Here is a 254,769-nt window from a genome sequence, read left to right on the forward strand (position 1 = left end):
ATTCCTGTTTATTTGCTACATACACAGTCATATCATCCAGGTATAATGACCATTTGATTTCCTTTTTTCAATCTTTATACTTTTTTCTGTTTATTAGTAAACGCTGAATTTTATCAAATTCTTTTTTTCTTCCTATAACTATTGAGATAATAACATTTCCTTCTTTATTTTATTAATAAATATTGGTGACTACATGGATAAACTTTAGTGGTAAGGCAACCTCACATTTTTTAAATAAACCCACATTTCTATGGATGTATTATCCTTAAGAATGCTCAAACTACCGCACAATTGCACTCATTTCACACACTAGTAAAGAAATGCTCAAAATTCTCCAAGCCAGGCTTCAGCAGGATGTGAACTGTGAACTTCCAGATGTTCAAGCTAGTTTTAGAAAAGACAGAGGAACCAGAGATCAAATTGCCAACATCCACTGGATCATCGAAAAAGCAAGAGAGTTCCAGAAAAACATCTATTTCTGCTTTACTGACTATGCCAAAGCCTTTGTGTGGATCACAATAAACTCTGGAAAATTCTGAAAGAGATGGGAATATCAGACCACCTGATCTGCCTCTTGAGAAATCTGTATGCAGGTCAGGAAGCAACAGTTAGAACTGGACATGGAACAACAGACTGGTTCCAAATAGGAAAAGGAGTATGTCAAGGCTGTATATTGTCACCCTAGTATATCATGAGAAACGCTGGGCTGGAAGAAGCACAAGCTAGAATCAAGATTGCTGGGAGAAATATCAATAACCTCTGATGTGCAGATGACACCACCCTTTTGGCAGAAGGTGAAGAGGAACTAAAAAGTCTCTTGATGAAAGTGAGAGAGGAGAGTGAAAAAGTCGGCTTAAAGCTCAACATTCAGAAAATGAAGATCATGGGATCTGGTCCCATGACTTCATGGGAAAGAGATGGGGAAACAGTGGAAACAGTGTCAGACTTTATTTTTGGGGCTCCAAAATCACTGCAGATGGTGACTGCAGCCATGAAATTAAAAGACACTTACTCCTTGGAAGGAAAGTTATGCCCAACCTAGAGAGCATATTCAAAAGCAGAGACATTACTCTGCCGACTAAGGTCCATCTAGTTCAGGCTATGGTTTTTCCAGTGGTCATGTATGGATGTGAGAGTTGGACTGTGAAAAAAGCTGAGCACCGAAGAATTGATGCTTTTGAACTGTGGTGTTGGAGAAGACTCTTGAGAGTCCCTTGGACTACAAGGAGATCCAACCAGTCCATTCTAAAGGAGATCAGTCCTGGGTGTTCTTTGGAAGGAATGAAGCTAAAGCTGAAACTCCAGTACTTTGGCCACCTCATGTGAAGAGTTGACTCATTGGAAAAGACTCTGATGCTGGGAGGAATTGGGGGCAGGAGGAAAAGGGGACGACAGAGGATGAGATGGCTGGATGGCATCACCAACTCGATGGATGTGAGTCTGAGTGAACTCCGGGAGTTGGTGATGGACAGGGAGGCCTGGCGTGCTGCAGTTCATGGGGTCACAGAGTCGGATACAACTGAGCAACTGAACTGAACTGATTATCCTTTTTATATATTACTGGATTTTGTTTATAATATTTTGTTTAGAATTTCTGAATCTATACTCAGAAATAAAATTGCCCTTTAAATTTCCTTCCTCCTAATGCTGTTGGTGTTGTTAAATACATTAAATACATTAATTTAACAGTTACAAAATGATTCAGATTTTCTTTTTATTCGTCAGTTATGTTTTTCAAGGAATTTATCAAATTTTCTCCTAATTTGTCAAGCTTACTGACATAGTTACTTACATCCTCTTATTATTTTAATGTCTGCTGCTACTGCTGCTAAGTCGCTTCAGTCGGGTCTGACTCTGTGTGAACTCATAAACGGCAGCCCACCAGGCTCTGCCGTCCCTGGGATTCTCCAGGCAAGAGTACTGGAGTGGGTCGCCATTGCCTTCTCCAGTGCATGAAAGTGAAAAAAGAAAGTGAAGTCGCTCAGTCATGTCCGACTCTTAGTGACCCCAAGGATCGCAGCCTACCAGGCTTCTCCATCCATGGGATTTTCCAGGCAAGAGTACTGGAGTGGGTTGCCATTGCCTTCTCCATTTTAATGTCTACAGGACCTCTATTCTATTCCTTAGATGAATTATTCATGCCTGCTTTCTCTCTCGATTGTCTTGCCAGAGGTTTATCATCTTTATTAGCATTTTCAAAAAACCAACTTTTCAGTTGACAGAGTCTCAATTTTCTACTTCATTAATTTCTATTCTTATATTACTATTTCCTCTTTCTGCTTTCTCTGGATTTATTTTAATGTCCGCATTTGAGTTTCCTTGGACAGATGTTTCCTCATTCATTTTCAGCCGTTCTTCACTGCTGACATACCCACTTCAGGTCATAGATTTTCCTCTGGGCACTAGCGTAGCTGTATCATCCATGTCTCTCTCCACTCTGTTCTTTCCATACTTTGGTCTCTTCAAGTTTCAGTCTAAACATTTTCTTCTGACCTATTTTCTAGTTTATTTTTTCTTTCTTCAACTATGTTTAATTTACTGTTAAATCTATCCACTGATTTTAAATTTTTTTATTATTACAGTTTTAAGCTATATAAGTTCTGTTTGGCTCCTTTTCACATCTGCTATGTCATTATCATAGTTTAAAATTCTCTTCCAAAATTTTCAGCCTTGATTTTTATCACTTTGAACACTGTATCACAGTCTGACAAGCTGCAGAGCACTTTTGACAGCCTCAGAAGACAGAGAATTAAGTGTTAAGGTCTGGGGCAGTCATGGATTGGATAGGAAAGGCCAAATTAGAGCAAGGAAAGTCCTCACAGAGGTTCCATCACAGCTCTGATTCATCCGGATGGCTCAGGCAGCCTCAATCTCTGAATAAGGACCAAGATCATTTCTGGAATGCTAGTGCTCATGGGTACCTAGCACTAGGTAGCAAAGGAAAATTTGCTTCAGAAGAAGACAGCTTCATCCTAGGCCTCAGATGTCGTTCTGAAAATCTGAAACAATTTTTCAGATACAATGTCCAGTACAAAACAGGAAACAACCAGGCACTAACGGAAGCAAGGTGATAAGCACAAGAAGAGCAGAGACAGCAGACAACAGACACGAGCCCACAGAGGCCACGGATCCAGCCTCGTGCCCACCTCTAAAACTAACAGAGTTAAGATGAGATGACTATTACTGTTTGCGCCTATGTCTATCCCATTGTCTTCCTGCTTAATCAGTTGCTGGAAGAAAAATCCTCTTAGTATAATTTTAGGTATAATTTGAACAACCAAAATTTACTTGATTTTTGTCTGCTTTGTAAGACAGTGCACAAATCTTAAGGAATCTATACCAATTTTTTTTATTATTATACTAAGATTTAAAGTCAAATACGCCCATTTAAAAATTTTTCCTAGCTGCTCTTTCTCTTTAAAAGGTGAAATGTATATGAGTAGAGATCTTGGGCTATTTCATAATTGCATGACCAGTTTTCAACAAATAATAATTATTGATGGTGCTAAAACTATGGTTAACAACTCGATACTTAAGGTCAGAATTACTTGTCTCTCCTCACATTTCCTTAGGACATTATAGCAGTGGGCAGAGAACTCTTCAGTGTAAGACACCAGGAAAGGGAAGGGATGCTCAAGTTAGATGGAGTGGAGTCACATCTAATGAAGGCTGTGGATCGGCACAAAGTATAAAATCATGTGCTTAAAGAATTCAGAAAGTTGCCGGAGTGATGAGGAATCACTGGTCCCAGACTTAGGGTAGGATAGGAGTCTGAGGAGTAAGCCTGGCGTTAGAGGCGACCTAGCTGAGAGGAAGCTGAAGCCCTGTGGCTCAGAGTGAAAGCAGGACCAGACTTCTGCTCCAGGGCAAGGGCTGGGATGCCGAGGTGAAGCCAGACTGGAGAGGGACAGGCTCGTGGCCAGAGAAGTGCAAGTGGGCTCTCCATAAAGCCAGGCGCAGAGAAGGGGCTACACCTTCTGTGAACAGGGCCCTCACAAACCTCTGCCCTCTGACCCTCGGTCTCCACCTGGCTAGAAGCTAGCCTCCTAGAAATCTCCCATAAGGTCTGCCACAAATGCTGGTATGGATCCAAATATTAAAAGATATAGTTCAGTTCAGTCGCTCAGTCGTGTCTGACGCTTTGCGACCCCATGGGCTGCAGCACACTAGGCTTCCCTGTCCATCGCCAACTCCCAGAGTTTACTCAAACTTATGTCCATTGCGTTGGTGATGACATCCAACTGTCTCATCCTCTGTCGTCCCCTTTTCCTCCTGCCTTCAATCTTTCCCAGCGTCAGGGTCTTCTCAAATAACTAAGAATTTTTCAGAACTAAAGAAAAACGTAAGTTCACAAATTAAAAATGTATATTAAATCCCAAGCAAAAAAAAGAATAGAAATTTCTCATCTAACCTCAAAACAATGGAATAATAGCCCCAAAGGGGTGAGAAAACATACGTGTTAGTCTAGACATTTATATCCATTTAAATAATCATCCGAGTAAAGCTAAGACATTTCCAGACATTAAAGACCTAAAAGAGAATTTTATGCATAGACCGTTGTTGAAAGAAGTACCCAAATACATATGTTCTTTAGCAACATGGAAAATAAACCTGGTAATAGGCAACAAGAAGCAACAACTGGATTTTTTTTAACATAACGATAGATAAGGGAGAAGACGGCACTCAGAAACTCAGACATGTCTCTGCTGTATGAGGACACAGTGATGTAAATTTTAAATGATATTGTGGCGATAAAAAAAATTTTGTGACAAGCAATTTACTTAAAGATATTTATGAAGAGGTTACACCAAGATGCCACATATAATTAATTATGCTCAATCACCAAAATCAAAACAAGATATTTAACCAATCAAGTCAAATTCTTAAGTAACACAATGAAAAAAAAAATTAACTGACGGCTTAGAAACTTCCAAAACAAGTTGTCAGCTTTAGGCAATGTTTGTAAAATGTGTGCACTACAAAAAAGTTTAAAGATACAAATGTTTTCTGCTCAGAACAGGAAGAAACAAAATACTGGTGAATAAGGAAATTTGCCTTTTTTTTTTTTGGTGTGTACTTTCAAGTCAGGTCATCCTACTCGCTTTTTGCCAAAGATCTGAGTTAGCAACATTGCAGGCAGTGCAGATGAGACCTTCTACAAGACTACACGCATCTCACCCACCTGAACTGCTCACACCCAGAACAATTTCTCTCTCTTCTTCCAGATTTCCGCCCCCCCTCCCAAAACAGGAAAAATATTTTCCTGCCTGGCATCGAAGTTCTAAACACAAGTTCTCATTTCCAGAAGCTGAAAGGGCGTGAAGCCCGCTCCGGGGACAGAGGCCAGGCTCGGGGTGCGGGGAGCGAGAGTCCTGGGCAGATCCAAGTCCTGACCCTGTCCCACTTCTGAGCCCTGGTGGGAAATCCCAGCCCTGGAAGCTGGGTCCCTGCGGTAAGCCGTGAGCGCAGACGTACCTGTGCACCCTGGAAAGCTTCCACCTGAGCCCCGTCACAGCCGCTCCGAGTGAAGGAGGCGGGAGCGGCCGGGGCAGGCACAGCGCCCGGCGAGAGGGCGGCCCTTCGGGGAACCTTAGCCACCCGCCCCTCGCCTCCGGGAACGCGGCCGCCCGCAGCGCGGAGCCCCGCTAGGCGGCTGCAGGGCGCTGCGCTCCGCCGCGGCTCGCGGACACCCGGACGCCGAGGGCTGGGCGAACCCCGGCCGCGCCCCCGTCCCTTTCCGGGCGGCCCCCGCTCCTCCCCGGCACTGCGCGGGCGGGGTGGCGGGAGCGTCGCGGCCTCGGGGCCCAGTGCCCCACTCTCCCCGGGACCCGCGCGGCCCGACGGGGGTCCCGGGTGCCGCCGACCGGGAAGCGGGGATGCCCAGCGTCCGCGTCCGCGCTCGGCCACCCTGGGGCCCTGCCTGCCTGGCCACCCGCCCGGTCCGGAGACGGCTGCGGAGCGGAGATGCCCGCGGATCCTAATTCCCGCCCGACGTACCTGGGACTTGCGCTGCCTTGCAACGCCTTCCACAGCCTCCCGCCGGGAGCGGCCCGGGAAGAGCGCGCGGGGCGGTGCGCGCCGCCGGCGCCCCCTCCTCGCGGGTGCGGGACCCCTGCGGCCCAGCGCGCCGCCGCGCTTCCCCGCGGGCTCGGGCGGGGACCGTGACCCAGGTGCTGCCCGCACAGCTGCCGGGTGCTGCCCGGGTCGGAGCAGGGCGCTGGGGCCCGGGTTGCGGGGAGATGCTTCAAGCCTCCGCGTGGGATTCCCCCACCACACACAGATTTCGAAACCAACGAGAAGGCTTATTACCCAACCAGTATTTTCCTGAAGCCTCGAGCACACAAAGCCTCTTCTTACCCTGAAACACTCTGTCTTTAAGCTCGACCTCTCCATTCTTCTGCACCCTTGGATGTCCAAATTCAGGCTCACCCCTGCCCCTAGGCCCTTTTCAACACTATTTCCCCGTCAGCATATCTACATCTCCACTCGCAAGTTTACGCTCTCCTGCATTAGAATAACTCATCAATCACTATCCAAACCAACGCAACAGGATGTTGCCTGAAGAGCAGATAAGGACGACACGGGGTTTAAACATTTCCATCCTGCGGTGGTCCCTTTGGTGCGCTGACTGTCCGTCCGCAGCTGCCTGCCACCTGCCACCCCTGCTCTTATGGTGAAAAGATGTGGACTCCCACTTGCGTTTGCGATTTTGAACCTAAGCATTTCCATCCTTGTTTCTCAAAGTGGGTAATTCCCAAAACAAACAGCCTAGTTTGGCTTTCTTCTTTGCCACAGAAACTAGTGAAGCGTGTCTGTAAGGGAAACGAACTACCTTAATAGTCATAAACTACATTTTATTTTCATAATTACATTTGCCCTTCCTAAATTGAGATCAGAGGCTGAAGAAGCATTCTTGTTCCTCTTTGACACAGGAGGAAATGCCATGCAAATTCTAAGTGGCAGAAATGAGATTTGAAACCAGAATTTTACCCAAAACCAAGGTTTCTTTCTGTTACCCTATTCTAAATGCCTCATCCTCCGAGGCTCCAATCTCAGGCTAACTTAATCTACAGGCAGGGACGTGAACATGAGAGGGTGGAATCTGGTTTTCTGTACAGTTTACTGATTACCTGTGGACTTCTCTCTGCATTCCTGACCATCCTGGCTCTCCAGTTGTTGGAAAGGCTTCCTTATTACTTCAAAATCACCGCGCCCCTGGCCACCTCCCCTTCCTCATGATTTCTCAAGTGGATCCTTGGGAAAACTTCTTTCCAATTTTTTTGCCCTGAAATTAAACCTCTGTTCTTTCTCTGTGAATCTTTTCTAGTAGAGCTGCCTAGACTGACTAATGTTATTGCTTTGTAATCCCAAAGTTGATTAGAATATTCCGACAAAATTAGGTTAAAATCATGTATTTACCCACAACGGATTATCGGTGTCATCTCCTTGCAATGAAGATTTCTCCTACACTCTCCTCAAAACTCCGCACCTTCTACTCTGGCACACCTTTATACGTGTTCAGCTCTTCACGTTTTCAAAGCATTTTCATATGAATCTTTTCACTTGAGTCTCCCAATAGCAGGTGAAATAAATAGTTTTGATATTACAAAACTTTTCAGTTCAAGTGATTAAAGAATTTGACTCAAGTCATATGGCTCAAAGCCAAGTGGCAAAACCCAGGTTAGAGTCCAAAATACCTTAGCTTCTTTTTGGTAGGATATCAGACCTTCTCTAACTCAAAACTTATTTAACCACAAAACTTATTTTTTTTAAAAAGAAAATGAACACAATATGAAAATGTATTCACTTAAATATAACTTTCATGGTATCCATATTTTTTGAGAATCTGACTGAAATTCTAAAACGAAGTTATCAAAAAACACAGTCTGTGTCTTATTCACATAAACTATTTTGTACTAAAGAAAATAATAAAAAATAACATCCATCAAAAATTGCTTAATGAAAATCTGCTGTAATCCTTGCACTAATTAATATACAGATCTTTGTACACAATCATTCTTCAAAATTTTTCTACTTTGAACAATGTCAATAACATCTGTAATTTTTGAAGAATAGAATTTAATAGTCCCTATGTAAAATGAATCTATTCAGATTGGTTATATTCTTTGCAGCTAAAGATGGAGAAGCTCTATACAGTCAGCAAAAACAAGAGTGGGAGCTGACTGTGGATTCAGACTCAAATTGAAGAAGGCAGGGAAAACCACTAGGCAATTCGGGTGTGTCTCCTAGTGGTTCAGCCATACCAGCTCGTGCAACACAACAGACTGCGGCCCACAGGCTCCTCTGCCCATGGGATTCTCCAGGCAAGAATGCTGGAGAGGGGAGCCATTCCTCCTCCACGAGATCTTCCAGACTCAGGGATCAAACCTGGTTCTCCTGACTACAGGCAGCTTCTTTACCCACTGAGCTACCAGGGAACGACTTAAAAATCCCTTATGAGTATACAGCGGAAGTGACAAATAGATTGAAGGGATTAGATCTGATAAACAGAGTGCCTGAAGAGCTATGGATTGAGGTTCGTGACATTGTACAGGAGGCAGTGATTAAAACCATCCCCAAGAGAAAGAAATGCAAAAAAGCAAAATGATTCTCTGACGAGGCCTTACAGATAGCTGAGAAAAGAAGAGAAGGGAAAGGCAAGGAGAAAAAAGGAAAGTTATACCCAACTGAATGCAGAGTTCCAGAGTAGCAAGGAGAGATAAGAAAGCCTTCATAAGTGAACAATGCAAAGAAATAGAGGAAAACAATAGAATGAGAAAGACTAGAGATCTCTTTAAGAAAATTAGAGATACCAAGGGAACATTTCATGCAAAGATAGGCACAAAAAGGACAGAAACAGTATGGACCTAATAGAAGCAGAAGATATTAAGAAGTGGCAAGAATACACAAAAGATCTATACAAAAAGATATTAATGACCCAGATAACCATGTGGTGTGATCACTCACCTAGAGCCAGATGTCCTGGAATGTGAAGTCAAGTGGGCCTTAGGAAGCATCAGTATGAACAAAGCTAGGGGAGGTGATGGAATTCCAGTTGAGCTATTTCAAATCCTAAAAGGTAATGATGTCATATTGTGCTACACTCAATATGCCAGCAAATTTGGAAGCCTCAGCAGTGGCCACAGGACTGGAAAAGGTCAAAGAAAGGTAATGCCAGAGAAGTTCAAACTACTGCACAATTGCACTCATTTCACACACTAGCAAAGTAATGCTCAAAATTGTCCATGCCAGGCTTCAACAGTACACGAACCAAGAACTTCTAGATGTTCAGGCTGGATTTAGAAAAGGCAAAGGAACCAGTGATCCAATTGCCAACATCCGTTGTTTCATAGAAAAAGCAAGAGAATTCCAAAAAAAAACATCTACTTCTGCATCATTGACTAAGGTCTTGACTGTGTGGATCACAACAAACCGTGGAAATTCTGAAAGAGATGGGAATACCAGACCACCGCACTTGCCTCTTGAGAAACCTGTATGCAGGTCAAGAAGCAGCAGGTAGAACCAGACATGGAACAACAGACCGGTTCCATAATGGGGAAGGAGTACGTCAAGGCTGTATATTGTCACCCTGCTTATTTAACTTATATGCAGAGTACATCATGTGGAACACTGGGCTGGATGAGGCACAAGCTGGAATGATTCCTGGGAGAAATATCAATAACCTCAGATATGCAGATGACACCACCCTTATGGGAGAAGGCAAAGAGGAACTAAGGAGCCTCTTGATGAAGGTGAAAGAGGAGAGTGAAAAAGCTGACTTAAAACTCAACATTCAAAAAACTAAGATCTTGGCATCCAGTCCCATCACTTCATGGCAAATAGGAGGGGAAAATGTGGAAGCAGTGAGAGACTTCCCTTCTTGGGCTCTGAGATCACTGCGGATGGTGAGTGCAGCCATGAAGTCAGAAGATGATTGCTTCTTGGCAGGAAAGCAATGACAAACCTAGACAGTGTATTAAAAAGCAAAGACATCACTTTGCTGACAAAGGTCATAGTCAAAGCTATGGTCTTTCTAATAGTCATGTCCAGATGTGAGAGTTGGACCATAAAGAAGGCAGAGCGCCGAAGAATTGATGCTTTCAAACTGTGGTGTTGGAGAGGACTCTTGAGAGTCCCTTGGACTGCAAGGAAATCCAACCAATCCATTCTAAAGGAAATCAACTTTGAATACTCATTGGAAGGACCGATGCTGAAGTAGAAGCTTCAATACTTTGGCCACCTAATATGAAGCGCAAACTCATTGGAAAAGATCCTGAAGCTGGGAAAGATTGAAGGCAAAAGAAGAGGGCAGCAGAGTATATATGGTTGGATGACATCACTGATTCAATGGACATGAACTTGGGTAAACTCCAGGAGATGTGAGATAGGGAGGCCTGACGTGCTGCAGTCCATGAGGTCGCAAAGAGTCGGACATAACTTGGTGACTGAAAAACAACAACGTTGCTAACATCTAATATGCCTAGTGTCTGGGAAACACTGGGTGTTAGATGCTACTTAATATTCGCATTGGATAAATCTTCTGGCCACTGAAAAGATTTAAGTGAAGAACCAAGTGGACCCTGACCAAATTCAATGTTAGGTTTTTCTGAAGAAAGTAACATTCTCTAAAGTTTATATATTATTTTGTTTTAAATGCAAAGTATGTAGGCAGCACAAGGCATCCTTTGAACTGTTTCAGTTATTCTCCAATCATCAGATTTTCACTGTGATCCAAGTATCCTGTGGACTTTAAATATTGTGAAGGAAGATATAACATTGAGCAGACTTTGGCACTTTCAACCATGAATATCTTTAGTTAGTATAAAAAAGCATGTCTTTAAAGTTCTGTCGTGGTGGAAAATTCTCATGGCTAATTCAGCCTGGTCTGATCATGGAATTTCAGATATCTGATTATCCATTTTCCATTTTCCTGAAGTACAGTCTTCCAGTTCTACATCCCCTAAACAGACTTTCAAATCATCTTGTTTAATGACTACAACTTCTTTAACTATTAGTTTTTTCATGAGCCTGAATGTGAGATTCTCTTTTGTTGCCTATGATCTCATACGAAGAGCAATATTTTTCACTTTTAAACATTTTGGAAACTTGGAAGATTTACCAAAACCCTCAGAATAAAATTGACCTGTTCATATGTGGTCAAAAGGTACAAATTCTCAGTTATCAGATACATAAATTCTGGGAATGTAATATTCAACAAGGTGACTATAATTAATAATACTGTTATTATAACTTTGAAAGTTGCTGAGAGAATAAGTCTTAAAAGTTCTTAACACTAGAAAAAATGGTAACTGAAGTGATGGATGTTATTAACATGCCTGATATTATGTAAAAAGGTTGTAATAATTACTTCACAATACATGCATATATCAAATTAATAATAATATCTAAATTATTATTGTTGTATTATTAAACTAATACAATGTTACATGTCAATCATATCTCAATAAAACTGGGAGGTGGGACATATCGAGATGCTACTATTTGCTCACTGCGCTATTGTCGGTCGTGTCCAACACTTTGCAACCCCATGGACTGTAGCCCCCAGGCTCCTCTGTCCATGGGATTCTCCAGGCAAGAATACTGGAGAGCGTTGCCATCTCCTTCTCCAAGAGATCTTCCCGACCCAGATATCAAACCTGCATCTCCTGCATTGACAGGCAGATTCTTTACCACTGAGCCACAAGGGAAGGCCATGTGCTCACTAGAATGGCTAAAAAAAATAAATACTGACAATACCAAGTGTTGGTTAGGATATAGAACGAACATGTTCATACATTGCTGCCGGCAGTGCAAAATGATACTCCGAGAAAGTCTGACAGTTTCTTGTAAAATTATATTAACACCTTATCAATGATTCAGTAATCTCAATCCTGGGTATTTACCCACCAGAAATGAAAAATAAGTCCACAAAAAAGCATGTACTTTATTCAGAGCTAGAAACAACCCAAGTATCTATCAACTCGTGAATAGATAAATTGTTGTATATCTATACCATAGACCACTGCTGCTGCTGCTGCTAAGTTGCGTCAGTCGTGTCCGACTCTGTGCGACCCCATAGACAGCAGCCCACCAAGCTCCTCCATCCCTGGGATTCCCCAGGCAAGAACACTGGAGTGGGTTGCCATTTCCTTCTCCAGTGCATGAAAGTGAAAAGCGAAAGTGAAGTCGCTCAGTCGTGTCTGACTCTTAGCAACCCCATGGACTGCAGCCACCAGGCTCCTCCATCCATGGGATTTTCCAGGCAAGAGTACTGGAGTGGGGTGCCATTGCCTTCTCCAAAATAGAGGACCATTTGTCTGCTTTTTATAGAAGGAAGGAGAAAACACCTAATTTCTCCAACAGATCATTCTGCCTTGCTTATAAAACATCTACTTTTACCTTAATAAGTTGACATTAATTTCTCACTTGCAAGAGGTCTGACTAAGGTATTTCTTGATGGAAAGAAAATTATTTCTTAAGTAGCTCAGGAAGTCTAAACTACATAGAAGTATAAATCATAAAATCTTCTAATATCATATTCAGATGGCTTTATCCCTTTTGGAATGCTCATTTTCAGCTTTCTGTCTTGCCAATACTACTCCATGCATAGTCAGAGCAATTCATCACCCAAATTTTACAAAATCCATTCCAGGACTAGACTCATTGGGCTACAATGATTCCAGAAATTAGTAGATTCCTAGACCATTCCTGATGGCCTAAATGTTCATTCTTTGAAAAAAAAAGAAAGGAGTGAAGAAGGAAAGACAAAAGTTCTCAGAGTAAAATTGACTATTTCATCTGTTAGTCCAAGAGACTGGTCTACATTGATTTCACACTTGTTGGTACATATTTCTAAGGATCAGAAGCATCAGTCTTAAGTTAATTCAGAACATAAACCCCATAAAAGTTTGTTTCTTTTTTAGTTTAAAGAATTTGCAAGTATTTCAGGAATCTACAACTTGGAAAGATGAAAAAAGAGGGAAAGAGACTTTTCTCCAAGTTCTTTGAAGCACTATCCCAGATGCAAAGGGCCAAACCACAAAGATGACATATGAGGTCAGTTGTTATGAGTTAGATTCAAATATACAAGAATCCAGACAAGGCAATAATCTTCACCTGTTGCAAGGCATGTACTAGACTTTAGACAAGGAGATTTCAAACTCACATACAGCAGCTGGTTGTGGCTAGATGTATATTTCATGAGGGCATGGCCTTTGTGCTCCTCTTTACAGGGACGCCTCACCAGCCCTGAGAATGCAGAAGCACTAATCAACTATTACTTGTTGAGTAATGGGTTGATGAGCCTTTTCGGAGCGTTAGTTGGGCTGGAGGAATGACGTGAGGACATTACAGACACAGTGAGACTGCAAGGGACAGAGGTGTGACCTGGCTTCTTGCCCCAACTTCCTATCCTTGCCACACGATAGCTGACCTTGTTTAAAAACAAGAATGAAGAAATGTTGGTGTATTCTTTCCGACCACAGAGTCAGACGGAACCACCAGTGAGCAGCTGGTATCATTTTAATTCTGCATGGCCTCATTCATCAGGAAGAATATGGAAAGAAGGTAGAATTTTTATAAATTTCCCAGTTCTTTGGAGTGCCTGGGGAAATATGTTGAAATATTTTAAGAATCAGATAGCTGCTAAACCCAACCATGTGATGTGGCAACCTGCGTAGAAGTCGCTGCCTTCCGTGTGGATGGAAAAAATGAGCTCATGATAATGACTCAAACCCAGGGACATTGCTGTGTGACCACTGCCTTCTCTAGCTTCAGTCCTATTACAAAGGACAAACAGGGCTCAGTGTGTACCAACCATGGCCACAGACAAGAATATCGCCAGCTTCATAGTCCATATCTTTGGCCACCTCTCTATGAAGCAATTCACAAATTATGTATGATGATGTAATGATTTCTTATATGTGTATCTTTCAAAGCCTGGAGGTTGCTGTCTTCTTGGACACTGTATGGACAGTCACGCTTGACCCAGGAAGTTTCAGGATGCAAACTCTGGAAGACTTTAATTAGTATTTACATTATTATTTTGTGTTAAGGAATCTGTGAATATTTGTTTTTTAAAGACTTGTCACATTTTTTTTTACATTTGGCCTATTAGAGTCAAGGTCAGGCTTGTAATTCCAACTTAAAATGTTTACTTCATTTATTGTTATTTTAAGCTGAAATTTTTCATTGTTTGTATAATCATGTATTGAAGTACTTGTCATACATTGAAACATTTAACAGAATTTACAGTTTATCACTCTTCTAAGTGTATTAGTTATATAAGCATTGTTTAAGAACTCAGGAAAGTTTTACTAAGTCAAGCTAATACACTTGAAGAAAATATCAAATACATTACACTTATAAATGCTGCTAAAATTATTTAGGCTTCATTAGCAAAATTTGTAAACAGGATCAAACAAAAGCCAAAGTCCCTTTTAAAGTGATGTTTAAATTTGGTAGACTTATGAATAGCGGAACCTGAACACTTAAGGAAGGACAAAGTTTTTAACTTGGCAAAGTTAGTCATTTAGGTATTAAATCACACAGCCAAAGCAAATTTCCAAATTCTTGCTTCTGCAGACAAAGAAATTCTGAAGACATTTTTTTAAAAAGCCAGCGCTGACAGAATTAAATTCGAGTCACTAACTAAAGTCTGTCGTGTCTTCCTTCCTTTCCTGCTGCCTGTCCCCAGGCTGCCTCGGAGCTGAGTCAGCTCCTCTGGCCTCAGACCTCGTCTTCTGCTCCGCTCCTGCGTGTCCTGCCGGTGTCCTTCCAGGCGCCCCTCAGCTGCGGCTTCCCCGAACCGTCAGTCACTGGGACAGATTCAACTGCGTATCCATTATTTACCGCCTACTATTAACAGTGCCAGGCCTCTTAGATTACTAAGGGATGATTTGTGCTAAATCTTGGTTTATACGATGGGATTAAATCTATAGGGTTAAATCTGCAGTGTCCCCTAAAAGGCATCATCAGACCCAGGAACTCCACTTCCTGAGATGTGAGAGCCACTGACTTTTATCTCCCCAACTATTTGTAAGAAAACCAGTCCCTCTGAAGTTCCAGGCTCACAAATACCATTTGACCTCACGGCCTCTCTGTCTCACCATCTGCAGACCTCCGATTCCTTTCCGTTCACTTGTCAAAGCCTTTGGCACTTGCTCTTAGACTTCTTAAGATCTACCAGGAGCCCAGATTCACTGGTCATAGAGATGACCTCCCCATCACCTCTCAGTTCCTATGCCAGCTCCTCCTCCAGACCTCCTCTCCGGCACCACCTCCTTCACGCCCTGAACATGGACATCACCAACAGTTGTCCAAGTTCAAAATGAGACTCACTTGGCCTCCTGCATCTTTCTCAGGGTCCACTTGTCCTGCCTCTTCCTCCAACTCATTTGTCATCTCTTCCCTTCTCTGTCTTCCTTCTTTAGATTCAGGCCCACACTTGGCACAAGCTGGAGCTCACTCACAGTGGGAGGGCTAGCAGACCCTGGGGTTCCTGTTCTCTAAGCATTCTATGGAGAGTCATACTTGACTCCAAATTTCTGATTCACTAGGTTCTTCCCCCTTTTTGAAGGGAAAATAGCAGCCTGAGTGTGGCCTCCAGATGGTCTGAATATGCATGCCCGCTGCACAGGGGCACCAGGGTAGCCAGCAGGAAGCCTGGGGGAAGTTGGGATGATGCAGCTTTTCTGACTTCAGAATCTGTGAGTCACACTTACCTCCCACACAGGCAGGCTCTTTCGTCAATCGTGTCACCAAACACAGGGTTGAAGGAGAGGGTTTTCCTTCCACCCAATCTCCAGAATCTTCCCTGTCCTTCCATGTGAACAATTGGAAGCACCATCACCACCACCAGGTTTGATCCCTGGGTTGGGAAGATCCCCTGGAGAAGGGAATGGCACCCCACTCCAGTATTCTTGCCTGGAGAATCTCATGGACAGAGGAGCCTGGCAGTCTATGGTCCACGGGGTCGCAAAGAGTTGGACACAACTGAGTGACTAACATTTTCCCTGCCCTTCCATATGAACAGCTGGAAGCACTGTGACCACCACCTCTGCCAGCACTATCCCCACCATCTCCATCGTCACGGCGTCCCCGGCACCGTCGCCACCGTCTCCATCATCACGGCGTCCCCAGCACCATCTCCACCTGCCATAGAGACTCTCACTTCTCCTTCAGGTCTCCGCTCACCTTCACTTCCCTTACTCTTCAACCGAGATATGTGTTCCCTTCCTTCACAGAATTTAGCTTAGATTGCAACTAGATGCTCCCACGTGTGTGATTAATGCCCATCTCTCTCATGAAGCCATAAAAAGAATTGTTTGTTTAGCTCACTATCGTAATCTTAATGCTTACCCAGTAACTTGTATATGGTATGTGTTCAATCAAAACTTTTGAATAAATCAAGATACTCAGGAGATAAAGCTACAAAGTGGAGCTCAGAAAGAAGCTTGAGGAACTGAAGAACGGAGGCGAAGTCAGGAAACACTATCAGATGTGGCAGGTAGGTTCCAAACGAAAAATGGAGGAGTGGGAGGTAGTTCCTTCTGTCGAGACCTCATTTTGTGTTAATGTCTCTGCTTGCAGTTTAATGTGTATGTGTTTAATGCCTTAACAAGTCTGAGGCAAACATGACCTGCACTTTAAATATGAAGCAGCTCAGAAGGGTTCAGGACTTGCCAAGTGACATAGTTAGCATTGGAGCCTCAGTCTGCGTGATTTCCAAGTCCCTATGCCATGCCTGTCACGAGATCTGAATAAACAACTTCCTAGGCTTCAAAATCTCGCTTGTCTTAGTAAGAATAATATTATTCAACGAGAAGGTGAATGAACACTCAAGTCATAGAAAAGGCTAGAGTTTTTATAGTGTGTGTGTGTGTGTAAACGCCCCTATTTTGTTGCAGGATTTCTTCATACAAATATTGCCCATACGAACTGCACAATTCAAGTGTGACTGCCTCATATGAGGCTCTTAAGCAAAACAAACCGTGCCTGAAATGATATCATTTGCTATTTCGAGAAGGAAGTTAACTGATTTTTATGAATCAATATTCATTCCTGGCTTACAACAGCGTTTCACTTATTTTCCACAGACATACTAAAATACAGGTTTATAAAAAGCTGTTATTCTGGCTCTAAAGCACTTACATGAATCACTGCCATAAGTCAGCTTCTGGACGGACTTAGGGTGGACATCAACCATGACCCACACACAGCACAAACACAGATCCAAAGCCGAATCGACTGGTTTCCAGGACTCAGCACAACCGGTCACACGCCTCCTCTGCAGCCTCGCGGGGACAGCGCAGTACGGCTTGGGAGGGCAACAGCTTTGCCTGAGAGGCGTGGGCTCAAACCTTGCCTCTTCCGCGTGCTAGCTTTACGACTGAGAAGGTCACGAGACTCAGTTGTTATGTCTGTTACAACGCCCCAAACCTGGTAAGCGCTCAGTGTTAGCTGCTGCTTTTAACAAAGGCCCCAGTATTGAGGGGGCTTCCCTGTGGCTCCACTGGTGGTCTGCCTGCAGCGTAAGAGACCCAGATTTTATCTCTGGGTCCAGAAGATCTCCTGAAGAATGAAATGTCAGTGCGCTCCAGGATTCTTGCCTGGGAAATCCCATGAACAGAGGAGCCTGGAGGGATACAGTCCATGGGCTTGCGAGACTAAACCATCACCACCAGCAGCATTTAAACTGTGGGGATTTCGTTCCTGCTCTAGTTTGCTGTAGGTCAGTCAGTCTAATCAAGTTATTGATGGATCCAGAAATAAATAATGAGAACATCTATCCTGGGGGAAAGGAATCTCACATAGTCACTTGCTCTGCCCACAACCGTCTTTCTATTTCTGATTCGAGGGGCCACTACCTGTAATCCCCACCCCCGAATGTGGGAGAGCAGGGCACTCCCAGCAGGAACATCACTCACCAATCATGGACCTGCTCTGTGTCCAGTGGGGTCTGGCCCTCCCTTAACTGCGTATCTGTTGGACAATCCAGACTGACTTTTAGAAAGTTAGGATGCCGTGACTCTTGTTTGTTATGAGAAACAATATTTAAAAGTATGTCTGCTGTGAAAGTGCAGTAGAAAGGGTGTGCGATCCTCACCAGTTATCTCTGTAAAAGGAACTTCACAGGATTGTTATGAAGATTAGGCACAGGGCCTTCTGCAAAGCACAAGCAGTGCCTGACCTTTGAGCGTGCTATGAGCTGTTTGTCAGTAAAGCCAAATGAATAAATGTATTTATTTCGTGGAAAATCAACTGGAGAAATGAAGCTACCTGTCTGTATATGTACACACACAGTCAGCATGTGAATAATAATAATAGCTACAAAAGCATGCAATGATAGGGTGAATGAGAAGAGAAATTGGATTGTGGATCAGTTGACTAAAGAACTCTTAGTTAGACACGTGAAACCGCAGAGTGCAAAGCTGTGTTGGCAGAGAATAAAAATTCAGATGATGTGAATGGCTGTCGGTAGATCTTTCCCCCCACTCTTTCCAAAAAAGCCTCTGTTTCTGTTCTTAAGCTGATTGCCAGGAAAATAACCACTTAACAGCTGCCACTCAAATAATCAGATCCCAAACCTATCTTTCTGGTCCAGTGAGGGCAGAAGACCCAATAGGCAAAGAAAACCCTTATCCAAAGTCGACCAAATACCAAATCACTGACCCTCCCCTTGTTTCACTCTGAAAGGCAGAAAGTTATCGAGAATGAATTATTCCTTGAGGGACCTGGGAAGAACTAACTGGGCAGAAAGTCTCCATGAAAGTGGTGCCATAGAAAGTATTCACTTGGATGAATAAGGCCCTTGGTGAAAGTAAATGCACTAAGGAATAAAGATATTATGGATGGATCCTGTTTCCTTCTTACCAATGTCATGAGCTCGGTTTCTCTCAGAAAATGAGGGTGTTGGGGACACCGGTGGAGGTGCAGTTTGTGAGCAGAGGGTGTGGCCTCAGGCTGCTCAGAGGGGACGATGAAGGCCAAGTGCTGGGGAGCAGGGGGACCCCCGCAGCAGCAGAGAACAGAGTCCAGGAAAAGGGAAGGGGCCGAGAAAGGTGTGGGGGGGAACCCACGCCATGAAAACCTCATTTGAGGAAGCGCGTGTGTCTTTGTCAAGGGAGGGCTCTAGGCCAAACCCGCAGGCCCAACAATAACTTGTTGTTCCTGTCCGAGGAGAGAAGTCCCGGGCTCTGGGAGGGGAGGGACTCTCATTCTCAAGGCTGTGCCCAGCTCTGCCAGGGACACCTCGCCTGGCATCGCCACGCACAGGAAGAGCGACTGTGCCTGCCAGCTCGGCCAGGAAGCTCTGTCCTGCCGCGGGCCACCCAGGGAGTGACTGCGCCAAAATTCCGCTCTTGCCTCATGTTTCCAGAAATTTCAGTTTTAGGAAACGAAAGTGACTGCTCCGGAGAACCTGAGCTTCCTACGGTGTTGAAACTGCCCCAGGCTGGCACAAGTCATCGTGCAGGAAGCCAGCCCAGAAAGCGGGGACCTGAAAAGGGAGGCTGGCAAGACGGCGGGACGTCAGGCCCCTACAGGCATCCGGGCCTTTGCTTTCTGTCAGCCAGATTTATTCAGCGTGTCCTTTTATCAGGCAGGGAGTTTGTGGCCAGCGTGAACAGCACAAAGTCACGGCCCCTGCCCTTGAGAAGCTCACAGTTTTAAAAAAGAACAGACAGAAGAAAACAGACTCGCAGACACAGACACCGGTCTCATGGTTGCCAAAGGGGAGCGGGGAGGGGGGCAAAATGAGCGAGGGGGACTCAGGGGCACACACCCCTCGGAGTAACATGAAGAAGATACGAGGATGTAACGAACAGCACAGATATTACAGCAACGCTCTGTACTAACTTTACATGGAGTATAAGTGTCATCACTATGGTCGACACCGGGAACTAATTCAATACTGTAAGTCAAATATACTTCAATCGAGAACAAAAATTCAGTCTCATGGGTGCAAGTAATTCCAAGAGGAACACCATGAACATTACAAGGGAGGTGGCAGTCTCTCCGCATGCCTGTGAGAGAACTGTGAACCCCATTTTGCAGATGGGCAAATGGAGGCTCACAGAGGTCAGAGGATCTAAAAACACAGTCAGGGTCTGACTCCCAGACACCTAATTCTTTCTGTGAGCTGATTTGGTCTCTACAACATGCACGTCACCAGGGTGAGCACTTGAATACCTGTTTACATGGGTGAAGAGCTGCACAAACAATAGATGGATTTGCCAAGGGCAGTGGAATGGAAAGTGACAGGAAACGGTGGCCCCTCTCTTATAAAACCCCTCAGGGTCAGCGGTTTTATGCATGTCAGTCAGTGTTTCTGGGCCTCAGTTTCTTGAGAAAGTTAACTTTTTGCAGGGTTGTTAAAATAAACTTAGATGGTAGAGGTGAAAAGTAGTTTGTAAGTTAAAACCACTGTTTCCATGCTTAATATTCTTACTACTACTTTTCAGCCTTGCAAGAGATAGTACATGCCTTGGAAGCAAAGAGCAGGCATGCTGATTGCCCAACTGGAAAGCAGTGTGTTCCCCAAGTTCAGGCTCCTCCATTACACACCCCACTGTGTGCGCAGCCTCCTCACCCTGCCCTGTGGAAAGCTGGGCTCAGTGAACCATGCAAAATGCTGCTGCTCTAGCTGCTGCCATGGCTGAGAGAGAGCAGTTGGTCTCCTATGTTCTGTCAGTATCCGTGGGACTGTGACAAGCCAACTGGTTAGCTTGCCGTTGGGAGAAACTTCGGACACGATCACTTCTGGACCGTGCCGTATTAGTTTCCTATTGCTGCTTTAACAAATTACGGAACCCTTAGTGTCTTAAAACAACAATTTTTTTTCATCTTACAGTTTTGAAGGTCAGACACTCAAAATGGGTCGCTCTGAGCTAAAATCCTTTGCAGAGAAGTGTCCGTTTCCTTGTCTGACCTTCCAAAGGGCCAGCTGCATCCCTAAGCTCTGCCTCGTCCCACATCTTCAAGTCCTTCCTCTGAACTCGATTCTGATGCCCTGGCCTCCTGCTTTCACTTAAAGGGACACTTACACTTACACTGGGCCCACCCAGAAAATCCGGAATAATCTCCCCGTTTCAAAACCAGCTGATTAGCATCTTTAAAGGCTTCCCTGGTAGCTCAGCTGGTAAAGAATCTGCCTGCAATGGAGGAGACCCCGGTTCGATTCCTGGGTTGGGAAATTTCCCTGGGGTAGGGATAGGTTACCCACTCTAGTATTCTTGCCTAGAGAATCCCTATGGACAGAGGAGCCTGGTGGGCTACAGTCCATGGGGTTGCAAAGAGTCAGACCCAACTGAGTGACTAAACACAGCACACAGCATCCTTAATTTCATCTGCAGCCTTAATTCCTCCTTGCCATGTAACAATACATTCACAGAGCCTGGAGATTAAAACATGGACATCTTTGGGAGGCCAGTACCTTGCCTATCACGAGTTATGGTAGGAGAGGAATCCAGAAGTGTGACAGTTGGCAAAGGGAAGCCACTGTGCAATATAACAATGCCACAAAATACCCACACATCTGGCTCAGGCTGTCTCAATCTCCTGCATTGCTCAGGAGAATTATTACCGTCACTATGGAATAAACCCGTATAATGGAGTTATGGAGTTCCCTGTGTGAGAAATGGCTCTACTGAAAACTGAGGCCTGTCCTCGTGGCTTCCATTTCGAAGCTCTTACTTGACAACCAGTGGGACTATGTGGCTTCACGTTCATTATGTAGCCTATGTTGTAAACCAGACTATTCGAGACATATTCTCAAAGTTTGCAAAAATACAATCAGCCATTTTCTCATGACACAGTTAAGACCAATGGAAGTTTTGTTGTATTTATCTGTGTTAAGAAATACTCATTTATATTATCCAATTTTTTGTTTTAGCATAAATTTAGTTCTACCAATGGATCAAATCATATCATCTTAAGCCATAATGAAAACTGGAACTCAGCAATAATTTTATGGGGCCTCCCAGGTGACTCAGTTTTAAAGAATCTACCTGCCAATGCCGGAGACACAGGTTCAATCCCTGGGTTAGGAAGATCCCCTGAAGAAGGAATTGGCAACATGCTCCAGTATTCTTGCCTAGAGAGTCTCATGGACAGAGGGGCCTGGTAGGCTACAGTTCATGGCATCATAAAGAGTCAGACATGATTCAGCAACTAAACAATAACAACAGCAAATAATCTACGACAGAGCTTTAATTGCTTTAGACTTTTCAAAACGTATTTAACATTGTATTTAAACGAATTTATTATGCGTAAGTATCTCTCCTAAGTTAAAGAAAACATGTTTTTTCCATTTATTCATTCATCCATAAATATTTATTGAGTGCCCTATGTGCCAAGCAATGCTGGAGAAACCAATGTCTGCCCTCTGCTGCTGCTAAGTGGCTTCAGTCGTGTCCGACTCTGTGCGACCCCATAGCCTGGCAGCCCACCAGGCTCCTCTGTCCCTGGGATTCTCCAGGCAAGAACACTGGAGCGGGTTGCCATTTCCTTCTCCAATGCATGACAGTGAAAAGTGAAAGTGAAGTCGTTCAGTTGTGTCCGACTCTTCGCGACCCCATGGACTGCAGCCTACCAGGCTCCTCTGTCCATGGGATTTCCCAGGCAAGAGTACTGAAGTGGGGTGCCATCGCCTTCTCCATGTCTGCCCTCATGGAGCTTAATTCTTCTCAGGTGAGGGAGGAGGCCAACATGGCAGCTTCACTGCGTCCTGTGTTGAGTCCCATTAGACTGAAACCCAGAGGCTGACAGGGGCTCTCATCACTGCCTAAACCAGGACGGGTCACTTCTAGCACTTCTCGGGTTTTGGCTGAATGCCTTTCCTGAAGCTGTGGGCTGAGGACTTCAGTTTCTGCTCAGGTTCACTGTTGTCTCCTAGGGTGCACGTGAGTGTTGCCAGTACGACCACTTGTTTTACGGCAACTGCTTCTTCAAAGCTGGCGGTAGAGACAGAGTCACTAGAGAGACAGGGGTCTTACACAATGTGACATGATTAGAGACTGACCCCCCATCACCTTCAGCACACGCTGTTGTTGAGAAGTCAGTCACTGATCTCGCCCATCCTCAAGAGAAGGATCTTATAATGGGCATGAGCACCAGGATTCAGGGATCCTGGGCACCAGCCTTGGCTCTGTCTGCCATCCTGGGACCCAGGATGTCGGCACAATGGAGACTCTGGAACACCGCCCCATGTAACCAGCCTACATGTCCAGAAGACGGGAAGATGGAAATATTTGGCGAGCAGCACTAATGACCTACACTTCCCCGGTGGCTCAGCAGTAAAGAATCCGCCTGCAGTGCAGGAGACTCGAGTTTGAGCCCAGGATCAGGAAGACCCCTTGGAGAAGGAAATGGCAACCAACTCCAGTATTTTTGCCTGGGAAATCCCATGGACAGAGGAGCCTGGTGGGCTACAGTCCCTGGGGTCACAAGAGAGCTGGACACGACTAAGCGAGTAAGCAACAATAGCGAAAAACAATGACCTACATGAGCAAACATGTAAACATACAATGTGTCGCGTGATGATAAACACTATGGAAAAAACAGAGCAGTGTATGGGAGAGGGACTGACGGCATGTGAGACCGGGCATCAATCAGGAAAGCTTAGGCTATGCTGCTGTAACAAGTGTAGAGTCCCCAGTGGGTCCAGACAGGTCTCCAGGGAAACCTCGGTCCTGGTAGTGACTCAGCAATTTAGCCGATGTTGGTTGCACCACCCTGTGGTCAAATCATCTGGAACATGTGGTCTGCCCTGTGACTGCAGAAGAGGGCAGACATCAACGTTATTCACTGACTCTGAAGTGCTTCAACCCAGGAGTGACACGATCCGTGCTCAAAGTCATCGTCTGAAGCTTCCAAAGTTCAGAAAATATGGAAGTAAAACCAGTGCAACACTGAAATAGAAATTAGTAACCTCACTTGTTGTGTGAAATAAGTTAAACTAAGCTTTGTTTGTATGACCCCTCGGGAAATGTTCAAGTCTGGTCTCTATCTGTGTTTGATTTTAACAGAAGCAGTAATGATGGGCAAGGAAGTACAATCTCCACAAGAGCGATCAGGTGATATTTGGATAAAAACCTCGACAGAGAGAGGGAGTACCGTGGGGCCATCGAGGGAGTGAGTGCTCTGGGTGGTGAGAAGAGCTGGGGTAGGAGATGAGGAGGTGGCAGACAGGCCCAGCAGGATCTGCGGTGTCACAGCTCTTGGGCAGCATGGGAAACCCCAAGTGGGTACAGAGTGGAAGTGTGACTCGGGCCAGTATGCTGAAAGGACCCTTTCAGTTGTTCTCTTAAGAACAGAACATCTCAATACCCACTCTTTCAAACCAAAAGCCCCATACTCCGTAATCCAACTTGGCTAAGGGGTGGGGCAGGCAGAGCTCTCCTAAAGCCTGGCTCTCTCACAGGTAACTTTTAATTGGTCTCTGAGTATTGGCTGTTATTCAGTCACGCAGTTGTGTCCAGCTCTTTGTGACCCCATGGACTGCAGCTTGCCAGGCTTCCCTGTCCTTCACTAACTCCCAGAGTTTGCTCAAACTCATGCCCATTGAGCAGATGACACCATCCAACCACCTATCTTATCCTCTGTCAGCCCCTTCACCTCCTGCCCTCAAACTTTCCCAGCATCAGGGCCTGTTCCAATGACTCGGCTCTTCGCATCAGGTGGCCAAAGTACTGGAGCTTCAGCTTGAGGATCAGTCCTTGCAATGAATATCCAGGGTTGATTTCCTTTAGATCTCCTTGCTGTCCAAGGGACTCTCAAGAGTCTTTTCCAGCACCACAGTTCAAAAGTATCTATTCTTCGGTGCTCAGCCTTTTCTATGGTCCAACTCTCACATCCATATATGGCTACTGGAAAAACCACAGCTTTGACAAGATGGACTTTTGTCAGCAAAGTGATGTCTCTCTTTTTTTTTTTCCCCACAATTCTTGGCATTATTTTATATGCTCTTTCAGAATGTATCAGTTCTCCATTTCACCTTGAATAATTACTGGGAAGAAGCTGCCTGTTCAGTCACTCTGAGATTTGATCCCATTTGCAAATAGTCACTTTTCAGTGATGTGCTTGTCTGCTGCCATCAGCTTCGGGTATTCTAGAGAAAACAGAGAGAAAACCAGAGGCATTTGGTTTTCTCCTTCTGAATCCCAGGCTGAAAGAGAAGCCTCTTTCCGAGCGAGCCTTTCAGTGGCAGAAGGAAAGAGAACGAGATAAAGGGCCACGCAGCACCTGTTCAAGCTTCTCTTGGAAATTAGCACAGCGTCACTTCCGCCCACATTCCGGGCCAAAGGAAGACATCAGGCCAAGCCTGACAACGGTGCTTGGAGTTGTGTTCCGTCCACAGGGGGTGCTATTCAGAGTAAGCGCGCAGGGTCTACCATGGTCTCTGAATCCAGTCAGTCTGGTCTGAGATCCCTGCAGGTCTCCAGCTTAGAGGTGCAGGTTCCAACCCAGTGTGGGGCTCTCCGGGGAGGGGGACAAGGAGGCTGAGAGCCCAGTCTCGCTGTCACTCACTCTCCGAGGCAGAGCGAGGCCAGGAAAGGAATTAGGAGAGGAGGGGTTGTGAGGAGCAGAGGAGAACCTCCAGGCCACAAAGTTTGCAAGAGGAGAGATTCACCAAGGAGAGGAGGTCTGCAGGGGAATGAAGGATCGGTTGCCTCGATGAGGGGTGACCGATCCCACTGGGACAATCTTTGAGCCACTGACCTCCTGCCTCAAGTCACCAGGATACAGAAAAGTGAGCAAAGCCAAGCCATGCCTGCAGCTTAGCCTGCAGCTCTCCCTGGTGTGGCCTGTCCAGTTCCATCACACTTCGCTGTGCACAGGTCACTGTCATTGGACCGCCGGGTAGCACCTCCAGGGGCCCAGTGCTGCGCGGAGGAGGAAGGGGAAGGCGGGATTCAGGCAGGGGTGCGAGGCACCCATGCCAGCGTGTGCGCTGAGAGCAGGGTGCCCAGTGGGAAGCTCTCCGAGGCCCAGGGGGCCCTGGCCCGCTCCTGTGTCCTGCTCAGTGGCTGAGGACGGGGAGCCTGCCTCGGTCTCTCCCAGCCCTCAGGTCCCCTGGCCATGCCTGTGTGCTAGGTCACTTTTCTCCCAGGAATGACCTGAGAAAAAACAAAAGGCAACAGAACTGGAGGATTTAAACATGGTATTTTAACAGCAAGGCGGGGCTGTGCCGCAGTTGATTCTGTTGGCAACAAAACACACAGCTGAGTCCCTCGGGCTGGCCTGCGGCTGCTGGCTTGGCCTGGGCTTAACACCACATCAAAGAGCCCCAGCGCCGTGCTCTCACTCGAGGGGGCCAGCCAGGGTCGCTATCCTGCTGCCTCTGGACTGTCCTGGTCTCAGCCACGGAAGTCTCAATTCCCGGGAAACTGCTCCGTCCTGGGCAGTTCATCCTGCAGGGAACTGCAGGATGCTGGCACTGCAGACACATGGATCCCAACGTCAGGTAGACCCAAGTTCAAATCCTGCGTGTGCTGCGTCACCCCCGAGCTGTGATTTTAGGGAAGTCACTTGCTATTTCAAAGCAGGGGTAATGTTTGCCTCGTGCGATCTGTTAGGAGGTCTATGTTCTTCCCTAATCGGGCACAGTGTCCCCGTCACGTGTTCTTCTGTGTCACCGGCCTCTGTGCTCTTTTTCAAGCATGCAGAGCTCACGCTTCCTGCTCCTCCATCAGGGAGGGCCTGGGTGTTCGCACACAGGCCCCTTCTTGCCGTCGGGTCCCCGCACCTGTTCTTGCCTGTGATGTCTCTCCTGCCGGCTCACTGAGGCGTCTCCCAGGCTCTCTTCGTCTTCTCCCCATTTCGTTTTCTTCCTAGTGCTGAGCTGGAGCTGGAGCTGTCTTGTCCACTTGTGATAGGGGCAGGCAACCTTTGAAAACGGCTCCCCAGGACCCCCACTACTACTTGTCTCCACCCAGCAAGTGGGGGCAGGACCTAGGGACATACTTCTCACAAAAAGCATGTGGCAACATGACGACATGCCGCTTCTGAGATTACGTCCTAAAGATGCGGCTTCTTCCTCCCGTTTCTCTTCCCTTCCCTCTCTCTCTCCCGCCTCCATACCCGCCCCCCTTCCCCCCCCACCCCCCTCCCCCCCCACCCCCCCCCCACCCCCCCGGCCGCTCCCGGCCGCTTGTTCTGTTGAAGGCAGCTATCCTAATGGAGAGAGCAGTCTGCCATCAACCACCTCCAAGATGCTAAATCCTGCCGATGACCATGTGAACGAGCTTGGAAATGAACTTCACCTTCCCCCGCCGCCCCGTTGCTTGCTTAACTCGGAGGTGACTGCAGCCCTGACTGACACCCCGGCTGCAGTTGTGGGAGCAACTCCGAGGCAGAGGGCGCCGAGCGGAGCCACGATTCCTGACCCGCAGAAACTGCGGCGTAAGAGCTTGTTATCTTCAGTCACTAAGCTCGGGGGTCATTTGCTGCAGTAATCAAGAACCAGTGCAGCGTTGCACTGTTTACCTCCCCCCGTAGATCCCTGGTACCCTGGAAGAAGGGAGTGTGCCTGTCTGGTTCATCAGAGCACAGCACAAAGTCTGGTACACAACAGCTACTCAGTTTCATTGAATGAGCAGATCATAAGGACACAGACCGCTCACAAGGCATGTCAGGACAGATGGAATATATGTGCTGAATGAATGATTTAGTGACCAATTAAACATGAGAACGGTTGGGAAGAGAGAGCGTCTGGGCAGACTTATCCGGAACTATCCAGTGCTCAGGCCCCTATTGTGGGCTCAGAAGACGCAACAAGGAATATGTTAGTGACTGAACAAACTCAGGCATAGATTTAAGTTAGGGATAGATAAGAAGTGGTGTTTGGTGTTGACACACTGAATGAGAAATATCAGTAAAACTTCTGTTAGGCATTCAGAAAGAAATCTAGATTTTTACTAGAACATTAAATGTAATGAAAAGCATTTCACAGAAGAGTGTGCATATCCTACTTTTGTAAAAACACACATATACACAAGTCTGGAAGGAAATGTACCAAAATGTTAAGTGTTGCTTGGTGGGTGGTAGGATTACACTGTTTTTGTTTTTTGGTTTTTTTTTTCTTCTTATCCATATTTTCTACAACGGACAGAAGAAACAATAAATGTATTTCCACTTATTCTTAAAAAGTGATGCAAGAGCCCACAGCGGTTTTAAGTCAGTACCATGTTTTAAGTCAGTACCCAGGTGGAAGAGTAACCCAGTGAGAGGGAGGGGAGAGGACTTGGGTTGCTGTGGGCAGAACCCTAGGCGTTTGCAAAGCAAGATTTCTGGCTGGGCTAGTGAAAAGCATTTGGTGTTGACTATCGGCAGCACTGACCCCTCCTCTGTGGCCACGCTCCCTCTGCCTGGCCCTACAGTCCCCATCTCTGAAACGCGTCTCAGGCCCACTTCCATTTCTGGCCACCGTGCCAGCCTAACCGTTCTTTGATTCACACGTGCACGTCCACTGCTTCATCTAGCATCTGCCCAGCCCCGGAGGCGGTCTTGCGTTGGACAGCTAGACTAACATCCCAGAATTGTTTTGATCATCCTTCTTAATACAGGCTGGGCATGAAATCATGAGCTTAAAACTGCTTCAGCCTTCATCTCATCCCCAGATGAACTCGACCAGACTTTCACTTCCCATCGAGAAGACACAGGAAACCAACGTGTTACTTCCAGTAGAGCCACTACCTGTTTCTCCAAGCTCTGCCCCGGAATTCCTCCAGCAGTGACCTGCTGCTCGGCTCCCGGGAGTCCAGTCTTACCAGTTACTCTGGCAGCCTGTTTCTGAATAGCTACTAGGCAGCTGACATGCATCTGTGACTGTGATCTTAGGCCTTCTTTTTCGGAAGCAGCAGCCACACGGGAAGCACACACTGTTGGAGTCAGGTCCCCACGGGGCTGTGAGCGGCATCTCGCTCCCCCGGGATGTGGGAGCCCGTTGGCGCGGGCGCTGCGGCCTTGGGTGAGTGACTTCGGGCACTCCTGGGATGGCGGGGCCGAAAGGCAGTGTCTGCTGGCTCTGCGGAGCCTCCTCCCCACAGGCAGCCTGGGCTGTGCAGGCCGTCTGGGGCTTAGACACCATGAATCTCTCCAGCTAGCGGTCAAAGAAAGAGACTTCTCCAAGACTGTCCAGTGCTGTTCAATTTTAGGAATGCTCAGCAGCATCCACTTGCCTCAGCTCTGACGCATGGAAGCCTCTATTTCCTCTTGACTGGGACCATGTGACTGGCTCCAGTCAACCAACTGGCTGTGGGCAGAAGTGACGGTCAGAGCACAGGGAGTCTCCACCGCCCAAGCCGGGCAAACATGCTGCGCCCTGCTGCCGCTCCTGCGGGCGTCAACGGCAAGACCGCGGGCAGGGATGCCAAGCGCCCGAGCACAGCGGTCTGGAGGCCGAGTCCCGCCGGGGGACCCTTGCCCTCAAGTGTCACTGGGCCCTGTTTGTGTAACCTAGCCTATCCCAACTAATACACCACCAGTTCTCGATTCCGACACATTATTCTGATTTAATGTAATTAAAGAAGGCAGGCAAATGTGTGGTTGGTTTCTTATCCACAGCACCGCGGTTCGGGAACACACGATGGGTTGGGGGACACGGCCTCGCCCAGTGCCGCCTGCTGCTTCTGAGGCAGGACTTGCTTTGCAGAGTGAAGCAGGCCGAGGGCCGCGTTCCATGTCAGTGTCGCTGTCCACAGTCCTGCGGTCATGGTACGTGGTCTGTTCCATGTCTGCTGTTGCCCTTCCTTCTATTTTTTCAAGGTTGTAAATAAGTTCTTCATCTACAGTGAGTGAATAAACATTCATCCAGATGAGATGACCCTGGGTGAAGTTTTTGTTTTCAGTTTCTAAATTAAGAGTTTTCCTTTGAATTATGCATGCTGCTGCTAAGTCCCTTCAGTCGTGTCCGACTCTGTGCGACCCCATAGATGGCAGCCCACCAGGCTCCCCCGTCCCTGGGATTCTCCAGGCAAGAACACTGGAGTGGGTTGCCATTTCCTTCTCCAATGCAAGGAAGTGAAAAGTGAAAGGGAAGTCGCTCAGTCGTGTCCGACTCTTAGCGACCCCATGGACTGCAGCCCACCAGGCTCCTCCGTCCATGGGATTTTCCAGGCAAGAGTACTGGAGTGGGTTGCCATTGCCTTCTCCGATATTATGCATACACAAATAATAAATACATTCTGTTTTACTGACATCGTCTCTGTACTCCAGGGTGAGTATTAAATTATGCAAATGTCTGGGTCACACAGAAATAATTAATTTGAAATGTTAACTTGAGTTTGCATAAACATATGTATTTTAAGTTGTATTTTAACTAATTATAATTAGACGGCATTACATTTTGCATGTTGGCTATAGACTGTTTAAAGACATTCTTATGTGCCTTTAATCCTAGTCCAAGTAATTACCACATACCTCATTTTATAGGGTTTTTATTAGGGAGTGCTTAGTGAAAGTTTCACTTTGCCTTTGCCTTTAAATTACGTTCTTTTACAGCATAATGTATATTTTATTGACTTTAGCATTTGTTTTTAGCATACTTACTTTCACCGTTGTTAAATAAAACATACATTCCCTTAAGATTTAATTAAAAGGTTTTAGAGAAGGGGGAATAATAGTAATACATACTTATAATAGGAAATACCACAAAAAGGAAAGAAAGTGAAAGCCACTCACAATGCCGCCCACCAGATGGTGCGGCCCCTTCTCCCCCAGCCCAGACGGGTTCCTGCTGCTCGGAGACTGCACCCTGCTTCTCGCTGCCCGTGTCGTTCTCCTCCAGTGATTCTCAGAGGCTTCCTCGCACTCCGACATCTGTATGTACTGTAATTTAAACATACTCCTGTTGTAGAGAGCTTGTAGCTCAGCGCTGTTCTAAACACTGGAACGAATATACTAACAAATCAGAGGCAGAACAATGCCCCTGCCCCAGAGATGCCCACTTCCTAACTCTGGAGGCTCTGAATGTGTAACTGCACGGCGAAAACGTGCGACTCTGAAGGCATGATCGAGTAAGGAACCTTCAGATGGGGAGATTCTCTGGGTGGACCCAATCACATCACATGGGTCTTTGAAATAAGAGAACCTCTCCCAACTGTGGTCAGAGAAAAAGGTGTGGCAATGGTATCAGAGTCAGAGAGAGGCCATGTCGCTGCCTTTGAAGATGGCAGACGGGGGCTGTGAGCCAAGAAATGTAAGCCACTTCTGAAAGCTGGGGAAGTCGAGAAAGGAGCAGATTCCGTGCTCTAGGTGGTAATTCCTACAGGAATCCCGCCTTGCCAACACCTTGATTTTAGCCCAGCAGAACTTGTGTTGGCTTTCTGACCTACAAAGCTGTCAGATGATACATTCATATATTTTTAAGCCACTACGTTTGTGGGAACTTTTTACAGCAAGAACAGAAAACTGATACCTGATTTTTGTGCTTGAATCTTTTATTTACTATTTTCCTTAACAGTCAATTCCTAGAAGAGTTTTCAAGGTACCTAATCCACACTGCCAAACATGCTACCATCTCATCAGCAATGTATAAAGGCCTGCTTCACCTGGCCGCTCCTCAACCTGAGATTTAACTTCCTATGTATCCTATTGTCTTAATTTAAACTGATGTTAGTAATTATATGGGATACCAATGGTAGCCAAGGGTTTACTATGTGCCAAGCACTATCTAAACACTCAACTCATTCAATCCTCAGGCTTCCCTGATAGCTCAGTTGGTAAAGAATCCACCTGCAATGCAGGAGACCCCAGTGTGATTCCTGGGTCGGGAAGATCCTTCCCTGAGGGGATAGGCTACCCACTCCAGTATTCTTGGGCTTCCCTTGTGGCTCAGCTGAGTAAAGAATCCGCCTGCAATGCAGGAGACCTGGGTTCAATCCCTGGGTTGGGGAGATCCCCTGGAGGAGGGCAAGGCTACCCTCTCTAGTATTCTGGCCTGGAGAATTCCATGTACAGTCCATGAAGTTGCATAAGAGTGGAATACGACTGAGCGACTTTCACTTAATCCTCACAATTCTATGAAGTATGTAACCACTGTTATCCTCATGTTACAGAAAGAGGAAACCGAGGCACAGGAAAGTTAGCTCAGTTCAGTTCAGCTGCTCAGTTGTGTCCGACTCTTTGCGACCCCATGGACTGCAGCACGCCAGGCCTCCCTGTCCATCACCAACTCCCTGGAGTTTACTCAAACTTAACAATGGGAAAGTTAAATATATGATAAAGCTGGAGTTGAGACCCCACAGAGTCTGGTCCCAGAGCGGATGTTCATTGGCAAGCCTTTCACTAAAACCAAAGCTCCTGGAAGGCAGGGTTGGCCTCCCCTGCTGCTTCGCTTACTCTAGAGGTCCGCACGTTTTCCGGGTGGAAGTGTTATTCAACATAGTAACGACTGTCCTGGAGAGCTCTGTACATGGAGCTCAGCATGTGAAAGCCAGGGAGTACGTTTAGTACGGAAAGAACCGTGGTAGTTCTCCTGCCTTTGCTTGTGGTCAGCCCCAGAATAATGGACTTGTTCTCTAGTCATGAAGACTCACCTCTTTAGCTACGAGACAATGGTGCTCACACATGCCCCTCCACTCACTCCTTTCCACACACTCCGTGATTCACACACTACGCCAGAGACAGGACGGGGAGGGGAATGAACAGGACGCGAGGGGAGGATCGGGTCAGCTCTGAGGCTGCCACACGAGCCCCACACGGCAGGAGCCGAACAAGCAGACACGCGTGCTGCCGCTGCGGGGCCCAGGGCCCTGCTCTCCTGTCGCTCCTGCTACCGGAGCAAAGGCCGCAGATGTTCTCTGCGAGGGACTGGTGAGCATTTCAGGCTGTGCACTGCTGGGTGGAGGAGAGAGGAGGCGCTGTGTTCCAGGACGACTTGATCCACACACACAACAGTCCACGCGGGCATCCTGCCCCTCTCCTAACAGACTCACCCCGCTCAGGTCTCCGCTGCCCACCCGCCCCGGGAGATGCAGCGCCCTGTGTGCCAAGGCTCAGGTGCCTGCAGGTGACCCCCAGGCCTGCCTGCTCCCTTTCTGCCCAGCAACCCCTGCCCCTGGCACCCCGCACACCTACACTCAGCTCCCCCCGCGGGTCTTCTCCACGGCCACCTCCCAGGTCAGCTGGCTGTGGCTGGCCTGGCTGAGGGCACCGGGCAGGTCACAGCCTGACCAGCCCTCGGGGCTCCTAGTCTGACCACCTTCCTGTCTTCACACCATCGTGGCCACAGCCTCCGCTCCTGGCCTCTCCAGCAATTTCTCCCGTCTTCTCAGCCACCTCCTCCTCTTTGAAACAGGGGCCTTGGCTCAGAGCTCCAGCCCCATCTCCCAAAGAGGCCCCTCTAGAACCGTCCGGAGGCCAAGGATAGACACCCCCACTATCTCCAGCCCTAAACTCCCGCGACCTTCAGATTTCTTGAGGCCACAGTCCCCGTGCTGTCTGCACACGGGGTACCAGCCTCCCCAAGGCCGGCATGTACCTGTCCCCTGCCCCCAACCCGCCCCACTCCCCGGCCCCACAAGCCCCTGGTAACCTCTATTCCGCTTCCTGACTAACCCTGACCACACTAAACTCTTCACAGTGGAATCACACACTCCTGGCCCTTAGTAACTAGCTACTACACTCGGCTTCTTTCCCGAGCTCACCTGCGCTGTGGCAGGCATCAGAACTCTCTTCCCTCCCAAGGCTGACTCGCAGGCTTCTTTTCCGGGCTCACCCATGCTGCAGCAGGCGTCAGAACTCTCTTCCCTCCCAAGGCTGACCGGTGCCCACTGTGCACTCACCGCAGTCTGCTCAGCTGTCTCCCATCGGTGGACACTGAAGTTGTTCCCGCCGTTTGGCTGCCGTGAACAGTGCTTCAGTGAACACAGTGCACAAGGGTTTGTTTCTATTCCTTTGGGTGCACACCTAGAAGCTAAATGACTTTTCAGTATTATTCAGTTTTAAGGACGGGGTCAGTAGCCTGAGAGCGTTCCAGCAGCCAGGCAGGCCAGCAGGTGCTCCCTGCAGGAGGGCAGTGCCAGATGACAGCCCATTTACCCTCCTCACCCAGGCCCCACAAGACCATGAGAAAGAAGACGCGCGAACCTGACATCCCACTCAAATTCCAATATCGTGTCCGACTCTTTGCGACCCCGTGGACTGTAACCTACTAGGCTTCTCCGTCCATGGGATTCTCCAGGCAAGAGTACTGGAGTGGATTGCCATTTCCTTCTCCAGGGGATCTTCCTGACCCAGGGATCAAACCCGGGTCTCCCGCATTGGAGGCAGACGCTTTAACCTCTGAGCCACCAGGGAAGATAATAAAGACACAACAACATGTAAAAATAAGCCATTTTTATTAAAAGTTGAAAAGTTTTCAAAGTTTATACATGCAATCAGATAATTCCAACATCATGTGAATCTCTAAAATCACTGACAAGCAAATACACACTGGCCTGGGGACCACACACCAGCTCTGTGACCTGCTCAGAACTTGTCTATGGACTCAGCCTGCTCGCTCGGAGGGAACCTTGACACACTTACCAGCATGTCCCTGTTGCTGTCGCCCCCCGGGGAATGGCCTGACGGAGGTGAGGGAACATGCCTGCCACGTGTCAGCAGAACAGCGCCGGGCTCTGCTCCACCCAGCAGCCGTGCCCACCAGGACCGGTGTGTCTAGGCAAGTGACTGGCAGTGAGGTTCCCCAAACCGGAGGCTTGTTTCAATAAAAGAAGCGCTTGAAACAAAATCCTCCCCGCCTGAGCCATAGGCCAATTATGGCGGCATCCCTGGGAATGCTACCTGATCGAGGTGGCTTTTTGCAAGCTCCCGGGGAGCTGATGCTCCTAGAGGTGGATCCGCCGCAGCCCCTTCTTTCCCCACTCTTACCTTCTTAGACACTGTCCTGGTCCCGAAGTGAACATCTGGCACGTCGACGTGTTTCTGGAGTCATGATGCTTTGTTTCTATCACTGATTTGTGAAGGGTTAAAAAAACAGAGCACCCAGATTTCATACAAAAATTTATTTTCATATAAAAGTGCCAAAATATCCACCAACGTCAATCTATCTGAACCAGTTTACGCTAGTGATCCAAACGCAGGCCTCTTTATTCGCACTGTTTGGACTCAAATCTTCTCACATGTCCCCACAGTAGCCCGAGCCTCTCGACAGTGGGAAGTTCGCGCTCCTGCTCGCTGCGCTAGTCCAGATATCCAGGTCCATGTAGGCACGGAACGGGTTAAACCCGGGGTAATACTCCTTGCACATGGCCGCCTGGTTCTCCATGTGAGCCGAGTGTTCCGCGGTGGGGTTGATGGCGCAGCAACTCTCATACATGTCGCTTTGCGGGGCCCAGATGGAACCAAAAAGTCCAGACATTGGAGACAAGCTTCGGGTGCTTGTGAGGTAGGGCTGAGGCATGCACGAGGAGGGGGGGGAGAAGGAAATACGTAAAGAAATAAAGAAGCCTTAGAAAGCAATATCAAGGTTGCCTGCATCCTCGGGGCTGCCTGGATGCTGCCACACTACCCTCAACCACCGTGGTGTCTCTAACTCCATTTTTCTCAAACAGAAGGCCATGAAATTCCCATCCAACTAGATAAGCTCATTTCAGGTCGAACGCCCTCTATCTGTAAAAACACGGTGGAGCGGGTGTGACCAGGGGAAGCCCTCCAGACCACGGGTGACCCTGCCTGACCTTCCTGGAAGGTTCATCTCCTCTCCTCCCGCAGGCGGAAGGTCAGCGGGGCCACAGGAGCCCACCAGCCTCCCGGAGGGCTTCCTGGCCCAGGTGCAGCATCACCGATAACCCTCTCTCCTTGATGCAGTTTAGGGCATCGTGGCTGCCAATGTCTGCGAGCCCCCGTCCATCTGCCTACCTGGGAAGCCCCTGCAGAGAGTGGCTAGCAACCCAGGCGAGCAAACCAGGGTCTGGCGCATCTGAACCCAACCCTAACCCAGGCTGACAGGGGCACCGGAAGAACCCAGGGCACAGCAGGGCGGGCGGCACTGACCGGAGAGCTGATGAGACCGGCGTGTCCCCAGGCGGTCGGCACGCTGGGGGGGCTGCCCCAGGCCGACGGGGAGCTGTGGTCAATGAAGTCCGTCTGAACCTCGGCAGGACAGGGGAAGCCGCTGGGGTAGCTCATGCTTTCTGCAAAGAGCGGAGACATCAGCAGAGGTGAACCCGTTTCAGGAGAGAACGGAATTCTCACCCTCAGGCAATAAGCTTTCGAGGACTTACTGTGTTGACAAGTTAAAGACAGACAGAAAATAATTATTCCGTGAAGACACAGCACCTGGTAAGCCCTCAGTGAGCAAGTTTTCCCTCTGGGCTTGCTTTCCTGTATGTGAACATGTGGTGGGCTCTGTAATATACAGAGGACGCTATAATACTGCTATGCTTTATAGCAGCAAATGCTACTGTAAACTCGGAGTATCATGGTTCTTACTAGTCCTTGAACTTTTCTTTTATTGCCTGCCATGCCAGCGTCGGCCATTTGCACATACGCCACACGCATTGATAACGGCAGTAGGAAACCAAGCATTTCTCAGATGGCAGTAAGAAGGCATAAACACAGCCGCACACACACAGACGAGAGCGACCACAGCACCCCCTTGTGGTTACCACGGAGCACTGCATGCGTCAAAACCCAGGTAAGTACAAGCATCTGTCCATCAACATACTTGAGCGCAAGCATCTGCAATTCATCCGTTTCCCCTCCACGAGCTTTCCCTTCCTTCTGCAGCACTATCCAGGGGTATAAGAGTCAGAACATGCTGAGGAACAAGCATGTGAATCATTCTACCTCTCCTGGGACTTGTCTGCCTGAAAAGAATAACTACTAGGTGGGACCTTCCTTAGTTTGGGCTTCCTGGGTGGCTCAGAGGTTAAAGCGTCTGCCTACAGTGCAGGAGACCTGGGTTCGATCCCTGGGTCGGGAAGATCCCCTGGAGAAGGAAATGGCAACCCACTCCAGTATTCTTGCCTAGAGAATCCCATGGACGAAGGAGCCTGGTGGGCTACAGTCCCCAGCGTTGCAAAGAGTCAGACACCACTGAGCGACTTCACTCACTCACTCACTCAAAGACCCAGCCCGCCAACAGATAGAGCACATTCAGGTTCATGTAGGTCCAAAAGGCCCTGTTCCACCCAATCTGAAGGACTAAACAGAGCAGGGTTATTTGTACATGTCCCCAGACCCCTGGGTCTAGCAGGCTTTTTGAGGCCATATAAAATTACACAGGGCTAGCGTGCTGCGCCCACGTGAAGGCTCAGCGGACAACTGGAAAATGACTCTCAATGGCACTTTCTCTGCAGTTAGTGCCCTAAGTACACACACCCTTTCGACTTTGACTTTCTGAGAATAAAAGGATGTCGCTGGGACTGTCCAAACAGCTTTACCTTCTGGAAAGGCATTGAAGTCGTTCAATTCCAGGGGGCAGTACACACTGGGAAACTGGCCTTCACACGTGGCGTTCCAATCAATGAAACTGCTACAGAAAACAAGGGGTCTAGTTTCAGAAACAGGATGTCGACAGATCAAGGAAAGAAAGAGGAAAAAGATCTTACTGTCCAGCATCCTCATCACTGCGAGTTCTTCAGTTTTGGAAAATAAAAGAAGGACTTTATCATCACAGAATCAAAGACCAGCTCAATACCAACAATACAGTGCTGCAGGAGGGACGGCTGGGACCAGGCACCCCCTTCCTTCCTTCCTTCTCTCACTGGATTACAGCTGCTTTACGTCATGTGAGTTTCTGCTGTGCGATGATGTGAACCTCTGTGCATATACACGTACCCCCTCCCTCGGGGGCCTCCCTCCCACACCCAGTCCACCCTCTAGGTCATCACAGAGCACCGAGCTGAGCTACCAGGCTACACAACAGGTTCTCTCTACCTACTTTGCACACGGTAGTGTATGAACGTCAGGGCTACGCTCTCACCTCGTGCCCCCTCGCCTTCCCTTGGTGAGTCTACAGGTCTGCTCTCTACGTCTGTCTCCAGTCCTGCCCCGCAAATAGATTCATCGGTACTACTTTTCTAGATTCTATATATATGCGTTAATCTATATGTTTTTCTCTGACCTACTTCACTCTGTATGACAGACTCTAGGTCCATCCCCACTGCCTTCAAAGGGGTCGTAATTAATGCACAGCATAGGGAATGCAGTTGGTGATGCTGTAACACTCTGGTGAGAGAGACAGACGCAATCTTTATGTGACGATCATTTTGTAATGTATAAAAATATCAAATCACCATGCTGTACACCTGAAATTAACACAATGTTTTATGTGGATTATAATTCCAAAGAAAGTCAGGGGTGGAATTTGATCTCTTGAGTACAGTATTTGGGTGAAAGGGGGCAGGGGAGCTCTTTTAAAATGAAACAAAGCAAATAAATTATGCATGGATAGGGAAATGGATCAAAACCTGGCTTTCAGTTTGCCAGAGTACTTTCACTCAGACTGCAAAAAGTTCTCACCCCTAGTTAGGTGTACACCATGTAAGCAGGACTAATATTTGAAAGAAAACTGCTCTCCCTTCTAACTAATAGCTATCATTCTTAAAAAAAAAAAACCCAGCCAGGTTTGTGAAGTGAAACCAGAGGCAGGACCCACGGCTCTGGCTCTGTCAGCAGCAGGAGAACTGGATGCCGCTGGGGGTTCGGGCAGCGGCTCTGGGACTCTCACACATCCACACTAACGACCACCTCCACTCGGGGCCAGGCCGGTACTCAGCTCATGTGAACTGCAACCATACAGAACGTGATTCTCGATAGATGCTTTGATCCCGATTGCAATCTGGATCTTCATTACAGAAATAAGTAACGACTTTGTAATAAGCTGGAGCCCCTAAAAAACCTCAAATGGATTCTGATAAAACACAGATATTAACATTTTCTCAAGTGTTCGTCATCATCAAATGATAAATCCAATGGCAAGTCTAAGATGCGATCTTTAAAAGCTTTAAATGTGTTCAAGATTAATGCTATAGAAAACGGAAATTCCTATTCTGTTAGCGAGGAGCAATTATGAGGAACTGTTTTCGTTTTTTTCACTTGCGCCTCTGATACATGAATAGCTCATCTTTTCCCTTTAAAAAGGAAAGCGCTGATGTGGTCACTGGCTGGATTGCTCTCTTCCTTGAGGGCTTCCCTCAGTTTCTGGCTTATAATTTCTCAGACATCACAACTCAAGTCTGAAAGGCGGATGGCAACACACCGCCGAGGGGCTGCGGAGGAAGCCGGGTCAGACTGCCGTGCGGACCGGCTCCCAGCCCCGCCCTGGGTGGGAGCACATAACCTGCTGGGCACCGCGGCGGGCGGGGACGGCACGGCCGGCCCGCCGCTCTCCAGGGCGCAGCCGAGCTGCCGTGAGGACCGGCTCCCAGCCCTGTGCAGGGTCTCCCAGCTCTGTGAGGGATCTCCCGGCCGCGGGAGCATGTACCTGCTGGGCACCGCGGCGGGCGGGGGCAGCGTGGCCGGCCCGCCGCTCTCCAGGGCGCAGCAGAGCTGCCGTGGGGTCCGGCTCCCAGCCCCGCCCTGGGCGGGAGCACGTACCTGCTGGGCACGGGGGCGGGCGGGGGCAGCGCGGCCGGCCCGCCGCTCTCCAGGGCGCAGCCGAAGCCTCCGGTCACACACACGGGCTGCGCGGGCCACAGGTCCCCCGGAGCACAGAGACCTGTGGGAGAGAGCAGGCCTCTCAGCCCCCCTTCCTGCAGGGCAGCGCACCCTCTCGCCCCCAGATAGCGCCCCCACGTCACCCACGGGGCTGCCATGCCCGGCGCCGCGGATAACGAGGTCACATGGAGGGCCTGCTTCCTGCAAAGCCCCATCGGGGTCCCAGGACACGGGCATGAACAGGCTGACGTTCAGGTGAGCAGAAACACAACAGGCAGGAGGAAGAAGCTGGGGCAACGGCGGCGTGACAAGAGAGGCACAATCCTGTGGCAGAGGAGGGGACGCCCGCCTCGGCCGGGGAGGGAACGCCCGGGCCCCAGGAGGCTCAGGGCGCGGGGGGGACACGAGTGAGCCCGGCTTTCCAGAGCCGCCCCCCCCACGCCTTCCTGGGGAGGGACCTGTCCCGGCTCCCCGAACTGTGGAAGGCCTGTCTGCGGTGTCAGCGGACACCCGCCACGCAGTTCTGAACCGTCTCCTAAAGCTGCCCGGGAAACCCACACCTCTGCTCCTCCCAGCCAGCACCTGCCAGGACCTCCACGGGCCTCCACCGTCACCACCCCAGCTGCTGCTCAGCCATCTGTGGGATGCACGGAGATAGATGGACAGACATACGCCACTGGTTGGTGGCACAGATTAGAGACAAGCTGGGCCTCCACAAGGAAAGACTAGACTCAGCTGCTGGAAACGCTCTGGGGACCGAAGATTCACCAGCCAGCTGGCCACATGGGGACACCACCTGCCTCTACTCCTGGAGGAGGCAGGTCCACCGTGGGGGCCCAACATGTGGACACAACGCTCACTTTGCAGGCAGCCTATGAGCCCTCGGGGAGCTGGTGGTAATCACCAGCCTGCAGACCTAGAGATGTGCAGCTCAAGATGGCCCCAGTGACCCTCCAGCATTTAAAGAAACACCAGTGGAGACCCCGTAGCTATCACAGCAGTGGGGGTCCTTCAAAGATGAGGCCTGCCTCCTAGGGCCACCCTGGTGCTTTAGGGCTGGCTCAGTGGCTGGGCCCAGACCCTGTGCTCAGTCCTGAAGGGCAATGCATCCTGCCCTGAGTCCCAGTGAGAGCCGCCGGAACCAGAGGCTGGATGAGCTGATGAGATCTGGTTCCCGTTCTGTCAGTCAGATTCACCAAGAACTGCTTCTAGAGTCACGTGCTCACAAGCAAACGGACCAGCGGCCAGGACCACACAGAGACGAGGGGCATGCGTGCTGCTGTGAGACTGTCTCTGGGGGTCTCAGGCGTCTCCACGCCACCGAGAGGGTGCTCTGGCCACCCACATTCTGACCTGTCTTTCCAAGGACAGCCACTGAACAAGGTCTCGGGAGATGTGGGGAGGGTCTCAGTGTAGAGCAAGGGGCAAGTCTGCTTTGTCCATCGTGATAAAGACGTCATCTCCTCCCTATTATTAAAAACCGAAACACGTAGGTTTCCTAAGCGTGGGGCTCCCTTCCTGTAACGCAACCACAGACCGCTGCAGGTGCAGGTGGGACCTTCGCGCCCCCCACATCACCCCTCAAAGCCTGGGGACCTGCAGAAGTGTGCTTATGAGGCTCTCAGGCTGCTCATTGTGCTAAGCATCCGGTGCCTCTGATCCAAGCCTCCTGTCCTCTGGTAGCGTCCACAGAATCATGGCAGGCAGAGCTGAGCTCAGGTGAGCACTGCAGACCCCTGACCGGTCTCCACAGTGACGCGATCCGATTCAGACCCAACACCACTCTGGCTGCAGTACTAAGACAGTGAGGTGGCAACACACGTTAACTACACTCTCTGTGGCGACTGTTTTGCAAAATGTACGTATACTGAAACCTGGAGGCGGGCACGGCAACCCACTCCACTGTTCTTGCCTGGAGAATCCCATGGACACGACGGAAGTGACTTAGCATGCATGCACACACATACATTGAATCACTGTGTTGCTTATATGCCAGAAACTAATAAAATGCATGGATCAATTATACCTCAAAAGAACAAACAAAAGAGGAGACAGTGAGGGGAGGTGAGAGCGGAAGCAGAGACTTGTCAGGAGATTGTGGTGATATCCCACGTGAGAAATAACGGTGGCTGAGAGGAGACGTGCTCAGACTCTGGGTCTATGCGAAAGGCAGAGGCTGAGAGGTCAAGGATGAGCCCGACCTCTGCCTGAGCAAAAAGAAAGCGTGGAGTGGGAGGCTGTGTGAGTAGCAGGCTGAGGAGGGAAGTGTTCAGTCTGGGACGCCCACACAGCCCCAAGGACACACGGCAGACGGCAGCTGGTGGTGCGGGGTCCAGGCCGACAGTGCAGAGGTGGGGGCCATCAGGGGGCTGGAGAGGGACAGCCCCCCAGGGTAGCATGACCCAGACAAACAGGAAAGCTGGGGGAATGGAAGGGGACTGCACCAGGACCACCAGGTCACAGCCCAAGCAGAAGGAGCAGGGTGGGCGTGGAGACTGAGGACAGAGCAGGGCTCACAGACACAGAGATGGCGGGGCCGCAGACACACAGGCATCATCCCACAGCCAGCCCCTCAGCCTCAAGGCGGACGGGCGGCGTGTCAGCAGGCAGATGCCGCTCTGAGTGGCTCCGCAGAGACTGCCAGGCCAGGGAGGCCAAGGACGAGAGGCTGCTGCTGCACTCAGGCCAGGCCGGCAGGGGGGGCTCCCAGTGCTTCCGCTGTGCACGGGGGGCTGCCCACTTGGAGAGAGCCCGGCAGTGGCACTGTGACGGATGGGCTGCAGCAGAGGGTAGAGGACGGGGCGGGTGGAGCTTCTGAAGGTCTCCACCAGCTCCTCTCTGCCCCAGGCAAACAGGAGGCCTTGGCAGAGAAGGCGGGGCAGAGGCGCTGAGTGTGGGAGTGGGGAGGGCGGGGCCCGCAGCAGGCCGGCCAGCCGCGCTTGCGGTTCTCTACTCTCTCAGCCACAGGCGAAGGAGCCGGAAGACTTGGGCAAAAAGCACGCCTATGGCTTTGGAGGCGCGTGCAGCACAGGGGAGAAGGCTCAGCAGGGACGTGACAGCGGGGCAGAGGGCAGAGGCTGGCATGGGGGGGTGAGGGGTGGGGCGGAAGAAGGGGCTTGGGACAGGCCCTGCGGAAAAGGAGGGCAGTTTCTGAGGAACTTAAGGGCCTACATAGGGATTTTAACAGGTCACCAAAAAGTAAGCAAACGTAATTCAACATTCAAAAAACTAAGATCATGGCACCTGGTCCCATCACTTCATGGCAAACAGATGGGGGAAAAATGGAAACAGTGACAGGTTTTATTTTCTTGGGCTCCAAAATCACTGCAGATGATGACTGCAGCCATGAAATTAAAAGACACTTGCTCCTTGGAAGAAAAGCTATGACAAACCTAGACAGCATATTAAAAAGCACACACGTTACTTTGCCGACAAAGGTCTGTATAGTCAAAGCTGTGGTTTTTCCAGTAGTTGTGTACGAATGTGAGAGTTGGACCACAGAGAAGGCTGAGTTGAAGAACTGATGCTTTCAAACTGTGGTGCTGGAGAAGACTCTTGAGAGTAGCAAGAGACTCTTGAGAGCAAGAAGATCAAACCAGTCCATCCTAAAGGAAATCAACCCTAAATATTCACTGGAAGGACTGATGCTGAAGCTGAAGCTCCAATACTTTGGCCACCTGCTGCAAACAGCTGACTCACTGGAAAAGACCATGACGCTGGGAAAGAGTGAAGGCAGGAGAAGGGGACGACAGAGGATGAGATGGGTGGATGGCATCACCGATGCAAGGGACACACGTTTGAGCAAGCTCCACGAGTTGGTGATGGACAGGGAAGCCTGGCGTGCTGCAGTCCATGGGGTTGCAAAGAGTTGGACACGACTGAGCAACAGCAAAAGTAAACTGCAGACTGTTAACAAAGACGAGGTAACAACACACTTGAAACACATACACACGACAAGCACATGAGAAAAGATTCTCCAACTGACAGAGACACACAGGAGAAAGTGGGAGGCGTGCCTGCTTTGACGCAGGTTCTCTTTCCTCATCATGAGCTAAGTCCTCTCTCCCCTCTATCACCTCAAAGAAAAAAGGGGCACCTCCTAAACCTTTCCAAATCTTGTCTCAGCAAATTACTGAATTTAAGTTTGTTTTTTTCATAGAAAACACTTATTTTTATTGGACTCACAAATAACTTATTTCTGGTGATAATCGGACAGCACTCCAAAACCTAAGCATAAAGCCTCACGGAGCCCCCTCCTACGTTCAAAGTTAACACACTCCACTGAGCCGGGCAGCCTTTAACTTACACCAGGGACACGAAGAAAATCAAGAGCTAGACGGTGCCCCTGAGGGTGACCAGCAGGCGTAGCCTGCGCTTGGCGAGGCAGGACGGAGGCCCAAGGAGAAAACAGGAGACGTGAGACAAGGGCACGAGAAGGGATGGGACGGAGAGAGGGGAGGAGGGAGAGGGGGGAGGAGGGAGAGGGGGGAGGAGGGATGGGGAGGATGGAGAGGGGGGGAGGGAGGGGGAGAGGAGGGAGAGGAGGCAGGAGGGAGAGGGGGGAGGAGGGAGAGGGGGGAGGAGGGAGAGGGGGGAGGAGGGAGAGGGGGGAGGAGGGATGGGGAGGACGGAGAGGGGGGAGGAGGGAGAGGGGGGAGGAGGGAGAGGGGGGAGGAGGGAGAGGGGGGAGGAGGGAGGGGGGAGGAGGGAGGGGGGAGGAGGGAGAGGGGGAAGGAGGGAGGGGGGGAGGAGGGTGGGGGGGAGGAGGGAGAAGGGGGAGGAGGGAGAAGGGGGAGGAGGGAGAAGGGGGAGGAGGGAAAAGGGGGAGGAGGGAGGGGGGAGGAGGGAGAGAGGGGAGGCCTCTGGGACAGACCCTGGGCGGAGCGGCTTTCCTTCCCACCAGCCCCAGGTCCATGCCCCGGCCACTGTCCCCACCCTTCCCCGCTGTCCCTGCTCAGAGGGGCCACAGAGCTCAGCACGTGGCCTCGGCTCGTGCAGGGAAAGACGTGGGTGTGGTCGACATGGCTAACGGAGGCACTGGACCCTCGGTCTGCTCCCTGCTTTTCCGCCCTCTCAGGTGGGAAGGGGAACTACAGGCAGCGGCAGAGCCCATCGAGGGGCCCCCACACCCGCTCTGGGGCCACAGGCCGCCTGCGCCTTGCCCCCCCAGGAAGGAGGTCAGGGTCCTAGCAGAAGGGGCCCCGGCAACGCCAGGGTAGAGGGCAGGGATGCTCAGGAGCCCGAGGCAGCAGCCTCGTCCCGCCCTCACCCCTAGGCCGGCTCCATCTGCCCTCAAGCTCCCCGGCCAGCAGGGCGGCGTGGACACCTGAGCAGGAGGCACGGGCCTCACCTTGATCTTCAGCAGCAGCAGGCCCAGCGGGGAGGCTGGGGCAGGGAGCGTCCGCAGGCGCGGGGAGGCTGCTCACGTCGCTGGGGGAGAGCAGAGAGAAGAGGAGCCGCTGAGTGGCTGCAAACAAGTCTGACTGGGGCTCGACATAAATCCTTCCCCAACCAAAACAGATAGATACTATAGACATGAAGGCATACACCCGAAAAAGGGCTGAAGAATATTAGGTTCCTAAGAGCCAGCCAAGTCGTGTTTTAATAAACAGCAACTGCACAAGTTTAAAGTAGCTCAGATGGTCCGCAGTTTCCAGTTGGCCTCCCTGCTGCTGGCAGCAACCTTCAACCCTGTGTTTATCCTCTACCCCGAACAGAAAGAGCTCGCGTAGCGCCTTCCTCATCCAATTTCATTTCTGTGACATCCCCCTGTCCTGTGGCACCTAAAACCTAACTGCCCCCGCACTGTGAAACTCAATCCACCTTACATACCCTACCCCCCTCAGTAAATGGGCTTGTTTATGTTGTCTGACACTGTGGAAATCATCACACAGTGAAGCTGTAAACATGTGACTTCTACTAGGTCCTTGCACATTTCTAAGAACCATCAATGCTGTTTTATTTCAAGACCCAGCAGAGTACCTGGCTCCCATTCTTATTATAACTACTGTTCTTCCTCCTTTCAGGACAGAGAATTCTTCTAACAGCCGTATCACTGAAAGGACCAGGGATACCAGAGATGCTCCTGCACGAACGTGTTACCTTGGAAGGATTGTATGCTTTGAATTATTAATAAAATTAATTCTACTCTCTCATATCATTAAAAGGTTTTCCTATTTTTAGCCTGCAGAACTGAAAACAAAGAAGAAAAACACAAAATGAACAAAACAAAAAAGCGGTACTTGAAACATATTATAAAAGCTGGAATACCAAACACTTACGTGGGATTGCAGATGTTACGAGAGAGATTCAAGGAGATGGGAGCTTCAGAAGAAAAGTCATTTTGTAAAACACTGTCTCCTGCATAAAAATAAAAAGATGATCAGAACTTTTTACAAGCATAATTTAACTGTATCTATTCTGCATTTAAGATGCAGATTGCTAACATTATTAACCTCCTTGAGGGACTTGTTTTTCACTATTCACACATTCAGTAATTTTTTAATTAAAAAACCTTTAATGTATAAATATATATAAAATTGGGATCACACTTTAAAAACACTCTCTGCTTTTGGTCTTTACATGATTATTACATTGGGGACATTTTCCTGATATTTATTATGCAACCTCCAAACACAACTAGACTGCATCTGACGCCCTGTGTCACAGTGAGGCATCACTCACGCAGTCTTCTCTCTCTCTTACTGCTGGCTGCATCCCACAGGCAAGAGCTGCTTTTCTGTTCTTGTTCATGTTAAGCACCAGTTTAAAAACACCCCCACTGGCATCAACAGCCAAACTGCCTTCGATGGCCAAGAACACCAAGCCCACCACCAAACAAAGTGCTGACGCCCGCCCTGCACCTGAGCCTGCCTGCGCTCCCCATGCGGGCGGCGTCGTGCCGCTCAGGAGGGGGCTGGGGAACAGCTGGTGACTTGTGCGTCAGGCACGGGACAGCTGCAGAGAGATGCCTGCTGCGTGCGCCTGGCACTGAGACTTTATGGGGGTCACTAGGCAAGCAGTGTCTGAAAAGATGCCTGCAGGGGGAGCCAAAAACGAGAAGAAGGCTGAGAAGAAAGGCAGAAATCACAAGCGGGCGGCTGTCTCGGGTTTTATGGGATCAGGGCCCTGGTCCCCCAGACAAGAGCTTCTGTTTAGGTGTCACTGTTGGCAGGAGAGCGCGCAGAGGTCACTGTGACGAGCAGGAGGCTGGGAAAGGGGCTGGGCTCTGGGGAAGCCGTGGGTTTCTGGGAGTCCAACAAGCCACGTGACCTCTCCGGGCCAGACACTTCGGGGCCAGGGAGCCAGCCTCGACCCGTGACCACGCGCACACACAGTGAGTGCCCCCAGGATGAACCCCTGTCTCCCCGCCTGTTCTGGTAAGACCTCAACCTGTGCAACGCTGACTGTGACAGTGGAAAGAAGTGGATTAAATCTTCACACAGACACAGCTAGAGCAAGCCACGCCGCGCGAGAAGGCACAGCGCAGCATGCTCCCTGAAGCACGGCCCCCCTTATGCACGTTAAAGACGATTCTCTGCTTTGTTGATGGATATAAGAATGTAAAATAAAACACAGTGGACAGTGAGTCTCTCAAGGAGGGGGAAGCGGAACAGACTATGACATGTTACTTGAAAAAAAATGAGGATAAATACGACAAAATTAAGAGCTATTCATTCTAGGTGATAAAAATATAGGTGCTTCATTGACATTTCCTGTATCTGTAAATTTTTCAAAAATAAGGGGAGGACCACTGTTCATAGCAACATTAGTACTCAAACGACGGAAAAATCCAGGTGTCCATCAAGAGATGAACAGCCAGATAAACTGGTAAGAAAACACAATGAATAAGAACTCAGCCTTAAAATGAAGGAAACCCTGGTCCATCACAACGGGGATGAACCCTGAAGACATCACACTAAATGAAATAAGCCAGTTACAGAAGGCCAGGTATGTATGACTTGACTTACCAGATACTGGAGTATTCAGATTCACAGACAGAAAGCAGAGCAGAGGTTCACAGGGTTGCAGGGTGTGGGGAAGGGAGAGCTGTGGATTTATAGCTACCGAGTTTCTGCTTGGGAAGGGGAAAAGGTCTGAAAACGGATGGTGGTGATGGCTGTACAATAATGCAAATATATTTAATGCTCCTGAACTGCACACTTAGAAATGGTTAAAATGGTAAATTTGGGGTTACAGGTATTTTACCACAATAAAAACATGTACAAGTGAAAAAATAAACATGGAAGTTCTTTGAGCTGTTTTCAAGACACAGACATAAAATAATGATAATAGAGGGAGGGAGGAAGGAAGAAAAAGGAAGCGAATAAAATCCAAAGCACAGGGCTTCCCTGGTAGCTCAGGGGTAAAGAATCCACCTGCCAATGCAGGAGACACAGGTTCTATCCCGCCTCTGGGAAGATCCCACCTACCACAAAACAATTAAATTAAGCCCGCGGGCCACGACTTCGGAGCCTGTGGTCCGGAGCCCAGCAGCCGCAACTACTGAAGCCCCGGCAGCTGTGTTCTGCAGCGAGAGAAGACGCCGGGAAGAGGAGCCCGCGCACCGCAGTTAGGCAGCAGCCCCCACCGACCCGACTACAGGAGCGCTTGTGCAGCGAGGAAGACCCAGCACAGCCAAAGGAGGTGAAATGGATAACAAGCATTAAACGGAAGCAAAGCAAACACTGGACGCACAGCCTTCTGTGCCTGGGCGGGCCCTGCTCGGGGCGGCCGCGGACTTACCAGGCAGCAGGCAGCGCGGAGGGCCCACGGCCGCCTTCCTGTCCCCGTCGGAGCTGCTGGCGCTGCTCCAGCTGCCCCAACTGCCCCGGCTGGCACGCACGCTGCCCGAGGAGCTGCCACAGTCTGAGCCGGAGTCTGAGCAGGACTTCTCTGCGCCCTTCTTCCCCGGTTTCTGAAAGCAACCCTCTGCGGGAAACGAGAGAGGAGCTGGGCCACTTCCAGGAAGAGAAGAGTGGCCGGGTGGGGAGGAAGGCGGGGCTCGGCTTCAGGCCGCGCTCCCTCTGCCTCTGAGACTGAGGACGGCCCTGAGCCACCCGCGCGCTGACCACGCGCCCCCACACTCCACGGGGGCCAGGCGATCGGGATGAGGCCGCCAGCACCGGGGGTGACGTCAGCCTAACAATGGTTCTGGGAACAGCAAGGATTTCTCTCCAGAAAATCAAGACTACTCTCTTGGACTAGAGACATGGAGGTCATTTCTTCTATTCAAATGTCTAAATAAAACTGAAGCACGTTGCTGTACATCTGAAACTTGACACAACATTTCAAATTATGCTCTAATACGGAGAAGGCGATGGCACCCCACTCCAGTACTCTTGCCTGGAAACTCCCATGGATGGAGGAGCCTGGTAGGCTGCAGTCCATGAGGTTGCTAAGAGTCGGACACGGCTGAGACTTCACTTTCACGTTTCACTTTCATGCACTGGAGAAGGAAATGGCAACCCACTCCAGTGTTCTTGCCTGGAGAATCCCAGGGATGGGGGAGCCTGGTGGGCTGCCGTCTATGGGGTCGCACAGAGTCAGACACGACTGAAGCGACTTAGCAACAGCAGCATACTCTAATAAAAATATTTCTTTAAATGTTCATCTCGCATTTCAGAATATTATTTACGTGAGGGTGGGAAGAACCTCCAGGAAGACCAAAAAGACCCAGGTCTGGGCAGACCCAGGTGTGCAGGGCAGGAACAAGAAACCCATCAGGTCTGTGTCCTGGGTGCAGCCCGGTGGGCACATGGCTGGGAACGTGGGAGTTGGTAGGAGGATCGTGACTGCCCACTCTACAGCGCCCCCCTGGTGCTGCCACATCCATGGCCTTCCCTCTCCTGCTTTCTGCCCTCCCTAGACGTGCCCTGGCACCTCCACCGCCCATTCCTGGGGGCACTGCCCACTCCTCTGCAGGTGGCAGCCGGCTCTGCAGGAAGCGCCTGCCCTCTGGGGCAGGGGCGGGAGAACAGCCACTGTTCCCCCCGGCTCCCCTCTATCCAAGGGGGTCCTGTCTCAAGCAAGACCCACTGTTCCTCTGGCCGTCTGCATGACACCATCGAAAATGGCCAGATTTCAGGGGCGTGGAGGTCAGAGGGCAACGCAAGGGTTCAGGAGAGCCTCAGCCTCCTGTCCCATCCAACAGCTCTCCATTCAGGCGTGAGGACACAATGCCTGGGAAGCGATAACCTCTGACCCCGGTACTTCCCCGAGGAAAGAAGCGCAGCCGAAGTGCGGCTCAGAGCTCAGGGCGGTTCCGTACCTGCCTCTCCCCGCGTGGCGCGCAAGCCGCTCCCAGTCCTGGCACCTGCTCCGCATGCTTCCCCAGGGTTTTCCTGGACACGCCAGTCCCTTACGTTGATGTCACCGCTCATCTCAGACCTTTCAAACTCACTGCACATCAGCTTTAACTCACTCTGGTCGGAAGGCCTGGAAGAGCCACAGAAAATCCCGTCTGCACGGCATCCTGCGCACACACACCTGCTCTCCTTGAGACTGAACAGAGGTGAGAGTGTAAAACTGTGGCGACTCAAGCCCTCTTCTCTCTGGGGGTGATGATGAGTAGGGCACAGAGATCAGGAAAAACAAGATTTTGCCATTTCAGAACCAGAACTAAGGTGGAGTTCATTTACTCACTTTGCATTTTACAGTGAGCGGAGTGAAACTGCACAGGTTAAGTGAGTCACCCAAGGTCAACCGGTAAGTGGCAGGTGCGGGACTAAAACCCACAACTCTTGGCGTGTCTTCCTTGGATTTAGTGTAAAATGACTCTGAGTGGATAACCCTGCTTCTTGGTGTCTGGGGGAAGGTCTCGGTGTTAACTGTTATCTTTTCTCATTCATTCATTTAGCAAACATTTATGCAGTGACCACCACGAGTCACATATTGTTAGGAAAGGTATCTACAAAGAAGAATGTTTTTTCCCCAAGGAATTCACCGTCCAACACTTACTTCTCTCTAACTAGACCATGAACTTGAGGGAAGACCTGAAATATAGGTTTTATAAACGGAGACACAGAACTGCACTGAGAACATGCAGGAAGGCCTAGGTGATTATTTCACACAGTCCGACGTCTGCACCTCATGTCAGGTGTGACTGCAGGATCTGAGCGTGAGATGGAGTCCCCCTGGTTTCTGAGCACTCAGGGCAAAGAGTACAGAGACAGAAGCAGGAGCCGCAGGAGCAGGACGGCCAAGAACCATCAGCTACAGAAGCAGCATACGCTCATCTGATCACCTATAACATACTTGACAGTTATTCTGTAATAACTTAAATTTGCTTCTTTCGCATGTCAGAAATCTGCTTTCAAAAATGTATCTTAACATTCAGTTGATGAAACTCCACCCTAACCTTTTATCTTTCTGTGTGTCCATATCAAGCAAATATACCACTTTAAAGGAACCACGTAAGTCCATCAACTTTTTATGAGAATATAAGGGATGGCTTTCCTTTCTATAGGAGACCACATTGCAGCTTTCAAATAATGTAGCCTAAGAATAATTATCCATGAAAAGAGTATTTAATAATTTAATAGATCAATAATTACCCATCAATAATCTAACAGTGGGTATCTGTCTTTTTTTTCCTATTTGCATGCTGCTGATTGCAGGGCACAGAACTAGAGCTTCAAGGCCCCCTGAGGGTGGGGAGGGGACTACCCTAGTGGTCCAGGGGCTAAGACTCCAAGCTCCGAGGGAGGAGGTCCAGGTTCGGCCCCTAGTCAGGGAACTAGATCCCACATACCTCAACTAAAGATTCGTGTGCTGTAGCTAAGACCCAGCACAGCCAAATAAATAAGTAGCTTAAAAAAAAAAAAAATGGTCCCCTGGGGTCATTTGGCCCACCTCCCCGTAAAGCAGGACACACAGGGGCGGTGGGGGGCAGCAAGTCACAGGGCTGCATCCCAAGAGTCCAAACAAAGGAGAGATGCTGTGAGCAACACCTAGGTGCCCCCACCCAGGGGTCCTGGCTGCCAAAGGGACTCTTCTGCCAGATTTCCCTTCCAACCATGGCAGCAACCACCACAGCAACGTGGACTCTTCTCCACACAAACGTGGAGCAGCCGGAGAACAACGGGACAGACACACATGGAACCACCTAGCTGGGCTCACAAGAAAGAGGAACCTCAGAAGCCAGCGCCCGACCAAAGACAAGCCAGAGCGCAGAGGGCCAGGCGGGAGAGCAGGCGCTGAGGCCCACCCGGACAGGGGTCGGCGAGCCCGCCGGCGCGGGGCCGCTCAGCAGGCGCTCCGCACGTGGGGTCAGGATGCACACTCTGCTCATCTAGTGGGGAAAGCCCTCGAGCGGTGGAGCTGACGCGGAAGTAGGGTTAGAGAGCCACTTGTGGAAACTCAGACAAGTGGGAGTCCCACAAACTCTGGTGGAACCTTCGTTTGGCAGATAAGCAAGGTTTACCAACAAGAGTGTCTGACTGCCTGGGGTCACATCTGGCTCTGGGTGCAGGCCAACCTCGTAGTATCGGTACCTCACTTCCTGCAATGGAAGAACCTTTCTTCTGCAAGACGGAGCAGAAGATTCACTGCATGGGGCCCTTCTCTTTCATTATCAGGACCCCAGGCAGCCCCGACAGCTCAGGGTCAGGCTGGGAAGATGAGCCCAGAGCTTTCTCTACCACCTGCTCCCTGTCACTTCACAGGCAGAACAAAGGCCCTGGCAAGGTGGAATGGCGAGGCTTTTCCCCTAAAACCTTCCATGGTTTTTTGCATTTTACCAAGTAAAATTTTAAAAATTTGCTCATTTTAAGGGGCTTTCCACAACAACAAAAGTAACCAGAAGATATATTAATTTTAAGAATGTTAATTTTAACAATATATTTTCCTCTCAAAACACAAATACCTACACTCTCACAATATTGTATCCAATTCAACAAAAATAAGATTGAAAGGTAACAGCTAAATGTAAAATTACATAGTAAATAATAGATGAAAATTTAAAGGGATTGTAAAAATCACACACCTCAAGACCTGGGCAGCACCCCTTTTTTTGTTTTTCCTGCACATTCGATTTTTATTCCAATTTAAATTTTGTACATTTCCTTCTTTCTTCTCCTGAAGCGCCTTCTTCCTATAAGGATCTTCTTGCTAAAGAGGAAAAAAAGAAAATGTTAGTAAAGGCTTCACCTTTCTAATACACAGAAAAACCTCTGTGTGATTTTAACTTTTGAAGATTAACCCCATCTGAATTCAGAACATTCCAGAACTAGTGAACACTGAGGACATATATTTCTCAATCTCTAGTCTGTTTTCATTTCCTTTCTTTTTCTACCTCCTTCAACCTCTGCAAAAAGAAGAAAAAAAAAAACACAAACTGTTGCCTATGAAATTTCTCAGGGGCTAAAAAGGAAAGACATGTGTTAGCAATTTATGGTCAGCTTGCTGTTAACCTCAGCAGCAATAAATCCTCCGACCTTCACCTGTTTATTTGGTATGTGCAATTCACATGAATTACTACTGAAGAAAAGTCACATAAAAACTCAACTTAGAGGAGTAATTTGTGTGTGTATGTTTTTATTTGTTTATAAATGAACTTTAGGAGAACAGCCAAAACTCCAGAGAATACTCCAAACTAGTTTAAGCTTTTCAAGTAAATAAAACCAAGAATATGCTTGATGTTTTTAAATGTGGTTTTGAAAAACTTAATTTAGCATGAGACATACATATATGATAAAATACATATCAATTTTTTTAATGTGGGTTTTTTCCTCTTTCAAATGTTGAAGGGCATGTGTGCTCAGTCGTGTCTGGCTCTTTATGACCCCGTGGACTGCAGCCCACCAGGCTCCTCTGTCCATGGGATTCTCCAGGCATTTCCTCCTCCAGGGGATCTTCTCGACCCACGGATCAAACCCTTGTTTCCTGAGACTCCTGCACTGGCAGGCGGATTCTTTACCACTGAGCCACCTGAGAAGTCCCTTCAATGTGAGGCATGCTCACATTTTTCTAACAGGCCCGAAGGGAGGAGGGGTCCACTTGCCCTTTAAATAAGCAACCCATCTCTTTAATGTCCTCTAAAACTTTTTTTTCTTTCTTCTACCATGCTGCCCCTTTAAAGCAGAAGAAAAATAAAAGGTTTTAGATGCCTGCATGTTACATGTCTGGGACAGTGAAAGCCTCATGTATCTATCAAAGAAATATGATAGACATCACTACCATAAACAAACACTAGAAATAAAATGATATTTTTAAACTGCATATGTGGTGGAATTACGGTATTTTTGCTATCTTTAACCTTTATTTTTCCCCCCAAATAAGTATTAACCTTTTCCTGATTCTGAGAGTACTTTTAAAACACAGCAAGTCAAACACACAAAATCCTATCCTGTAGGACTTAGTGCTGAAAAGTTTGAAACTAAATAGACACACTAAAGATGTGTGGTCAGAGAAGCTGCGATTTTAAACATCAAATACAAACCACATTTATTTGAGTACTGCTCTCTTTCCAACCTGTGGTGGGGTAGGGGAAACGCTGGCTCCTCCCCACCTCACTCTGCCCCTCCCCCACCACGAGTTGCAAATACACAGCACAGTGGGGATCTGAGCCTTTCTGTCCCAGGGTCACCCACAAGTGAAGGGCGGTCACCCACAGGTGAAGGGCCAGCTTCTAATGGGGCCACAAGGGCGAGCTGGGCCGGAGCCGCTCTGCCCCGTGGCCGCCTCCTCCATGCAACCTGGGGAGCGGCGCGGTGGCTCACAAGAGGGGAGGGCCGGAGGGCTACCCCAGAGGGAGGGCTGCCTGCGGGCTTCAGGGGAGCGAGCCTCCGGAGAGCGGGGGCCACGCTGCATGCTGGCCAAGGTGCCCCAGCAGACACAGCAGTGGCAGGGGAGAAGGTGCGTGTGTGTCTGTCTGTGTCAAAGAGGAGCATCGGGCGGTGCAGGGGCAGCCGGCCAGGGTCAGCGAGGGGAGGACAGGCCAGCAGTTGAGGCCACAGGGGGCGCTGAGGGGAACCACAGCTACGGACTGTCGGGGAGCGGGAGGAAGACAGGGGCAGTGGGGCTCTGGTCTCTGGCGGTGAGGACGCAGGGCTAATGAGGGTCTGAAGGGTCCACGCAGATCTGAGGCTGAACCGCCTGACCCGAAGCCCACTCCGCGCGACAGGCTCAGTCATCTTGGGCAAGCAGCTTTATCTCCCTCTGCCTCAGATTCCCAAGTCTTCCAAAAGGCTGCTGTGAGGCTTCAAGCACCTGACACAAAGTAAGTAGCGTCCATAAGACTGAGCTGTTATCATCATCATTGTTAAATTACCTGATCTTCCTGAATGAGGGACAACTCAACTGACCACAGGGTGGGGAAATAAGATTTCCTAAGCTTTAATAATAAAAACAAGGGAAGAAATAAAAAAGAAATCAGACTGCACAAAGGCATTCTTAAAGCTACTGTACATAAGTCAAATAAAAGGAGGGAAGGGCAAACTAAGGGAAAAAATCGTTTTACTATTTGACGAAGAGTTAACACCTTCACCTATGTTCTCAAAGAAAACAAGGGGGGAAAAAACACATTCAACAGCGAAGTGCACAAAGGACATGAAACACAAGTTCACAAAAGAACCAGAGAAGGCCAAAAACATGAAAGGTTCCTCCAAAATATTTAATAATAAAGTATGTTTTAGAAAAGACAAATTATAGACCAACTTGCATCTCACCTTTCCATTTTGGCTTTAAAAACACAAGTGTGTTTACACTGCGTGTTTATACCTGCAAAGACAGGGACAGGCCAGGGGTGGGGCAGTGCGCTGTAACAGCGCGTGTCTCTCAGCAGGGCGAGCGAAACTGGCTTGGACATTCACATCTTAACTTAGAAAAAAATACATGTTTTAAAGACGTAAGTGGTAGGATCTTGGATAATGATATCTTGTGTTTTTCAGAATTTTACAAAAAGAACGAAGGAAAATCCTTACTTTTCTCTAGTAAGAGATGAAAACAAACGAAAAAATGCAATTGTTTACCTATCCCACTGACCAAGATTTTGCCAAAGAACAGTGCTGCTGAGACCGGACTAATAGGACCATTGTCATGCACCCTGCATTCTGAGAGTAAGCTGGAGGTACACACGAGGGACCCTGACAGCTGATACTCTTTAATTCTATTTCTAGAAATCCATAGCAAGGATATGCCAGGTATACAGGCCAGACTTAGTTCACCATCCTGTTGTTTATGAAAATAAAAAGCTGCAAACAACTCTAATGTTCAACTGCAGGGAAATGGTTTGGATTACAGCACAATTAAGTGATAGAATGTTATATAACCATTGAAAACAAAGTTCCTCATTAATTTCTAACACGAGAAAATTCAAAATTGTGACATCATAACAAAGCTCCATATACACAATAATATAATTATCCCGAGTTTTTCAATACTTGCACAGAGAGGCAAGAGAATACAAAAAAACCCGAAAAGTGATCCATTCTGGACACATCTTTTCCTCCCTTCTTTACGCTTCTATAATAGTCATGAATTTCTTTTCTAAGCGGGGGACAAGGGGTGGAGATCTGCTTACAAGAGAATAAGCAGCCAGGGCTGGGACTAAAATTTGGTTTGTGGCTCCCAAATCTGGGTTTCAACCTCCTTCGCCAATAAATCTGGAGGAATGCTCCCCATGTGCTACAGACAGATTTATACAGTCTTCTAAGCTGCAAAGTTAGGCCCCAAGAATGCACAGCAAAAACAAACGCTGAGCACTGCACTTGGGAATGTGTTTATTGAGAATGATTCTCTCCAAATGAACAATGACATGGAAAGTACACTCAAGGGGTTGTAAATAAGAGGCTACGAAACAGCGAGCAGGCCCCAGAGCCAGCAGAGAGGACCGCCCACAGCCCACCCCAACCTGGCTGCCCTGGAAAGCCACTCAGGGACTGTGAGGAGTCTCGGACCCCCAAGCACAGCCCGAGCCCCCAGACTCTTGGCCCCAGTGCGGCCCCCACGGAGCCTGCTGCCTGCACGGAGCAAAGAGGGGAGGAGGAGCTGACACAAGCCCTGGACCAGAGTCCAACGAGCATCCGGGCTCCGTGCACGCAGCTATTGACGCAGAGGGTGAGTCTGGACGGGAGGTGGGGAAGCTCTGCGGCTGGGGGCGTTGGGGGAGCGGGGCATGGTGCCCCCACGCACAGACAGGGCCACACCTCCAGCCTGGCAGCCCTGCACTGAGGGCCCTGCCAGGATCGGCTCCCCCCTCCCCTCCCAGGATGCATGGCCAGGGGGCAGCGGGGTCGGCAGCCCTTGGAGTCAGCCCCCGCTTCGCCGCAGGGCAGCACAGCGTCCTGTTCCCAGCCGCATCCAGTCCCTTCTCCCCCAGGCCCACGGACTCGACTTCTGCTCTTGACCGTGCGTCCTGTCTCTGCGGCCTGGCCAGCTCGCCTGCTGTCTGTCTGTCCCACTCGCCCAGTCAAGCAGACTCAGGCGGCTGGCCTCGGAGCCCGCGTCAGAGAGCTGACATCACCCTTCAGTGAGTCCCAGACCCTGGGCCTGCCTCGCAGCGGCGGCTCCAGTTCCGCATCTCCCACCCGCTGGGAGCTCCCATGCCCATCTGGCCTCCTCTCTGTTGGCAGTGATCACAGTCACACCATCACCTCCTTGATTCTAACTACTGGGCAGTGCTTCCCAAGGGCCGCCATGCTAAGCACTTATCACAGTCACTCCTCCAATCCTCGAGACCCCAGAGGTGGGAGTACCATCACTACTCTCGTGCTTGATAGAGGAACTGCGAAGTTGAGCAACTCACCCAACGTTAAGGAGTAAGAGCTGGGCTGGATTCACACCAGCTGCAAAAACACAAAAACAAAACACCATGCCGCTTGACCACTAGGCAACACTGCCCTGAAATGAACATGAACGCGTCCCTGGGAAAGTCCCAATTCCCCAAATTCTAGTTCCCCAGACTTAAAACCCCCGAGCTTTGTTTGCAAATGGCTCCTCTCCTTCAAGCACTGAGGTCCTCCGAAGTCCTGAGGTCTCTCTTCTACACTGTCCCATCCTGTACCCCGGCTCCAGCCAAGCCTGGCCTTGATTACATCACACTGCCCAGCAGAGGAACAGCATCCCGGTGAGAAGAGAGCCAGTACCCATCCCTGCCCTCCTCAACCCAGCCTCCAAAACACCCGGACTGGTCCTGCAGAAATGCCCTAGTCACACGTTCATTCGAGCACGTGCTAAACGGCCACACTGGCTCTTCATCACAGGCACTTTGCCCAACTGAATTTAAAGATCCTCAATCACGACCTTCACGAAGACAGCAGCATGCAGGTTGTTTTCCATTTGTCATCCTGCCTCACCACCCCCCGCCCAGGGCAGAAACCTTCAACAGCTCTCCATGAATCGCAGCAGGGTCCCCACATAGGCCACCCTCAGGCCAAATCCTCCAAAGAGACTTTCTGTTTGGGCCAGAGTGCTTTTAAAAATTTGATCCTGGAATTCCTGAGCAGGCAAGCATCCCTTCCCAGGACCTGTGCTCACTTACTTCATTGTCTCCAACTGAGATTCAGGGACTAGAATCTAAACTTTTGAGTTGGCCTGAGAGGCCTTGGCGAGCTGGCCGGACTCTGACTCTGCCTACCTGCACTCCCCCTCCTGATTGAGCTGCTTCCCGGTCAGACAATTCCCCTGCTGTGGCTCCCGACTGCGCCTCAGGGTCCCATGTGCTGGGTGCCCATCTGCCCTCCCCAGCCTCTCCGCAAACCCCCTGCACAAGCTCCTTTCTGCTCGGGGCTTCCACAGCCCTGCAGGCTAAGCCGACGTTCCCACCTCTGCAACCCGCGACAACACGCTGACCTGAGCACCTGACTACATGGAAATGTCTTGTCTTTCTCAACAGACCACAGATTGCTGGTTTGGAATGTCTGTAATTTTCTTATTTGGTATCACACTCATTTACTTCAGTGAAAAATTCATGCTTTTTATAGAGTTTAAGCAAAAACAGAATAGTGTAAAGAAGGGAAAAAAGAAATCATGCAAAATCCCATCACTGAGAAATAACCCAGTTCTCCCATTGATTATTCAGCAAACCCTGCTTTAAGATGTCTTTTTAAAACCTATACGTACATAAGGATGACAGGACAGATGATGGGAGTAATTTAGAAAACTAAGACCATGCATAGTTTTTAAATAAAACTTTAAGACTCAATTTTATTTGAGCCTAAAGAAAATCAAGTAGAACCAAAGGAAAGCCAACTTTCAATACATGTTTCTTTTCCACGCGATACAGCAATTCCCTAAGGGTGTCTCTAAGGTTAAGAGGAAGCCGGTGAAGCACATTTTGTAGGTTCTCACCTTTTTAAGCTACGGGCTTCAGTTTTGCACAGAACTGGCTTGCTACCAAGAAAGAGGAAATGAAAACTTACTTTACACTCACCTTTCAATCCCACCTCCTGTTTCTGCTGATTTTATTACTATTTCTGCTTCATTAAAGGTTTAATATTTGAATTCTGTTCTACAACCGCAACTGACAGCCATTCAGCCTTAGTTCTGCATATAAAATGGACAGAAACCTCAAAAGATCTCTACCGTGGCTTCCTCGATCCTGAGTCTATCTTTGCTTTTATCTTGGGTGCCTGAATTTCACTAACTTCATTTTTCAAGCAAGGCTGCCAAGTTCATTTGCGCTTACAGATGTGTGCCTACTGCCTCTGAGCCTGAGTGCCAGCTTCCCTGGTCATAGCGTTCCTTCCTGTTCACATTTTCACTGTCTCAAGGAGAGAGCTCTTCTACTCTCAGATGTTAGACGCTTCTACAAAGTCTGAGGCAAACCTAGGGGTGTGTTTGATTTTTCCTGCCTTTTCTTTAAAATTTTATTTTTAATTGGAGAATGATTGCTTTACAATATTGTACTGGTTTCTGCCATATATCAACATGAATCAGCCACAGACATACGTATATTTATTTCCCGTCTTTTCTGCACAATTCTTTAAGCTTTAAGTTCAACACCTTAACCAGGATGTGCCTATGTTTATTATCACAGATCAGCATTTCTGGTGTACACAGTGTGTCTCTGAATCTTTAAATTTAGTTTTACCGTCACATTAGGAAATTTTTCTTCTATTACATCACTGAATACTTTTCTGATCCATTCATTGCTGGGCCACTTACTGAGACAATCATTCTTTTACATTGGACTATTTTTGTCTTTGTTCCCCTATCTATTATCATCTTTCCCCCTAAAATCTTCAATCTCTTAAAATTTTTCCTCCACATTCACTCTGGTCATCTCTAAGCCTTTCCTTCACTTAGTAAGTAATTTTCAGCCACTGTCACACGCCTCTTCCAACTACATCCTCACCTATTAATTTGCCTTTAGGAGCTTGTGTTCTACTGACTTCACAGTCTACTGTGTGAGGTGTTCTCAAAGTTCCCTTCATGTCTCTGGACAGGTTTTCTGGATTGGAACTTTGGTCTGTTTCTGTACGCGCTGCTCCCCGTCTTCATTTTTCCCACAGTATACCTGCATAGTTGCAATGCTATTTTGTCCACTGTGCCAGTGCTAATACACAGACAGCTCTATTCTGAGGTAAAGCAGATAAATTCTCCTAAATCCCTTTCCCACCTTTATCTGGGAACTTTGGTTCCTATCAGATCCAAGGCTGGGTTCTGCTTTTTAGACACTCTGCAGTGGTCTACACGGTGGAACAGTAGGGAGCCAGCTGGGTCAGTACCCAAGCTTTGCTCTCTCTTCTAGGAGTCTGTCCTGCCAGAGCCCACACACTGAAGCTAGACAGGCATCCCTCTCCTATGGGACACAGGCTTATGCTTCTAATCAGCAAGACTCTGCCCTTAAAAAGGATGCTGGGTCACAGAGAGAAGGTATACGTGACCTGGTTCTACTCTACCAATTTTACCCAGGAGTTAACCCATTTTGCTTAAGAACGGCTTCTCTTGCAAAAATCCCATGGATGGAGGAGCCTGGTAGCCTGCGGTCCATGGGGTCGCTAAGAGTCGGATACGACTGAGCGACTTCACTTTCACTTTTCACTTTCATGCACTGGAGAAGGAAATGGCAACCCACTCCAGTGTTCTTGCCTGAAGAATCCCAGGGACGGGGGAGCCTGGTGGGCTGCCGTCTATGGGGTTGCACAGAGTCGGACACGACTGAAGTGACTTAGCTTAGCTTAATGTCATCAAAAATTATTTTAGTATCTCCTATAGAATTAGAAGATAACCTTTCTGAACACATCAACCTCACCAATTATCCATGTGAAGTCAAAATATATAACGATCCTCTTTGAAAAGTATGAAAAAGTATGAAATACAAATGTACAGTTATTATATAGATATTCGCAACTTCAAGCCCTAAACCTGGGCTTTGTTCTAAAAGGCAAGAAAAAAATGGATACAGACCTCGATTGAAGGTATGTCCTGTTTCTCAGAACACCCGTCTTCTTTAGCTGCTTTGTGAATCTTCTTCTCTGAAGAAGGCTTTGTGTCAACCTTTTTCAAAGTTTCACAATTGTCTACTTCGTTCTTGACAGGCACTTGCTGGTTATTCCCTTGAATAAATAAAAATGATTCAATTTCTAGCTAATTATTTCCATTCACATTCCCCAAAGTTAAATTTCATTCCTACACCACACAATCTCATTTGATTTAATGAGGCTTAGACTTAAGGGCTGTTTCTGACATCCACAATGAACGCTCTAAAAATTTATTTTGTTTACAGGTGAAAATGCACTTATATCGAGTTCTACCAACAGTCATTAAGAGAGGTCATGGGAGGAAAGAGAAGGGACACGCCACTATTCACTGCAGCATATTCATAAACGCGAAAAGGTAGAAACAACCCAAATTTGAGCACAGACAAATGGATGGATAAATATAATATGCTAAATACCATGGAACACCGTTCGCTTTCAACAGGAATGATTCATCTACTACAATATGAATATAATTAGCACTGCTGAACATACAAACAGAAACGGTTAAGGTAGGGAGAAAAAGGGATGACGTTCCACCATATGACACAACACGGGCGAACACTGGAGACGTCATCAAGTCAAAGCGTTGGTCGCTCAGTCGTGTCTGACTCTTTGCAATCCCACGGACTGTAGCCCACGAGGCTCCTCCCTCCATGGGATTCTCCAAGCAAGAGTACTGGAGTGGGCTGCCACTTCCTTCTCCAGGGGATCTTCCTGACCCAGGGATCAAACCTGGGTCTCCTGCATTGCAGGCAGACTCTTCACCATCTGAGCTACCGGGGAGGCCACCAGGGAAGACACTGCACTGAGTGAAATAAGCCCGGCACAAGGCAGATGCTGCGTGACCCTGCTTGTCTGGGGGACCCAGAGATGCCAACTTCACGAGGTAAGAAGAAGAGTGGCGGCTGCGGGACTGGAGGGGACAGAGCCCGGTGGTCACTGCTGGACGGCTTTATTCAGTTCAGTCGCTCAGTCATGTCCGACTCTCTGCGACCCCATGAATCGCAGCACGCCAGGCCCCCCTTGTCCATCAACTCCTGGAGTTCACTCAGACTCACGTCCATCGAGTCAGTGATGCCATCCAACCATCTCGTCCTCTGTCGTCCCCTTCTCCTCCTGCCCCCAATGCCTCCCAGCATCAGGCTTTATTGGGATGATAAAAAAGCTCTGGAAACCAATGGTTTCCAGTGATGGCTGTACAATGATGTGAACGGACTTAAGGTCACTGAGCTTCATAATTTAAAATGGTAACTTTCAGCTTGTCTATTTTACCGAAGCTTTTTTCTGGTTGCATCATATGGCTCGTGGGATCTTAGTTCCTCGACCAGGATCTAACATGCAATTTTTTTTTAAGTTGGAGGAGGAGGTAAAATCCTGGGTTATGGACATGATTCAGACACTGATCAGTTTTATGACGGAGAAGGCAATGGCATCCCACTCCAGTACTCTTGCCTGGAAAATCCCATGGATGGAGGAGCCTAGTAGGCTGCAGTCTATGGGGTCGCTAAGAGTCGGACATGACTGAGCGACTTCACTTTCACTTTTCACTTTCATGCATTGGAGAAGGAAATGGCAACCCACTCCAGTGTTCTTGCCTGGAGAATCCCAGGGATGGGGGAGCCTGGTGGGCTGCCATCTATGGGGTCGCACAGAGTCGGACACCACTGAAGCAACTTGGTGGCAGCAGCAGCAGCAGTTTACTTCTATGATCAGAAGAAAGTCTCTTAAGCTGCCTGAGCTGCAGTTTTCTTAAATATGAAATGAAACACCTCCTCCACCTGCCCTGACTGACTGTAATAAAGGTGCAACCAGAAAAGACAAAAATATTAAGAACACACAAACAGCGGGAGGGCAGGGTGTCTTCGGGCAGGAGGTGCCCATCTGCCCGGGGAACAGCACCCTCGGGTGAGAACTGAGCTCGAGCCACTCACGAGGCAAGGTCGGCATCAGCAGGAAAGTGAAGTCGCTCAGTCGTGTCCGACTCTTTACAACCCCATGGACTGTAGCCTACCAGACTCCTCCGCCCGTGGGATTTTCCAGGCAAGAGTACTGGAGTGGGTTGCCATTTCCTTCTCCAGAGGATCTTCCAGACTCAGGGATCAAACCCAGGTCTCCCGTGTTGTAGGAACCATCTGAAAATGTGACCTCTCCATTGTTCTTCCAAGTAACTTCATTCCTAAGTGTGTTTCTTCTTCTATCCTTGACTTCAGAATAAGTTAAATCAACCTCAACCCCATGATAACTGGCCTCAAGACACTAGTATGAGTCAGAAAGGATTTCATACCTTCCCCTTTCTTCTTTAAGGAAGAATCCCTCATAACACCTGGGCCACCTGGGGAAGTGTAGATGCCTGCCTGCAAACACACCACAGCAGAGCAGGCTACAGCCTGTCATCTGCTTGCTGAAGGGCCCGGGGCAGGGCGAGGCTCTCAACACAGACAAGGAGAGCAGTCAAATGCCCTCCAGATTCTGCAACCTTGAAGCTCACTCAAAGCTCACTTAAAGCAAGATGCATACATTTTATCAGTAACACTTACAAGGTAAGTATTCTTTTATTTTGTTAATGGAAAATTACGTAAATATTATGTAGCTATAAACATGCTGGGAACATGAAATCCTCTGCAACACAGATCAGGCGTGAGACAGCCACAGGTGAAATATCCACCACCTCTGGGACAACCCAAAGGGATGGGGTGGGGGGTTCAGGATCGGGGGAGACATGTATACCCGTGGCTGATTCATGTCAATGTGTGGAAAAAACCACCACAATACTGTAAAGTAATTAGCCTCCAATTAAAATTAATTAATTAGGGTGGGAGGTGGGAGGGGGGTTCAGGATTGGGAACTCATGTACACCCGTGGCTGATTCATGTCAATGTATGGCAAAACCAATACAGTATTGTAAAGCAAAATAAAGTAAAAATAAAAACTAAAAACAAAATTAATTAATTAAAAAAAAAATATCCAGCACCACGAAGGAGTTGTGAAAGAGCCAAGAGCAAGGGAAACAGGGTCAAAACAGAAAGTAACATCACAAACAAAGACATCACACTTTGGGTTCCTGAAGCCATCCATGTGACCAGAATACAGTTATCCTCTAAAAATGTGCCATGAGTTTCCTAGAACCTTAATGCATGAGAAAATCATTTTCCTCAAGTTTTCTTCAGGCCTAGAACAGTACTAAAAGCATCAGACATCACAGTTTCTTAGAAAGGATTCTCATTTAATATCTGACACTAAGCTACCCCTTAAAAGGGATAAAGCACAGACGCTCAGAAAATCCCCAATACCTTCTGTGGGGGTTAAGAATCAGGCAGGTAAAGTCGCTTCAGTTGTGTCTGACTCTTTGCAACCCTATGGAGTGTATCAGGACCAACAATAAAACAAACTCAAATTTAGTCTTCCAGAAACTCTAACACGGCAATACAAAGGATTCAGAAACAACCGGGAGCATATACTGGGCTCTAACCTTGGACCGCCCCAGGGCATCCTGCTGAGTGTGCGGACTCACAGGGCCACACACTCTGGGGCCACAGCAGGAGTGTCTGAGCCAGAGATAGAAACAAAAACAAAAGAAGGTGAAAAGGAAGACAAAAACCAAAGAGCAATCGAACAACAGAAACAGGTGAAAGGGCCAGAGTCCTGCTCAGAGTTTTACTGTGTCAAATCTACTTGTATGCTGTATTTTGGGTAAACCACAAGATTTTCATTTCTAGTTCTTGGTATCTGTAAGTATTAAATAAATGAGATTTTTTTTAAATTTCTGAAATACTGGTATTTCAGAAATTTTGTAAGTAAGTATCTGTCCAATTCATTAAAAACTTCCATGCACTGTTAATTTCAAGGCTTTAGGGTATTAAATTTAAAAGTTCATTATCCCTTACATTAGTACAAGCAGAGACAAAAAAATTGCCAGCTATTCCTCTTTCATCACGCTGAGGCCAGGAGCAACTGGTCTCCAGCTCTCAATCTACATTATTTTGATCATATAATGAAAAAGTAATAAACATTTGAAAAGAAATATATTTCAAAAGATCACTTATTTACATTACACATAAGTCCTGCTCCTGTCAGACTGTCAAGAGACTCTGGACCACATAACACACACTTCGAGGGTGTCCCTGTTTCACAGCTGTTTGACAGGCTGATGGCGAAAGACAAGTGTGTCGAACAGAGCCCTGAGGAATCTGCTGGCAGACTGCACGTCTATCACCAATTTTAATTTATTATTTACTAGGGGCCTCTCAGAAGGAAGCAGGAGAAAAAGCGTGAAAGGGATGACACATTTTCTGTTACTCAGGAAACACTGTTTCTCCACAACAATGGTGAGCACGTAACCATTAACACGCAACTCAGAAGACTGTTCTTACAGCAGGCTACGTGCAGAAAAAGCACTGTCTCAGAGTGACAGAAGGCACCATGCTCAGGCGCTCTGGAGCTCCACCGGGCTCAGGACCTCGCTTTCGGTGCTCTCGGCAAACAGGCCACCTCCCCAGACCCTCTTCCCAAAGGCTGTCTTGTCACTAGGCGTGTCTCTAAGAACGTCTGTGTGCTTTGGGGGGAACAGCGAGAACATGGCCCAGAGGCTGCCTGGTTTCAGAGGAGTGGTACCTCAGTTTCCAAGAGGCTCCTGGGGGGCTGAGTTCAGCTCACAAGACTGAAGCTGTGTTCTTCAGATTCCAGAAAGGAAATCCTTTCCTTTCCACAAAGTGAAATCCTTTTCAAGACAGAAAAAAAACTGATGCTCCCGAGTTGGAAGTGAAAACTCAGAAGGGTCTAACACTTTTGGTTTTCTCATTCTTGAGTGTTCTTTACACATGACGACTCCCCGCCTGTCACCATCTGCCAGCTTATCACAATGCCACCCTTTACTATCTGACAAAAGAACCCTGAACCCTCAGTATTACCATAAACCCCACATCCTGTCTTTAAACTACAATTTTCTTGCCCTAGATTTCTCGGTCCTTTCTTACTTTTAAAATTCTCAATTCTTTAAAATGCTTCAGTCACAAATTAATAGTAGGCCACTTGTCTCCTTATTAACCTCTCTGGTATTTTCCTACAATAGTGATGTAAAGAGAAGACAGAACCAAATACATGTCAGTGAATGCGTTTCCCTGTGAGGAGCCTCTTGCTGACAGATTAATTCTGGGGAGAAATACAGGCCTGCGAATTAGCACCTTTGAATTTGCTGGTACAAACATGGTGAGAACCCATGGCTCCTTCATCAGCTCTGATCTGATCTGACCCACAATCACCCTGACACTGCTTAACAGGCTGACAAGTCAGCCAAAGAGCAGTTTCTAAAAAATTCTTGAAGTGAGAAATTTGTTTCCATTTAAAGCATCCTAAACATACCAGTCATTTGCACAGGGCAGAAAGGTTTGGGGACAGGGGGGAGTAGCCATCTACTGCAAGGATACAAGCATATTCTATGTCTGTGGGCTCCTCTGTTTAATTTATTCACTCTTCCTGAGTGCTATTAGATATTACACGGTCATCTAGGCTCTGCTACAGGAACTGAACGGCAAGAAGCAGACGAGGATTCCGGAGCAGGGATCTGAATCCTCTGAGCCTCCTGGCACTACATCATTTGAAGGTCCACACCCTTCAAAGTGCTCTGACACAGCAGAAGGTCCATCCATCCACCTGCAAGACCACAGCCCTTGCACGCAGCAGGCAGAGTTACACAGACGTCGGACAGATGCAACAGGCCACAGAAGACGCACTTGTGGAGCGACAATTCCCTCGAACAAGTCTGATTTTAAGTTTGTGTAAAGTCAGTCTATGTCGAATACTGTTCTCAGGCCTATGTGACGCATGAAATGAGAGATGCTCTGCTAGACTCACTCCAAAATTTCACCCTTTTCACAAGAGTTTTGCAGTCTGAGCTGCAGAGAACATCTGGGACAGAAATGGAAGAACAGGCACCCACAGCCCCACCATCGGCACCCTCAGACAAGCAACGCGGTGCCTTGATGGAGACGTGGTTGAGCGCGTCATCCGAGGGCACCCTCACATGTGGGAAGAGGCCACGGGGATAGGAGTCCTTCAAGCAGACACTGCTGCACGGAGCCCACACCAGCAGGGCGGACAAGGGCACCAGGAATGACGCCAGTGGCCCAAACCATGTCCTACTCAGAGCACCCCGGCTTCCTTTCAAATTAGAAATGTCCTTTGAGGAACATTTAAAATTCAGCTTGGTGTTTCTGTCCCCCTGCTAAATGCATAAAGCTCATTAGAATCAGCCAATATATGACTTCCTCTACAATATCAAGGAGTGAAAAATATGAAGTTATTTATATTCTGATGTTTCAAGTAAAGTCACAGGTAACTAATTCTTCAAGATTAAAAAGTGTCAAACATTTGACCCCTGAAGGGAATAGAAATGTCCTTATTAAAATGGTCCAGATGGATACACAAAAACAAGCACCCAAGTAGAGGAGAACCAAGGATGAGCACCATGCTATGGGGGCAGCTGTTAAGCCCAGAAAGTTGGGAAGTTCCATTCTATCAGAAGCATAGGCTGACTGATCTTTGCAAACCGTCTGAAAGGCCAAGATAAAAGATACTTAGGAACAGGTGTCCAACAATAAAACATGGTATTTGCATCATTCCAACGAATGTACTAAAAAAGTAAACTTAACCACAAAGCTCTAAAAACTTGGTGTCCCACACTACGCTTTCCATCGTGCAAACAGTACTTCCGTATTTACACCTGTGCCAATAAAACTTAGGGCATGAACTAAAAATTCAACAGCCGCAATTCAAACTAAAGTCACAGGGGGAAACGAATTCCACTAAGAACGCACTGGAGACAGACAGGAGAGAAGAATCACCGAGGAGGAGGAAAAGATTACCATTGTTTTTCCTGGAAATGTCTGGCAAGTCTGACTGGCACTGAGGTGAACTTCTCGGCAAATGATTTTCAGGTAGTTTCTTAGGGGTCTTCATTTGACAGACCTCTCGCTCCTTGAGCTCAGCTACGCTTTCTGAAATCTGAAAGTCCGTTTCCTTAGGAAACATACATGTCTGCGCCCCCTCCTTCACGTGACCCTCGGAAGAAGGACTACTGGCAGCAACTGCGCTTTTCAGGGTGTTTTCGTCTTTACCCAGGAAGCTCCTGGGGAGCGCTAAGCTCTTCTGCAGGTTGGCGCTCAGGCCCCCGGCACACCTGAGGCCCACCCAGGCCTCGCCCGGCCCTGCAGGGCACCCGTGCCCCTTGGCCGGGGCTGGCTTGTCCTCCGAGGGGGCGCCGGCGCCGCTCGCCACGGCCGCGCTGCCCCTGTGCTTCCCGTAGTAGGCCGAGCACTTGTGCTTCTTCTGGGAGTGGCCGTAGGTGGCTGGGCTCCTCTTCGTCGCATTCTGGATCCTGCTCTGCGGGCTGCTGACCGGGAGGCAGCTTTTCCCTCGGCCTTTGTCGGAGGGGGCGTAGGTATCGAGAAAGTTCTTGCAATTGCTTCTGAATTTAAGAAGAAAAACATTTAACATAAAGGCAAGCTGAATAAACCTCTCCTCTCTAACTGCAGGAGCACGAGGGCGCAGTCAGTATGGTGGGGGCGGAGGTGTACTAAGGACTTCTCACCTTTCATTCAAGCTCCACGAGGTAGAAGCTGAGCCCTTACATGAAGTCTAGCATATACTAGAAGGGATGGCTTAGCTGCCACACAGTGACTTGAAGAAAACTGTACAGATTCTAAAGGTTTATCACCTTAACACAGAATCAGAAGGAAGTAATACCAAAGGTGAGACCTGCCACCATCTGCCCCGCGCACACAAGCATCCTTACTTGTGAGAATGAGGGCTGATCACGTCCACTGGACTAGCGTTTTGCTGCGAAGAGGAGCTGGCGTTTTGTCTCTGTCTTGTCTTCATGAACTCCATCAGAATGTACTGTGCTTGCTGGAAGGCTATTAAAATCACACCCAGCAGGGACAGACTGAGGACAAAAACAACACGTTCATTCCTGCCTGGTTCTGGGTAGCGTTAAAAAGACAAGTTCTACAAGAAGGGAATGAGTGGTGGGACACTATTCAGATTCTATACAACGTGTGACATTAAAATTTCCGATGTCTCTTAAAAAGAATTCATTTGAATCAGTTCTGATGAGATGGATGAAACTGGAGCCGATTATACAGAGAGAAGTAAGCCAGAAAGAAAAACACCAATACAATATACTAACACATATATATGGAATCTAGAAAGATGGCAATGACGACCCTGTATGCAAGACAGGAAAAAAGACACAGCTGTGTATAACGGACTTTTGGACTCAGAGGGAGAGGGAGAGGGTGGGATGATTTTGGAGAATGGCATTCTATCATGTATACTATCATGTAAGAATCGAATCGCCAGTCTATGTCTGACACAGGATACAGCATGCTTGGGGTTGGTGCATGGGGATGACCCACTGAGATGTTATGGGGAGGGAGGTGGGAGGGGGGTTCATGTTTGGGAACACATGTAAGAATTAAAGATTTTAAAATTAAAAAAAAAAAAAACTTCCGATGTCTCAAAATTTCAAAACGCAAAATTTCTAAATAGGTGAATACTTATCATTCTGACATTTCAGTTCAATTTTTATAGATTTTTCCAGGATAAAAATCACACCCAAAAGGGTCATTCTAGTCTTCTAATCTCAAACTGCCATTGCCCTAAGCTAATAATAACACCATATACCATAGGTGATGTTCATCTATCTTAAATGTCATAGACAACATTTACATCTTCCCCTGGGACTGCCAAAGAACATACACGGAGTGCAACTGTCCGCTACACTCTCAGGTCCTCGAGCTCTCCCACACTTAGTTCTCTGATCTCTTAAAGCTCACCAGGAACCTGCCTACTTCCTGACTGTCAGGGTTCTCAAAGCAACGTAATCCACTCAATCCCTCTGCTTCGGTTCTGCCAGGCAATGTGCATTCCCATGCAGCTCGGCTGGATGGCATCTCCCTTTGGAGGAGGAACAGTGGAGCAGGGGTGGCCTACCTAACGAAGAAGACGGTGAGCCTCCAGAACGACTCCTCCCAGCTGGGTCCCGGGACCACGTCGGCACACAGCGGCAGCAGGTGGTGAGGCAGGGTCACGTTGAGAGTGAAGCGGAACTCCAGGCCTGCCGCCGTGACCAGAGTCAGCTCGCGGATGACCCAGGAGGACGTGAAGTCCGGAGTAAACCTGCCGAGGAGAGGCATCTGCATGAGCTTCTGATGGTCTTCACGTTAGGCACAAAACAAAACAATCCTAACGACAGCAGATTTTTACCTCTACAGGACAATGATTTACATGAAAGCAACTGAAGACAATCTTACCAGTGACAGAAGGTTTTCCCCCACAATATAGTGAATGCAGACCCGAACTGGAGTTGAAACCCAGCGCTTACACGATGCTGATGTCCCGGGACGTGTTGGGGCCCAAGGAAAACTGATGGCAGTCCAGCACTTCGAATCCATAACCTTGGCAGTTATACCCATTAATTTTCAGAGATGTCACAGTTATAGGAAGTGGGCCAATATTCTCGACCTTAAAGTTCTTCGTAATTGATAAAATTTGCTTGCTGTCTTTCAGTTCTAGTGAGGAAAAAACTGAGATTTTAGTACAGATGAACTGCAAATTTAAAATAGTTTACTGAATCAACATTTACAGAATTCACACACCATAATCTACATGACTAAAACGCAGAAAAATTCAATATAACCTCAAAGCATGATTCCTAACTAATTTCTAGAACAGTTCTAGATGCTGCTGTATTACCAAGATATGATAAAAATACGTAACTCATTAAGATTGTTCTTAAGTTACATGACTTGTCTAGGTACCAAAAGTAACCAAAACCTCTTCTTTAAGGTGAAGGTGGAAGATTTCATTCTTCTCGGAAGCCTCCTAGTTTGGATTTACCAAGAGCTACCAGGCACCCAGGATCCTTTCAGACCCAACAGGGGCAGTCAGGAGGGTGTGTGCTTCTGCGTAAACACACCACAGACACAAGAAATATGGTTCAAACTCTCATTACGTGAAGGGGAGGAAGCAGCAAAATCTTTGCAAATAAATGAGAGCACATTTCATACTCGGCATTTAAAAAGGGAGGAAGTTATCAATTTATAAAATATTCCTATATATTCATAATCCACAATCTATTCCATATTAGGACTAACATTTTATCTGGTTCCACAGTTTTTATATTCCTCCTTAATTCTAGCTTTTAAGGTCAACTCTAAACTATTCAATGAGTAAGTGAAGGAATGACTTAAACAACACTCTGATGAAGACTTTGAATGCAAAATGGCTAATATTTTCAGACAGTGCTCATCAGGCATTAAAACAGTTCTACAAGTTATCCACAGGTTTCACCAATCAGTTTTCTCCATGGGAAATACTGTTACACTAAAATACTTTCACTGTGTCCTGAAATTAAAAATAGTAGTAGGAAAACAAAACAGAATTTACCAAAAACATTTTATATCTACAGTTTGACTTTCGTCTCAGTTCCTGAGAAAGTTCTTAAAACTAATGTAAGCACTTTAGAAGCACTTAATTTAAATACATGCAAAATTTAGAAATTTCTAATGGAACACTTAAATAAATGTCTAAGTCTGCAGAGCCTGATATGCTGCCAGTAGACGCATATGGCCGCTTTAAATAAACTTAAACGCTGACTTTCTCAGTCACACAGCTCTGTTTCAAGCACACATCATCCACGTGTGGCATGTGGCCGCCGCACTGCAGGACACAAACATAGAGCATCTCCATTGCTGCAAAACGTGCAAGGTGCTGTTGGGCAGCTCTCCCTTAAGCCTCCCTCCACTTACATTTGGTGTGATTTTCCATGCGTAGGTACCAGATAACCAAATTAACAGTTTCATACGATTGGTCTTATGTTTTAACACTATTGGGAACTTAACATTATACTCCCCCCCCAACCATCTATTATTTAAGTTGGGTTAAACATCTAAACGGTTGTTTCCTAACCAAGTGGTACCAGACTACATATGCTCAAATGCCTGCCTTATCTAATCACCTGCATCGTACAACAATTACTGTAAACTGTTGAAGACTCTGATAACCGCCTTTTGCCCCGGGCTTCAGCACGCAGCCCCCCTGCCCAAGTGTCATGCACATGCATCCTACAATGAATTACTGTAAACTGTCAGACTCCGACAACTGCCTCTTGCCCTTGGCTTCATCACCCAGCCCCCTGCCGGTGCGCCGTTGGCTTCAGCACCCAGCCCCCTGCCCAAGCACTTCGCACAGACCACACGCAGACTCACGTCGCCGGCAGTCCATCAGCGTGGACTCGGGCACCTTAAACCGCAGTGAGCCCCCGGTGCCAGGCAGTCTTCCACCCACTTTCAGTAGCTCTCTCGCCCCAAATCCTTCCACACCGATCATGTCGATAACAGTCAAGTTATTCCTACAGAGAGAGCAGACGCAAACAAAAAGGCAACGCAACAGAGTTACAGGATACAATGCCCTTGGATTTAAACATTCGTAATTAGCCAAAAAACATTTCTAAAGTTTTGGGGAAAAATCAACTTAAATAGTATGGCATCTCCCGCCGTCTCGGAGCAGAGAAGCTGCTAAACGCACAGAGGCAAGGCAAGCCAATTGGGCAAAAACGAGCAAATGACCGTGATCACTCTCCAATTTCTACCCAAGAATGGAAACCCGCTTTTTTCTAACAAGGCACCAGATGGTGATCAGACATTCAAGTGACAAAGGTGAGTAAACTGGGATCCACAGAAAAATACTAATAAATGTAGACAAATTGATAAAACTGTTTACAGGGTGAATTAAGGAGTTTCCACGGTAATTGTGACTATAAGCAATTCTTCCTTAGGGGTATTTCTAGAAATGAAATGCTACCCTATATTTTGAACCAAAGATTTAAAATAGCAGCCCTCAAATAGCAAGTATGTACCCAAGTTCTTATTAAACAAACTAATTCAGATTAGCTTTTGCCTTTTCATTAACTTTTCATTAATCATGATTTCAGGGATGGAGAAGTGGAAACGATGTTTAAATGATGCAGACTGCGCTGAAAGGCAGTTATCATTAATGTAAACGGAAGAAGCAGGCAGAGAATTCATTCCTAATTATACAGAACACGCTGAGATATCTTTACATCTTCATCTAAAGGACTAAAGCTTTTACTGAACCATTTAAAAGCCTTTAAGCAATGTCAGATGGATGATATTGTTTACAGAAAAATACTGTGTCTCTCAATACAGACACTACCAAAAATAAATTAGCTACTATAAAAAGCCGAGACTTTCAAGTCTGGGATAGTCGAAACTGGGATAAGGTAAAGTTTATCTCTACACTTCCCATGACCTTAGTTCTTCAACAGAGAATGAGTTTAAAGTGAAGCACCTGTCAGCAGAGCACTCAAATGCTCACTAGAACATTAGTTACCCGTTCTACTAAGCATTAGTTGAGGGAAAGTGAAAGCCGCTCAGTCGTGTCCGACTCCTTGCAACCCCATGGACTGTACGATCCATGGAATTCTCCAGGCCAGAATACTGGAGTGGGTAGCCATTCCCTTCTCCAGGGGATCTTCCCAACCCAGAGATCAACCTACGTCTTCCGCATCGCAGGCAGATTCTTTACCAGCTGAGCCACCAGGGAAGCCCAAGAACACCAGAGTGGGTAGCCTGTCCCTTCTCCAGCAGATCTTTCCAACCCAAGAATCGAACTGGGGACTCCTGCATAGCAGGCAGCTTCTTTACCAACTGAGTTATCAGGGGAGCCCTAAGCATTAGTTAAAATGCTTAACAAAACAGACTCTTCAGAACTTTATTTTAGTGCAGTTTCTTTTTAGTAGCATTCACCTGCAGAAGAATAAACTCATATAATATATTAAAGAAGGTCAAGAATAAGAAAGTCTTTGCCAGCTGTTCTGAAACTAGAAAAGATTAAAAAAAAAAAAAAACAACTAAGGTTGGGACTCCATGCTTCCACTGCAGGGGGGCACATAGGCTCAGCCCCTGATCAGGGAACTAAGATCCCCCATGCTGCATGGTGTGGCCAAAATAAAACATAAAATCAAAAAATATCTAAAACATCATTAATGAAAAATTAGTGGTAGACATCTCACCAATGCAGCGAGAGGTTCAATACAGATCTATATTTACTGTAAATTTTTGAAACAAGACTCTCAATAAATTTAAGAGTGAAAAACATTTAGCTGCGTATATCAGTTGGCAAGTAAAAAGAGCTAGTGGGCCCAACTCAGCACTTTTTTCATTATCCTCTGGTGCTACCAAGAAGTACAGAAGCAAGACAGGTATGAGACTGGTATAAACCCAAACACTCAGGAATGAAAATGTATACAGCAGTGCTTCAGTTATTCTTCAAGGCGGAGGACAGAAAAGTGCAGACATGTGTGTGTGCATGCGTGTGTGTTCGTGCATGTGTTCATATGTGTGTTCGTGTTCATGTGTGTCCGTGTGCTCGTGTGCGTGTGTTCCTGTGTGTGTGTTCATGTGCGTTCGTGCATGTCCGTGTGTTCATGTGTGTGTTCATGTGTGTTTGCGTGTGTTCATGTGCGTGCATGTGTTCGTGTGTCCATGTGTGTTCATGTGTTCATGTGCTTGCGTGTGTTCATGTGTTCGTGTGTGTGTGTGTGTTCGTGTCCGTGTTCTGCCCTCTGTGATGGTGGATGAGGCACTGTGTTAAGTGAGCACACATGTTCTGCCTGGTACCAGGGAGGAGCCTGACACCCAGGGAGATCAAATGTGGAGCTTCAGGAAGCTGCTCTTCTCAGTCACTGCCTTTCCAGTCCTGCAACACAGCTCATCACTGGGGGCCTGAGGACATGTCAGCTTTTAGCTAAAGAGATTATGTCTTCTTGAGAGAAAGAGTCAGTCAACCAGAAAGCAACAGAAACAGACCTACCGGATTAGGATGAGGGAGCTGACTTTTCCGTAGTCGGCTGGAGTGAACACTACACCAACCCTTTTCCTTTCCAAAGGCTGCAGATGTAAGTGGAGGATGCCAAATCTGGATTCCTCAGACTGCACACCCTGAAAGTTATCAGTAAATGCAATTAACTTCTGGAGAGCAAGCCTCCATCTTCATTAAATGCATAAACATGACTGCTGTTTCTTTAACGTCGGGATCTGACCATCCAAATCAACCTGTGGAACTTGTTTATCACGACAGTTCAAGCCCATCAACAGTTGCTGAGCCCAACTGAGAAGCAGAGGCAGGGGCTGCAGGACAGCCCAGTGTGGACGCTGGACAGGGGCTGGGCCTCCTGGATCGGCTGGGAGCTGGGGCTACAGACCTTTATCAGCAAGCTCACCTGAATGTAAAACGTCACCGAGAAAACAGACCAACAGCCTCTGCCTGAATGCTACAGGGATCTGACCAAAGCACTTTCCACTGCTGGACAACCCTAAATTCTCTGTATTATTGTTTAAAAAGAACCCATCTTTATTAGATTTAGTCTCTCCATTCAGGAGAATGACCTATTTATTCACATCCTCCTTTTATTCTCCCCAAGATTTCTAACTTTCTCTGAATAAACTGCATTCTAAATTTAACATTCAAGATTTAGCTCTTCATTATTGTGATAGATTTTCCCTCCTTCCATTGTTTTTTCCTAGCTCTTTCTCACTAAAAGTAATGTATTAATTTTCAGAGCTATAACGATATAATCTGCCTAATATCTCTCCTCTGTATTTTTAGCTTTTGAATTTGTTTTATCCCTCAGTTATTACTAGCGTTTCCCGTACTATCTGAAAGAAGAAACAGTAGTGGAATTTGATTCATTTTCATTAAAATTATAAACTTCATGAAGGAAAGAATTCTGCTTTATACACATATGAATACTGAAAAAAGCTGTCAATTTAAGTATTTAAAGTATAAGAACAATGCACTAATTATTAAGCAATTCTTATATGCCAGGCACTGGACTATAATTAGGTATATAAAATGTTAAGCATTCTATAAAATTATGAAAATTTCAAACATCATTATAAGTGAGAAAGAGGAGACTTGGAGAGGCTAAATTATTCACCCAAGACCACATGGAGGAACCTGGATTTGGAACTTCGAATGTCCAATGCCACATGCTCTTAACCAAAGGAGCTACATTTCTAAAAGCAAACCAACAAAAGAAAAATGCAGGCCTTTCTTAAGCGACAAATGATTCTATTAAAAATTTTAAGTTAAACTTGTGTGTCAAAAGCACTGATACTGGTCAGGAGGGAGGGGATATATGTATACTTATCACTGACTCACACTGTCATATGGCAGAAACCAACACAACATTGTAAAACAATTATCCTCCAATTACAATTTTTTAAAGAAAGGAACATTGATACTCTCCTTTTTTGTAACTGTAATAAATTAACAATGGTGATAATTTCCTTTGTCACAAAGTGTAATAATCTACGGAAAATCTTCAATCACCGATTAAAGACCTTTTCCAAGTGAGTTGCACCATTTGCTTAAGCCTGAAGAGAATACTAACGTGTAAAAGAAACAGGCATCATTTTTGGAATTTCAGATTACATGTGGTTAAACGGTCGTGGGGCGAAACATCTGTTAGCATAGAGGACTCACTGTACCCCCCCAGCACTCCTGGGAAGCTGCCTGGTTGGAGGGGCAAAAAGCAGGATCAGCCCAGTAGCACAGGACGCTGCTGCCTGGACCGCTGACAAAGGGAAGGAGCACTGCTGCTGGCGTCTCTTCCTGCAAATACGTCTCTGCTAAAACTCCACTAAAAACTTTGTTTCGATTCATTCTGTTTGAACTCACACTGGAGGTTATCTATGGCCTCCCTCTTTCAAGTTATTCTAGAGCCAACGGCGTATCTTTGGAGGGTATGAGTAGAGAAAGAGGAAAACACCTATGACATTTAAATATGCTGTGTACATTAAAAATACAGCGATATGCATAGGTGTGTCTACACGTGTTTATGCTTCTTTAAGAGATGCTTCATCTTTTAATTGCTCTCAAGCACAGAATGCTGGGCTGCGCTGCTTAGCTGCTCAGTCGTGCCTGACTCTTTGTGACCCCATGGACTGTAGCCCACCAGGCTCCTCTGTCCATGGGGATTCTCCAGGCAGGAATACTCTAGTGGGTTGTTTTGCCCTTCTCCAGGGGATCTTCCCAACCTGGGATCAAACTGGGGTCTCCTGCATTGCAGGTGGATTCTTTACCAGCTGAGCTACCAGGGAAGCCCCAAGCACAGAATACCCGTAAATAAAATACTCAGCTACACCAGGGACCCACAGAAGGATTGAGCAAAAACTCAGTTTCCAGTCAAGCGACGTCCTCCCCATGTGACATGCTTATTACTCCCTCTCCAGAGTACTTGTGCAAGACCTCATGAGGGCCCAGAGGTGCAAGAATTTCAGAGAAATCCTTTTATATAGGTAAGGTCAGTATCACAGAAATTGGGTTATCTGCTAAAAACATGAAACCAGCTTAATAAGACTTTAAAAAAAAAAAAGTGTTTGCTCTTCCTTTATCTTGCCCCCAAAAGAATTTGATGGGGCTGAGGAATTTCAAGAGAATTATAAATTCTGGGGTCTCAAGTTTTACAGTTTTCTACAGAGGTCTGATTCAATTGTTGTTTCTTCACGCACATGAATCTAAATAATCAAATTACAATGATTTATAGGCTCACATGAACCCCGGGCTCCTGCTGCATTAGTTAATTGGAAAAAGCTGCTATGTATACTTAACTCCTAGAATATAAAAATAAAGAGCCACATATATTATGAAAAGACACTTGAAACATAAATCAGTGAGGCCCGTATGCTATGAGTCCAGATTGTCAGCATTCTTTTTTCTGTTTAAAGATGACATCCTACCAGGTAAGGGCAAGCTTTGGTAAGCTGGAATTCACTGGTTGTGAAATTAATCATCTGCATATCGGTGCCAAACCTATAAAGAAAAAAAAAAACATTTAAAACAGTATTCAGATCACCAGGAAAGAACATGTGTGTGCATATATACACACAAATAGACATACGTGTGTATGTGCACACACATCCAGTTCGCCCTGACCTGTCATCCCTGTGCCCGCTCCCCACAGTACCTGGCACGTTGTAAGGGCACAGTAAATACCGTGGAATGAACAATGTTGGCAGCACAGAATGTAAAGACTCCTATGGTGACAAAAGCCCCCCCTGTGAAGCAGTTCTTTTCCTCCAGATGGTTCAAAGCTGTGGAAGCTGACAGGAGGTGCCTCTCAACCAAGGACAATGCCATCTCCCAGCGGCCATCTGGCCACACCTGGAGACACTTTTGATTGCCCTGGCTGGTGAAGTCCTACCAGAATCTATCGGGTGGAAGCTAGGGATGCTGCTCAACAACCTCCAAAGCACCAAGCACAGCTCCTCTCTCATCAGTCAGTGTCCGAAACAGCAGCAGCAGCGCTGAAGCTGAGACACAGGGGAGGAGGTGTCACTAAGCCAGAAGAGGAAGTGTTCTAAGTGAGACCGTGCCTGTTGCACAAAGACAAGATTAACAGACACAAATTCTGATCTTACCTTGTATCACAACACTAGGCTAAAATATACTAAACCACCACTACACTCACTGCTTGCATTGCCCAGCAGTCACTGCTTTCAATCGTAAATTTTAGGAGTATACGTGAAAAATCATGATGGGAAAGTTTCCCTGATAGGAAAAGAATAGTCTGTTGGGCCCTGAACTTGACACAGTAACACTGAAGAGCCACACGATGCATGGGACTGGCACGCGCCACTGGGTCTGCATGGAGGGCCGGGGGTCGACGTCACAGGCTGAGCCCATGCACGTCCGTGCACAGAACCGGGGAAAACGCAAAGGATGCTGAACAGCTGCTAACAGTTGCGGTCTTAACAGGACAGGCCCTCAACTCCTCCCAGCAACCACCCCCGCCCTGTGAGAGGTCTTCACCAGCTGGGCGTTACCATCTGTGCAGCAGGCGCGCAGCGGCCTCGGGCTTCGGGTACAAAGAGACGGGCAGGAGCTGCAGGGAGACTGGCCAGGAGGAGGGGTTCTTCACCACGAAGTACTTCACCTAGACGTGTGGGAAGGAGAGTCAGTTCCGGAGAAAGCACCACCCCTGAGACGCAGCTGCAAAGACTCATCACCTGCATCTCACCAGGAACCATCACCTAGGCAATTCCAGGAACGGTCTAGAGAATCAACGGCCTGCATGCGTCATAACAGCCGCACAACGTGAGGTGGAGGAGCTGCAGAGGACGGAAGGAGACGCAGGCCACCGGGCCAGGCAAGGAGAGGCCCTGGGCTGGATGCTGTGAAGTATGCATGTGAGTGGGATAAGTGGAAACCTTTGTACGGAGACTGCAGATCAGTCAAAACTGTTGTGCTTAATGCTTAACATTTTCTGGTTTTGATAGTTAGACTCTGATATGCAAGAAGATGTCTTGTTCTTAAGAAATTCACATGGAAGTGGAGTCGGGGCATCATGTCCGAGCCTCTCACACGGCTCATAAAAAGACGTGTGTAGAAAGGACGGGGAAACATCAAGCCAAGTATGGCAAATGTTAAAAATACATGAATCTGCATGAAGGGCAACTGGGAGTTCTTGGTACTGCTCTTGAAACTCTTCTTTAAGTTGAACTTTTCAAAATAAAATGCTTTTAAAAAGCAGTCTTGGGATGTCTTCCCTAAGAAGCTCAATGAGTACCTGAGGAAGTATAAATTATTACTCAGACCACAGTGACCTGGCTCTCAGGTAAGGAGACTTTCCAGATAAAACCTCACGGCTGGTGGCACTGCCTTCGCTCTGCCCTCCTCCGCCATCAGCTCAGGAGAAGCTTCCACACAGGAAGGGAGCCGAGGATGCAGAAAGTGACAGAGGACGCTCCCTTCTGACCTGCAAACGCGCTCGCTTCTACTGAAGCCTGTGTCAGCCCCAGCCCCCTCTGCGGCTACAGCTGAGCACTGGCTTAGCTGGTGGATTCTGAGCCGAATACAGACTTCGTAACATGCATCTGCTTAAAGCATTTCAGTCTGTTCTTGAGTTTATTCCTCATTTTGTTCTCCCGACACCTCCCTCCCAGAAGCGCTGAACGGCATACATGTGTCACTTAAATTTCAACTAACTTTTGATTCTGGAACCGTATCTCAAGGTGGAAACACTCGGTTAACGTAAAAACTCAAGTGCCGAGGTGTCATGGACGAAGAAATGAGAAGACGTGGGAGCCTCACCATGCTGTTCCTCAGGGCGGTGGCACTGAAGTTCAACACGAGGCCAGGCTCAGGGACCAAACGAGGCAGGAAGACAGCAAAAGGCTCCGACTCCTTGGATTTCTTTGAATGGGCAAACCGAGTCACTCCTAAAACAGTCCTTCTGTGAAATTCGTAAAGAAAGAAATTATGGGAAATAATTTTGACATATAAACAAGAAATCACTAAATATCACTCCAACTAAAACGAACAAGAGGCTCTTGGAAAAACACGGCTTATTCAGGGTATGTGTGTGTACTCAGTCACTCAGGCGTGTCCAGCTCTTTGTGTGGCCCCATGGACTGTGGCCCGCCAGGCTCCTCTGTCCATGGGATTTCCCAGGCAACAATACTGGAGTGGGTTGCCATGCCCTCCTCCAGAGGATCTTCCAGACCCAGGGATCAAACCTGCCTCCCCTGTATTGCAGGTAGATTCTTTACCACTGAGCCCCCTGGGAAGCCTGTTCGGGTATGGGGGAGGCAAAGTACAAGATGATCTTGGAACACCCCATCTTACTAGAAAGCAAGGAAGTGCTCAAAGAATGATGGGTACACACCAAAGACCCAAAAGCTAGCCTCAACGGGCTCCCATCAGCCTAATCTGGGACAAACTGACATCAAAAATAATAATGACGCTAATGATGGTAACGACCAAAGAATTCATAGTGATGCTCATAATTAGCAACATCACCATTTTTGCAGCCATCAATTCAATAACTGATCCCAGGCAATGATTATCAGTGGGTGCCAAAATCCTACAGTGAAACATTCTCAGCAAACAGGAAATGTGTACAGACTCAAACTACCAGAGCACATATTATTTATTCATTGTAAAAGGAAAAACGTAGGCTACAATGGAGAGGGGTCAAATGATTCAACCAAACGACGTCAATAATGGGACAGATTGATATTTATGTCCCTCCTCAGGTGACGCAATGATAAGGACACAAGAGCAACCAAGTCATGAGTACTCTTCCCCAAAATGTTTAACAGGAATGTAAACCTGAAGAAGCGATCCCCCAAAATTCAGAGTGTTGAATGTTCCCTAAGACAGCTGGCTATGACGCTCTGAAACATCACGCTACGAAAGATGAGGAAAGGGGGGCACTAAAGAAAATTAAGGGAACATGATGACTAAATACGAGGCATGCTCCTTGGATGCATCCTGGATTTTAAAAAAGGAAGACAGCTATAATGGATATTTTGGGGTCAACTAGGGACTTTCCCGGGTTCAGATGGTAAAGAATCCGCGTGCAACATGGGAGATCTGGGTTCAATCCCTGGGTGGGGAAGATCGCTTGGAGAAAGGAAGAGCTATCCCCTCCAGTATTCTTGCGGAGAATTCCATGGACTGAGGAACTTGGCAAGCTCCAGTCCATGGGGTTGCTAAGAGCTGGACCCGACTAAGCGACTAACACTTTCACTTTCACACGAGGGAAATGTGAGTCTGGGCCATTTATTAATTCAAATAACGCCGTCAGCATTAAGTTCCTTGGGTATGTAATGACGGTGAAGTTACATGCAGGAGAATGTTCCTTAGGAAAGAAAGTCTTCCCTAATAAAGTGCTAAGGGCTGAAGCGTCATGGTATCTACAGCTTACTTTCAAATGACTCAGCAAAAAGAAAGTGTGTGTGTACGCATGCATACAGACGCTGGTGGAGAGAGAGAAAAAACAGCAAAAGCGGTAAGATGTAAACACCTGGTGAGTCCAAATTAGGGATATTTGAGTACTCATCATACTACACTTTTCGACTCTTCTGAGGTTTGAAATTTGTCAAAATAAAGGCTGGATATTAAACATTCACTATTGAAATTTCAGCAAAGATTATGTTCAAGTGTCCCCCCCAGTGCGGAATACAAGAAACAAAGAGAGGTGGAAAACATACTTGCAGACGTCTCCATGTTTTAATTTCTTCCATCTTTCATACAATGTATTTGCAAGTTCGGAATCCACATCCCAGGTAGACCGATCCAGAGAAAGGCTCCCTTCCCAGTTAGGATTTTCTACAAGTTAGATCAGACTTACTGTTTAGATGCACAGGAAACACAGTTCACTTAGTAAATAAAGCCAAGGGTTGAGGGCTAAACCTTCTCAAACCCAGAGGACAGTAAAGTGCTCAGTGACTCCTGTCCGCTGACTGCTTTACTCCAAGTCCCTCTAACTCAATGGTAAATGAGATATCAAATCAAAGGAACATGTATGAAACGAAACTGAATCGAATTATGTGAAGGTAATAACATAAAAGACACATGGCTCATGAATACAGCCTGAAACAAGGGAACAATCTTACTCAGACCATGTTCAACAGCTTCAAACCTAAGAGGCTAAACTGCGCCAGGAAGTGCTAGCCGTCTCTGAGCTGGGTTTCCAGGCAGGGCCAGTGCGCAATCAGGCGGCAATCCTCAGAAACGAGGGTGCGGGCAGGGCTCAGCCTAGCGGCGCCTGTTTACACTCAAACGGGTCCCTGTCTGCTGGCCTGCCCTGCCTTGTCTGTGCTAGAAGACAAGGGTGGAAAAGTGGGAGTCATCCAAAGGAAACCTCTGTGCTGGAACGCTCTCCTTGGGCTATATATTTTAATAAGTCAACAGGCAGCAAGGAAACTTGGAACCGCTTTCTCTATCGACACCTTGGCCTCCAGTCTCACACAGCAACAAGTGCTCCCTATAAGATGCTTGTACTCTCTTCAAAGACAATTCCAAATTATTATTATTATTATTTTTACTAACTTCTAGTCAGCCCTTTTATAAAAGAATCAGAGTCCAATTGTTCCTGGCGACAAGGTTGCTATTATGATCAAACATCGTGTTTGAAAAAGTCCCTTACAGAAGTGCAAGTTAAGACGTAAGGGGGTGTTAATTACACAGGTACCTCAGACGGTTCTGGAGGATTCTTAACAATTTCAAGTCATTCGGTTAATGATCATGCTCTTAAAGAACAGAATATGATGCAATGATGTTAAAGGACTAATTATTCCATCTACAAATGTGAATCTTCCTCACTACTTCCCACCCCACCCAACACTAGAGGTCTACAGAAAGCCTAAGGGCAGAATACTTACCTGCTTTTGATTTTCCCATGAAATAATGCATGCCACAATGTGCTATCACTTCAAAACCCAGACTCCCTTCCTAGATTGAAAAGTAATATATGAATAACTTAAAACACAACACTAAACACAAAAATCCTAACGCACTCAAACGCATAGCACACATGGGCCTCCACTTCCGCAAACTTCCCTTTAACCAGAAGCCAAACAACTAGGAAGTGATTTCTTGGCCTTCTTTCTCCTTGATTGAGAGCTCTGACTGTCTCTCACAGCAGGGTCACTACAATGGATTCTGTGCAATAATCAACACCCACAGTGACACCCCCGGGGCCCTACAGACACCAAGCTGCCTTCTAAATTAAAGATTAAATTAGTCTCAGGATATTCTCAGTAGGGTTTCTAAAACACTGTATTCTAATCCATCATAACTCCTAAGCTATTCAGGACATTTAAATGAATGTCCCACTTCCTAAGTTGGGAAAGCACAGATCGCGTCTTCCACACATTCCTGCAGCCTGCCTGCTCCCTCCCAGTCACTCTTCTCATATGCAGCCCTTGATGGAAAGGAAATATCTAAGAAACCTCGCCTGCTCAGAATATGGATTAATAAAATTAACCTTACATTTTGTTTACCATACTTTTAGAAGCCCTATCTTTAAGTTTTTAGCAAAACCTGAGGCAATTCTATCTATGAAACACCAACGCTAGTGAGAAAAATCATAAAGATGGTTGTATGAATGTCTCATAGTGAAAAATTAGAACCCAGCATTATACAGAAGAGCTTGGATCAAAAAGAAGCAATAACAGTAACTAAATGAAAAGAAATAAACATTAAGAAAAAATGAGACATGTTTAAGGTAAGATCTAAATTAAATACAATATACAAAGACTTTAGAAAGTATTTGCTTAATCGCGAATCCTTTCAGGCTTTAGATTATGGCCCACTAGGAAATTCAAGGATTATGAGCAGCTGAGAGTCACTTACCAGAGGTCTAAATAAAGCATTTAACAATTTAGTTTATTTGAAGTCACTGCAAATACGTACTAATGGCACAAATGTGTTTACTATAGCAAGCACATATTCCTTGCTCATTTTGGAAATAGGTGAAAATGAGATCTATCGACTTGTAATACCTTATTTCACTTGAAAATTACTTCATGTATTACTTTACAAAAAACAGAAGCTGTTTTCAAACAGATTTCCATACTAAACAATTTATCATCTAAGACTGGCCTGGTAATATCCATTAATTTCTTAGACAGCCTTAGAAAATATGAGGTCAACTCCATCAACAAAATCCAAGCACCATAAGGTAAGCTAATAAGAAGAAATAGTAATTATTACAAAAGTTATAAAACATTAGCATATGTAAACAATACCTTGGTGGGCGCTGAGTAAATCTGAAGAGGTATTGCAAAAACAGCACCTATGTTTGTAGTCAAAAATACATGGGTGAATACATTTAGGGCAATGTCTTTAACAGCAAGTTTCAAAGAAAATATTTTCCAACAGCCTGGAGGTAGAAATAAAGGGCCAGTGAAATTCAGAATCTAAAAAGAAAAGAAGTAGGAGAAATTACTTTCCTAACTAATGCTAATTATGATTAAAATCATCATACTGTGTGATACTAAAGTTCTTCTACACTTTGAGAAACAAAATGTTACTCAATTATTTCCAGGTCAAATACCGACATATTTTTCTATAAATAATAGGTGTCATTTAATATTTAACATGCACTTGTTTTTAAATTTCACAAAAGTAATCTTGACATGTTCATAGCCGGTATTTTACCAAAACCTACTATTTTATCATGAAGAGGCTTATTTTTACTAAATGTAATCTTCTTAGGATAGATTATAATTTACAATATTTTTAAATAATGGTAGTAACAAATATCTCTAATGGGATATATCCTGGTCCCTTTGAGCTCCTTGAATAATAGTTTGAAAAAATAAAGAGAGCCTAAAAGTAATTCTGAAAATGTTAAAAGAAACATACTTGCTTTAAAATTTGTAAGTGAAAGATTTTATAAATAATTAATTTCATAGTATTTGACCTTAAACAAAGCTTAAAATAGGCTAAAACTTAAATAAAAATACCATATGTACCTTTATAATGTGCTTGGTCTCCTTGGAAACAAACACATCATTTAATACAACACCACGGTCAAAATGGTTGAGGTACCACATGGACCAAAGCCCTGAAGTATTCTCGTGATTCTCTATGTGAAACTGGGTGGCAGAAGGGTCCATTCGAAAATACCTGCGAACACAAGACAGTCACAACATCAGTCCCGTGTATGCAGACAACCGTAAGGGCGAGAATGAGCCTCTAACTCCAACAGAACGGTCGCATATAACCCTAACCTAACCTAAAAAAAACACAGTCGTTGCATAAAAGCATCACAGAATGAATGTCAGCGCCTTCTTCAGCCTTCCTGCCCACAAGCGGAGCATCTGAAGGCCCAAGGGTGCAGTGTGGCCAGCACCAGGACAGCTTACAGAGGCCACCAGGCAGAAACCAGACCCCGAAGGTAACTCAGAAACGTGGCGGGAATATGCTTTCCTCCTTCCACACACGGCTGCCTGGCCCGGATCCCATCCACCACCCCCATCATTCAGCTTCCCCTTTCCCAGCCTGCTAACACCCTTTCACAGCCTTCTAGCATTGTTAACTCTGGAAGAGTCCAGAGAGAGAATCACACAAGTTATCACCTCCTTGTTAAAGTCCCCTCCGGGCTACGGCAGGGCAGGGAAGCAAACCATTCCAGGGAAAGAGGAATGAAACCCACCCTTGAACCACAGGGGAGGAGAGGCACGCTTTTAGTGTCGGAGAGTCTTTTTTCTTTCTGTCTTCTCTTACACCACTCTCACAGGACGGAGCTGTTGGGAGGCAGAAGGAAATAAATGTGAAGAATCAGTATCTCTTCTTTCATTTGCCCAAATGAAAATAACTGTTTTATCTATAACATTTTAATTACTTCACATTTTTGTCTCCATTAAGATCGTGCATGAGATATAAATGGTAAAATCCTTTCCTAAACACTATCTTTCCTCCTTACTGGCTGGTTGTCAGTTACCCAGAACATGGTACTACCCCCCTCTGTGCTAAACCAACCTCTCATTTCTTCTTTTGGAGGAAAAGAGAGTCAACGCTTTGTGGCTCTCCTTTAGGAAAGATCTTAAGAGGCAAGATTGAGGGCAGGAGGAGAAGGGGACGGCAGAGGATGAGATGGCTGGACGGCACCACCGACTCAATGGACATGAGATTGAGTAAACTCCAGGAGTTGGTGATGGACAGGGAGGCCTGGCCTGCTGCAGTCCATGGTGTCGCAAAGAGTCGGACACAACTGAGCGACTGAACTGAACTGAGCTAACAGGTAAGTCCTTGGATCTGCAGAGATGACAAACGTGAACAGTCAAGCCCACTAGGGTGGGTGAAGAGATGCGTGTGGAGGTGTAAGCCAGAGATGAACAGGTGGACCCAAGATCACGGAGGAGCCACAGCCAAAGGGCGACCTCGCTGCCAAAACCCACTGCCGAGTCGTCACTCACTCAATGTGTTCCTTGAGCCAGGTCAGGACACCGTCCCACTGGCACTGAATTCTTAACTCTGATACTGACACCTGACTTTTTTTTTTAGCTGTATGTTAATATATGTTCCCCTCCTAAAATTCAAACACTAACAAAAAGATGTGAAAATAAACGTCGACCTTTCCCTAGACAAGAGAAACAACTGGCAGCAGACTCCAGGCATCCGTCCAGGGCTCTAACACACGCGCGCGCACACACACACACAGGGCCCTTAGAGAACCACCCTGCCGACACTGCAGACTCCAGGCATCCGTCCAGTGCTCTAACACACGCACACACACACAGGGGTCCTTAGAGAACCACCCTGCCGACACTGCAGACTCCAGGCATCCGTCCAGTGCTCTAACACACGCACACACACACACACAGGGCCCTTAGAGAACCACCCTGCCGAGACTGCAGACTCCAGGCATCCGTCCAGGGCTCTAACACACGCACACACACACAGGGCCCCTTAGAGAACCACCCACCCTGCCGACAGTGCAGACTCCAGGCATCCGTCCAGGGCTCTAACACATGCACACACAAACAGGGGCCCTTAGAGAAACACCCTGCCGACACTGCAGACTCCAGGCTTCCGTCCAGTGCTCTAACACACGCACACACACACACAGGGCCCCCTAGAGAACCACCCTGCTGACACAGCAGACTCCAGGCATCCGTCCAGTGCTCTAACACACGCGCACACACACACACAGGGCCCTTAGAGAACCACCCTGCCAACACTGCAGACTCCAGGCATCCGTCCAGGGCTCTAACACACGCACACACACACAGGGGCCCTTAGAGAACCACCCTGCCAACACTGCAGACTCCAGGCATCCGTCCAGGGCTCTAACACACACACACACACACAGGGGCCCTTAGAGAACCACCCTGCCAACACTGCAGACTCCAGGCATCCGTCCAGGGCTCTAACACACGCACACAAACAGGGCCCCTTAGAGAACCACCCTGCCGAGACTGCAGACTCCAGGCATCCGTCCAGGGCTCTAACAAATGCACACACACACACAGGGCCCTTAGAGAACCACCCTGCCGAGACTGCAGACTCCAGGCATCCGTCCAGTGCTCTAACAAACGCACACACACACAGGGCCCTGAGAGAACCACCCTGCTGACACTGCAGACTCCAGGCATCCGTCCAGGGCTCTAACACACGCACACACACGCACACGCGCACACGCACATGCACGCACGCACGCACACACACACACACACACACACACAGGGCCCTTAGAGAACCACCCTGCCGACACTGCAGACTCCAGGCATCCGTCCAGTGCTCTAACACACGCGCACACACACACACACACGCACACGCGCGCGCGCGCGCACACACACACACACACACACACAGGGCCCTGAGAGAACCACCCTGCCGACACTGCAGACTCCAGGCATCCGTCCAGGGCTCTAACACACGCACACACACACAGGGCCCTGAGAGAACCACCCTGCCGACACTGCAGACTCCAGGCATCCGTCCAGGGCTCTAACACACGCGCACACACACACAGGGCCCCCTAGAGAACCACCCTGCCGAGACTGCATCCCTGTGTATGACTCTTAATACCTACAGAGGCCTAGGTCCCACCCCCATGCAGATGAATTACAATTTAACCAATCTCCTGTTCTGTTGCCACAAATAATGCATATTTCTGTTAGTACAATTCTGAATATATACAAGTGTATATCTCATGAAGATACACTCCCAGGATAAGCTCAGAGAAGCAGAATTCAGGATCAGAGAGCATATATGCGCATCTTAAGTGTTCAGAGAAAGGACCAATTTTCTCTCCTAAATAGCATGTATCAAATTATACTCATGTCAAAAAAATCATTGTTGTTTTCTTTCTAGTCATTACTAACACAGAATACTAACAATCTTTTTAATCTTCACAGACCTAAGTCCTAAGTTATATCTCACTTACTGCTTTAAATTAACATTTCTTTCAATGTAAGTGAGTCGGGTCTTGTTTTCATATATTTAAAATGCATTTCACTCCTTTGTAGAAACCTTCTGAACTGTAAGGGAGACTGAGGACAGGACTGGGTTGAACACTCACTAGGTATCCTGCATTGCATCCTACACAAAGAAACCAAACTGGGGGTGCACAACCCTACCTGTAAAAGCAGCGTGTCCCTCACACGTGTACAACCTGGCCTTTCAAACCACCAACTGAGTTATGATCTGTAAACTCAAAACCCTACTCACGTGGCATCATAAAAGCGGCACAGCACTACTGCTTCCATCAGGCCACCTCTTAGAACTGTTGAGGCTGTGGAACTGAAAGGAAGCCCAAGCGCCTAGGTTGTAGCTGAGCCGTCACAGGAAGAACTAGAACCATAGCGACTAAACAACGAAAACAAGAAGACAGCCTCCAACATTTTTAAAATCTGTACCTTTGCAAGTAAAAGAAGCAATCTTTGTAAAGTTGGTTGTGGAAGTAGGTAGGAGTACTGGTTCAAACTGCAGAGACAGGACATCTCTCTGGGAGAAATGACGTACATCCTGTAACAAAAACAGTCCATAGTACTGCTCTTAGCGGGGTGGAGGCTCATCCAGGTGGAATCAACCCTGTTAAAACGGCTGAGTAGCTCAGGGTGGCATAGAGAGCAACTGTTCAGTAGCAGGGGTAACGACACGTGCTATTCTGTAATAGCACGAAGGGGTGCTGACAACCTTCATCCAAATATGGGCTCAAGCAAGGGAAAACGGGTTTCAATGGAAGCAAAAGATAACAGAGACAAGTGTTCTCTCAAAAGTCCTCATGTTCTGTAATTAAATATACACTTGTAAGTTTAAAGTATACTTTACAAGTATTTAAAATTACCTGTATCCATATAAGGCTGTTTCCTGAATGTAATATATACATATTCACTGCTGAATCATCTGTTCAAAAGAATCAAAGTAATGAGATTAAAACAAAGGGCCATCTCATTCTCACTACTGAAGTTAAAACATCACCCAGCACAATTCTCTTAAAAAATGCAATTCATCTTCCAACATGAAAATTGAAATGAGGAGCTGTTTTCTGGTGGGTATTCTTCGAAGTCACAAGAAAAAGGACTCTGGCAAAAAGACTGACCTGTCAACACGGGCTCTCTAATGATGAACTGCTAGTAGAAAAAGTCTGAGTGTAGGGTCACACTCCTGCTCCCTAGATCAAACTAACCAACTGGACAGCTTCCAAGAAACCTGAGGTCTCCTACTGATCAGACAGCCCCTCACTTCCTTACTTGACAACCACACTTGGGAAAAATAAAACCCTGGACCTCAGGATGCAGGCTTCCCTTAAATCCTCACCAACAGAAACGCTGCCAATGCTGCAGGAATCTTCCCTCCACTGAAGTCCACCTGGCCATCCTGGGAACCGGCAGAAACTCGGAACCCCAAGACGAAAAGGCTCTCCTGCTGACCCCTGACTACTGTAATCAGTTCTGAGGACGGGAAAGTAAACTGTGTTCGGTCAACAATTAAGGCCAATGTAAAACTGTATTTCGGTACCAGAACAGTATTGATAACCAATGGCAAAGCTGACATGGTAAAATTCATGGATCCTATGTCCTCTACAAAATCTCTTAGAAACTTAAACTGATAAACAAGGTTATTCTTGGTAAGTAGGATGCACAATTTCAAAGGTAAAATTCATAGACAGGAACACTGTAATTCACACTACTCTGACTTGTCAGGCATCCAGGATCAAGCCAAACCAGGCACATACCATCAACTATGAAACATACAAGCAGCATGACTCGGTCAACTGAGCTTCTGCAAGTCATAAAACAGAACCAAGACACAAGACGCAAAATACTGCATAAATGTTTATATTAGACTGCAGTGCCCATTTAATTTGTTCACCGTCTTCAAAACGTCAAGAAAATTATTTCTCGGGAAAACACAGAATGGTCTGCTGCTGCCACTTAATTTACTTTAAAAAATAATACACCCTTACTAGCAGATGCAGACTGAAAACTAGTCACTACTGCAGGGTTTCAATAACGAAAGCAAAATCTCCTTGTCTTGGATGGCAGCAATGCAATCTGCGATCTCTCAGTAAATGATTCAGAAAGGCGATGCAGGTGAATCAAAATATATTTCAACAGAAAAGTTTACAGATTCTGCCATACCTGAGCTCTCAGATTTATCTGTAGCTACATAAATAATAGAGAGATGATCTAACAAATCTTGCGTGTTTTCTTCAAATTCTTTGGAGGTGTTTTCCATTGTTACAATTATGCTCATCTGTAGCCGTAAAACGTCATCCGATTCCACATAACAACTCTGAGATCGGAGGGATGGAAAAAAAGGGAAAAACTCGAGAAATCAACTTAATTTTTTTATTTCAAATCTTAGGGGGGAAAGCACTTAGGGGAAAAGCTTCTGCAAATAAACATGCTGTTTTATTTTTTATTTCTAAACAAAGAGGCAGGAAGGAAACACTGAATTTTTAATTTTACCTTTAGTTGCTGGCACACTTTATTATGTAAACTGCATTCCAGCTGCACCTGCAAGAGGCTGGAATTAGTGGTTTCCGCCTAAAAGAAGAAAAAGGAGGGAAAGAAATTACAAGGAAGCAAAAGTCTCAATCTACTATCAACAGTAAACAATCTATCACTTAATCAGAAATTAGATTTCTTCCTTCATTTTATTCATTCAACATGTACTGGAACCTCTGCTAAATGTTAGGCAAAATTCTATTTGCTGGGAATACAACAGTGAATAAAACAGAAAAATCTCTTCTGTCACTGAGCTCACATCTAATGGAAATCACAAGCTCTCCCAGGGGCAACATGAAAATTCCTGTTATGGCAATAAGCAGATAAAAATGTTCCAAAGATACACAGGAACACTGTTGCTTGGCATTTCTTATATTTTTTTAACATTCTGCTCCAACACAGGAGCCTGCTCTTATTTAAAAGTAGGTTCACTCTGTTCAGTTCAGTTCAGTTGCTCGGTCATGTCCGACTCTTTGCGACCCCATGGACTGCAGCACGCCAGGTTTCCCTGTCCATCACCAACTCCCAGAGCCTACTCAAACTCATGTCCATCAAGTCGGTGATGCCATCCAATCATCTCATCTTCTGTTGTCCCCTTCTCCTCCCACCTTCAATCGCATCAGGGTCTCTTCAAATGTCAGTTCTTCGCATCAGGTGGCCAAAGTATTGGAGCTTCAGCATCAGTCCTTCCACTGTACATGCAGGACTGATCTCCTTTAGGATGGACTGGTTGGATCTCCCTGCAGTCCAAGGGACTCTCAAGAGTCTTCTCCAACACCACAGTTCAAAAGCATCAATTCTTTGGTGCTCAGCTTTCTTTATAGTCCAACTCTCACATCCATACTACTGGGAAAATCATAGCTTTGACTAGACAGACCTTTGTTGGCAACGTAATGTCTCTGCTTTTTAATATGCTGTCTAGGTTGGTCATAGCTTTTCCTCCAAGGAGCAAGTGTCATTTAATTTCATGGCTGCAGTCACCATCTGCAGAGCCAGTCAATGGTTCTGATGCCTGGCTCTCATCAGTAGAATGAGCTTAGATGCTGTGACAAAACCATAGCAGGTCCACCATTCAACTGGCTACCATCTTTAATAGGCGGGAGAGAGGTGGATGGAAGAGACAAAAGTATATGAAAAGATGGCAGAACTTCATACAGTTCAAAGATCTTAACGCATGGGATGATATCGAGGAAATGCAGAGTGCATCCAGGCATATGGCCATTTGGGTGGGAGGGCGGGGGCAGCAAGAGCGAACGCACAGCAACGTCAGGCCTGCAGCACGTCAGTCCCGAGGATCCCCTCTTCTGTTGCGTCCGACACGTCTGGCATAGTAATTACAAAGGCGGCACGTGGCTTGGCAGTCTCGGTCAGGACACCAGAAAATCTCAGCAAGGTACGAAGGCATTCCCCACATCCTCAGCTGACTCACCTGTGGGTACATGTCAATTCACTCCCGGAGGATTTCGTTTTAAGCAGAATCACCACAATTACGTTTAATTTGTTAGATTTATGAGAATATCTAAGTATATTAAAAATACATCTTTAACTACCTCAACTGTCATTCAGCAATTAATGTATAAAACAAGAATGAAATACAGCTGATCCTCAGTTCCATGGAAGCAGACTGGAAGGAACTTCAGCATTCTTGGGAGTGTGGTCCCTGGGGGGCTCCTGGATCCCACCCCCTGCAGACGCCAAGGGAACATGGCATATTACACTTTAAAGTGTGATAAAAATAGTTAAGGGGTTTAACCAAGCTGGGCTTCCCTTGTGGCTCAGCTGGTAAAGAATCCACCTGCAATGCGGGAGACCTGGGTTCGATCCTTGGGTTGGCAAGATCCCCTGGAGAAGGGAAAGGCTACCCACTCCAGTGTTCTGGCCTGGAGAATTCCATGGACTGTATAGTCTACGGGGTTGCAAAGAGTCGGACACGACTGAGCGGCCTTCACTTTCACTTAACCAAGGTTGTAAACAGGACCAAACATTTAGCTAAGGCTCTTTTAAAAAGTAATTGCACAAGAGAAACACCAATACGGTATATTAACGCATATATATGGAATTTAGAAAGACGGTAACAATGACCCTAAATGCAAGACAGCAAGAGACACAGATGTAAAGAACAGACTTTTGGACTCTGCGGGAGAAGGCGAGGGTGGGACGACATGAGAGAACAGCACTGAAACATGTATATTCACGTATGAGAAACATGACGAGTGCAAGTTTGATGCGTGAAGCAGGGCACTCAAAAGCCAGTGCTCTGGGACAAGCCAGAGGGATGGGGTGGGGAGGGAGATGGGAAGGGTTCAGGATGGGGACACATGGGCACCTGTGAGTGATTCATGTCAGTGTACGGCAAAAAGCACCACAATACTGTAAAGTAATTACCCTCCGATTAAAATAAATTAACAATTTTTAAAAAAGTAACTGCTCATATCAGTTAGATTTAAACAGTAACATCATCTGTAAACTGAACCTCAAATCTCAAGGAAGAGCTCGATTTTTAATTTGTCTTTCTGTGAGCCAAGTCCCACATCAAAAACATAAACAAAGAAAGCCCACCTACTCCTTGAAACTGTTAGTCAAGCTCTAAGTGACCCCGTGTACCCCTTCTGTCCAACCCTGCTCCCCTCTGGGCGTCTCCTGGTGTCTCTCTCACCCTCTTTGGCGCGTCCGCTGGCTCTGCTGCCTCCGGCACAGCCGTCACAGTCACTGCAGATTCCGTCTGTCCCCTGCTCTCTCGCCCAACAAGAGGGGCGACCCTGCCCTCTCGCCCGACACGCCGAAGCCACCCATGCTTATCTCATTGGTGCAGGCGTCTCTGCACACCCACACGTGCAGCCAGTGCCTGGGTGCCCCCCGCACCCTCACACACAGCCCCTGCTGGGGGCCGCGTCTGCACACCACTCCCCATAGCACTGCTTAAGCCAGAAACCTGGAAACCAACCTCCCCGTGCCTTCTCACTCAGCCTCCCCCAACAACCCAGAACCCAGGCGTACTGAGCGGCTGTCTTCTGCAGCCCCTGGACGTGTTCACTTCCCTTCATTCCTAACACCCTAAGGACCGGGCCAGCACACTGCCCATGGGCCAAAACCAGCCTGTGTGTAAAGTCCGGTTGGAACATGGCCACGCTCTCTCTGCAAACTGCCTGTGGCTGCCTTCAGGCTAAGACGGCACAGTAGAGTCTACAGCCTACAAAACCAAAACGAACGCCTCTCTGGGCCTTTACAGAAAAAGCTGACGGACTTCTGCCCTGGTGGGAGGGAGGAGGAGGGGGCAGCAGGCTGGCACAGTAACTCCCTCCCAGTCTCCGCGTGTGTACCCCTGTCCTCTCCTCTGCACTGTCCACAATGCATCAGGAGTGAGTTTACTAACACACAAACCAGGTGACATCACTACCTGCTCAGAACCCATCCCAGACTGCCTGCTCAGCCAAAGCCCCAAGTCCTTTAAGGCACCAAAAAACCCGGGCGCCTGCCTCTTCTCTACCTCCGTGTTTATGCTTCAGCTTCACCTACTTTCTGCTCCATTTTGCCGTCAACCTCTGAACGTGCTGTTTCTTTGCCTTGAATTCTCATTCCCAATCCATCCTCCGCTCCACCTAACTAAATCTGATTCATCCTTCACGCCCCAGCAGAAACACTACTCTTAGGGAGGTGGTCCTTGACAGCACCAGGGGGGTCAACGCCAGTACTCACACTCAGGCCATAGGCCACGACACTACAGCAACCTGTTCAGGGTCTGCCTTCCCCACCAGACCGTAAGCACCCTGCCTGATGCTTTCTCCACAATATCTACCACTTAATCAGCACTCGGTAGACAGCTGATGTTGGAAGAGAAGTGGGTGTACCGTCACAAATGCTCGCTTGAAAGGTGCAAGCCTGCTAGGGGCAAGAAACTAAAAATAAACAATGGCTCTAAAACAGAAGTGTGCATCGGAACTTGGTATTTGGCACGTGCTTCTGATCTGAAACTTTCCCAAAAAAAAGTTTAAAGAGAAACCCATATCAACACGTTTACGATTAGGCTGGGTTTTGTTTAATTAACCTATAACATTTTAACTATAGGTCTTAATCTGACAAGGCAATTTTCTTGCCTAAAATATTTCTTCACATGTTGAAATAAAGGTAAAAGTCCAAAATTATGACTTTGAACATGATTAAAAATCCTACCTGCACAGTGATTTGATTTTAGAGTCCACTATTTTGTCATTCTTGGTAAATTTCTGGATCAATGAATTTATAATTTATCATGTTAAATAAGATTCTTCTATCAGTTGGAAACATAACAAAAATAAACTGTCGTTTTATTTGCTGCACAACTTATTTCAGAGCCCCACAAGGGGGAGTGCCAGCACCTCCAAACTGCCCTTGAAGATGCAGGCTTCTCTCAAAGAGAAATTTAAATGTCCATGTCTCTTTCCCAAAAGAACAAAAGTACTGCACTCTCCACTTAAAAAGGGAACCTATAACCAAAACATGAGCCGCTTGGGGCAACCACTGGCACACTGGGATAACAAATTCTCTCTGAAAGAGCCCCACCTGAGCACATTTGTTTTAACCGCTTACGCAGACGTGGGCCTGGGCAGGTTATAAAAGAAAAACAAAAGCCTACTTTTCTTTTGAAACCTCCCACATTATTTTAACAAATTAGTTCATAAATTTGACAGCTAAAAGAAACAATACCTCCTCAGCAGTTTTCACATAAGTGTATGGTATTATTCCTTTTTAGAAGGTGGGAAAAGATGCAGTCTGTAGGACTTAAATGACTTATCAAAGGTCCCCAAAGGTTAGCTAGTGGAAAAACAGGGGGGAAAGTAAAAGCAATTCTTTTATTGAGTCATCAGTATTTTTTCCACGTAACTCTGAACAGGTCATGCTTATTTCTCAGGTACTTGCAAGCCTAAAAACTCTTCAACATGAAAACATGTCTTAGAAAACCATACCAAGAGAGAATGCAACTGTCAAGAAAATAGCCCTGTTAAGATGCCTTTTGTATGGCATGTATTTCCAAGGTTTTGTGGAGAAGTGGTTTAAACTTAGGGAATGAGATGAAAGAGAAAAAAATTACCTCCCTCTGCTTGCTTAAAAAACTGGTCTTTGTGTACCAGGCCAGGGGCACAGGGTGATTCTGGGGGGCTGTGTGCAATCAAACAGGAAAGATAAACGATGGGCTGAAAGTTCTAAGTCGTTGGAGACGATTTTCATTGACAAGAAAGAACAAACCATACCCTGACAAAAGTATAGGAGAGTCTATAATGCATTAACTCAGAATGAACAAGAGACTTGAAATTATGATGTTTCCATTAATGATCAGACGTGAAAATGTCTCCTTTACAGAATATGATGCATGAAATACAAAAGAATTTCTTGGATAAACCCCAATCACTTAGATTCCCTTTCACGGTTTTTCTCACACGTGTTGACTCTCTTTAAACACGTTTACTTGTGTGGTTGCACGCCGTCTCAGTGACACCATGCAGGGTCTTCATTTGCAGCGCATGAACGCTTGGTTGCGGCATGTGGGACCTAGCTCCCTGATTGGGGATCAAACCTGGGGCCCCCTGCACTGGGGGCCCGGAGCTTTAGCCACTGGATGACCAGGAGGTCCCCCTTTCACAATTCTGAATGCTAAACCGTAGAGGTCTTATCCAGGTAAATCTCTTCTGCCCACATGTGTCTTTGGAACACAGAACCCACGTAAGTCATGTGACCGTTCCAGCCAGTGGCCCACTCACACGGTGCTAGTACTTTCCTGGTCCTTCTACACAGCACTCACACTCTTTAACCGAAGTCCTACGTTAGCGTCTCCTGTGCAGCAGACAGGCTCAGCTGGCTCACCAACAGGGGCTGCAGGGTTAACTTACCCTGGTACTAACCAGCCCTCACCACTACCACTAACCTGGTTTTCACATATGTAACCACTGAAATAGAATTTACTTACGTTGCCAGGCCCACTCACTAAAATATCTGTAAAATCCTAAGAACTGGCTGAAATGAGTTTATTTATTTAAGGGAAAAGGGTTCAGCACACATATCAGATTTTTCCTTATCCACATCGTTTTAGAAAAGGTGGTGCGGCCAAGTGACTCTGCAGTCAACACAGATTCAAGATGAAACCCCAGACATGAAACCTTGGGGATATTCTCCATGAGCCTTTTCCAGGACTCAGCTTTCTCTTGCATAAAGCAGAGGTAATGGGCTCACGGCCATGTCAGCAGCGTTAAATGAGACCCATGCCAATCATAGCACACCAAACAGACCCTCAAAAGGGAGCATTTGCTTGTTTATTCACAATTAATGCATTCAATTAATGAAATCCCACAAGTAACTTAAATGCTTCTAGAAAGTATTTTATTTTCTCCACGTCCAAGCTGTTAGACCAGGGGGACTTTCCTGGTGGTCCAGGGGTTAAGAACCTGCCTTGCAACACAGGGGCACATGCTCGATTCCACAAGCCTCAGGCCATCTAAGCCGGTCAGCTGCAACCAAGACCCAGTGAAGCCAAATAAATGGGTTTTTTTAAGTTGTTAGAAAAGAAACTCCTCTCTCCCAAACCTTTGGTTTCCAAGAGAAGGGACTTTCTTTCCTCCTTAAACGCTTCGAATTCTTCTTGTCTTACCTCATAATTGGTTCAGAACGCAAGAAAAGAGAGAGAAGTCATTCACTGCACTCCACCTCCCTCTCCCCCCACCCCTGAAATGTGCCAGCAATCATGAAAGACTACACGCGGCGGGGAGAGCAAGCTAACACTGACTATGAAGACGTCCAGTTGGACCAAGCGGCAGCAGCCTGCCCTGTGCAACGTTCTGGCCTCTCCAGGCAGCAGCTGGCTCGAGCTGCCACAGCCGGGCTGGCAGCTTCAGGGCCGCACTGGGCTTCCACCGCAGCGGGTCACGGTGGCTCAACCCGACGGCAAGCAGCTATTTTATACAATGGCTGATGCCAGGCCTTAAGCAAAGGCAAGGGAGCCCTGAAGGCCTGGCCCGTCCTTGAGTGGAGGCCCCGGCCCTGCACGAGTTCAGGAGCAGCACCACACGGCTCTGACCCAAGGAGGCACAGCACAGAGGGGGCTGTGAACGAAAGGGCGTCTCCGTGGGAGACAGTATGGTGGTTCCTCAAAAAAGTAAAAGTGGAACCGCAGCATGCTCCAGCGGATCTGCTTCTGGGTTCACGCCCGGAAGTGACGGGAGGGGCTCCAACAGGTATTTCTACACCTCGACTCACAGCAGCATTATCCACAGTAGCCAGATGGAGATAGCCCAAAACCCACAGACAGCTGAAGAATAAACACGAGATAAACACCGAAGGGAGTATTATTCAGTCAACAGGGGAGGGAATTCTGACACCTGCTACCACATGGCTAACCCTTGAAGACACCTGTGCTAAATGAGAAAGGCCAGCCACAAAAGGACAAACGTTTAAAACAACTCTCATGTATATTTTATTACAATTTAAAATCCTTTTTTTTTTTGGCTGCACCACATGACATTAAGGATCACAGCTGCCTGACCGGGGATCGAACCTGCACCCCGTGCAATGGAGTGCAGAGTTCAACCACTGACCTCCAGGGAAATCCCCGAAAGGACAAACGCGGTACGAGTCCACTTATGCGGGGACACAGGACGGTCAAATTGAGGGCAGAAAGTAGAATAATGTTTACAAGGGACTAAGGAGGAATCGCTGCTTAATGGGGGCATGGTTTCAGTGTGGGTGGACGAAGAAGTTCTGGGGGTGGACGGTAGTGATAGCCACACAGCTATGTGAGTGTAACTCATGCCACTGAACTGTACACTTAAAAACAGCTAAAATGGTAAACAAATCGGGGGTCACACATAGTTTACCACAGGAAAAAGGGGGGCGAGAAAAACAAAACAAGAAGGTATCCCAGAGTCAGGACCCTCTTCAAGATAGAGAGAGCTTCCAGAACACGAAGGCAGCTGTGCTGAATCCAACGCCAGGCAGGCAGTATGGACAGGCTGCTCCAAATTCTGTTCCTTTTTATGCATTATCTTGGCCAGGAGTCAGAACTGTGAAAGGGTTTGTTGACTTTCATGTGGTTGGTCCACAGACTCGAGAATTCCTCTCTAACTCACTGGCCCCACAGCTAACAACCATCTAAATGCCAACTGCCACTTCCGATTTTCAAGATCCAAAGAGGTAGATATATCCAGGGGTAGCAGCTCTTATACCTAAAGAGGCAATAAGGGTATTCTTATTAAAGAGACATGCTGTCATCTCGGGTTGAGTCAGAGAAGCAACTATCAAAAGTACTGCGTGCGTGGAGAAGGCAACCACTGAAGGCTGTCCCCTGGAACGATCAGGCTCACACCAGAAATCAGAGAGGTTACAGAAACATTCTCATTTTCCTATCAGGACAAGAGGAACTAAAACAAAACAACAAAAAAAGGAAGGCAGACTGATGAAGCAGGAGGGAGAGAGGGCTGCCCTCTGGAGAAAGGCTGACACCTCTGGGAATAACAGACAAAGGTATAACAGAAAAGCAGATCATGCTGCCTGGGTCGGCGGGCAGCCAGGGACAGCCTGGAGTCGAACTCAAGCGACAGAGCTGCATCTTTGTGCTTGCTTGAGCTTTAAGAAAACCACCAAAACTCCCCTACTAAAGGAAGACAAGCAAGATCTCAGAGGACTGGAATTGCTCTTTCAAAAGGCAACAGGATTCAGCTCTAGGAGCTATGGGGAAACTCACTTCTAAAGCCAGACAGAGAACCTGCAGTGAGACAACTGAGGACCTATGTGCATCTCTAAAGGCGGAGACAGCTCTGCCAAGGACTGCACAAACTGGGAAGGCCGAGAGGCAGGGAGACGGGAGGACGAGGCCTGTGTCCCGAGGGAATACGTTCCCAAAGTCTATGGGATCAGGGCCCAGTCTGAGAGAAGGCACAGCACTGAGGAGACCCATTCAAGGGGAACCAGGGAGAACAGGCAGGCTGACCCCAGCCCTGTATTCGACGCTGGCCTACTGGGAGGGCGTCACCAACATACGAGCACCCAGTCAGTGTGGGGAAGAGAAGCAAACTCAGCAGACCCAGACCCCAGCAACTGTACCTCTCTTGCTTTGGGAGAACTCACAAGAAAATATCTAGAGGACCCTCTCGAGAAAAAACTACTTCTAGACCAAAAAAGAAGGAAAAGGTTAAAAGCGGGCAGTGGGGTTGCACCAATTACAGCACCCAGCAGGAGCTTACAAGTGGTAGGGACACCAGCTGCAAAAGCAGCTGGTTAAACAGAAACTCATCCTGAGCCTCCCTGATGGAAGAGGGGACAGGAATAAACGAGCACAGCCTGAGGGCAAAGAATGGCAGGCGCACAAGCCAGAGGAGAGGGCACGGGACTGGGGCCCAGGTGCTAACCCCCGACTGGGCCCCCAGCCCCCAGCATGCCAACCACAGTTCCCCGTCAGGAGTCTGCTGCAAACAAGCTCCACCCGAAACCAGCAGGATGAAAAGGAACCACCTTCCCAAAGAGCAGATTCCAGGACCCTCTGTGAGAGGCGGGGAAGCCACATCCCACATCAGGCACAGGTCTCAAAGTACCCCCACCTGCCACTCCATCCCGAAACAGAGCGGGGCTCCGCTCCGCAGAGGAACGCCTGCCAAACGGGCTCCCTGCAGAAGGGAGGGGACAGACGCGCGGCCACCGCAAGCCTCTCGGAGTCGCTTCCCAAGAGAGGAGGTGGCAGGCGCAGGCGTCTCCTCCTCCGATTCCCCTCTGGACAGGCAACCTCCCACCGTGGAGCTTAGGTCCAGTGGTGAGGACTCCACCTTTTAATGCAGGGGGTGCGGGTTCAATCCCTGGTTAGAGTTTTTTGCCTCATGGCCAAAAAACCAAAACATAAAAAAGACAGAAGCAATACTGTAACATATTCAATGAAAACTTCATTTAAAAAAAAAAGGGGGGGGGCACAGGTCTTAGGCTCAGAACAACTGGCACAAACTGAAGCTGAAACCAGAGGATGCTCTCTCTCGGCCCTCCACCCCTCTCTCTGGCAAGTGACGAAATACTGGGAACAGTTCTGCTCAGAATTCATGCCCTGAGGGCTGGGGGGCATGTTTTCCAAATTTGGTGGATGAAAGGTTGACAATGTAATACTCCTACGTGTCAGAATTCTAGATCAAGAGAGACTTGGTGTTGAACTACTGTGACTCCTGAAGCCCCCAGGGAGGCACACACATCCTCGCAGAGAGGGGTGGCGGCCGGGTTGCGGGGGGGCGGGGGGGGGGGTGCCAGGCTGGGGCTGCTGGAGCTCCCCAGCTGCATACAGGCACGGAGCCCCTCTCTAACACAAAAGACAAAATAAGGAATCAGGGAGGACTTCAAATTCTCTGCATGTTAACTCACAGCCCAACAAAATCTGATATGGGACTAGAGCCTCCAACTTTCATGTTGTGCCAGGGACTAAACCTCTGAATTTTAAATTTCTCCCTGAAGAGTGTTCATAGTAGGAGAGAGCTGATACACAAAAACTTTTTAAAGTGATAAATGCATTTCGGCTGTGTGCCAGAAACTAGGTTCTAAGCTTTTTACATGTATTAATTTATTCAACAGCTACAGCACTCCTAGGAGGTAGCACTATTATCTGTATTATAAACTGAGACATAAAAAGGTTAGGTAATCTGGCCAAGATTACTCAGAACCAAGACTTTAATCCAAGTGGGTTTTAGAATTCACTTTATTTACTATACTATACAGGTCTAGGATGGGGCATCCGTACAAGGCTGGAGTTGTGTTTTTAATTGGAATATCTTAATTCTGTTATTTGAGCCTCTTTCAAAGCTCTGGGGAGCTATATTGGATACTCAAAAAGAATCTGGGATGGGAACCATGAGGACATGCCCCTTAGGCTCAGGGCACAGAGCGGCTTTGGAGCAGATTACTGACGAATTACTATGGTGCAGCTGAGAGCTTCCCAGGGCAAACCCAACTGTGCGCCCCAGTAGTCCCCAAGGAACAAAAAAGAGGGCTGGTAAACCGACGGGAGAAGGAACAGCCTCGGAAAGGAAGGTGTATGGCCACAAGCAGTCAGCTCACCTCCGAATCGGGGGTGGGGGCGTAGAGGGGAGGCTTAACCACAGATAAGTCCAACGTGTCAAAGGTACAAAACTGAGCAGCCAATGGAATAAGGAAATTAAACAGGGGCACTCCTGCCCCTCTGCCCTAGCCTGCCTTCCCCTCAAGGCAGAGGCAGTCACCTATGACTGGGCCAGACAATGAGGCTGTGCTGCAGGCAGGGTGACAGGGTGGGGACCATCGGAGGAGCTGGTTTCTTTTCTCCTTCTCTCTGCATCCTGGGGAAGGGTGCTTGTCCTGGATTCAAACATCCCTTCCCCAAGAGGAAAAGCAGATGGCCAAGAGGCAATGAACAGATCACTGCTAATCATCAGGGGAAAGAAAGCAAATCAAAACCACAGGAGGTATCACCTCACGCCTGTTAGAATGGTTTTCCTCAAAAGACCACAAATTACAAGTGCTGGTGAGGATGCAGAGAAGAGGGAACCCCTGTGCACTCTAGGTGGGGATGTGAATTGGTGCAGCCGCTCTGCAAAGCCAGGGCTTCCCTGGTGGTTCAGACGGTAAAAAAAATCCAGCTGCAGTGTTCGATTCCTGGGTTGGGAAGATCCCCTGCAGGAGCTCATGGGAAAGCACTCCGGTGTTCTAGCCTGGAGAATCTCCACGGACACAAAAGCCTTGTAGGCTACAGTCCGTGGGGTTGCAAAGAGTCAGACACAACCAAGTGACTATCACAGACAACGTGGAAAACAGTCTGGAAGTTTCTCAAAGAACTGAAAAGAGAATTACCATGTGATCCAGCAATTCCTCACCTGGGTATATATTTAAAATATACAAAAACACTAATTTAAAAAGATACAAGCATCCCAATGTTCCTAGCAGCATTATTTACAACTGCCAAGATATGGAAGCAACGACAGATAAATGGGTAACGGTGGAATACACATGTACAATGGAATACTACTCAGCCACGAAAAGAATGAAATTTTGCCATCTGGAACAACATGGATGGACTTAGAGATTATTATGTAAGTGAAGTCAGACAAATATGGTATGGCCTCACGCACAAGTGAAGTCAGACAAATATGGTATGGCCTCACGCACATGGAGAATCTAAAAACTACAGCTAACCAGTGAGTCAGACAAAAAAATAAACAGACTCACAGACATAAAGAACAAACCAGTGGTTACCAGTGGGGAGAGGGAAGGAGAGTGGGGTAAGACAGAGGGGGGAGACTGAGAGATATAAACCATTCTGCCACATAAACTAAGCTGCAAGGATACACTGTACAACACAGAGAATACAGGCACTATTTTACAACTAGAAATGAAGTATAACCTGTGAATCACTATATTTAGTGTACACTTGTAACTTACATAACACTACACATCCTCAACTTGTAAAGAAGTCCCTTCCAATGGGCCACACCAAGGTCTGCCCTTGGGGACAGGGAATTAGCACCTCTGACTCTCTCATGTCAGCTGACACAGGAAATGCGGCTTATCAGTAATATAAAGAAGGCATTTTAGTGTTCCAGCTTCTGATTCTTCTCCACCAGTCAGAACTCAAGGGGAGAAGTGCTACTTATCGGACATGTTCAAATCTTCTAACAAAAGCTTCTAGAATATTCGAACACAGTTAATGTTGGCAGGACAACAAAAAAGATCCATGAACCTCCCTGGTGACGCAGTGCTAGAGAGTCTGAGTGCCAACGCAGGGACACAGGCTCAATCCCTGGGCCAGGAGGACCCTACGTGCCTCAGGGCAGCTAAGCCTGCGCACCATAGCTACTGAGCCAGCACTCTGGAGCACACGCTCCGCAGCAAGAGGGGCCAACACCACGAGCAGCCCACTGGCCGCAACGGGAGAGCAGCCTGCGTGCAGCGACGAAGACCCAGCACAGCCCGAAGGAAATTAGCTAACTGATAAAAAAAAAAGACTCCTTTCATAACTTTGTCAATAGCTGAAACTGTACCTTCTTGCTTTTTAAAGTGATTTATTCAGTCCTTAGGGAGGCCTGGCACACTGCAGTTCACGACTGAACAAAAACAATTCAACCCTCAAGCATTTATTTACTACAAGTTATGTGATGAGGCTCTGGGCCAGGTGATAAAATACTGATTAGAACATGACTGCTGCTCCTAAAGTGCTTATAATCTTAGTGAAGGAAAACACACACACCAAAAAACCTTCCAGCATATTATTCTTGCTATGATTGGGGTCTCAGATTTTTCAGTAAGGAGCTAGTCAATTTTCCCAGGAGGCAAAAAAGGGACCAAGCAAATGCTGAGTTAATAGAGGGACCAGGAAACTGTTCTAGAACGCTGTTGTGCTCTGCCGAGAGAACAGAGACTTCAGAGCTGCAGGGGCTGATGGGTGGGGCTGGGGGGTCGAGGTTATGCCACACCCACACCTCTGGGTATTTTCCTGGGCTCCACCAGGATCCCTCCTGGCTGCTACTCGCCAACCGTCTATCTCTTCCCAAATTCCCATCCCACTGAATCATTTTCACTGGAGGCTCCAATGAAAAAAAATTTTTTTTTTAACAAAGCAGTTTCTTTGCTTTAAAAGCTGTATTCTGAGGTCGGTAGGTAATGCAATATATTTTCCTAACATACAGTAATAACTCTCTGAGTTGGACAGCCTAATGTTCTTATGTTTGTTTCAAAAAAAGATAATTTTTATCAGGCAAATTAGTGTCAAATTAAAAACATTATGATTCTACCCAGACTGTTAGGAATTCTTAACTATCACACCCAGAAAAGCTGTGTATTTCATTTAACTAATTATGTAAGATCTCAGGAAAACATGGCAGCTACTGAGGCCTTTAACCTTTCCCTGTTTTTATTTTCCAGCTCCAGATCCTCGTTCAGACCTTTGCAACTGGTGAGTGAGAAACCCGCCCCTTTCCACTTCTCCGTCAAACTGTGGCTGGAGCTGTTCCTGTCTCCTCCCAGCAGAGTTTACAGCTTTCCTTGCCCACGGCCACCCTCACTTGACAGGGATCAGCACCCCGGCGGCGGTGGCGAGGCACAGGACAACACTTGGGGTGACCCCCCCCAGCCTGGCCCCACAGCCCAGCCCACACCTGTCCCGTGGCGGGGGCAGGGGGGAGGGTGCAGGGGGCAGGCGGCAGGCCCGGCGGCGCGCCCAAGCCAGCCTGCGCCAGGCTTAACCGGGCAGGAACACCAGGGCTGAGGTACATTAGATACCACCCAGAAGATCCAGAAATAATCTCCCCTTTACACAATCTAGTAACAGGATGCCGTGCCGGGGGGAGGACGGCTCCCACCACACACACACAGGAGAGCTCAGCAAGGAGGTGAGGAAACGTGCCTCTTGGTCCCTGTGCTGAGGCCCTGGTGCCCAGCTCCAACTTTTCACTTCTCTGGTTTCCTGCGCTCTCTTAAAATTACGCTGTAACTTCTTATCATCACAATCTCCCTTTGAGAGAATTCAATACTATGATACCATCTTAGGACACACATATAAAGAAAAAGAACTTTTACTTGGTGGGAACTGTGTGTCATCGGTTTTCCTTTACCTTTAAAGCCTCTCTGTTTCCCATACTGCCTTATAATTCCATCTTTAACAATATTATTTTACAGTGATTCCAGTAATAATAATTTAACTCTCTGAGACAACGTCATTGTTATAGGGACCTTATATGCCAGATTCTAAGAGAATGCTAATTTTAAATTCTTTTTTTGCCCAAATAAATCACTCAAATGTTTCTCAAATCTCAATGGCTTGGATCCAAAACAACACTAAAGAAAAATGTTAAAAAAAAGAAAAACAGAATTTCTTGGGACTTTCCTGGTGGTCCAGTGGTTAAGACTCTGTGTTTCTACTGCAGGAGGCACAAGTGTGATCCGTGGTCCAGGAACCAAGATCCCACATGCCGCATGGCACAGCCAAAAACCAAATGAATAAAAACAGAACTTCCTGCTTTTTCGTGAGCCTAACACAACTCTATTTACATATTATATCCCACTATCTACTTTATAGTTATAATCACAGAATGCAGTCTAGCTTATATTCTACCATTTGCTTGCAGACATTTCTACGTAGCATTATAACTGTAATTTGGAACAATGACTTAATATTGTACTATGTTGACACACTTAAATTGATCAAACTCTTCTCCCATGTTTGAGCCTTTAAGCTGTTTCTACTGTTTTTGCCATTATACAAATGCTGCAAAAAATGTTTTATCTGCATTTATCTTTCCTGGAACATCAACAATTATGAAGTCAACAATAGGAAATCATTACCTGGGGGAAAATTTAAAGCAAACTGAGCCGGGACTGCCGATCCTAGCTGTGTCCTCAACCTCCACCAAGTAACCTAAACTCTAAGACCATTCTACAATTTCTAAAATAAGAATTTTAATACCACCTGCCCTGGCAGTAAATCTGTAGAAGGTCATCTGGTTGATGTGGTGAAAAGGTGAACTCACACAAATCTTAGATATTCGGCCGAGGTGATGTGCTATTTGGGGCTCTCAACTCGGATGCCCACTGACTCATCTACCTATTAAAAACTCTGGGGGCTGCCCTCAATGTACTAACCGCTGAGCTGATGCTGAGATTATAAAAACAAAGAAGAGACGGGCCTGGGCCTGGAGAGCCTCGTTGTGGAGCAGGGGAAGGAGGCAGCCCAGGAACCTCAATGTTGCAGCAAGGCTTAAACCACATGCTGAGGGACCAGAGCAGACATTAGCCCAGGAATCTGACAAGGAAGCGATAGCTGAACTGGGTCTCAAAGGATGGAAATAGAAGGAGAACTGGAGTCAGAACGGGAAGAAAGCTTGTGAATGGGGAGACTGCCTGGAGAAAGGGATGACAATGGGGAGACTGCCTGGAGAAAGGGATGGCAATGGGGAGACTGCCTGGAGAAAGGGATGACAATGGGGAGACTGCCTGGAGAAAGGGATGGCAATGGGGAGACTGCCTGGAGAAAGGGATGCCAATGGGGAGACTGCCTGGAGAAAGGGATGACAATGGGGAGACTGTCTGGAGAAAGGGATGACAATGGGGAGACTGCCTGGAGAAAGGGATGGCAATGGGGAGACTGCCTGGAGAAAGGGATGGCAAGGGCTCCAGGCATGAGCGGTTTCTGAGATCAAAGCTGAGAAGAGCGAGGGTATCTCTGAGGATGGAGAAGACGCTGGACCTGGGGGATGAAAGGCCCCAGGTGCCAAGCCAGGATGCTTGTGCTAGGTCCTGCAAACAACGGGGACCCAGCGATGCAGTGACCAGGGAGAACAGCTCTGTTTAAGGAGACGTCAGCAGCCCTGGCAGGTGCTGGAGGCAGGAAAGCCTGACCACGGGATGATCCAGGTGCCAAACGCAGACAAGACTGCAACGAAGCAGAGCAACCTGGGAATCTCACTTAAGCCCAGTCACAGTGACATCTTGTCCACTAGGAATGCTCACTCGATAAAGGTCAAAAAAATACAAGAGAAGGACCAAAGGAAAAGGCAACTCAACTGCCCGTGTCGGCCACCTTTCTTCCCCCAGAGCAGACATGCATGTGCAGCAGAGCAGCTGCAATGTACGCCCTCCTGCCCCCTGAACTCAGCCACTGCTAGGGAACTCCCGGCCAGCACCAATTTAGACAGAAGACCAATCACACAAACACTCCTGGCTTCAGCATCAGAGAGTGAGCCATTTAATCCAATTTGACTGAGCAGGAAAAATGCAAAAGTCAGATACGAACGGACACACACAAAAAGGGCCAGAATGAGCTCAATACTACATGAAAAAATTAGATAACCTAACAATTTTTCATGGGTACCCTAGTTTATTCCACAGGATGAACACAATTTTTTTTTTTGTTATTTCAGAAAATAAACTGAGATCTTAAACTCAGGATTCATATTAAGAGGGCAGAATCAATTATAATCTACATGACATTGTACATATTCACACTATTTCCCCCCATTCATAGATAAGATCATCAGTTCAGTCGCTCAGTTGTGTCCAACTGTTGGCCACTCCATGGACCGCAGCACACCAGGCCTCTCCATCCATCACCAACTCCTGGAGCTTGATCAAACTCACGTCCCTCACATCAGTGATGCCATCCAACCATCTCATCCGCTGTCATCCCCTTCTCCTCCTGCCTTCAATCTTTCCCAGCATCAGGGTCTTTTCAAATGAGTCAGTACTTCGCATCAGGTGGCCAAAGTATCGGAGTTTCAGCTTCAGCATCAGTCCTTCTTGACTGGTTGGATCTCCTTGCAGTCCAAGGGACTCAAAAGAGTCTTCTCCAACACCACAGTTCAAACGCATCAATTCTTTGGCATTCAGCTTCCTTTATGGTCCAACTCTCACATCCATACATGACTACTGGAAAAACTAAAGCTTTGACTAGACAGACCTTCGTTGGCAAAGTAATGTCTCTGCTTTTTAATATGCTGTCTAGGTTGGTCTAGCTTTTCTTCCAAAGAGCAAGTGTCTTTTAATTTCATGGCTGCAGTCACCATCTGCAGTGATTTTGGAGTCCAAGAAAATAAAGTCAATCACTGCTTCCACTGTTTCCCCATCTATTTGTCATGAAGTGATGGGACAAGACCACCTTACCTGCCTCCTGAGAAATCTGTACGCACCTCAAGAGGTAACAGTTAGAACTAGGCACAGAACAACAAACTAGCTCCAAAGTGGGACAGAAGTACGTCACCCTGCTTATTTAACTTATACACAGAGTACATCATGCAAAATGCTGGGCTGAATGAAGCACAAGCTGGAATCGAGATCACTGAGAAAAATATCAATAACCTTAGATATGCAGATGACACCACCCTTATGGCAGAAAGCGAAGACGAATTAAAGAGACTCTTGATGAAAGAGGAGAGTGGAAAAGCTGGCTTAAAGCTCAACATTCAAATAAGATCATATGGACATATTTTATTTGACCATTTTCCCTAAATGTACGCTCTTTTAAAAAAGGAGGACGGAGTATCAAACAAAACCCTTTTCAGGGTACTTAATTATACTCTGTGAGCTGAGGTTGGGCTCTGTCCTGGGGTTTTACAAATACTCATTTAACAATCCAGCAGGATACAGTGGGCTCAGTGGAAAGCTCACAGGCTGGAAGCAGACTGAGGGAGATCAGCTCCTGTTTTCATGGATGTAGTTAGTTTTGCCTCCAGTTTGTATTCGTAAAATAAATCCTTTTTTTTTTTTTAATTTTCCTGGTTGTACAGTGTATAAGAATCCACCTGGGGACACGAGTTTGATCCCTGATCCAGGAAGATTCCACATGCCTTGGGGCAACTAAGCCTGCTCACCACAACTGCTGGGCCGGGGTGCTGCGACTCCTGAAGCCCATGCACCTAGCACCCACGCTCCCCAACCAGAGAGGCCACCAAAACGAGATGCCCGTGTGCCAAACAGAGAGCATCCCCTCCTCACTGCGACCAGAGAAAGCCCGAATGCAGCAGCAAAGACCCAGCACAGACAGAAAGTAATCTGTTAATTTCAAAAATCAAATGAATCCACGGTTTTTAAAATAGCATGATGTAAACTTGATTTTGTAATAGCTGACTACATCTTTTAGAAGCTTGGAAGATAAGACCAAGTACCACCACTACCTGCAAGTGAGGCAGCGTGTGGTAAGCCACGAGGAAAAGTGAGCCGACGTGTTCTGACTGCATGAAACTTCTAGCGGCTACCTTAGGAAGCAAGTTTAAGTGTGAGCAAAGACCCTGTCTAAAAGACCCAGGACATATTCATTTCTGCCTAAACCTTGCTTTTTAGCTTCTTTCCACCAGGTACGCTTTCCTACTCCATGCTGAAGAAGATGCAGTTGTGAGCAATCCCTCTCACACGTCCCAGCCCTCTGAGAGAAATGACTTCCCCAACTCAGCACCCACCCCAGATGATGGGTGCTGGACCACAGGAAGGAAGGAGACAAGAACAGGGGACAGAAAGAACATCAAAATAAAGACACTCCTTTCTGAGAAAGGACAGCTGACAACCTTACATCCATTTAAAACAATACAGACATTTTCTATCTGTGGTTCAAATGCAAAAATATTGTAATCAGGACTTTTTCTGAGGAATGCCATAATTATCCAAGTCTAAATTTTGTAGGCTTTTTTGTTTCCAGGTGTAGTAAGCCTTGAAAAAAGACTTTAAAATTTCTTTTTCTGAATCACCATAAAAATGAAAGAAATTTAGTAACTGATTTTTAAGAGAATTTTTTTTATATTTAGGTCTCTGAATACTGGGCTCTAACAAAACATCAGCCAAAAAAACTGAGCTTTCTGTGCAAATTCTTGAAATGCATTCTGCATTGTCATATCACAGGAGCAGGGCCACTGTGCTGTGCTCACTGCTCTAACACTTCCAGGAACATTCAAGAATGATACCTAGCAACTGTCTGCTGACTGATGGAGCAGCCTCAGAAAGTGACTCGACTAGACTCACAGATCCCAGCACAGATGAAAAGCAAGGAGAGGCTCTAGGCTGAGAATGGAGCCGAAGCCGACAGATTCAAGGAAGAGCCAAGACAACCCAGTGGGGGAAGAGCTGTCTGCTCACCAGAGGTACTGGACCACCGGAAATGCACGTGAGAAGAATGCACTCGGAACTCAAGCTCACGTTCCACACTAAAATGAAGTCAAAATGGGCCACAGGCCTCACTGGAAGAGACGACCTTTAAACTCTCGAAAGAAAACACAGGACTAAATCTTCAAAACCTTGAGCCTCACTAGATATGACACCAAAAGCATAAATGACCAAATAAAAATAAGTAAACTGGAGTTCATAAAAATTAAGAATACAAGACAACCTACAGAGTGGGAGAAAATAGTTACAAACTGTGTCCCCGATCAAGTCCAATATCTAAGAACACTTACATCTCAACAATAAAGACAAAAAAACCCAGTTTGAAAACAGGCAAAGGATTTGAATACACATTTCTCCAAAGAAGATAGACACATTACCAAAAAGCACATGAAAAGATGCTCAACATCATTAGTCATTAAGGAAATGCAAATAAAAACCACATGAGATACCACTTCACGCCCACTAGGATGGCTATAAAAAAACAAAAAGAACAGTAAAAAAACAAGCCTTGGCAAAGCCACAGAGAAACTGGAATCCTCATATATTGCGGTGACATTATAAAACAACGGAACCACTCTGAAGACACTCGGATGATTCCCCAAAACGTTAGACACAGAATTATCACATGAGCCAGCAAGGGTTTACCTCTACATATAAACCAAGAGAACAGAAGACATACGTCCACACAAACCTGTCTGTGAACATTCACGGAAACATTATTCATAATAGCCAAAATAATGAAAATGAATTAAATGTCCACCAATTGATAATGTCTGAAGAAACTGTGGAATATGTCTATACAATAATACAGTATTTGGCAATAAAAAGGAAGGAGAGATTGATGACATGAATGAAACTTGAAAAGATTTTGCTAAATGAAAGCCAGTCACAAAGGACCACACAATTCATTTACACGAAATGTCCAATGCAGACAAATCTATAGAGTCAGAAAGCACAGTAGTGGTTGCCAAGGGACTAAGGCAGTGAAAACGTTCTAAAATTGGGTTGTGAGATCGGGGTGATGGTTGCACAATTCCGTGAGGGCACTTTAAGTGGCTGAATTGTGTGGGATGTGAATTATATCTTAATAAGAGCTACTAAATATTTTTTTTTTTAAGGGAAAAAAGAAACAAAGAAAAGTTTCATACCAGCTAGAGCAGAAACATAAACCCAGAAAAGCTACTGCTGTGCTGGGCCACAGGGCAGGGAGCAACAGCCACTGCTCCTGATTTTGAGGCGGGGAACCTGCAGCGCCTTCCTGGGCCCCTCTGACAGCGGGCTCAGGCCGGGCTGGGGAGCGACAGAAAGCCGAGGCAGGGGGCCCCGTCTTCATGGGGCTTCAATTCCACAGAGGGAAGGAGACGCTGGGTATGGGGTCATCTCATGGGAAATGAGTCCTCACGGGAAAGAACACAGCTGTACTGAAGTCTGACCAAGGTCCGAACAGAATGGGAGAGGCAGCTAGGTCCCTGCAGCGTCCAGGTGAGAAAGGAGGGGTGACGCGCAGGCGCACCGAGGGGACGTGTCTGGGGACGCCGGGGAGGGGCGTCTGGGGACGCCAGGACCAGTGGCGGGAGAGGCCGTGAGAGCAGAGGCGGGGGGAGGCCCACGCGGGCGGGGAGGACGGCGCCAGGCTTCCCAGACACAGCCCGTGCCTCTCGGGAAGGGGACTGGAAAGGCCCAAGCAGGCACTGGGGACCAGGGAAGGGGCTGCTGCGACGCCTAGATGAGGAAGGCCCGGATGTGGGGAAGGGCAGAGGGCGTCAAAGCAAGGATGGGCTCTGCCAGGCAGAGCAGATGACAGGCAAGCTCTCACCGAACCAAGGCCTCTCTCCGAGGCCCCTAATAACCGTGTATCCTTAAATCAACTCCGTTAACTGAGGAAATCTGAACACCCGCCTTGCTTTTAATGCTTTTATCACCACTAACACGGCACCAGGCATTCAGAGCTCTCACTCGCAGTCAGCAGAGAAACCTGGCCCATCTCAGCTCCCCCATCTCCTGCCACCAAAGGACAGCCCCAAGATAAGGCTGAAAGGGCTCACAGGAAAAGCCCTCGCTGTCAGCACATGCAAACTGAACTTTCTCTAGGCCTCCCAAGCCGTTACAGAATGCAGGTCAGATCGGCGCAGTCTCTGGCCTAAAACCTTTCAGTACAGTCCACTGGTTTGGGGACTTGATGCAAATCCAAATTTGCAAATTAAATCTCCCTTACAATCCTGAGGAAGGGCTATTTCATTTTATAAAAAATGAACATAGTAGTAATATTTTAAATCCCTAAGAATAACATATTTGGTGGCAAAGTGCCCAGATATTTCATTACGGGTCAATTAATTTTTTTTGTCTCCCCACTGGAATGAGAACTCCATTGAGACAGAAGTGCCAGACCAATACCTGGCCGAGGGCAGAGGCTCGGTGAGGCAGATGGTGAAGGAAAGCCTGGATACAGCGACCTACAGAAGTCCCAGCAGTGGGCTTTATTTGCTCACTAGAAGAAAGAGTAGTAAGTAAGGAGTAGCAGTAAGAAAGTAGCAGTAAGAATATAAGAATATAAGTAGTAACATATTCATAATATGTCGAGTCAAGAGCTTTTGGAATGTCAACAGTTATCCACACAAAGAAGTATAAATAATCAAAGGGCAAAATGGACAACCCTATAAGCTATCCATGAAATATACATTAAAAGAATTTTAAGATACCATTACATATACCTCCTAAGACACGGAAAACCTTTCTTTCTGGTGAGCCACACCCAGGCAGGACTGGAGGCAGGTGGGGAGGGAAGATATTTGCAGGAATGTCATTAGTGGCGACCAGGGAGCGTCTGGCTTCCTGAAAAGCACTCTGGCAATATTAACAAGCTGTACAGAATAGCGCACGGTCTTTAACTACAGAATCCTTTTTACAAAATACACCCCAACGAAATAGATAGTCCAAAAGAAAAACAAAGAAAGCTGTAAAATATGTACACCCTCTAATGACAATAATGAAAACTGGACACCCTGCAGGTGACCAACAGGACTAAGCAAACTATGAAATATCAACACCAGGAACCACAAAGCCGTTACAAAGAAGGGTTCGGACTCCTCTGACACTTTACACACGTACGTTATTTCCATATGTACCAGGATTTTTCCCAAAAGCAGAACGTGTTAAAAATCCCAATTCTGGCTATGTAAAAAGGGCTGTTTGTCCTCTTCATCAGACACCAAAATGTAGAGGCTACAAAGGTGGGTGTTTTACCAGCATTCAAAATAAAGGTACTACTAAAATCACCTGTGTTTGAGAAAGCTGAACACTCTGGACCTGTGGAAGCAGAAAGTAAGCATTCGGAAGCTGCTCTGCAGACCCTTTTGCAGAGATTCTTCGAGTACCAATTCCAGATACCTGCAGAAAAAGAAAAAAGAAAAAGAAAAAAAAAAGCAAAACTGAGTTTCGAAACACACTTGAGACAACACTGAAATACTTTTCCAAAGGAAATTTGTGTTCATCAACTTGGCCTTCAAGACTATTTATCCAATTACTATACTTATCTTTGTCTACTTAGAAAACTGCAACAAAAGTTGCTGTATTTAAGCAGAGTGTTTCTCACTGTAGCAAATCTTTACAGAAATAGGCAGCTTATGGGACAAAAGTTTAATGGAATTCAGTTAGACTTAGCCTCAAAAATGCTAGATCTTGGCACTTAAATGAAAGATGTCACAGATACCACTTAAGATAAAGATTTCTGACTGTTTTTGTGAACAAAAAGACTCCTGTCCCTTGCCACCCCCCCCCCCCCCCCCCGCCCCAACCCGGGCTTTGCTAGAACAGGGAGCCCCTGAGGACTGGCCTCCAAGCCCACAACCCTCGCCCAACAAGCAGAAACAGTCCTGAGCCCAGGAGAGGAGGGGGCAAAATTCCCAGAGGCGCTCCCAGCTCCCAGCCCTGGACTGCTTGAGGTGGAGGGCGTGAGCTTAGAAACCCCACTATATTTTACACTAGAAACTGTACAGCACATTTCTGTTCTGTTTCAATACCTTTCAAGATCCAAGGTGCGCTCCAGCCCGGCACTCTGCAGGATGGACGGCGGCCCACGAGCAGTGGAAGGAGGCAGGCTGCTGAGCTGAACACCAACTAAGCAGCCTTACGTGTGAATGACACAAACCAGCTGGCAACATTTCCAAAAGGCTTTTCCTTTAATTTCCAAACACCTTCATTACATCAACAGCCAAATGATATGACCAAAAGAAAAAGCTACTTACATGATAAGAGAGGACTCCGTGTGAGGAGGTATTAATAAATAAAGAACTTTCAATGCTTCCTTCTTCAGTGGGTAAGAAAATAATTCTGAAGGAAGTTTTCCCCATTGCTGGAATTACCTGAAAGAAAGGCACTTCATTAGCCACTTGAAATGGCCCTTCTTTGACAAATTATCTTACACATTTTTTTTTTTTTTTTTACAATTTCAGATATTGCCATAGTCTTGCACCCTTGATTTATACATATCATGGATCCCTGAGAACGTCCAAACAGACCATCACCCAAAAATCTAACAGAAAATATCAAAAACACAGTGGACTCAGGGCAAGACCGCTCTCAGCCCAGCTGGAATCACGTGTCCCACATCTTTTCTCTTCCCTGCTCTTCCTCATCCTCGTGTTCAAGAGCCAGTATCTACACGGTTCTACCTTTACTTAAGTAAACAGAACCACCAGTGTTCAAACGTGCTGCTGCTTAATAAAAGCCAGGGACAGCATTCATCTGGACAGCTTGCGATGAACAAGATACCAGGCTCCCCCTTACACCACTTCCTGAGTCCCAGTATTGTTTTTAAGAAGTGGGTATCACATAGGCATAGTAAGGAAAATAAATAAGTTCTACTAGTAACCTGGATTGTCATTAAAAATTAAAGGTAAATTGAATTACTAAAGTTAAACCTATTGGAAGACTAGGTTTGGAGCTCTGCGTTGATGCAAGGAACCACTCACCCTCTCTCAGTCCTATACTAAGAAAACAGTCTAGTAGGCTGGCCAGCTAGAAAGATCACCACTATAAACTTGACTAGTTACTACATGCTTCAGCATTTGTGGTCGTCATGAGACAAGCAATATTAAGTTTCTTTAACTACGAAAAAGTCATATTGAATATACATGCATTTCTTTCCACATGAGGATCAACAGCCACAAACTTATGAATCTGAGCAATTGAAAAAATAAATGCTAAAGCAAACACACAGAAGGAAAGAGCTTGGGTAGCAGAAAACGGAGAGACAGGCAGCAGAAAGTAAAAAAACTGCAGGCCAAAGAAAGCAAGAAAAGCTGGCAGCCCGCCACAGCGTAGCTTCCAAGAGCTGGTCCACACTCACCCTGCAGTGAACAGGAGGCACGTGGAAATGTCTCGCGGCTGTAAACACGGAATTCACTACAACCTCACTCTCCCTGCTTGGGTTATAAGCATAGAGAATCTTTGCTGCAGGCTGTCCCAGGAACCTAGGAGGGGAAACAGAAGAAAATGCAAGGGAGTGTATGGTTATAAACAAAATATCTATCCATTCACCCACCCATCAATACATAAATACATACACATACACACTCTAACACAAAAAGCTGTTGATCTTCATTACAAAGTTAAAAACAATCCTATTGCTAATTCTATCCACAAAGAGTCCAAAAAGCTTTTCAAGACCGTTATGCCAACCCACAGCAGCACCCCACTGATTTTTGTTCTAGAATTCAACCCTTCTAGGCCATTAAACAGGCTTCCCAGGTGACGCTAGCGGTAAAAAACCTGCCTTCCAACGCAGGAGACATAAGAGACTGGAGTTCGATCCCTGGGTCAGGAAGTTCCCCTGGAGGAGGGCAGAGCAACCCACTCCAGTATTCTTGCTTGGAAAACCCCACAGACAGAGAAGCCTGGCCGGCTACGGTCCAAAGTCGCAAAGAGTCAGACACGACTGAAGCGACTTAGCATGCACAGGCTGTTAAGTGCTTGCAAAAAACACCTGGAGGGATCTAGGTACCTGTCTGACATGGGTCTCTAATTCGAATGAAAATATATTTAGAAAAGAAACTGTACTCATAGAAAAATCCAATCTTCTTAGGGCTCATTTACTGAGTAATAAATTTAAATAGACTTTTGGGGGGAATGGATTTTAACCAGCAAGGAGACTTCATTAAGTCTTATAAAAGGAAACTTAATCATTAAACACCATTCTTCTGAGAAAAATGAAAACTCTACAGCACTTTCTAGCTTTGGCTCTCATCCATTTAAATCATGAGTCTTTCAGAAAACTCTAATGAAAGCTTTGGCTCCTCCATCCAAAATATGCGCACAAAAGTTTTATATATACTTTCAAAACTTTCCATGACCCTCGCAGTAAGAGTTTCTGTTCTTCAGCAAATATCCTAATCAGGAGGCCTTGATGCCAAATCTTTTCAGCAAGGATCTCTGTCTACAAGGCGGGCTCTCACAAAGAACTGCAAGAGGGAAGGGACTGGTTTCTGGCCCACCTACCTGGAGCTACCTGCAACATTTCCTGGAATCATTTACTCTGATCCCTACCACCCAATACCAAATTCACTCTAGTTAAGTGTTGTGATAAACAGATAGCCAGAAAAAACTTCACTGAAGTCATCTCTCTAGTTTTAACACCCTCAGTGGCAGAGACCCAAATAAGACAGTCCCAAATAGACAGTTCTCATGAGTATGGCCCAGAAATAAAACTATATTTCTAAATTCAGCAAAAAATCATCTACACTATATTTGTGTGTCTCTGATTTCGTTCCAGTTTCTCTGACATTAAAAATGTGTGCTTTAGGAAAAATTAAATGCATACTCTTTCTCTTACAAACAATGTGGTTTCCAAAATACTGTATTCGCCATCAATTCCTTAAAGGTTTTCTTTCAACGTTTCCTCCTACTTTTCATCACAAGTCTTAACTGAAGGCTTAATATATCCAATATGTATTTTAAAAGTCCTTAACAACCAGTAACAAATAAAATACATATCAGTGTGGTTAAAACTTTGATTTTTTTTTTAGAGTGTTCTTAAATAATACAACTAAAAATTTTCTATAGTATCATATATAGCAGGTCATCTCAGAAAGCCCTTGCTCAGGAGTACTGGGCTCATAGCTGCCTTTTTCCTCAATTGAATTAAATAAAAACTTCCATGATTTTAGGTTTTTCAGTGAATAATATGAATCAATCAGCAAAGTTACTAATACTTATCTCATTCACATTGTTGCAATACAAGATTTTTAGTTTCAAAAGACAGGAATGTCTCCCAGAGCAACACAAAACTGCCATGTTTGCAGAGACCAGCAGCTATGTCCCCTAGAATCCTCACCAGACCTAACAGAAAATGCTGGCCAAAACCTAGTTACCACTGTGCTATTTTTATCCTATTTTTTTTTTTAACTCTATTTTTAAAAGTGTCATGAGGATAAGAATTTCCTTCACGAGTGACAACTGGAAGATACTCTATTAATTTAATACTACAAAAGAATGATTAAAATTTCTTATGAATGATTAGCACTTTTAATCTCAGGACCAGAAGAATATTAACCCTTAAAATAAACCCTAAGAAGCAGGCAGAGGGTAACAGAGTAACATGATCCTGATTCTGTATCCTAGAGAGAAACTAGAGCTGTGAGAAGGGATGAGGTTTGCTCAAGGTCAAAGTCAAAATAAACAATAGCAAAACTTGACCTAGGGCAGAAATGAAATGAGAACGTGCTGGTTAAAGTGTGTCTAATGCCTATAAATTGGGCCATTTGTTAGGAGTAAGATAAAACCTGACTAATTTTGGGGGCTGTATTTTGTTATCACTGAATGACTGTTTCAAACTTTAGCAAAAAATAATGTTCCCATAACCATATCCCAGATCTCAGTTATGAGAAAAATAGCATAGCGCATACTGGCTTAGAAATCAAAGCCACTTCTAGTGAAATAACCAATAACCTTGGGAAAAAATGCATTATTTCTCAGCCCAAATATATGAGCATCTATAGTACATGCTCAAATATACAGAGATATTTGGAAATAATTCTCTCTTTTTCAGGTAACACCTATCTCCACTGTCCTTCCAGGATTGATATAAGACTCAACTCACAAGAGATAAGACTGCATTTTAGAAGTGTAAACCACTACATAAACAAAACTGAATCATCCAAAGGTGATTCAAGTCTAAAACTTAGTAACCTTTTAAACATTTCTTTTCAATGTGACTTACCGCTATCAGAACCAGGAACTGATGCGCAGAGCTAAGTAACATATGGGCACTGACTGCAGGATTTTTATATTGACAGAGTAAATATACTACAGACAGCCAGTGTCCTATGAACTGGAATTGCTATCACAGTCTAACTGTATTTACTGCTATCCCTCTTACGATATCTACCAATCTACAATACACAAGTAGGTCCTGCATTACGAGTTCTCTTAACCATACTTTTGACAGAAGTAAAATAATCTCTTGGAAATTGAAACTGATGAGGTTTTACTATAAAATCTCATTCTTTACTTAAGAGTAAAAATATAAAAATTCAAAAACAAAAAAGGCAGATGCCCAGAATCTTGTAAATACAGCGGGTTCCCCTTGGACTTTTATCACGTCTTCCTTTTATACACTCTCCTTAAAAAGTTCAACAATGTACTTCTAAATTTAAAATTCATTATTCTTCACTGCAGCTCTGATCTTCTGCCGATCAGAAGGAAATGGAAAGAAGGAAACCAGATGAATGAAGGAGGACACGCCAGGCGAGCACTGCTAACTCACCCCAGATGCTCTCCTAGCACCACGGTTATTTCACTCACATAACTTTTTTTGCAACTCAGAAAAGTTCTCCATAAAACTGATGTTGTAGGATGCTGAAACAAGCAGAGTTGTTAATCCTGGAACACTCTTTTACTTCCACCTTGAAACTCTATTAACATGAAACTGAATCTATTCAGTACAGCAAAATTCTACACCCAGTGAGTCTAACACTTCACCTCTTAACTTCACTGCAACATGAGGCCTGGAGTTCCCTCCTGAGAACAACCGCATCCTTCTCCTCCTTAATTTCTGAGTTCCCAAACCAGTCCCTCACCTGACACTCAGGTCACCTCCTTCATCTCGTGGTTCTCAACAAGATGTACTGAAAGGAACTACAGCTTCCACGCTGTCTTCCCCACCTGTTCCCAAAACCCCAATCTCAATAACCAGTGCATGTCCAGTTTTGAATCCCAAGGTACAAGGAGTAGTAAAAACAAGTGAATAAGTGAATCTAATTTTAAAAATTCAGCAACCATTGATACGTAGAGTTTTTCATTAAAAAAATAGCCTGCTTTGTTTCAGAAAAACAAGGATGTAATACCACAGACTTAAATTATAACACATATTTATTAAAAACTATAGAAAGGACTAAAACAACTCTCATACTCTCCTTTTCACAAAAGAGTTCCTTCCAACAAGTTCGAGGAACAGCATCTCTTTATATTATCTATTTAAAATATATTTAGTATCATACATATATAAAAAATATCCTGAAAGCAAACAGTATTGGTAATAAATTGCTAAAAATCATAAGGAGAAAATACTTACTGAACTCCAAAATCTAGAACTGATGGCTGAAAATGTAAGCCTTTTCCACTAAATAGCTTGTCTGAGAAGCTAAAAAGAAAAGAAAACACAGATTAACTTTTGTCTGTTGTATGCTTCTGTTGAATGCCGAGTTAAGAGGCTATATACTTAGACTGATAGCTCTCATGAGATATAATTTTACTCCCTAAAACATGAGTTTGAGCTAGATCTTAAATGATAAAATGTTAACAGGTAAATTATTTGAAGTCTAATATAATTCTACAGCTGCAAAAATTTAAGTCGCCAACGTTTGTCTGACTCTCTTGCTACCCCACAGACTGTAGCCCACCAGGCTCCTCTGTCCATGGAATTTTCCAGCAAAAATACTGGAGCGGGTTGCCATTTCCTTCTCCAAGGGATCTTCCCGACCAACCAGAGTGTCCTGCTGCACTGGCAGGCGGATTCTCCTGATACCACTGAGCCGCCAGGGAAGCCCAGGGTACTCTTAGATTATGGCTAATGCACAGCTTTTATAAGCATTCAGATAAAAAATGGGGATGGAGTTAATCCTGAATGGGCTTCATTTCAGGATGAATTCAGGAAACATACCTATTTTCACAAGCCCCAAATCAGGAAAAAAACACAGGGATTGGAATTGAGGGTAGGGGCTGGAGAGGGAAGGAGCTCTGCCCTCTACTTTCATCAGACTAGTTATACCAGGAAAAGGCTGGGAGCAAGGGTTGCCCCTTCAGACTGAAACCATCACCAAGTCTGTATCTTTAAGATTAACAAAGCAAATAAAATATCACACAGCAGGTCATATTTTCAGCAGTTGTTAATCATTATTATGATTTCATTTTCCTTCAGAATCAAAAACCAGAAATTAATATACCCCAAAAGATGCATTAAAAATAAGCCACAATGATATATATGAATAAAGACATATAAAAACTACATACAAATATATAATATATATCATATAAAATATGTGTCTATCAAGAAACTATTAACTGTCATATACCTTTTTAAGTAATTTTTTTTAATCCATTTTAAATCTAGCAGTGTGTATACGTTAATCCCAAACTCCCAATCTATCCCTGCCCACAACCTTCCCCTCTGGTATCCATAACTGTGCTCTGTGAGTCTGCTTCTGTTTCGTAAATATTAATAAGTCCACTTGTATCCTTTTTTTTAAGATTCCCCATATATCATGTATTTGTGTTTCTCTGACTTACTTCAGAGTCATGCAAGATCTTAAAATCCATGTATTCCAAAAATACTTAATTTAGAGAAGCACCTAAGTGTAGTATACACAGCTGTTTTCAAAGAGACGAGTTTTCCCAAATAACAATCTTTCCATTTCCTCCGCCCACAAGTAGCCCTGCGCCGAGCATGATCCAGAGGCTGGCGGAGTGGACACTTGAGCTCCACAGCTGCCGGCCCGCAGTACTGCTGTGCCCCACAGCAGGCCGGCTCCCGGCTGTCTTGAAGGTGCAACAGTGCAGAGACCAGAGAGCCCGTCCAAACCCTCACCTCCCATGGAGCATCCTGCCTGCAGCCTCTCCTCCTACCCTTTTCTGACTGCACCTAAGCTTCCCTTCCTCCACCCTCGCTCCTTAGAATCCCATCTGTCCTCTCATCTGTGTCTCCTTTACTCCACACCCAGCATCATCTTTATTAATAATAAAGGTGGCACTTCAGTTTCCCACCTGCCAACTTCCTTCCTTGTGTCCGCGTCAGGCAGTCACAGGTACGCTATTTCCTGGGCGCTCTCACACCCTAAAAGGCCAAGACTAACTCCATGATTTGCTTGCAAAAACAGGCCACAAACACACCCAGCTGCCTCCAGAAATGTTTTGAAAAGCCACAGGAGGCCACTGGTCATAAAGAGTTGCCAACATCAGAGGCACCACAGTCAGCCCCTCTACAGACCGAGCTGGCCAGGGCTCAGCATTCCAGAAAGAAAAGAAAGCAGGCAACTTCACATGCCGAAAATTACCTTAGAAAAGTCAGGCTGATGTATTAGCAAAAAGTGAAAGAGTCAATGACAGTCCACCTCATGCCTCGTATCCTGAAGGTGAGTTTATCGTCAGATTTCACACACAACTTCTGAATGAAGACGAGCTTTGGAGGACTTAAGTAATTCACCCAAGATCACATAGCTACTAAGAGGAAGAGCCAAAACTCCAGTGCAGATCTGTCTGGGTCAAAAACATGAACCCTGTTCAGAGTTCAAGTCTATCCAAGTTCTTGTGACCTACCCAAGGAACCAAGGTAGTTCCTCTGCCAGGAGAGGAAGCAGCTTTAGAGCCGTCACTATATAGCACTGAACGAACTGCTCACTTAGCACCTGCAATATGAAAATGACAACAGGATCTGCCTTATAGTTTTCAGGAGGTTAAAATGGAAGAATGATGGCTTTGCGTCACGCCTGGCACATAATGCAATACCTATCAGATCGTGTTACTAAGAGGATGACTCTCGTCTAACAGAAAAAGCAATGGCAACAGGTGGAGAGGCCAGCTGAGCTTGGAGCAGAGCTGACCCTAGGATTTAGAAGTCCCAAATGGAGCAGCAGTGATTACCTGTGAATAGACCGAGTGAAACAGAAGCCTGGGCTGTCTTATGCCACAACAGAGTTTACTAAAGCACACAATCGGGGAGTTCTTCATACTCAGTGAAAGTAAGACATTTAAGGGTCAACCTGAAGCAAAAGGGCAGAAACAGCCACAATTTCTCCAGCTTCAAAGAAGTCAGAGATCTTAGAATGGAGAAATAAAATCATGTCAGTATTTCTTCTAAAAGTCACAGAACAGATACATCTTTCTCCTTTGGTCAGTTTTAGCTCAACTTACTTTTACAGTCTGGAAACTGGATTAAGTCACACAAGGACAGTGTGTAAAAGGAGAGACCACTTACTTGGCACCTTCAGCAGGGGCAGGCACAGGGCACAGTGACAGCAACTGAGGCAAGGCTCTGGGTGTAGGGACCCCCTTGTCCACCCCCCCCCCACTTTTTCTGCAGACGCCCACCTCCTGCAAAGAGCCATGCCTTCCTCAACTGCAGGACACGTGGGCAAGGAATTCCACACATGCTTTTTTGAAAGAGTATCTCTGCCTAAGAGTATCTGACTTTATCTTCTCTCTCTTTTTTTTTAAAAAACAAACTTTGGCCATTATTTATCTCTGTATATAAAACAAAGAAACACTTTCCCTGGAAATGAGAAGTGAAATGAGAAGGTGCCAGCCAAGAGCTCCTATGTGATACGAGGCTTGGTGTCCTCTGTCGTCCTCAAGGGGGATGGGATGGATGTGCCAAGCTCCTTAGAAAAGGGCTCAGATCTAAATTACATCCTAGGAAAATTATACCCATCTGCCAATTCAGCCCAGTAACAGGTATAAAAATGAATTAACTCTAAGCAACTGTTCTGGCCATTCACAGCTGTTATCTGACCAAGGCTCCCATCTTGGGAACAAGCGTCAGGGCTCAGGGGCTGGTTCCAGTCTACCAGACCCCTGAGTTCAGAGCACCCGGCTGCATGGGGTAGGGGGCGCAGCCAGGTCAGAGGACCCTCCCCTCCAGATCTGATGCAGAAGGCCAGGCTCACGTGCCAACAGGCAAAACTCACAGATCAAGACAGTGCAAAGAGAGGGAAGGAGAAAGTTCCTGCAAGAGTCATGAAGGGCTTCTGGGCTGGGGCTCCACGGACAGCTACCCTGGAGGTGCCTCCAGCCAGGCTAATGGCTTCAAGAAGCACAGGTCACTCTGAAGAATGCCATCTGAGCATCTGGTGGTGCCAAGCAAGCGGCAGAGAGCGGAGTGCAGAGACAGGACGGGGTGTGAAGCAGGGAGGAGGGGGTGTGAGCAGGGAGGAAGGGGCGGGCGGATGGGGGCAGCCCTGAGAAGGCGCCTGGACCCCGAGAGTGGGAGCAGCAGGTAAGGTCTGCAGGGCCTGCGCCGGACCTTCTCCTCCAGGCCTCACTGGTCTCTGGGAAAACTGCAGCAGTCCACAAGCCTGTGGGGGCTGCCATCGTCCCCCACCAGGGAGGAAGGAACCTCGCCTTCCAGCAGGGATCTGAGAAACAGCAGTGACTACCGAAGGGAGGGTGGGGCTGCCCAGTGGCCCACATTCCTAAATGGACCTGTTTTCATCTGCCTCTCAAGCCCCGCCGCCTACAGCCAGCTGCCTTTTATAGCCAAACTGTTCCAATGGAGGGGCGGAGAGAAAGAGCACTCTTTTTTTTTTTAAGGTCAACCACGACAATGGCTTTAGGCACTGGATGAGGATGAAAAGGCTGCAGCAGTCTAGATGCTGAGGTGTTGAGGAAAAGCAGGTTATGCTAATGAGCTCCTTAATGAGCCACTTACTGGGCTGTTTTTCTCTTAAGAAGCTGAGCCTATTCAGATCCCAGAGCTGGGAAACCTCTCGGAAGGTAGGGATTCCTGCACTATTAATTCCCCTGGGCCCTGAGCAGGAAATAGGGATTTCTGAGAGTCAGCTGCCATTCCCAGGGGTCCTAGAAGAATTCAGTACTGGCTCTGTATGCAGTGGCCTGGCACCCCCTCTGTAGGATATAGGAAGCCCCAGCCTCCTGCAGCCCCTAGTCAGTCGGGCGGCCTCAGGGCAAGACCTGCCACCGCCACCAGCAGCACTGCTGCCACCAGCAGCACTGCCGCTGTGAGGACTCCTGGGACCCACCCGTACTGTCCGAGGGCCTTCCGTGGAAACACAAGTGCCCAGGCTGCAGGACTGATGGAATGAGCTCTGCAGCCGCATGCGTTACAACATCATAATCACGGTGCTACCAGTCGCTCTCTGCTTTAAATTAAAACAATACTTCTCCCCAGAAGTTCACTGAAAGGAGAAAATATGAAATACACAGGCATGTCTACTTAATTAGAAATGTCATTCTTCCTGGTAAATTAATTAACTTGCAAGCAACCACTTAAAAATGGAGGCAGAAATCCACATTCTTCCCCATTAAGTTCCCACAGAGGGAGAAAAAGTCATTTGGTAGGACAAGATTTTCCTAGCTTCGTCTTTTTTTTTAATATTTATTGATTGATTGATTTGGCCACGCCAGGTCTGAGCTGTGGCATGTGGGATCTAGTTCCCTGACCAGGGATCGAACCCGGGCCCCTGCAGTGGAAGCAACAAAGTCTTAGCCATTGCACCACCAAGGAAGTCACCTAGTTTCTTCCACTAAAAGAAGGCCTGGGCTTCAAGATCAAAGCCAGGGGAAGTTCTTGGAGCAACACCAATAGTGGTGTATCAGAGGGACCCTCACGGACAAGGCTTCCCTGGTGGCTCAGACAGTTAAGAATCTGCCTGCAATGAGGGGGACCTAGATTCCATCCCTGGATAAGGAAGATCCCCTGGAGAAAGGAATGGCAACCCACTCAAGTATTCTTGTCTGGAGAATTCCAAGGACAGAGCAGACTGGTGGGCTACAGTCCACGGGGTTGCAAAGAGTCGAACATGACTGAGCCACTAACACTTTCCCTGACGAGAGATCTGGGGTTTTAAGCCACCTGGTTCATTGGTGGTCAAGCCCTCCAAGGCCAGGACCAAAGTCCTCCACGTCATTCTGTACCGTGAGTTGCTGATGACCTTCTCCACCCACAGAGGAGGTGTTCCTCCCTCAAGGAAGACTCCCTACCTCCCAGCCCCGTCCTGCCCTGCCGGCCCCAGGGTTTTCACCATCTTCTCACCCGCACCTCCCCCTCCACCTACTCATGCCCCCTCCCTTGAGCAGACGCCCTGATGCTCTACACCTGCTCCAACCCCCCTCCTGCCCTTCGCAGTCAAACTGCTGGTGAACGTACCACTGGCAGCACGCACATTTACTGAACACTTACAGCATACAGGATGCTGTGCCAAGCACCTGATTATCCCATGGATACCTGTGTACCAGGTGGAGTCCATTACTACACATTTTCATATCGGGACACAGACGTGCTGAGTGTTTAAAACAACCTGCCAAGGCCCACTCGGTGGCTGAAGGGGCCTGTGAGCACGTGCCCAGAGCCCGTCCCCATCTGTGCCCCACCCCACTTCTCTCCCACAGCCCGCCCCTCCCTCACTGAGGCTGCTCGTGCTGAGGTCGCCAAGGGTAACAACCTGGCACCTGAGTGCTGAGCTGGCTTACCCCCTCCACCAGCTCCTCCTTCCTGAACTGCCCCTTCTGTGGTTCCTAGAAGTCTCACCCAGCCTTCTCACCCCCTGTGGCTGCTCCCGCTCAGCTCCCCTCCAGGCCCTCTTCCCCTGCTCACCTCTCCCAGGCCACCCTTTCCTCGGCCCTCACCTCCAGGCTCACCCATCACCAACAGTGTGATGCTTCCCATAGAGACATCTGGGTTCTTCTGACTGTTCAGCATCATCAGAGCTTCCTTACCCCATTCCCAGATTTCACCCCTTCTGGCCTGTTTGCGAATGGGCCAGTTACGGGTTAGACCCTGGCACAGCACTGGGGCTCCGGGGCTCTGCCCCCACACAGTCACAAGTCTGCATGTAACTTTACAGCTGGTCCTGGGATCTGCTCCATAGTCTCGGTTCTGCACCAGAGTCAACCAAGCGTGGCTCATCGAGTCCATATTTATAGAAAGCAAGCACGTTTAAGTGGACCTGGGCAGCTCAAACTCGAGTTGTTCAAGGGCCAGCCGTCCTAGTTTCAGTGGTCCTGCTTGCAGCCAGGGGGCCAGCATATGACCCAGGCTTGGGCGAATTCACCTGCCCGAGGCAGGGCAGCGGGCGGTGGGAGGAAGGCGGTCCCAGGGTAACTAGCACCATGGCCAGCGGTGGGCTGGGGGTCCCGGGGGAACTGGTCGGGGGTCCCAGGGGAATGAGCACCACGGCCAGCAGTGGGCCAGGGGTCCCCGGGGAACAAGCACACGGGCACGGGGTGGGCCAGGGGTCCCGGGGGAATGAGCACACAGCCAGCGGTGGGCCGGTGAGTGCCAGGCAGTCTCTCTCCAGAACACACTCTGACTGTGGTTCAAGCTGCTAAATACCCTTTCTACTTGTTTATTTTCTGAGCCAGGTTCTTAAGACTTCCTCGAGATTCTGTCAGCTGCCCAACATCTCTTCAATAAATTCCTTTTCTGCTTAAATCAGCCAGAGTCGGTCTCTGTGGTCTGACTGATTCATTTCCCAAGCCTGTGCATCTGTGGCCTGGACTCCTCTGCTGAGCTTCTGACTCTTGTTTCCATCTGAGGCAATGCTATCCTGCAGATGCCCCCACCCCCGGCACCCCCAACTGCGACTCAGGATGGAGGTCAGCATCTGCCTCAGTCTCCCCAGCGGTTCACAGCACGGTCTGCCCCTCCTGGTGAGCGACAGCCAACCCACCCAGCCCGGAGCCCTGCGGGAAGTGCGACGTCTCCCTGCTTTCTAACTCCACACATAGCCAACACTGACAGACACCCCGGGACCCACACGCTGACACCATGCAAAGCGCTCCCCTCCTTCTAGTCTCACTAGCAGGACCTTACATTCAAAAATCGTTTCATTTGCACACTAAAGAATTTTAAAATCCATAATTGGATTTACACATTTAATCATATCACAGTCCGCATGCTATAAAGAACTCCTTTAGTCAAGTGGTTAAATAGTATTGCAAAAACCTATAAAAGAAAAGGCTGGTAATTAAGCTCATGTTTCCTATCCCTGGTCCAACCTTCTCTTTACAGCAAAGCATGGCTTCTCATCTAGGAGTTGAAGATTTCACATCTTTTCCCAGGCTACTATATGTTAAAATAATTAAACATGATTTTTAAACCTGCAAAATACAAAATACATTTTGCACTCTCTTTCAGCTCTAAGACAAGTTAGCATGAAAAAGTAATTCAGTCCTAGACGTCTCCAGCAATAACAGTCTTGATCAAATGCTACACATGAGCCAAAGCAGAAATCCACACAGACAATCAGTGAACTGGAGACTGGGAATGAAGGTCTTATCCTAGGCCACAGGTGGACCAAGCACGTTTATGCAATACAGTAGCTGTTCTCAAAAAAACAACTCTGACTTCTCAAAGTGCCCAGATGAATTTAGACATTAGTAATCTGAACAGGAACAAGCTGTTTCCTTTTTTTAATTGAACTACTGTTGACTTACAATATCGTTAGCTTTAGATGTAGAGCAAGGTTATTCTCGTGTATATATATATATACATATATATACACACACACATTCTTTTTCAGATTCTTTTCCATTATAGATTACTACAAGATACTGAGCATAGTTCCCTGTGCTATTCTGTAAACTTTTCTTGTTCATCTATTTTATATATGGCAGTGTGTATCCGCTAATCTCATACTCCTGATTTATCCCCTGCCCTCTCCCCTCTGGTAACCCTAACAGAAACAGGCACATAGACATAGGGAACAAGCTATTTTTTAAAGCTTCTCTGTGAACTAAAATGGATAGCAATGGGCGAATTTAATTCAGGTGACCATCATATCTGCTATTGTGGGCAGGAATCCCTTGGAAGGAACGGAACAGCCTTCACAGTCAACTTGAGAGTCAGAATGCAGTACTTGGGTAAGACCTCAAAACCGACAGGATGATCTCAGTTCATTCCTAAGGCAAACCATTCAACATCACTGTAATCCAGGTCTATGCCCCAACCTACAATACCTTCTAGAACTAACACACACACACACACACACACACACACACACACACAGGTCCTTTTCCTCATAGGGAATTGGAATGCAAAAGTAGGAAATCAAAGGACACCCAGAATAACAGCCAAGTTTGGCCTTCGAGTACAAAATGAAGCAGAGCAAAGGCTACCAGAGTTTCGTCAAGAGAACACCCTGGTCATGGCAAACACCCTCTCCCAACAACACACGAGACGACACTACACACGGACACCACCCGATGGTCAACACTGAAATCAGACTGATTATATTCGTTGCAGCCAAAGATGGAGAAACTCTATAGTCAGCAAAACAGGACCTGGAGCTGACTGTGGCTCAGATCATGAACTCCTTATTGGCAAATTCAGGCTCAAAGTGAAGAAAGGGAAAACCACCTGACCATTCAGGTATGACCTAAATCAAGTGCCTTCTATTATACAGTGGAAGTGACAAATAGATCCAAGGGTTATATCCGGTGGACAGAGTGCCTGCAGTACTATGGGTGGAGATTAGTGACACTGTACAGGAGGCAGTGATCAAGACCATCCTCAAGAAAAAGGCAAAGTAGTTGTCTGAGGAGACTTTACAAATAGCTGAAGGAAGAAGAGACGTGAAATCAAGAGAGAAAGGGAAAGATATACCCAACTGAATGCAGAGTTACAGAGAATAGCAAGGAGAGATTAGAAGGCCTTCTTAACTGAACAATGCAAAGAAACAGAGGAAAACCGAATGGAAAGACTGGAGATCTCTTCAAGAAAACTAGATATCAAGGGAACAGTTCATGCAAGGATGGGCACGATAAAGGACAGAAAGGCCAGGACCTAACAGAAGCAGAAGAGATTAAGAAGAGATGGCAAGAACACACAGAACTCTACAAAAAAGGTCTTAATAAACTGGATGACCGTACTGGTGTGTTCACTCACCTACACCAGACATCCTGGAGTATGAAGGCAAGTGGGTCTGAGGAAGCATTACTACGAACAAAGCTAATGGAGGTGACGGAACTCCAGCTAAGGTATTTCAAATCCTAAAACATGATGCTGTTGAAGTGCTGCACTCAATGTGTCAGCAAATTTGGAAAACTCAGCAGTGGCCAGAAGACTGGAAAATGTCAGTCTTCATTCCAATCCCAAAGAAGGGCAATGCCAAAGACTGTTCAAACTACCACACAATTGCGCTCATCTCACATGCGAGCAAGGTTTTGCTCAAAACCCTTCAAGCTAGACTTTGGCAGTACGTTGAACTAAGAACTTCCAGATGTACAAGTTGGGTTTCGAAGAAGCAGAGGAATCAGGGCTCAAATTTCCAACATTCACTGGATCATGGAGCAAGCACGAGAATTAAAAAAATATATCTACTTTATTTCACTGACTACATTAAACTCTCTGACTGTGTGGACCACAACAAACTAGAAAGTTCTTAAAAAAGATGGTAATATCACACCACCTTACCTGTCTCCTAAGAAGTCTGTCTGCAGGTCAAGAAATAACATTTAGAACCGAACATGGAACAATGGGTTCAAAATTGGGAAAGCAGTACAACAAGGCTGTATATTGTCACCCTGCTTATTTAACTTATATGCAGAGTACATCATGAGAAACACAGGGCTGGAGGAAGCACAAGTAGGATTCAAGATTGCTGGGAGAAATATCAACAACCTCAAATATGCAGATGATACCACTCTAATGGCAGAAAGTGAAGAACTAAAGAGCCTCTTGATGAAAATGAAAGAGGAGAGTAAAAAAGTTGGCTTAAAGCTCAACATTAAAAAACAAGATCATGGCATCTGGTCCCATCACTTTATGGTCAATAGAAGCGGAAAAAGTGGAAGCAGCGACAGATTTTCTTTTCTTGGGCTCCAAAATCACTGTAGACAGCTATTGCATGAAATTAAAAGACACTTGCTCATTGGAAGGAAAGCTATGACAAACCTAGACAGTGTATGTATTAAAAAGCAGAGACATCACTTTGCTGACAAAGGTCTATACAGTCCATGCTACAGTTTTTCCAGTAGTCATGTACAGATGTGAGACCATAAAGAAGGCTGAGCGCCAAAGAACTGATGCTTTCTAATTGTGGTGCTGGAGAAGACTCTTGAGAATTTCCTGGACTTCAAGGAGATCAGAACAGTCAATCCTAAAGGAAATCAACCCTGAATATTCATTGGAAGGACTGATCCTGAGGCTGAAGCTCCAATACTTTGGCCACCTGATGCGAAGAGCTGATTCACTGGAAAAGACCCTGATGCTGGGAAAGAATAAAGCAAAAAGGAGAAGAGAGAGGCAGATAATGAGATGGTCAGATACCATCACCGACTCAATGGACATTAATTTGTGCAAACTCCGCGAGACAGTGGAGGAAAGGAGCCTGGTGTGCTGCAGTCCACGGGGTCACAAAGAGTCAGACACGACTGAGGGACTGAACAACAATAAGGAACTTGGTATATAAACATCATTATACAGAATAATTTTATTTCCTAACACACGGTGAAACACAGATATTCAATGTACACTTATCTTACATATTTATTCACAGATGACTTCCAAAATACAACCGCCTTGATTCTTAAGCGGAAGTTAAATGTTACCTTAGTTGACATGGAAACGCTTTTGGATGGATAGCAGTGTGAATATACTGGATTGGTCACAACAAAATTTGATTCATTAGATTGGTTCTATAAATTCAAAGCTTGAAAAAGCTACTACTTTCACATATAATGCTTTCAGGCAAATAGGATGTAGCAATTTCAGCTCGTATTCCAGAGAAACTTCCTTAGTGTTTCTGGTGATGGAACCACCATCACCAGCAAACAAGCAGCAGTGTCAGATCCCACCCCAGCAATTCCGTCACTCGAGCTGCACTAGCTGCTACACCTCAGCCAGGGCAGTCTGACCCTAGCAGTCAAAGGAGAATAAAAGGCCTCCTAACTCCCATGGCTTCCAGTCTCACATCGCACACGGGGAGCACAGCCCACACGAGGGAGAGGCGCTGCAGGGCAGGCTCAGAAAAGCCTTCTGCAAGAGGCGACGCTTCAGCGAGGCTGAGAAGGCTGGACATGTTGCGCTCAGTTGAACAGGGAGGAAGGAGTTTTTGACTAAGGGAAAAACAAAGATGAAGGCATGCAGACTTCAGGGAGGTTGGTAACACAAAAACAGATGTACCTAAGGTGATCTTTCAGAGTTTCTTTGTACAATGAAAGAAGAATCCTATGTAACTTCATGGTCCAAAATTTTAATTCAAACACAATAAACTGACTTTTTTTTAAATCCCCATGGGAGCAAGTATATCAAAATAATCTTTCAGTTCAGTCGCTCAGTCGTATCCGACTCTTTGCGACCCCGTGAATTGCAGCACACCAGGCCTCCCTGTCCATCACCAACTCCCAGAGTTCACTCAGACTCACGTCCATCGAGTCAGTGATGCCATCCAGCCATCTCATCCTCTGTCATCCCCTTCTCCTCCTGCCCCCAATCCCTCCCAGCATCAGAGTCTTTTCCAATGAGTCAGTTCTTCACATGAGGTGGCCAAAGTACTGGAGCTTCAGCTTTAGCATCATTCCTTCCAAAGAAACCCCAGGGCTGATCTCCTTCAGAATGGACTGGTTGGATCTCCTTGCAGTCCAAGGGACTCTCAAGAGTCTTCTCCAACACCACAGTTCAAAAGCATCAATTCTTCGGCGCTCAGCCTTCTTCACAGTCCAACTCTCACATCCATACATGACCACTGGAAAAACCATAGCCTTGACTAGACAGACCTTAGTCGGCAAAGTAATGTCTCTGCTTTTGAATATGCTATCTAGGTTGGTCATAACTTTTCTTCCAAGGAGTAATCTTTAGGCAACTACAAAGAACATGAGCAATACTACAGGGGAAATCTACAAGAAACGCTTCACCTTCCTAACTGTCCTGTGCAGGGCCCACCCCCGGCCACAGCATGAGCGCACTGGGAAGAGCAAGGACGCAAGTGACCAGGCGTTCCAGTCCCTCTGACCAGCTGGACAACATGCACTAGCCAACAATCTCAGGGTTCTCCCTTGCAAAGAAAGGAACAAAGCAAAACCCAACCTTGGAATGCAAACCTTTTTTGAAAACAGGAATAGAGAAGAAACTCTTCTAATTGGTCTGTCAGAGGGTCCCTGTAACACACTGGCACAGACCCCATGCTTGCCCGCAGAGCATAACTCACCACCATCAAGCTCCTGGCTTGCTGCTGCTGCTGCTGTTTAGATGCTAAGCCGTGTCTGACTCTCAGCAACCACATGGACTGCAGCCCGCCAGGCTCCTCTGTCCATGGGATTTCCCAGGGTCCCATTGGAGTGGGTTGCCATTTCCTTCTTCACAGTTCATGGCTTATATGATATAATCCCACCACCAGAATGGCTTCAATGCTGAGCTTTCTCATGTGAAGCCCAAGGCTGACTGACACTGGAGAAACCGTCTGAATGTGCCCAGAAAAAGGACTCCTGAACACAAGCCGCGGGCACTAGGGTTTTCTCTTAGCGGGTGGAGCAGTGGTCATTTTAGGATGTGCTAGATCAAAAGCATTTGCCCTTGGGAAATAATGGTTGCGGTTTCACGGCTTCTTCCCCAGAGCTGTCAGGCTCTCCTGCAGCTGGGTATGGCCATGGAACCAGGCTCCAGCAAATGGGGAGCAGGTTTCTGACACGAACCCTCTGGCCCTCCCTCCACCCTTTCTTCCACCGGCTGCCATGCACAGGCGCCACCACCTCACATTCTCAGTACCAGGCTGGTACATCCTGGGGAGGGGGGATCTGCTGGGGGCAGGGCTCCCTGAAGATTGCCTGGAACCAGAGGTGGCGCAAAGCATGAGAGAGGGAAAAACTATCTTGTTTTAAATTGCTGGTACTTTGTAACTGAGTTACCTTAAAGCTTAAGCCAAGTTGAAACAGCTCTCACCAGAACGGCCAGTGGTCACTGCTCAACAGAACTCACACTGTCCAACAGCCCTCCCCTCCAAGCTGCTGCTTGCCCTGGGGAGGCAGGTTCCTGCAGTGCCAGCCTTTCATGCGGCCCAGAACCAGAGCTTCCTGATAGATGAGAAGGCGAAACGGCTACAGCAGTAAAAGGAACCCAAACCTGACACCAAAACAAAGACGATTCTCAGACAGTCCCTGCTGCCCCACGCCGAGAAAAGCCACCGATGATGGCGCGGGCCTGTGGTGGCTTTGGTCACACGCTGGGGCCAACTGACAAACGCCTGTACAAGAGCTGCCCCGAGGACAAGGAACCCAGAAACTGCCTTCTAGTTTGGAACCTACTGTTCTGCCTCGTAACTGCACATGCAGGGACAGGTCCCATCCCGTGCAGGGGACTGCCAGGACCTCCGTCAGACACTGCAGGGAACCCAGAGCTCAGTCCAACACCAAAGACGCTGCAGGGAACCCAGAGCTCAGTCCAACACCAAAGACGCTGCAGGGAACCCAGAGCTCAGTCCAACACCAAAGACGCTGCAGGGAACCCAGAGCTAAGCCCAACACCAAAGACGCTGCAGGGAACCCAGAGCTCGGCCCAACACCAAAGACGCTGCAGGGAACCCAGAGCTCAGCCCAACACCAAAGACGCTGCAGGGAACCCAGAGCTCGGCCCAACACCAAAGACGCTGCAGGGAACCCAGAGCTCGGCCCAACACCAAAGACGCTGCAGGGAACCCAGAGCTCGGCCCAACACCAAAGACGCTGCAGGGAACCCAGAGCTCGGCCCAACACCAAAGACGCTGCAGGGAACCCAGAGCTCGGCCCAACACCAAAGACGCTGCAGGGAACCCAGAGCTCGGCCCAACACCAAAGACGCTGCAGGGAACCCAGAGCTCGGTCCAACACCAAAGACGCTGCAGGGAACCCAGAGCTCGGCCCAACACCAAAGACGCTGCAGGGAACCCAGAGCTCGGCCCAACACCAAAGACGCTGCAGGGAACCCAGAGCTCGGCCCAACACCAAAGACGCTGCAGGGAGGACAAGGAGCGGAATTATCCTCCTCTTGAAAGACTGCCTGGAGGTTCCTCAGGCATGGATACAGGGCTCCTTCCCAGGATTGACTGAAACAGCCATCTTCCTGCCCTGCCCAGAGTCCTGCAGCGCGGTGGCCGAGTGCAGAGCTCTCGAAGACCCAGAAGAGGCCTGTTTTCTCTCCGTCATGCTTTGCGCTGCCTCTAGTTTCAGACTGGGTCCTGTTTCCTAGTCAGTCTTGGGAGAAAGGAGTCCAGAAGGGTTACAGCAGTGGAGGAGAGAGATCTGCTAAATTCCCAGGGCCTGGAGTCACTGGGACCCCAGCTGAGACCAACCCTCGAAAGGCGGAAGCGACTAGCTAGATGAGGACACGAGATCATCCGACAGTCACGTGGCCAGAATTTCCGTTTCCACTACTATAGAATTAAGATAACACGCCTAAGTCCACGGTGAGGATTGAAACACGGGTACAGAGCTGTGCAAAGTGCCTGGGGATGTAGGGAGAGGATGGGGGTGTCAGCTCTAAAGTCAGCAGAAATGGCCAAGATTCATGTTCTGATTTCCATGGACTCTCCAGAAGCAAATCAGGGCAAGACCGAACTACGCTCCAGAACTGTGTGTACTGAGGAGGAGGGTGGCGGCAGAGGCTGAGCTGCTTCCAACCATCCCAGGGAGCTGACAGCTCCAGGCTGTTAGCAGTAGTCGCCTCCCTTTCAGTTCAGCCCAGGGAACTTAATTGTTCTTAATTATACAGATGCCACTCATATGCAAATAGTGCATGAAGGGCTTTCCTTTTAAATTGTAATTTTTCTTTCTTTTCTTGAGGCACTGAAGTGTTACTGCTGAAGACGTTAGAGAAGAAAGAATGGCCCAGAAGTGCCCGGGCCCAGGAGGCAGGCCCTGAGCACAGGCCGCCCTCCCTTTGTGCGGCCCTTGGGCTGGGTCCCCTCCCATGCTCCCGGCCTGCCAGGGTCTTGTCTCTTTAACTCTTTCCCCCCTCCTCCCAGCATTCTCCAGCCCAGACCAAGCACCAAGTGAAGCCCACAGAGGTCCCAGAGCCCAGTGGAGAGGAGGGGAAGTCAAGATAGCGGGCCACAAGGTACCTTCAGCCAGTCAATCCTTCTATAAATGAATACCAACTGCAAAGGAGAGCGCTCCAGTAAAAACTGTTCTTAAGATAATAATAGCAACATGGGGGGGAAAAAAAGCTGACAACAAGTAAATAAAAGGAAACACAACTGTCCTGTGCAGTATGATTACAACGAAAGACTTACAAGGGAAAATGAGCAGGCAATTACTCAAATACTAACCGGCCACGTTAGGATGGGGGAATATCAGCAACGCTTCCCTCACCCCACCCCATTTTCCAAATTTGTTACATGGAGCAATGTCTTTGAGAATATTAACAATTTTCAGTTATGTGCTTTTAGAAAACTCAAGAGCAACAGGAAGGTACATTCTTATTAAAAACAACTTGAAATTACTTTTTTTTTTAACCAAGCAACGCATTTTCACGTTCACAAGCTACTGAAAAACTAACAGAAGTTTCAGCTCCCAGTGTCCTGTTACTTTGCTCCATTTTCCTGTCTCTCCAGGCTCTGCCTCCTCCACCACCCCTTTCAGAGACCCCCAGCCTTCAGCTGCCGGCCTTCTTCCCCATCTACAACCACCCACTGGCTGATCTGATCCAGTCTCCAGGCTCCGTCACCTGAAATTACACCTCCAGCTCAGCCCTCCTCTCTCCAAGCCCAGCTTTCCAGCTGCCCACCCACACACAGGTCTACTACCAGCAGAAGTGGTTTAGTAACCAAGTCAAGTCATCCTCTTGCAACCCCATGCCAGGCTCCTCTGTCCACAGGATTTCCCAGGCAGGAATACTGAAGTGGGTTGCCATTTCCTTCTGCAGGAGATCTCCCTGACCCGGGGATCGAACCTGGGTCTCCTGCACTGAGGGGCGATTCTTTTCCACCTGAGCCGCCAGGGAAGCCCAGCGGTCTTCTGAGAATTCTCAAAGACACTAAAAACAAAACCCTCCACTGCTGCATCGACAGCCATCCCGGCTCAGCTATTCCAGCCAAGAATCCTAAAATCATCTTGACTGCTCTCTCTGCCCTACACTCCACATCAATCTACTGGAAATCCTGTGAGCTCTGGTGCAGAGCAAATCCAGAACCACACTACCTTCCCACCTCCACCAGGCCTGGACACTTGACCACTGACTGCAATCAAGGGACTTCAAGTGGCCTCCCCACAGTGCAGGTCAACGCCAACCAGGACGGCCTTTCAGAACCGAACTCAAGAGTCTCATGGCTCTGCTCAAAGGCCCAGTGACTCCCCACTCACTGGTCTCATGAGCCATCACCCTGGGCTGCTGCTGCTGTTGCTAAGTCACTTCAGTCGTGTCCGACTCTGTGCAACCCCACAGACAGCAGCCCACCAGGCTCCCCCATCCCTGGGATTCTCCAGGCAAGAACACTGGAGTGGGTCGCCATTTCCTTCTCCAACGCGTGAAAGTGAAAAGTGAAAGTGAAGTCGCTCAGTCGTGTCTGACTCTTCGCCACGCCATGGACTGCAGTGACTCACCTTCAATTTGCTCCCTCTTCGGTACGTTCCGCTATAGCCCACGGTCTTCTGGCTGCCCTGGGACCACTCCAGGCACAAACACCCATCTTACAAGGCCTGTACACTGGCCATTCTGTCTGGAACATTCTTTTCCCAAGGAGCCTCATGGCGATCTCCTTCACCTCCTCAATCTTTGGAAAAGCTCACCTCTTTAATAAGCCCCGACACCCTGTTTATAATGACAGCTCCCACCCTTCCTCTTTTATTTGCCCCATTTTTTCCACTTTCTCCACACTACATATCACCTTCCAAAAGCCATACAATTCAGCTGTTCCTTATATTCAGGTTCGCTGCCTCTTTCCCACACCCAGACTGCAAGATGACAGGGGTTTTGGTCTGTTTTGTGCGGAATTGAACATTCTTAGGCATTGCCTTTGAGATTGGAATGAAAACTGACCAAAAAATGCTTAAACTACCGCACAATTGCACTCATCTCACACGCTAGCAAAGTAATGATCAAAATTCTCCAAGTCAGGCTTCGACAGTACGCGAACCAAGAACTTCCAGATGTTCAAGCTGGATTTAGAAGAGACAGAGGAACCAGAGATCAAACTGCCAACATCTGTTGGATCATAGAAAAAGCAAGAGAGTTTCAGAAAAACAGCTACTTCTGCTTCATTGACTACACTAAAGTCTTTGACTGTGTGAATCACAAGAAACTGTGGAAAATTCTTCAAAAGATGGGAATACCAGACCACTTTACCTGCCTCCTGAGAAATCTGTATGCAGGTCAAGAAGCAACAATTAGAACTGGACATGGAACAATGGACCGGTTCCACATTGGGAAAGGAGTACATCAAGGCTGTATATTGTCACCCTGCTTATCTAACTTACATGGAGAGTACATCATGCAAAATGCCAGGCTGGATGAAGCACAAGCTGGAATCAAGATTGCCGGGAGAAATATCAACAACTTCAAACATGCAGATAACACCACCTTTATGGCAGAAAGCAAAGAGGAACTAAACAGCCTCTTGATGAAAGTGAAAGACAAGAGTGAGAAAGCTGGCTTAAAACTCAACATTCAAAAAACAAAAAGCATGGCATCCAGTCCCATCACTTCATGGCAAATAAATAAACGGAGAAACAATGGAAACAGTGACAGACTTTCTTTTCCTGGGCTCCAAAATCACTGCAGATGGTGACTGCAGTCATGAAATTAAAAGACGTTTGCTCCTTGGAAGAAAAGCTATTACCAACCTACACAGCATATTAAAAACCAGAGATATTAGTTTGCTGACAAAGGTCCATCTAAGCAAAGCTATGGTTTTTCCAGTAGTCATGTACAGTCTAGTCCAGAGAGCTGGACCATAAAGAAAGCTGAGCGCCAAAGAATTGATGCTTTTGAACTGTGGTGTTGGAGAAGACTCTTGAGAGTCCCTTGCACTGCAAGGAGATCCAACCAGTCAATCCGTAAAGGAAATCAGTCTCGAATATTATTTGGAAGGACTGATGTTAAAGCTGAAACTCCAATACTTTGGCCACCTGATGTGAAGAACTGATTCATTGGAAAAGACCCTGATGCTGGGAAACATTAAAGGCAGGAGGAGAAGCGGACGACAGAGGATGAGTTGGTTCGACAGCATCACCGAGTCAAGACATGAATTTGAACAAGCTCCAGGAGTTGGTGATGAACAGGGAAGCCTGTCGTGCTGCAGTCCATAGGGTTGCAGAGAGTCGGACATAACTGAGCAACTGAACTGAACTTGTGCGGAATTGTGTCTCAAGAATTTAGAGAACAGTTGCTCAATTGCATTTATTACACAGGTGAAAAAGTTTTCAACCCGTGTCATGAATCTTTAAAACCACAATCCAAGCCTCAGAATATCTTTTTAATTATCCAGTTAAAGTTAGCCTCACCAAAATATACCAGAGACCACAGGAAATGTCATGAAAAAAGTTTTCTCAAATTTCAATGTAAGCCTTGACCATATCAAATTTTAAATGTGTGAAAGAGAGGGGAAAAACAGCTACGTATAGAATAGTTTTTAAAAATCAATGGCAGGTAGGTTACATTTTTTTATTCACCTTAAAAAGAAAAAAAAGTCAGATCTAATCAAGCCAAGGGTATACAAATTACAGTGACTTACTAAATTACAAACGCTATACTTGTTAATAGGACTTCCCTGTAGCTTAGACGGTAAAGCGTCTGCTTACAATGCGGAAGACCAGGGTTCAATCCTGGGTTTGGAAGATCCTCTGGAGAAGGAAATGGCAACCCACTCCAGTACTCTTGCCTGGAAAATCCCATGGACAGAGGAGCGTGGTAGGCTACAGTTCATGGGGTCCCAGAGTCGGACACGACTGAGCGACATCACTCACTCACTCACTCATACTTGTTAATAAAATGCTGAGACAACTAGGACATTTTTTTTAAAAAGAAAGGATCTTGAGTCTATTGAGAAAAATAAGGCCTTGAACCAGGCACTGTAACGTGGAAAGATTAAGCCAGGACTGTACGAGATCCCATCTGTTAACCCCCGGTTGGGAAGGATCTCTGGGAAGCAGCATCCCAGGCCTGGGCCTGTTAAAATTGTCTGACTAAGGCCTTGAAGTAGCAAGAGGCCTGAGATGGCAATTCTGGTTCCGCTGTTTGAATGAGTGGATTCATAATCCCAGAATGAAGAAATAATCCAAAACCTACAGCATTTAGCGGAGAAGGCAATGGTACCCCACTCCAGGAGTCCTGCCTGGAAAACCCCATGGACAGAGGAGCCCGGTGGGCTGCAGTCCATGGGGTCGCTAAGAGTCGGACACGACTGAGCAACTTCACTTTCACTTTTATGCATTGGAGAAGGCAATGGCACCCCACTCCAGTACTCTTGCCTGGAGAACCCCATGGACAGAGGAGCCTGGTGGGCTGCAGTCCATGGGGTCGCTAAGAGTCGGACATGCCTGAGCGACTTCACTTTCACTTTTCACTTTCATGCACTGGAGAAGGAAACGGCACCCACTCCAGGGTTCTTGCCTGGAGAACCCCAGGGACAGGGGAGCTGGTGGGCTGCCATCTGTGGGGCTGCGCAGAGTTGGACACGACTGAGCGACTTCACTTACCCTTTTCACTTTCATGCACTGGAGAAGGAAACGGCACCCACTCCAGGGTTCTTGCCTGGAGGATCCCAGGGCTGGGGGAGCTGGTGGGCTGCCATCTGCGGGGTTGCACAGAGTCGGGCACAACTGAGGCGACTCAGCAGCAGCAGCACGGTGTTTGGGGCCTTCTCTGGTGGTCCAATGGCTACGACTCCACACTCCTAATACACAGGGCCCAGGTTCGATCCCTGGTCAGGGAAGTAGATTCCGCAAGCCCCAACTAAAGACCTCGTGTGCCAGATTCCGCAAGCCCCAACTAAAGACCTCGTGTGCCCCAACTAAAAGTAACAAAACAAACAAGGGATTCCCAAATGGAGCAACTAAGACCTGGCACAGCCAAATTAAAACAAAACCCTACAGCACTTATAGACAGCAGGTGCACGAGCACACGGGCGAGCTGAAGTGAGCGCAGCAGCACGTCTCAGCCGCACTTCTGCTTCCCCAGGTGCACCCCAGGTTCAAGGCCCAGTGCAGAGATGCATCCCCCACAGCCACATCCAGTCCCCCAGCTACCACGGGGGCAAATGTGGCCAACATGGGGATGAAAGGCCTGAAGGATGGAGAGGAAGTCTCTGACTCTGCTTATTCCAGAAGCCATCATCTGTCCTTCTTTAGGCTATGAGAACAAATTCTTTTTAGTTCGAATCTTGTCACTGGAGACTAAAACGGCCCCAGCTAATCGTTAGATAAACCCAGTAACTAAAATCTAATTTATGAGACTGGGTCCAAAAGTAAGGAATGCAGGTAACCTCTGAAACATTAAAATATCTTTTATGGCTATTTATGAAAACAAATGCTTTCTGAGAAATAGGGTGAGTGTGCAAAAGGTCTTAAAAAAAACGGCATCTCGATCCAAAAAAAAAGTGTTCCTTAAAAAGTACAAACTATATTTTCTTTATAAAAGCACCACAGCTTCTTTTGAGCGACAAACACTGCAAAATTAGACTGTGGTGGTGGCGACCTGTATTAGAATAGCTGCACATTCTAGATGGGTGAACTGTAGGCTATGTGCATTGTATCTCAATAAAGCCATTTCAGGGGGAAAAAAGGGAAGTGCACACGTTAGAAGGCAAGGCCAGCCTCCTAATTCCATCTTTCTGTCAGGATTCAGAAGGGAAGGAGGCCATTTCTGCAGACACATCTTCTCAAACACGGAAGCCCCACAACACAAGCTCATTTCCTCTCTGTGCACACAGATGCCTCCTATACAAAATGAAAATGCCATATGCAGAAGCCTCTGATTAGCACGTCCACGTTTCTCATTACTATGCAGCACTCTGTAACAAGCTGCAGTTAATGCCTGCCTATTATCCAAGTGCAAAATCATTCTGCCTAATTTCAAGCAGTCTGACAGCTGCACAGGAAGAACAGCCTTGCCTTCAGTGGAGGCCATCTGACATACAACCCCTGCCGCTGCAAGGACCCCAATTATCTAGGGCTCATCAACTGCAATCAAGCAGGCACTCTCAGACTTCATTTGTTGTCATGGGCCTTCCAAATGCCAGCATGAGAAGATGAAGAGAAAGGCAGAAATTAGGACTGGAGCAGTTTGGGGGCAGAAGGGTTGTTTTTGGTGGCCCCCTTTTTTTTTTTTTGGCGTGGGGGTGGGTAGGATGCACAGGTGGTAACGAAATCTAACAAGAGCGGAACAAGTGCTTCCACCGAGCAACGCCGTCCCCTGCTGTGTCCGCCCCCATTCTCATCTTCACAGGCCTGGGGGCCGGGATCTTCCGCGGCCTGGCCTCCAGGGCCCAGTGAACTCCAGTGCCACTCAGTGACTCTCAATTTGCCAGTTTTCCAAATAATCCTATGACCTCTCCTCTGAGGAGGCACTTCCGTATTTCAAATACTCTCCATTGTGGTTTTCCTTTAACAATAAACAGAGATAAGAAAATACACTAACAGTACTTTATACAATGAATCGGGGGATTATACTGTGACAAGCCACAGTTACTACAATAACTACGCTGCATATAAAGTACTACGTTTTTAACTCTCATGACAAACAACTCAATTTTTATTCTGTGTTCAGGAACACTCTTTCCAAAATCTCTATTTCTTTACTTTCCTAGTAACAAAAGAAGGAAATCCTGTATATTCCACACTAGAAATACTGCCACATTCCGGCACTAGTTACAGAATTAATCCATTTGAATCCAAGAAAAGGTAAATCCCCTGTAGTGAAATTTTAAAATGTGTAGCTCCTGAACACTTCCTCCCTTTTAAAAAGAATCATCGTGAGCACCAGATCATGGAGTCAAGAAATTATTTAGTCCACTGGAATTCAACCTGGCTACCTGTCAGGATAACCAGGAACAGCTTTTTAAAATATGGATTCCAGAAACTTCCCAAATGGACCAGCCGTTAGCTAGCTGCCTGGTCGGGAAGCTAAGACCCCACATACCTCATGGCCAAAAAGCCAGAACTTTAACAACTGAAACAATATTGTAAATATTCAATAAAGACTTTAAAAATGGTCCACATTCAAAAAAAAAAAAACTTTTTTTTAAATAAAATAAAATACGAATTCCAGGAATCCACTACTTCCTCCTGAATCGGAATCTCTGGGGAAAGAGCCTGGCAATCTGTTTCAGGAGTAACACCCCCAAGCAATCCACTGCCCTTGCACCCTCTAGGAGCACAGGTGTCATGCATTTGGAAACCACATATCCACTCATCCATCTGTCTGTGGCTTATTCCAGAATCCACTCAGCATACTTCTGTTTCCAATGTGGTTTATCCCCATTATGTTGATAAAATATTTCTATCTCAGCAAAAGTCAGGTTGCAGGAAACAAGCTAGCTGTTCTATGCAGAAAGGGATTTTAACGTAGGGAATCAAGTGCTCACGAGATCACTGAAAGGTTCAAGAGGGAAGGCTCGAGGCTGGGCTTCCAGAAAGCAGCCCCGGAGCAACAGGGAACCAGCCTGCCATGGGGGCGCTGGCCTCGGTCCCACAGGGAAGGTGGAGCCCCCCTCTAGGGAGGCCGTCCTGGAACCACTGAGTCAGGAGCACCCCAGGACTTGACCGCCACCAGCTGTCCTACACCTGACGGCCACTGAGTCGGAATGTGGGAAGAAGCACTCGCTCGAATGCTCCAGAGGCTGAACTCACATGAGTTGGACAAAACTGCACTCAGGGGTCCCCAGAATTGCGTCCAGCAGGCCAGCCCACTCTGAGCAGAGGCCCGCACCTCTAACACACACACAGCAGTCTCCCTCCCCTCTGCAACCTCCGAAGGCCTCTCTCCTTTCCATTTCTCCCTCCTGTGGGGACAATGCGCACTCCACTACTGTGCCTAATGATACCTTTTGAATTTCTTCTTCTAAGATTCAGCTCATAATGCAGTCAGGAGATCTTTTAGGGTTCTGATTTTTATCACTCAATAAGCTGACTCTTGGTCCCCAAATTCTGTCATGCAACAAATTAGTGATATAACATTGAAGAGATAGAATTAATTTTTAAAACATACTAACTTCTACTAAACATAATACTAATTTCACTGGGAAATTGTAACAATCGCATTATCAATATCTGCCCAAATTCAACCAGCCTTTTTTACACGGTTATTTTCTGGACCATATGTCCAAAAGAGTATGAGATGTTACAAATGCATAAAAGCCCCTGACCACAAACAAGGAGTTGCTATTCTTACAGGAGCGGTAGAGACTTAAGAAAAAAGAAGAGCAGAAACAGCAAGAATTTTAAGTGCTGCAAACAGAACATCTGACACCAGTGTGAACCGTGAACTACTCAGACTCGAAATAATGACGGTGGTTCTCTTCTTCAAGTATGGTTTCGTGAAATGAACATATGGTAACATCTTGTGTAACAGCCCACAGAGTCCATTTTTGCAATCAGATCTTACTTAATTCAATACACCGTGTGAATTCAAAACGTGGGCATATGTCAACTTCGAAAACTCTCCCACAGTTAACCTGGATGGGGTGAGGAGGCAAGGGAGGTCTTCTGAGCAAATGAAATCGTTCCTAACTCAGGCAGCAAGCGTGAGTTATGTGCGTGTTAAATTCTAATTTGTCTTCTCTGATGAGTAAGATTAATTTGGTACCTTATTTTTACCCGCATTAAGATTCCCCCTCTGAGGATTCAGTCTTCCCTTCTCACTGGTTTTTCGCCTCTTTCAACCCACTCCCTTCCAAAGCAGCCACCTGTTTCTAAATGAGTCCACACAGCTCTCTTACGCTGCGTACTTATTTCCGGTAAGTGGAGACACACACACACCCGGTGAGTTCTCTTCAAGGTGTGACTGAAGAGGAGGAAGGCCCACACCCACAAACGTTTGCTAATTTAAGTGGAAATTTTACTTTCATTTCTTTTGTAAATGGATTCCATCCCACCTACCACACTTTAGAAGCATGCTGTAGGTAATGTCCTTAAATAGAAAATTCAAAGTAATCATTTCTTTTACTACTGGCAAGTACCACCAACTGTATATGGAACATTTCCATTTTATACAGATGAAAGTCAAAGTTCACAAATGCTAAATTCAGTGTAATTTCTCAGAAGCACCAAGATAAAATTAATCACAAAATATCCCAGAAATCGGGCTTCCCAGGTGTCACAGCGATAAAGAACTCATCCACCAACGCAGGAGATACAAGAGACACAGGTTCAATCCCTGGGTTGCAAAGATCCCTTGGAGTAGGAAATGGCAAGCCACTCCAGTATTCTTGCCTGGAGAATCCCATGGACAGAGGAGCCTGGTGGGCTACAGTCCACTGGGCCAGAAAGGGTCAGACATGACTGAGCAACTGGGCACACACACACATCCCAGAAATCACGAATGATCACGCAACAGGCCACAGTGGTGTCCGAGCCCTCTGGACAGTCAGGGCAAAGGCATGCCTCCTCACCCCCCAGGCCACACTGAACAGAGTCTGCCCGCAGAAAGAGCGAGAGTGCGGCACCTCACGTGACCCACAGCACACACGTCAGATAAGAAACCCTACCGCGTTCCTACAGGATCCGTCAGCCGCACTCTCCCAGGAGGGCTGGCTCCCCCACCCCCTACATCCCTCATCCTCAGCCCCCTCCACCCCCAGCCCAGCAAGCCCTCTTCTTCCCACACTCTACTGGGCTCAGAAACTCCAGACCTAGGCCTATGCTGTAACCAGACTTTGATACCAACACTCTATGAGACAGGCCTAGGAAGGGAGCCAAGAGACAAGACCAGTGTTTTCAAAGAAGAAAGAGGGGGAACGCAGGAGAAAATGGGCATGAGAAAGGTTATTTCCTCATGCTCTGAAGTCAGTCTTCCCTTCCCTATCTGCTTTTAAGCCAACACTTGTTCTCACTGGTGATGGCCCAGTTGTTTTTCCACCCAGAGGCTTCCCCTACCCCTCCACAGGTGGATGGTGGGTCAGCATTACTGCAAACAGTCTGCACACTCTGTTTTTAAATCCAGTCCTCTTTTCTCAATATTTTAAAACAGCCACATGGTTTTCTCCAGTCCCTGGAAAAGGATACACTAAATATAAAACTTAGGGCTTTCAACCCACGCAAATCTACCGAAGCCAAGTGCTAGGAGCCCAGGTCCGACTTCCTCTCCGTTCTGTTCTCACAGCCTGGATTGTTTCAATAAATTTCCATCTTTACAACTAAATAATACACTCTTTGAAGAGGCAAGCTCCAACCTGTTTTACATTATCTAAGGCCAAAATCTGAAAGTGAGCGAAGCTTACTTATTTCACCCCCAGTTCTAAAAACCCACAGGTACCACACTGCCGTCCCTCTCACAGACACTGAGCCTGTGGGAAGGGCCGTCCCGGGCACACAGGCGGCAGCCACGAGGACCAAGGACACCCAGCCCAGACAGCAGGGCAGACCAGCCGCTCACGCAGCGGTTCAGCAAATGTTTGAAACACATGGGACCGAAACTCAAAGAAGCCTCTCAAGTTGCAAAAACATGGTGATAAGAGATGAAGCTAAAGAGCAATAACTGCAGGATGTCCATGGAGGCAGGGAAGGCTAACGCGGGGAGAGCGGTGGGTGCCGTCCGGGCAGGGACCCTGTGCCGGTCCCCCAGGCAGCCCACGGAGGGCGGGCACCTCCCAGACAGTGGGTCTTAACAAGGCCACTCTCCACGGGGACAGTCCCCACCTCCCCCACGGCACACGCCCGGAAACCCAGAGGAACACAAAGCCAATCACATCTCCCCACAGGACCTCCAACAGGGAAACGGCACAAAGAATCACAGCCTGGCAAAGGCACCAAGTACACACGCAGGGCAGGGCTGCATGAGATCTTCAACACAGCCACAGACCCTCTAAGCAACATGCAGTGGCGAAAAGCAAGCCCCTGAAAGTCTGTGTCAGAGTGACCTGACACACCCCAGGGTCCGAATCTCTCCTTTGCCAGGCCAGGAAATGGACACCCAGAGGGTCACTTGCCCACAGTCAGGAATCCAGTCAAAAGCCAACTGGGAAACAAACCCCACACCTCCTGCACACCCGTCATGTATGGCCAGAAAAGCTTCTCCTCTTTACAAAAGTCCCTGGAGACAGGCAACACACACACACACACACACACACACACACACACACACACACCACACACACACACACACACCACACACCACACACACACACACCACACACACACACACCCCCCCCACACACCACACACATACACACCACACACACACACCATTATTATTTATGCTGTCTCCAAAACAAGACACACATAAATAAAAACATAATTCCCACATAACACATTTTCCCTGCCAACCATGTCAGCCATTAGAAATTACGTATCTGTGCGTGTGTTACTAGCTACCGCTTCTGCTTTTGACAGTTTTTTAAAGTTACAGAGTATTGGGAGAAGGCACGTGTGGAGCGGCCCTGGCTTCTGGCTATTTCTCCTGCCGGGGAGAGGTGTGTCCTCCCCAGGAGAGGTGTGTCCTCCCCACGACCTGCATGTGACCCGAGGCAGGCCCAGCAGAGCCCTCTGTGGGACCACGAGCACTGGGAGGGAACTCTCGGGATGTGAAGCTTTACCTGGCACAGCCAGCGGCCAAGCTCCCCACCAGACTTTCTGCAGGAAAGCCTGAAAAAGTCCAACAGGAGTGAAGCGTATGGAGAGAAAGACAGTCCCACACCTGGAGTAAGGCGTGCAGGTTAGGCAGTGCTAGTGAGGAGAGTGAAGGGGACAATTTCTATCCCTGTGGTTCTCTTCTGAATTACCTAATCCTGTCACAACAGACGTGACTTCTGTAATGAGAAGTGCAGGGAGAGCCTCTGTCATGAAGTCAGGGCAGGGCTGACTCTTGATGGGGCTGGCCTCTCCTTCCTGATTGCCTAAGACCGCCTCTGATTGGCTGGAACCCGGGGTATCTCAAGGGGTAAAAAACGAAACTTTCCACATAATGTTGGCTGCAGGACCCGGCGACAGCTTCTTTGCTGGGTGTGGCACCCATTCAGACATAAATTTTAATGTTAACACTAGCTAACTGCAGATCTTTTTCCACAGAGCTATTGGTAATACTATGTTAACTAATGATCACCTGGAAATTCAACTATAAAACCGGAGGGTAATTAGAAGTGTGCAACCAACCTCCCTTCTGACTGCTCTCCCCAGAGCACCCTTCAGAGCAGGGAGCCAACTGACTCTGCAAAGGTCAGACTTTGCATTCCTAAACCTCAGTTCGTCTTCCTCAATGACTTCCCCACCTTTTCACACCAAATCTTACCTTTGGACTTGCATCAGATCTGGTTTTCTCCTACACAAGGAAGGGATGCTTTTCCTTCAAATTTTGAATTTTTTACTTACCATCATGCCTCTCTCCCAGCTCATTCCTGAGGTTACTATGCCCTTCTCCAGCCTTAGGCAAACCACCTAACCTCACGTCTCATAGAAGGAGTCCCATTCAACACACAGCAATGGAGACAAACAGAGGAAATCCCTAAATTCCACCAATACGTCTACTCAGGCAGCAACATCATGCTGGCAGCTTTAATTAATGTAGTTTGCCAACAACTGGCATAGTATTTGGGAATTACATCCACAGGAAACTACTTCAGGTCTTACTTTGACATGAAACGCTAAAGAGACAACAAATGTCCAAGGGAAAAAATACACGTAATGCCGCAGTCACATAGTTTCCTTAAGACCAAAGAAAGCACAGTATCTCAGAAATGTTACACAATGGTTAAGTCAACAGACAAAGCCACGAAAACCTACTCAATCCTTCAGTCCTGTAAAGTCTAACCACCAAGTACCAGAGGGGGCTAAGGGGAAACCCAGAGCCCAGAGCCCTGCAGAGGCCTCGGGGATTTCCTCTGATTTTTCTAAACCACCAAAGGCAACTAGACGCAGGGCCTCAGGCAAACCCAGGGCAGAAAGGGGTCTGTGGGAAGCGGGACTGACGGGACGGGGGGAGGAGGCGTCGTGGTGGGGGAGTAGGGAACGCGTTGCGGAGGAAGGGGAGGCCGCTTAGCACGGGCTGGGACTTCAACCTGCGTGCAGGGCCTCAAACCAGCCAAAGCCCTGCCTGGGACTCGAACCCAGGCAAAACCCACAGTACCTGGTTTCAGGACCTAATGTAGCCATCACAGAAAGAATTCAGGGAGAGACAACTTGATGTCCCATCACAGAAAGAATTCAGGGAGAGACAAAGCGATAGGTAAGAAGCAAATCTATTCAGAGTCAGAGAGAAGTGCACTCTACAGACAGTGTGAGCCATCGAAGAAGGCGAGCGCAGCAGCTGCGAAACGTGGCAGTGGTTGCTGTCCACAGGCTGGCTGAGTTCATATGCCAATGAGTGGGAAGGTTCCAGAAAAGAGAGTTCCAGAAAAACATCTATTTCTGCTTTATTGACTATGCCAAAGCCTTTGACTCTGTGGATCACAATAAACTGTGAAGAATTCTGAAAGAGATGGGAATACCAGACCACCTGACCTGCCTCTTGAGAAACCTGTATGCAGGCCAGGAAGCAACAGTTAGAACTGGACATGGAACAACAGACTGGTTCCAAATAGGAAAAGCAGTACGTCAAGGCTGTATATTGTCACTCTGCTTATTTAACTTATATGCAGAGTACATCATGAGAAACGCTGGGCTGGAAGAAGCACAAGCTGGAATCAAGATTACCAGGAGAAATATCAATAACTTCAGATATGCAGATGACACCACCCTTATGGCAGAAAGCAAATAAGAACCAAAGAGCCCGTTGATGAAAGTGAAAGAGGAGAGTGAAAAAGTTGGCTTAAAGCTCAACATTCAGAAAACGAAGATCATGGCATCTGATCCCATCACTTTATGGCAAATAGATGGGGAAACAGTGGAAACAGTGCCTGACTTTATTTTGGGGGGCTCCAAAATCACTACAGATGGTGACTGCAGCCATGAAATTAAAGATGCTTACTCTTTGGAAGAAAAGCTATGACCAACCTAGATAGCATATTAAAAAGCAGAGACATTATTACTGTCAACAAAGGTCTGTCTAGCCAAGGCTATGGTTTTTTCAGTAGTCATGTATGGATGTGAGAGTTGGACTATAAAGAAAGCTGAGCGCCAAAGAATTGATGCTTTTGAACTGTGGTGTTGGAGAAGACTCTTGAGAGTCCCTTGCACTGCAAGGAGATCCAACCAGTTCATCCTAAAGGAGATCAGTCCTGAATATTCAATGGAAGGACTGATGCTGAAGATGAAACTCCAATACTTTGGCCACTTGATGCAAAGAGCTGACTCATTTGAAAAGACCCTGATGCTGGGAAAGATTGAAGCCAGGAGGAGAAGGGAACAACAGAGGATGAGATGGTTGGATGGCATCACTGACTCAACGGACATGGGTTTGGGTGAACTCTGGGAGTTGGTGATGGACAGGGAGGCCTGGCATGCTGCGGTTCATGGGGTCACAAAGAGCAACTGAACTGAACTAATGAGTGGGGGGACTATTCCAACTATTTTAGGGGAGGGGGCGGAGATTCCCAGGATCTGGCCACCGCCCACTGCTTGGTCTTTTAACAGTGCCTTGCAACTGCCATGGCGCCTGTGGGTGGGTCATTTCACCTGCTGATTGAGGGTCAAGGTCTAGTCTTGCCTGCCGTCTTGGTCCCCTTTGATTCTAACTGGTTTATGCTGCGTCTGGGCTATGCCATTCTTCCAAAAGTTGTGCCCTGCCCCCTTCTCTCCTGTTACAAAGGGTGGAGGAACAGAAGTGGGCGTGCTGTTCACCAGGAAACCTGGGACCAACCACCTGGGCAGGCTCTCCTATCACTGAAAAAACATCTGTTAAAGGCACTCAGAGAGGGGCTGAGGGTACAAAAATTTTCAAGTAACAGAAAGATCTTGCTGTGAAAGACCTTCATTGAGTGGGTGGAGACAAGCCAGATACTGATACTCGGGCAGGTGGAAGGCAGAATGTTCCAGCAGGAGTCAGGGGCTGGGGGAGGCCACCCCCAAGCCCCAGGGAGGAGCAGCGCACCCACATCGGTTCCGTCATGCCGGGCCCCTTCCTCGCCCTGGGGTCCTGCACAAGGCCTCCCTCCCAGCCCGCCCCCGCCTCTGAGGCCTCCTAAGACTCACACACAGTGAAAGCCAGCGCATCTCTTTACTACAAACTCAGGAACTTCGAAAGTTGAAATTAAAGGGCACAAAACAGGAACTCAAAAGCCACAAGCTGAAGCTTCAAAGGTGAGAATGTCCCGTTTCATACAAGGCGGTTGAGGGTTCCCACTCCTCGGCTCCATGCTCTCCCCGCCGCCGACACACGCTCGATTCCCCCGTCCTCACGACTGGAGAGCCCCCGTCCCCTCGCGGCCCCCCATCGGACAGGGAGCAGGGCCCCGGGACGTGCACGCGGCGATCAGTGCCCTGCTCTGAGACACAGCCTCAGCAGAAGCACACACACCGAGTCAGGCTGGGTAGGACAGTTACGGTATTGTTGAAAAACCGAAATAAACCTGCGTTTCTTCTGTAATAAAAGTGAGAAAGAACAAAAGGAGACCAAGAGCAAAACAAAGCACACAGGCCTCAGCGCGGGTGAACCCGGAGGAGCGAAGCCAGGCCCGCAAGGATAAACACTGCCCACTCCACGAGACTCGTGGCAGTTGGCGTGGCCACACTCATCGCGATGCACAGCACAGGGGTGGTGTCAGGGCTGGGGTCGGGGAATGGGGAGCTAGTGTGTAGAAAGCAGAGCTGCAGGTCTGCAAGAAGGAAAGAGTCCCGTGGATGGGTGGTGGCGGCTGCTCCACAGTGGGAACGGACTTAATGCCACTGAATGATCACAATGGCAAACTCTGTATTACATATTAAATATACTGGGTCACTACTAAGTAAATTTTGAAAAGGAACAAGCTTCAGGAATTTATTGTATCTGAAGTAGAGTCCACCTGAATTTAATGTACTTTTCGAGTAATGCACAATGCTTCTAGCAGTTATCAAGGAGAGTACCTAATTCCTAACCAGAATGTCAAGGGTGGACGTGTGTACTGAGCAAGACATGCCTGAAAGGCCAGGACCCAGACTCTTCCCTGAAGCAGCAGCCAGCCCCTTCCCCGCAAGGGCACCTGCACCATCACCCTCAACACGGCCGCCGCCACCATCTGCTGAATCCCCAGTACACAGGAGCCTGATCCACGTTCTCTCCACACCCAAAATCAGCGAGAAGAGCGGGCACGACCCCCAGACTACACAAACAGAAACGAGGCCTGAGACAACACAGCCAAGAGAGCCTGCAGCCTGGGTACTGCCCACCTGGGCCCAGCTGCTTCCCAGCGTGGACCCCCATCACCCCGTCACCCCCGAGTCACATACACAGAACTGGCTTCCCAGGGTGGACTGCAAGGATCTCCACCCCCTCCTCCCACTGAAACCGCTCTACACCTGCAGGAAGCCGTGGACGTGCTGGATCCAGAGACTTCAAGAGAAAAAGCAGAAGCCACAACCACACCCAGAAGGTTCCGCAGGGCTTCCCATTAACTAACTCCAGAGCAAAGGGAAGGGAGAGGTCTGCGCGGGGTTGAGCCCTTCTCCGGCTCCCACCAGTGCTCCTTCCACCTGCCCTCAGCTCCCAACAGAGAACACTCAACTCCAGGAGCCTGAGGCCTCCAAGGTCTCCTGCCTTAAATGTGAGAACTAATTAAAGGCTAGTTGTCTATTTTTTAAATGGGTGAAAACTAACATTCCACCTTTAGGTTCATTTTACGATTAAAAAAAAAAAATCTCCCTCGCAAAGCTTAAGTAAAATCAGCAGCTAGAAAGACGGACCATGGATGATGCCCAAGAGACCACCCCCCCCAGTCAGCAGTCAGCCCAGAGAGGAGGAAGCTGATCTGGCTGTCCAGCAAAGGGGGCGCCCCTTCCTGGCCTGACAAGAGCCCCTGGGCCGGCGCTGCTGCCTGCCTCATCCATGCGACCTACACGCACCGGGCTTTACCCCACCGGTTCTGTTTTTATATGAACAGTGTAAACTCCCCGTGGTCAAGGGCTGTCAAACTTCCCTATTCACCCACAGCATCGACTCTTGTTTCCTACACAGAAGAGACACTTGGCAGTGCCGGTTCTTCAAAAGGCCCTGTATGAAAGGACAGTGTGATAGAAACCAACGGGCCGCCTTCCTGGAGACTCAGGGAGTTTCTGTCTCTAAGCCTGATGAGCCACTCGGCTCTAATGGGGACCAACAAGGATGTGCCCCCACCAGCAAAGAGGGCCCTTCTCCCTGCATCCCTGCTGCTAAACTGGCCAGATCATACATGCACTGCATTCAGGTATCTGATTTTTTTTGAGATTCAGCTCAGTCGTGTCCGACTCTTTGCAACCCATGGACTGCAGCATGCCAGGCCTCCCTGTCCGTCACCAGCTCCCGGAGCTTACTCAAACTCAAGTCCATCGAGTCAGTGATGCCATCCAACCATCTCATCTTCTGTCGTCCCCTTCTCCTCCAAGCTTCAATCTTTCTCAACATCAGGGTCTTTTCCAGTGAGGGAGTTCTTCACATCAGGTGGCCAAAGTATTGGAGTTTCAACTTCAACATCAGTCCTTCCAAAGAATATTCAGGACTGATTTCCTTTAGGACTGACTGGTTTGATTTTTTTTTTTTTTTTTTTGAGATATTATTTATTTTTGGCTGCGCTGAGTCTTTCTCCAGTTGTGGTCACGGGCCTCTCCCGCTGGAGCACGGGCTCTAGGGCTGGAGGTCTCAGAAGGTGTGGTACATGGGCCCCGTGGCTCCTTGGCTTATGGCATCCCCCTGGAGCAGGGATGGAACCAGCAGGTGAACACTCAAACACGGGACCGCCAGGAAGTCCACGTATCTGCTTTAAAATTACATTTGCCTGTCGTTTCCCTCCTGTGCACACCCAAGAATTAAAGTTTCAAATTTCTCATTTTTCCATACTGTAAATGTGTTCACTAGTAGGTAGAGATGGCCAATTTAAAGTGTCTACTCCTGCCTGTATCCCAGCTTTTCTCCTTCTATGGTGTTAAAGTCACCTGAAGTTTAAGTAAAACTTCAAATTTCTGTGGCACGAGTAAGAAGTGATTGGATTTGGGTACAAAGTCTTCAGCTTCAAAAATCTGTATACGGGGCCACCAACATTAATCTTCTATCACAGCTTCTGTCACTTCAGCAACTTTCACTGAGAGCTCAGCCCCAAGCAAGCGACTCAGACAATATTTACACAAGACTTCAGAACAAGTGTTGATGGAATCCCAGAGAACTTTCTCTACCAAATCTCTAAGCAAAGAGCAGCAGCACTGTACACCTCTCCCCCATCTCTCCAGCTGGCCAGCATACCCAGGAGGCCCCGTGCGGCTGCTGGCTCACACCACCCATGTAACAGGCTCCTCACAAACACAGCCATGCCACCCCACCCGCCCCCGCCGCAGGAGGGCCAGGAGAAAAGCTCTGAAAGCGAAGACTACACGCTGATCACAGGGCACGTACGTGGTTGGTGATCAAGAGTTGAAAACATAGGAAATAAACCACTGGCTCAAGTCTCTCAAAGTCTGTAAGGCCCCAACAAGTAGGATGTCCAGGACAGTCCCTGTCCTGACGGGGGGCAGAGACGGAAGAGGAGGCCCTGCTGGCAAACAGCTAAAGCACAGCACGTGTGTCACAGCAGAAAGCTGAAAACTAGGGCTCATCCATCTTCAGGGGTGATGGGGAGACCTCGGACAGAGCCTGGGCATCAAGTTAGGACATCAGGTTTTACAGTAAACGTGCTTAATTCATGCTTAGTCATTCAATCATATCCAACTCTTTGCAGCCCCAGGTACTGTAGCCCACCAGGTTCCTCTGTCCATGGGGATTCTCCAGGCAAGAATACTGGAGTGGGTTGCCATGACCTCCTCCAGGGATCTTCCTGACCCAGGGATCAAACCCAGGTCTTCCACATTGCAGGTGGATGCCTTACCGACTGAGCCCATAGTAAAGACATACTAACATATACCAAAGCCTGTCATTCTCTTCTGAAACTTCACACATAATTTAATCAGTGGGAAATTTCTCAGGACCTTACCAAATTCTCCCTTTGCATACTAGAGCCATACCAGAGTCTCACCGGTCTTTCCCCTTTCCCTGAAACAGCACACACACACAAACACACACACACGCACACACACGCACACACACACAGACCTCTCCAGGGTGAGTTAATGCTGAGAAAAAAACTCAGTTATTCACGGTGCTTTCAGCTTTTCTATTCCATTAATAGTTTCCCAGCTAATTATGCCTGCTTCTTATTTTCAGAGACCTTGACATTGGGCTCAGTCCCTTCTGATTCTGTTTTCTCTTTGGGTCTGCTCTGGGGTATCCTGCCTCAGCCCTGGCTGACACAGCTTTCTCTTAGGCCAAAAACACCACCTTCTGAAATGCTCAGCAGCACCCAGCAGTGCTCGCCGAAGACGAAGCTGCTCAGGAGGCGAGGAGGCATGCTTGCGGTAAGGGCTGGGTCCGACAGCCACAGTGTAGACACGGCGAGAAGAGCTGGCAAGCAGCCAAAAGCCCCTGCTGACCTGCCTCGGTTCCAGACCCGGACCTGGTGGGGGTCAAATTACCGCCCTCAGTGTGCACCCCATTCTACACCCAGGTCTCGGCGTTGTTTGTTGGGTTCTTCTCACCTGGTTGGAAACCCACACACAGTAAGTTTAGGAAAATATGGAAAACTAGCGATAAACAAATCACCCTGAAACGCCACCACTCAAGTTGGGCAAACTTCCAAGATAAAAACAGGGTTCCAAAAGACTCCTACTCCATGCAAAAGGCAAAAGAGGTGACTCACAGAGTGAGTTTAAAAAGAGGCTAGAAGGGCAGTGAGTAATGCGACCCAGTTATCACAGGAAATCAGCAATGGGCCCAAATAGGTTTTCAGCTTCTGGCTAACAGAGTCTGGGAACACACGGCTGCATAAATGCACACACTGCACACACAGTCATCTTAACTGTTGAAAACCTTCGGAGTACTTCTTTCACCGCGACCACGAACCTACGGAACCAAGCCTCAGACAAACAAAAGGTTCCTTCCCTAAATGCTAAAAAAGCTAAGGCGCGCTACACTTCATGGGTTCAATTCAATTCAGCTCTGTGTTGAACACCAAATGGGTCTCAGGCAAGGGCAGACCTGTTTTCATGGGGCCTGAAACTTACTGCCTGGGCGGTGGGAAGGGTGTTGTTTAATGGGAAAAAATACACAATGTATTTTACTTTTGAAAACTTAATAAAAAGCATAACCATGTGAACACATTCCTAGGCTCCTCCCACGGTCTTGGAAAGGACTCATGGAATGGAGAATGAGTATGTGTTTATGCAGGTGGGGGAAGGGGCAGGAAAGACTTCTAGACCAGGGGGTGTCCAGGGAGAAATCAACATGCAGGAGGCACAGAAGACCTCCAGGCTCAGGAAACAAGTCCAATGGTGGGAATCAAAAAAACTTCAACTACTCTCATTAATAGATGAATGCAAATGAGAGGTATATAATACCAGTTAGGGCCTCTTAGATTAAAATTAAAATGCACTTCCACGGTGGCTCAGTTGGTAAAGAATCCACCTGCAATGTAGGAGACCCGCTTGGATCGCTGGGTCTCCTGGACCCTCAGGAGAAGGAAATGGCAACCCACTCCAGGATTCTTGCCTGGAAAATCCCAGGGAAGCCTAGCGGGCTACAGTCCGTGGCGTCGCAAGAGTTGGACACAACTTAGCAACTAAACCACAACCACAGATTGAAATTACAAAGATTAAGAAAATATCGGTGGGCCTTTCCTGGTGGTTCTGTGGCTAAGACTCCACAGATGCAAAGGGCCCGAGTTCAATCCTTGGTCAGGGAACTAGATCCCACATGCCGCAATTAAAGAGTTCATACGCTGCAACTAAAAAAACCCATGTGACATGACTAAGACCTATGGAGCCATATAAATAAATATGCATTTTAAAAAAAGAAAGGATTGTTCAAAGACGCAGATGCAGTGTGGCAGATACAGTGTGGTTGAGTTTTTTTTTCCCCCTCTTAAATAAGCCTCTTATACAAAGTATTAGATTTTAAATTTTGGAACATTCATTCAATGTACTACAAAGCAGCCATTAGAAGCAATACTAAGCTTAAAAATCAAGCTACATTAACTCAAAAGATGTCTGTACCCTATGTTCACAGCAGCATTATTCAATAGCCAAAAGCTGAAACAGCCTAAGTGTCCACCAATGAATGAATAAAGTCACGGTGCATATAAACCATGGAATATTACTCAGCCATAAAAAATGAGGAAATCCTGCCACTGGCAACAGCATGGACGGACCCTGAGGGCATCGTGCTAAGTGAAATAAGTCAGAGAAAGGCAAATACTGTAGCATCTCACTTGTATGCGGAATCTTTAAAAAAAAAAAAAAAAACTCATAGGAAAAAAGATCAGACACATGGTTACCAGGAAGGGCTTAGGGAAGGGGACCTGAAGGAAGGTGGTCAAAAGGCACAAGCCTCCAGGGACGTCCCTAGTGGTCCGGGGGTCAGGAATCCACCTTCCAATTAGGGAGCTAAGACCTCACCTGCCACAGGGCAACTACTAAGCCCAACTACCGTGCCCCAACCAGAAAGAAGCCTGCGAGCCACAATGACGATCCCACACGCGACAACTAAGACCCAACACAGCCAAATAAATAAAACCTTTTTAAAGAGGTACAAGCTTCCAGTTATGAGACATATAAGTACTCTGCATATATGTACACATATGTACATATGTGATGTAACACTGTTAACACTGACGTATGATACACAGGAAAGCCGTTAGGAGAATAAACCCTGAGTTCTCATCCCAAGGAAAAGATTTTTTTTTTTCATTTTTTGCTTTTTCTCTTTACTGTATGTAAATGAGATGATGGATGGTAACTGAATTTACTGTGGTAAGCATTTCACAGTAAGTCAAATCGCTGCGTTGCACATCTTAAACTTACACAGTGATATCTCAATAAAACTAGCAAAAAGGGGAAAAGTCAGGTTACAAAATTACGTGTCAAATAATCCCATCAAAAATATATAATAAAAATAATACAACAAAAAAACACAAAAAAGTGCTTTATTAATAGAAAAGCGTTCTGGCAGGATACATTAAAACATTAAAATACACAATTCAACAACAGAGACACAAAGAATCGAATTTAAAAATGGGCATAGGACTTGAACAGGCGTTTCTCCAAAGAACATAAACAAATGGCCAATAAGGGCATGAAAAGATGCTCAATATGACCAGTCTTTAGTGAAATACAAATCCCAACCACAAGACGCCACTTCACAGCCACTAGCACAGCTATAATCAAAAAGTCAGCTCATAAGTGCCGGTGAAGATGTAGAGAAATCAGAACCCTTGTTCACTACTGGAAGGAATGTAAAACGAGGCAGACGCTTCGGAAAACAGCTTAGCAGCTCCTCAAAATGTTACACATAGAGTTTCCATAGGAACTAGCAAATCCACTCTTATATACTTAACAGAATTAAAAACATATGTCCACACAAAAACCTGTACACCAATGTTCACAGCAGCATTATTCATGAGTCAAGAGCTTGAAACATCCGAATGTACGTCAACTGATGAATGAACAGACAAAAGACGGTACATCCGCACGAAGGCACGTTGTTTGGTAACACAGAGGAGAGCAGCCCTGACAGGCGCCACAACCTGGGAAAGCTTGCGAGCATCACGCTAAACGAAGGGGCCGCTCACAAGGCTGCCCGGACAGGACACGACTCCATTCATGTGAAATACTCAGAACCCAGGTCTGCAGAGACAGAGGGTAGACTAGCGAGCGGTCGTCAGGGGCTGGAGCGGAGGGACCAGAAGTGATAGGAAACGGGCGTGAGGCTTCTCTTCAGGGTGATGAGCATGTTCTAAAATTAGACAGCAGCGCTAACTGCACAACTGCTATAGTCTAACAACCCCTGAACTGCACACCTTAACAGGGTGCATTTACAAGGCACTGTGTGAACTATAGCTCAACACAGCTGCTTTATTTTTTTTTTTTGCTATTTAACTTTTTTATTTATTAATACAGCTACTTTTAAAAAATGTTTCTTTGTTTTTTATTGAAGTATAACTGAATTATGTGTTAACTACTGCTGTACAGCAAAGTGACTCAGTTACACACATACGTACATTTACATACATATATTCTTTTTCGTATCCTTTCCCATTCTGGCTTAGCACAGGAAACTGAATATGGTTCCCTGTGCTATACAGTAGGACCTTGTTATTTATCTATATCTATATATGCCACTTAGTATCTGCTAATCGCAACTCCCAACCCTCTCCCACCCATTTCCACTTATAATTGATTTTCAATGTTGTGTTAGTTTCTGGTGTACAGCAAAGTGATTCAGTACATATATATTATATATATATATATATATATATATTCAGATATCTCTCTCTATATATAGTTGCTGTTTTTAAGAATACAGTATGTATTTCCATATTTTATGTGGCTTTAATTTTCTTTTTATTTCATAATATTTTCTAAGAAAAAATTAACACCAGCTGGGCAAGCTTGAGTTAGTACTAACTTTAACTTTGGTTTCCAATTACTAAATGAGGATAGCAGCAGTACCCATTTATTTTAACAGCATCTAACTTATGGCTTTTTCAAAGCAGTAAATGAGATTCAAAATGTAATGGGGTTGCTTCCCAAGTGGCACAGTTGTAAAGAATCTGCCTGCCAATACAGTAGACACAGGTTCAATTCCTGGGTCGGGAAGATCTCCTGGAGAAGGAAATGGCAACCCGCTCCAGTATTCTTGCCTGGAGAATCCCATGGACAGAAGAGCCTGGACAGCCACAGTCCATGGGGTCACAAAGAGTTGGACACAACTGAGCGACTAAGAACAGGCTCGCTCGCACAAACACACCATGAAGCAAGCACTTAAAAATCAGCTATTGGCTCAACAGACATGGGTTTGGGTGGACTCCAGCAGCCTGTGATGGACAAGGAGGCCTTGCATGCTGCAGTCCATGGGGTCGCAAAGAGTCGGACACAACTGAGTGACTGAACTGAACTGAACTGAATGAAGTGAAAGTCACTCAGCCGTGTCCCACTCTTCGTGACCCCATGGACTATACAGTCCATGGAATTCTCCAGGCCAGAATACTGGAGTGGGTAGCCTTTCCGTTCTCCAGGGGCTCTTCCCAACCCAGGGATTGAACCCAGGTCTCCCGCATTGCAGGCGGATTTTTACCAGCTGAGCCACCAGGGAAGCCCAGCTATTATTATAATCTTTAAAGTTAAAAATGATTTCCATTTTGAAAACAGAAACATGGCCTCCCACTGTCGCCAAGATTGCCGGGAGAAATATCAATAACCTCAGACACGCAGATGACACCACCCTTATAGCAGAAAGTGAAGAGCTAAAGAGCCTCTTGATGAAAGTGAAAGAGGAGAGTGAAGAAGTTGGCTTAAAGCTCAACATTCAGAAAACGAATATCATGGCATCTGGTCCCATCACCTCATGGCAAATAGAGGGAGAAACAATGGAAACAGTGAGAGACTTCATTTTTGGGGGCTCCAAGATCACTGCAGATGGTGACTGCAGCCATGAAACTAAAAGACGCTTGCTCCTTGGAAGAAAGGCTATGACCAACCTAGACAGCATATTAAAAAGCAAAGACATTACTTTACCAACAAAGGTCCATCTAGTCAAAGCTATGGAGAAGGCAATGGCACCCCACTCCAGTAGTCTTGCCTGGAAAATCCCATGGATGGAGGAGCCTGGTGGGCTGCAGTCCACGGGGTCACTAAGTCAGACACAACTGAGCGACTTCACTTTCACTTTTCACTTTCATGCACTGGAGAAGGAAATGGCAACCCACTCCTGTGTTCTTGCCTGGAGAATCCCAGGGACGGGGGAGCCTGGTGGGCTGCCGTCTGTGGGGTCGCACACAGTCGGACACGACTGAAGCCAACTTAGCAGCAGCAGCAGCAGTCAAAGCTATGGTTTTTCCAGTAGTCATGTGCGGATGTGAGAGCTGGACTATAAAAAAAGCCGAGCGCTGAAGAATTGATGCTTTTAAACTGTGATGTTGGAGAAGACTCTTGAGAGGCCCTTGGACTGCAAGGAGATCCAACCAGTCAATCCTACAGGAAATCAGTCCTGAATATTCATTGAATATTCACTGATGCTAAAGCTGAAACTCCAGGACTCTGGCCACCTGATGCGAAGAAACAACTCATTGGAAAAGACCCTGATTCTGGGAAAGATTGAAAGCAAGAGAAATGGATGACAGGGGATGAGATGGTTGGATGGCATCACCGACTCGATGGATGTGAGTTTGAGTAGGCTCCAGGAGTTGGTGATGGACAGGGAGGCCTGGCGTGCTGCAGTCCACGTGTGTGGACACGACTGAGTGACTGAACCGAACTGACATCACTACACATTGTTGACTCGTTTCTCATCATTTAAGAAGTAGGGATCGCGTTAGCTGAGACAAATGCCAAGAGCAAAGTAAACAAGGTCCAAGAGTAACAGGGCACTTTCTTGACGACCGCCTCCAGCTGAGTGCACCGGGTACAGTTCGCACTCTCAGCACGCTCTGGGAAAGGCATCAGCAGTCCCCTTTTAAAAGGAGGAAATCAAAGCGTGCAGGGATTTATTTGACCAAGGTTGCCCAGGGCAAGGGGCTAAACCAGGATTCAAACCTAGGTTTACGCTTCCAAAGCTTATACCTTGCCATATCCAAGGGGCAACTGATACCTGAAAAAAAAAAAAGAGCTCAAAGGAATCCATTTAAAGTCCAAAAAAGTGAGAGAGGAAAAAAAAAAAACAGACTTATCTGGGACTTTAACCTTCAAAGCAAGAAGCTATAAAAATAAACGTTTCATATTTAATAAATTCTGTTATAATTCTAACCATGCCCTAAATCTCAGTAGAAACAAAGTCAGAAGTTGAGAATTTTTAGTATAATTCCTGACAAATACTAGCATGATATGACAGAAGTAATTTTTGCTAAAACGTTTAAGGGCTATATTAATTTTCATTAAACATTAAATATTATTTTCACTAAACATAATTTTAATTTAATATTAAGGGCATGCCTTTATGCTCTGACATTTAAACCACCCTCTTCTGAAGCATCAAACATATCATCTATGTCAATTTTCTCTTCTTCAGTTGTGAGCTCAAAGACACTGGCTACCAATCAGAAGAGAACTTGATGGAACAGAAGCTGGTATTAAGCAGGAAGGCATATTTGAATGGAGACCAACTTTACAAGTGTTACATTTATTATTAAATATTTTATATTATGACAGCTTCCGCAATACTATGCAAACTCGGTACTGAAAGTCAGAGAATAAGCAAGAAAACGGGCTTCCCTGATGGCTTAGAAGGTAAAGCATCTGCCTGCAATGCGCGAGACCCGGATTCAATCCCTGGGCCGGGAAGATCCCCTGGAGAAGGAAACTGCAGCCTACTCCAGCACTCTTGCTTGGAGAGTCCCATGGACACAGGAGCCTGGTGGGCTGCAGTCCATGGGGTCACAAGAGTCGGACACGACTGAGCGACTTCACATGGTCACGGTCAAGAATACCTATGCTGTGTTCCCAATACCGGATCTGCTCACATAATGGAACCAAATGCGTTCTCTCCTTTTCCAATCTTCAATTTACTTTTTTATTAAGTATATTTTGATTATAGTATCTTTTCAAATTATCAAACAATTCAAAAAAGATAGAGATCCAATCCTACCTCCTCAAGACCTAGAACCAAAAGAATTAGCGTCTGGTAGTCAAATCTCACAGTTCTCTCTAATGAGCACACAAACGTGCTCAGGTAACGGCGTCAGGAAAAGGTAGACACCAATTCCCCCTCAAGCTACCGCGACACTGAATATCTGCACCCACAAACAGCTTGCAGCAGGAGGTCCCAGAGTACGCTGACTTTCTCCAGAGCCACATCTGCTGCTTCAGGCATTCCCAATCTGTCTAGACTCCTTGATAATGAGAACCAGCAGATAAAAATGAAAATTAGCAAAAGATAAAGGCATACCTGAGCGTGACAAACTGGTGAGTTAAAACCCCAGCAATACCTGCTGATACATGCAAAGCGCCTGCGTATCTAAACTGGAAGACATTCTCTGAACAGGAAGGCAGATGATAGGGAGATATCAGGAATGTTATCGACAAAGGCTCAGAGAAGACTAGGCCTGGAAAAGTTAAGCGATCTTTAAAAACAAAGAAGAGTGAGCATTTTTGAACACCATATTAATATTTGGCAACTGTCCTTTTTTGTTAAAATACTCCTGACACACTTTAAAAATACAGAGCTGTGTCACCTTTCCAGGTATTTTACCTAAAGAAAAAATAAGAAAATAAATGACGTCTTCCTCCTCATCCTTGCCCCTGTGATGGGCCTTCACATTTTTGTTTGCATAATCCCAAAAAGGATTTGGAAATGCTGTGTACTCCACACATTTTGAAGTTAACATTTAAAACCTCACACTGTCATTTTAAGTGGTTGCAGAGAAGATAACGTCTTACTTATTGTAAATAGTTTTAAATAAAACTATTATATCACTTTTAAATATATCTCTTCCAGTCTAAATTCTATCGTGTTCTACCAAGATATATCTAAAAAGTAAGCGAATCAACTAAGAGTTGGCAACTGTACATAATTTTCCTTTTTCCTTGAGTTCATCTTCTCAGTCCACTCTCCCCAGACTACTGAATCTCAATACACTTTTATGCATTAAAGTCCCTCACACCTCAAAAACCTGTAAATAATTTGAGATTTACATATCTAGCCATAAAAATCAGTCTTAAAAGTTTCTTCTAAACTGAGGTAAATACAGTTAGTATTGTAAGGACAAAATTGACCAAAGAAATATCACAAATTATTCTAAGTAAAATGTTATTGGAAATGTACATCTGAATGACATGGATGGTACTCCCCCTCCCGTTAGCTTATTCCGTGTAGGAGATTATTACTTATTACTGGAATAAGACAAGATGCCGCATGCAATTTAAGACTGTGTTTAGTTCTTACAAATGCACGCACTGAGAAGAGGAGCGCCCATCAACGGGCAGATGGAAACGGAAAAAGATTTTTCCAGCAAAGAAAAATACTAGGCCTCCACGGCAGTGATATTCGAGTTTTCTCAGCTGAGCACTCAATGAGCCTCCTTTCAAGAATGGGGAACTTATTTGCAGAGGACCTTTCACCCAGTGCTTAGAGTCATTCACTTTCAGCAGTCACACCAGCTGTGTAATCGTCCCTTTGCTGGGCATCAGATGGTGAGAGCTAGGTGAGAGGTGGTAATTCTGTAAGGAGCAGGCCACCTGGGCCACAGGCATGTTCTCAGGCAGGTCAATTTTAAGGTTGGTCACACTCATGACTGAAGAATCTGAAACGGATTCCCTTTAAACGACAGGTGCCAGTACATCCGGGGAAAAAGGCTTCGCCAGGAGTGTATCCTCCTGGCTCTGAAGGCCGCAGCTCTAAGAAGCACAGGGTAGAGATTAAGAAAATATTACCCCAAATCTGATTCTAATCTGGGCTGTTTCATACACACATTCTTCGATAAAGGAGAGTCAGGTATCTAAATTACAATGTAAGGCTGTTTTCACACCCTCTCACATCATCAGACATGCCGTCAACTTTAAATGAAAAAGTAGACTTCTACAAAATAAACATGTGGTCCCTTTCCCGACAGATCATATTCCACTGAGCAAGAGAACAAAGGCACCATAAAGGCAGCCGCCGGTCTGTTACAAAAGCAATCTGGGGGCAGCAGTTTCGACTCTGGCTGCCCACATCCTGATTCAGTTACTTTACCGAGTGGCCAGGAGCATCATTAGTTTTTTTTTTTTTAACTCCCCAGGTGATTCTAAAGTGTGGTCGGGATTGAGAACCACTACACTAATTAATACCTAAATATCAAAATTTGTTTATTATGGAAGTGCGATGTATATTCTTGATTTATAGATTAACCCAAAAATTAACTTGTAGATTAATCCAAACAGTCATACATCATAAATTTTAATTTTATGATGTATTATTAATAATTTTAAAAGCATGATAGAGTTCTATACAGACAAAGTTTTTAAATTATTTAAAAGAGGCCATTTAGAGTAAACATATAAATCAAATGTTTAATTCAAGGAAACCTATAGGAGACATCTTTAATCAGTGTGTGCTGGGAATGTATTTAGTGAATAATATTATCTTCAATACAGAGGTGAGAAGAAAGTATTAAATGAGAAAACATTTACAAAACTTAGCACATCGTTTGATGCACAGGGGAAACTCAGTAACTGTGCTTTACAAGTTCTGAATCTAGGATTCAAATGGGAGGCACATCCATATAATTTTCTAACTATACAATTCCAGTCTTCATTGCCTTCTTTCATTTGACTTCTCAGACTAAAATACATGTCAACATAACATGCTCAAAGAGAGGTATAATACACAGATTAAAATTTGATACTTTCACACCCCAACTTTTCTAATCCTTCCAGCTCAAACCTCAGAGCTCTCTTTGTTAAAATTATGAAAATACTGTAAGTAAACAGTCAACACAACCCATGGCGGGGTAAAAGCTGAAAACTATGTGCCTCCCTGTCACTTCCACACACCCAAACATCCCCATCACACCCAAATCCAATCCGGAGAGGCAATGCTGAATGCTATCTGATTTTTTCCCATCAATTTCTTATACCATCATTAAATGTGACTCATTGCTTCTTTTATACTCTCTTAAACCCACTCAGGTTCTACCAAGTCCACCCTAGGTCAGGCCTTTACCAGTTTCCCCTGGACTGTGCTCAGTGTCTTTTGGCTGACCCCCTGCCCCACGCGGGCTTCCGCACAATCCGCCGTATGCGTGTTGTCAGGCCCTTAGCTGCCAATCACAGAATCCATTCTCCATGTTTCACAGGCATTTTTGCAGCAGAGGACGAAGCTGTCACCCCAGGCCTAGGATCTAGGCTGAACCACAGTACAGGCTCGGTCCTGTAAGGGAGCCAGAAACACCCAGCTCTGCTGAGATCAGAAGCCACACCAGCATCAAATGGGCATTTCCAGTCCTGCCGGCATTTTTCACACTTCAGTTTCAAATCCAAGTCTTGCCAGGGGCTCACACTCTAGCTGGCAACACTCAGATCAAACATCTGCAGCCTAACAGCAAGAGAGGTTGGTAATACAGTGTGAGGGGTTCTTCGGTTTGGGGGTTTTGTTGTGCATTCTCTAGGGAAAGTCAGAATTCACAATACAGAGAGATACCCAGATATGAAGAAGATGTTCAGAAGATTCAGGGAAACCACAAAAGAACAGGGGTCGACGGCAACGAGAGGAAATTCATCTTTCTAAATGATCACTTTGACCACAGTCTTCTACGAAAGAAAAGGATGGTGGGCGTCGAGATGCACCGCCAGAGTGCGGTGGGCAGACAATCTCCAGGGCCTGCAGGGTCTGCCTGGACCACCCTTCAAAACACGCCCTTCAAAGGGCAGGCCACACCCACTGATTGATGGAGATGGGGGACAAGGGCCCAATTCTTTCAGCCCAAGCCTAGACCACTCCAATGGGCCATAAACACTCTGAAGCTCCCTGGAGTGCCGGCCAAGACTCCACAGACCCACTGGGCAACTGGCTCCTCCCTCTGCCCCACCCTGCTTCTGCCCCCTCCCTTCCACAGGCGTTAATCCTTCATAAATATCCCTCACACCAAACTTCAGCTCAGCATCTGCTTCTGGGAACCCACAGGGAGACAGAAACCACTGCCAAGAGCTTCCAGTTACAGTTCTGGGGGTAGCTTTCACTCTCCCATCCTGCCTTCTCCTCCATTTCAGTCTTAAATCTGCAAATACAATACAAAACACTCACCCTCAATCATCTTACTAAAGCTTCCCCAGACACTTCTTGGTTAAATGAAGTTCATTCTCTCAAAAACTCCTCCACAAGGGCATAAAGATGCAAAACTCACTGAGGTTGCGTATGTTTAAAACGGGTTTTCTAGCTTTGATACTTGAAGGGCAGCCTGTCTGGATATAAATCCATGATTATCATTTTAAGATCTTTTGCAAATGCTGCTCCACTGTGGCCTTGCTTTTTATGTGTCATTTTGAGGAATGAGATGATGAGCAAATCCTTATTGCCCTTGTGCCTTTTTCAATCTTTTTTGCAAGGAGTCCTTGAGAATTTTTTTTTTCTCTTTTCTTTGAAGTCTAATACTTTTTCTTTAGAATATATCTCCAATTTGATCTTTTTGGGTTAATTTCCCCAGGTACTTGACAGGCTCTTCCAATTCACAAATTCAAGTCTTGTTTTATTTTTGGAAAGTTTTCCTGGATTTTAAATATTAGTACCACCAAACAACTCTGTATTTCTCCTTCACAGTCCAATCAAACATGTTTCTTTGCTATCATCTTCTACTTCACTTTTTCTCTGATCCTTTTTGCTTCATGAAAAAGTTTTAATTCCTCACACAAGAATTCAACCTGCCCTGGTGGCTCAGTGGTAAAGAATTTGCCTGCCAAGACAGGAGACACAGGCTCGATCCCTGATCCATGAAGATCCTGCTGGTCTCGAACCAACTAAGCCTGTGCGCCGTTAACTACTAAGCCTGAGCTCCAGAGCCCTGAAGCCACAGCTACTGAGGCTGCAAGCACTGAGCAAGCACTACTGAGGCTGCATGCACCCGAGTCCATGCTCCACAAAAGTCCCCACAACGAAAAGTCTGCACACCGCAACTAGAGAAGAACTGCCACAACTAGGGGAAAGCCCACAGCAACAAAGACCCCAGCACAGCCAAAGATAAGTAAGGACTTAGGCTACCAAAACCTGGTATAACACACCCATATGACTTATGTTTGCCACACCAACAAAACCCCTCTGCTCTGGCCGGAGGTGTCCTGGCAGAATTCTGGGTCTTGCTTCCAAGTTGATGCCCAAATTGATTTGATTCCTCTCAAGTCCTCTCCTGCTCACTGATGAGTCTCTCTCTTACCCCCATTTTTCTGAATCCTTATTATTTTATTGTTCACTTCATTTTACTGGCATGAGATATATTAGCGGGCAATAAACTTAGAGTACTCTCTTATACCACTGATGTGTCATGAGGCTTACAACTCATTTTTCTAAACAGAACAAGAGCCTAAATACTGAGAATTATGACTTAACATTTTTCTTTTCCTTTTCAGTACATAACATGCTTTCAAATTCTAATTCATTGGCTGGTTGTACAAATGTGTGTACACTCACATTATAATTGAAGAATGAATTTAGAGTTGAGAAGTTGATTACAGACAGGTATTATTTGCAACTATTTATGGACAAAAACACACGTAGGTTGTGCTGATCCCCTCTCCAAGGTCCCCGGACACTTGCCCTACACACTATAGGGCACTCCTGGCCAGCCCCAGCCACCCCCTCACAGGGCCCCTGGAGTCCCAAGCTTTGTCGCTGCTCAGCAACGCTGCTCACTCTGGAAAACGAGCTAAGGTTTAAGTGAGCACATCTGTCCTTGACAAAGGCATCTCGTCAGGATGAAGTGATGAAGAGGCTCAGAGTCAACAATTCTGTTTTTCATATACCCTGAATTTCATTCATTTGTAGAAACAGGCTTTTGACAGGAGAAAATCTGATACCTTTGTTAAAAGAATTTTTTGCTAGTTCATGGAATGAATGAAAACACAAAAAACCATCACTTATAATATAAGCTAGTATTACAACTCCGATTAACCAAGACACAAAATAATTATTCTAACAAGTTAATATTTTCCTTGCTTAGGATAAAATACAACCAACCAATGCATTTAGCTTTCATTATTCACTTAAAAGCAAAGACTTCTATATACATATATATTACTGAAAAGCAGTAAGTTTTGTTTTCTCTTCCTTGTTAAAGATTTGCTTCTAGTCTCAGCTGTGATTCTCCCATTAACATAACCTTACACTCACGACCCTCAATCATTCTCAAAGCACTTCCATAACCAGCATAGTATCAAATTCTTACAGTGAGGCTGGCAAGGTACACAATTAGCCTTATTTTGCTTATGGTGAAGTAAACTCAGCTGTCAAATGACTTGCCCCAAGTCACATCACTAGCAAGGGGCAGGACCCAGGTTCCCTTGATCCTTGTCCTGGCTCTGGCCACGAAACTGAATTAAAGCATGAATTTAATACACACCTAACACTTTTTCTTAACTATTTAGTATTTTGGTTTATCGCATATATATCCTAACAATTCTTTCAAAGCTATATCCTAGTAACTTGCTTTAAATAGAATTTAGTATAAATAATGACTGAATTTGAAAACGACAGTCACTGAGACAGAATCTACTCATTTTGCCGTGTTTTAAATAGCTATCCATTTGCGCCACTTAGCCTACTCCATTCTACCCTACTTAATATGGTTAGTCCTGTCCCGGCATATGTTTAAAAGCTATGTTGTGCTCCAAGGGCAAGAAGGAATAATAACCAAATCCCTGAAATGTGAAAATTCTCTTGCATTCTAAAAAGCTGTAAGGGAAAAAGTGAACTGAACAAGAAAGCTATAGCAATGGAAAACATCACATGAACATTTGCTAAGTGTTAACAGTTCTAGAGAAATTTCCTAAGTGAAAAAGTACTCTTCGAGTTAAGTTTAAGAAAATGAAATTAGGTCTTGCTTCAATATACAGTGTATATAGTTTAAGATTAACCTTGAGGCATCTCTGAGTTTTTCCAACTAAAAATAAATCTCAAGTATTTGGGTCAAGAGAAATAAACATAGCCAGGAAGGCTGAAAAAAAAAACACACACACACACAAAAATATCCTACAAGATGAGACTTTGTAGTAACTGGCTTTCTAGAAATTTCATCTCTAGGAAAAGGGTCATGGACCCCATGGTCATCCTCCTAACACACGGGAATAATGTGAAAAATCTAAGATGCGGATTTCCCAGGAGTGATGATGGAGACTCAAAGCACTCCCAGGGCAGAGGGACCAAATCACAAGAAGTTAACAAATACTGACCACTGTAAGCGCCTGTCAGTCCAAGCAGTCTGTGCAAACTGTCTCCATACCAGGAGGACAGCATAACTGATACCATGTTCACAAGACCATCTCCATTGTCATTTCCAATGTGCTCCTTATCAGCAGCTCCCTTCAAAAGTAATGCTCAAATGAACTTTTTCAGTGGAGCTCATTTAAATGAATTTCAGCCATATTAAAAGCTTCTGTGGTTTAATGCCTGGTTTAACACATAACTCATAAATCAACCAACTTATAAGTTAATATGTCAATGAACCTTTGTGTGACATCCCAAAGAAGTGAAACCAATCTTATATTCCAGAAGTTTGGGATCTGATTCAGTTCAGTCACTCAGTCATGTCCAACTCATTGTGATCCCATGAATCACAGCACGCCAGGCCTCCCTGTCCATCACCAACTCCCGGAGTTCACTCAAACTCATGTGCATCGAGTCGGTGATGCCATCCAGCCATCTCATCCTCTGTCATCCCCTTCTCCTGCCCCCAATCCCTCTCAGCATTAGAGTATTTTCCAATGAGTCAACTCTTCACATGAGGTGGCCAAAGTATTGGAATTTCAGCTTCACCATCAGTCCTTCCAATGAACACCCAGGACTGTTCTCCTTTAGGATGGACTGGTTGGATCTCCTTGCAGTCCAAGGGACTCTCAAGAGTCTTCTCCAACACCACAGTTCAAAAGCATCAATTCTTCAGTGCTCAGCTTTCTTCACAGTCCAACTCTCACATCCATACATGACCACTGTAAAAACCATGGCCTTGACTAGAGGGACCTTTGTTGGCAAAGTAATATCTCTGCTTTTCAATATGCTATCTAGGTTGGTCATAACTTTCCTTCCAAGGAGTAAGGGTCTTTTAATTTCATGGCTGCAATCACCATCTGCAGTGATTTTGGAGCCCAAAAAAATAGTCTGACACTGTTTCCACTGTTTCCCCATCTACTTCCCATGAAGTGTTGGGACCAGATGCCATAATCTTCGTTTTCTGAATGTTGAGCTTTAAGCCAACTTTTTCACTCTCTTCTCTCACTTTCATCAAGAGGCTTTTTAGTTCCTCTTCACTTTCTGTCGTAAGGGTGGTGTCATCCGCATATCTGAGGTTATTGATATTTCTCCTGGCAATCTTGATTCCAGCTTGTGTTTCTTCCAGTTCAGCGTTTCTCATGATGTACTCTGCATAGAAGTTAAATAAGCAGAATGACAAGATACAGCCTTGACGTACTCCTTTTCCTATTTGGAACCAGTCTGTTGTTCCATGTCCAGTTCTAACTGTTGCTTCCTGACCTGCATATAGGTTTCTTAAGAGGCAGGTCAGGTGGTCTGGTATTCCCATCTCTTGAAGAATTTTCCACAATTTATTGTGATCCACAGAGTCAAAGGCTTTGGCATAGTCAATAAAGCAGAAATAGCTGTTTTTCTGGAACTCTCTTGCTTTTCAGTTCAGTTCAGTTCAGTCGCTCAGTCGTGTCCGACTCTCTGCAACCCCATGAATCGCAGCACGCCAGGCCTCCCTGACCATCACCAACTCCCGGAGTTCACTCAGACTCACGACCATCGAGTCGGTGATGCCACCCAGCCATCTCATCCTCTGTCGTCCCCTTCTCCTCCTGCCCCCAATCCCTCCCAGCATCAGAGTCTTTTCCAATGAGTCAACTCTTCCCATGAGGTGGCCAAAGTACTGGAGTTTCAGCTTTAGCATCATTCCTTCCAATGAACACCTAGGGCTGATCTCCTTCAGGATGGACTGGGTGGATCTCCTTGCAGTTACTGACAAGTAAAAATTGACGACAAGGAAGATGCTGGCTACCAACAGCGTGTTTTTTCCTTCCTCCTTAAAAAAAATGCTTAACTTGGCATATGGCTGCAGAAGACTCCTTTCCCCAGCCTATCCTGCAACTGAGATGCAGTCACGTGACCAAGTTCTGGAAATGTGTTGAAATTTGGGGACTACCTCCAGGAAGTGACCTGGGAGAGGGGGTAGCCAAAAGCTCCTGCAGCACCTTCCTCCTCCATGGGACAGACACGAACAGGACCCCCAGCACGGAACCATCACATCAGCCCTGATCTGCCCACTGGGCTCTCAGTAAGCAGCCTCAAGGCAGACATCTGTCCTGTTTACCCCACTGCTACCCTGTTTATGCCACCGAGTTTGTCTCATGAAGCTGATCCTGGCCCTAATACACCACTTCCCTAGGGAGCTGAGCAGACGCAATGATAGTAAGAACAGCAGTGGCATCTGCACACACCCAGGCAGCGCCCACCACGCCCCAGGAAAATAGAGTGGACGCTCTGCACACACTGCGGAATACTTTCCACAGCCGCGTGAGGTGGGCATCCTAAGTCCAACACCCGCATTAGCCATCCTGCACGGCTTGACCAGAAGTCCCCCTGTCATGTCTTCACTAGTGACCCAACCTGTTCCCCACCGGTCTCCAATGCCTCCCAAGAGAAGCCTTCAAGAACCGTCCTTTTCCCCTTACTGTTCTGAAGACCCACAGTATGCCTGGCAGAACCCTTCAGAGCCAGGTTGTAGGCTTTCCTTGGTCTGCTTCATCAGTCACCATCTTCATCTATTTTCAATCTTCCAGGATTTTTTAGAAATTTCTTATCAACTGGTAACTCCTCCCCCAAACACTTGTATACTGTGGGCTTTTTCTACCTTTTAAATTTCTATCCTGTCATATTAAATGAGGTCTGGGGAGAGAGAGGAGACTAAGTCACATAGTCATTTGGGACTCAATTTTACAACTAGGGGGAAAAACTGCGCGAGTGTGTGTGTGTGTGTGTGTGTGTGTGTAATTTTCTTTTGGCTCAACAGGCTAGTACAGGTCCAAATCAACAGGATGAAACCTTATAAGACCCAATGCAAATACTTACATTTAAAGTGTTATTTTTTTAAACAGGGCAGTTGACTACGTGAGTATATATTAAGAAAGAGAACTGGCAAAAAGAAGAAAAACGATACAAGAAAAAGAAAGGCTTAAAGGCTTTTGTTTCATTTTGCATTTGGTCCTGTTTTCACCTGGCCGTAAGATTAACACAGTCAAGAAGGAAGGGACTGTGGAGATGAGCTAATGAAATTCTTAGGCTTCATTGAAACAAAGAGAGTCCAGACAAAAATGAGTTCTCTCCATGTGGTACCGTTCAGATCTCAACTGAATTCCTTTACCCAGGACTGGCCAAACTCTCAAAAAAAGGTTCTGATCAAGTTAACATCAGAGCTGAAAAACAATGAGGAATAATTTAGCCTGGAGATGTTCAATCAGGAGATGAGATTTGACAACTGTCTCTCAAACCTGTGAAGAACTCTGTCCTCCAGCAGACAGGGCTGCCTCGCTCTGCGTGGCTTCAGGCTGCATGGACGCAGCTGGTGGAGGCCAAGCCAGTGGATGGGAACCCAGCTCAGGACAGCCCAGCAACCACGGGAAGCCAGCCTCGGAGGAGGTGCGCTCCCCATCACCAGGAGCGGTCAAGCCGAAGCTGAATAACCAATCAAGCGTAGAGGACGCTATAGCAGGACTGACTTGTTCACTGGCAGGAGGTCAGACGACTCCCAGCAGGCCTGAGGCTCCAGCGGACGTGCCTGGGCCTGGTAGTAGGAGCTGAGGGGACGGCAAGCGCTGGCGGCTGCCACACCTCCAGGGGCCTGCAGCGGCTCCAGCATGTGCATCTCTGCATCACCAACCCTGGGAAAGGGACCAGCGCTCACCAGGCATAAGGCGTCGTCTCAGAGCCATGAAATAGTGCATTTAGGCCTGGCCCAGCCCTAAATATCAGTCCTCTCAGAAGAAAAAAGAAATGCCTAAGATAAGCCAGATACAGGTTTTGGAAAGTCAGAGGCAGCCCAAGTTCTCTACTAAAACTGCATTCCAAGAGAAAGACAACAGGAACAGGCTGCCACACTACAACGCAGAACTGGCCTGGCTGTGCAGGACCGGGACATTTCTCTGAACTCCAGAGGGCTTTTTTTTTTTTTTCCAAGAAGGGCTGGCAAAAGCTCCAAGCTGATACAACTGCAGTTTGGAAAGACTCTCTTGCATATGCCATGTAAACTTCCAAACGGCAACTTCTTGATTTCCAGCTTCTAACTATTAGTTTCCAAAGTGATTGAAAAAGGAAAGCATGAGGGCAAGTGGGGGCCCCAGCCTCCCCCGAAGGGCTGAGTGAGAAGATCCTAGGGTCCCAGAGGACCACGGCATCTCGACTCCTCCTTGTCTGCACTCTGCATACATACTAAGGCAGGAAATAATTTGCCTCTCGTGAAGACAGAGTTTAAAAGAACTGTATTCACCCTCTACCTCCTTACCCACCTCAAACACACACACACGTTTTTCTCTCTCACACAGTGCAACGCCCATGTAGGCTGTGCAATGCCCATGCTAAAGAATGGGCAGCCTCTCTTCCAGAATCCTGCAAAAAACGTTTTTATGAACCAATTCACTAGCACACATGTTCCACGATTTCAAATGAACCAGCGAGCCGGAAACGAGAGGGAAGGGCGGGCGAGTTGGCCTGGGCCCGGCTCTGCGGCGGCAACCTTGCTTCTCTGTCCAGAGTGGACTTTGAGGAACAGTTCCAAGCAGGGCAGGGCCCCTCACCATCTCCCTCACCCTCTTTGGGCAAAAGATATAAAGGGCTGGAGGGAAAGGGCTTCCTGCACAGGCCCCTGGGGGACCCTTGTCTCTGCCCAGAACCCACTGGGCAGGGCGTGTGGACAAAGCAAGATGCTCTCCCTCTGGCCTCCACTCTCCTCTCCCAGCCAGCCCCTCAAACTTACACAGGCTCGGAGAACGGCAGGCAGACAGAAAAGGAGCTTTGCCTTAAACCTGAAAACGTGAAAAGGCAGGGAAGGCAACACAGTGCTTTTCTTAATTTAGCCAGCAACTTCAAAATGCTTAAACACTGGCCTCTGCTATCAAAAGCTTTCAGGCTGCCAACAGAAGCTGGATCTAGGAAATACGGCGTTGGGCGTCCATTCTACAAGGTTTCCACGTTTCTTTTACGTTTGAAATGTGTCAAGAGAAGGAATTTCTGCAATTTGAGAGGCATCTCTGGGAACACAGATGAAATGGTAAAAAGTGGGAAAGAGCAGTCTTAGATAATGATCCAGGCGCTGGTGTTTGTCATCACTTTCTATCTAATTTCAAGGCTTCCCCGGTGGCTGAGAGGTTAAAGCGTCTGCCTACAATGTGGGAGACCCAGGTTCGATCCCTGGGTCGGGAAGATCCCCTGGAAAAGGAAATGGCAACCCACTCCAGTACTCTTGCCTGGAAAGTCCCATGGACTGAGAAGCCTGGTGGGAGGCAGTCCACAGGGTCGCAAAGAATTGGACACGACTGAGCAACTTCATTTTCAGGGATTCCCTGGCGGCTCAGACGGTAAAGTGTCTGTCTATCATCTGTCTATCAATGCAGGAGACCTGGGTTTGATTCCTGGGTCGGGAAGATTCCCTGGAAAAGGAAATGGCAACCCACTCCAGTACTCTTGCCTAGAAAATCCCATGGACGAAGGAGCCTGGTGCAGGCTACTGTCCATGAGGTTGCAAAGAGTCGGACACGAAGGCTGTGAGTTCAAATCCCAAGTTAACTTTCTTTTATAGAACAGGATACAGTGGCACCAGTAGACGTGTTTCAACGATGGCGTGGAAAATGCTCTGAGAGGCAGACTTCAAAAATACATCTTTAAAAATATGGATAACAAAATATAAGGCCTAACTTAATCAAATTAACTCTCTAGGCAGATGATTCTATGGAGCAAAAAGTTTCAAACTGGGAGTCTCAGGTCGGTGATCTGTTTATCTTAGGGGCTGGAGACGAAACGCCTAAAACACAGGTGTAACAGGATGTTTTCAGCTTCAAGCAGCACGAAGCCAAACTCGAAACAAGGTAAACAGGAGCGTTTCTCTCACGTGACTCATAAGACCCACCGTCCCAGAGCACACAGTCCCTGGCAGTGTGTCTGGTTCAACAGCTCGGGGACATCGCGGGACTCTGTAATCTTTCTGCCTGGCATCACAGCCTCAGCGGTGCTCTCGGGACGTGGGGAGGATGTTCCTCCAAGTCCCCAAAAGTGTTCCCTTCAAAACTGTCCTCATAACATCCAATCTTAAATCAGTCCCGGGCAAAAGTGAGGGGCCAAGTGTGACACGGCCGTGGTCCCTGCACACACACATCCGTGCAGAGGGGGCTGACTCAGGCTGACTGCGCGCTGCCTCGGGGGCTAGGGGCAGGATGGCTGTGAGAGGCACCCCAGCTGAATGATGAGATGTGGAGGTCTTGAAAGAAAAACACCCCTGCGCCTCGGGGAGCCTCCCCAACCCCGGGGTAGCAAGGCAGCCTGTGTCTATCATTTGTCTACCTGACTTCTACTGAAAATTCTGCTTAGGTAAAGCATTCAGTGATTTAAATGTATTCTAAGTGATTTACAGTTTTTTTAAACTGTACTTTAGGCTCAGCTTCTAGCCAAGGATTATTTGATAGCATTCTAAAGAATTCCTGTCCATTAAAGCCAAAGCCCGATCTATGTTGACACCCTGATTCCAAATGGTCTTCTCTCCACACTTTCTGACCCCAGCTACCCCACCCCAGAGCCCCGGGCCCCGCTGGTCCTCAAAGGAAGGGATTCAGCTTCTCCGGCCAGGGCGGGCCACTCCCTAACCTAAGGCACAGCCACATCCCTTAACAGGCCGAAGCACATCACACTTGTCTGATAAAGAGCTGCTACCCCTACCCTGGTGCCCTTCACACCTCCCCAGGATGGAGCAAGGAAAGGGTAGACAGCTGGCAGAGCCCTGTCAGGCCAGAGCCAGGGTTCAGAGCACTGCCCTCCCCTGAGGCCACGAGCTCTCTCCCGCCCCTCTGAAAGCCAGCTCCGTAATCAAACAGCTCTGCAGGTGACCCGCCTCAAGCAAGGTCTACTACTGGACAGAACCACCTTCCGGGAGGGGCTCTCCCAGCAGCCGTGCTCAGCCGTGCTCAGCTGCGATCAGTTCGTTTCCCTTCTTCACTGTGAGTTTCCCTAAGCCAAGGTGCCTTATTTTTTAATGTACCTTACGGTATAATATGCAAAACCAGAAATAACATTTCACCACCAAATGAAAATGCTTTAACAACTTCTAGTGTGTTCCTCCAGACTACACAAGTGCTTCTGCGCAGCGCCACACAGGTAGTTCTGCCTTTGGGAGCTGTCAGAAGAACAGAGTAACACACAAGGAAGCTGATCACAGTGCCTGGCACAGACCCACTGAGTCAACATCACCCTCCAAGACAAACGACTCCATTAGTGAAGTGCAACTGGCATACAACATTATTGTTAGTTTCATGTGTGCAAACATACTGCCTTATATTTATTTGTATATACTGCAAAACCGGCAGCACAGCAAGGCTAGTTAACATCCGTCTGTAATTTTTTTCTACTGAAAATTCACTATCATGAACCTCTTTTTCCTGCGAATATTTCACTGCAACCTATATGAATGTACTGTGGAACACATACACTTTCTGATTCTTTCCCAATATAAATTAGGTTGTTCCTAATTTTTTCTCACCATAGAAAGGTGAGTATCATTTTAAGTATGTCTTTGTAAAACAGTCTGCTGTTTATTAAGACACATAGTATAATGTCTTTTAAGCATGTACACACTTTGATACGTGCTGTCTTTTCCATGCTGAAGAAGTTCTTTTACACAGAACCCCTTGAACCCTCACTTGATCCCGTGACTGTCCCAGTTTTACAGATAAGAAAACTGAGGCTCAAGATCTCACAGCTGGTAAAGCCACACAAACAGGGTTCAAACTCTGAGCCTGGGGCCTGAGCTGCTCTAGTGCTGACTTCTCAGATTCCTTTAAAAAGCACGCTCCCCTGGAGAAGGGGCAGCTGCAGTCAGGGCAGGGTCCCTTGATACCAGAGGCAGCCACAACTGAGACGAGGACGACCTCCTCCTCGGAGCAGGTGAGACTGGTGCTCCTACACGCATGGGGCTGTTCCAAACACCACACCGTGCTTACTCCTTACGACAAACTCTGCAAGGGGTATTACTCATAACACCCATATTTGAGAGAAGAGGAAACTGAGGCAAGGAGAGTTCTGGACACTTGCTAATAAATCAGATAACAAGTCAGATCCAAACCCAGATGGTCTGGCTCCAAGCACAGCTTCAACCCTACCTGGAGGGTTGGGAAAACGTCCTCATTCCCGTTTCTGCCTGAGCTGCACGTCTTCGTACACAGCTCTGCCCACAACCACCAGGGTGCTGACAGAAGGGCAGGGCCGTGACGCTGGCTTTTGGCTTACCCTCCTGGCCCCTCCACTCCCATCCACAACTCCTCAACCTACCCACATCACACTTTCTCTATTCCTCCCCCACCAGCCCTAATTCAACGTCACACGAAGCCCAGGGAAGATATAAATAAAAAGAACTAAGCTGACAATCCAGGGCATAAACACACATTAATCCATATGTCCTCAAAGTCATGCGTTCCTTCCCTTAAAATGAAGCACAATCCTTGAGAGCGGATCCTGCGTTCATAATGTCCTAGTTTAACCAGCACATTTCAGGGCTTTCCAGAAATATGAAATACCAGCTTCCTACTACTGGCATGTTATCTTTTAACCACTGAATACGGCAGAATAGTCATTTTCCCCAGGTAAAATGTAGGAAATTTGAGCTATTTTATGCATAACCTTAAAACTCAAACAATGATTTAAGCAAAGTTTTGAGCACATCTATTAATGTCTACTCAGTTCAGTTGCTCAGTCGAGTCCGACTCTGCGACCAAATGAATCGAAGCACGCCAGACCTCCCTGTCCATCACCAACTCCCGCAGTTCACTCAAACTCACATCCATCGAGTGATGCCATCCTGCCATCTCATCCTCTGTCATCCCCTTCTCCTCCTGCCCCCAATCCCTCCCAGCAACAGGGTCTTTTCCAATGAGTCAACTCTTTGCAGGAGGTGGCCAATGTATTGGAGTTTCAGCTTCAGCATCAGTCCTTCCAGTGAACACCCAAGACTGATCTCCTTTAGGATGGACTGGTTGATCATTTATTAATTACTATTAATCTTATTAATAGTCATTTATTAATGACTATTCAAAATAGTCATTGAAAACATCTCCAGCTGAAACATGATTAAAATTTTAAAATGTAAAGACTTGAATAAGGGTGGGTGAAAACACAGATCTTCAGCAAGCTCCCTCTATTTTTAATCCAGGGTGAACTCAAGAGAAAAATAAGACTACACATTTAATTATTAAGAATTACCTACAATCCAACCAACAGGCTAATTTGTAAGTCACCATCACGGTGGATATTAGATCATTTCCCTTGGGCTAAATTATGTATTTTTTCACTGTTCTTTTAATCTTTAGGTCAAAGTTCCCATAACTCAATGCTGCATTTTCCCAGCTTACATGGATTAACAACATTTCAATACATGTAAATAAATGGCACTATTCCATCTTGTTTTTCTTGTTCTTCTCATGTTAGAATTGAAGGAAACTATAGAAGGAAGACAGAAACGAGAGCAAGTGAGAATTTTCTAATTCTTCTATTAATCATTGACATCACACCTATAGATGAGAGAAACCCAAAGTCTGGTGGTTTGACAGCTGGACTCCCATCTCAGCTCCACTCCCCTCGGCTGTGGGAGAACTCAGGCCCCTAGAGGCACAGCCTCTGAGTCACAGCAGAATGGAGAGACAGCCACTTCTTCTTGGTCTATGAATTAAACAAGCTGATACTACGAAAACCACCAGAGATGTTCAATGTTCAACAAATGTCAGTTCTCTACCCACAGAATCTGGGTGTCCTTACCCCATTTTCCAGATGGGATCTCCTTTACAAGGTTATATGGATCGAATGAGAACACAAAGCTATGTGCTTCACGCTGAAAAGTGCAACAGGTTAGCAAGTGCACGGGAAAACCAGTATGCTAAAGCATGCTCAAAGAATTAACATTTTAATTAATAGCTAAGTGAATTTTTAAGGCTACAAAAGGAATAATGCTCAGTATAATAAAAACTGTAGCAAGCAGAGCCAAGTTCAGGACTCGCCCATATGGTGCTTTTGTACAAATTTGAATGAGACACCTCCCCGGAGGACACAGCTCCAAGGGCAGCGGGCCAGTCTGACCACCCCATGTGCAGTGGCATACACAACGTCAAATGGTCACGCCAACCTCCCCCCAAGCCCTCCTCCCTGAAGGCCAGAACCGACTTAACTTTTCAGGTCTTTTCATGAGAAATAAAAGCTAAAGATTTACTTACTACAGTAAGTACGCTAAAGTCTTAATCAGGTTTCTATTTTACAGTAGAAGTAACATGCACCAAGTGTCACCAAACATGTCCAGAACTAGACATTACAGGAAAAATACTCCAAAAGCTATGTAAGTCTAGAAAACTTACATACTGTAATAGCCTAAGTAATTTTCAGATACTGAGAATCCTTATTTGGGAAACCGAAAAGAAACCTTAAAAAAAAAAAAAAACTACTCTATAGAAGTATGGAAGTTCAATTCACCATGAGGTTACATCCAGACAAACTCACCATAAGTTAAAAATGCATTTAATACACCTAACCCACCAAACACCAGAGATTGCTTACCGCAGCCTACTTTAAAGGTGCTCAGAACACTTACGTTAGCCCACAGTTGAGCAAAGTCATGTAACAACAAAGCCTATTTGATAATAAAGTATTGAGTATCTCATATAATTGATGGAACACTGTACTAAAAGTGGGGAGCAGAACGGCTATCAGTGTATCAGCTACTTCCCCTTGTGATGGCGGAGCGGATGGGAGCTACAGCCACCCCACCCAGATCATGAAATTGGATCCCACCTCCTATCACTAGGAAAAGACAAAAATTCAAAACTCCAAATACAATTCCTACTGAATGTGTATCACTTTCGCGACAGTGTAAAGTGGAAAAATTGTAAACTGAACTATCCTAAGTCAGAGACCATGTGTATTACTAAAAAGCAACACAGAGACAAACTATATTAAATGTGTATGGAGAGCTTTTACTATGTTTTAAAAAAAATGCAAACTATACAAACTGGAATAAAATGACTAGTGTGACAACATATTTAAAGTTGTTGCTAAACAGGAAAAAAGTGATTTTTACCAACCACCTGAAGGATTTTACTTATAGAGGGACAGCAAACTGACATAGGGCACTAAGAAAACAATACAAAAGACTGGAGATTTAATTTCATACCATTAACACCCATAACCACCATCTAACCTGATCAAAATTCCAAGTTGCAAGGAAGGCACAGACCCAAAAATGCATACAATCCAGACCCTCTATCTAGCTGGGTGTTTTTTTTCCTTGTCCCAGTTTCTTATTCCATTTACTTCCCCACCGGTGGCTCAGACCGTAAAGCATCTGCCTGCGATGTGGGAGACCAGGGTTCAATTCCTGGGTTGGGAAGATCCCTGGAGAAGGAAATGGCAGTCCACTCCAGCACTCTTGCCTGGAAAATCCCATGGACGGAGGAGCCTGGTAGGCTACAGTCCATGGGGTCGCAAAGAGTCGGACACGACTGAGCAACTTCACTTTCCCCTCCTTTTATTAGTCAATATTACAGGTGTGCAGGTCTCCTGAAGCATCTCTCTCCTTCTACCGTTTCCCCTTTAACCCCCAATTCAAAAGCAGAAATAAAAAGAAAATGCAAATAGTGTGCATTTAAGTGAGAAATGCTCCTTAAACTCAGCAAGAGACCAGGTTACTTCATAGGTGTGTGTCCACGAACTACACTACATGCCGCAAACATACTTCCGAACTGGGTTCTGCTTTCGTCATGGCTGTTTCCTTTGGTTGTCAGCTCACTTTTTCAACCTGGAATTTCAGTTTCCAACAGGGAGCAACACATTTTTAATGGATTCTTGCTGTACCCACGGTAACTTTAAGGAGTTTAGGCAATTAGGAATAACCTCCCTCCCTTAATTATGGTCTAAATGTGGTGAATTAATGAAACCTCTTCAAGCTACCTAAATATATCTCAAATTAAAACGAAGCCTGAATTTACAAACCAGGTTAAACGGATTAAAAGATTAAGGGATAGAGCACAAGGGCCTTCTCCACCTCATTCTCACATTTCAACCTCAAATTACCCCGGCCCTCTAATGACTAGAGGAGTCACCGAGAAGGCACCTAATTACCCATGAATCACGCCAACCGTAACCAATTTCAAGATCACAGATCAGATGTTCCCAAAGCATTCATCTACTAATTAAAGTTACATGAAAGTCAAACCAACAGGCAATGTGAATGGAACATCCATCCACCTGAAAGGAGACTGCTCGATGAAGTATTAAAATCTACAGCATACATCACCGGCACCAACGTCTCACTGCTGGCACTCTCAGACCCCTGGGTAACTGCAGTCCAAGTATATGAAGCAGAAAGACTCATACTGATTCAAGCATTTCCAGGGAACAACAAAAGGATTCTCCCTTCAAACTGATGAATGGCTCACAAGGATCTGCTTCGGCATGTGGGTCAACCCACATGGATTCACTTGCTGGGTTTAAACTGGGAATGAAGCCTGTTTAAGACACGTCCACACACCCCAACACAGCACACTCGGCCTGGCAGCAGTTTCAGTAGTTGGGTTTTTCTGAATTCTAACCTAAGGGCTGTGGTTTGATTGCAAGGTTTTGTCTATTTGCTAAGCTTCGGTGTATACGGAAATATTCTTCCACCTTCCCACTTATTTCCACCGAGTTAAAAAAAAAAATCATAAAAAAATACTTGTACCTGGTGTCCACAATTTGGTGTAAAAAAAAAAAAAAAAGAATTCCCATGGACGTGCTCTTACAGATAGAGCTGCATAACTGTAAGTGCAGCTCTGAAAATGCAAACCCCTAGCCCAACACCAGTTACTTCCTAGGAGCCCCAGAGTCAGGGGAGGGCACGGGAAGTGGGCTCCCAAAAGGCTCACAAATGAGCCTCTGTACATAACAGGTTGAACTGTGTCCCCCTAAGATGACACGCTGACATCCTAGCCGCCAGGACCTCAGAACGAGACCTTACTGGAAACAGGGTCGCTGAAGACATGACCAGTTAGGATCAGGTCGTCCTGGGGCAGGGCGGCCCCCTGACTCAGCATGCTGCTGTTCTGAGACAGCACAGGGGGCGAGAGGAATGCAGCTGCAAGGCGGAGTGGCGAAGGCCACGGCCAAGCAGCAGGAGCTAGACGGGAAGGAGGGAGTCCCTGCGGGCTCCGGAGGCAGAGGGGTGCTGCTCCGACTCCGGTCTCCAGGACTGAGAATAAACTTCTGCTGTTTCAAGCTACTGGGAAGTCCTTTGCTATGGCCGCCCTAGGAAACGAAGACAGCACACTTCAGTTTGGGCTTCCGCCTCCTGCCCCTTCCGCTGGCAAACGCCCCCACTGCACCAGGAGAGCCCCGAGGAATCCCTGTCTGGTCCGGCTGGCGGAGGCCTCCCGCCTCCCCAGGCTCCGCCAGCCCAGGCCTGGCCCCAACCATCGCCCTTCTCTCCAGCACCCCCACCCGAGGGTCCCATCCCGGCTCCTGAGAAAGGCCGGCACCCTGACGGGGCTGGGGTGTGAGGCGGGATGGCCAGGTGCCCCCCAGAGTGGGCGGTGCCCGCCCACCCCAGGTCCTCACAGAGTATTTAGAGCATTTCTCTCCGTTTTTACTTAATCTCCTCCTGCCCCAACAAACCCCCTACAGACTCGTGCTCCCTCTCTCTCTCATACACACACACACACACACACACACACACACACAGAGCCACGTGCCTAGAGGGAGCTGGGCCAGGGGCAGATCCACGCTCACACACACCCTGTACTGCCGGTGGCCACTCCCCTCCCATAACTGAGACTCTCTGTTACTGGGCCAAGGTTTTCTGCCAGACTCACTTCCCTTATAATGAATGAATTATCCCTGAGAAAGTTCCTCTCTCCTCCCAGGAAGCCGACCTCGACGGCCTGCGGGGACACGGTGGGCCCGGGTGGGGGACCCGCCCTGCCCATCACCAGGACAGAGAACCGCATCGGCCGGCGAAGGGTGGCACCGTGAAGGGCGTGCAGATATCCGAGGTTTGCTGGGCGGCCCGTGAGCGAGCTGAGCGCAGGCAGCCTCCCAGCTTCACCTCGGAGACCACCTCGGCCACCCATCACTCCACCTTCGACCCAAGGTGTGTCTTGAAATGTGCCTTCTCGGAGGCCTCCGCTGGACCTCCCCGCGCCAGAATCACCCAGAGGGGTGAGAAAACAGCTCGCAGATCCCGCCCCAGAGCTTCTGATTCAGAAGCCGGGCTGGGTGGGGTCTGGGAGCCAGCCTAACAGGTTCCCAGGTGGTGCTGATTCTGCTGGTTCCAGGACTGCACGTCCAGAAACGCTGCCCAGGCCTCTCACTCCGCATTGGGCGCAAGTGATGAGCCGCCGGCACCCCTGCAGCCAGCCTGCCCTCCCTCCCCTTTCACCCACCCACCTCAAAGACAAAGCCTGCGCCAGGCAGGGAGCGCCCCTCCCAAGCCGAGCAGCCCCACCACGACCAAGGCCCAGGAGGGGTTCAGGCTGGGATGGACCCATTTTGAAGTGTGAGGCGTAAGGGGAAGTCGCTGAGGGGTGCTCCTGAGAAAGGGCCCAGGAGGAAGGTTCTTCACCTGCCCCTGGATGCTCACCCAGGCAGTGAGCACCACCCGGGCGCGGTGGGACTCAGCAGTGCGGACAAGTGGGAAGGGCCTGGCGGCCGTGGCCAACGCCCACTGCTCAGCAAATCCAACCAGCACCACCCTGCCTCTTGGTTTCTTGTTAGGTGACATAACTCCTTCATTGTTTGAGCTTGTTGAGTCAGGACTTTCTGTTACTTGAAGCTGAAAATCACAAAGCAAGCTAACAGGATAACACGTCCATCCAGGACAGAGGGCAACCTCTGAGCATGTATTACACGGGCATGTGTTCCACCAAGTACTAAAATTCCAGATATACACTTTCCAGACTATTCCAAAAGCCACGCAGCTGACAGTCAGTGGGTGAGAAGCACCTGGAAACACCGTAAACTGAAGAAGCTCTCTGCTGCTGCTGCTGAGTCGCTCCAGTCATGTCCGACTCTGTGCAACCCCACAGACGGCAGCCCACCAGGCTCCGCCACCCCTGGGATTCTCCAGGCAAGAACACTGGAGCAGGTTGCCACTGCCTTCTCCAATGCATGAAAGTGAAAAGTGAAAGTGAAGTCCCTCAGTCTTGTCCGACTCTTAGCGACCCCATGGACGGCAGCCTACCAGGCTTCTCCGTCCATGGGATTTTCCAGGCAAGAGTACTGGAGTGGGGTGCCATCGCCTTCTCTGGAAGAAGCTATCTAGCAGCCCGTGAAGGCTGACTGAAGACCCAGCTCTGGGTCTGTCTTACAAGTGCCATGCTCCTTTGTTTCAGGGGGTTTGCCAGGTACCCTACACTACCAAAGCTTACTAGAGAGTTGAACTGCTTTCACCCATCAACCCTAGGCACCAGTACATCTAACTGGGAAAAGAGTCATCTAACTGATTCCTCTTTATTTTATTTTTTTAATTTTTATTTTTATGATTCCTCTTTAGAAATAAGACAGACAGGTATATCTAGAAAGAGGACACTTTCACTTATGGGCCTGCCACCACACAGCTCTGTGATCTTCAACTGTTGCGCTTTATGAACTCGTTCCTCATCTATAAAATGGGAAAACCAGCACACATCCACCTGGTTTTCTAAGAACAATGCATGAGAAAGGACTCTGCAAACTGTAAATACAAGGGCAATGACTTAAATCTGATTTTGAATGGATTAACTGGATTGACATGGCCTGATTTTAAGAGAGAAAGATGAATCATATTCCCAGAAGAATTACTCCACCAAAAATTCATAGTATGTACACACACACCTGCTGTAAGTTATCACCTGGAACACTGTTACACTGTTATTCAAACTGGACTTTACCTCTTATCAACAATTCAGTGGTAGCTCAACAAAGGAATGAACTTTCACAGGGTAGCACAATCCTGAAAGTCACTGTTGTACCAGGCATGACATCAACGTGGATTAATGTGCACATTTTCACAAAGGTCAACTTGGGAGGTCACAGACTGTGTCTTTGCTGTTTCCTAGGAACTGCTTCAAGCACAGCAGAGGGCACTTCCAGACATTCCACAAATGGCAAATTATCCTTCCTACTGGAGAAGTGTAGTTTTAGCCCAACAGCCACATGCTCGGAAGGCAGAGTTGTGTTTACTTGAACAAACCGGGTAGAAACAACAGGACCTGGAGTAAGGGGAAAGAGCAGGAATGGCACTAAGCCCACGCTTCTCAGACCAGGGTGAGCATCTGTGCAGCAGAGAAGACAGAGTGCCAGAAAGTGCACAGGCTATCTGTGTTCCTGAAACATGGGTTTTATTAGATTTGGGAAAGAAAAAAAAAAAGGGGGGAATAATCAGTGAGTAATTTTTAAGTGACTGAAAATTCTCAATAAGTTGTTTAATTTAAAAGACGTTTCATATCCACAGCAGACTTTTCAAAACTACATCCCCACTACTTTGAGGGAAAACATTGGGAAGGACTACAGTTCACAAATGAGACTTTTTCTCACGTCATTTACAAAGTAGATGCAATGATACATCCTAACGCAATGGTTCCAAAAACATCTTTATTGAGCGCCTCTATGAAACACTGTCCAGACTACCGTAGTAATTATTTGTAAAGTGGCAATGTTCTTTTGTCACATTTACTGGGGAGGAGGGACCACTATTACTCTGAAGTCCTATTTCCTACGTGGAAGACTCTTACAACAAACTAATAATTTGATGACAATTCACTTAAAACGAGAGTAACAAGCTCCCAGGAGACCCCGTCACCTCATTATTGGTGTTCCCAGACAGAGAATACTGCCTTGGGAAATTATATTTCTTTGAACCTTGAAATCCCAGGCGCTGCCACCTTAAGCAGTAAGAGGCTTGATGTCACAACACGTCTCCACCATCTTTACAGAACTTTACAGAAATGTAGTAAGTAACCAGGCAGGCCAGGGGATGGCCTAGGGAAGGAGGCTGGTGAGGCTGGGCCTTCAGTACCAAGTTAAGCCACTTCTCCTAAAGGCGACCCGACCAAGTCTAAGTTAATGGACACAGAGGTTCTTATGAAACACACCCAAGCTCTCCAATTCCCCTTTTTTTGTTTTGGGATCTCCAATTCCCCTTTTTTGTTTCGGGAGTATCAACATTAATGATGTGTTTTGTCTGTTCTAAACTAAACCTTCAAAATACACCTGGAATCATTAAAGCTGACTCAAATATCCTTTTTAATTAAAGATACAAATTAGCACAAGTCTAATCACGCCAGTGTCGTATCCTTTTGTCTTTTCATACTGTTCATGGGCTGCAAGAAGATACAACCAGTCCATCCTAAAGGAAATCAGTCCTGAATATTCACTGGAAGGACTGATGCTGAAGCTGAAACTCCGTATTTTGGCCACTGGATGCGAAGAGCTAACTCACTGGAAAAGACCCTGATGCTGGGAAAGATTGAAGGCAGGAGGAGAAGGGGATGACAGAAGATGAGATGGTTGGATGGCATCACCAACTCAATGGACATGAGTTTGAGCAAGCTCTGGGAGACAGTGAAGGACAGGAAAGCCTGGTGTGCTGCAGTCCAAGGGGTTGCAAAGAATCAGAAACGACTGAGTGACTGAACTGAACTGAATCACACCAGAGTGTGTAAAAAATACATATTCAAGAAAAGCAAAACTTTCAGTGAAAATCAGTATAAGATTCTGATCCTATTATTCCATTTTCCCAAGTGATTTCAGATGAGGCCTAAAAATTATATAAGCGTCAAACAAGCTTTGCTAAAAATTTCACCACCTAAAACAGCTGAAAAGGGTTTTGTGGCTTAACAAATTTAATATGTACAAAGAACCCTATTTAAAAGCTTGTAATCCTAAGGCCAACACCCAAATTATGAGCCCTATTGCAGTCTAAGGAAATTCACTTCACACTGTCACAGCAATGAAAACCATGACTGAACACGTTCACTCTGCACGCCCTCGGGCCCCACGACCCTGTAGAAGGCACCGCAGGGCACCGGGACAGAGCTAATAACCCATTCTCATTAAAAACACTCCAACTGCAACAATCCAAGTTAAAAACCACAACCCCTAGTAGGAATACCAGTTCTGTGGTTTCAGTGACAAAGATGGTTTGTGTGCTTGGATACCAAAGGCACGTGAAGTATGACAAGCGATCAATTTCAGAGACTTAAAGATAGGAGGGTTTGCCCCTTCATTTAGCAGATCCTCTCCTAGGTGTTAGCCAGTGGTTAGGTGCTGGGGAATCCGTTGACTGAGACTCGGGCAGGTAGGTGTGCATCCTGAGGAAGGTGACTTTAAACACAGGAGTAAGCACCGGAGCCGGCAGGACTGCCCTGGTCCCTGCAGAGCAGGACAGACAGAGCTGGGTTAGGGCCTTGTGGGGGAAGAGACAAGAGTTCCTGCAAAGGGAAAGGGGCCACGTGCATGAGAGGAAGCGAGAAGGGTGGCGGGGTAAAGTGTGCAGAGGAGAGCCGCATCACAAAAGGCCTCTGTGCCAGGCTCAGAAGGCAAGGGGTCCCCAAAAGGCCGCTTTTAAGAGCAATGGCAGGCAAGGACGCACCCAAGGTTTAGATACGTGACTTGGGAAGGGACACGGAGAACAGGCTGGGGTAGCTGTGAAACCGAGGCAGGAGACGGTGTGAAAAAGATCCAGCCAGACAGTGAGCCCCCGGGGACAAGGCGCAGACAGGAGGCGAGGGAAACCCTGATTCTGGCTTGTAGAAGCATGCGCACGGCGCGGGGCAGCGGAGGGGGCGGGCTCCGGGGGCGGAGGCATGCTCCCCCGGACCGCTGTGCCCCCTGGGGCAGGAGGTTCAAGTCCCTCCTCCATGAAAACCCGGGAGAGGAGGCAGAGGCAAGCTCAGGTTAAAAATGCACGACCCTATCAGCAGGTAGGGAACTCCAGGGTTGAAAACAAAGAGTGGAAAGTAGTTCCGTTCCCCGTGGGGGCTCTGAGGCCCAGCCATTGCCAAGAGGAAGCTTCCCTGAAGATTAAGCCGTTACTGTCTGCAATTACATCTTTCAGAATGTTGCTGAAAGGTTAACGAGATCTTCTTCATGTTCTGACTCAGGATCGGCCTCTAACTGATGGAGACGGTTTCAGGAGCACACGTGTTGCCGCTGCTACCAGACAGAAGTACGTTAAAAACAACCACCACCTTCCCTGGACACCCCAGAGCCAGTCAGTATGCAGGAGTTTGACATGACCATTTTAAAAGCGGAAATAACATACTATTTATACTTTGCCAATGCTTAAATTTTTCACATTCTAACAAACTGACCCCAAAAAGGCTTTTCAGAGATGCTTCCAGAGAGCAGCCAGTTCTAAGGGCTGAAGCCAGCCAGCTCCCCTTTTCTCCCGCCACTGAATCCCCAACAGCAATCCTTCTCAGCAGAGGAGCAGATTACTGCTGATATCTGAGAACACCCAGGAGAAAAATGGGGATGGAGAAGAGCGAGGGGAGAAAGTTTTTCAAATATTGCTTTTCTGGCTTTCAACCAAGTACAATTACATAGCATTCACAGAAGATGAAGTCAAGATAATATAAACAAAATCTTCAATGAGGCCAATTACCCTAAAAGCTTTCCCAAACTCTGTCTGAGATCACAGGCAAGCTGCTCTAGAAACCCCACACCCCAGAACCTACAGTAGTCAGCGAGGACCCCGCCCTGGCTAGTCAGGAGGGAAACACAGAGCCCCCTTCTCTGTCTGCACTCTCTCCAGTGCCAGAAGTCAAGGCCACCGCCACTTTTCCGAGAACGTACTGAGACTGTTTTGTGGTCAAATCGATTGCCCAAGTTAGCAGCTGTTCCTCTACACAGGTTCTCTCAGAGACAGAGCATTCATTCTGTGGAATTCACATGTGCTGCCTCCACTGACTTCCAGTTCACCTCGAAGTCATTAGCGCTGGCACAGCAGAGTAGTAATTAAAATGAAAATCACAAAACTGTTTGAAAAATGTGTAAGGACATACTAACAACTTTATAAATAAGGTTAAGAATAAAGGGTGTTAAAATAGCAGAGCAGGGCTTCCCTGGTGGCTCAGTGGTAAAGAATCTGCCTGCCGATGCAGGAGACGCAGGTTCAATCCCTGATCTGGAAAGATCCCACACGCCACAGAGCAACTAAGCCCATACGCCACAATCACTAAGCCTGTGCTCTATAGAGCCCAGGAGCCACAAATACTGAGCTCGCGTGCCGCAGCTACTGAAGCCTGAGCACCCTAGGGCCCATGCTTCACAGCACGAGCAGCCGCCACAACGCAACGGGAGGGCAGCCCCCAGTCACTGCAGCTAGAGAAATGCCCGAGTGGCAATGAAGACCCGGCACAGCCAAAAATAAATAAAATAAAAAGTCAAAATAGCAACACCGCCCTACTATTGGACTATCGTCCAAAGTATAAAATAAACATCCGTGACATAAATAAGTGACTGAACAAATCAATAAGAGAGAACAGACATAGCTCCCATATGGAGGAATTCTAAACAATTTATGCAAGCGGAGCTTATTCTCCTTAATGACTTGCCTCCAAAGAGGGCGGTACGGAAAGGGGTAAGCAAAGAAGAAGCTTCCAGTCGACAAACAGTAACTCAGCCAGGTGGTCAAGGTCAGCACTGAAGGGGTGTCACGTTGACAGCCAACACCCTTGCTATATGACAAGAACGGCAATTTGTAACTGAGGTCTTCCTCCCCCATAACCTCAATCTAACCACGAGGAAAAACCTCAGACAACCCCAGATTGAAGGATGAACTCCTCAAAACTGCCATGGTTTCGAAAACAAGGGAACTCTGACCGACTGTCACAATGAAAAGGACCTTGAGACACGACAACTAAAAGTCATGTGGGTTCCTGGACAGAATCCTAGGACAGAGAACGTCAGGGGAAAACCAGGGAAATCTGAATCAAGCGTGGAGTTTAGTTCACAGTAACATACCCACATTGGTTTCTGAGTTGTGATCAATGGACCACAGTCACATAAGGGATTACCACTGGGGTAAACTGTGCCAAGGGTAGACAGGGAACTCTCTGTACCATCTTTACAGCTTTCCCATAAACCTACATCTATTCTAAAGCAAAAGGCTTAATTTAAAAGTACCAAGAGGGACTTCTCCGGCAGTTCAGTGGTTAAGACTCCGTGCTTCCACGGCATGGGGACACAGCTTCCATCTCTGGTTGGGGAACTAAGATCCCTCATATTGCATGATGCAGCCAAAAAACACTTTTTTAATTGAAAAAAAAAAAAAGGAGCAAGAGAATCTACGAGCTTTGAAAGTACTAAAAATCTTCATTTTTAAAAATGTTCCAACTGCACAGTAGAAGGTAAACGAACAGTAAGTACTTAGGTGACTGACCCATCGCAGGATGTTAGACTTACAGAGAATTCATAGCAAAAACTCCAGAAGCAACATTTTCAGAAAATGGACACAGAGAAGGTTTTCTGGTTGCAGCATCCAACCTTCATCATGATCTTGCCTTTACACAAAAGGAAAAACACTCAACAACATCAACAACAGAAAAACCCAAGAGGCTTGGAAGTCCAGCTAAAAGGAAAGCAGCTAGGGATGAAGCAACAGCAAAGCGCTGGAATACTGGTCCTTGAGAAGACTGAAACATACAGATCAGGGTAGAGCCAGCAGGGAATCATGATGGAGTTCTGAAATCAGCTCGGCAGTGGCAGCCGGTGTTTTTTCAATGGAAGAGACTGAAGCAAGCTCTGTGGTGCCGAGCTGCAGACTGGCTAAAGTGCTGGGGGTTTCACGGATTTTGCCACAATATTTTTAAATGGAGAAGAAAACAGAGTACACCACAGGTAGCACAGGTTAAGTGCTATTTTACAAATAAATTAGCAGGAGCACATAGTCATACACCCCCGTTAACTGCCTGTGGGTAGTAAGCAATCACAGTGCAAAAGGCCTCTCACTAAGCTGCTGTCCGTAAGTCTGAAAGCCACTAACTCAACGCCCTCTACACCCGCACGCCAACTATCCACGTCAAAAGAGGAAGAGGGCAAAATCGACTCCATATCTCTAAGTATGGCGGGAAACTGGTGAGAAGAAACTAGTTCTTATTAATAAGAAAGAAGCATCTGTGAAAGCAGAAATCCAGGCCAAAGGTACAAAGGACAAGGCCCCTGAAGACGCAGCCTGGCCTCCCTAGCCCACACCCTAGCTTACACTCACCCCCTAGCTCACAGCAGCTCACACTCACTCCCGAGCTCACACTGCCTCCTGCCTCATCAAGTCTGAGATTCCTAGGAGGCAGCCAAGCAGAGTTCCCTCCTGCCCTGCACTAACCCTTCCCATCACATCATCGCTGCTCCAGGCTTCTCTCCATCTCCACAACTGAGTCAACCCAAGTGCACCGCAGAACTGTCCACGCCCTCCGTCCCCACCGCTGCCAGCCAAGCTGGAACCACCGTCAGCACTCAGCTGTTCTTGCTCCCAGACCCTCAAACCAGACTGTGACAAACTTCAAGCTTTGACCCATATATTTAAGTAATCTCAAACATCTAAAATGTTACATATACTGTGAATCTAAATGTTTGCAAAAAATGTAATTTCTGACATATTGTAAATATTGGCAATTTTAATCAGACTCACACTTCTAAAATTATATTCAAAGGAATCTAAATACCACTGCAATAACTTTCATCATCATCAAAATATACAGATGGACTTCCCTGTATTGCTGGATATTCTTTCCAAAGGATTTTAACCTAAAATAGCTTTATGTTCAAAGCTTCTTTCTACAAAACTATGGGCTCAAACTGAGGTTTCAGGATTTTTTAAAATATCTTATGACCATAGGATCTAAGTGTTCATTTTTTTTTCTGAATTATCATTATAATTTTATTAGCACACAACTGATCAAACCAAGAAATTTTACAAATTTTCATAGGTAATGGAACATAATTTTATCGAAACTGCATCCTTTAATGAGATGAATAAACTGTCTTTTCCCTCCTAACTGATTTATGTGAACTGTTAGAATGAGGCAAGTTTAATTAGCATCAATTTGTTCTTATTTTTCTTGTCCTTTTTTTTTAATGCAAGCACTGAGGAAGTTTGTTCATATAGATGTGAATGGAAGAGCAACCTTTGGTACAGCACTGTCCCTCCATGCTCTAACCTCCCCCAGCATTTTAGCCAAAAGTCTATCGTTAAAAATAACTTTTAGGAGAAAATATTTGCAAACAAAGCACCTGACAAGGGATTAATCTCCAAAATATACAAACAGCTCATGCAGCTCAATATTGAAAAAACAAAAACCCCAATCAAAATATGGGTGAAAGATCTAAACAGACAGTTCTCCAAAGCACACATACAGATGGGCAACGAGCACTTGAAAATATGCTCAACATCACTAATTATTAGAGAAATGCAAATCAAAGTTATAATGAGGCATCACCTCATACCGGTCAGAATGGCCATCATCAAAAAAATCTACAAACAATAAATGCTAGAGAGGGTGTGGAGAAAAGGAAACTCTCTTACACTCTTGGTGGGAATACAGTCATTGTGGAGAACAGTAACAGCTTTAGTTTTAAAAAACAAAAAATAGAACTACCATATGACCCAGCAATCCCACTCCTGGGCATACATCCAGAGAAAACCATAATTCAGAAAGATACATGCACCCCAATATCCACTGCAGTGCTATTTACAATAGACAGGACATGGAAGCAACCTAAATGTCCATCAACAGAAGAACGGACACAGAAGATGTGGTGTACACACACGTACCACGGAATATTACTCAGCCACAAAAAGGCACGATACTGCGCAATTTGCAGACAGGAGGATGGACACAGAGACTGTCATACAGAGCAAAGGAGTCAGACAGAAAGAGAAAAACACTGTATAGTATGGTTAATGTGGAAGCTAGAAAAATGATACAGATGCGCTTATCCGCAAAGCAGACACAGAGACACAGACACACAGATCGTATGGATACCAGGGAAAGAAGAGGGAGTGGGAAGAACTGAGAGATCAGGGTTGACATATATATACTACTGTGCATACAATCTGGAGGAGGGCGTGGCAGCCCACTCCAGTATTCCTGCCTAGAGAATCCCATGGACAGAGGAGCCCAGCAGGCTACAGTCCACAGGGCCCAGCTGGATACGACTGAAGTGACTCAGCATGCACGCGTGCATGTATGAAACCGGTAACTAATGAGGACCAAACTCGGAGCACAGGGAACTCTACCCACTGCTCTGTGGTGACCTACCTGGGAAGGAAACCCAGGAAAAGGGCATGTAGGTGTATGCTTAGCTGACTCACTCTGCTATACAGAACACTGTACACCAATGCTCTCTACAGCGTTCTAACACAACATCATAAAGCAACTATACTCCAGTAAAAATTAATAAGAATAAACAGAACTTTTGACAGTCTAAACAACTGCCAGTTTGATTGGGTCCTCCTTCAATTTTATAGAAAGTAAAGACGGGAAAACCACTAGAGTTACCAATGACCCTGTGATCCAATCAGAGTCAAATCATTTTCTCCTACCCAGTAACAGTATTTTAAACTGTCCCTCTGCCCAAGGTGAAGCACAAAGGAAAATGAGGCCCCTGTCAACGGCATGCCTTTCTTCGGCAAAGCAGAGGAGTGAGATTGTGAGAAGAGGTGGGACACGATGACCTGCGATCTCAGATTTGTTTCCGGACAGTACACGGGTGCTGGGAATCCAGAAGCTGATTCTCTGAAACATATCCCCTTGCCCAGGCACCACTTAGAGAGTACTGAGGTCCTTCCAAGGCACCGGATATCCCAGTTTGACAACAGTGAACCAAGCGAGCCCTGGGACACTCTCTTAAAAAATGGAGTTTCCATCTTTTGATTTGCCGGCCACTTTTAACCACTCACCTCACACTTAGAAAAATAAAGCTGCATCTCGTCCCTGTGGCCTCCTCTCAGGTCCCGCCTCACCCCTTATCCTACAGAACCGCACTGGCCGCCTCCAGGCCCCTGCGCCGCCTCCAGTGCCTCCCACCGCGGGCCCTGGCACCCTCCCTTCCTTCCACCCAGCACGTGGCTGCTCCCACGCATTCCCACACTTCAGCTCCAGCGTCACCTCCGACCACCCGTCCACGTGACCCACCTCACTCATCTCTCCCACAGCAGTTGAATTACTGATAGTTCTTATTATCAACATAACTATTTTGCTTTATTTACAGTAATGTCTGACTTCCCTACTGCACACAAGCAGGTCTTAGTCAAAGTGTTATGTGCGGCTTTCAGCACCGTGATGACCATCAGGTGTGTGTAGACAGAACAGAGCATATACAGCACGGAGCGTGCAAGGACGTCACAGGAGCGTGAAGTTGGGACGGGGGATGTCTCCAGAGCTTTCCGTGCAACTTCATTTGAAAACAAAACCGTACTATTAGAGAGTCCAGATACCCCAAATGTCAAAAAGAAAGGTTTCTCACAGGTATTATTAAATACATAAACACATATTTCAAGATGTTCGGCAGCATCCAAAGCAGGCAGGGAGACTACCCGGGTTTGCTCCCATCCTTTCCTTACCTCTGATCTTGAGACTGCTCCTCTGCATCGTCTTCAGAATCACCCTATTGAGAAAGAATATGCTGTAACAGCTGTTTCAGAGAAACACTCCATCTCCCCCCGCAAAAATAAAAACTTCTTCAAATCCCACGAGGGTGATGAACTTGTCTAAAACAGTGCCTGCCACACAGCACACACTCAATAAATACTTACTGGAAAAAAGAATGACACTAAAATGCCGCCACTGACAGCCAGACCCTGCAGATGTGCCCTGCAAGCAGACAGCCTACCTGTTTAAAACTGCCACCAAAGCACAGTCTCAAAGCTGGCAGGACACCACTCTTCTCTCCAAGAGCCTTTTTCTGATGTTCAAGTTTAATTGCACAAGACAAAGTTTAATGATAATTAAAATCCCCAAATACAAAAGCTGTCCTGAATAGCTCAGAATCCCCTATATGAACACCCGATATATGTCAACTCCAACATAAAGAAGCTGGCCATGCTATAAGTGGCATAAACATTGCACTCCAATCCACCCCACAATCTCCGCAACCTACCATGCCACGCTGCGGCCAGGAGACACACACCAAGAGGGTAAAAACAGAAGGCACTCGCAACAGGAGCAAAGGGCAGACCCAGCTCAACACTGCGTGGGTGGATGCGGGCACTCATGCCCTTGCTTTCTGTCCTCTCCCGAAGCCGCACCACGGGCAGCTTTCTACCCAGCCCTCCTCCTCCTCCGTACCCCACCCCCAGCCCCCCGCTCTCCCCCTCTGCCTCCTGAGCCCAGACCTCCATGCACTAACGCCCTCTGACTGTTAACCTGCTCCTGGAGCCACAGGGCCCAAATCCCTGTCTGTAGCCCCAACCTCTCACTTAAACACGTTTAGATCAATGCCCACCTTCCTATGAAAGCTGAGGCTCAAACAAGCTAGGTCAGACCCCACAGGACAGGCAGGACCAGTTAACTTAGCTGCAGCCCCACCACCAAACAGCTCCAGGGTCTATACACCATCTCCCCAGAAACAGCCACACCAGACTCACAACATCAGGGGTGCCTGCCAAGGGCCCACTCATGTCCAGGAGGCCAATCACACCCCCTGACCCCTGGGCAAACCTGTCACCCCCAAGCAGAGGATCTGTCCCCTCAGCAGACCTGTCCTTCTCCACCCCTTCTGCCTGCAAATGAGCCCGAGCCATCAGCACGCAGGCCTACCTGACCACTGCAACAGGCTTTCCAGGCTATGGAAGGCTGCTGCCTTTCCGGGACGTGGAGAAAAGGAAACCCTCCTCTACCGCTGGTGGGAATGGGCGTCACAGAGAGTATTAACAGAGGTTTCTCAAAAAACTAAAAACGGAACTAACATATGCCCAGCAGTTCCACTCTTGAGTATATATCTGAGAAAAACAAAAACACTGATTTGAAAAAGATACATGCACCCCAGTGTTCACAGCACCTCTATTTCCAAGAGCTAAGATATGGACACAGCCCAAACGCCCATCAACAGATGAACGGATGAAGATGTGATAGACATACATACACACACACACACACACACACACACACACACACACACACACACAAATGGAATACTACTCAGCCATAAAAAATGAAAATAAGACAGAGAAAGACAAATACTGTATGATATCACTTGCATGTGGAATCTAAAAAAATTACAACTAGGAAATAAAATTTAAAAAAAACACACTGATATAGAGAAGAAACTAGGAGTCGGCACCAGAGAGGGACAAGATGGGGGCAGAAGAATCACTTCAATTTATGTAACACTGACATTAGTTATACCTCAGTAAAAAAAATTTAAAGATTGCCACTGAGTCTGCATACAAAATCAAGACAGGAGAAAAGATATCTATGTTAACACATATGCGTGGGATCTAAAACAATGGTGTAGATGAACCAAATAAGCAGAGCAGGAACAGAGATGCTGACATAGAAAACGGACTCGCGGCCACGTGGGGTGGGTGTGGGGAGGAATCGGGAAAGTAGGGCTGACAGATATATATACCACCATGTGTAAATCCGACTGCTAGTGGGAAGCTGCTGTATACACGGAAGCTCAGCTTGGTGCTCTGAGATGACCTAGAGAGGTGGGAGGGTGGCAGGCTCAAGAGGGCACGGATGCATGAATACATATAGCTGATTCTTCACCACTGGAGACACGGGTTCAATCCCTGGATCAAGAAGATCTCCTGGAATAGGAAATGGCAACTGCCTCCAGAGGAGGCTGGTGGGCTACAGTCCATGGGGTTGCAGACATGACTGAGCAACTCAGTACAAACACACACTCACACACACACAGCTGATTCACTTCATTGTACAGCAGAAACTAACACAGTATTGTAAAGCAATTATACTCCAATAAAAAAATAATAATAACATTTTAACAAAGAAAAAGACTGCTACATTCAACCCATCCTGTGTGTCAGTCACTGTGTGGCCCATCTTCCTCAACATCAGTCATTACTTACAGACCCAGCAGTCAAGGTCACCACGTTAATCTCTGCTCAAGAACCTGGCTCCAAGCTCCTGAACTGGGAAGTGAGCAACCGACACTCGCCTTTGACACATTCACCCCAATCTCTACAGCCACACTTCAGCAGGGCTCTGGCTGCCATTCAAAACACAAGCATAAAACATGCCCCCCTGTGACAGTGTGTTAATGCAGGGCTCCAAGTGGACCACTGCAAAGAAATAGAAGAAAACAACAGAATGGGAAAGACCAGAGATCTCAAGAAAATCAGAGATATGAATGGAATATTTCATGCGAAGATGGGCCCAATAAAGGACAGAAACAGCAGAAGAGATTAAGAAGAGGTGACAAGAATACACAGAACCATACAAAAAAGGTCTTATGATCTAGATAATCAAAATGGGGTGGTCACTCACCCAGAGCCAGACACATCAGAGTATGAAGTCAAGTGAGCCTTAGGAAGCATCACTACAAACAAAGTTACTGGAGGTGATGGAATTCCAGCTGAGTTATTTCAAGTCCTATAAGAGGATGCTGTGAAAGTGCTGCCCTCAATGTGCCAGCAAATTTGGAAAACTCAGCAGTGGCCACAGGACTGGAAAAGGTCAGTTTTCACTTCAATCTCAAAGAAAGGCAATGCCAAAGAATGCTCAAACGACCGCATAACTGCACTCATCTCACAGACTAGCATAGAGAAGGCAGTGGCACCCCACTCCAGTACTCTTGCCTGGAAACTCCCATGGACGGAGGAGCCTGGGAGGCTGCAGCCCATGGGGTCGCTAAGAATCGGACACGACTGAGAGACTTCACTTTCACTTTTCACTTTCATGCACTGGAGAAGGAAATGGCGACCCACTCCGGTGTTCTTGCCTGGAGAATTCCAGGGACGGGGGAGCCTGGTGGGCTGCCGTCTATGGGGTCGCACAGAGTTGGACACGACTGAAGTGACTTAGCAGCAGCAGCAGCAGCACACACTAGTAAAGTAATGCTCAAATTCTCCAAGCCAGGCTTCAACAGTACGTCAACTGTGAACTTCCAGATGTTAAAGATGGATTTAGAAAAGGCAGAGGAACCAGAGATCAAATTGCCAACATCCACTGGATCACAGAAAAAGACAGACAGTTCTTGCTTTTTGTTAGTTTCCTACTTTATTGATTACACCAAAGCCTTTGACTGTGTGGATCACAACAGACTATGGAAAATTCTTCAAGAGATGGGAATACCAGACCACCTGATCTGCCTCCTGAGAAATCTGTATGCAGGTCAAGTAGCAACAGTTAGAACTGGACATGGAACAGACTGGTTCCAAATCAGGAAAGGAGTACCTTAAGGCTGCATATTGTCATCCTGTTTATTTAACTTATATGCAGAGTACATCACACAAAATACAGACTGGATGAAGCATAAGCCAGAATCAAGATTGCCAGGAGAAATATCAATAACCTCAGATATGCAGATGACACCACCCTTATAGCAGAAAGTGAAGAACTTAAAGAGCGTCTGGATTTCTGAAAGTAAAAAGAGGAGAGTCAAAAAGTTGGCTTAAAACCCAGCATTCAGAAAATTAAGATCATGGCATCCAGTCCCATTAGTACATGGCAAACAGATAGGGAAACAATGACAGACTATTTTTGGGGGGCTCCAAAATCAGATGGTGACTGCAGCCATGAAATTAGACGCTTACTCCTTGGAAGAAAAGCTATGATCAACCTAGGCAGCGTATTAAAAAGCAGAGACACCACTTTGCCAACAAAGGTCCATCTAGTTGCAAAGCTATGGTTTTTCCAGTATTCATGTATGGATGTGAGAGCTGGACTATAAAGAAAGTTGAGCACCGAAGAATAGACACTTTTGAACTGCGGTGCTGGAGAAGACTCTTGAGAGTCCCTTGGACTGCAGGGAGATCCAACCAGTCCATCCTAAAGGAAATCAGTCCTGAATATTTATTGGAAGGACTGATGCTGAAGATGAAACTCCAGTACTTTGGCCACCTAATGCGAAGAACTGACTCACTAGAAAAGACCCTGATGCTGGGAAAGATTGAAGGTGGGAGGAGAAAGGGACAACAGAGGATGAGATGGTTGGATGGTTCACCGACTCGATGGACATGAGTTTGAGTAAGCTCCGGGAGTTGGCGATGGACAGGGAAGCCTGGCGTGCTGCAGTCCATGGGGTCACAAAGAGCATGACTGAGCAACTGAACTGAACCAACATGTCCATCCCAAGCTCCCTAACTATCCCTTCCCCTCATCCTACCCCCTGGCAAGCATAAGTTCATTCTCTACGTCTGTAAATGCCTGTGTTGTAAAGCAGTTAATTTTATCATTTCTTTCTAGATTCCACATATAAAGGATATCACACGATATTTCTTCTCTAACTTCACTCAGTGACAGTTTAGGTCCATCCATGTTGCTGCGCATGGCACTGTTCCATTCTTTTTGATGCTGAGTAACAGTACATTGCACACAGGTAGCACATCTTCCTGAGGCATTCCCTGGCTGGTGGACACTGAGGCTGCATCCATGTCTTGGCTAGTGTAAACAGTGCTGCAAGGAGCACTGGGGAGCACGCATCCTTTCAGATCACGTTTTTCTCTTGATACTCGCCCAGGAGTGGGACTGCAGAGTCATAGGCCTACCCTGACCTCTTCAATTAAAACTGTAATTCCTCCTGTCCAAACCTTCCTCCAGTCTGCCACCACACTATCACTGACGCCCTTCTAACAGACTACATAACTTACAATTTTTTGTTTCCCATTCATCATCCATATGCCTCCATTAAACAGGCAGCTCAGTGCGGGCAGTGGTTTTCTTTCCTTGTTCTCTGTGACAGCCCCAGCACCTCAAACAGTGCTCAGCCCACAGGATGTGCGTCATAAATGTCTGCAAGGCTAAGTACAGTCTGTTTCCTAAATACTAGTGAGTATTGCCCCACACCTGTCAGAAGGCTATTATTAAAAAGGCAAAAGATCACAAAGGTTGGAGAAGATGTGGAGAAAAGGGAACCCTCAGGCACTGTTGGTGGGATGTAACGTGGTACAGCCACTATGGAAAACAATATGGAGGTTCCACAAAGAATTAAAACCAGAACTACCATATGATCCAGCAATTCCACGTCTGAGATTCATCCAAAGAAACTAAAACACTAACTTGAAAAGATATATATATACACACACAAATCTAAGTCCACTGAAGCATGACTTACCGTAGCCAACACAAAGACGCAACCTAAGATGCAATCTACGTGTCCACTGATAGATGGATGAAGAACATGTGATGTGTATACACACTGGAATACTACTCAGCCACATTTAAAAAATGAAATCTTGCCATTTGTAACAACAGGAACAGACTGTGAGGGCACTATGCAAGGTGAAATAAGTCAAAGACAGACCAAATTCCATATGATCTCACTTATTTGTGGAATCTTTAACAAACAAAACAAAAAAAACAGAACACCAAGTTCACAGATACAGGGAATAGACTGGTGGTTCCCAGGGGCAGGAGGATGGGGGTTGGGCAAAATGAATGAAGGCTGTCAAAAGGTGCAGACTTCCTTTATCAAATGAGTCATTTGTCACAAGGATATAATGTAGAGCCTGGTGACCACACTAAATAATACTGTACAGCATATTTGAAATTGGCTGAGAGAGTAAATCTTAAAAGTTCTCATCACAAGAAAAACATTTTTGTTACTAGCTATGGTAATAGAGCTTAACTAGACTTATTGAAGACTTCCCTGGCGGTGCAGTGGTTAGGACTCCAGGCTTCCAGTAGAGGGGTGTGGGTTCAGTCCCTAGTTGGTGAAGGAAGATCCATATGGCATGGGCCAAAACTAAAAAATAAATAAAAGTAAACGAGCCTGTGGTGATCATCGGTCAGTACCTCCAAATACAGAATCATTACGGTGTAAACCTAGAGCTCACGGAGCATTTTATGTCAATTATAGCTCAACAGACTTCCCTGGTTTTTTCCAATTAAAAATGTTAATAGCAGTAGATATAACTATTTTTTAAAACTCAATTAAGCAAATATTTAAAATTTGAAACTGAACATCCAATTATTTCTCTTAAGACACGGGCACTTTATCAGCACCACAGTATTTTTCTGGTCAGACGGTGTAAAACTCATACAGGAGCAAGGGGGGGCCAAAAGCCCGATCTCACGCTGAACATCTCCAGGGTTCAAATTCCACGACTGCTGCGTGCTTATCACCTTGGACAAGTTACTTAACCGCTGTAGGGTCTCAATTTTCTCATCTGAAATCGGCTCTCAACACTTCATAGCTTCTGGAGTCTTAGCATGAGTTAACATCCGAGGGTGTTATAGAATGGGAAAGACTAGAGATCTCTTCAAGAAAATTATACAGACACCAAGGGAACATTTCATGCAAAGATGGGCACAATAAAAGACAGAAATGGTATGGACCTAACAGAAGCAGAAGATATTAAGAAGAGGTGGCAAGAATACACAGAAGAACTGTACAAAAAAGATCTTCATGACCCAGATAATCACGATGGTGTGATCACTCACCTGGAGCCAGACATCCTGGAATGTGAAGTCAAGTGGGCCTTAGAAAGCATCCCTACGAACAAAGCTAGTGGAGGTGATGGAATTCCAGTTGAGCTGTTTCAAATCCTGAAAGATGATGCTGTGAAAGTGCTGCACTCACTATGCCAACAAATTTGGAAAACTCAGCAGTGGCCACAGGACTGGAAAAGGTCAGTTTTCACTTCAATCCCAAAGAACGGCAATGCCAAAGAATGCTCAAACTACCGCACAATGGCACTCATCTCACACACTAGCAAAATAATGCTCAAAATTCTCCAAACCAGACTTCAACAGTACGTCAACTGTGAACTTCCAGATGTTCAAGCTGGATTTAGAAAAGCCAGAGGAACCAGAGATCAAATTGCCAACATCCACTGGATCACGGAAAAAGGCAGACAGTTCTTGCTTTTTGTTAGTCTCCTGCTTTATTGACTACACCAAAGCCTCTGACTGCGTGGATCACAACAAACTGTGGAAAATTCTTAAGGGAGATGGGAATACCAGACCACCTTACTTGCCTCCTGAGAAACCTGTATGCAGGTCAAGAAGCAACAGTTAGAACTGGACATGGAACAACGGACGGGTTCCAAATAGGGAAAGGAGTACATCAAGGCTGTACATTGTCACCCTGCTTATTTAATTTATATGTAGAGTACATCATGTGAAATGCCAGGCTGGATGAGCACAAACTAGAACCAAGATGGCTGGGAAAAATATCAATAACCTCAGATATTCAGATGATACCACCATTATGGCAGAAAGTGAAGAAGAACTAAAGAGCTTCTTAATGAAAATAAAAGAGGAGAGTAAAAAAGCTGGCTTAAAACTCAACATTCAAAAACCTAAGATCATGGCATCCAGTTCCATCATGGCAAACAGATGGGGAAACAATGACAGACTTTATTTTCTTGGACTTCAAAATCACTGCAGATGGTGACTGCAGCCATAAAATTAAAAGACGCTTGCCCCTTTGAAGAAAAGCTATGACAAACCTAGACGGTATATTAAAAAGCAGAGACATTACTTTGCCTACAAAGATCTGTCTAATCAAAGCTATGGTTTTTCCAGTGGTCATGTATGGATTTGAAAGTTGGACCATAAAGAAAGCGGAGCACTGAAGAATTGATGCTTTTGAACTGTGGTGTTGGAGAAGACTCCTGAGAGTCCCTTGGACTGCAAGGAGATCCAACCAGTCCATCCTAAAGGTATCAGTCCTGAATGTTCATTGGAAGGACTGATGCTGAAGCTGAAACTCCAGTACTTTGGCCACCTGATGCAAAGAGCTGACTCATTTGAAAAGACCCTGATGCTGGGAAAGAGTGAAGGCAGGAGGACAAGGGGCTGACAGAGGATGAGATGGTTGGATGGCATCACCGACTCGATGGACATGAGTTTGAGCAAGCTCCGGGAGCTGGTGATGGACAGGGAGGCCTGGCGTGCTGCAGTCCACGGGGTCACAAAGAGTCAGACACGACTTAGTGACTGAACTCAAGAACTCGAGGGTTTTTAAACAATGCCAGCAGTATTTATCCCATGTTAGTTAGTATTTTTTGACGTTAACAGTGGAATCTGATGCAACCAAAAATAAACCTCTATGACGAAAAGCTTTCCAAATAGGAGGCGGTGCTTCCTGGCCTGGAGCAAGAGGCTATTTCCTTAGTACCTGAGACACTAAGGTACTGCTCCACTCTGCCATTTCCTGTTTCACTTTCCACCCATTTCCGTTACCTACACGCTCAGGCTCAAGAGGGTAAGAGACAAGCTGCGCGATTTTTAAAGGCAGAAACGTTTCTTATTCAACACTGTACTATCTGAACCCAGGTCAGCTGTTTGCTAGATGGACCAACCAGGCCAGAAGAGCGTGGCCTCCCCATCCCATCCCGTCCCACGCCACTCCATCCCGTCCCACGCCACCCCATCCCGTCCCACGCCACCCCATCCCATCCCACGCCATCCCAGACCAACATGCTCCTGGACCAGGTAACAGATGCTCCTCCTCAGCAGCCATGCTCATGGCTCAGACCTTATGAGTGAGGCTTCTCACCCCAGCAAAGGCTGACGAGCCTAAATTAATAAATTCTAGATTGCCCTTCTTGCTCCTAGAACTAACAGAAATGTGAGTATTAATAAGAACTCAATGCCTAAGGTAGTCCATCGGCCATCTTTGAGAAAGACTAACCTCCTAAACAGAGAACTAGACGAGATGCTGACCACTGCTCCTCTTTCAGCAGGAAGAACCCCCGAATGCCCACTGTAGACACAGCATCGTTGCCACAATGGGGCCACCGAGCGTAGATGCCCCAACTCTCTTAAGGGAAACCCAATTAGGACAACAAGGCATACACAAGAGAAAGAAAACAAATCTCTACACTCAAAGAACTCAGAGAGGTTAGAGAAATGTAGATCGTGCCAATGCCAAGGTAGGGGTCAGGAAGGACCAGTCTTGGATAAACGGCAAGGCAACAGAATTCGTGCTTTCATTCAACAGACCCGTGTTGGGCCTAGCTAGTCAAGGGGCAGACGAGCGTCCCCGAGGACTGAGCGAGGCCATGGACAAGGTCAGATCACAGAAGGCCTCAGGCCCAGAGTAGGTCAAACGGTTCACAGGGAATCCCAGAAGTTTCTGATCTTGGAGGAAGAGTAAGAAGGGGCACAAAGCAGTGTCTTGCACACACGCAACTACTTCTTGGCAATAAAATATCTGACGAAAGCATTTGCTTGGGAGTTGGCATGGTGAAAGCCTGGATGAAGCACAATCAGACGAGAGGGAAAATTCTGTAAATCTAACTGTAAAATAATGTGTTTTCTTCTCCCTTCTTGTTATCAACACAGATCAAGTTTTAATGTCCTTAGATCAAAATATTTTACAAAACAAGAGTATATAACAAAAAGACATGAATAATATAACTTATGTATGCAATTGCTGGGCACAGAATTAGTGTGAGCTGCTCCGTTGTGTCTGACTCTTCAACCCCATGGGCTGCAGCCTGCCAGGCTCCTCTGTCCATGGGATTCTCCAGGCAAGAATACTGGAGTGGGTTGCCATTCCCTTCTCCAGGGGATCTTCCCCACCCAGGGATCGAACCCGGGTCTCCTGCACTGCAGGCAGACTCCTGCAATAGTCTGAGCCACTATGCAATTGCTAGGCGCATACTACTGCTCAGCTATCCGCACTGGCTCAGCCCCTTCAAAGCAGGAAAGCTGTTCCAACACTCTCCAGTGACGAAATATAGGGGTCAGAAGCGACTACTGCCACAATAATAGGAAACCTGTATTAAGCACTCACTAAGTTCAAGGCACTTAATCAGCACAAAATCCTGAGATCAGCACCACTATTAACCCCGTTTTGCGGATGAAGAAACAGAGGACAGAGAGGTGGGAAGAATGGAGCTCTGAGTCAAACCCTGGAGGTCTGGCAGTTTATAACAACTCAATTATATCCGGCTTTACTAATGATGCATTATTCAAGTTCTTGGTCCGTTAAGAGAACCATTAGAAAAAGAAAAAAGGCCCAATCGACAGAAAAACATTTCCAAAAGAGATACCTGTGCAGATAACAAGTGTCGGCCAGTGTTAGTATTCAATTTCGTAACACCACATCTTCGGACACTCCTATCTGACCAATCACTGACAAATCTTAGCTTCCGAAGCCATCTTTAAGTCTTCCTGAAAGCAACCCAACTTAACAAATTCATTAAGCAGAAAACCTTCAAATTTAAATAACACCTATAAATAGTCTACTTTGAACTGACTCCATAACACACGAGGGAACTTTTCCTGAAAAAATTCAAACTACTTTGAAAAGAATTCCCTAAAAATAACTCTCTCCAGAATTCTCTGCAGTTTACACTTATACTCACACACACACACACACACACACACACACACACACACACACACACACGTCCATGTGCCATTTAGATAGATATGCAGCTTAGACAGATAAATATAAATAGACCCACATCTATCCTTACCCCTACCCAGGTACATGCACGGTAAAACAACTTCAAAAAAATACACATACACACAGAGATGAAATATTTAGAAAATGATTTTGAACATCAGTTTCACTTTCATTACAGCTTTGATTAAAATAGCTTAGGTATAAACGCTTCCATAGTGAACATTCCAGAGGGACAGCTTCTAAAATTCTAACACTACTTTACCAAAACAAACTATATTACACATATCAACAAAACCAGAAATAAAGAATTAAACAAAATCACTTCGGAGCCTATAAATAAAATCATTCATCATATCAGAGACGGACATTTCCACCTCTGAGGACAGTGACTGAGCTTTCAACTACTGCTGCAACAAATGAAAGTCTATAATTTACTTTCCTTTCAGTCAGGGTTGGCTTTCAACACTAACCAGTTAAGAGGTAGAGGGTACAATTGAGTAAAAATGCAAATATGTATAGATATACGCCAGTGCTTCTCAACCCAGGCAATTCTGCTCCCGAGAGACATTTGGCAATGTCTGGAGACATTTTTAGCTGTCACAAATTGGGGAGGAGGGGGGGAGGGACAAGGGGGAGAGAGAAGTAAGAGCCACGGACTGGCATCTAGTGGATAGGGGCAGATGCTCTAACAGCACGCCAGCCCCCGACAATAAAGAATTCTCCAGCCCCAAATGTTACTAACACCTCTGTTGAAAACTCTGATATACACAAATATGACCATACTTTATTTGTTAAAAGTAAATATGTCAACTGTTAAGTATGGTTCTCTCATCAGGAACTGAATGATTTCTATTTTGTTCTTTTTATCTTACTACATTTTTTAACACTACACATTTGCCATTTACAGTGGGGCCGGAGAGCGGGGATCCATTTAGGAATAAACTTTTAAGAGAAGGACAAACTGATCCCTATCCCGACAAGACTTTTTCTCCAAGGACTGGTCTTATGTAGCACCCTGGCCTTCAGCGAAGGGTCAGGAAATTTTTCCTCTAAAAAAACTACCTCTCCACCTTGAAGCTGTTATTCATCAGCCCTGTATTAAAACGAATATTCCAAACATCTAGCAGCACTCCGAAACGTAAAACTGCACAGTGTCACCAGTCAATTTCCAGCTACACATCCTGTTTTCTAAACAGCCACAAGAGACAACATAGAATTAAGTGCTACCACCAATGGAGGAAGTAATGAACATCCTCGAAACTACCACACAAACTGCCTATTCCCTGAGGATTCAAACCACTCCCCCACCTCCCCAAAACATGGATCTCCCATGCTGGGCATGCATACTGTCGATGCTTAAAGACAGTCGACAATATTATATTTAAATATGTACATCTGCAGTCAATGAACATTTCTCAATTTCTCCTAAAGTTAAAAAACCTTAAACACAAAGGCTTTGCCTTACTCTATGGCACTGGTAAACCCTGCATGATGCCAAATGTCCAGCCAATCTTTACCAACGGTTTTTCCACGTGCCATCATTATATCGCGTGGGGTGGGAGTGGGGGCATTAAATACGAGTTCTTGATAAGAGGCAGTATTTTAACACAAATTAAAGGTACTTGGAAAAGATCCAAGATCACCATCCTTTAAAGTCCCATCTTCATCCAAACAAAGCATTTCTGCAATAAACCCTGCATCTTCTGGTGGTCCTCAGGCACACAGCAGGCTCACCGAGAGATCAGGGCACGGGCCCCTCGCCCACCCTGGACCACCGCCGGCCGAGGGGCCCGCCCTGTCCCTGGGCACCGGCGCCGCGGGCCGCGGCCCTGCTGAGGTGGCCTCGGCTCCCACCTCCTGAACTTGGGGCCGGCGTGACTCACGCCCTGTCACATGGCGCGGGAGGAGGCCGCGCAGGCCACCGTGGCCAGGTGTTCAGGCTCGGCCCGACCGTTTATTTGTCTTGCAAAGTGGCTCGAGCGCCCGCGCCGCGGGGGGGCCGCGGCCTCGGAGCCTCTCCCCCTCCCCCCGCCCCGCTCCCCCGCAGCCGCCCTGTCACCTCGGCCGTCCTCACCTGAGTGGGCAGCAGGAGTTCCCCTTCCTCCGCCTGCCACAGCTCCACCACGTTCGGCATGGGCTCGACCGCTGCACCAACACCAAAAAACACACCGCGGTTTTAATGCACGGAAAAGAAACGCTTCCTGTTTCCCGATCGTCTCCTCCGTGCACCCGCCTCACCAAAACAAGCCTCCCTTCCCTTCCAGAAGCGGAGGCCACCCGAGGAGCCAGCCGCGGAGCAGAACACAATGCACCCGGTGGGAGCCGGCAGCCGCTCGGACTGTGAGAAGACGGCGTGCGGGCTCGCGGGCTCTCGCGCTGGGGGGAAGGCAGGCCACCCCGCGGGACTCCAGCTCCGCATCCCGTAGCAGCTGCGGCGGGCGAGTGCGGGACGCGGCCCTGGCGGCCGGGCTCCGGGAACAAAGCTGCAGGAAACCGGGCCGCGGCGGGGCCCCAGCGCGCGCCACACAAAGCGGGGGCTGCGCCCGGGGCGCCCGGGGCCCGCGCACAAAGGCTCCGGGGCGCGCGCGGCTAGCGGTCCGCGCCGCGGTCCCCGAGCCCCGCGACTGCCCAGCTTTCGGATGGCCGGGGGCGCGGGATCGGACGCCGCGGGGAGCGGAGGGCACCAGCCCGGAATTGCAGCCGCTCTCCTTCCCCCTTTCCCGTTCCTCCCGTCGCCCTCTTACAGATCTCAGCGGTTCCCCCAAAAGAAAGAGGGGGGGCGGGGTGGAGAGGGGAGCCCGCGGAGCGGCGCCAGGCTGACCTTGTCCCTGAGCCCCTCCCGGGCGGCCGCAGGGCAGGAGAACGTGGAAGACGCCCAGCAGGAGGTTCACGGCCGCGGCGGTGCGGCGGTAGCAGCCGGGCTGCGGGCGTCGGGGCCCCGCCATGCTGCTGCTCGCGCTCCTCTCGGCTGCTCGCCGCGCTCGCCGCCCGCTCGCTGGCGCCCCGGCCGCCTCGCCCGGGCCCGCCCCCGCGCCGCCCGCCCGCCCCGCCCCGCGCCGCCGCGCCGCCCCCGCCCCGCCGCTGCCGCAGCTGCTGCCGGCCCGCCTCGGGCGCGCCGCTCGCTCCGCGCGTGTGCGCCGCAGATAGGGAGGGACGGAACGCCGAGGGGCGCGGGGAACGTGGACAATGCGAACGCCGCGGCCGCCGCCCCGCCCCGCGCGGAGAGCACGGCCGTGGGCCCGGCCCGAGGCCCCTCGGCGGCCGCCTCCCCGAGGCGGGGGCTCCGGGCATTTTCCGCGACCGTGACAGGGACTCTGAGAGCCGGCGGGAGGGCTCCCGGGCCACTGTCGCCAGGAACTTTGGGTTGGTTTCCGCTTGGTTTGGGCACGCGGGCCACGATCGCGTTATGACCCACAGGGACGCCGGGTGGAGGTGGGTGGTGGGATGAGGAGTCGCCCAGCGGGAGGCCCTGGACAGGATATTAGTGGAAATAATGCACTGGTTGTCCGGAAAGGCGAGTGCAGCCACATGGCTACTGCCAGTCTGCAGCGAGGGTATCCGGTGGCTGCGAAGTCTGTAATTTAGCATAAAAAGAGCTCCCCCAAGACCCGAGAGGCTGACCTCAGCGCCGCGTGGCGGTGGCGCGCCCGGCACCCTCGGTGGAGACCGTCCAGTTGTGACAGGTGGGGAAGCCTCTTCGGAGAGGAGTTACAGTTTCAAAGACCCTGCACACAGTCCTCTTCGGATTACTATTGCAAATTTTAGCCAGCCTCTTCTGAAATCTGGCTGCGGTCTGGGACGTGGTCAGTTGCCTGTCTCTAACATTCCCGCGGAAATATAAGTGATACTCGGAAATGTGTTTTCTGGCTCCATTTTTTGATGCCTAGAACCAAAAAGTACACATAAGATCGGAGATCTCTTTTAAGTTAATGCCGTGCCAACGGGATCACCAGCAAGGGTTTATTCAGCCATTTACACAAGCTGGAAGAATTGGCAGTCTTAAGATATTTTTAGTAAATTTGCTGCTTCCAGAGTAGCCTGTATGAAATTCAGAAAATAAGAGCAATATAAAGAGGGGAAGTGACCGGGGCACACCTGTCTGCTTCCACTGATCCTCTGCCTAATTGCTTCTGGTGCCTTAGAGTCTAGACAGTGGCAAAGCAGTGATCGAATAGCAGGACAGATGCCGAGGGAACTGAATCAATTATGGGTCCTCTCTTTCCCAAGGACATAATACAGCACTGTGAACCCCGCCTCACACTGTCTGGGCATAACTCTAAACAAGGTTAAATAACCTAACTGCTTGGCCAGAACTTAACATTTAAGAAGATTAGCATAAATATAAAACCTCCATGTTAAAAATAAAAAGCATGTTGCATTATCTACTCTTTGGTATCCTCCCATCCCTTGCCTTTTTCCCACTTGCCTGCCAGCATCTACCTTTCCTTAGCAATAATCTCCAGTCCCAAACCAGCATGTCCCTTTTTTCTCTTCATTTCACTTCTCTAGGTTTGCTTTTGCCCCTTTGGCTCTGAAGCTCTATCTTTTACTGTGTTAAGGAGGCCTCTTAAGACAAGAATACTTGCCTAGACCGCTTAGGTAGTAACTGCACCTTCGAAGTTTGTTTTTAAGTGAAAGTTCCCTCATTGACCTGTTTATTTACAATATGTATTTTTTCTAAGATTTTTTTTGAAGTAAATCATTTTTAAAGCCTTTTTTGAATTTGTTACAGTATTGCCTCTGTTTTATATTTTTGGGGTTTTGGCCAAGAAGCATGTGGGATCTACCTGACCAGGGATCAAACTTCCACCCTCTACATTGAAAAATGATATCTTAACCACTGGACTGCCAGGCAGGTCCCTACAATGTGTATTTATATGTCTTCTGACCATACTACTTAGAAAAGCAAGCAAACATTGGCAACCTAACAGGTTTTATTAAATAGTTTAATAAACAGTCACAGGCAAAAACTTCTTTTTAATAATTTTTAAACTGTTTTACTTTTTGCTGAAACTTTTTCACACCAGTCAATACCATAGAATCAATGAAAATGGCTTAACAGATAGAAGAAAATGGCTATAGACAGTATATAAATACAGCTCTATTTTGTATTTCTACTGAAGCTTTTTAAAGGTCAGCTTAATTTTTCAAGTTGTGGTCTTGTGGACTTTACAGAGTTGGTAATGCTATTTGACTGTTGTTCAAAAGCCAGAAGTTTGTCTGCAGTGCCATGGGGTTGGAGAGGGATACAGGATTACACAGCTGTCTTCTTAGATAAATCTGACCTACTTAGCCTTCCCTGGAGGTATTTTTCATGCTGACTCATGAACAACAGGAAAGTTATGGCCCATTAAGTAGCATCCCTGTTTTGAAGTAAACTTCTCCAGAAAAGACTCCTGTGTCATTCACGCTATATTTCTATTATTTCCCTGTGATAATAGGTATTCTATTAGAGCTAGAAAATCTTTGCTATTAAATAATAGCCTCACTGCCTCATTTTGCAGAAGAAACTGAAGCCCAGAAAAGATGAGAAATATCCAACGTTACAGTGGCAGAGTTATGGAGAAGTATGTATGAAATAATGTTAACTGAAAAAAATGAATGTAAACATGATTTAACTTGATATGCAAATTATATACAGAAGATTAAAGCATGGAAGAGACATAGGAGGTAAAAAAAGAGACATTTTACTGGAGTATATCGGTTTTAAATTAGATCTATATTTTTTTTTAAGCCACATCTAAGAGCAACTAAATCAACCTTTACTTTAAACATGCAAGATACTGACCATGCTTTTGGCTTACTTTACACTTGTCTTTTTTTTTTTTAACAAGTACAGATGAAAACCAAGCAAGTTTATAAATATGAGTTATATCTCATCATATCCTACAGAAAATTGACGGGGAAAGGTCAAGCCCAAATCATTTATCTCTAATCCAGAGAAGATTCAACACACCAGGTTACAAGGTGGTTGTGAAGATTAAATGAGATACTGTTGGGTGAGTATCCAGTAGATGGGCTCACTAAATGCTAGTAGTGGTATTACCATATGCTCACACTGTGGGGATGGGCCAGACTTTCCTGTACATGGTAAATTTGATACTGATGTTCAGTTACTTGCATTACCTATTCACTGCCATTCACTGTCATCTCTTATCACTCAGACATGCTGGAAATGGGAATGATTAATGAAAATGTACACGTAACAGCTGTTTTCTAGTTCATCTGTTCATTTACATTCATGGCCTCAGCCCAGTGGAAACAACAAAACTAAGTCTCCTATCAAATCATCACTCCAGTCACTGCTGGGACACAAGCCTCTTCCTTGCCTGGGAAGAAAGGCGCAGAAGGGATGGTTCCTGAGCTTAGCAGAAACCTAGGGATTATGGTCAAGAACTCTTGAGATGCAGACTGCCCCCATGACTCAAGAGGACCCTTCTCACTTTTATTCCACTTTATCTCATCTCTGGAATTCTCCAGGCCGGAATACTGGAGTGGATAGCCTTTAGCTTCTCCAGGAGATCTTCCCAACCCAGAGATTGAACCCAGGTCTCCCGCATTGCAGACAGATTCTTTACCAGCTGAGCCTCAAAGGAAGCCCTTATCTCATCTCAGGAAGCATCAATTAAGTATTCACACCTTTCTCCAACTACACATTTTGTTGAATAACTGTCCTTTCCCACTGGAAACAATTGGAACATCAGGCAATTTGGCAGGAGCAGCAATAGCCACAGTTAAAAACCCATCTTTTCTGTGTTTTTTAAAAATTCATAAAACCATGCAATACAAAAGGTACATTTTTATAGTATAAAAATTAACTGATTAAATTTTATATTAGATAGCTTCCGATAACATTAAAGTAAAAAATTTTAAAGAGAAGCTAGAATGTGATTTACACAGGATGCCTTGAGTGTGGTCCTGCTACATGTTTAGTTATGATTAAATGAATGAGACATGAATAAAAAAAAGTAGTCACCTTCCCAGCCTCCTTTGCAACTTGGCGTGGCTATTTGGCCAATTTCTGGTCAATGTGATGTAAGCAGGCTTCTACTGGCATGGCTTCAAGAAAAGTTATTGTTTTCCTGACGAAGAGGAATAGACTCAGCTAGTACAAGAGTTTTGCTCCATGTTTTTCTTCCTCCTGGAATATAGATGTGATGCCCTGAGGTTTGGCAGCCTTCAGATAAGCCTGAGGAAGCAAACCCCTGCTGAGGATGGTACATTGGAAAGGTGAAGTGTTGATCCTAGAGGATTTCTAGAATTCCTGGATTGTCTGCCTTTCAACATCTTGTTTGTAAGCAGAAACAACCCCTTCTTATTGTAGTCAAGTTTTCTGTTACTTCCAGTCAAAAACAATCCCAAGTGAAGGAAAGAAAAAATCAATACAAAAATGGAAGTGAATCGTAATCATTTACAAGAACCAGTCTCAAAGATATTAACAAAATGCCCATATAACAAGAAGAAACAGCAGAGCAATACTTGGTTTGTTTTACAAGTGCAAATTAAAAGAACTATCATATCATATCAACTAAATTAGCAAAATAAAAGCAACAAAAATAAATACTGATTGAAAGCTGCAGAGAAACAGTGTTTATTACTTAGTAAACTAGTTTATTCTCCAGAGAAGAGCCTGTTCCCCCAGGGCCGTCCCTGTAAGTCTGTGGGAACTACGCACCCAGCCCCCGTGGCAGACAGCTCTATACCGTCCAGGAGGTTGTCCTCACCTCCTCAATCTGCTTTGCAGTCATTACCTCCTAAGCCCAACCTTTGAAAGTAAGAGGACCCAGGTCTTGGTCCTGTATTCTTTCTCCCTCTCTAGATCCAGCCCCGTGTCTTTAAATATTATTTATAAGCTAAAAGTCTCAAGTTTAGAATTTTAGCCTAAACCTAAGGTTCCACACTTACATATCCAACTGCCTGCTTGCCATATCCATTTGAATGGCTAATAAGTGTCTCAAACTGAACATGTCCAAACTCTTGATTGCACCCATCCAAGCCTGTAACATCCCTACTCTTCTTAACCTCCCGCCCATGGCAGTGCCATCTACCTGTGCCTGCGTGCCTATTTGTGACCCCATAGACTGTAGCCCGCCAGGCTTCTCTGTCCACAGGATTTCCCAGGTAAGAGTACTAGAGTGGGTTGCCCTTTCCTCCTCCAGGGGATCTTCCCGACCCAGGGATCAAGTCTGAGTCTCCTGTATCTCCTGCATTGTAGGCAGGTTTTTTTTACCCGCTGAGCCATCAGGGAAGCCATCTACCCAGTTGCTGAAGCCAAAAGTCAAGTCATTTTTTTTTAAATTGTATAGTTGCTTTACAGTGTTGCGTTGGTCTCTGCTGTGCAACAAAGTGAATCAGCCATGTGCACATGTATATCCCCTCCCTCTTGGGCCTCGCTGCCACTCCACCGGCCCGTCTTCCCACCCCTCTAGGTCATCACCGAGCATTGAGCTGAGCCCCCTGTGCTATGACGCAGGTTCTCACCCGCTATCTGTTTTACACATGGTGGCGTATGTATGCCAATCCTAATCTCCCAATTCATTCCACACCCCCTTCTCCCACTGTGGTAGCCACTTATCCATTCTCTCCATCTGCATCTCCACTCCTGCCCTGCAAGTAGGCTCATCACTACCATTTTTGTCGATTTCATATGTGTGTTAATATGCGATATTTGTTTTTCTCTTTCTGATTTACTTCACTCCATATGACAGACTCTAGGGCCATCCATGTCTCTACAGATGACCCAGATTCTTTCCTCTTTATGGCTGTAATATGCAAGGTGAAAGTGAAAGTTACTCAGTGGTGTCCAACTCTTGGCAACCCCATGGACTGTATGCAAGGAGTCTATTTAATTCCACTTTCCTTTATAGCCTCTAACTCTCTGAGCAAGTCCTGAGGCACTCCCCTCTCCTTTATTCCTCAGCCACCAGCCCGACGTCTGAATCTTGGGACGTCAGCACCCCGTTGCTCGCGGAGACACCCGAGGTTACCTTCTACCGGTCCCTCTGCTTCCACACTCATCACATTATCTTGGCTGGACTGTGGCCAAAATGATCTCTGTAACATAGATTTCATATCATCTATAAAACCCTTTGGTGGTTTCCCGTATAATTAGGATAAAACCTAAACTCTTGTCCTCGTCCTGAGAGGAACTGAGCAGTCTGGCCTTGCCTGCCTTTCTGGCCTCATCTTCCACAGGCTTCCCCTTGATAACTGCTCTTCAGCCCGGGGTCTGTGTGTCCCCCGAGCTCAGCAGGCTTGATCCCCATCCCAGGGCCTTTGTACTTGCTGGGTTCTCTTCTCAGAAATCCCTCTGTCCTTACAAGCACACATCTGGCGCCTCCTAAACACAGACGCCGGGCTGCTGCTGTGCACGCTCATTTCTGGGGAGCCCGGGGACTGGACTCCAGCTCAGATGCACCAAGCCAGGCCCTGGCGCCAGGGTGCCTGCAGTGAGAGGAGCTGCCTTCTGATTCCGCAGGCCCACTGACAGCCCGAACCACAGGCCCAGGACACTGCATCCTTCCATCCTCCCGGAAGAGGCAGCTTTTTCTGATCAAAATATTCTTTTTTTTATTGAAGTATAGTTGATTTACAATGTTGTGTTCATTTCTGCTGTACATCAAAGTGACTCAGATATATATATATATATATATGTATATATATAAAACTTCCTTTTTCATATTCTTTTCCATGATGGTTTATCACAGGATATTGAATATCGTGCCTATGCTGTATAGTAGGCCTTTGTTGTTTATCCAGCCTATATATAATAGTTTGCCTCTGCTAATCCCAAACTCCCACTCCATTCTTCCCTCACCAGTCTGCTCTGTGTGTCTGTGAGCCTGCTTCTGTTTCCTAGTTGAGCTCATTCGTGGCATGTGGCTCAGTGATAAAGAGTCCACCTGCAATGCAGGAGACCCAGGTTGGAGCCCTGGGTCAGGAAGGTCCCTGGAGAAGGGAATGGCTGCCCACTCCAGTGTTCTTGCCTGGAGAATCCCGTGGACAGAGGAGCCTGGCGGGCTGCAGTCCCTGTGTTCACCAAGAGTCTGACTCGACTGAGCAAGTAGCACTTTCACTTTAGATTCCACATATAAGTGATAACATAATGCATTTGTTCTTCTCTGTCTGACTCACTTCACTCAGTGTGAATCTCCAGGTCCATCCATGTTGCTGCAAATGGCAGGATTTCATTCTTCTTCCTTGCCGTGTATTATTCCATTGTATGTATATACCACATCTTCATCCATTCATCTGTCGATGGACATTTAGGTTGTCTCCATGTCTTGGCTATTGTGAATAGTGCTGCAATGAATGTAGGGGGTACATGCATCTTTTATAATTGTAGCTTTGTCTGGATCTATCCCCAGGAGTGGGGTTGCTGGATCATATATCAACTCTATCTTTTCTTTGAGGAACCTACGTACTGTTTTCCACAGTGGCCACACTAACTTACATTCCCACCAGTGTAGGAGGGTTCTCTTTCTGCACACCCTCTCCAGCACAAAATATTATTTCTTATGTCTAAAGAGAGAGGAGGGGCTTCCTTGATGGTCCAGTGGTTAAGAATCAACCTTGCAAGGCAAGGGACACCAGTTCATTCACTGGTCTAGGAAGATCCCACACACCGCCAGGCAGCTGAGCCTGTGAGTCACAACTACAGAACTCACACGCTGCAACTACGGAAGCCCGTGAGCCTCGAGTCCACATTCCCAGCAAGAGAAGCCGCCACAGTGAGAAGCCTGTACACCGAAAGTAGAGAGTGGCCCCCACTCACTGCAGCTGGGGAAAACCCACACCCAGCAGCAAAGCCCCAGCATGGCCAAACAGCAAGCAAATCTTTAAAAAACATAAAAAAGAAGTGAGAACTGTCACTGGGCACTCACTTTATATGCATCTCTCACATAAACCTTGCAAAAATGCGGTGGGATTAGCCTTATTGTCCTTATTTCACGTGCTACAAACTGAAACTAACTGTAAATTGTTTCTCTGGAGTTAAAGTTGGACTGCAATTCTACTGCATCATACAATCTCCAAAGATAAAGGAGAACTCACTTGGAAACTTCCATTCCACCCCCCGCCCCCCGCCGCCCATGTTTTAATTCTGCTTATTTTAGGATGCTTGTAGGAAGGTTTAGAAAAGTCTATGAAGGCCCAGCTATAGTCATTAAGAATGAGTTACTATTGCATCCATAGCTACAAAACATACCCCATCCATACACCTGCCAGGTGATAAATTAAGGTCAAGATGAAATTCAGTAAAAATCTCTCATTTTTCATTTAAGCCACAACACTTTTGGACTTACCAATCTTGTCCCTTTACTGACCTTTGTACATACTAGCTTACAGTCTATTTGAGAAGGTTATTTGTGTAAACCTCTAAAATAATGACGGCATTAACTTATTTGTTTATATGTGCCATTAAAATGTTCTACTTGGGAACTCAAAATGTAGAACAAAGAATAGAATTTATTTTTCTCTTCTTTTCTTTCTTATTTGTTACTGGAAAAGATATAGATAGAGATTTCATTTAAAAGATTGGCAAGAATTCCAATTCTGTAAATTGAGTCAATTTCTTAGAAGATGATCTTAGAAAAACTGTTTTTTTAAGGTCTGACTTAAGCTGTAATAAAACAAGGCCCAGCCTTCATCTGGGAAGCAGAAATAGTATTTTTTCAGCTCCATATAACAGTCTGAAGTGATTCCATTATAATTCAACTTCCTCTTCTAGAAATAATGATAACCTTCACACAGTGTTTATGCCAAGCCCTATCCTAAAAGAGTTGCTTATACTAAGTCACTTAATCCTGCCATCAACCCTATGGGGTATAGGTACTATTATTATCCCTATTTTACCGATGGAGAAATTGAGGCACAGATAGGCAAAGTGGAACTAGCAAAGAACTGACTCGTTGGAAAAGACCCTGATGCTGGGAAAGATTGAAGGCAGGAGGAGAAGAGGACGACAGAGGATGAGATGGTTGGATGGCATCACCAACTCAATGGACATGAGTTTGAGCAAACTCCAGTAGTTGGTGATGGACAGGGAGGCCTGGCGTGCTGCAATGCATGGGGTCTCAAAGAGTTGGACACAACTGAGCGACTGAACTCAACTCAACTAGCCCAAGGTCACAAAGCAATAAGGTGCAAACCTAGGCTGATCTGGAAACCATGTTTTTCACCATCACAGAAAAACCGCCTTTATCCTCGTGTGAATGGAAACTGAAGGGATGGTAATCATTAGAAACGTATGTAAAGCACATGGGAATCGGAAACACTGATTAAAGGCCATAATGGAACCAAGAAAACTAACAAATTGTCTTTAAGAGGATGTTGATACTGTGCAACCAATTTCTGGATGTTGAATATGTCATGGTTCCAGAAAGAATGGCATGCTTAGTGTTGAAAATGGATCTGTCTATGTGAGGTAATCTTGATATAGGATATGAAATAAGTCGTATGAACCCATGTTGCTATAGGAACTCCCCGAACTAATAGTTCCATAACTAGATAGCATCCTAATAGTAGCATTTCAGCAACACTTAGCTGACTTACCCATCTAAACAATCTGAATGCAGTTCTGGAAAATGTGTTTCATGACCTTGAACAAGGCACTTCAGATCCCTGAGCTTTTTTTCCCTGACTTTAAATGAAGCCATAAAATATGACCTCTAATGTCCTATACATGTTATGTAAAGAATGCCAAATGATTTTCTGTCCAGACTTGATGACTTGAGAGCAGGAAGCCTGCTTTTTTTTTTTAAATTCATCATTTCTTACTATTCCAAAATCCACTGAGTAAAGCAACTTCACAGCTTCCTGAATCTGCGTGCTTTCAGATTACAATCATGTTAAGTTTGGCACATCAAATTCAAATAAAAAACTGCCAGGTCAGCAGCGGGGAGCCAGATGTTATGGTTCTGAGATAAGGGGGACTCTTCTTTCTGCAGCTTCAGACCTGGACTGCCAGGCTTGGGCCGCTGGCTAAGAGCACAGCCAGCAGAGTCCAGGGTCCTAGCTGGGAGTCCAGGCAGGTTACCTCGCTGCTCTGCACCTCAGTTTCTCACCTGTAAAATGGAGATAATCGTCTGCCTTGTAAGTTGCAGCAGAAAACTGAGCTCCTATGTATAAGCCTGGAGAAGAGTGCCTGGCACATTTTGGTTGGTTGTTGTCATTTCCTGTATTAAGAAAAAACGGGAGCTTGAAGGAGGTCGGGTGGAAGCGTGGGTAGGATCACAGCAGCAGAGTTGCTCAGGTGATGGCCTCGAAGATGCTTCTACCAGTCAGTGTTATTGCCAGTGTGAACCGAGTGCCTTCATGTTGTGAAAGAGCCCCACTTCAGTTATTTTATTGTGACTTGTGTTTCAATTCCCAGGTGCCCAAGGCAATATAGGACTTCCTTATTTTTCCTTCAAATGCAAAATAGAACTACCCACCCACTGGAAAAGGAACATCCCCATTAAGATCTGATCTGGATTATTGAACAGTTCCTGCTCAGGGTGCACAAGGACTCCACATCCTGCTAAACCCAGAGCTCCCGCACCCCTCCCTAGGGAAAGGAACTGCAGACACGCAACCAGGGAGGGTCTTCACTGCGCACAAAATCAGTTCCCTGCACCTGGCCATTCTCGGGATCCCCTGACTGCCAGCCGCGCGGGAGAGCAAGCCCTAGAAACCAAGCAGCAGGCAGACAAAAGGCAGGGAACAGAGCCTGAGTCAGCCAGCCGCCAACAACAGCTTGTGGTGGGAGCAGGAGCACCCGAACTGGGGCGCAGCTCTTCCAGCACAGCGAGAGGCCAAGGGCAGAATCACACACAGCGGCGGGTGAGCCTTGCACAGTGGCTGCCGTGCCTGCGGCTGAAAGGCTGGAGGGAGAGCCTCCAACGTCAGCCAGCAGCTCTTCCGAGGCACCTGGACTCTCAGACAGTGGTGAGAAGCGCAAGATGCCGGAGAGAGCTGGGCAAACAGCCTGGGCCCCTGACCCTTCCACCACCCTATTTCCTCTGTGAGCTCTTCAAACTGGTGGTGGTGGTTGGTGCCTAAGTCACGTCCGACTCTTTGCAGCCCCACGGACTGTAGCCCGCCAGGCTTCTCTGTCCATAGGATTCTCCAGGCAAGAATACTGGAGTGGGTAGCCATTCCCTTCTCTAGGGGATCTTCCCAACCCAGGAATCCAACCCAGGTCTCCTGCATGGCAGGCAGATTCTTTACCAACTAAGCCATAAACCAGAGCTGTGGGTTAAGGACTGGGAGAGTAGAAGGTTGGTGAATCTGTTAAGAGACTTTGGCAGTCACCCGTGAGGAGAGAAGACTCCAGACCAGAGTAGTAGTAGCAATTTTGGCTAAACAGCCATCAAGAGTTTCTCCCTGCCAGTGTGTAGGCAAATTCTTCTGAGTCAGCCTGATAAATTTGAAAATGTGACCCACTCCCCCTCCCCTTGGAAGTTATTTTTGCTCTACGTTAAATTATTATTTTGCTCTACATCTCAGTCTTGACATTTTTTTATTGATAGGTCAGCCTCGCTTAGAATTGCAATAACTCTGCAGTGGCATTTCATGATGGTCGAATGAATGGCAACAACAAAGCAAATTATTAAAACTCAGTGTTGGGAGGAAAGAAGCCCACTCTTAACAGTGCCAGGGGTAGGACAAACTGATACTTCTTGAGGGTAACCTAAATACAGAACAAGAGCTGAGAAAATGACCCTACCAGTTGACATAATAATATTCTTGGAAATTTGTTTTGAGGAAATAATTTTAAATGAAAGATATTTATGGCCATGTTACTTGTAAATAGCTCCAAATTGGAAATACCCAAAATAAATCCACTAACTTGGAAATGGCAAAGATAACTATGATAGATTCTGTGAAAAGCTACTCAGTACAATGACAATGTATAAAAGATTTTTACAAAGAAAAAAAGGCGCACCGTGTAGCTGGAGCCAAAGGGACTTCTGGCAATAAAGCCAGGAGAGGGTAGAGAATGGTGTTTCATTTGGGCAGAATGTGGGGCTTGTGAAAGGGGAAGGGACGTGCAACTCCACTTGGAAGGGTGTGAGTGCCAGGATCAACAACGACGAGGCATGTGCATTTAAACACACACCACGGGGCGTCTCTGGTGGTCCAGTGGGTAAGACTCCATGTTTCCAATGCAGGGGCCCGGGCGCTATCCCTGGTCAGGGAACAAGATCCCACACGCTGCAACTAAGAGGCCATATGCCTCAGCTAAGACCCAGTACGGCCAAATAAATAAATGTTTAAAAAATAAACACAAACCAAGACCTGAAAACTCAGGAGGTCGTGATGTGAAGTGAAATTCTCCCAGTCGTGTCCGACTCTTTGCAACCCCATGGAATTCTCCAGGCCAGAATACTGGAGTGGATAGCCTTTCAAATCTCCAGGGGATCTTCCCAACCCAGGGATCAAACCCAGGTCTCCCACATTGCAGGTGGATTCTTTACTGGCTGAGCCACAAGAGAAGCCCAAGAGTATGGAGTGGGTAGCCTAGCCCTTCTCCAGTGGATCTTCCCGACCCAGGACTCGAACCCCGGGCGTCTTGCACTGCAGGCAGGTTCTTTACCAACTGAGCTATCAGGCAAGCCCAGGACATCGTCATAAGCAACTGGAAGACTGCAGAAGAGGAGGTGGGGAGGAGTGCGGTCCATCACCTCAGTGGGCATGGGCTCAGTGGCCAGTCCTCTCTCTGCCCCTCCAGTGAGTGGCTAATGAAAGGCAGTCCTGAAGCCGGAAGCCAGTGTGCAGGTCAGTGGCTTAGAGCAGGCAGGACTCTGAACAGGAAATGGTGAAGACAGCCTTTCTAGCTGTCAAAGGAAGTTGACGTAATGAAGACAGGGCTGCTCTGGGAAGATGTTGCTCAATTATTAAGACCTGACACTTCAGATCACCTCTGAAAAAGAAGCCCAGGGGGTAACTTAAAAAGGTAAGACGCAGGTTGAGAGGATTAGATAGAACAATACAGGTGAAACCCTGTGCCAGCCGGGAAAGGCTTAATCTGGAGACCAGGGAGTCACTCTATGGAAAAGGCTGCAAAGTTAGCTGGTGTGTTCTTAATTCTAACCTTACATGGATAGGTGGCTTTATAAATTCTTTCAGTTCCAGTTTTGAACAAGTAGTGGTAAAACTGTATGCTTGTATCTTTGACTCTTTTTCAAGAGATTTCTTGTGATCTTTAAGCCAGCCTATTTAAATGAATCAACTGAATTAGAGAAACAGTCTAAACCACCAAATCAGCCAGGATTGGCTCCATGAGGTTTGTATTCTGAGTATTTTAATCGCACGACCCCTCCATTCATCATTCGTGCATTCAGGGCAATCTGGAGAGGAGTACGTAGGATAAAGCGTAAGGAAATGAAAGGTACAGAACGCTACAGATGACAGAATTAGAGAAATATGAAAGTAGGGACAGTTATACAGATTGTCCTTCCTGCTGACCACAGTGAGGAAAGAACTCACCTCTTTGCAAAGAACAGCGTTTGATCTGTCTTTTCTAAGCGTATCACGCGGCTTCGTGAGGCCGGTACATCCTGCTCGCCGCGTACTTGTACTCACGTGTCTCCTTACCGGTTGGCTCGCCAGCCAGGACTCCGCTTCTGCTTCATGCTTCAGAGAGATCAAGTTTCAGCTCCCATTGTTTGACTCTTCTGTACCTCCCCTCAACGCACCCACCTTCTGTGTCTTATAAAAACGAACACCTTCTTTTGATTTTCTTCTTGTAAACACTGGTCTAAGGCTGTTTTCTCTCCCTGCTGCTGTGAACCATCACGTGTGGCATTAAGCCCAGTTGTCTGAAGAGATAGAGCAGGACTTCTAGCTGAGAAAGGTAGTCATCCTGACTTGATACCAGTTTATCCTTGTGATGAAAGTACCATTTCATTTTTGATGGCCTTAATTTAGCATTTATCCTGGGGGCTGGGTTTTGTGTTGGCCTTATAAACACGGGCGCGCACACACACAGACATACACACAGAGCCTAATTCTTTTTAGGCACTTCTCCAGCTGTGAGTTTAGCAAGCCTTTCTGGTAATGGGGAGACAGAATTACTGCTCCAAACATTCCCCTGCCACTGATCCAGAACATGTGTTATCATATCACACACTGTAAATTGATTCCGAATTCTTGCCAACGGGGCAGAGTCTGCATTCCAAATACCTAAGACCCTGGGACAGTGAGTTGTAAAAGAAAAATATGCCACACTTCCTTCTTTAGTTTGAAGTGAGCACAAGTAAGTTTGCTAAACATATTTAAGTCTCAGAGTATGTTTTTTGTTTTTTTTCCTGAAAACATAGCACAAGCCCACGAAATCTCTATACCTCAGTGAAAACAGACTTTATCCTGAAAGCCCTCAGGTCCCCTGATTGTTAATGTCACTCCCAATCTCTTGGTGAAGGGTGGTTGACAGGAAGGAAGGCAAGATGGAGGGGGGTTCATATTTAAGATAATAAAGTGACTTTCGTTCAACTGGTGAGAGACATAAACAGTCTGACCGTGATGGTCTCCTGGGAGCAGAGGTCTAGGATTTCAAATGGTATTTAAACAGTTACAGAATCTCTGAAATTACTCTGGAAACTAACTCCTAGCCCAGATGGTAATGTGAGGAATAAACATCTATTTTCAGTCCTATGATGTCCTGTATGAATGCCCTGAGCTATTGTCAATTTATTTCTTGTTCCTAATAATTGCAGATTATGGAACAAATATCTCCAAAACATCTCTTTATTTTTGTGACTCTTGAGGACTGAAGGGTGGGAACTGGGAGAAGAGAGTAAGTGTCACTAGGAACTTGGCATTGGGAACAGCCTGGGGATGAGCAGGCAGGCTGGTTGATCTCCTCAGAAGTTCAAAGTCCCAACTTGGTTACCATGGTGATGCCATTCCACTCCATAATTTCACCTGACAAGGTCTCCATTGTGTCTTCACTCCTGAAGACTAGCCCATCCCACTTTTCTCTGATCCAGGCCTTCCTCATTAGGTCCTAAGAAATAGTCATAAATGCACACATAGGTACAGGGAGTTAATACTTGCGACAAACGAGTTAGTGCCACGAGTGGGTGAAATGCCAGAACAGTTACTCAAACTTTAATAGCCGTGGCGTATTCTCGAATCTCACTGTACGTGGAAGAGTGGTGGTATCGTGGTGCATGGCTTGGTTTTCCCCAAGTGTAACAGCTAGTGCTAACTAATAAAATCTGGCTAGCTGCATAATTATCCCAGTTGATTTTCAGGTTGGTCTGGTATAATAACGACATTATCTGCCAGCCTTGGGGAAGCCTGGCTTCCAGAACCAGTTTGTGGTCAGCGAGCTGAGTGATTTCTGCTCACACTCTCGAGGGCTCTAGTTCTTTAACATTAAGGTGGAGGAGTCAAGCTGGTATTGCAGCCTGAAGCTGTCCCATAGATCTCAAGTCCAATGATTCCTTTCCTTATTGTTTCTTTCTTCTCTGAGATTAAAGCTTTTACTGTACATTTCTAGGCTGATTTGTTTGATCTTGCTAATTTCAAACCTTTAGGAAATGAAAACAATAATGTTTGAAAGAGGAAGTGTATATTCTCAAAATAAAGGAATTTGAACCTTATTATACAATTTTTAAAGGTGTAATTATGTTTATAGAAAAGAATGATTCAAGTCTGTTTAAGTATAATAGGTGTTTACATTTCCTGAAATGTCAAGTTGTGAATCATGTTTATAAAACTAGATTTAAAGTCTATAGCAACATAGGTGGATTCTTCTTAGGTCAAGACATGTCTATATATTAGAAGTCTCTCTGAGGAATGTTCTCCCATGTTTATTTCTTTGCATCTTGATACAGGGCTTCCCTGGCGGCTCAGCAGTAAAGAATCCGTCTGCTGATGCAGGAGACGTGAAAGACTTGGGTTCAATCCTTGACTGGGGAAGATCCCCTGGAGGAGGGCATGGCAACCCACTCCAGAATTCTTGCCTGGAGAATCCCATGGACAGAAGAGAGTGGCGGGCTACAGTCCATGGGGTCGCAAAGGGTCAGACACCACTGAAGCAACTTAGCACACATGCATGCACACCCTGTCACAACACACGTCACGGTCTGCATTCTGCTATAAAAGCCACTGACTGTAAGTACTCGGATTCGTTGACCTGGGTCCCACCATAGAATGTGGGAAGGTAGGAGGTCTGCTCTAGCTGGTTGTGAGATGAGAATATTTAAGAAGCATTTGTAAAAAGGGCTGGAGCAAAGTCTCCTGTGTAACTCGGAGGAGGAGATGATCGTTGGTGGTGTAGGGGCACACAGGAATGGATCATTTTTAATAGGGAGTGAAGGTAGGACTCCTTTAAAAGATGACATTTGAACAGAGTTAACTTGGCAACTATCTGGGGGAAGAGCATTTTGGGCAGAGCATGGTCCAGGGCCAGGGCAGGGGCATGCCTGTGGGAGGCCAGGGCAGTGAGAGAGAGAGTTTGGAAGATGAGCTCAGAGGCTGAAGAGTCGGGCGGAGTGAGCCTGGCCTTCTGGGCCATTGTCAGAGCTTTTGCTTTGCAAAGAGACGGGGAGTCAGGAAGGACTTTCAGCAGAGTGACCTGATCTGATGGGCATTTTGGGGGGTCCTCCTGGTGCAGTGTTGGGGGTAGACTGAGGGCAAGGATCAGACAGCCCGTGTGAGGTCCCAGTTGAGCTGGTCATCTAGCTTAGAGGTTATAGTGACTTGGAGCAGGTGTGAGCAGGAGGGGAGTCGGAGATAGTCAGATACCAGATTTTAAAGGAAGAGCTTGTGGGATGTGGCTTTTAAAAGTGAAGCCAAGGATGATTCCAAGCAACCTCAAAAGTGGAGTCGCCCTCACCTAAGATGGTGATAAAATAAAATTTTCAACTCCCCCCACAAGTCTGTATTTTCCCATTTTGAAAATGGTCAGGGAACCTTCCCTGGTGGTCCACTGGTTAGGGATCTGTCCAACAATGCAGGGGACACAAGTTCAACCCCTGGTCCGGAAACTAGGATCTCACATGCCACGGGTCAGCTGAGCCCTGCACGCCGACTGTGGAAGCCTGTGTGCCCTGGAGCCTATGCTCTGCAGCGTGAGAAGCCCCCACGGGAGAAGCCTGTGCACCACCAGAGAGGAGGCCCCGCCGGCTGCAACTAGAGAAACCCCTCACGGCAACAAGGACCCAGCGCAGTCAAAAATAAATAGATAAAATGTAAAAATAATCTGTTGCTTTTTCAGTCGCTCAGTCGTGTCTGATTCTTTGTGACCCCATGGACTGCAGCACGCCAGGCTTTCCTGTGCTTCACCATCTCCCAGGGCTTGCTCAAACTCATGTCCTTCGAGTGGGTGATGCCATCCAAGCATCTCATCTGTTGTTCCCTTCTCCTGCCCTGAATCTTTCCCAGCATCAGGGTCTTTTCCAATGAGTCAGCTCTTCACATCAGGTGGCCAAAGTATTGGAGTTTCAGCTTCAGCATCAGTCTTTCCAATGAACACCCAGGACTGATCTCCTTTAGGATGGACTGGCTGGATCTCAGGTTGCTGAAGTAGCCACTTTCATTTCAATTATCACTTCAGTTTGTTCACAAGCTTGTCTCTTTTTTTCACACTGTTCTGTGTGAGAACCCATCTCTTCCTTCTCTCTCTGCGCGCCTCTAAAGGGCTAGTTCAAGTTCCACATCCTGGAGAAGGCCTCCCCTGACTGCATCCCCAGCAAGATATTTCTGCTGATCTCTTCAATGTGCTTATCTGTAAAGGCTTATTTTAATCAAGTAATAATATTCATGGGATGACTGTTGAGTTTGTTCCTCAACAGCTATTTCTCCCTCCAGTTTTTAGTCTTCGGCTTCTTCCCCCCAACTCCCTCCATTTATTGAGATACAATTGACATGAACTTAAGCAGGTTAGACATAAGAGACTCATGTTCGATCCCTGGGTGGGGAAGATCCCCTAGAGGAGGGCATGGCAACCCTCTCCAGTATTCTTGCCTGGAGAATCCCATGGACAGAGGAGCCTGGCGGGCTACAGTCCATGGGGTCTCAAAGAGTCGGACACGACTGAGCGACTTAGCACGCACATAGTATTAGTTTGGGCTTCCCTGGTGGCTCAGATGGTAAAGAATCCGCCTGCACTGCAGAAGACCAGGGTTCAGTTCCCAGGTCGGGAGGATCCCCTGGAGAAGGAAACGGTTACCCACTCCAGTATTTTTGCCTAAAGACTCTCACAGTCTCCTGTCTGACAGGCTATAGTCCATAGTGTACCAGACAGTGGGTGTGACTGAGCGACTAAGCACACTCATGGTATTAGTCTTAGGTGCACTATACACTGATTTCATGTGTGTGCACGTCGTGAAATAAGTTTAGCCAACACTCACCACCTCACATAGTTACAAAAGTTTTGTGTGTAATGGACCTTTAAGACTCACTCTTAGCCACTTTCAAGCGTGTAATATATTGCTCACCTCAGTCACCACGCTGCACATTACATTCCCAAGACTTATTCATCTTATGACAGGAGTTTCTAATTACTGACTCTCTTCGCCTGTTTCACTCACTTACCATCCCCAGCGTCTGGCAGGCACCCATTTTCCTGTCCATTCTTCAACTTTTTTTTTTTAAACATTTAAAAATGTATTTATTTACTCAGCACATGGGGTCTTGGTTGCATCATGTAGGATCTTTTGTTGCAGCTCAAGGACACAGTAGTTGCTCTGAGGCATGTGGGATTTTAGTTCCCCAACAGGATCAAACTCGCATCCTTTGCATTGCAAGGCAGATTCTTCGCCACTGGACGCCTGGGAAGTCCCATTCTTCAACGCCCCCTTTCACTCCTCTTCCTCACTGAGAAGTCACTCAGCAGTGACTGCCACAGCCTGCGTTCCCTCAGACTTGGTCACTGTCGTGCGTGCCCCAGGCCGGTGCTGCGCCTTCAAGCCTGAGCTCCTGCATCCCGCCCGCGGTCCCTTCCTTCGGTCGCCCCTGGAAACCGCTGGGATGGCTTTCATCGCGACGTCCTCAGACGTTTCGAGACTGAGTGATGAGAGCCCTGCTGACTCGCTCCTTGGGCTCCCGGCGCGGGGCTTGGAGCGGAGGCGTTTCAGGGCTGTGTGTGTTGCACAGAGTGAGCAGGTTCCACACGAGAGCCTGCCTCACGGAGTCCACACAGCACTCAGCTCCCAGAGAAACATCCTGGAGCCCGGATGGGCGGCTCACCTGTCGCCGTGCAGGAGGTAAAGAACTCGGGGGAAAATGCTGGGGTCATCCCCACTCACTCGTCCTGCTGTTTCGGCATCTGTATCACAGGGAGCGAGACAGGGAGCGAGAGAGTGAGCTTTACAAAGGGGCAGGGAATCTCCATTTCCCAGCCTCACTGTTTCTCTCCCCCCAAGGAAAGGTTGTGGGCTCCCCATCCCAGCACATGCTTCTGACTCCCACCCCCGCCGGTGTCTCTGGGCCTGGCTTCTCTTCCGAGCATCGGATTACTGACCACAAACCCACGGCTGTCCCTGGAAGTGTGTAGGCTCCTCAGACTCCAAGTATTCAGAATCGAATGAGTAATCGCTCCTTCCCCGGCTGCTTCTCCTCTTCGATTACGTCTCTTGGTTTTTGGCTCAGTGTCAAACTAAACTAGAAACGTGATGTCATTTTCAACTCTTTCTATTCTCTTAATACTAGTTGTAGCGCTACTCCGACTTTTCCCATAAATGTCTGGCCCTCTATTCCCCACTCACAAAAGGGCTGATGCGTGTTCCCTGAAATGCCCATCTTGATGTTGCCACCAGGGATCCCTCTAAGGCACAGACTCGATCATTTCCCTGCTTTAAAACTTTGAATGGGCTCCTCCTGCGTATGCTATCACGTCCGCCTTCTTAGCAGAGCCTGCGAGGCTGTCCTCCCTGAAGCCTGGCCACACTTCTGCACTTCTTTACTCCCTCCCCTCCCCTCCTCACCCCAAGTTTGCATTTCCGGTCTCACTGAATTTCCCAGTTCTCTGTTGTGCTCTTTTCACCCAGAGTAACTTAGCCCTTTCTTTCTTTCTTTCTTTGGCTGCACCATGCATCATGTGGGATCTTAGTTCCCCAACCAGGAATTGAACTCATGCCCCCTGCCATGGAAGAGTGGATTCTCAACCACTGGACTGCCAGGGAAGTCCCATCTACTCACCTTCCAAGACGAAATGATGACTATCTGTAATTTCAAAAATAAATACAGCAGAGAACACCCTATGCCTAGTAGTGTGCAAAGCTAAGATCCGTCACAAGCGCCCCTGCCCTCAAGGAGCAGCAGAGTGGTGGAGCCAGGTGGATGGACAGCGGCTTTTGTAACCACACAAAATGACCAGTGCTGGGGGCCAGTCCTCGTCACCTGGGGGTGTCTCATTAATCTCCACCCTCTCAGGAGGGCTGGCACCTCTCTTGTCCATAGAAGCAGAGCTCTTCACCATCTCCTCTCTGTTCACCTCAAGTATACTTAATCACCCTTTTTTAAATTTTACTGGTCTTTGGACCCCTAGCCCCGGTACGTCTTCTGCGTGTGTTTCAGAGCCCGTGGCGGTATCCTCAGGAACGGTGACCAGAGCCACCCATATATCCTCCACTAGGCTCGATCCAAACGGCAGCAAGCATGGGGATGGCAGCCGCAGACGTCCCCTCCCAGCGTCCTCCGATAGGTCTACAATGAATGTCATTCCTCTAGCAAAATTTCTCAATCTTTTTTAAACCTCTGACCCATTTTGATCATGTCTTTCCCCTACAGAACCTATAGTGGCTTCCTGTGGCTGAGAACGGGAGTATAACCCGGTTACCAAGTCACTGATTCCTTCTCTTCCACCCTGATGGTGGGGAGAGGAGAACGTTGCCCAGAACTGGCGCAGAAGGGCTCAGACTCACCCCGTTGGTTACATTCACTGAGGTTAAGAGTCCCTCTTCTGAGACACAAATGTGTCTATCTGGACTTAGAGCACAGTACTTCAACCAGGTAATTTCAAGCACGTGTTGACTTTGAAGCGCGCGGCAGCCGTGGCTTACGTATGTGTAGGGAAGGTGATCTGATGCTTTTCCAGTTCTGAGGAACTGGAATCTTTACTTGAAGGGCATACCTAAGACAAAGCGCGGTTTGAAGAATATACTTGTTCTGGGTGTGGTTGTGTTGGTGTGAAGGGCCAGGCCACCTGGAGGACACTGAACAATCAGGATTGTGCCCACAGAGGGTGACAAGCATGGAAAGTAATTAGTAGATTCTTCTCTCCCTTTAATTATTTAATTCTTTTTTGGGATTCTGATGGTATACATTCTTTGCCAATCAGTTGTACATCTTTTGGGGTGGTCACAATCTAGAGGATAGAAATCAAATTCAAACTCATTCAGAACTTCCGCTTCCCCGCTTGAACCTTAGGTCACAAGTTACCTGCACTCTAATCTGCCTACCTGCCCTTCTGATTTTGGACTGCTGTGCTTACCCAGGGCTAGAATGTTACCTAAGACCTACCACCTCTCATTCATTTACTCAGTGGACAAATATTCACCGAGGGCCCATGTTTGTGGGATGACGCTGGGAGGGGCCACGAGCACCCATGTGCATCAAGCAGGTCTCCATGGCAACCTTGCTCTTTTGGGTGCTTTCCTCTCCATGAAAATTTTATTAATAGTCCAGCCAATGTTCCTTTCTATTTTTTTTAAAGTTTTTTTTTCATGCAGACCATTTTTAAAGTCTTTATTGAATGTGTTACAATATTGCCTCTGTTTTTATGTTCTGTTTTTTGGCCATGAGGTATGTGGGATCTTAGCTCTTTGATCAGGGATTGAAACCATACCTCTGCATTGGAAGGGGACGTCTCAGCCCCTGGATCGCCATGGAAATCCCTGAGCCTATATTTTCTGAACCAAAAAACAAGTAAAGCACCTGCCATGAGTTATGATGATGGATCAGGATAGATGAAATCCAGTCTGCTCCGGAAAGTGTAGGGCTTCCAAGGTGGTGCTGTTGGTAAAGAACCAGCCTGCCAGTGCAGGAGACCCAAGAGACACAGGTTCGATCTCTGAGTGGGGACGATCCTCTGAAGGAGGGCATGGCAACCCACTCCAGTATTCTTGCCTGGAGAACCCCATCGATAGAGGAGCCTGGAAGGCTATGGTCTATAGGGTCACTAAGAGTTGGACACGACTGAAGTGACATAGCACGCACGCACGCTGCTCTGGAAAGCATAACCAGCATCCTCCTTTCTGTGCCTACAGACGTACTGTCTCCACTAAGAGAAGGAACTAAGGAAAGAAACATTTTTCTATTAGTAGACCAAGAAAGGGAAGTCGCTTACCTTGGGGGACAGCAGGTTTAGGATAAACTTAATCATGATCTTTAGTGGATAAAAGACCACAGAGGAGCAATGGACCATTATGAAAAAGACACAGTCTCCTAGCCACTCCATGTTAGAATCTGTGTTTTTAGAAAGGGATGATGGTGACGGTTTAGTCTCTAAGTCTTGTACGACTATACAGTCCATGCGACCTCATGGACGGTAGTCCACCAGACTCCTCTGGACATGGGATTTTCCAGGCAAGGATATGGAGTGGGTTGCCTTTCTGTCTCCAGGGGATCTTGCCGACCCAGAGATCAAACCCGGGTCTCCCACATTGCAGGTGGTTTCCTGCATTTCAGGTAGATTCTTTATCACCTGAGGCACCAGGGAAGCCCCAAAAAGGAGTGATAGAAAACTCATAATTTTGTGAAGTTCAAAAATGAAAGGTCCCTGAACACTATGTGCAGGGTGTGATTTATACAAAATAGGAAGGCGCCTCTGCATTCAGAGGAGTAAAGGATTTTTAAAATAGCCATCAAATGTACTTAATGCCTCTGAACTGTGCCCCTAAAAATGGTCAAAATGGTAAATTTATGTTAGATATATTTTAAACACACACACACACACATATCCATGAAAGAAGGCTAGAGCTAACACACTTCCAATTGTTAAGTATGTCCCTTTTAGGAAAACTGTTTCATAGCACTCAAAGTATACCCTGGTAGCTTGGTTGTTAAAGAATCCACCTTTAATGCAGGAGACCCCGGTTCGATTCCTGGGTTAGGAAGATCAACTGGAAAGGGGATAGGCTACCCATTCCAGCATTCTTGAGCTTCTCTGGTGGCTCAGCTGGTAAAGAATCCACCTGCAATGTAGGAGACCTGGGTTTGATCCCTGGGTTGGGAAGATCCCCTGGAGAAGGGAATGGCTGCCTACTCCAGTATTCTGGCCTGGAGAATTCCATGGACTGTATAGTCCAGGGAGTCACAAAGAGTCGGACAAGGCTGAGTGACTTTCATTTCACTTTAAAATATATCAACTCCCAATATTTCTAAGGCTCATATAATATCCTCAGTTTTCCTGCAAAAGCAGAGCACTCTTAAAAGGAGAAACACAAACTGTTAGCACATAGCCTTCTGGCTTGAATCCAGATGCAGAATGAGTGGATATCGTGGTCAAAGCATTGTCTCTTTAACTTCGTCGGTGCAAAATTTCAGTCAAGGCTGAGGAAGAGTATGCCTGTGAGGTTGGCTGGGTTATAAAAACGTCTAAGAACGGAGTGGAGAAATATGCATTCTTGGGCACTCTTCATTCTTGACTTTTCCCCTTCCAGATCCTCTTTCCTCCACTCCTGAAGCTAGAACTCCCTTCCACTTTGTTCGTGGAACAATCAGGAGCCTAACTTGTAAACTGAAACTACAGTGGCCACACCGTTGTGTCTCCCAACCATCTTGACAAGAACACTAACTTTCTTATCTTCCTTGAAAATAGAAATCTTTTCTAGTTTCAACCTTCCAGAAAATGATGTCAAATCAAAACAGCTCCGGATGAGACCTCCCTGATGGTCCAGTGGTTAAGACTTGGAGCTTCTCATGCAGGAGGCATGGGTCTGATCCCTGGTCGGACAGCTAAGATCCTGCAGGCCTGCTGCCTCAGTAGGGTGAAAGAAAAATAAAAACTTAAAAAAAAAAAATCTATGAAAACAAACAACAAAACAAAACAAAAAACACCAACTCAGGATGACTTGTAAGAAACACAGAAGTGTTCCCTCAAAAGAAAATCTTCTCTAAATCTTTAAGAATCTACCTAAATGGATACATCTGTATATCTAAAAATCTTTGAAAGGTCAAAAACCTCGTGGCTCCCATCCCCCTATCGTAGTCCTTTGAATTATTTCCATGGGTACTGTGTCTGTGCATTGACTGATGAAAATGCTTCTGTTTTTCAAGCTCCTGCTCTGGGTGTGATGAGATGGGCCGGTGGGTTACTGACAAGCCCTGCCTCATTTCACAACAGAGACGCCAGAGTCCACAGAGTTTGGGAGATGATTTTCAGAGCCAGCTGGTCATTTCAAAACACAAAATTTCACTCAGCTTGCCATTACTGCAGGCGCCCTACCTACAGTGACTTAAAGAAGAAGGACTTTTTGATTTGTAGGGAATAAGGTCAAAAGCCACTTCAAAAGCATCTTTAGAGCTGGTAGTTCAGTTCAGTTCAGTCGCTCAGTCATGTCACTCTTTGTGATCCCACGGACTGCAGCACGCCAGGCTTCTCCGTTCATCACCAGGTCCCAAAGCTTGCTCAAACTCATGTCCATTGAGTTAGTGATGTCATCCAACCGTCTTATCCTCTGTCACCCCCTTCTCCTCCTGCCTTCAATCTTTCCCAGCATCAGGGTCTTTTTCTAATGAGTCAATTCTTCACAGTTTTTAGAGTTGGTAAGGCGAGTCTTATTTCAGTAAAAAGCATAAACTTTTGAAATTTAGGTTAGAGTGGAGAGGAGAAAAATTACAAATTTCTTTAATTCATTTGCTTTAAAAACCAGAACCCAGCTCAAAAATCAAAGTGTCCAAAATCTGGGTCCAAGAAAGGTATTCCTGTGTCAGGAATTCTACTTGAAAAATCAGAGGCATGCCTTGTCCCTTTTTCTTTTCTTGGCTCCCATATGTTATACTCTTATAGGGTCCCTGGGGCAAAGAGAGAAGCGGGGGGTTGGGGGGCAGGAGTCAAGGGAACTGAGGCTTAAGCTCGGTGCTCAGTCTCAGCCATTGATGGATGGCCTCTTGTCTGCGAGATGAAAAAGAACCTATCCCAGGAACTAAGAGCCCTTGAACAAGGCCGTTAAAGTCCAGCCTCTTTTGCAACCAAATACATGCTTTAAAATGTATTTTCTGCTGCAGCAGTTTTTAAAAAGTGATATAGATATATCACTTTTTTTTTTTAAAGAAAAGAAGACTTTGCATCATGCTGCTAAGTTGCTTCCGTCGTGTCCAACACTGTGTGACCCCATAGATGGCAGCCCACCAGGCTCCCCCGTCCCTGGGATTCTCCAGGCAAGAACCCTGGAGTGGGTTGCCATTTCCTTCTCCAATGCGTGGAACCGAAAAGTGAAAGGGAAGTTGCTCAGTCGTGTCCGACTCTTCGAGACCCCATGGACTGCAGCCTGGTTCAGTCGTGTCCGACTCTTTGAGACCCCATGGACTGCAGCCTACCAGGCTCCTCCATCCATGGGATTTTCCAGGCAAGAGTACTGGAGTGGGGTGCCATTGACTCCCACTTAAAACACACCAGTCCATTCAGCCTTAAACCAGCAGCAGTTCTGAACCACACTGCACCCTGCACGGTGTGCGCTCAGTCACTCGGTTGCGTCCGACTCTGGGAGACCCTAGGGGTTATAGCCCGCCAGGCTGCTGTCCATGATTTTCCAGGCAAGAATACTGGAGTGGGTTGCCATGTCCTTCTCCAAGCATGTACAGTATGCTAAATTAAATAAGTCAGTCACAAAAGAATGCTGATTCCACTTATGTGAAGGATCTAGAAGAGTCAATTCATAAGATGTATTCAATAGAATTGTGAGGTTGCCAGGGGCTGGGGAAGGGGAAATGTGAGTTATTGTTTAATAGGTACAGATTCTCAGTTTGGGAAGATAAAAATATTCTGGACACGGACGGTGGTGATGGTGGCACAATAATGCGAAGGCGAAGGTACTTAAGTAGTACCAAGCTCTACACTTAAAAATAGTTAAAATGGTAAATTTGATGTTGTATCTGATTCCCCACAATGTAAAACATTAAGTGTAGGCCCTCCTCTGGTAACAGTTATCTTTCCTAGTTATTTTAAGGTGGTGTTATCTACATCTGGTTCCCAAAACATACTGCAAGGCTGGTAAATTTAGTTTATCTCTTAGAAGATACTTCTCTGGGGGCTCAGTGGAACAGAATCTGCCTGTTGGTGCGGCAGACACAGGTTCGATCCCTGCCTCAGGGATGCCACATGCCTCAGAGCAACTAAGCCACGACTTGAGCCCTAGGGCTGCAACCACTGAAGCCCCCGCTCCCTAGAGCCCCCGCTCCCTAGAGCCTGCGCTCTGCAACGAGAGAAGCCACCACAATGAGAAGTCCTGTAACCATGACGAATAGCCCCTGCTGCACCTCACTAGAGAGAGCCTGAGCATCAGCCAAGACCCAGCCTGGCCGGAAATAAATACAATTACTAAAATCTGTATTTTTGAATGTTGCCAAGAGAGTAGATCTTAAAAGTTCCCACCACAGGAAAAAAAAAACGTGTAACTATGTGAGGTGACTGATGTGAACAAGTCTTTTTGTGGCTATCAACTCACAAAATATACAAAACATCCAATCATTTTGTTGTGCACCTTAAACTTATTGAACGTTATATATCAATCATACCTCAATAAAACTGGAAAACCAGTCTGCTTGTTAAATTCTTGTGATGTATTTAAGGGCTCTGCTAGTTAGGTTTCAACATAGGATATGAATAAAGAAATGAATGTTACAGTATTGTTTTATTAGGAACTCAACCCACTCCAGTGTTCTTGCCTGGAGAATCCCAGGGACAGGGGAGCCTGGTGGGCTGCCGTCCATGGGGTCGCACAGAGTCAGACACGACTGAGGCGACTTAGCAGCAGCAGCAGCAGCATCATTGGATCTGAATGATTTGTGCTCATAAATTTGGTTCAGCTCTTAGGAAATATGTTTTGAATCACAACTGGGCACTTGGTGACTCTCAGATCACACTTACTGTCGGCCTGCAGCGGGGGAGGTACACAGCTCTTTTCACAATCAGCCTCGAGCAAGAGTTGATGAAACCCTTGATAAAATACCTTCTTGGAAGACGTTGCTTTCCTCCTACTTTCCCACCCCTCTTCCCCTCTTTCCTTCCCACGTGAACACCACACAAAAATTTACAGTTCGTAATTCTTTTTTCTTTCTTTTTTTTAAGTACTAGCGTCAGTGTTGGATGAGAACGTCATTCCTTTCTGAATGTCCACGTTCCCGTCTGGGACCACGTCTGAGTCCTCCCCGGCCTCGGCGGTGACCTTTTAAAGAGCTAACAGATCATCCACCGCCGAATCAGAGTCTACGGTGCAGAGGACACTGGCTGGGTGTCTTTCCCCCAGTGTGGTTGCTTCTCCGGGGGAGGTGGGCGGGGAGTCCCTGAGTTCCTCTTTCTATTTCTGCTGCTCTCACTTCCCTTCCCATCAGAACCCCCTGGTGGTGGGAGCGCTCTCTCCTCTCCTTTCCCCATCATTTCGCTGTCTTGTCTTCCTGGACACCTCTTCTGGCCTGGTCCCTGCGGCCCTGCTACAGCTGTTTTCTCTGTCTTCACACCTTGAGTTCCATTTCCCCCAAGGTACTGGCGGCGGTTCCTACAGTAAACTCAACTCCACTTTCAAGATCTGCTTCACATGAGCAATCCCGCTGGGACATTCCCAGCACTTCGGCACTGCAGACACTGGGCAACAGAGTCAGTCCTGCCTTCGGGCTCCTGTCACTGGCTGGCCTACCCCAGCCACCTGGGGTGAAAGGAAGGTAGCTTGTGTGTAGGGCCCTGATGTCCCCCAGAGGGTCAGAGAGATATTTTAGGGAAGTCTTTACCTCCTGCTGTTTCTGGGCGCTATAGGTCCCCATTTTACTGTAACGGTGTCTTTGGAAAAATAGAAATGAAATAATATATTGGGTAAGCTGCCTCTGAGGGCTGCCCTGGTGGCCCGGATGGTAAAGAATCCACCTGCAATGCAGGAGACCCAGGTTCAATTCCTGGGTCAGGAAGATCCCCTGGAAAAGGGAATGGCTACCCATCTTCTGCCTGGAGAACCCCACGGACAGAGGAGCCTGGTGGGCTACATACAGTCCATGGGGTCGTAGAGAGTCGTACTCTACTGAGCGACTTTCACACCTGTCACACACACACAAGCTGCCTCTGAAGCGTAAAATCTCATGAGGGCCTTTGCAACCGGGCAGAAATTCCAATCCCGTACAAGCGTCTAAATTCCATCGCGGCTGACTCTGTTTAAAGGATTCCTGCTTGAAAACTCTGTGCATCTTTTCATTCTGCCGTGCTGGCTTGGTTAAGCCCCGCTCCTCCATGTACTGCTATTCTGGGCTGTGTACGATTGCCTAGACATGCTCAACTGGTTTATTTCTGCACTTTATACCAAAAAAAAAAAAAAAAAGAGTCTGCCCTTGGTAGTGGTTATATTACATACATATCAGCCCACAAATGCATTTTTGCAAGAATATAATTTTGTGTTCTACTCAACTTATTTTCCATTTCCTGCCCTATCCTGCAGTGTGGCAGAGTTGATCTCTGCCCTTCCTGAGGTTCTCCTGGCCCTGATCCCGAGATTGTGCTGCAGGCCTGGGGTCTCACCGGGTGTGGGGCCCGGCAGCAGACCTCTGCACACAAAAGTTCCCTGCCACAGCGCCCGTTTACCCCGGCCCGGCAGCTTGTGGTGCTGTGTCTGGGATGTAGGGCTCCTTGCCCACCAACATGCTTCTTCCCCTTAGGAGTGCCACTAAGCAACAGCGTCCAGCTCCCCTCAACTCCAGGACCCCCAGCTTTCCCCTTCTTTCCGCTTCTTCCTAGCAGTGGGAATTTCTAGTAGCAGGTAAGTCTTCCCTTCGTGTTTCTGGCCAAGGTGCTTTCACTACACCCTCTAACCCTCTCTCCCTTGCCTTCAAACCAACAGTTTCCTCTAACTAGGAACCCACTCCCTTCTCTAGGGCTCAAGCCTTTGGGGAAAGAAAAAAAAACACAATAAAGCCAGTATTTCTGCTTTCCAGCATGGCCCCCCAAACGGCAAGCAGGAGGCCCCAGCTGAACGGTAAAGGGAACCCCAACTCTCATTTCAAGTCACACTTTCAGCAGGAGATTCTGAACATGAGCATGAAGGATTTTAATTTTATTTATTTAGGGGTGATTAAAAATATGTATTGAAGGGCCACCAGGAGCACAAATTTATAGGCATACAAACAGGTATTCTCAGTTCTCAATGCATGCTCAGCTGTGTCCAACTCTTTGCAGCCCTATGGACTGCAGCCCTGCCAGGATCCTCTGTCCATGGGATTCTCCAGGCAAGAATACTGGAGTGGGTTGCCATTTGCTTCTCCAGGGGATCTTCCTGATTCAAGGACTGAACCCGGGTCTCCTGTGTATCCTGGGCTGCAGGTGGAGTCTTTACACAAAAATGTGTAATCACCCCCAATTTCCAGGAATTTATTTTTTGCATCAATTTCTAAAAATCGAAGTACAGTTGATTTACAGTGTTGTGTTCATCTCTGCTGTACAGGGTCTTCGCTGGTGGTCCAGTGGCTACAGTGCAAGGGGCCTGGGGTTCGATCCCTGGTCAGGGAATTAGACCCCACGTGCCACAGCAAGGAGTATGCAAGCCACAACCAAAGATCCCTGATGCTGCAGTGAAGACTGAAGGTCCCACGTGCCTCGACTACGACTCAGCTCAGCCAAAAAAAAAAAAAAAAATTCTACTGTACAGAAAAGTGGTTCAGTGACACATACATACATTCTTTTCTGAATTATATATTCTCTTCCATTATGGTTGATCATAGGATATTGAATATAGCTCATGGGTTATATGCAGAACTTTGTTGTTTATTCCTTTTGTATATAAAAGCTTACATCTCCCCAACCAAGAATTTTTAAGTCTCTAATTAAAGAATATCCTTCTCTCCGAAGTTGTGGTCTAGTCTTTATATAAACATGTGTGCATACAGTAAAAAGTTGCACGTCTCAAAAATTAGTTCAGGAGTTATTCAAACTCTCTTTTCTGGAGAAAATTAGCAAGGCATTTCTAGGTTTTTGAATAATATTCCCCTTATACTTTAAGATGGCCGAACAGGCCCACACCTCTGGCTTGTCTACTAATTTTTGCAAGAAAGTGAAAAGTAATTACAAACAACTCACAGGTATAGGAAGTCTATTTTCACTCAGTGCGTGTCTAGGAGAAGCATCCTGCTTCCATCCTAAATGTCGTTCCAAACTCGGCATCATTTGGCAGGCTTCTAATTATGGTGCAGGGCTGTGGCCGTGATGCTTCCCCGTTTCATTTAATGATTGACTCCGTTTCCATACAAGCAGCTACTTCAGGAGCACTTTAAGATAATTTCATTTTTAGGATATTAATGGACATTTGTATATGAACCTACAGTTTACAGAATACTCTAGATCTATTATTTTTTGGCTCCTCAAAATTACTCTGAGTAGTTGTGGGTTTTTTTGAAGGACTTTTAAAATAGCATCTGCCGCTGACATTTGCCTACAGACAAGTGCTGAGGATGGGCTCCCTTAATGAGGGGATTCCCAGCCAGCTCTCTGGGGATGTACAGAAGATGCCTGCCTTTGACATATTAGCATAACCATAACTCCTCCCATTTCTGTCATTTTTGTGGAAATCTGTGAATAGCTTTACTTTGAATATACTACATACTGAAATACTCAAGTGGTTTTGAAAGTGTACTAAGAAAAGGGTTATAAAATAAGATCACTGGGAAAAAGAGTTTTAGTTTGTACAAGCGTGTGTGCATGCTAAGTTGCTTCAGTCATGTCCAACTCTTTGCAACCCCATGGACTGTAGCCCACCAGTCTCCTCTGTCCATGGGATTCTCCAGGCAAGAATGCTGGAGTGGGTTGCCGTGCCCTCTTGCAGAGGATCTTCCCTACCCAGGGATCAAACCCAAGTCTCTTATGTCACTTGCATTGGCAGGTGGGTTCTTTACCATGAGTGCCACCTGAGACGCCCTAATTTATATACACACACATACATATATAATTTTATATGTAATTTATATATAATTTAAATATGGGAAACCCCAGTGGCTCAGCAATAAAGAATTCACCTGCAATGGAGGAGATGCTGCTTCCATCCCTGGGCCGGAAAGATCCCCTGGAAAAGGAAATGGCAACCCACACCAATATTCTTGCCTGGGAGATCCCATGGACAGGGGAGTCTGGTGAGCTACGGTCCATTGGGTCACAAACAGTTGGAAACGACTTAGCAACTAAACAAGAGCAACACAATTTAAATATATATGTCACAATCAAAATTGCAAATAACGAAAGTATTCTTGTAAGTTTTACAACCCAGAAGGTGTTGAGTCCTAGAGAGTGAGTGAGAGAGAGAGTGAGACAAAACAAGAGAGAGAGGAATCTCGGCTTTCTCTTAATACGATTTCTAAATCTTGGAACGTCCTCTCCTTAGAGACATAAAGGGTGAGAACAGAAAACGTGAGAGTTAGAGGCAATCTTTCTTACAAAAATAAACATTTACTCTTTCTCACACACACAACCGCTACAATGACAGGAAGCCACTCATTTCTTTTGTGTCTCCAAAATGTGGACGGCAGGCTTCTTTTATCCAGCTGTATTTCCAGGGTGAGTTGACATGGTCCCTGAGACGTCACTGCAGCCAGAGATTAGAAGTCGCCATCGAGTCCGCTCCCCACCCCTCCCACCCCACCCCAGCCGACCAGACCTTCAGTCTCCTCTGCCCATCCTGGAAGGTACCTTGACGGTCTGTGGACGTCTCTTCCTCCTCGCCCTAATCCAAGCCTCCACCGCTCTGAGCCGAATTATCACACAACCCGTCCCCACCGCCGCCCCGCGCAGCCACCCCGCGCAGCCACCCCGCACGCTAGGAGCCTCCCAAACGGACCTGCAGCTGCAGAGCCGGGAAAGAGGCTGTGGACCGTGGGACGAAATGCTTAGAACTTCAACTTCTCTCATCCTTTAAAATGACTATTCTTCTGTATTCTATAATCCACATATGATTTAAGGATAAACTTGCCTATATTGGTGTGCAGGTTGTAACTTTTATTGCTGCTGCTGCTGCTGCTGCTAAGTCACTTCAGTCGTGTCCGATTCTGTGCGACCCCATAGACGGCAGCCCACCAGGCTCCCCCATCCCTGGGGTTCTCCAGGCAAGAACACTGGAGGGGGTTGCCATTTCCTTCACCAATGCATGAAAGTGAAAAGTGAAAGTGAAGTTGCTCAATCATGTCCGACTCTTGGCGACCCCATGGATTGCAGCCCACTAGGCTCCCCCATCCATGGTGTTTTCCAGGCAAGAGTGCTGGAGTGAGGTGCCATTGCCTTCTCCGAACTTTTATTGATAGTGGCATACTATTTAAAAAGTACAGTGGCCACTACTCTACATGGCAGTCACAGTGAATTTTAAAAATGCAGATCAGATCTTGTTAATTCTTTAGCTTAAACTACTCAGTGGCTTCCTATCATCCACAGAGTCCAAAACCTTGGCAGCTCCTACAAACCGGGAAGGCTGTGCCTCGTCCTTGGTCACCCTGCAACCCTGCCCCTGTCCTAGGTGTGCGGCTCTGTCCCCCCTGCCTCTCGACCCCTCCGCTGAAGCCTGGCTTTTCCCCAAGGGAAAGCGCACACGCCCTGCCCTCTGCCTCTGTGAAGCTTTGTGTGTATCTGTTAGTCGCTCAGTTGTGTCTGACTCGTTGTGACCCCACGGATTGCAAAACGCCAGGCTCCTCTGTCCAGGGGATTAGGTCTCAGGTGTAGTATCTCTTCCCTGACGACCCCTGCCCTGCACACCATCATCTCTCCCCTATACCAAGTGTCCCTGTGTTCAACTCTCTTAGCACCCTGCATGCTCCATCGTGGGACTTAGCGGGGTTGCTCTTATACAGGTATAGCGCTTTGTTCAATGTCTTCCACACGAGGCCATAATCTTCATGAGAACCTCTTTACCGCTGTAACTCCCAGCACCTCATTCGGGCACAAAAGAAGAACAGAAGAATGAATTCAAGTAACAACTCCTACACTCACACTTGATTCCCGAAAGTGGGAGAGCCTGGGAGGGTCCGCAGAGCATCACCGCAGGAACCTCTGGCATTTCTGGGGTTCATCTGTCCTGCTCCAGACAACTTAATTCTGGGTCCCAGTGAGCCATCTGTTTCTCTATGAGGCCTTTTGAGAGGCCCCTGAACAATCCTGCCCTAGCATCCTCTGGAAAGCTTTATCACATCACTTAGGGAAAAGTGAAAAGAGAAAGTCGCTCAGTCGTGTCTGACTCTCTGTGACCCCATGGACTGTGCATGGAATTCCCCAAGCCAGCATACTAGAGTGGGTAGCCTATCCCTTCTCCAGGGGATCTTCCCAAACCAAGAACTGAACCAGGGTCTCCTGCATTTCAGGCAGTCTTTACCAGCTAAGCTATCAGGGAACCACCTCCTTTCCCTTCTGTTTCTGCACCAAGATTGACTGTCTTCAGGACTTGGAGCTTATTGTTTATCTCTGGGACTGGTGTAAAAGAGGCATTTCAAAAGTGACTGGAGATTTCTGGTATTATAGGTCATTTTATTAAAAAAGAAAAAGAAATGTTTCAACTTGTTTAATTTCCAGAATTCTCAAAAAGTTAAATCTATTCCTTAGACCAGGCAAATGCATTGGGAGGGGTATCTTTGTTTTCAAAAATTTTGTTGAAGTAAGGTTGATTTACAGTGCTGTGTGTTAATTTCTTATTTAACTTATATGCAGAGTACATCATGAGAAATGCTGGGCTGGAAGAAGCACAAGCTGGAATCAGGATTGCAGGGAGAAATATCAATAACCTCAGCTATGCAGATGACACCACCCTTATGGCAGAAAATGAAGAGGAACTAAACAGCCTCTTGATGAAAGTGAAAGTGGAGAGTGAAAAAGTTGGCTTAAAGCTCAACATTCAGAAAACGAAACAAAGATCATGGCATCCGGTCCCATCACTTCCTGGGAAATAGATGGGGAAACAGTAGAAACAGTCTCAGACTTTATTTTTATTTTTTGGGGCTCCAAAATCACTGCAGATGGTGACTGCAGCTATGAAATTAAAAGACGCTTACTCCTTGGAAGAAAAGTTATGACCAACCTAGATAGCATATTGAAAAGCAGAGACATTACTTTGCCAACAAAGGTCCGTCTAGTCAAGGCTATGGTATTTTCAGTGGTCATGTATGGATGTGAGAGTTGGACTGTGAAGAAGGCTGAGCGCCAAAGAATTGATGCTTTTGAACTGTGGTGTTGGAGAAGACTCTTGAGAGTCCCCTGGACTGCAGGGAGATCCAACCAGTCCATCCTAAAGGAGATCAGCCCTGGGGTTTCTTTGGAAGGAATGATGCTGAAGCTGAAACTCCAGTACTTTGGCCACCTCATGGGAAGAGTTGACTCATTGGAGGAGACTCTGATGCTGGGAGGGATTGGGGGCAGGAGGAGAAGGCGATGACAGAGGATGAGATGGCTGGATGGCATCACAGGCTCGATGGATGTGAGTCTGAGTGAACTCCGGGAGTTGGTGATGGACAGGGAGGCCTGGCGTGCTGTGATTCATGGGGTTGCAAAGAGTCGGACATGACTGAGCGACTGAACTGAACTAACTGAACTGTGTTAATTTCTGCTGTACAGCACAGTGATCTAGTTATACATATATGTTCTTTCCATGATTCAATATCACAGGATACTGAATACAGTCCCCTGTGCTCTACAGTAGGACTTTGTTGTCTATCCACCCTATATATACTAGGTTGCATCTGCAAACTAGAAAGATGTAGGAAGGGGAGGATATAAAATGTAGGGTTTCACAGACACAGCACATTTAGAAAATGCTAAATCTAAGGAAAATCAGTGGCCCGTAAGCAGGGTGACCATACAGCCAGCCTGCCTGGCAGTCCTGATTCCCACCCGTTACTCTGGCTCCATTGGAATCAGCCCTCACGTTCACTCTCAGGAGGGTCCCAGCTGGAATGCCAAACCATATGGTCACCTCCAGTGCGCAAACCCCCATCCCACTACCCCTCCTGCTCCCTCTTTGTTCTCTATGAGTCTGTTCCTGTTTTGTAGACATGTTCCTTTGTGTCGTGTTTTATATCTCACGTGAGTGATATCATATGGTATTTGTATTTCTCTGACTTAACTTCGCTTAGTATGGTAATCTCTAGGCCCATTCACGTTGCTGTAAATGGCATTATTTCACTCTTTCTATGGCTAAGTAATATTCCATTGTGTAAATACACCATAGCTTCTTTATCCATTCACCTGTGGGTGGACATTTAGATTGGCTCCATGTCTTGGCTATTTTATTGATTTACTACTGGCTGTGCCGGGCCTGCATTGCTTGTCTGGACTGTCTGTAGTCATGGAGAAGGGGGGGCTCCTCTCCTGCTGGGGTGCAGGCCTCTCACTGCGGTGGCTTCCCTTGTTGAGAGCACAGGCACTAGGGCGCTCGGGCTCCAGTACTTGTGGCACGTGGGCTCAGTAGCTGGTCTCGCAGGCCCTAGAGTGCAGTCTCAGTGGTGGCGACGCTTGAGCTTAGTTGCTCTGAGGCATGTGGAATTTTCCCAGACCAGCGATTAAACCGGCGTCCCCTGCCCTGCAGGTGGATTCTTATCTACTGCGCCACCAGGGGAGTTTTTGGCTATTTTAAGTAGTGAACATAGGGGTGTGTGTATCTTTTCAAATGATACTTTTGCCTGGGTGTATGTCCAGGAGTGGGGCCGCCGGGTCATATGGCACCTCTATTTTTAATTTTTTAAGGAATCGTCATACTGTTCCCCATAATGGCTGTACCAATTTCCACTCTGGGTGGAATATGACTTGCTTTGATGTATTAAGCGCTTCTTTCACCCTTCTTAAGAACTGGCTTTGTTGAGGGGGTGGAATAAGAGAGTTAACAGTCTGCCTGGTTCTGCTTTTTTCTTCTCCCTCTCAGAGAAACTAACTTAAAAAGGAGGGTGACTCAAGGACTGAGCGTAAGCCTGGAATAAACAGAGAGTACATGGACGTTGCTTTTGCCACAGTCATAGGCCATAAGAAAGAAAAGGAAGGAAAAGACATTCTTGATGCTCTTTGCGGTAATTACACAACATGGAAACATTAGGTAGTTAGAAAAATGCTTTCTTGGAACTTAGAATGAATTTAAAACACAACAAGTAATTGTTTCTCTTTTTATGACACCAACCTCATACAGATCACTTATATTCATACCTAACAGCTTGGTCCCAAACCAAACATATTTGATACATGTAGTATCTACCGGATTCTACTCACAGGAGATTCTTAATCTTAGCCCCTGAGATGTTTAACTTTTAAGCTTGGATCCTAATAAGGGTTCAACTTGCTTGCTTCAGTGTCAAGAACTGCGGTGGAACAGTTACCATACAAGGGCAGGAAGGCTTCCAGGGGGGACGGGGGCGGGGGCGCGGCTCGGGCACAGTGTTATGTAACCACAAGGCGAGTGCTGCGAAGGGAAAAGCTCCCTCTGTCTTCCTTAAAAATATTAAATGCTAAAAATGTCTCAAAGACACCTAACAAGCGCATCTGAGTTGCTAGAGTTAGCAGCTCAAATATAATTAAACCCAGAAAATCAGTTCAAGCTCATGGGCTTATGGGACTGCTATTTCAGATAACTTTAGATACTTCGTGTCCCCAAGAGACAGCTGTAAAAATGTATGTACAGTATGTTTCAGTAAGAGAAATGTCATTTCCTTTTTCACTGACAATGAGTTATGAAAGTTGACCTACAGACCGTCTCCAAACGAGCCGCATTCCAACAGCTCCCTCCTAAGTCAGTGGTTGGGCTGGAACATAGTTTCCCATGGAAACAATTTTAGATATGGTGGTTCAGATGGCCAGATATGGCCAAGAAGCCCATTAACCTAATTTTGCTACAAACTCTGACCACCATGTAAGTCAGACAATGCTTCTCTGTAAGAAAATGCTTCCTAACTTCTCAGCTGGGATTCCTGTAACTCACCTTTCCTGGCCGGCAGGAGTGGGGGACGCCCTGAATGCAGAGGCTGCTGGGGTGGGCGGTGGAGGCTGGCCCGGGGCGAGGCGGGCTCCTCCACAGCAGCAGCAGGGCCCCCGAGGTGACCTGAGGCCTGGGGGTGCGAGGCCCTGGAGGCCAGTGTACCTGTGAAGGAAACCGCTATCACTGTGTCGGCAGTAATTTATTTCCTTTTGGCAAGAACTTCCTAAATGCTCAGAAGGGTGTGACCACCTTCCGCTGAGCACGGACTCTGCGCTAGAGCACAGTGTTCACTGCTGTGTCCACCTCATTTCGCTTGATTTTCCAAGCAAAGTCAAGATCTTTGAGGCCAGGAATTTCATCCAGATTTAAGAAACAGGGTGGGGTGAGAGAGGGAGGAAGGGCCACAGACGGGTTGGGGAGTGGGCTGTGCATGCTCCAACGCGTCTGACTACTTGCGACCCCACGGACTGTATGCAGCCCGCCAGGCTGCTCTGTCCATGGGATTCTCCAGGCAGGAATACTGGAGTGGGTAGCCAGGCCCTCCTCCAGAGGATCTTCCTGATCCAGGGATCGAACTCACGTCTCCCGCGTCCCCTGCGTTGGCAGGCGGATTCTTTACCTACTGAGCCACCTGGGAAGCAGGGCAGCCCTGGGGAGTGGGGAGCGAGGCACAAACTACTGGGGGTATGATAGGCTCAGGCCTATTGTGCAACACAAGGAACACAGCCAATATTTTGCAATAACTGTAAATGTCAAGTAACTTTAAAAAATCGTATAAAATTTTTAAAAAAGGAAAAAAGAGACAGGGCAGGAAAGCATAGGGATATAAACTTGCCTAAATTCAGAGTGACAGCCCGTATGTGAACTCAAGCTTGTTTGACCCAAATCCATATTGTTTCCCAGGGACTTGGGGAACACTTCCAACAGCCTATTGCTCATTTTCATTCAGTGGTTTTCATTAAGACAGTAATTAACACCTCAGCAAGTGGATAGGATTAATTGATTAAAGAAATGCTAAGAGCTTTGTATGTGGATGATGCAAGGATGTATGAGCTGGGAATCGAGTAGATACAGGACATCTGAACATGAACATTACTTAGGCGGCATCACAGAGCAGCTGAGCCGCGCTGCACGAGCGGACATGACTTGTACAGAGCAGTGGCATACGGGAGCTCTCTGCGGCTGACGGCCTAGCACAGAAGGCCTCGTGAACAATGCTGGACTCGAGCTGCTCTCTGAAGAAATGAGTCTGCATGGAGGACATGCCTGACGGAGGGCTCAGATGAGCAAAACTTGCTTGCTAATGATTCTTTAAGAGATAAGACTACCTTGATTTGTTTCATGCTGCAGAGAAGTGCAAAGTTAAGACTGAAAAGTTGGGGCCAGATGGTGCAGAGACCTCTGAGATTTCTTTGTTGTAATTCAACTTCCGGAACAAACAATATAAAACAATATTTGAACCGGCAACATTCAAAAATAAAATTTATAGAAAGGAGAGGAGGAAGAATTCCTCCCTTTCACATAGACAACCACCAAGTCTCCTGTGCATCCTTTCAGTGTGTGTGTGTGTGGACAGAAGCAATCACAAACATATGTGTTATTTCCCCCTTTACTTATTTTTCTGACCACACAGCAGTGAAAGTACCAAGTTCTTAACCACTGGACCGTCAGGGGACTTCCTTTCTCCTTTCATTAAAAGGTAGCATATGCTCTGTAGAAATTTTGGATAGAAGTAATTTACTTATGTACATATTTTTTCTTACTATTTAAAATGATTGTTTCCTTATTAAAATATAATGGCATTTCCCACTGTGGATTTATAAAACAAACACCGAGAACTGGGATCCGGAAGAGAGACAGCAACATCCTGAGGTGGGCCTACCCAGCGCCAGCTTTGTATCTGTGGATCTAAATCCTGGGAAGCGGGACTGTGGGTTGATGAGGCGGTCCTCCTCGTCCACACCCGCTGACACCTGTACACTCCTCGCCTGCGCTCTCTTCTGTGTTATAACTCCCTGCTTGTGCATCTGCCTCATTTGCTTAGTTGGAATCCTTTGAGGCAAGGACTATAGAACTCATTTATCTTTGTATCATCAACTCCTAATATAATGTCTGGTAAACATGAGATTATTAAATGAGTGTTCAAATGATTTCATAAATGGAGAAAAAGTGACTGTAATGTTAAAAAATGACTTAATTTAGCTGAATCCTAGGTTCCTGGTGGCTCAGATGGTAAAGCGACTGCCTACAATGCGGGAGACCTGGGTTTGATTCCTGGGTGGGGAAGATCCCCTGGAGAAGGAAATGGCAACCCGCTCCAGTACTCTTGCCTGGACGGAGGAGCCCGGTGGGCTACAGAGTCGAACACGACTGAGCGACTTCACCTCACTTTAGGTTATTTGAATAAAAGGAGAAGAAATGGTACCTCCTCTCCGGCAACGTGTTCTGATACAACAGTGCGGAGGTGTGTTAAGAGCAGGCAGTAGAAAGGAAGAGTGAAGCCACTGGGGGGAGGGAAAGAGGACAAAGATGAAGCAAAGCAGGGCCTTGGAGCGACCAGGAGGGAGCTGGGCCGGGGACGGCAGTGGAGACCCAGCCTGGGCAGAAGTGCGGCTGTGACAGCCACTGGAAGAGGGGGTGTCGGGAGCTGAGATTATGCTTGAAGAGCTCAAGTTTAAACATAAACCTTTTTTTTTTTTTTTAATAGAGAAAACTGAGGAAAGCAGAATTGAGTAGAGAGGCCTGAGTGGCGAATGTCTGAAATAGTTTTCGGGGCTGAGAGGAAAAGCTGACGGAAAGAAGCAGCTGCTTCATAGCCTTTCTGGAGTGAGGCCAGTTATAGCTGAAGTAAAAGTGCTGGTGAGCGATGAAGAGAGTATTCGAAGCAGGAGATGATGAAGTTGTCATTCTTTTGTGTCAAATGCTACATGAGGTGCTCTGGGCCTACAGAGGTGAAAAACCAACGTGCCCTCAAAGAGCTTTTGTCTAGTAGGGAAAAACTATCTTCAACATATACTGAGTTCCAACGTTACTGCCTTACTTTTTCAATGGTATTATAACATAGTTAACACTGGAATATGGCTTCTACATACTCTGTCCACATATGAGAAAAGCAATCTCTTAGGCACTTTCAGTTATGGTTATGAAGAATAATTGTGGTATACAGGTATATTATTTCCTGAAGCTGTGCTATGTCAAATGTTGACACCATTCCAAAAAAGAAGTTATCTTTCTGGATCTATTAAGAAAATTGTTGTCATTAAATTTTTAATTGGTTAAAAACAAACAGGTCATTTCAGTCTCCATAAATACAAACTGATTTTATTAGGGTCCTTAAAAGCAAAGTATCTGTTCCAGTTGACCTCAGAATCAAACCAAATCTGCTCTGACGGAAAGTTGCTAAGAAAGTTAAACTCAGTCAGGTGTGGGTCCCCAGAGCTCACACAACACAGGAAACGCATGTAAGCCAGAAGTACGTTGACTTAAACATGGTAACAACCACAACTGGACAGAAAAAAATTACATATCTGTTCAATTTAAATGTGCAAAAAGTTCCCACAGTTACTTTTCCAAATGTCATGAGAAACACGATGCCTTCCAAGTTAGGGCTTGCAAAGTAACTCGCCTTTTCTGCATCAAATCCAATCTCCAAATCAGCAAGGTACATTTTAGAGAGGTTTTCAGAAAGCATTTGGCATTTAACCTTTAAAAGCTAATCTTTAACCTAAAGACACCTGAGCATTACAAATTTTCTAATTAATAAATTTCAGCTAAAAGGCAGTAATTTTTATAAATCTGTTTTTGATAATAGAGTCTCAGCACATTTTTTAACAAATTGTTTCAATAAAAAATTACTTAGAATTCATTTCTGAAAACCCATTGAAAGAGCAATTTAAAAAGTCCTCAAAGCCATTACCTTCCTCTTCTTTTCTATAAAACTCAGCTCTATCTTATATTACTTATAGACTTTGTAGAGGATCAGTTCTTCATGAATAGTCTTCTTGAGTAAAAAACAAACTCAAAAGAGCTTCTCTTTTTCTCTTGTCAAGAACTCCCATGAATGCACAAACAGATGTTTGGAAATGTTCTATGAAAATACCATCTGAAACAGCATGCAGCTGAAAACAAACCAAATGTCTATGAATCTTAGTACATCTTCATGAATAAACAATATATAGCAAGTAAAACAAGTTTTTTGAACAAAATTTTCAAACTCTTAAGTGAAAAGCAAAATAGCATTGATTCATATGTTCAGAATGATCCAATTTTTGGTTTTGTTGTTGAAAATTATAGTTGAATATCTTTAGAAGCCAGGTAATCCCAGTGTTAAATAAACTGTTTCAGAGCAGATGAAAGAAAACTTGCAAATCCTTTTTAAGAAGGATTAACATTAGTAAAACACTGATATCCAAACCTGTAGAGATAGCACATAAAAAAAAATTATAGACCAGTATCACTTGTGAATATTGATGCAAAAATTCTAAATAAACTATTAACATCTATATAATATCTAACTCTAATATCACATTGAGAAAATAATTCACCATGGCTAAGTAGGTTTTATGCCAGGAATGTACAGATAGTTGAGTGAAAAATTTATTATATCATTCACCTTATTAATAGATTTTAAAAGAAAGATCGTATGCTTATCTTCATAGATGGGGGAAAACTTCAACAAAGTTAACAAGCATTCCTGATACAAATTCTTGAGAAAACAGGGTATTTCCTTAACATTACCAATTAAGGCCAGCATTTTAGTTAATGCAGAATTATAAGGTGTTCCTACTGAAGTCAGAAATAAGACAGATGTTCCTGCCTCTATTACAGTTTTATGAGTGGTATCGGCCAATGCAACCAGGTAAGAGAAAACAATGAGAAAAGAATTAAAACTATGCCTATTTGAATATGATATGATAGGATATCTGGAAAACTTTGGAGAATTAATTAAAAAACAAAATCAAAAAAGAATTTAGCAAGATGGCAGGATGCAAAATTAATATGCAAAACAGCCTTCAGATACATAAATAACCAGTTAGAAAAAACTCCATTTAAAATGGCAATAAAAGATAAAATACTTAGGAATACATTTAAGAAATGTAAAAATTTTATATGAAGAAAACTATAAAACCACTGGAGAAACAAGTGTGTGTGTTAGTTGCTTAGTTGTGTCTGACTCTTTGCGACCCCATGGCCTGTAGCCCCCCAGGCTCTTCTATCCATGAATTCCCCAGGCCACAGTACTGGAGTGGGTTACCATGCCCTTCTCCAGGGGATCTTCCCGACCCAGGGATCGAATGCAGGTCTCCCGCAATGCAGGCAGACTGTTTCCTGTCCGAGTCAGCAGGGGAGCCCGTGTATAGGAAACAGTAAAAGCATGTTTGAGCATCTGGAAAGACATCGCTTGTTTGTGCATAGAATGTTTCATCATCAAGGTGCCAGTTCTATGTTAGTTTAAACATTTAATACAAAAAATGGCACCAGGATTTTTCTTCTCGAACTTGAAAAGTTGAAACTAAAGTTTGATCTCAAATCAGTTTGTCACCTTGGAACAGAAGAGTGACTTCAGGAAGAAAGCTGGACTCAGCATTCTTCTAAGAACTGAACTCGCCACCCGAGTCAGTCCTCTCACCTCCGGGAGATGTGCTGCCATGGGGGTTGCTGAATCATTCAGTTTTCAAAAGAAGCTAGAAATGCATGTGACATTTTACATGTGACTGTGTTGACAGCCAGTTTAAATGAAAAGTAAAATACAGGTTAGGCAAAACATGCCTTGCATGTCTATCTAGACCACAGGCTGTCCGCTTCTGATCTTTTGAAAGTTGACAAACTTTTCCTGTAAAGGTTCAGCTGGTAAGTATTTCAGGTTTTGTAGGCTACATACCACCTCTGTTGCTTATTCCTATGTTTACATCATTTAAAAAGTGTAAAAAGGCGTTCTTAGCTCCAGGGCTGTAAAAAATGGGCCTTGAGGTTGGCTCCTGGGATGGTAGTTTGCCATTCTTGGTTCATAGAAATCATTAGCCTTGAGATTCAAAGAGAGTCACATCACCTGGCCTCTTATCTCTTACAAATAATTTTTTAAAAATCAAGCTGGAGAAAGTATAATATAAATTCACCGCAGTGGGAGAGTTCATAATGCAGTACGTTTTCCTCCTAGCATACAGACAGTATTCAGGAAGCACATCCTGAAAGGGGATTTATGTGCAATTTTGAGACACCCTCCCATCACCTGTCCCATTGTAACTGCTCTTACGATGGCATATTAGCAGGAAAATGGTTTCTATTTTACTCCAATCGTGTTCTTAAACAAACAAAAAACCCAAAAAACAGTATTATTGGGTTTATAATTTAGATTTTTCTGATCAAGAATTATTAGAGTGGTTCTTGCTTCTTGGCTGTACTTGCCTTTTCTAATCCCTTAGAATCATGTTTAATAAAGTTTAGGGTAATAGTATCAATTTCTGAGACAGGCCAAGAACTTCCTAATCCTATTAGACTAATGATGCGGCAAACATCAGAGGAAAAGTGCTATCCAGTTCATCCTTAGGGATTTCTTTGTTCCTGGCCCAGCCTCAGAAGTGACATTTCAATGATCTGACCTGGCCCGGAAAATTGAAACTCATTAGGAGACTGTAAGATTTTTCCTAGGGTTTTTTAAAAGATAGGTAGTGAGATTTTAATAACTACATGTGAAGAAGATTGTTAAGATGGAAATCATCTCTCAAATGCCTTTTAAACTTCACAATTCATTGAAATGACATTGGGAGTGTCAATCATACAATACTGAATCAGATTTGATCCTGAATCACTAGCAATTTGACTCTGGGTCTACCGAAGTTGTCCTCAGTCTTCAGGTCAATTACAAAACCAACCCAGGACTAAGGATTACCTAGAGTTTTGCTGGACCAGTGTCCCTGGGCTTCTTAATCAATGTCTCTAATTTCAGGGAAGAACAAACTCAAAAGCAGCTCTTCAAGATTAAGAACCGTGAGGTGCTGCAGTAGGCAAGCCAACAGTTAGTACCAGTGGGCCAGCTGTTAATCCAGCCATCTCAAAGATGAAACCACATAAGCTACGCATTAAACACAGTAGTACTAAAACTAAAAACTCATCGCTCCCTCATTATCTTACATTTTACCCTCATCTATGCTCTAGGGGATTCACATCTACTGTACCTGCACGGTAAAAAGACTACATGATATCCAGCATCTTTCTCCAACCCGGCACTGCCATCACGTTGGTACTCTGAAATTCTCTATGCTGGGTGTATTTACATCACACAAATAGGCACATTCTATAAACCAGGCCCCAACTCCCTTTCCGAAGACTCGGTTTAGCTAAACATCTACTAGCCCACTGCTGGCTTAGGAGGGTACCACAGTCTCTGGGGGGCTCCTGAAGAGACTCCATCTCAATCATTCTCAGGCTGTTGCTCAGTTGCATCCAACTCTTCGCGACCCCATGGACTGCAGCCCACCAGGCTCCTCTGTCCATGGAGTTTTTCAGGCAAGAATACTGGAGTGGGTTGTCATTTTTTATTCCCCTTCCCAACCCAGAGATCAAACCTCTGTCTCGTGTCTCCTGTACTGGCAGGCAGATTCTTTACCACTGTGCCACCTGAGAAGCCTCCATACTACACTTGATCTTAGGCAAATGCTGAGAAGTGATTCTCAGGCTAGCCCCATAAGATAGTAAAAATAAATATGTTGAAGCTACCTAAATATTTATGAAATAGAATCTTTTAAGCCATTAGAAATGGCTTTCTTTTTGAACATATATACCTTCTCTCTAAAGAGGAAAGTACCTTTTAATTAAAAAAATTTTTTTGGCCATGCTGTGCAGCTCATGGGATCTTTGTTCCCTTAGTTTGACCAGGGATC

General features: G+C 46.5%; 1 protein-coding gene and 1 non-coding gene across 2 annotated transcripts; one reads left to right on the forward strand and one right to left on the reverse strand.

The window, feature by feature from the left end:
* Positions 1–34,950: 34,950 nt before the first annotated feature.
* On the reverse strand, positions 34,951–209,785 carry TMEM131L (transmembrane 131 like). Its single transcript, XM_068989747.1, has 35 exons — positions 209,662–209,785; positions 208,915–208,985; positions 195,916–195,959; positions 120,540–120,608; positions 116,319–116,442; positions 115,216–115,332; positions 114,248–114,358; positions 91,328–91,405; positions 90,998–91,151; positions 89,701–89,759; positions 89,270–89,378; positions 86,062–86,152; positions 85,379–85,532; positions 84,650–84,820; positions 83,282–83,351; positions 82,109–82,226; positions 80,205–80,346; positions 78,938–79,047; positions 77,852–77,924; positions 74,922–75,049; positions 72,296–72,438; positions 70,411–70,597; positions 70,020–70,205; positions 68,821–68,970; positions 67,892–68,493; positions 60,958–61,106; positions 52,592–52,716; positions 49,877–50,043; positions 48,352–48,537; positions 45,888–45,966; positions 44,957–45,036; positions 39,547–39,667; positions 37,389–37,480; positions 35,998–36,137; positions 34,951–35,395 (listed from the first exon to the last, which is right to left on the reverse strand). The coding sequence occupies exons 1-35, from the start codon at positions 209,783–209,785 to the stop codon at positions 35,120–35,122; spliced, it is 4,800 nt and encodes a 1,599-aa protein (XP_068845848.1). The 3' UTR covers positions 34,951–35,119.
* Positions 36,857–36,928, forward strand: TRNAC-ACA (transfer RNA cysteine (anticodon ACA)). The gene has a single exon. It is a non-coding gene; the product is annotated as a tRNA-Cys (tRNA).
* Positions 209,786–254,769: the final 44,984 nt, after the last annotated feature.

The sequence above is a fragment of the Capricornis sumatraensis genome, chromosome 17 (genome assembly GCF_032405125.1).
Source record: "Capricornis sumatraensis isolate serow.1 chromosome 17, serow.2, whole genome shotgun sequence".
Lineage (NCBI taxonomy): Eukaryota > Metazoa > Chordata > Mammalia > Artiodactyla > Bovidae > Capricornis > Capricornis sumatraensis.

Bases quoted from the DNA above. Each gene is read 5' to 3' on its own strand.
- TMEM131L (XM_068989747.1), bottom strand. From the start codon at position 209,785: ATGGCGGGGCCCCGACGCCCGCAGCCCGGCTGCTACCGCCGCACCGCC. The intron at 70,598-72,295 runs GTGAGTCTGCGT...TTTCCTCACTAG, and splicing joins GCTGATGGACTGCCGGCGAC to AACTGAAAGACAGCAAGCAA. The intron at 61,107-67,891 runs GTAATCTTTTCC...TATTTATTCAAG, and splicing joins CATTTCCAGGAAAAACAATG to GGAATAACCAGCAAGTGCCT.